Here is a 288,358-nt window from a genome sequence, read left to right as displayed (position 1 = left end):
TTCCCACCTCCTGAGACTACTGGAAAAGTTAAGTGATTAAGTGAAGAGCTGAGAACCCACTAGCACTACATGGATATTATTATGAAATAATAATATGAAAACCTGGATTTCAAAGAGTCTGGAGCCACCATTGCTGGATTCCCCAACCCACCTCTGCCACACTAGAAGGACTGATGCTGAAGCTCCAATATTTTGGCCACCTGCTGCAAAGACGGAGAAGGCAATGGCACCCCACTCCAGTACTCTTGCCTGGAGAATCCTATGGATGGAGGAGCCTGGTAGGCTGGTAGGCTGCAGTCCATGGGGTCTCGAAGAGTCGGACGTGACTGAGCGACTTCACTTTCACTTTTCACTTTCATGCATTGGAGAAGGAAATGGCAACCCACTCCAGTATTCTTGCCTGGAGAATCCCAGGGACAGGAAGCCTGGTTGGCTGCCGTCTATGGGGCTGCACAGAGTAGGACACGACTGAAGCGATTTAGCAGCAGCAGCAGCTGCAAAGAGCCAACTCACTGGAAAAGACCCTGATGCTGAGAAAGAGTGAAGGTAGGAGGAGAAGGGGACCATAGAGGATGAGATGGTTGGATGGCATCACTGACTCAATGGACATGAGTCCAAGCAAGCTCCAGAAGATAGTAAAGGACGGGAAGCCTGACGTGCTGCAGTCTGTGAGGTCGCAAAGAGTTGGACACAACTGAGCGACTGAACAACAACAACAACTTCTGCCCCCGCTGAAAGGCCTGGTGGTGTCTACCCAAGGCCCAGCCCAAGATGAAATGGCTGAGTCATACAAATGGCCATCCAACTGGAAAGCATCACAACACTCATTGGTACCCAAGGCCCAGAAGCAGTCCCTGGGAGTGGCAGGGAGGTTGAGGGGATGGTGCTGAGCAGAAAACACTTTTAACACTGGAGAACGGCTTTAAAAAGAGCATCTTTGAACATGGGAGAAGCATCTGAATAAAAACTGGCACTATGCCTTGCTCCGATGGTTTACTAGATTCCCAAATGGCTTGAGGGATATGGATAGGTCTTTCTAGGGAGACAGTGTCCAAAGATGAGGCAGTATATATTAAACCCTGGCAGTCCAGTGGTTAAGAATCTGCCTTCCAATGCAGGGGGCATGTGTTTGATCCCTGGTCAAAGAATTAGGATCCTACATGCTGCCTTTTTGGTGCAGCGAAAAAGAAAAGGAAAAAAAAAAATTTACCATCATGCTGACTCCTGAATTTTACAGGGGAGGAAATCAGGATGCCGAAAGGGGAAGTGATGGACTCAGGCCACCACGCCGGCTGATGGCTGAGAAACCCAGAAATCTGGTCTCTCCATCAGGCTAGGATTCATTTCAGCAGCCACCAGAGCAAGACGTGGGTTTTTATCCTGACATTGTCAAGGACTGACTGTGTGATTCTGGCGAAGTCACTGAATGTGCACCTTGCCCCTCCCCCACGCCCACCACTATCCTTGGCATCACCCACTTCTGCATAATTGAGGTTTCACCTTTCAAGCAGAAAAGACAAATCTGTTTATGATCTCCACCCCCTCCCAGCTCTGAACATTCCTAGCCTCTAGAGAAACAGAGAAACTTGTCATTTACTTATCACTGAAGAGCGAACTGGTTACAGAAAGCCTACATCCACTCTGAAGTATTTTGAACCCTACTTTTCACCCCTATCTACTAGTGATGGTATCTCCCAGAAAAGTCCTCTAAGCCCTGGTCCATAGCTGCTTAAGGGCAACATACCACATACCGCACACCATTGCTTGGCTGCATTTGGCTCAGTTGGTAAAAAATCCGCCTGCAATGCAGGAGATACAGGTTGGATCTCTGGGTCAGGAAGAGCCCCTGGAGGAGGAAATGGCAACCCACTCCAGTATTCTTGCCTGGGAAATCCCATGGATAGAGGAGCCTAGTGGGTTATAGCCCATGAGGTTGCATAGCGTCAGACACGACTTAGCTAGCTGGTAAACCACCACCACCATTGCTTGGCTGCAAGACTCCATTCTCTCCTTTCACTCCCATCCCACACTCAACCACCACCTCCACCACAACAATGCCTCCCAGCGGACTGGAGAGAAAGCATACAGGTGGCTTTAGCTGGTGTAGGGCAAATGAGGATGAGATCAAGCATCAGGTCTTCCTGCCTCTTTCAGACCCCTCCCCACCGCTGCCTAGAGCTGTACAGTCCCATAGGTAGCTCCTAGCCAATGTGATCATTTCAAGTTAAAATTGAATAAGACCTGAAGTTCAGCTCTTTGATAGAACAAGCCCTGTTTCAAGTACTCAATAGCCACACGTGTCACATTGGACGGTGGAGATTTTAGAGGAAATTGTCACCATGGCAGAATGCTGTACAGGATGGACTTCACTGGAGAGGCCCCCTGCCTTCCCCTTCCTCTTCCAAGAAGATCTCCTCAACCAGGGGTGTCCCCAGGGGCTGCTTTTGCCCGTCTCCCCCCCAGCTCCCACATGCATTCCATCGTCTTGTGTTGCCAGCAGGGTTTAGGGACAGGTCCTCTTCAGAATGGAAGAGTGTCAGAGATAGCCAGGATGGTCTTTGATCACAGATACAGTATTACCGTTGGCTGGATGGAAAAGGCCTGCAGCATCACCGCCTCATTCCAGGACCCACTTGAAGCAGTCCCAGTGCGGGTTTCTGCAAGCCCTAAGTCCCTCCCTGTGAGGACTGAAGATCCCCCAAACCCCCAGGAATTCACAGCTGTGTGCCCAGAGCCGTGAACCAGAGGGAGAAAGGTCAGCTGAACCAAGATGGCAGTGCCCAAGGAGAAAGCCCTGTGGAATTTGACCTTGGACAACAATGCAGAAATAGGAGAGTTCACTGGGGACCCCTAAATCATAACAGGGCTTCCCACGTGGTTTAGTGGTGAAGAATCTGCCAGCCAACGCAGAACAGGAAGGAGACCAGTGTTTGAACGCTGAGTGGGGAAGATCCTCTGTAGGAGGAAATGGCAACCCCCTCCAGTATTTTTGGAAAATCCCATGGACAGAGGAGCTTTGCAGGCTACAATCCATAGGGTCACCAGGAGCTGGACATGACCGAGTGATTCAGCAAGCACACACATACACAAATCGTATGGCCCAGAAAAACCCAGCCTGCCTCTCCCCTCTTGTGGTCCAGGGCCGGGCACACATGCTGGCTAGTCGTGGACAGCTCATGAGCTGCTTTGTGCCTATGTGTCCTCAGGAGATACTAGGTAATTGATGGTGATGGTGACAGCCTCTTTGGGGGGCTTCCTAATTAGGGCATCTGGGAATATTTACATAGAGTTTGCACCTAGTCCCTGAAGTAAATTTAGAAGTTATTGCAGTGGAAGTTACCTTTCCTGGCAAGACCTGATTTCCATAGTGCCTTCCTCTTTCCCCTTGATTTTTGCCCTTCGTTTGTTACCCTATTTCCCGAGGGTGTGTCTACTTTGTCCAAAAGTGAAAAGTTCACTTTAATAAACCCAAGTGGAGAAGAGTGATGCGGCCAGGATCCTGCTGAACTAGGGAAGGAGACGGGCGGGGGAATCCAGAGCAGGACTCATCGTAAAACCACAAACCCAGTAACACTTTCAGCGTCCCAGCGCGGTCGTATTTTGTCCCCAGACTGGGGAGAAAGTCCATCAAGGGGCAAGCGATTTCTTTAACAGGTTTCTAAGAGCAGAGCTGAGCAAAAATTAACTCCCTCGCGGGAGCCGGAAGCCGGCGCGGCGCGGGGCCCGCAGGCCCGGGGAGCAGGTGAGACCAGGTGCGGGAGGCCGAGGTTCCAGGGGCTCCCTTTGTTCTCCGGACTCTGCGCTGTGAGGCGCGCGGCAGCCGCCGGCGCCCCCGTGTGGCCACGCGCGTCCCGGGCGCTCACAGACAGGGTGGATGGGTGGGCGGGCAGCGCCCCAGGATAAATGAGGGGGTGCTCCGGGAGCACGGCAATCTGGCCTGCGCCCGGCCTCACCCTGAAGCCCTTCCGGCTGTGCAGTTGAGGAGCGATTCATGTCGAGCTGTGTCTGCAGCAGGAATCCCGCTGGGACAGAATGTCTTACCCTGACACCTGTGGGTCCGGCATCCTGCAAGGGCAGGGGGCGGCCTCCCTTGGGGTCTGGGCTGGCGTGTCCCCTCCATCCGGCTTCCTCTGTCCCCAGCGGGGCCTGGCCCCACATTTCCAGCTTGTGGCCGCATCTCTCCACCTGGTTCAAGCCTGAGAAGCGCCTCCGCACCCTGATCCTTACAGCTCAGCTTCAACCTCCCGCCCCACTGTTTGGGTTTCCAGCCACAGCACCCACCTGGACTGCCACCCTAAAGTGTGGGAGTTTCCAGCTCCCCTCCCAACAAAGCCAGTCTGTCCCAGATCTGAACTGTCTTTGGAAAAACCTTACAATGCACCCCTCCTTTTGGGTTTTTCTCCTGCATCAGGACAGCTGCCCTGGCTCCCCAGTCCCTTAGGATTCTGGAGCAGCTTCAGCCTCAGGTCTGTTTTCTCCCAGGAGGTGGGGACCACCGCCCTGCTCTTTCAAAACTCAGAGCCTTGGTGGCTCCCTATTTGCAAAAACCATGACCCTGCGCTCTTAGCACAGACAGGGTACTTGGTGGCTGACATTTACCGGGCGCTTACTCTGTTCCAAGCAAGTGTGATCGTGGCCTTACAGGTTATCCCATACAGGTCAGGTACCACTCTGACCCTCATGTTACAGATCAGGCTGTGGAAACATGAAGAGCTTGCCAAGTCATACAGTCATGAGGGAGGGAGCCTGGGTTTGGAGCAAGCGCTTGTGCCTTATGCTGCCAGCACCCTGAGCTGGTGGTGGGGGCCACGTAAGATCCAGGGGTCCATGAAGGTCCAGGGGAGGGGCAGCAGCTTTAGCCAATGGATGGAAATGCAAGCCAGTGGGGCCAATTCTTCTGAAGCTTCCAGAGAAGTCGGCCATCCCATTCAGATGATGACAGCTGTCCCTGTTTTTGGACCGGCCCCTCTTTCAGCTAGCCAGTGGGTCCGCAGATTGTACCCTCTGCTGTCCTGGAGTGCTGGGGACATGGGCCCTGGAGTCCAGCTATGCCAACCATGGGCTTATCATCTGCATCCTCTTTCTACATTCTCCTCTGTAGACAGAGATAATACTAACACCTGCTTAGAAGAGTTTTTGTACAGATTGAATGGGAGGCTTCAGGTAAAGTGCTTGGTTCATGGCAAATGATCAGTCCGTGTTAGCTAGTATTATTATTTCCAGCCTGAATGAAGAGACATTAAGACCTATCTCTTTGAAGCCCTAACCCTGGCTTTGTTTCCTGCTATTTCTCTTTGCTGTGAAACCATGGGCAAGTTACTCCACCTCCCTGAGCCTCTTGTGTCCTTATTTATAGGTAATGAACGTTGAATGTCACTAAGTTCAAGTTTCACCTCTAATAGTCTTGACTCCAACAGCAGCTCAAGCCGTCTAGGGCAGAGTATCGCTCACTTTCTTCTAAAGATCTTCTCAATATCACACAGAAATTCATCCCAGTGTGGGCTCATCATGACGACTAGCAGATTCTTTGTTTTATCCGACTGAGGCATCATTTTGTCCCATCCTCTCAGGACAAGGAAAAGACCCATTGTAAAAAGTCCTCTGAGTGCTCCAAAACAGGAATCAAGACATTTGTTAGCCTCCTCCATACAAGACAAGGCATCACTTCAGAACACCACTGGGTTAGGGGTGCCAAATTTAGCTATTTAATAAATTACAAGACACTCAGTTAAATTGGGATTTCAGATAAACAATGAATACTTCTTTGTACTCCCTAATATTGCATGAACAAATACCGCATGGAATGTACTTACATGAAAAAAGTATTCATTGTTTATCTGAAATTCAGATTGAGGTGAATGGTTTATATTTTATATGGCAACCCTACACTGGGTAGAAGGCACGCCCACAAGTTGCCTGGCTGGGGAAGTCCAAGAGAGATGGACCTTTTTCCAGAGGTCATTGGGAACTAATTGCCTTCTCCTTCTGATGAATTTGTGTACTGACAGTGCTATTTGAATATTCAGTGATAATCTATTATAAACCCATGCTTCCAGGACTACCTGGACGGTCCAGTGACTGAGGCTCCAAGCTCCCAATGCAGGAGTCCAGGTTCGATCTTTGGTCAGGAAACTAGACCCCACATGCCACAACTTAGACCCAGTGTATCCAAATAAACAATAAATAAATATTTTAAAAAACAAAGCATGCCTCCTCTTGAGTTAAATAGTAACTATGGTATTGACTGCATTGTTGGAAAAGACATGAGGCTTTGTCATCAAGCGTGTATGTAAAACGTATGGCTACGGTCAGTGCCAGGGGCAGAGGCTCGCCATGGTGGACAAGTCACAAAGCCTGTGATGACAGAACAGGCCTCTGAGCCCCTGTGCTTCCTCACCTGATCTGTGCCATCCTACAGGGATTAGCTGATGGGCAAAATGTAATTCTGTCCAAGATGGAAGCGGACAGACCCTCTGCCAAGAATATATCCCCACACACCTGGGCCATTTTTCTGGCTGCTGTTTAGTGCTGGCCCCTGCTACTTTACCTGGCTCTGTTTCTCAGAGCTGATTCTCCTGCTCAAGCATGCTGAATTTCCAGCAATTCATTATGAGCCCATCAGTGTCAGCCATCTGCTGTGGGTACCATCCCCACATAAGCCCCAGAGATCATGGGGTAAAGAATCCACCTGTCAATGCAGGAGACACAGGAACTGCAGGTTCAATCCCTGGGTCAGGAAGTTCCCCTGGATGAGGAAATGGCAGTCCACTCCAGTATTCTTGCCTGGAGAATCCCATGGACACAAGATCCTGGCGTGCTACAGTCCACAGGGTCAAAAAGAGTCAGATATGACCGAAGAGACAGCATGCACACATGCATGCATGCTGCTATAGCAAACTGCCACAAACCTAGTGGCTTGAAACAATGCAAATTTAGTATGCCGTGGTTCTGTGGTTCGAGTCCAGTGGGCTCAGCTGGACTCAAGGTGTTGGCAGAGTTTCGCTCCTTTCTGGAGACTCTGTGAGGGAGAATCTGCTTGCACGTTCATCTAGGTTGTTGGCAGATTCAGTTCCTCATGGCTCCAGGTCCTGTTTCCTGGCTGGCCAATCACCAGGAGTCTCTCTCCTCATCCTTCTTCCATTGGCAAAGTCAGCAACAACACAGCAAGTAAACCTCTGACTTCTCCCTCTCCTGCATCTCTTCTGTTCAAGACAGAGAAAAAGTCTCTGCTGTTAAGGGCTCATGTAATTAGACTGGGTCTACCCAGGTCACCTTCTTATTTTTATGTCCAAAATTTTAATTCCATCTGCAAAGTCCTATTACCAGGTTCTAGGGATTCACACAGAGTCGGACACGACTGAAGTGACTTAGCAGCAGGGATTAGAGAACAAATGTCTTTGGAGCGGGGAGGAGGGAGGCATATTCTGCCTACCACAGATGGGGTAGTGATGCTTTAGGGTAAAACAAGGCACATTCATTTCCTACTTGTTGTTGTTCAGTCACTAAGTCATATCTGACTCTTTGTGACCCCATGGACTGCAGCATGCCAGGCTTCCCTGTCCTTCACTGTCTCCTGGAGTTTGCTCAAACTCACGTCCATTGAATCGGTGATGCCATCCAACCATCCCATCCTCTGTCACCCGCTTCTCCTCCTGCTCTCAATCTTTGCCAGCATCAGGGTCTTTTCCAATGAGTCATCTCTTCGCATCAGGTGGCCCAAGTATTGGAGCTTCAGCTTCAGCATCAGTCCTTCCAATGAATATTCAGTGTAAAACAAGGCATATTCATTTCCTAGGGCTGCTGTCACAAATTTGTTGCCTCACAGTTCTGGCGTCTGGAAGTCCCAGATCAAGGTGTCAGTGAGCCACTGTTTTTGTTGTTGTCGGTCGGTCATTAAGTCATGTCTGCCTCTTTTCCACCCCATGTGCTGCAGCATGCTGGACTCCTCTATCCTTTACCATCTCTCAGAGTTTGCTCAAACTCATGTCCATTGAGTCAGTGATGCCATCCAACCATTTCAGTGAGCCATGCTCCCGCTGAAACCTTAGGGGAGAATCCTTTCTCTCTTGTCCTCGCTTCCAGTGGTGACCGGCAGTCCTTGGCTTCCTGGGGTTGCAGCTGTGTCGCTCTAGTCTCTGCCTCTGTCACCACGTGGCCTCTCCCCGTGTATCTGTGTCCAGATTTCCTTCTTCTGATAGGGACACCAGTCATCCTGAATGAGGGTCTTACCCAAATGACCTCAACCCAATCCCATCTGTAAAGATCCTTATTTTGAAATTAGGTCCCATACTATTCATAGGTCCCTTTAGATACTGGGGCTAGGATTTCTGCAAGTATTTTGCAGGGGACATAGTTCAACCCCAAACACAAGGTAATGCCAGAAAGGTACCAGGCACAGAGCCTGACCTCTGGTCTCTGCTTAATCAACAGTAACAGTTGGGGGACTTCCCTGGTGGTCCAGTGGTTAAGAATCTGTCTGCCTGTGCAGGGGACACAGGTTTGATCCCTGGTCAAAGAACTCAGATCCCACAAGCCGTGGGACAAACTAAGCCCACACATCTCAACTAGAGACAAGCTCACACGCCACAACGAAGATCCTGCGTGCCTCAACTAAGGCACAATGCAGCCACAAATAAAATAAGTAAATAAAAATACAAACCAAAGAAAACAGTAGCAGTTGGCATGCACAAGTGACGTCTCAGACACTCTGGGTGACCGTGGCCATGGATGTGGCCAGCTGGTGCGTGTGTGGCAGGAGCCTGGAAACCGCACTTCCTTCCGTCCTGCCTTCCTGACCATCTCTCCCCCATTCTGTGGTCAGCTTCACCCCCGCCCTCTACTCAGGCTGCCCCCTTGCCTGTGATGTCCTCTCCCTTCTCCAAATCGGCATCCTGGTCGCTCTTCAAGCCCCACCTTTTCTGAAAGGCCATCTCTCAGGTGGCTGCACCCTTCTGAAGGCTGGGCCAATTAAAGAGAAACTGGAAAGGCTAATTTCACCCTGCAAGTCCCACTGCTCAGCTGGCTGGAAACGAGCCTTCCTATTAGGAGATGTGGATCAAAAACTCAAGGGAGAAATGAAGATAAAGCAAGATGCTGATTCAGTGGCTCAGAAGGTTCAGAAGAAGAGTAATTTTCAAGCAAGAAATTGCACCGTCTCTCTATCCGGTCTGATAATAATCCATCTTGTAAACATGAACTGTTCTTCCTAGAAAGAAAAACAATAACATCCATACACCCTGGCCAAGTTAGCCTTCCAGGGGCCATAAGTCTTTTGGGGGGGGGGGGGCGTCTACAGGACACACAGAGCAATGTCTGATTACCCTCCCCTTGCACATTTGTTAATATCACGTTGGCCTGAACTAAAATGCAAAGTAGGAAAGGGCTGATACATTCCATCAGCAGTCCAGGAATCTCACACCATTTTTTAGTACCTCCACGTTTAATCAATTAGAGCACGTGCACACCCAGAGCAGTCCCCAGACACAGCCGCGTCTGCTGAGAGAGCTGGCCTCAGCACTCACTCTCTAGGATGACTTCCAAACACTTGAGCGTCCTGACCTCGCCTCGTTTCCGGAAACGTCCTTAAGCTCGTTTCCCCCAGCACAGATGGGAACGGAGCTGGGTGGACGAGGGACAGCTGTCACTGCCGGAGGAACGGAAGAGATAGGCAGCCTCGCTTGGGGCTGAAGGATGCCCCAGAGGGAAGTCACTGTCTCCCTCCAGACACGGTCCCTGGAGGCTCTCACCTACTGGGGAGGCGCTCCCAAGGGCCAGGCAGAGGGTCAGCTTGGCACCTCCAGGATCTAGCCCAGGGCCTGGGAGAGATCAGCATGGGTTGGCAGCAGGAACAAATGAATGAAGATGGTGGACTCGAGGCGGCCAGACCAGGACTGTGGGAGCTGTCCCCGCTGGCAGTTGCGGCTGGGTCTCAACCCCACCTGAGTCCCAGGATTCAGGCCTCCGTCTCCCAGGGACATCGCCTGGAACCGGGCCTGGGGCAGAGCGCTCAAGAAATGCAGCCAGCTTTTAAGCGCAGGCCCGCGGGTCAGAGCCTAGTGCCATGGCCGCATGGGGTGGGGAAACCGTTTGCAGCTGTTTATGCGATGTGTATCGGTGGATAAATAAACTTCATTTTCCAGAGCTGCCAATCTCTAAACATGCAGGAATATACATTCGCTCAGAAACCTAAAAAAAATAAACAGACGTGGTGATGTTTGAATCTTCCTAGCGTCAGGGCCCTGGGTCCCGAGCTACTCGCCTTTCAGCTGGTTAATAAACCCAGTTTATGGATCCCTCCCAGAGGCCTGCGTGTAAAAGTTCTGCTCAGAGGAAATGCTCCCTGTTAGGACGTGGGGGAGGGAGACTGTGAGCAGCAGATCCTTCTAGTATCTCTTCTGGTGGGTCCAGGCAGGCCCCGGCACAAGCCAGGTAACTCTTGGATGACCCAGGAGGTGGCCACTGACATCCGCTACCCCGAGCCTCAGCTCAGCCTAATGCAGGGAGGTTAGGTGAGCCAGGTGAGAAGCCAGCCATGTCTTCTAAGCCAGGACCACCCCCCACCTACCCACCCCCGCTTTATTGTGACTCTGAGGCACCTTAGACAGCATCTGCCTATGTCCCCTGCCTCCATCCTCCCGTGGGACACTTGCACAGGAGAAGAAGGGAGAAGATTTTGACTGTGGGCTCCACCCCTTGTCCGTCCAAAAGGTACCTGGAGATGTTCTCGCCTCCTCCCTTGATCTCATCCATCACAAAGACAGTACGCTTATCTCACGGCACCAGTTCACAAAGCCAGTTCCCAGTGGTCCCCCAGGAGACCCATAAGGCAGCCGCTCATTCATTCATTCATTCACTCACTCATTGGTGAATCAGGAGATTGGCGATCCACTCAGGACCTGGTCCTGGTCCTGACGCCAAGCATGACAGCAGCTGCCTTCAAGGGGCATAGAGTCCGGGGCACACAGAAGCCAGGTTTCAGGAAACAGAAACCCAGAGATGTCTTGGGCAACTTGGCCAAGGTCTCACCTAGTAGGTGACAGACAGAGACCCAGGGTCTGGGTTCGATTCCCAGATGGAGGCTCTTCCTACCATTCAGGGGAGCTGCATCCTATCCCCACATTAACTTAGGGTTCAGGGTTTCTAGTTAGGAAACGGGGTCAGGGGGAGCAGGGAGCAGGGTCAGAAAAGAGAGAGAAAAAGTGAGAAGAGGAGAAAGAAGGGAGGGGAGACCGTTTCAGTGGCTCAGGCTACACTCCCCAGCATTTCAGGCCTGAGGTCACAGGCAGGTAACACCACTCCCTCCATCACAATCCCAAGTGAGCACCACAGTGCCAGCACCTCTTGGTCCTGAAAGGAACCCCCTTCTCCTTCTCCTGGCAACACGGCTTAGAAACACAAACTGACCACTCCGTCTGGTGCTCAAAGCAGTAGAGACCCGCTCCAGCCTCTGAGGACAGCCTGGTGGTGGAGGACTTACAGAAGCAGGGCAGCCTCCAAACCCTTCTCCAGGCGTCTCCAAGGGTTGTTTTACCTGAATTGTCCCCTTCAGTGCTAACCTTAGGCCCTACCTAACCCCTCCCACTCCACACACCCAGGCAGCAGAGGCCACCAGGGTCCTGCTCCCAGAAGGACATCTGGACCTGCTGCCTCTCGTCATTCACACCCACACAGCCCTCACCCCCCCCACCGACTCCTCAAACTCACAAGGGACAAGAGACCCCCCTGGGGTCTCTTTCATAAGGGCACTAATCTCATTCATGGGGACTCCACCCTCATGACCTGGTCACCTCCCAAAGGCTCCACCTCCTAACATCACCTGGGGATTAAGTTTCTGCATATGAATTTGAGGCAGAGGGGACCCAAACTTCCAGTCTGTATAGCACTCATCCATGCTTCATATTTTTTTTTTGCTGAAAGACAGGGCTGGCCCAGGGAGGTGAAGGAAAAGCTGGCCCAGCTCAGCCACTGGGAGCTAAAGGCAGATCACAGCCCTTCTCTGGGTGCAGTTTTCTCATCTGCAGATTGGATGGGGAAAGCGCCGACTGGCTGACCATGTTCTCATCAGCAGTTCTTTTCAGAAGCAACAAGGAGCAGCATCAGGCAGGGAAGTTCCTCCTGGGGAGCAAGCGCTGGTCTCCCAGCCTCACTGCTGACCTAGGGACCCTTCTGCTGTCACCTGTTTATATGTGTTAGTCCCTCAGTTGCATCCAACTCTGTGCGACCCCGTGGACTGTAGCTCTCCAGGCTCCTCTGTCCATGGGATTCTTCTAGCAAGAATACTAGAGTGGGTTGCCATTCCCTCCTTCAGGTCTTCCCAACCCAGGTATGGAACTCAGGTCTCCTGCATTGCAGGCAGATTCTTTACCAACTGAGCCACCAGGGAAGCCCCAAGCTTACCCTGTGTGGCTCGGGCAGGCTCCTCTGCCTGTTTCACTCTGTGACCCCCTCCATTGGGAGAGTGGGATTGCTTTTGGCAGATCCCTGACCATGGAGCCCCACCATGAAAGGGGAGGGGTGGGACTTCCCTGATGGTCTAGAGGCTAAGACTCCACACTCCCAATGCAGGGGGCCTGAGTCCCATCCCTGGTCAGGAAACTAGATCCCACTTGCCGCAACTAAGATTGCGCACACCACAACTGAAGATCCCACATGTTGCAACTAAAAAGGTCCCACAACAAAGAGAAGGGCCACAGCTAAGACCCAGCAAAGTCAAATAAAATATTTTTTAAATATATTTTTAAAAGATGAAGGAGAATTCATTTTGATATTTGGCAAAACTAATACAATTATGTAAAGTTTAAAAATAAAATAAAATTAAAAAAAAAAAAAGATGAAGGAGAGGAGTAGGAGAACTTTGGGCTGTGTCCCAAAGAAGGCAAGGATCAGAACAAGGCTTGAGGCAAGGGTGTGTCCAGGCCAGCCCCCAGCAAAGCCTGAGAAGCAGGACCCTGCAACCATGCAGGGCACCTGCTGGGGGGCCAGGTGGCAGCTCGGTTTGCCCACGTCCCCTGATCTGGAACCCCAGGGCACTGAACATCCAGTTACGTGGGTCATCAAGGTTGGGTTTCTACATCAGACTTCACTTACCAAGGCTTTCCCTGCAAAAACCAACATGACAGGCACGCAGCACTGGGTGATTGAAGGATCCTTCTGACAGTTCTACATCCCTTCCAATCAACCTGTTAATGTCACACATTTCTACTAGTGGAACTTTGCGACAAATAGTGACAAACAGTTCACAGGTGAGTGTAGTCAACGAGACGTGCTTTAGGGAACAGCAGCCGATCCACCTCTTTCTTCTCTAGTCCTCACTCTCCATAATCATTCATTCAACCAACCAACTAGCCAACCCGCTAATAATTTTTGTGCATCTGCCCTGTGCGGGGCTCTGCCGAGGGCACTAGTTCAATTCAGTTCAGTCGCTCAGTCATGTCCAATGCTTTGTGACCCCATGGACTGCAGCACGCTAGCCTCCCTGTCCATCACCAACCCCCGGAGCTTACTCAGACTCACGTCCATCGAGTCAGTGATGCCATCCAACCTTCTCATCCTCTGTCGTCCCCTTCTCCTCCTGCCCTCAATCCCTCCCAGCATCAGGGTCTTTTCCGGTGAGTCCAAGGGCACGAAGGATCCAGCATTAAATAGGGCAGTGTCTTTGCTGCCCCATAAAATTCACATTCTGGAGGAGACAAAGCAATAAGCAAGTAAATAAATAAACACAATAATTACAGATCGGAATAAGGGGGAAAATAAAGTGATGAAAGTTAAGAGTACCTGAGAGGCCTTGTCCTTGTCATCCTCTGAGCCCCAGTCATCTAAGTGGGCAGCCACTGTCTGAGCAGGTCTCCACTCACCCAGCAGAGCCTCTGAAACTGCTGTGTGCGCGTGGAGCACCTGCTTGTAAAAATGCAGAATCTGATTCAGCTGTTCTGGGTCCTGAGATGCCGCGTTTCTCCCTGGCTTCCAAATGATGCCGGTATAGCTGGTCCAGGGACCACAGAACACAGAGCACTCCCTGCAACCCTGACCGAGTGACTTGTCCTTGTCCAGCACAGGGGCTATAGGAGAGCTCAGAGGGGCCTCTATCAACTGCCAGGACCACCCTGAGACTTAAGCAAATAAATTTACCTTTCCCTGAAAAATATTCTGTTCTAGCCAGGTGTGTGGTGTGGATGGACACCTGAACCATGGAAGGAAGATATGTGATGGACTTGTCTGTGTGGACTGAAGCCATGAGACACATCTCTGCACCAGCCATTTTATTCTCCTGGGATCTGTCTCTTTGTATTCCTGAGACTCTGAGACCTGTACTCAGTCCCCGGGCCCCCCAGGCTGCTGTGTAAAGAGCACTAGTTTGGACTCCACAGCACTCAAGCCCTAGCTACATCATTGACGAGCATCCAGCCTCTTGGTCCTGGTGGCCCAACTATGCAGAAGCCAACACCACCTACTCTGCTTTCCCTTCAGAGCAAATGGACATCATTAACATAAGGAGCAGTCAGATCTAGAAGCCTGGATGGTTTACCCAGCCTTGAAATAGACCAGAACCCTTCACTGGGAATTTGAACGAAGGTGGTTGAGAGTCAGCCATGGCATATAGTTCTAAGGAACTTAGTGCAGCAGAAATGAATCTGCAGCAGTTGGAAAGACAGCGATGGAGAGTCATAGAGAAGCCTTGTATAAACATCATGTAAAATCGATGTTTAGAATACTGCTTGATACACAAGCTCTGCGTGAGCACAGAGCTAATCTCCCCACTCTCTTCTTCACCCTCCTACTGATCTTACAGGACCCTTTATTTTTTCCCTTTCTAAGTCCCGTGTCCCTGGCCGAGCCATCCAGTTGTACCTGAAAAGCAGTGCTATTTCTTTAAGCCTCTTGTAGGTCTCCCTGATTTTCTTTGGCATCTGGGTTGGGCATCTCTGGTAATCTGACCCACATCTGGGTGCGATAAAGAACAATTATCAAGCTGGAACATGCCCCGCACCAAACACACCTACTTAATTGGTGCTTTTCTTAAGCTAACGTTTCACATTATTTGGGCCTCCCCAAAGCATCAAGTTGAAAAGGCAGAGCTTGTTTAGTGAAAGCTTCCTTGAGGTCTAGATGGGCCTCGTATGTACCATACGTGCACAAAAGCTTCCAGTGCGTGCTGGGCACAGGCCTAATTAATGATGCTTTTACTTATTAGCAATAACCAACTTCACATGCACAGCTTTTTGAACTTGTTTCTGGAACCCTCTTCTGAACCACAAGACTAGAATAGAATAACGGGCACTCTGTAAATATTTGTCAAGTGACTAAATAACGTGGGTGCAGTCAAGCATGCTGGCTAAGAAGGCTGGAGACACTGGCTTCAGGAAGATCTAGGATCCAGGTCTGGATCTCAGTTCTGTTTGTCATTTTTCGTGCGACCATAAGTTCTCTTCGTTTGTGTCTTCATCAGCTTAACTGATTAAATGCAAGTAAAATGATTAAATTAAATCACATTTACATAACTCACTATTTGGTAAGTCATAGGTATTTGAAAAATGTTAGCTACTAAAAGGTGACCATATTGCCCAAACAGGGACATGTTTAGCAGTGAATATGGAGCCATAATAATTACACCACAACAGCAGGCATCAACCAGGACTGCCCAGGCAAGCGAGGGCATCTGGTCACCCTGGCTGTTCCTACCTAATACATGAGGTCTTTACAGATCATCAAATCCAACCTACTTCTTTGACACATGAAGCTAGTGAGCTAGGGAGCCCTGGGGAGGTTAAGAGTGACCTGAAGTGACATGGCCTCATAGCAGACTCCAGGTTCAGAGTCACACTGCAGGTGCTAATTCCTCTTCCTCAAGAACGACAGCAAGGCTGAGAGACACTGGGAGGTGCTGGTCTCTGTCATTGTGTTTCGGCAAGATCTCATTTTGCAAAGGACAACAGTGAACCTCAGAGAAGTTAAGAACCTCGCCCAAGGCCACGCAGCAGTATGTTCAGATGCCGGGATGGCAGGCATCTCCCAGACTCTCTCCCACTGAAGTGTAAGCTACGTGGTCTGTAACAGCACAAGTGCTGGTTTGCACGCTGACATCATTTGTGAAATCAACAACTTATGCTTTTAGTTCACGCATCTTCCCTGGTTGTGTTTCAGAGCTCAGTGATCATCCTGATTACTGGTGCCTGACACAGACATTCTGGTTACAATTCACTACTCTTTCCCCACGCTCCCACATCCATTTCTGTTCCTGTTTCTAAAAGACTGTGCTCTGTAGAGAGTGCAACAGTATTATGTTGCCTCTCACACAGAAGTGTGCTAAAGGTTATCATTTTCAGCATCCATCACACTGCTGACAATCCAACAGGAATCACCAGGGACCCATCTTTCCCAATTTTCAAGACATGAAAATTCTCAGGGACTTCCCTGATGGTCCAGTGGCTAAGAGTCCGTGCTTCCAATGCAGGGGCCCAGGGTTCCACCCTTGGTCAGAGAACCAGAGCCCACCTACCACGATGAAGACCTAAGATCCTAAGTGCTGCAACTAAGACCTGCCACAGCCAAATAAACAAATAATTTTTTTTTTTAAATTTCTAAGAAAAAAAATTGTCAGAAAGGGCTCCACACACCCCTGCTGAAATGACCTACCTCCAGTGCAAAGTGATGGGTGACATTTCCTCCTAAATAACAGAGCCTAGTTTACACCTAATCGGTTTCCTCCTCCCGGTCTTTCTTCTTTGTGCAGGCTTGCATTTCTCTCCTAAATCCTGGAGAATCACCATTTATCTCACACATGTGAGGGAGCAGGCTCTGCCTGGCTCGCAGGAGTCAACTCCATGCTCCTGTTGCCAAGGCCATGTCCAGGGAATTCACTTGGATGGCTTGAACCTGGCCTCGGCCATGGTGGGAATATTTGCACCACAGAAATCAGCAGACTATAAATCAGGGCTTCTTTTTTTTTTCTTGGAGAACCAGTGGTTTGACGTTTATAGCTCACCACTGCATATATGGCACCGAATCCAAACCCCGCCTGGCTGCTTATGTCACATGCTTTTTATCAACTCAGTCTTCCCAAATTTCTACCACTTTTCCCAATACCTCTGCTCTTGCCTGGTGATTGTGGGCAGTCAAAACACCACAGTTACAAAAGATACAAGTATCATCCAGAACAGAATTTTTGACAACTACGTTTCCTGCCCCCCCCTCCACCCATATGAGTCTGTTTAGTCCACTGCTTGTAAAACTGCGCTTACAGAATCTCTTTCAGATCCATGCCCGACACATGCCTTCGCTTGCTAAAAAAGTTATCCAGTTTTCCTCCACTCCCCGCTCCCAAGTCCCACACAAAGTGTGATCATCACATATTTTTGCATCTCCAGCATGCCCTGGGTCTTGCCAGGGGTCCACATATGGACTGAGTTTCTTTTAAACAGGATAAGTTTCCCAGCTCTCAATTCTGTCTTTAAAGATCTGACAAAGTGGGGCTGCAGAGAGACGGACGCACAGAGACCCCCCCCCCCCCAGCTGAAAACCGCTCTTTCCACAGAACGCTCATTTACAGAATTAAGTTACAGCCTGACTGTTTCAGTGGATGGTCCCAGACTGGGGCAAACCTCTGAGGCTAAAATTTGAGCTTCCATTTTGCATGTGCAGTGCAATTTCTAGCGAGTCTATTCCATCGTCCACCCTGCATCTCAGCACTACCGTGCATCTTGGTCAGTCTCCATGCACGAGGTTTCCGGGTAACAGTACATTAAGGCTAGGGTGCAACTGTCCTTCTCTATAAACATTTTTCTACAGCGGTTTTAAAAACCAGAGATAAAGCTGACCTTGACAAGAAATCTTATGAAACTCGACCACCTTCCTGCTGTTCTGACTCTGTTAGAAATGACGGTTTGGGGCCTTGCATAGGTTTTCATAAGACAATGCAAGCCTCTTCAAGCAATGAACCAGTCACTCCTTATAACTTATCTGTAACTCAGTTATTTTGGAAACAAAATGAAGAGACTAGGAAAGCTCACTAAAAATAGTAAGTCACTGCTTTGCAAGAGCTGGCTTTAAGACAATTAATTATGCAGCAGTAATGTTCTTAATCATCTCTAAAGGAAACTATTTGCTCATGGTACTAGAAGAAATCAAACAAGGATCTCGCTTTAGCTCTGCATTGTAAGCTCATTATGTAGGGTCGTTTGGGCCTGACTGATTTCTGAGTCTTTCAGAAAAAGACCTGGGTAGGACTATGGGAGGCAGAAGCTGCATTTGGGCCGCCTGGGTGTTATCCAGGAAAAAGAATCCAAGCACATTCACCTATCTTCAGAACTTACTATCCCAAACAACATACAACTATTTTTTAAATTCTAGATGTAGACACAGACATAGAGAATGGATATGTGGACAGAGAGGGAGGGGAGGGTGGGTTAAGCTGGGAAATTATGAAGGATGTATATACTCTACCATGTGTAAAATAGATAGCTAGTGGGAACCTTCTATAAAGCACAGGGAGTTCAGTTCGGTGGTCCGTGATGATCTAGAGGGGTGGGACAGGAGGAGGGATGGGGGACATGGGAGGGAGGTCCCAGAGGGAGGGGATATATGAATACATATAGCTGATTCACTTCATTGTAAAGCAATTACATGCCAATAAGAAAAATCAATGAATTCAAAAAAATCCCAGAGCTATGTTACCATTACCCCACTTACAGAAGGGAAACTGAGGCACAGGGTAGTGCCCTAACTCAGTTCAGTTCAGTCCAACTGCTCAGTCGTGTCCAAGTCTTTGCGACCCCATGAACTGCAGCATGCCAGGCCTCCCTGTCCATCACCAACTCTCAGAGTTCACTCAAACTCATGTCCATTGAGTCAGTGATGCCACCCAACCATCTCATCCTCTGTCGTCCCTTTCTCCTCCCACTTTCAATTGTCTCCAGCGTCAGGGTCTTTTCAAATGAGTCAGTTCTTTGCATCAGGTGGCCAAAGAATTGGAGTTTCAGCTTCAACATCAGTCCTTCCAATGAATATTCAGGACTGATCTCCTTTAGGATGGACTGGTTGGATCTCCTTGCAGTCCAAGGGACTCTCAAGAGTCTTCTCCAACACCACAGTTCAAAAGCATCAATTCTTCGGTGGTCGGCTTTCTAGTTACTTAGTGCCGTAACTAATCCACTATAAAACAGCTCTGAAGTGGCTCCAATGAGGGACAAACCCAGGGTGCACATGCACACCCACCCCTCTAAGTAGACTGTGGTCCTGAGAAAAGAAGGACTCGTCCCAAGTCACCCAGACCATCATGGCAGAGCTCGGCCCCCGGTGTCAGCATGTCTTTCGGTCTCAGCATTCTGCCTCCATGAATGACACTCTGAATTCAGAGACGTCTGAATAGGGGGAGATACAGCTTGTGAGTTAGTGTTCTGATACAGAGCTGTGCCTCCCGCCCTTGATAAAGAGCAGCAGATTTTATGTCTCTAAAGCAGGGCTCGGCAAAATTTTTCTGCAAAAGCCCAGATAGAAATAATTCAGGTTTTGTGAGCCATGTGATCTCTGGTGCCACTTTTCAACTGTGCAGTCATAGCAAAAAGAGCCAAAAAGATCCAGAAATGACTGCATGAGGTTGTGTTCCAACAGAACTTGGCTTTATGGACACTGAAATTTGAATTCTACACAACTGTTTTGTGGCAGTAAAATAGATGTGACATCAATTGCCATGTTCATCAGTTTTTTCCTTTCTTTTTTTTTTTTTGTGGCCGTGCTGCATGGTATGTGGGATCTTAGTTCCTTGACCAGGAATTGAACCTGTACCCCCTGCCTTGGACGTGCAGAGTCTTAATCAGTGGACTGCCAGGGAAGTTCTTGTTTTTAACCATTTTTATGTGCACAGTTCAGTGGCCTGGAGTACATTCCCACTGTTGTGCAACCATATCACCGTCCAGCTCCAGAACTTTTCCATCGACCCGAACTGAAACTCCACCCAAACTCGGCAGTAACTCCCCACTTCCCTCCCCCAGCCCTGGCAGTGGCCCTGTACCTCTCTGTCTCCGTAAGTCTGACAACTCAAGGTGCCTCGGATAAGTGGAATCACATAACGTTCGTCCCTTTGTGTCTGGCTTATTTCACTAAGTGTGATATGAATTTCATGCAATTTTTGCGTATCACAAAATATTATTCTTCTTTGGACTTTTTAAAAAATAATTTTATTGATTGATTGCTTTTTGGCTGTGTCGTGTCTTCGTTGCTCCTCAGGCTTTTCTTTCGTTGCGGCGAGGGGAGCAGGGGCTGCTCTCTAGTTGCTGCAGGCTTCTCATAGCGGTGGCTTCTCTAGTTGCAGAGCACGGGTTCTAGGGCATGAAGGCTTCAGTAGTTGCGGCACGTGGGCTCAATCGCTGCGGCTCCCGGGCTCTAGAGCGCAGGCTCAATAGTCATGGCATGTGGGCTTGGTTGCTCTGTGGCATGTGGGATCTTCCCAGATCAGGGATCGAACCTGTGTCTCCTGCCTTGGCAGGCGAATTCTTTACCACTGAGCCACCAGGGAAGCCCTGCACTTTTTCAATGATTTAAAAATGTAAAATCTTTCTTACCTCACCTGCTACACAGAAGCTAGATTTGACCTGTGGGCCATAGTTTGCCAACCCCTGATCTAAAGGAGGTTTTCACAAATGCAGGTCTGACCATCTGTTCTTTGCCAGTCCTTAAACTAAGGCACAGAGAGGCCTAGCAACCTGCCCATGGTAACATAGCAAGCGGCCTGCCTTAAACGGGCAGCTGGGAATCCGCACCCCCCAGCTTGTTCACCAGAACAGAGAAGTTCAGATCCCTGAGTTTTCCCCCCAAAGTGGTTCCATGGGGAGTGAGTCAGTAGAAGTTACTTTGTTGCTGGGGAACGAACAGTGGGGAGGTCTCTCCCAGCGGCCCATCCTGGAGACGATTGGCAACGCATTAGACGCGCGGGCTTGAGAAGAAATGTCAAGTACGCACTCGTCCTTCTGACTGTCGTTCAAGTCAAACACACCGGGCCAGACCGTGAATAGGCAGCTTTATTCACTCAAGCCCTCTTTTCATCGGAACATGCATTACTTTTATATACAGTGACTTGCCAGATGCTTAAAAGACACGTTTAAAAGAATAACAAATGCTCTTCTGTTCCTTTCTGGTGGCCGAGGGGATCTCCGGTTTACAGCACTGGCTTCTCAGCAAACCCAGCCTTTCCCCTGTCTTTCTTCTCTCCAGAATTCACACATGTGGGCTTTCCTTCGGGTCGCCGCTGCTGGCAGGATAGGGGCCCGCTTGGAGGGTGGGGGTCAGCCTCATGCACACCTGGCAGTGACCAGAGCACGCTGACTCCCTGAGTTGAACTGTGAATGTAGCCGGACAGCCCGTTCTTCTAGGTCAGTGCCGGTGAGAAGGGCAAACAGAGCTCATATGCAGGAAAATACATAGTTGGGGTTCATTTTCAAAAGCTGGAAACAGAGACCCCAGGGCAGGGGCTGAGGCATGCCTGTCTTTTGCCGTGTCTTCCAGACTCGTTCCTTTTCACAACCGCCCACCCCAGGAGTCGAGATGGCAAGGTCCTAACTGGAGGGTGCTTGTTCCTGGGGTCTTGGCTCGGCCTCCACAGTTTGGAGGGAGTAAGCTTCCCTCTGTGACATTATAAAGTGGATCCCTGGAGCAAAGTGTCCCCCGGGGCCTCTGCTCAAGCAAAACACAAGCTTTCCATTTTCATTTAACTATTGCATCACGTTTGACTGACAGTCCTGGCTGGTCCTATGGAAACTGATAAGGAAGTACTATTGTAAGCTCCTGCCTGGAGCTTGAGCCTCAGGAAAGCCTACAGATAAATATAATTTTGGATCAGGTTTTCTTAATTTGAAACCAAGAGTCCTTATTTACAACAGACTTCATTTGGGGACAAAAATGAATGGCTAGGGAAACCCCATTTCTTCAGTGATTCCAGTTCATTGTAACTTCCAGCTTGGATGAACTACATGACCGATGAAGTCGTCTTTATCATCAAAATGAAGAGAAGAAGGAGAAGTAGCAGTAGCAGCTGCTAATCTGGTAGTTATAAGATGGACATGGTCGGGAGGGACTACCCTGGGGCCCCAGTGGTTAAGAATCTGGGTTCGATCCCTGGTCTGGGAACTAAGATCTCACATGTCATGAGGTGACAAGCCTGTGCACAGCAACTGCTGAGCCCACATGCCACAACTTAACCACCCCTGGTTTCTGGACCTAGGATGTTGCTTATTTCCTCATGACCAAGCTTCTTCATACCTCCTTGTCCATGCAGGGACCCAGGTCATTCTTTTGGTCCAGGGCTCTCAGCAGATCCCCAGAGTTCTCCAACACTCATGTTGGAAACTGGGGCTCAGCTCCCTCTTCTGGGGTGCTACTCCAAGTCATAAATCAAGGTCCACTCCCACCAGCCAAGGCTGTATCACACTTCTGTGCTTGCTGGCTTCCTGCATGGCTGTGATCCTTGGCAACTCCTACTCTCCCCCAGGGTTTCAAGGTGACACTAGAGTGTCACCTTGCCCCCCTTGGGTCTCCCAGGGACGGAGTCTGGATCCAGAGTCACATCCCTCAGCAGCCCAAGCCTACACCTCCCGTCTGTGGGAATGTCGACAGGCATCCCCATGGGGAAGGGCTGCCTCTGCAGCACTCAGGTTGGTACCTGCTGGCAGCTCCACCGGACTGGCATAGAGCTCTGGTGCCCAAAGCACAGGGCTCATCTCTAATCTCTCCATCCACAGGGTCTTGGTGAGCCGCAGGTGCCCCAGAAAAGAGAAATGGATCAGGGCAGGTCATCAACAACCTGGCGCTGGTAGAGATGAAGGCAAACTGCCGTGGAACCAGACGATCTAAAACCTCAATACAGAGAACAGAGCTGGAGGGTCAAATCCTCAAGGTCAAGTGCTTGAGCTTTTCCATTTCCGTGCTGATTAAACAGAAATGTATATATTATACTGTATACTTCCCTGTTGTTTTTTAAGGAGAATTTTGACAGATTTGGTGGTAGGGAAAAAAATAAAATTTCTGTATAGAGAAGACCATAATCACATTAAATGTCGCATATGTAGTGAAACTATATGTAATTTCGTTCTATATTTTTCAAGTCTCCTGTAAATGTGTTATCGTATTTTCATCACTTAAAAAAAGAAGGAAAAAACAGATGAGAGGATAATTTAAAAAATTAAATGTCACATCAGGAAAGTGATTTAGAAAATCTGTAATAGAGGGCTACTATCTTTATGACATAAGCAGTTCTTCCAGGACAAGAAGAAACAGATGTCCACTTTTTTTTAATGGCAAAAAAACATGAAAATGAAGTTCTTCTAGAAGAAATATAAATGACGCATACATACTTTAAAAAATCAACCTCCCTAGTAATCAAAGGATGTGAAAACATAATCAATTTTCAGACACAATTTTTCACCAATCAGAAGGTTTAAGAAACCAACAGGATGCCTTTTTAACAGCCCAATATTCTGGTGGGACTGAAATTTGGTCAAGCTTCCTAGATGGCAGATTTTGATATATGTCAAATGTCTTTTAACAATATCGTTAGCTTTGGTCCGAGCAACTTTACATGGAAAGAAGTATGGGTGTGCACAAAAATGTATTTATAAAGCACATTCACTGCATTGTGGATTATAATAGTGAAAGACAGGAAACCATCTAAAGGGCCAAGAGTGAATTAACTAAAAAATAAAGAGCCAAATCATAAAACAGTACATAATTGTTACACTTTAGGGAAAAATTTAATGACATGAAAAGAGGTTCACAGTAAATTAGGTGAAGAAAAACATACAGCATTGCAAACGGTATGGTACTGTGACATTTGTGTTAAAAAAAAAAAATCCCAACTGGTATCGATATAGAAAATCTACACATCTATACACATCTACACACATCTACACACAATCTATACACATCTGCACATGTGTACTCCAAGGTGTTAACAGAAGTTGGTTTGGAATAGGTGGAATTGTACATTTTCTTTTTCTCTACATTATCTGATTTTCTGCAATAATCGTGTGTTTTTATAAAGAAAAAAGATTATTTTGATGATAAAAATATATACACAAACAAGACGGGGCAAAAATATCTGCAGCAGAGACTCTTTCCGTGTGTGCCTGCTGCTTTTCTGCTTACACAACAACTTGTGTTGGTTTAATACTTTTGGATTTTGCTTTCTTTCCTTGAGAACACTCTAGACATTGCTCCATTGTCTTAATAAGTCTGGGACACCTGACTTTTTTCCCCTTGTAGGCTTCTGCTGCCCGAACGTCTGAGAAGTCTTTGTTTACCCTCCAAGTTCAATATCTTGACCAGGATGCAGCTTAATGTCAGAACTAACGTATTTTTTTTTCCCTATGCCCTTTTGATCTGCAGGTTGGACTTTATTTCTGATGATTTATCTCTCTGAGTGGTGTTTTTCCTATTTCATTTGTTGGGTCCCTAATTCAGAGACATCATTCATCATTATATTGGATCATCTTTGTCCTTTATTACCATATCTCCTCCAACCTACTTTAGTCTTTTGCCTTTTTTCCTGTGTATTTACCATGAATAATTTCAGTAATTCTTCCTTGTCAGTAATTTGATTTCCAGTGGTGCCTTTATTATTCCTTACTTCTAATCTATTAAAGTCATCAACACTGTCTTTTTAAACTTAGTGTGTTTCCTGTGCTCTGAAATTTTTAAAAACGTCATTCTGTTATTGTATAGCATCCTACTTTTAAGGTCTTGTCTTACTGCATTTATAGTCTTATTAAGTTCTATTATCCAGAATGTTCATAAATGGTTCCTGGAATAGGTTTTCACTCAAGACAGGCCCTTCATCTTTTTTTTTTTCCCAGCTCTGTTCCTTTTCTTTCATTTGCTGTCGTCGTTTTCTATAATGAGCTTGCATGATGGCCGCACTGTGTCTTACCTTTCCTCTGAATAGCAGGGGAATTTTCCTTGACCCCTTTTTTGCATTATCTGAGGCTCACTATCCTGTAAGCTGTGTTGTGGTTTATTTTACTAAATGCTTCACTCTTCTGTAGTCTGATGACACAAATATGGGGAAGGAGCCGGGTTGTGGGGTAGGGAGCATGGCCAGTAGCCTTCTCTTGGAAACCAGGGCTCTGCTCCCTCTTCTGGGGTGCCACTCCATGTCATAAATCAAGGTCTACTGCAACCAGCCAAGGCTGTATCACACTTCTGTGCTTGCTGGCTTCCTGCATGGCTGCGATCCTTGGCAACTCCTACTCTAAAGGTGACATTTAGGGCTTTCCAAATTCAAGGGATCCTTTCACAGGGCTACTGCTGCTGCTGCTAAGTCACTTCAGTCATGTCCGACTCTGTGCGACCCCATAGACGGCAGCCCACCAGGCTACCCCGTCCTTGGGATTTTCCAGGCAAGAGTATTGGAGTGGGGTACCATTGCATTGTCCATTTCACAGAGCTAGTCAATCCTAAAGGAAATCAACTATGAATATTCACTGAAAGGGATGATGCTGACAAAGTATTGGAGTTTCAGCTTGATGCAAAGAGCTGACTTGTTGGAAAAGACCCTGATGCTGGGAAAGATTGAAGGCAAAAGGAGAAGTGGGTGGCAGAGGATAAGATGGTTTGATAGCATCACCAACTCAATGGACACGAATTTGAACAAACTCCAGGAGATAGTGGAGGACAGCAGAGCCTGGTGTGCTGTGGTCCACGGGGTCGCAAAGAGTCAGACAGGACTGAGTGACTGAATAACACTTACTCTTGTCTACTCTGCTAGAGATCCTGTTTCTCTCCAAATTTAAGAGTATTAGTAAAAAGGCTAAATTTCATCTAATCTCTTTCTTTTCTTGGAGAGACAGTTTGAGAGCCTGGCGGCCTACAGTCCATGGGGTTGCAAAGATTTGGACGACTTAGCGACTAAACCACAACCATAAGGGACAGAAGAACATGTTACATGACACCACCAAGATATAAATACCGAAATCCAGAATATGTTACCAATAAATGACATGAGAAGGGGAGCGGGCAACAGTTACAGGTTAGAAGACAAGGAACATCAACGAAATTGCAATGTTTGGTGGTTGCACCATGATTCAAACAGACTGACTGCAAAAGGAGGCTTCCCAGGTGGCTCAGTGGTAAAGTGTCCACCTGCCAATACAGGAGCCACAGGAGACACAGAGAGTCGGACACGACTGAAGCAACTGAGCACACACACAACTGCACAAGGACATCCTGGGGGGAGTCAGGGAAAACTGAAACTGGACTGAGTATTAGATGATATGAAGGAATTATGGGGGCGGGTTATAGTATTATTGTCATATAAAAAATGAGAAGTCCTTATCTGTTACATAAACCCACTAAAGTATTTACAAGTGAAATGATGTGATACCCAGGAATGAAATATTCCAGAAAACAACAACAAATGTGGGGAAGAAAGATAAAACAAGATGGCAGACTGTTGATCATGCTCGAAGTGGGTGAGCGACACAGAGGGGTTCATTGTGCAATTTCTCTACTTTTCTATGTGCTTGAAATGTTCTGAAATAGTTTCAAAAAGCAAACCAACCAATCTGTCTGGGTTCATATCTTGGCTGCAGCACTTCCTGGCTGTGTGAGCAAAGGAAAGTTTCTGAGCCTCTCTGGGCCTCAATGTCCCTATTCATAAAGTAACGATAAAGACAGTCCCTGCCTCATAGGCTCGTTGTGAGGATTTGGGAGGCAAAACATGTAAACCATGTTCAAAAAATCTCTGGCACATAGTAAGCACTCAATAAACAATCCACATTGATTCAATATTTATGTTCTAGCTCAAGTTCTATACAGCAATAGATCCAGATGAGGCATCCCTGAAAGCCTTGAGTCAATAAAATCTTTTACAGACAAAGGTCTTCATGGGAATATTAGCCAATCAGCTTGTCCTGATTCTGCTTGAAAGCAGAGGAGACCTTGACACACCATCCACTGTCAACAAGAAGTTAATAGGCACTGTCCCTATGTGCTAATTCCAAGCAGTTGTAAAACCCTTCCAGTCCTCACTCCGTGCTGAGAAATTGGGCGCCTGCAGAACCCACAGGATGCTTCTAGAAGGTCATCTTGTGCTATTTTTCTCTACCGAACGTTCACAGATGCTATGTCGCTGCTCTGAAAGCCAATATGGTCCTTTCTAGAGAAACGGTCACCACCACACAAACCCAGCCACATGGCTTTCACCCAGTGTGCCCCTGAATCAGCCGGATGCCTTGGTACACTGAAGCCCGCTTACAGATGTGTGCCTGGGGAGGCAGGCACACATCTCTGTCTTCTGGAGGCCCCACCATGGCTTTAAACATCTGCATCTGTTAAAGGAGCCTCTGCTTCTGCGTCTGTAACACGGGCACCTCCACTGCGTGATCCTTTGAGGACTAACTGAGTCTGCAGGCCTGTGAAGCCCTCACTCCAGAGAGGAGTCTTGGCGACAGCTAGTATTCTTCCCACTCCTCACCCTCCTCTCTTGCTCTGAGAAGAAACCCCTTACTTCGTTCCCCATCAGCCTTCCCTTGGGCGCCTCCTTCTTTCTCCCCCAGCAACCAAGGAGGCGCTGTGGGGGCCAGTGTCTCCTCCAGCACCTCCGCTCGGCCGTGTCCTGGAATCCGCACACCGTCCTGACGGCCCGGCAGCCCCTGGCCCTGGCCCGTCTGCTCTGAGTTTGAAGAACAAGAGCTTTGAAAGATGCTTCAAAGCGGCTCTCTCCACCACTGACCACTAGCCACTCCCCCCTCCCACTCACACTTTAAACTTTCCAGTTGCAGCCTGGTCACATCTCGCCCTACAAGGTGTGTCCAAAATCTACGAAACCCACGTGGGACACACGTTGATTCCTTTTCCAAGAGCATTCCTCTTCCCCTTGAAAGAAAGGGAAAGAATAAAATATATGATTTCTGGCTCTCCACCCCATGTCCTGGAGGAAACTGGTGCCCCATAAATTACGAGACAGCCCTGAGGTCCAAGGCTTGGTGGCTGCCAATGGTGCCAAAGGTGGGGTGACAGGGAACGGAGTGTCATTGCTGCTGGGCCAGGGGAGCTGGGGCGCTCCTCTTGGGATTGGGGTGCACATTCTCTTCTGTGTTGAGAATATTCCAGATGCCTTAATGCAGTCATGGTCTCAGCAATGCATCTGCCCTCCAGGAGACACTGGAGCATCAGCTGGGGAACCAGATGGCATGGGAGCTGGTCCCTGTCCTTGCCCCCTGCAGCACAGTGTAGCCCACGTGGCAGTCACGTGACACCCAAAGTCACACGGACTGCTGACATCTGACCGAGAGCTGAGACCAAAGGCAGCGTAGTGAAGTGAAGTGAAGTGAAGTTGCTCAGTCGTGTCCGACTCTTTGCGACCCCATGGACTGTAGCCTACCAAGCTCCTCTGTCCACAGGATTTTCCAGGCAATAGTACTGGAGTAGATTGCCATTTCCTTCTCCAGGGGATCTTCCCAACTCAGGGATCGAACCCGGGTCTCCCGCATTATAGACAGATGCTTTACCGTCTGAGCCACCAAGGAAGGCAGTGTAAGAGAGCCCCAAAGTCCCACAGTCCCAGTCCACCCCCTTGGAGCTCTGGGCTTGACCCCCATGCCAAGGGGCTGAGCGCCCCAAGCAGCCTGCCTGTGCCCGGGGTAGGCAAGAGAGGTGGCCTCAGGCTGAGACCAGCAGGCTGAATTGACCACAGAGCACTTTGCGCACCGAGTCGCTGGCTGTTAGCACAGCAAGGCTACGGCCCTTCCTCTTGTCAGCCAGGCTGGTCTCTACTGCCGAGGCTCCCTCTCCTAATGTCATCAATGAATGAGGCTTTCGTACCAAAGGAACGGTGGAGAAACCCTGTTAGGAATTTTCTAGAAGCTCCCATGAATACCTAGCCTAGCACACACACACACACACACACAGAGACCAGGCAGGGAATTAAACACATAGGCCTCACTACCCCAGGGGCGGCTCAAGGCCCTGCACCCACACCTGGGAGATTGTTAGAAACACGGAGCCCCAGGCTCCACCCACGTTTGCCAAATGGGCCTCTAACAGCTCACAAGGTTGGTTAGCAGGCACATTAAAGCTCAAGAAATGCCAGTTTATGACACTTTTTGGGTTCCAGCCAAACCATCCAAGGTTGCAGTCAGCTCCTGGTGTGATATCGTTTGAGAAGTTGGCTCCATCCTCAAAGCCACTGGGGAACAGGATGTGGGGGGAGGGATGCAGAGGAAGCGCTGTCTCTGGTTTGAATCTTGTTAAATATGGACCCCAAACCGGTGAGCAGAGCCCAACTGCTCTTCGTGTCTGGGGCTGACAAGGAGGTGCGAACGCTGTGATTCCCATACAAGCAGCTACATGTCGTGATGCTTAACTCCATACAAGACAGGTGCCGGGTTCCCATCTCCACCCCATGAAAGGAGACTGGGACAGTCCACCCAGCAGACAAAAAAGTTGGTCATGTTTCTGTACTGCTTTTTCCAAAGCACTAAATTATAATATAAATCATTATCATAGTCTTCATAACTATGACTTCACAGCTATAGTTATTGAAAATTTACCATTAACCAGAAACTTTATGCAATTAACTCACAGAATTGCCCCAGGAGCTCTCGTTTGTGAACCCATGACCCCAAGATGGTTCGTGCTGAAGTCAGTGCATAGAACACGGGTACTAAGTCGCTTCAGTCATGTCCGACTCTTTGCCACCCTATGGACTGTAGTCTGCCAGGCTCCTCTGTCCATGGGATTCTCCAGGCAAGAACACTGGAGTGGGTTGCCTTTCCCACCTCCAGGGGATCTTCCCAACCCAGGGATCAAACCCAGGTCTCTTACATCTCCTGCATTGGCAGGTGAGTTCTTTAGCACTAGTTCCACCTGGAAAGCCCATGCATAGAACCTAAGGAAGGTTCTAATGAACACCGAAGAATTCCCCATGGCAGGTAGTGGGAAAAACAACCTGGGACTCAAAACTGGACACTAACCATGGAGAACAGATTAGAACCTTGAATGAGGGACTTCCAACGAAGGTGGCCCAATGGCTAAGACTCCACACCCCCAATGCAGGGAGCTGGGTTCACCCTCTGGTCAGGGAACCAGATCCCACATGCCACAACTGAGAGCTTGCACGCCACAACCAAAGATTCTGCATTTTACAACAAAGATAAACGATCCCAAGTACTACAGCTGAGACTTGGCAGAGCCAAAATAAATAAATAAATATTAAAAATAAGAACCTCGGATGTGAAAGGCAGCAGGGACCCAGGCCCCATTTCCTCTGCAAAGAGAGGGGGACATGAAGCCCTGTGAGAAAAGGTCTCCCCCGGTCGAATCTGTAGGCAGGCCGAGCAGAAAACTGCCTCCCCCTCCATCCCTGGGGCTGACCCCTCACTGGCCTCTCAGGTCCAGTTTCGTTTGGGTTCACCGGGCGTGTGGTCAGAGGGGATCTTCACCCACTCCTGACACTCACTTTGTCTCCTCGGGGGCTTCTCAGTGCCCCTGAAGAAAGTGACCATTCACTGGGCTCCCTGCAGAGGGAAAGGAGCTTCAAACAGACCAAGGTCAAGAGCCACATCTCAGGGCATCTGCAAAGAATGTGATGTCCCAGGAAAGTGAAACTTCTTCACACAACCTTTCTAAAATGCCACTAGACTGGATAACCGGAATGTGGTGGTCCATACAGAGGAATATTAGTTAGTCATAGAAAGGAAGGGAGTCCCGACACCTGCTCTGAGGGTTTGGAAACATTATACTAAGTAAAAGAAGCCAGGCACAAAAGACTGAAAATTGAATGATCCTATTTATACAGCAGATCCCCTGCAGAAGGAAATGGCAAACCTCTCCAGTATTCCTGCCTGGGAAATCCCATGGACAGAGATGCCTAGCAGCTACAGTCCATGAGGTCACAAAAGAGTCAGACACGGCTTAGCAACTAAATAATAACAACAACAAACAATATACAAACCCCCAGAACAGGTAAATCCATAGAGATGGAAAGCAAGTTACCAGTTGTCAGGGGCCAGGGTAGGGGAATGGGGACTGACCACTCATGGGGGCAGGGTTTTCTTTTGGGATGATGAAAATATCTTGGAACTTAAATAGCACAACATTGCAAATATATTGAATGCTGCTGAAATATACATTTTCAAAAACAGTTATTTTTATGTGAATTTCATCAATAGAAAAAGAAAATGAAATAAAAAAAGGCCAGAGCCCATGCATTGGAATTGAAAAGGGTGTTTTGTCTTTTTTGGATAAAAGGCTTCCTGGTTTTGGCTCCTAAGAGCCTCTCCCTAAGCCCCTTAGCAGCACCCTCCTTAGTAATTCATGACCTTGTGTTCGGACACCCCTGAGGCAGGAAGGATGGAGGAAAGGCCGCGGGCTTCCAGGTGTGACCTTGAGAAGACATCTCGTGTCCCCGAGCCTCAGTTTCCCCCTCTATGCTGCTGCTGCTAAGTCGCTTCAGTCGTGTCTGACTCTGTGCGACCCCATAGACGGCAGCCCACCAGGCTCCACCGTCCCTGGGATTCTCCAGGCAAGAACACTGGAGTGGGTTGCCATTTCCTTCTCCAATGCATGATAGTGAAAAGTGAAAGTGAAGTCGCTCAGTCGTGTCCGACCCTCAGCGACCCCATGGACTGCAGCCCACCAGGCTCCTCCGTCCATGGGATTTTCCAGGCAAGAGTACTGGAGTGGGGTGCCATTGCCTTCTCTGTTCCCCCTCTATAGAGTGAGGGTAATAGCATTGGTTCCATGTCCTTTACAGGTGATTATAAGGATCAAATGCAACAGGAACTATGAAAGGCACCCGAACACTCTGTGTAGTGACAGCAGCAGGTTTGCCGTAAAGCAGAGAACCAACAGCAGTCCTATTAATGACTGTAGAAGAAGAGCCACACGAGCGGGCCTCAGCCTTAGCGGACCCTAAGAAGCCATTTGGTCCGACCCCCAGCCTCCCACGCCAGGTTCTGGGACTCTGGTGCATTCACTAACTCAAAAAGCATTCGGGGTGCCAGTCCTGGGTCACATACTCTCGCAGAAGCTGCAGAAACAGAACAAAGTGCACAGAAATCTCTCCCCTGTGGAGCTTACCTTCTGATCTCAGGGATGAGCAGCTGATACACATGTGCGAACACGTGGCTTCATCACTCTGTGCTTCCCCACTCACACCTTCACTGGAGAACAAGCAGGGGAAACCACTCTATGCTAATTAAAGAAGACAGGGCCCTGCTGGGGGCAGCCCAGGGTGTTCACATGGAGCCACTCAACCCACCTGCCCATCCCCCTGAGGTGCCACTCTTTTGAGACCTGCATTGTCCCCTCAGATGGTGTCACTTAAAATGTAGAGGCTCTGCCAATGGACACTTAGGTTGCCTTCATGTCCTGGGCGTTGTAAATAGTGCTGCCATGTCCCCTGGGGTGCAAGTACCCTGTGCCCACGTATCGAGTCACTTCAGTCAGATCCTACTCTCTGCAACCCTACCGACTGTGGCCCGCCAGGCTCCCCTGTCCCTGGGATTCTCCATGCAGTAATACTGGAGTGGGTTGCCATGCCCTCCTCCAGGGGATCTTCCTGACCCACGGATCGAACAATTGTCTCTTATGTCTCCTGCATCAGCAGGCGGGTTCTTTACCATTAGCACCGCCTGGGAAGCCGGCATGTACACTACTATGTATAAAATGAATAACTAATGAGAACCTATCATAACCACAGGGGACTCTACTCAGTGCTCTGTGGTGATCTAAACGGGAAGGAAATCAAAAAAAGAGAGGGCATATATATATACGTCTGTGACAAACCTAGACAGTGTATTAAAAAGCAAAGACATCACTTTGCCAATAAAAGTCTGTATATGCAAAGCTATGATATTTTCAGTAGTCAGGTACAGATGTGAGAGTTGAACCATATGAACCATAAAAAAGGCTGAGTGCCAAAGAACTGATGCTTCTGAATTGCGGTTCTGGAGAAGACTCATGAGAGCCCCTTAGACTGCAAGGAGGTCAAATCTGTCAATCCTAAAGGAAACCAAATCAGTCAACCCTAAAGGAAATCAACCCTGAGTATTCATTGGAAGAACTGATGCTAAAGCTGAGCACCAATCCTTTGGCCACCTGATATGAAGAGTTAGCTCATTGGAAAAGACCCGAAGCTGGAAAAGATCGAAGGTGGGAGGAGAAGAGAGGGTGGCAGAAGTTGGGATACTTAGATAGCATCACTGAGTCAATAGACAGGAACTTGAGCAAACTCCAGAATATAGTGGAGGGCAGGGAAGCCTGGCGTGCTGCAGTCATGGGGCTGCAAAGAGCTGGACATGACTCAGCAACTGAACAACAGCAGCAATAGGCATACGTGTGGCTGATTCACTTTGCTGTACAGCAGAAACTGACACAGCAGCGTGAAGCAACAACTCCAATAAAAAGTTTTTAAAAATGAAGAGACTTCGTGAAACTAGGAGTCATAGCCTTGGTGTGGACTTGCTTATCAGACTATTGATTAACCCAGGAAAGTGGAAAGGGGCTGGTAGTTAGGAGACGCACACAGGTGTGAGGCAGAGGCAGGGCCCAGGACAAGAGGTCTGGGCAGAGTACAACGTCCATCCCTTCCTGGCCAGCTGGGCTCAACGGTCCAGACCGGCCGGATCTCCGCGAAAGCCAGGACGCTCAGCCTGGAGAGGATCACGGTAGGCAGAAAAGCCGGGGCATCCTCCTGCAGCTGCAGGAATAATGGCAAGAAAGACCCCTGATTATGCCAACGTGACATGAGAGGGAGAAGACAAGAAGTCACCAGCTCCGGTGGCTGCATTGGCCCAGATGAGCTCAGCTCAACCAGATAACTGGCTCAGTAAACAAGTTCTTGGGCCAAGCCCCAAGCCCATCCATCTCCTCAGCAGGATGTTAAGCGTGCTGGGACACAGAACAGGTACCTTTTGATGAGGGGAGGGAGGGAAAGCAGAGGCAGGGACACATCCGAGGACAAGGAGTGCAGGGTGCTAGGCTGTGAGCACCAGCCAGAGAGGAGCCGGTGTGAGGGCTCAGGGCTCTTGAGCTGGGAACAGGTGGGAGACGCAGGGCAGTAGGCATCTGCTGTACAGGCTGGAAGGTTGCAGATACCAGGAGAGGAAGGCAAGAGGAGGAGACGGTGGGAGAGAAAGAGAGAAGGGGAAGGGAGGCAGGAAGGACTGGGATGATGACAGGACCAAAGCCCAGAGAAGCAGCCTGTGCCAGCCCGGTGAAGTCCGGCTCTGTCCTAGGCCTCCCCACCCGGCCCAAAGCCCATCAATGCCCCGTCTGTGTTTCAGGTACAAGCTCCGGCCCCTTCTCTGCTGCTACTGGGGTGCTCAGAGGCCTCCTGTCAGCTGGTACCCCACGCGGCAGGATACAGGGCAAGGAGACAGCCTCTCCCACTGGCACCAGTCGCTGCAAAAAAAAAAAAACAACCCGACTGGTCACTGCCTCTTTGTGTGGAAACAATAGGGCCCCTCCGGCCAGAGAGAGGAAGCCTTGGGACAATGACCTCCCTACCCCCACTTCCTAGTCTGCATGGAAATGTGGGGGTGGGAGTAATCTCTTGTCGTGCAGTCTCAGTGGCTTAGTGACCCGGGCCAGGCCAGGTTCTTGATGTACATGGTCATCACCCCTGAAACCTGCCTGCCCACCCACCTCCTTACCCTGCGTCCACGCCACTCCCCAGCGCGATGAACTTCTTAACAGTCCCCTCATCGCCATGTGTACCGTCTCACTGTTCTGGAGGCTGAAGTCCAAGGTCAGGGCATCGGCAGGTTAGGTCTCCCTGGGCTGCAGATGGCACTTTCTCTCTGCATCCTCTGAGCTCACCCTTGGTGTCCCTTCCTCTGCTCATAGGGACACCAGTTCTCTCGGATTAGGGCCCCACCCTTACCCATAATTATTATCCCTGGAGGCTCAGCGGTAAAGAATCTACCTTCAGTGGGTCGGGAAGATCCCCTGGAGGAGGAAAAGGCAACCCATTCCAGTATTCTTACTGGGAAAATCCTACGGACAGAAGAGCCTGGCGGGCTACAGTCTGTGGGGTCCCGAAGAGTCAGACATGTCTGAGGACGAGCACTTAACCGTATTTACGTTTTTAAAGGCCCATCTTTAAATACAGTCACACTGGGAGTAAGGGCCTCAACACAGGGATTTGGGGGAGAAATAGTTCGGCTGTAGCAACATCTGTCTGCATCACCATTGTCTCCCATCACCTCCCAAAGCCTCTGAGTGTGGCTTACAGAGTTCCCTACTTACGGGCACCTTAGCCTTACCTCCTGTTCTGCTCTCCTCAGAACTTGGCACTGTTGGGCTCTACAGTAAATACTTATTTGTTGTCTCACTCTCTTTGGAATACAACCTCGTTGGAAATGGAGAATGTATCTCATGGAGCACAGAATTCCCAGTTCCTGGAACAGGGCTTGGGGCTTAGCAGGTGCTCAATAAGTATCTGTGGAAGGAAGGGAGGACTCTCCCTCCCCCTTCTTTCCATATGCATTTTGCTCTCGCATGCCGCCCACCCCCTCAGAACTCCACTCATGCTGTTCCCTGGGGCCAGAACACACTTCAATCCCTCCTTTGTCTGGACGAGTGTAATTTAGTCAGCAGCATTCAGCCGAGGAATTGCTCTCTCCGCAGCCCCTGTGTGGACTCGGTACCTTGGTGCAGGATGTTGGATGGACCATGCGGTATTGAAGTTTTCTGCTTATGCACGACTGTTTTGTCCAACTGGACTGGGAACTTCTCATGGGTGGGGCTGTGTCTTCCCTATCTCCATGGATGGGGTTTCCACGCTAGGTGTACCCAGTACCTAGCCCAGAGTCCGGCTCCCCAAAGCAACATAAATCTTGTCTGATGTGTATTAAGCGTAGACATCATGCTCATCTGCTCCAAACCTTTATCTTCTTGTCTATGTGTTTCTCCAACAAATTATTCTTTAGTAGCTACTACAGAGTGTCTCGGAGAAGGCAATGGCACCCCACTCCAGTACTCTTGCCTGGAAAATCCCATGGACTGAGGAGCCTGGTAGGCTGCAGTCCATGGGGTCGCTAAGAGTTGGACACGACTGAGCAACTTCACTTTCACTTTTCACTTTCATGCATTGGAGAAGGAAATGGCAACCCACTCCAGTGTTCTTGCCTGGAGAATCCCAGGGACGGGGGAGCCTGGTGGGCTGCCATCTATGGGGTCACACAGAGTCGGCCACGACTAAAGCGACTTAGCAGCAGCAGCAACAGAATGTCTAGTCCTGGGGTCTCTGAATTCAGAAAGTGTGTGAACTTAGGTTGGAAAAAATGAAATCTTTCATTTCACTAACCTAGAGGTGATAGTCAGCATTTCCGTCAATGATGAATGACGAAGACAGGAGTAGTATCAGACCTTTGTCACCAGTAGAAATCTCAGTTTCATATCAGATTATAATTGTTGCAGATGTTGTAAAATAGCATTTACCCTCATCATTACCTTGAAATGTATTCATTACAGTAGTTAATACACTCATGTTGAATTTCATTATTTAATATATTCATAAAGAAGCATGTGTTATATACATTTTTACTATTGTGATACATTTTTGAATACATTTTTACTATATATTTTTGGCTTCCCTGGTGGCTCAGTGGTAAAGAATCTGCCTGCCAATGCAGGAGACGCGGGTTCAGTCCCTGGGTTGGGAAGTTACCCTGGAGAAGGAAACGGCAACCCATTCCAGTAATTTTGCCCAGAGAATCCTACGAACGGAGTAGCCTAGCGGGCTACAGTCCATGGGCTCACAAAGAGTTACACACGACTGAGCACTCACGCATACATTTTTAACATTGGGATAACTATTTCAATTATATTTTAATAGTCTTATTATTGGCTGTTTGGCCACATAGCTTGTGGGATCTTAATTCCCCACCAGGGACTGAGCCCGAGGCACGGCAGTGAAAGCACCCAGTCTGAACACTGGTTTGCCAGGCAACTTCCAATATTCTTGGTTTTCCTTGTAATCTTCTGTGGGGGTTCTTTATGCATTTAAAAACATCATTCTGAGAAGGTCACCAAACGGCTCAGGAGCCCCTGGGGTTGGCCCACCTCTAGGATGTAGGTGTCTGACAATGAACAAGACCAAACGAACACCCCACAGAGCTACACTCCAGGGAACAAGACAGAAGGAACATGTGCACAAATGAATAAATAATGTAATTTCACATCATGACAACTACTATGAAGAAAGTAACTGGGTTGGGGGATGAGGGTTGGTGGTGTGATCAGGAAGGGCTCCTGGGGGTGGGGGGGCAAGACATTTGAACAGAGACCTCAGTGAAAACATAAGCAGTACAAAGAGCTATGGAAAGAATGATCTGGGCAGAGGCCACTGCCAATGAAAAGGCCCCGAGGTTAGGCCCGAGACGGGCCTGTTGATATGAGGCTGGAGGAGGCCAGTGTGGGGATAGATGTAGAGAAAGGGGGTTGGCCAGGCCACAGGACTCCATGAGCTGGACAAGGAGCTGGGCAGATGGAAGTCAGTGAAGGAGCCATTGTATTCCTGCAGCCAAGAAACAATGGAGGCTGGGAACAGAGTGAGAGCCGGAGAGGGCATGAAAGGTGATTGGACTTGGAACGTCTTTTGAAAGCAGAGATGACAGGACTTCTGATGGACTGCAGAAGGCAAAGCAGGGCTGGGAAGGCTGAGAGAGGGATTCAGGCTACTGCTTGGTTTGGGGCCTTAGCAACTGGATAGATAGCAGTACCAAGATGGAAAAAACCAAGGAGAGGAGCAAGTAGGGGCAGGGTGGCCCCTAGAACCCTGTTCTGTCTGCACCCCAAACAAAAATCCAAATCCCATCGCCTGGTTTTAAATCCGCCACAAGTGGGACTTCTCTGGTGGTCCAGTGGTTAAGAATCCTGCTGCCAGTGCAGAGGACACACGTTCAATCCCTGGTCCAGGAAGATTCCACATGCCCCGGGGGCAACCAAGCCCATGCGCCACGCAGCTGCTGAGCCCACACTCCACAACTAGAGAATCCACTGCAATGAGAAGCCCACGCTCCACAACTGGAGGGTGACCCTCACTGGACACAACTGGAGAGAGCCCACGCCCAGCAACAAGGACCCAGCACTGCCAAGCAAAATCAGTTAGGTAAATAAAAATTTTTTTAAATCCCTCACAACCTGAGCCCGATTTACATGTCCATCCTCAACCTGATTTGCTCTTCAGGCAAATACGCTGCAGCATCCAAGTCTCTCTGCTCACCGTACCCCTCACAAGGGTCACTGTGATCCCCTCCACTCTCATCCTAGCTCCCCCAGCCCTCCGCCTCCCACATGAAAGTCCAGATCCCAGCAACCTCTCACTCCTCTGGAACACTGCCCTGTCTAGTTCTCCTCACTGGACACCAGGCAGGTCCTGCCTGCTTTACTGATCGTGTTTCTTCCATCCCCCTTCCAAGTGGGGTCAGACCTGAGACCGGGGCCAGAGCAGCGGACTCCCTGTCCTGGTGCTCCCCACAATGCACTCCAGTTGCAGGGCTAGTCTCCACGTGCCCCCATTTAATCTCTGAGTGCCCTTGGCTCTGCCAACAGCTGGAGACATTGGTTTTGAAATCTTTGCTTGAGATTGAATAACGTGAACAGTTAGTTTAGAACGACTGATTTATTATGAAATGTGACATTTTAAAGTATCTGTGAATTTCTGGAATTCTTTTAAGGACATTCCAGAGCCACTTTCATCGGAAAATTTACCACTGATGTCTTCTCATAGTATAAGCAGATGCCAAACCAACACAAACTTGGTTAGAGTTTCATAACTAGCTTTCAGTCAGATTGGCAAGATGGAATAGAGGTGTGTCCTTATAAAGCCACGCTTGCACATCTACGGCTCCCTCGAGGTAAGGGACAGGATGGATGGTTTCCCGTGTCTCTAAAGTTGGTTTTGTTGGCTCTGCTCCAACCACAGCAAGTCATTCAGCAGTTGGTGCGGTGTGCTGTGCTCTGCGAAGTCACTTCAGTCGTGTCTGACTCTTACGACCCCATGGACTATAGCCCCCCAGGCTCCTCTGTCTACGGGATTCTTCAGGCAATAATAGCAGTGCATTATCACAAGTGTGTCTCAGTTTCCCATAAACAATGCAACAGGCTTTGCATTCTCTGCATGGACATTTGTACTTGCCCACCAGATTAGAAATATGCAACTTGGGCTTCCCTGGTAGTCCAGTGGTTAAGAATCCACCTTGCAAGGCAGGAGGCATGGGTTCAATCCCAGGTCTGGGAAGATCCCAGATGCCAAAGAGCAGCTAAGGCCAATCGTCACAACTACTGAGCCCACATGCCACAAGTACTGAAGCCCTTGGGCCTAGAGCCCCAGCCCCACAACCAGAGGAAGCCTGAGCGCGGCAACGAAGACCCAGTGCAGGCAAAAGTAAATCAATAAATCTCTTTAAAACTGAGAGTGGCTTCACCTGGTGACATGAATTTTTCTTTGATAGGGGTCGGGTGCAGAGAAGGCAGTGGCACCCTACTCCAGTACTCTTGCCTGGAAAATCCCATGGATGGAGGGGCCTGGTAGGCTGCAGTCCGTGGGGTTGCCAAGAGTCGGACATGACTGAGTGACTTCACTTTCACTTTTCACTATCATGCATTGGAGAAGGAAATGGCACCCCACTCCAGTGTTCTTTCCTGGAGAATCTCATGGACAGAGGAGCCTGGTAGGCTGCAGTCCAGGCTGCAGTCCATGGGGTCGCTAAGAGTCGGACACGACTGGGCGACTTCACTTTCACTTTTCACTATCATGCATTGGAGAAGGAAATGGCAACCCACTCCAGTGTTCTTGCCTGGAGAATCCCAGGAACGGGGCAGCCTGGCAGGCTGCCGTCTATGGGGTCGCACAGAGTTGGACACGACTGAAGCGACTTAGCAGCAGCAGCAGCAGCAGCAGGGGTTGGGTGGTGTGGGGGGAGGCACTTCTAATGAGAAACAGTCCCAGAAATGTGACAGAGGCCATGTTTCTAACTTAACACAGTGGTTCAGATTGGCTTTCAAACTCTGTAGCCTGGCAGGCTACAGTCCATGGAGTCACAGTCAGACATAAGTTATCAACTAAATGCAGCAGCATGAGAAAAGGGGAGAGGAAGAAACAGTTCTGATGTTCAGAGAACCATGTAGCTGCTTGGTAAATGATGACTATTAATAATATAAAGCATGACCCAGACAGTCTTTGGTAGACGGTCAGCACTCCAGGGCCATATCCGAAGAGGTGAAGGCAGGGTCCCCATTAGGGCAGCCATGGGAATAAGAGTGCCAGGAACTCTTCCCATGGAGAGGCACTAGGTCGGTCTTTTCTGCCACTCACTCCTGGAATATTTCACAGGCCCCTGTGTTTGCAGCTGTGACCTGACCTGCCAGCCCCCCAAGGCCTGTCCTGCCTGCCCAGCAGTGCCAGAGGGTGGGGAGCGGGTGGGGCAGGGGAGGAAAGTGCATATGTGGAGAGAAGGAGGCACTGATGAGTGTCAAGGAGACCAAGGGAAAGTTTGCAGGCTGGATAGATTTTTTTTGGATTATTGATTCTGGAAGCCCGTTTGCAGATTTCATTTGACGGCCAGTCCAGGAGGCTTGTCCGCAGCGCGGAGCCTGAAAGAATGAAGCAGAACACTTGCTAATTCCTTCTGTGGCTCTGGGGCCATCGGGCCGTGCCAGCCCCTGATTCATCGACCACAGGGCTCTCTCCACATCTCTGCTCCCCGAGGCCTCCGGAGGCAGCCAATTCCCTGCCTGTATTACAGAAACAGGAGTGTGTGAACAGACCAGGCTGAGGCCAGTTCCGTGTATGATAAGTCTTAATTCTATGCGTGTTATCTGCATATTTCTCGTCTGCATAAAAATGTACTTCTTAGTATCAAGAGGTGGATAGGGCAGTGAGCCTGATCACTCTTAGGAACATTTTTGTTGTTGTTCAGTCACTCAGTCATGTCCAACTCTTTGCGACCCCATGGACTGCAGCATGCCAGGCTTCCCTGTTCTTCACTCTTTCCCCATGTTTGCTCAAACTCCTGTCCATTGAGTCAGTGATGCCATCCAACCATCTCATCCTCTGTCATCCTGTTCTCCTCCTGCCTTCAATTTTTCCCAACATCAGGGTCTTTTCAAATGAGTCAGTTCTTCGCATCAGGTGGCCAAAGCTTTGGAGTTTCAGCTTTAGTATCAGTCTTTCTAATGAATATTCAGGGTTGATTTCCTTTAGGACTGACTGGTTTGATCTCCTTGCTATCCACCCCTCCAAAATAGGTGTCAGTCATGGCACGATGCCATCAGCCCCCAGTCAGAAAAATGAACTACATGAGCAGTCATGCTGTGGTCACCCAAAATCTAGACCCAAATTCCCATGAGCTCCTGAATGTATGAAGCAGATTCAAATGAAAGGCAGCCAGAGTCACTAGATCCATTCCAGGTTTTACCTGTAGACATAATGTCAGTTATAACATCTGACTTATCATTAAAGAAGTTTTTTTGTTTTTTCTTTAGTTAACCAGACCAACCCTGCCACCTATTAGCTGCTTGATCTTGAGCAATGAAACCTCTCCATGGCTTGTTGTCCCCATTTGGGAATGTTCCCTACTTCATAGGATTGCTGAAAATCTTATGTAACTGACTCTAAGGTAATGATTACTGAAACATAAGTGAGCTAAGGAAAAATGTCATTCAATCCATAACACAATGCTTTCTCATTGCTTACAACAGGGGTGGGCAAACTCTCAACCTGCCAACTATGTGTTTGCTAAAAATAATGAATGAGAAGAAGTATGTGCTGTGTGGCAGACCAGGGGTTCAGACGTCTGTGTCTGGGTGTCAAAACAGGGAGCAGTTCCTGGGAGAAGAACTTGGAGAAATCTTCACGTCGGGGGAGGGCTGGATCTGGACTTCGAAGGAGCCTTGGGGCTCGGAGGGGCAGAAAGCATCCATCCTAGCTGGAAGGGATGGATGGATGTACTCAACAGCTGTATATCAGGCGCCTGCAGCATGTGTGGGCCATGCACGCAGGACCCCTGGGGAGGCTCTCAGGCAGAGGGGAGAGAGATACAGGAACAGTAGAGGTCAGTTTCTGGAAGGCCTTCAGGTAGGCTGGGAAAAGTCCCTAGCTTTTATAAACAGAATCCTGTCCAAGGCTCTTGAAGGTCTGTTTTGTTACTCTGGCCCCAGCTTTTCACAAACTGGGGGTGGCCAGTTTAGAGAGTGGACATCCAGGAGCTGGTGGTCTCAGCCCTCTGGATGGTTCCTGCCCTGGGGTGGGACTTCCAGGCCTGGACAAGGAGAACACGGATGCCCACTCCCACCGCAGCCTCGGAGAAAGCAAAGGCGAAGGGCCAGCTCCCGACATGAAGGGCTCCCTGGGCAGGAAGGTGCTGTGCTGGGCGGCCCGGCGGGAGGCCAGCCTGCCTGCTGCTCTGAAGTAGCCGGGAATTTCCATGGGGAGAGCCAAGAGTGGGAGCAGCCCTCCGAGCATCTCCTCCAACAGTTTGGGCAGCCAGGGCGCGTGGTGCCAGGGCAACACTGACAGCGTGACCCAGAGGAGTCTCGGCATCAACACTTGGCCCAGGTGGGGGTCCTGGCCACAGGTCAGCAACAACATCGGCGGACGCGATACAGCAGGAAGGCAGCGCTGAGTTCCGGAGCAGAGAGGGGAAGCCCACATCCGCTGGGCCCGCGGCTTGTGCGGGCGGAGAGATGGGGGCTCCAGCTCCTTTCTCTGAGAACAGCACCATCTTTGTGCTCCTTCCAGAGTCCTGCTGTTCATCAGGGGGCACAGGGGTCAGGGAGCGTAGGTACGGATCCCTGGCTCTCCAGGGAAAAAGTTTATTTTCAAGGGAAACGTGGTCTTATGGTACAAAATGTTACACCTGCTGGTCCAATTCAAACGAGGAGTGACTTTTTTCAGCAACGGGTAACATTAAAACTCTCCTCCTTGGATGCCCTTACTCTGAAGGCTGCGCTAGCTGAGGTCTTTCTGTGTGAGGTGGAGGCAGTCCAAACTCATGGGACACACGGCATCCACGTGTGCAGCATCTTGGCCCTGGGGAGCCCCGCAGAGCCAAGCTCCGCAGAGGAGTGGTGGGGGCTCTATAATCTGCACCAGCTAGAAAGTCACAGAACTCTTCTCTTTGGCCTCGAAATACCACCCCAGCCAACACTGACTAAATCCCTCCTCTGCTCAAGGCATCGAGCCATTTTGTTTTCAAAGTTTTGATTTTGAAATGACTTCAAGCTTGCAGTTGAAAGTTACAAGAATACAGAGGACTTCCATGTATCCTTTACCCCTAATCATCCGTTTTTAACATTTTGGAAGTCTTTTGTTATCAGCGTCTTTTTGCTTTCTCTGAATAATTTGAGAAAAGTTGGGGGCATCCATTCCTCTATCCTTTATACTTTCCCTTGTATTTTCTAAGAACGAGGATATTCTCTTAGGCACCACAGCACAGTTCTCAAATTCGGGAATTTAACATTGATAGAATACTATCATCTAATCTACAGTCCATATTCCAATTTTGTCCATTGTTCCAATCGTATCTCTTATAGCGCTTTTTCTTGCAGTTCAGAATCCAGTCCAAAATCATGTACTACCTCTAGTTGTCATGTGTGCTTAGGAACTTATGATTCAACCACAAACAGGGTGTGGGGTCCTGTCCCTAACATTCATAGGACCTGGTCAAGACACTAGAAAGTGAAAGTGAAAGTCGCTCAGTCATGTCCAACTCTGCGACCCCATGGGCTACATACAGTCCATGGAATTCTCCAGGACAGAATACTGGAGTGGGTAGCCTTTCCTTTCTCCAGGGGATCTTCCCAACCCAGGGATAAAACCCAAGTCTCCCACATTGCAGGCAGATTCTTTACCAGCTGAGCCACAAGGAGAGACTCACAATCTATAGGCCTAAACATTTAAAAGTTGTTCCTTTTTAAAAAATGTTTTTGATTGAGCCTTGTGGCATGTGGGGGTCTTAGTTCCCTGACCAGGGATCGAACTTGTGGCCCTTGCAGTGAAAACATGGAGTCTCAACCACTGGACCACCAGGGAAGTCCCTAAAGGTTATTCTTGTAAAACACTGTTAGTTAAAATATATTCTCTCCTCCTCCCTTTACTTCCAGGACAACCTGGAGGTCTGTGTTTCAGTGCAGAATTCTTGGACACCTTAGGGCTCTGTGCTGGAATTGATGACTTGGGAAGAGCAGACTCGTATCTCTGCTCTATAGCCTGTCTCTGCCCTGTAGCCTGTTGCCTTCTCATCCACTCCAACTCCGTCCCACACTATTAGGAGCCTTGTGGGCACGTGCGTGTGGTCAGCCCAGCCTGCATGTCCAAGTTCCATCCACAGCCCACAAATGCTGCCCTTGGACCACAACTTTAGCTCCGGGCAGCACTGACACCACCCCTCTCGGGAGGGTCCACACAGGGAAGAGGCCTCCTCAGGTCCATCTGGGCCTGGCTACCTGGGGCGTGACCCAAAAGGTGGGGGGGGCATGGGCTCCGAATGGGCTTGTCCCTAGACTCCTCCCCTTGTGGAGAGGGGCACAAATCAAAGAGCATCAGAGCAGGGCCCTGGACTAGGGACCCCAGGACAGGGCTCCCTCTTGCCTGGGTCTAAGGGTGGTACTGAAAATTACAGAACCTGTGTTCCTGAGCTTTGAGTCTCACAGGAAAGATACACAGACGATTGTAACCCTACGAAGTCAATGCTCGAGCAGAGGTGAGTCTGCACTGTTATCGCTCACTCGGGGCTCTCTTTTCCCTTTGACCTGGCAGTCTTTACTTACTGCTGTCTTATGGAAGCAAACTTTGTCATCTGAGTTTGAATACTTGTGTATGTATCATTACCATCTTTGATGGCAATGTCTTGATGGCAAGAATCATGCTTTTTTTCCCTTCGCATTTCTCAGCACTTGGTGACTCAGTGACTATCACAGAGTTGGTCCTTAGAAAATGAGAGCTGGATGAATGAACGTGTGCACAGCTGATTTACTGGAAGGACAGATAAATGGATGGTGGATGGGTGGGTAGGTGGATGGATGGACTGATTGGTTTACAGAGAGGTGGATGACCACGCAAGAGGATGGGTGAGTGGATGGCTACATGGACAATGAGTGCATGGAGAGGTGCATTACTGGACCCCGTATGTATTTATGGATAGACAGATGTGTGGATAATGATGGTCAGACGGATGGATGTTTGAATGCGTGGATGATGGATGAAGGGTCAACCTCTGATCTTTCTTGAACGGCAGATCAAGGGAAGGACAGCGACAGGTATTGTCAGTCCTAGGAGGAGTCCTGAGGTGGTTATGGGACTGGCCAAAGTCATCGGAGGATGTCTGCAGCAGAGGTGGAAGGAGAACCTAACGGTCCTGACTCCTAGAATCATCACTTTTGACATGAGATGGGGCGGCTTCCATCCTGCACGCGTTGCAAAGCCTGACACCCCGCTCTGGACTCGTACGGAACCTCCTGCCAGTTACTGGCTGGTAACTGTAACGAGCCCATTCTTTTCATTCAGCCCAAGCACCCTCCTTCTCTGCGATCTTTTCTGATCACCCCCTACTCTCCCGGACACCCACAGTGGCATTGAGGTCTGTTACCTTGCTCTCCTGAACTTCCAATTAACATACACGACCTTGTCATTTTTATTCTCTCTGTCTACCTACCCCCTATGTTTTATTTCCTCAGTTAAACAGGGGCTGTGTTGCCTGTCCCTGCAGCACCTCCCAGGAACCAATCACATGCCCTGGGCAGAGTGACCCCTCAATAAATCTTTGATGATTGAGCTGTGGAACCAGTCACGCTGAAGCACTTTATAATGCCATGAAATTGGGTCATCTACAGTTAATCTCTCCAAGTTTTCATGTGAAACCTCTTGCTTACATGCCTAAGAGTTACAGCACTTGAAAAAAAATTTATTTCTCATTAGCCATCCCTGCCGTCTCAGCTTTCAGCAAAAACTTTGGGCGTAAAAGCCAATTTACCACATGCTCCCAAACGATTCACAGATTCGAAAAAGCAACAAAGGCTGGGACCTGGCCACATGCAAGGGAGAAAAAAAAGACGGCGAAGAAGATTAATTGCCTTTGGAAATAAAAGATAATTGCTGAGAGCACAATGATAGTACGTGCCAGTGGGCCAGCATTTGCAGAAATACCATATTAGTGAGAGCTGGGCAGAAGCCCCCACTGTGACATCAAAGGGTTGAGTCATGTGGCTGGTGACTGCGACGCTGGGGGAAGCCTAATAATAGTCCTGTTTTTGCTAGCTCTGCGCATTTTGGCATCAAAATGTCCCCACCACGGGTTGCCCCTAGGGAGGGTGGCAAATAGCCAGGTGCCTCTCACCTGGAGATTTGCTCAGTTGATGGGATTTCTTGAGGGTTGGGGAGGGTTTTGGGGCCTGGCAGGGAGGGATGGCCAGTGGCTTAGCATTTGAGTCTGAAAGAGAGCAAGAGAAATCGAAGGAGAGAGAGGGAGAGAGAACACACTCCACACCCTCCGGATTTCTCCCAGATCTCTGGGCCAGGTGCCCTGGCCCTCCCACGCCTCCCCTCCTGCGGGGACTGGCAGCCAGCTCTCCAAAGAACAACCAGGACAGGAAACCCAGCAGGCTCGCAGCTGGGTGCTGGAAAGCTGGCCCACAGGAGGCTGAGGACCGCAGGAAATTTGTTTTGGATGTGGGACCCAGATGGGGTAGGGGTGGGAGGGGGTGGAGCGGAGAGTGAGGCCAGATAAGAAGATGCTGTGATTTAACTAGAAAGGGAGCGAGGGGCTGTTTGGGGCTGAGAGCGTTAGATCTCTCTCATCGTGGCCGCAGAAGGCACCTTTCCTTCTGCCGGGATGGTGTGCATGTGCTCTGCAGACCAGCTCTGCACGGGAACATCAGGATTCAATCGGTCTCTGGTCTCTAACTGCCCCATGGCAGTCGCTAGCTGCACATGGCTATTGAGCCCTTGAAATGTGGCTCACCCTAACAGAGATGAACTATAAGTAAGTGTAAAATATACACCAGATTTTGAAGAACTACTATGAAAAAAAGTATGTGCAATGTTGGTGTTGTTGTTCAGTCACCCAGTTGTGTCCCACTCTTCGCAACCCCACAGGCTGCAGCATACTAAGGTTCCCTGTCCCTCACCATCGCCTGAAGTTTGCCCAAGTTCATGTCCATTGCATTGGTGATGCCATCCAGCCATCTCATCCTCTGATACTCTCTTCTCCTTCTGCCTTCAATCTTTCCCAGCATCAGGGTCTTTTCCAATGACCTGGCTATTCAGATGACCAAAATACTGGAGTTTCAGCTTCAGCATCAGTCCTTCCAATGAATATTCAGGGTTAATTTCCTTTAAGATTGACTGGTTTGATCTCCTTGCTCTCCAACGGACTCTCAGAAGTCTTCTCCAGCAGCACAGTTCAAAAGCATCAATTCTTTGGTGCTCTGCCTTCTTTATGGTCCAGCTCTCACAACCATACCTGACCACTGGGAAGACCAGAGCCTTGACTATACGGACGTTTGTTGGTAGAGTGATGTCTCTGCTCTTTAACACACCATCTAGGTTTGTCATCCCTTTCCTGCCGGGAAGCAATTATCTTCTGATTTCATGGCTGCAGCCACCATCTGCAGCAATAATAATTTTGTATTGATTATATATTGAAATGACACTTAGCTAAGTCACTTCAGTCATGTCCAGCTGTTTGTGACTCCATGGACTGTAGCCCACCAGGTTCCTCTATCCAAGGGATTCTCCAGGCAAAGAATACTGGAATGGGTTGCCATGCCCTCCTCCGGGGATCCTCCCAACTCAGGGATTGAACCCAAGTTTCTTATGTCTCCTGCATTGGCAGGTGTGTTCTTTACCACCAGCACCATCTGGGAAGGCTGATACTTTTACATACATGGATTAAACAAAAGATATATTAATTTCACTGTTTCTTTTGACTTTGTTACATGTAGTGACAAAAAATTGGAAATTTACATATATTTCCATCGGGCAGTGCTGGTCTATAGCCTGTTCACCACCTCTGCCCCCTCTGCTGATGCTGTTGATTCACCTCTGATGATTCTGTTGAATGCAATGAATACCTGAGGTGCGGGAGACCACCGAAGATAAAAACGATGCTCTCAGAATGGGACTGCATTTAGAATCACCTGTTGAGTTCTTAAAAATCCTACCTCTTGGTGTTACACTGAACGAAATTAGAGAAGAACAACTAGTGTAGGCTATCAGTTACATTCAGAGTCTAAAAAAGTACAACAGACGTGAATATAAAGTGGGGGGGGAGGGGCGATACAGAGGTAAGGACCTAAGAGGTACAATCTGCTACATGTGGAATAAATGACGAGGACAGATTGTATAACACAGGGAATGCAGCCAACGTTTCTTAATAACTATAAATGGAGGATGACGTTTAAAAAGGGTAAATCACTCTATTGTACATCTATAACATAATATTGTACATCGACTATACTTCAATAAAAAAAATTAAGTTTAAAAATAAAAAACCCTCTTGGCTGCAGCCAGACCAACTCTATCAGAATCTGTAAACCTGACACCCCAGGCATCAGGGTTCTTTTAAAGCCCCTTAGAGGGTTCCAACATGCAGTCAGATTGAGAACCAGGGGCTTACTATATGGCCACTGCCCTGTAGGGGCTCAACATCGAGGGGGACAAAGGGCTCTGAAATGTTATTGTGGAAATCTGCCTGAGATAATTAGTCAAGGCAGGAGCTGTCAGGGCCGTGGATGAAAGGGGAAGACCAGCAGCAGGTGTCGTGGGGGCCGCGTGGGACTCAGAGATGGCCTTGGCTTGGGAGTTTGAGGTTTGAGGGGGACGAAGGGTGTGGGCGCATGTCCAGGCAGAGAAGATGCCTCGGCCAAGTCACAGGACAGGAGAGGCCCCGAGAAGAGGGGGTCAGCTGGACAGATAGAACTTCCAGCCATCTGGAGCTCCCGGAGGAGGGGAAGATGAAAGCTGCAGAGGCTGGAGGACCAGACCCCGTGGGCCCTGGAGACCCAGGGTTCAGGAGGGGGGCGTCCAGGAGAGGCTCTGGGTGAGGGAGTCATGGGCTCAAACCGTGATTTCGAAGGCAACAGATTTGGTGACAGGCTTTGTCGGGAAGAGAAAAGGGCTGGGAGGGCCACGCCCAGCCTCTGCCCCTCCACTGCCCCTGATGAGGCACGGCCGGCCAGCCTGGCTGTCCAACTAGATGGTCACCGCTTGTGGGTGGCCCTGCCCAGGCCCGATGGTAGACAGGCCCACGGCCAGCATTTGTTTAATGAACCAAATGGTCAGCGCTTCCAAGCCCACTAACTGTCTGCTCCCATCTGGCCGCCAGAGGAGCCAGGGAGGTATGGGCTTCCCTTCAGTTTGCCGAATTCTCCATCTTTTCCCTCCAGGAAGCAGCTCTTGAAGGCACTGGGGTTTCCACGGGGTTATCTGCAGGGGCCAGCAAAGGGTCCAGGCAGTTCCAAAAGGCCAGCCTTACAACGGCCTTCTTGCCTTTCCACGCTGTGGTCCCAGCCCGCTGCATTCAGCCCGGCTGGAGAACTTCCATTTCCATTTTCCAAGGCTTCGCCGCTGGTCCCCGCAGGCAGCAGGCCTGGGCGCGCTCACCCCACCTCTCTCTCTCTCTCAAATTCTTGTTACTAACATGTAACAGTAGCTCACCCTGCCACAAAATAGCCTCTTAGAGTCTTCTGTGCTTGATTTTTAGGTAGTTAAGGCATGAAGCTGCTGAAGGCACCTCTCTGCTTCGAGTCATGGAAAAATTTGGAATTGCATCAAATGGGTCTCCACTTCGGGATAAGTAAGGACCATTACAAATAGACGGTGGGCTCCTTGGGCTGCCTCAGTGTCCCGCAGCCTGGTGGCTCTGGGCTGGCCCAAGGAAGCAAATGCCAAATACTGGAGCCAACATGATCTTTAATGAAAGCTTGTAGCTCTAACGCATGGGCTGGGTTCAAAGAAATATCTATTAACTGTGGATCTTCTGCTAAAGCCACCACTCCCCCTTGCAACAGGCTTTCTGCCAAGGAGACGTTTACCATTTCTTGAATGGCAGAGTTCTTCCAAGAACACCTGGTTTTCTTTCAGAACGAGCCTCAGCCTTTCCCTCCAAAGCTGATCCCTCTGCCAAGCTGTCATCTCCTTCCCTGGGCCTCCAGGGGCTGAGCAGATACCAGCCCAGGGAATTAAGTCCTGGGGGATGCTCATAGGATGTGGCTTAAAGAGTTGAGTCCTTGCTGACGATGCTAAAACTGCCTGCCTCTCTTGCTCTCCGCCAGCCAGGTCTCTGCTTTTTCTTTCTTTCTTCTCTGTCCTTTCAATGCAATGTAAGCAACATAGCAGGCTGCAGGGAAGAACTGAACTTGAACCCACTAAGCTGTGGGAAAGAGGAAAGGCATCAGTGGGAAGGCTGGGATGGTCGGTTACAACAGGGGCAGGGGCGATCTGCAATTTCACGTGTCCGCGGTCTACAGAAACCTAGAGGTGGAAGGAGTCAGTCATGCTGTCTGAGGGCCAAGACACAATCTGATAAATAACCAATCAAATGTCAGGTCCCCCTTGCCCCAGGGAAGGAATTTAAGTCAGAGAGAATATAGTTAATTTAGTGAATTTCCCTTGAAGAGATTTGCATACGTAGCTGATAAATGAGGAGTTAGCTTGGAGAGCTGTAAGTGGTTAATGGAATTCATGGAACAAATAGCAGCACCCCCCCCCATCAATAGCCACGCATATGTGCAAACTGAAGGGCTGCAAAATTGTTCCTTTAGTTTCAGTTCCCTCACGTGTCTTGCTTCCTGCTCTATCAATTCAGAGGTATCTGAGAGCATCGGTTATGTTCCCTGCTACAGGATACAGTGCCTGGCAGACAGAGGGTGCTTAGTCGCTCAGTCGAGTCTGACTCTTTGCAATCCACCAGGCTCCTCTGTCCACAGGGATTCTCCAGACAAGAATACCGCAGTGGGTTGCCATGTGGTCCTCCAGGGGTTCATCCCTACCTAGGGATCCTTCCCAACCTAGGGATCGATCCCAAGTTTTCCACATTGCAGGTGGATTCTTTACCAATTGAGCCACCAGGGAAGCCCCTGGCAGACAGTAGTTGCTCAACAAACATTTTTGAATGAATGAGAGAGGAGAGCTGTTTTTCTCAAGGGACTCCCAGACCCATGAGGAGGGGCGTATAAATAAAGCACAGCAACAAAGCCTGGGATGTTCGGGAGTGAGGATGTGATAGCGGCAGCCTCTGAGGGACGCTGCGTGAGCCACGGCTCTCCAGGTCTGCATTGTCAGATTGGGCTCCTGTTCCTTTCCCACTGGGATCTGCTCATTCCCTGAGCAATGTGGAAGGCTGCCTGGAGGAGGAGGTAGCTTGTGGCCGGGACCTAAGGCACAGATAACAAGGGAATGTCGGAGACAAGAGGAAGGATGTCTAGGGGAGGGAAGGGGATGAGCCAAGGCATGGAGGTACGAAAGAAAGGGTCAAGGAGGGAATCTGGGCAAGGTTCAACATGGTTTCCAACACAGGGTAGTGAGATAGAAGGTCACGGCAAACCAGGACTGCCCGGCCCTCCCATGCTGGTGACAGCAACCTGGGCACTTCCAGGGCCAGCTTGACCTGAACTCTGATTCCACCATTTGCTGAACAACTACCTTCTGCCACGTGTCTGAGCCTGACAACTGGTTCAGTCTCTTAGCTCTCCCCATGCATCCTGAGGTGGACAGGGTCAGGGGTGGTGGGGAACCTGGCCTTGTTCGCTATAAAAGTCCTGAAGGTGCATATTTGGGATAAAGAGAAGGAATATTCTATGGGGATAGTCTCTATTGAGTTTATGACCCTCCACCCTTCCCCCATCTCTCTCTGTATACACACACACACATGCACACACACACACACACACACACACATGCTTTTGATGACTTTGCACACAGAAGGTGACTTTTGCTGGCCTCCATGCAGACCGACTGCCCACTCTTGCCAGCTTTCTTGGAGCTGAGCCCACAGCAGTAATTTACGGCAGGAACTGTGGGAAGTGCAGATGACACCACCTTTATGGCAGAAAGTGAAGACGAACTAAAAAGCCTCTTGATGAAAGTAAAAGAGGAGAGTGAAAAAGTTGGCTTAAAGCTCAACATTCAGAAAACGAAGATCACAGCATCTGGTCCCATCACTTCATGGGAAATAGATGGGGAAACAGTGGAAACAGTGTCAGACTTTAATTTTGGGGGCTCCAAAATCACTGCAGATGGTTATTGCAGCCATGAAATTAAAAGACGCTTACTCCTTGGAAGGAAAGTTGTGACCAACCTAGACAGCATATTCAAAAGCAGAGACATTACTTTGCCAACAAAGGTCCAGCTAGTCAAGGCTATGGTTTTTCCTGTGGTCATGTATGGATGTGAGAGTTGGACTGTGAAGAAGGCTGAGCGCCGAAGAATTGATGCTTTTGAACTGTGGTGTTGGAGAAGACTCTTGAGAGTCCCTCGGACTGCAAGGAGATCCAACCAGTCCATTCTGAAGGAGATCAGCCCTGGGATTTCTTTGGAAGGACTCATGCTGAAACTCCAATACTTTGGCCACCTCATGCAAAGAGTTGATTCATTGGAAAAGAGTCTGATGCTGGGAGAGATTGGGAGCAGGAGGAGAAGGGGATGACAGAGGATGAGATGGCTGGATGGCATCACCAACTCGATGGACACGAGTTTGAGTGAACTCCGGGAATTGGTGATGGACAGGGAGGCCTGGCGTGCTGTGATTCATGGGGTCACAAACAGTCGGACACAATTGCGCGACTGAACTGAACTGAACTGAAGACAGACACATAACTCAGCCCGGGGGTGGCAGCGGGGCACCGCTCCCAGGCAGAGCTCAGGGGTGGGCCGGAGGCAGGTGGGTAACATCAGGAGGGAGTGAGATGACAGCCCCCGGCCATCTCCCTGTGGACCCCAGCCCGAGAGGAGCCGGCCAGGCAGGACGCACATCTGAAAAGGAGACGATGATGCCAGCCACAGCTCTGAACTAGAGGCGCACACTGAGGCCATCTGTCCTCAGGCTCTGGGCTTGTCCCACCATGTTGGGAGCCCAGAGCGGAAGCAGACCCCTGGGCCATGCCCCGAACAGGGCTGAGCAGAGACTTGAGTCTTTGTGCAGTTGGGTGCGGTCGGAACGTTTCCCAGGATGCAGCCAAAGGCACAGGCAGGTGTAGAGGGCTCCCTCCTCCCCCATCCTTCCCCCTCCTCAAATGCTGTGAGTCAGGCTCATCCAGGGAGGGGCCAGGGGAGCTTCTCTTCCCAGACCCGCTGCTCCGAGCAGCTAGGAGCTCCTACCCTGCTTTGGAAGGACACCAGGGTGCCGGAGGGGCAGAAGGGGGAAAACAACCCCCCTTCGTGGGTACCGCTTTGACTTTTATAGGACAGCCCAGCTGCCAGGCTGCTCCTGCAAAAACAGGTCTAAGGGAGTGGAAGCAAATCTGAGCCTGGAGCAAAGGGGCTTCTTATCATCCCTAATGTGACAGGCCCTGCCGTCACTGAGCAAGATGAAACCATTCCTTGAAGAACATCACTGGTAAGGGTGACATTAACCAGGGAGAAGCCAGGACGCTCTTCCTGGCAGGGTTCTTCAAATGGCCCATATTCCAGCACCAAGGCTGCTCACACGCTCGCCGGCCAGAGATGCATTTGCCTACCCATGTGAGAGGATGTCCGGCATGAAAGGTACAGCCTGGGTTCAAATCCTGACCATTGCTGTGTGACCCTAGACTACTTACTTGATGGCTCTGTGCCTTGATTTCCTTATGTGTATAACAGGAACAATAGTTCTGGCCTGATAGGGTATTATGTGGGTCAAAGGAAATAAGCATTTAACAGGCTCAGCATACTGTCGGTCACATGTTGGGTCCTCCCAAAAAACTGCCTTGGGAGCACACAAGCTTCAGACCAGGGTCTTCCTGCTGCTCCCTAAAGCAGCACTGGGGTCACCTTCCTCCATCAAGGCCAGAGTATGTGTCTTAGCTCCTATCAGAAGGACTGCCCTCCCTGTGCTCAGGGAGCTTAGGGTCCAAGACAGGAGCCCTTCAGGAGGAAGATTACAGCATCCACCTTAGGCCCTAACGTAGCCGCGCCACTTGAGAACCAGTCAGTCAGACTGGAGGTTAAAATTCAGAAGCACAGCCTGCAAAAGCTGCCCAGCCATCTGTGGGGAAGGAATTATACAAAGTAGGTGTTTTAACGTCTGAGCCACCAGGGAAGTGTTGGACTTCCCTGCAGTGTAGAACCTGCCTGCAATGCAGGAGACCTGGCTTCCATCCCTGGGTCGGGAAGATTCCATGGAGAAGGGAGTGGCAACCCACTCAAGTATTCTGGCCTGGAGAACTCCATGGACAGAGGAGTCTGGTGGCTACAGTCCATGCGGTCGCAAAGAGTCAGACACGATTGAGTGACTAACAGACACACACACACACAGGCTGGGGCTGGGCTGGGGGGAGGACCTTGGTTATCAGCAGATCAAAGGACAGAGAGAAGCCAAAGACAGGGGATCAGGCTCCAGTGGAGAAGGTTGGGAGGAATCCACGGGTTCCTTTGGGGAGAAAGTCATCCTGAAGGGCAATAGGGGATGAAGCCGCAAGAACTTGGGGTGTCATGTTTCCAGAAGCAACAGCAGACCCTAAACTCTGAAGCCGAATATGAGTGAGACGGAGAGAAAGGGACACCCGAGAGGTGACACGGTGCCTCCTGACCCCCGGCCCCCAGCTGTGGAATTTCTAGACTCATCTTCTTGACCCCTGGGGTTTAATCCAGAGTGGCCTGTGACAAATCGCCTCTGATTCCAAGGCTTTCTAGCCAGCTCTAATCCCCATGGAATCTCCATGCCCCATGTTCAGGGATTTCATGATTGGAGTCACAACATCCCAAGAAGAAGAGCTCTAACTCCAAATGCCAGGCTTTGGGGAGAGAAATCAATTCAGATCCAGAGTCTTAGGTAGTTAATGTCTGTAAGCGGAGGGTTATAAATACACCTCCTGCAGCCTGGCCACAGAAATAGGAGAAGGCTATTCACAGGCTCCTCAGAACCCCTGGAAGATAACAGCCCCTTGTGCTTGAAGCATGGAGAAGGCGGGCAGGCCGTTTTACTGCTGCCTGAGAATTTCATTTCCATATTTACCACGAGGCTCGTGACTCTGGGCCTCGGAGTACTTACTAGAACCCCAGTCTGAGCATGACAGTCCAACCTCAGTGTCCGCTGGAAAGAATTTTCTAATCCTGGCCTGTAGATGGTCTGTTGTTCACCCCAGCTCCCACGGTCCCACCTCCTGGGACTCCCCCAGACATCCATACTTCCCAGTCAAGCTCCTTTCTTGGGGTTGAGAGAAATGAATGAAATGAATTAAACAGCACAAGTCAGATGCCCAACAGGGGACCGTAGGGATGGGAGGTGCAGCAGGCTCTGTGTTGGGGAGCGGAGGGGAGGGCAGGCGCAGGGCTGACAGCCTGAGATTTATCGGAAAGTGCTGCAAGCTCCTGGTGGCACCCAGAGATGCAGTTAACAATGTCCTGGCCTCCAGAGAGAAAAGGGGAACCCCTATCTAGGGAAATGGGGAACTGGGGCCAAGCAGGGGGTCAGCCTCTGAAAGAGGTAAGCTCCACCCAGAGACCGACAATAGGTCCGTCACAGAGATCAGCTTGTTGTGAGCTCACAGCTTGGGAAACAGCACAAGCCTGGAGAAGTAGCTACAGTTCCCTGGCTTCTTAAACAATGGTATTTTAAAAAAGACCTTATTTTGAAATAATTATAGATATACAGGAAGCTGCAAAAATAGCGCAGAGAGGGCCCAGGTACCCTTCACCCCACTTCCCCCACGATAACATCCTGCATCACTCAAGTGCAACATGCAAACCAGGAAACCCAGCATGGGTACAATCCACAGCCCTGATTCAGATCTAAAACAATGGCATTGTGATCACCTCTTGAAATGGCTCTCAGATACTGGAGTTACCGAGAATTTCAGCGCTGCTCTGAAAACTGGTAGGACCCTCAAGTTGATAGTACCAATGCCGGGTTTGTTCTGAAAACTGTCATTTCCCCTCTGCCATCTTTTCCTGACAAAAGCCCCCTAGGGCAGGTGGAAACACTAGCCCCTCCCTCTCTCCCTTCCCTCAATTTCCCTGGAAACCAGGGAGACGAGGGGAAATCAAAGACAGAGCCCGGCAGCAGACCTATTTTGGCCTTGTCCTTTAGTGGACTGTCCTGGGCCTTATATGAACATAATCAACCGGAGGAAATGGGGTGCTAAACCTCCCAAATGGTGGGTTCTTTGGTATCTTACCTGCCACCTTATGAGATGTCCTTGCGGTGCGTGCCTTCACTGTTAGAGAGGCCTGGGCCTTGGTTTTCTTATCTGCACAATGGGGGCAAATAGCAGAACCTGTCTTACAGTATTGTTGAGAGAAATCAGTGAAGTGATACTGGTGAAAAATTTTGGAACATTCTTGGCATGTAATAAATCTACATATGTCCTTGATAAACTAATAATAAAAATTAAAATGAAACATCTGTACATGACTTTACAGGAAACCTAAGCTAGCGTTAAGTTTTTTCCAAAGAGCCTGAAGTGAGTGCCTGAGGCTTTTTGGAAGCGTGGAGGGCTTTGATAGAGCATTTAATTTATATGAGAGATGCTTTTTGCATGTAAAATCGATTTGACATGCAAATAAACGAGAGCTGATTGAAGATTATTAAGCACATGCTCTGAATAGTGGTTGTATTTCAGAACAGCTATTAACCTTACCACCGGCCTTGTTGCCCAGTAATGATTTTCCCCGGCCCTGGTCCCTGCCCTCCCTGCTTGTGGGATGTGTGAGACTGAGCCACGCCAGGTGTGCAGAGTCATCACAGGTGTATTCCCAAGGCTGGAGTAGACTTGGATATTTCTTTAATACTTCCTCATTTCATCGTTAAAAACCCCATAGGTCCTGAAGGGACGCAGGCTGAAGGTTGCTGGGGGAACTTCTAACAGTGAAATGAGGATCCATGTTAGTGGTCATCGCAGGACAGTCAGCCAGAACGCTGATCCCAGGACAGGAGATGCTCTGGGGTCCTGGTGCAGATGGAGACCCTCGGGAAGGTCTGCAGGGGCAGGGGCTGCCCTCTTGGCTGGGAAACGCTCTCCCTTGGGCCATTCAGAGGAAGCCAGAGGATTTCTTTCTCTCCAGACCGCAGAAGCAGCTGGGGCAGGGGAATAGGAGGTTAAACAGATTATGATTTCAACAGCAGGGACCTTCTAATAGACCCTACTCAAAGAGGACATAGACACAAGGATCCAGTAACAAAATCTGTCAAATCCACAGTTCTTTATTTTATTAGAGTAGCTGGAAAGGAAAGCTGAGGTTTTTTTCAGTTTTTGTTTTTGTTTTTTTTGGTAAAATAAATGTAACATAAGGGTTTCTCCAGTGACTCAGCAATAAAGAGTTTGCCTGCAATGCAGAAGACACAGGTTAGATCCTGGGGTCAGGAAGATTCCCTGGAGAAGGAAACGGCAACCCACTCCAGTATTCATGCCTGTGAAATCCCATGGACAATCCCTGGTGGGCCACAGTCCATGGGGTCTCAAAAGAGTCGGACGCAACTGGGCGACTAACCGCCAACGACAACAAGTAACATAAAGTCTGCCATTTTAACCATATGTTAAATACGCCGTTCAGTGCCATTAATTACATGCACAATGCTAGGCAAACGTCACCATTATTTCTAAAATTTTTTCCATCACCTCAGACAGAAACTCTGTACCCATTAAGCAATAGCGTTGCATTCCTCCTTCCCACAGGTAAAGCAGGTACATTTTTATCTACTTTCTCTTTATGAATTTTCCCTCCTCTAGATTTTTCATCTAAGTGAAACCATACAATATTTGTCCTTTTGTGTCTGGCTTATTTCACGTAGCATCATGTTTCCAGGATTCAGCCACGTTATAGCGGTGGCAATGCTTTTAAGGCTGAGTTACATTCCATTCTCTGGATTCGGCACATCTTGTCTGTCTGTTCATAAAGGACACTCGGGTGGTTACCACCTTTTGACTATTGTGAATGGCACTGTTGCTATGGACACAGATGTACTAGCATCTGTTTGAGCCCCAGTTTCCAGTTCTTTGCGGGACATACCTGGGAGCGGAGGTGCTGGCTCAGGTGGGAAGGAAAGCTGCCATTTCTCTTCAAAGCTTTACTTTCTTGGCCCAGGTTAAGCCCTGGGCTAGTCCAACTGGGCAGGAGCCATGTGAGCCAAATGTCACACGGGCCATGCTGCTGGAGCGCCATGGATTAACCTGTGCTTTTTTCATAGTGAATGGCTCATACCTTGGGCTTTGACCACAGGATGATTGAAACGTGGATAAGATGAGGCAGGAATGAAGGTGTACGCCTTCCATGTAGGAAGCCTTGGGCACAGGGAAGACCACTCGGGCTTGGGGGAGGCACAGGGTGGGGGACGGGGATGGAAAGCATGGACACATCTTTTCCTTAGATGTTACTTATGTGTGCTGTGCTGCGATCAGCCTCTTCAGCCGTGGCCAACTCTTTGCAACCCTGTGGAATGCAGCCCTCCAGGTTTCTCTGTCCATGGAATTCTTCAGGCAAGAATACTGGAGTGGGTGGTCATGCTCTCCTCCAGGGGATCTTCCTGACCCAGTGATCAAACCCGCGTCTCCTATGTCTCCTGCACTGGCAGGAGGGTTCTTTACCACCAGTGCCACCTGGGAAGCCCAGACATTAACTAATGCTTGTTTTTAAATGATTGTCCTACCAGCACCATCTGACAGCTTTTTATTCCCTGTGAGTTTAAGGCATGCTTTTTCACAGGCTTCGCTCACTGGTGCTCCCCTCCATGATTTAGGCTGCAGGGTTCATCTCTGCCTGCCACTGAGCAGAAACAGCCTGGCATTTCCTGGGAATGGTAGTTCTTTAAGGTTAGGGATAATGACACTGCCTTTGCTGGTACCCTGTGAAGAGTAAATTAGGCGATTGTTTAGAGGCACCCAGGATAGCACCAGTGGGAGGACTCACTGCGTGTTCTTCAAGGGATGACTGTTATTCAAGGGATATGAAGAGAAGCCTGGATTCTGTTTCAGGGAGTTCACGGTCTAGGAGAGATGGCTTCAGGTCAAGAGTTGAGAAAGTTTTCCTGAATCATAGGAGATGTGGCCCTTGAGCTGGATTTCCCATGGGTGTAGATGGAGGTGAAACCCAGCCATTGCAGTTGACTGAGAGATCCTAGGCTGGGGTTTGGGGGGAGCTGCCCAGCCCCATGTCATAGCCCTGGTGCTCACACATGTACATCAAAGTGACCAGAACTTGTTAGAAATGTAGGTCCTCTGTCTCCATTACCAAAGAGTGTGCTCAGTGGGTGTGGATGGCGCTGGAAGCTACAATTTTGACCGGCCCTTCAGTGGGGGCCCTGGTGTACAACCTCAGGAGTGGTTGTGGGCATTGCCGGACAAGTTGGAGGGCGGTGAGTTGGATGGAATCAACTTCAGTTGTGTCAAGACATTGGAAGTTCCTAAGAAAGAGTGAAGATGGGAGTGGAAATGGAAATTAAAGGAGAGAAAATAACTTGAGACCCAAACACAGGGTAAACATTCAGCCACAAAAGGGAATGAAATTCTGACACATGCCACAACATGGATAAACTTGGGAACATTATTATCCTCAGTGAAAGAAATCACACACCGAAAGGTACATCTTTACATGAAGTATCCAGAAGAGCGTCATCCACGGAGACAGAGGCTTACTAGGGGTTGCCAGAAGGTGGGGGTAGAAAGGATGGAGGGATAGTGGCTTAATGGGTACCACCCTGCCTCTAGGGGTGATAAAAAATGTTCTGGAAGTAGATACTGACTATGGTGGCATTAAATCCCATGGAATCATCCAGTGTAAAATAATTAAGATGGTAAATTTTAAGAGTATGTGTATTTCACCACAGTAAAATAAAAAGGCAGCCAAGCGTATATTCACATTGATCCATTTTCTAATGAGTAAAAGGTGACTTTTTCCCATTCCAACGTGGAACATGCGATCAGTGGTCCCAACCCAACAATGATGCAGTATATTTTTAATATATTATTTTGAAGGTAGCTGTTCAGGTCCTCTGCAGGGGACTTTTGCAAAAAAAGAAAAAAAATTCAAGAGAACTGAGGCCTAAGCTGTAAAAGACACGCTGAAATGCACGGACACAATCTCTCTCTTTCCCAGCACACACTTGCCTTGAGGGAGGTCCAGCATCTAAGTCGTTTCACTCTCTTATTTTTACTGGCAGGAGAGAGCGGGAGGTGGGAAGGAATAACAGCAGGCTTCGGGGCCTTCTGAGCCCAGCCAGCTCTCCGGTTCTGGTTTGCACCAAAGAGAACAGAATGCCAGGCGGTGGAGACCGGCCCCCATACCTCCTGGATGAGGTTTACAGAACTCAGGCTCGTCAACACCCCAGAGTCTCAGGGGCTGTGTCCCCTCTTTGAAGGGAGCAGAGCAACTGAATCCACCCCAAACCAAGACGGAAGGCCGAGGAACCAAACCAACATCCTGGCCGGCTCTCGTGGAAGATGCCCAGGTGCCCAAGGACCCAGCCAAGACAAACATGTGGGCTTTCAAGGCAGTCTCTGAAAGCCTTGGGCACCCAGCACTCTGTTCCCGGGCCCACCTGAAGCGGTTCAACCTCAGCCCACCGTCTGCATGGACGCCGCTCACCCCACGTCCCCTGTCCCCTGTTCCCAGAGGTGGCCTTCTTCAGGAAGGACAGTCGTCAGAAACACTAGTGTGGCTGTGGCCATGGACTCTGTCTTCTTTCTCTTTCCTCACCGTCAGTTGCAAGCTCTCATGACAGGGTAGACTTTGATCCCGCTCTCTCCCAGCCATCCTCGGGAAAGACAGAGCCAAGGAGAGCCAGCGAAGCCAGGAACCTGCCATGGATGGTGCAGACTCAGCAGAAAACGGTCTCCCTGGATGTGGAAAGAAATTGCTGCTTGGGGCTTACTGAGCTTTCCAGAAGGTCCATTTTAAGAACCACCATGCCTGAGGGTTTTGCTTTGACTCCAGAAACCAAGAGAAACTCTGGCTCCTATTCATTTCAGAGGTTCTCAAGCACTCTTGAAATGGCTCGATTTAACCCTAATTCATTCACTCATTCATTCTTCACCAAGTATGCTCTCTGTGTAGGTCCAGGTGTAGTGGGAGCCCTAGCTCAACACCAGCCTCCGTGATCCATCAAATGAAGACACGCAATGTGTGTCTGGGGGAACAAATAAAGGAGAGAATGAATGAAGGGACCTTCATCTTCAGGAAATTCACAATCCAGGCTGGATGGCGAAACATACACATGAAAGGTTAATGATGTGAAATAAGTAAAATTGCAAGACGGAGTTTAGATTTCAAGTGTTGTGTTGCTATGTCGCTTCAGTCGTGTCCAATTCTGTGCGACCCTGTGGACTATAGCCCCCCAGGCTCCTCTGTCCATGGGGATTCTCCAGGCAAGAATCCTGGAGTGGGTTACCATGCCCTCCTGCAGGGGATCTTCCCAACCCAGGGATCAAACCCATGTCTCTTTTGTCTTCTGCATTGGCAGGCAGGTTCTTTACCACTACTGCTATCTGGGAAGCCCATTCTATGCAATATGGTGGAGCTATTCAGATTCTAAACTTCTACAGAGAACAATCCAAAGGCCAAACTTCCCAAATGGCCTCCTGAGCAGTCCTGGAAAACCCAGGCTGAAGTTTCTGGAGGCCTCAGGGATCATATTCAGACGATGCAAACTTATGGACAGGAGTGAGGCTGTTGGTTGAGGGAAGAGAGTCTTAGAGGGACAGTCTGGCTTTAAAGGAGTTGTAGGATTGAAATGTGGGGAAGGGATGAGACAAGGCAAGTGAGTGAGGCTGCAAAGACCATGTGCGAGTTGGGGAAATAATGAGTAGAATAGCCCAGAGGAAAAGCTGTGGAGAAGAACAGCGGGAGATGGAATCAGGAGAGGGCAGCGGGGGAGAGAGAATATATCATCCTGCAGGTAAGGGAGCGTTGGAAGCTGTGGGTTGGGGAACAAGACATGCAAAGCAGGTTTTAGCTGTTGCACTAATGTAACATACAGGATGGACTGGAAAGAGATGGCCGTGAACTTTTGGCAGGACTCAGACTCCTCTGAGAACCCACTGAGACCTACAAGCTCCCAAGCCCAGAAGAATCTCTGCACATACCAAAATGTTCAGATCTCACAGGATGATTTGCAACTGTAAAGCCTGTTCATGGACGTTTTGGGTGCAGGGACCCCAGGTTAAGTATCCCTCTATTAGGGGAACTCACCTTTCCTGAATGCCTGTGTCAGCCAAGCTGGGGGTTTTGAGGATGATTTTACATGAGGGTTAAGAGAGGAGGAACAGACCCTGATCGCTGAGGATTAAGCAAGGAGAGCTCAGAGAAGAGTCCACAGCAGCAGCACTGGCCCAGACCATCCGTCCGTGCTGGCCAGGGGGTGGTAAAAACCAAAACCCCGCGGCTCACGAGTGATGAGACTAAGGGACCAGCCGTGGGTGTCACCCGTAGCAGAAAACTGTGCTAGGCACATCCTGTGGAGCTGAGTCAGAGCATGCTTCTTTAATACACATGATGAGAGTTTGGCATCAAAAAGTAAAACTATTGCACACATTGTCTTTATGTCGTTAAATCAGTATCACTCTAGGTAAATGCTTTTACTCAAGTGTGATACATACACTGCCCGGGGGAACACTGCTGTTTTGTTTTTCTGAAGAGACAAAAAATCCCTACATGGCTCTTTGGTCATCGTTTAATGTGTCCCCGCATTATTGATGGTTTGTGGGGATATGTCTGGTGTGTATTGTGCCCAGACATTAATTAGTGTATAAGAATTCATTTTAAAAGGCAGAATGAATTTAAAGTTACGTGGTTTATAGGTAAGCCCACAAAAATGTGATAAAAGAAGACCAATAAACTAGAATCACACACACAAACATGATCAAACAGACTGGGGACTCACTTTTTAATCTGATTTTCCCATTTTCTCCTGTTTCAGAGGCTTGGAGCACATCATCTCATAGAGAAAGAAAAACTTCTACAGAGTTTCAATCTACCAGCAAGAATCTATTTCAGTTTCCTCTTCCATGAAGACCTACGTGATCTCAGCCCACCTGAAAGGCTAAAGAAGGAGCAAGTTGTAATGAACAGCCCTGAGAGTCCCAGGAAAGGGGTAACAAGGGAACCTCAGGGCCTCCAAACTTCGAGAAAAGGAGGCCACCATCAGCTTTGCACCATGTCACTGCGAAGCCGCACAACACTGCAAGGGGGAGATTTAAAGACGGTTCTTAGGAGAAAGTCCCCATTGAGAGAGTAGGCACAAAATGTGTCCTAACAGCCCATTTCATTGAAGACCCAGCTCCTTTTTAAATCCAGCTTATTCAGCCAGCAGAGCATTGTGTAGGAGAAAGCCTAGGAGGCCTTTGAAGTTGGTCATGTTTCTCTAGGTGGCTCAGATTTTTCCGGGTGACCGCTTTTCGCATATCCATCATCTGCTTCTAACTTGGCCTCCAGCAAACCCTTGACTTGGGATCTACCTTGTTGCTCATTAACTAGAAGGAATGCAGAGGGGGCTTTTAGGTGCTTTCAGGAACTTCACCATTGTATCAGAGCTGATTTATGGTCCTCCTTTTACAGCTTCAACTTGGTTCAGTTTGCCCAAAAAAACGGAGGTCACTCCTTGTCCACCGATCACTCATGGATTCCAAGTGAGGCACAAAGGAAGGGAAGCCCGGTCCCCATGAGGGCCATGGCTCCTCCTCCCCGCTCGAGAGTCCTGGATAAACCTGGCAAACTGGGGTTCTGCAGAGGCCGTCGCCCCAGGACAGTCTTTTCCCTTCATGCATATCCTTACCGGGGCTGTGGACAGTCTGTGCAAATGCACTGTCTCCACTTGGGTGCATTGCTAAAAGAGTTCAGGGAGACACCACGGGTGATCATACAGAAACTCACACGCTCAGGCAATTGCGTGATACTGAGTGGGCCAAACAGTTTGTTCCGGTTTATCCGTCCGGTGCATCCCACACAATGGACAGGAGGAGGGCACTTAGTGCTGTTGTTCAGTCGCTAGGTTGTGTCTGACTCTTTTCGACCACAGCACGCCAGGCTTCCCTGTCCTTCACTATCTCCTGGAATTTGCTCAAACTCACGTCCCTTGAGTCAGTGAAGCCATCCAGCCATCTCATCCTCTGTCGTCCCTTCTCCTCCTGCCCTCAATCTTTCCCAGCATCAGGGTCTTTTCCAATCCGTCAGCTCTTTGTAGCAGGTGGCCAAAGTATTGGAGCTTCAGCATCATTTAGCTATTACTAATTCTTCAATAAAAAATGAAATCACCTCCCGATCAACAGGAGGGAGTCATTTCACACTTACGAATGTTTTCTTTTCAGACGGCCTCATCCCCAGTACCTCATCTGTTAATCTCCTAACCAATATTTGCCTAGGGAGGAGTAAACAGGAGCGGTTTCTGAGAATGGGGAAAAGCAAATCTTCCCATCATCTGTCCAGGTTTCTTCTGGGTAAAATGCAAAGCTCAAGCATAGAAGTCAAGTGACAATCGAGTCAGGAAGACAGCCTATAACTGTGTGGCAGGGGGAGGGGTTGGCCAGGCTTGCAGAGGCTGCGTCTACGCTAGACCCATCTTGTTTCCCGCCGTGGCTGATGCTATTCATCCCTAGACTGAAAGGTGTTTGGGATCCTCCGAAGGCGTTGTAAGGAGTCTCGTTTACTCTTCTACTCCATCCAGGGGAGCAGGGGAGACGCATGCCTTGTGCTTCTACCACTTTTTCTTCAAATCTAGATTTTAAACATCTGCATTTATAAGATATGTGCCACCTCCTAGCTTTATGTATTGGCATTATTAGAAATGGCCTCCTCCTTTTTTTTTTTTTTAATGTTTTTACTTTTTAAAACTGGGTTAATTAAAACAATTTTTTAAAGCACAGCATCCATCTCAGCCTTGGACCCTGAAGGAAAAGTGATCCCACACGCAGGACCGATTCTGCCACCACCACCGCCTCCCCCGCCCCTCCATCCCAAGGCGGCAGACCAGAGCCAGCGCTGTTTATTACAGCCTTTACCTCCGGGTATGAGCATCTTGAACAACTGCCCTTGTAGGCAAGTCTGAAAACTGCCTGAGCTTGCCACGTGTTGAAGGGGAAGCCAAGGGGCTGCCAGGGCCCTCCTGGAGGGCATTAAGGCACAGAGGCCGGCACAAAGAGGGCTTTGCTTGGAGAACAGACCCCGGTTCGCTTATGTTATGGCATATGCTGCAGACCCCTGACTATTTTAGATTTTTAAAATAAATAGCCCTGAGGGGAAAGCTGGCTTTACATCAACACACAGAAATTTAATTTTAACTCCCATGAATGCAGCTATTAAGAAGCAGTCCCTTATGGGTAGGAAGGGCTCCTACCAGGCAGGGGCCTTGGCTATGACTTGAGCTCATATGTTTCCAGAACGGTCCACTGTGTGGGTCTGAGAGTGTATGTTTTTAAAGGCAAAAATAGCACCTCACAACATAGTATTTTTCACCTCTCTCTCTCTCATTCAAAAAATTCTTTCCAGACCCTCTCGTCTTAAATAAGGGGACCATGAAGGGAAACTTTCAAATGGAAAAGCATATGGCCGCCCACTCTGGGAGTGGGGGGCGGCAATCCCAGACCAATCGCACTGAACGCAGGATTTGATTAAGGAGCCACAGTGCTCATCCAAATGAAACAGTCACTCGGAGAGGAGTTTGGGTGGAAAAGCAGTTAAAATCCACTGATTTTAAAAGCAGTTAAAACCCACTGAGAGGAGTGGATTTAGCAACATCAATAGCTCGAGCGTCAGAGAGGGCACAAGGCATTTTTAAAGACGTCTGCACGGTGGACGAGACATTCTTCCTCAGCTATGTCTTTCTGTAACATTCTCCCATTTTCAATGTTAGTGCAATTTTGATGCTTGAAGCAGGGCACCCAGGGCTGGTGCTCTTGGACAACCCAGAGTGATGGGGTAGGGTGGGAGTGGGGTTTAGGATGAGGCAACACACATGTACCCGTGGCTGACTCATGTCGATGTACGGCAAAAACCATCACAGTGTTGTAATTATTCTCCAACTAAAATAAATTAATTTTTAAAAATTTACCAAGCCCTAAAAGGAGATTTCCTTTGATTCATTTGTTCTTTGTCGAAGATACTGTTTTTCTATGAGAACCTGATCTCTTATCCCATGTCCCCCATATTGCCATCTTCTCCCACGCCAGCCTCCAGCTTTTCAGAAATCAACAAGACATGTTTGGCTGGAGGAGCCATATCTACTCTACTATCAGAAGTCCTAGAGTCTAGACAAACCTATGAAATAACATACCCTGAATGGGTTTGGAACTTGGCTCAACCACCAAAGCATTCGTTGCAGAATACCTGTGATAAACACATTGCCAACAGGCAGAAGGGGCCCCCCCTGGTTTATGCAATCTCCACCAATTTCTTCTTCTTCTGTAACACCCACCAGGACAGTCAGAAAAAACCAGTTGGTTAAGCCAAGACTGGGAATAGCATGACTTTCATCCTAATTCACCGTCTTTCTTTATGAGCTTGGACAAGCTAATTGACATCTTTGGGGCCTGACTTAACTTCTCTGCAAAACGGAGGCGTTAGATGTTTCAATCACAGACTGAAATGATTATAATGCAAATATAACCCTTCCGTGTACATCAAGATCAGGCTTAGGGACTTGTGAGAATTATTTCCTTGTTCCCAAAACTGCCTGGCTCCAACCTGCCTCCCTTGCCCTGCCTCTTAGCAGAAAACCCCAATCCTGCCTCTGAGGTTCAAAAAGGACCCCTTTTTGCCCTCCTCCCCTCTATTCGCATACATAAAAACTGGGGACATATCCAAACGCTTTCACTAACTCCTGTACAGACATCTCACTTATGACCACACTAACCCTACCCCTGGCATGGCCATGGCATGACTGTAAGAAAAGCTGTCTAAGCTAGATGCCTTCAAAAAAATTATATAAATAAAATCAAAACGGTACCTTCCTAGAAGTCCAGTGGTTAAGACTCTGCGCTTGCACTGTAGGGGACATGGTTTCAATCCCTGGTTGGGTAACTAAGAGCCCACATGCCATGTGGCAAAAAAATATGAATAAATAAAAATATTTCTTGGAAGTAATTTTTTAAAAAAGCTTCCCAGGTGGCGCTAGTGGTAAAGAATCTGCCTGCTAATGCAGGAGACATAAGAGACGTGGGTTCAATACCTGGGTCAGGAGAGCCCCTGGAGAAGGAAATGGCAACCTCCAGTGTTCTTGCCTGGAAAAGTCAATAGACAGGGGAGTCTGGTGGGCTACAGTGCGTGGGGCTGCGAAGAGCTGGACTCAACTGAGCAGCTATCACAAAGATCCTCTGCTCAGTTTACCCCTCTGTAAGGATGTGTACAGTAACCCGTGTGTGTGTGTGTGTGTGTGTGTGTGTGTGCGCGTGTGTGTGTGTGTGTGTGTGCGTGTGTCTGCATGTGGACGCAGTCATTCCCACACTGGCTCTGAATTCCTTGGAAGATCCTAGTCTCTAACATATGTTTAAATTTCGTATCACAGGTGTCATTGCAGGAGTAGGACTAATGAGAACAACAGAAGTTGAGGGTAAGGTTGTAAAGAAAATAATACCAATTACAGCGTCTCCAGATCACAGCTCTGCAAGAGTAGCCGGAATTAAGTTGATGAAGCTTTTTAAGTCTCTTAAGTACAACTCTTTGAAACCCACTATCTTTCAAAAACATCGTAATGATCTTGCCATCATGACTTCAAACAGTCTTAATGAAACCCACAGAGAAAGGCACGCACAGCTTCTCAGTGGAGGGGAAGAGATTCCTTTAGAAAATTAACAGAAAAGTAGACAAGTCTTTGCATGTAGCCATCCTGTTGCTACAATAAATTATTGCATTGTTGAAGGCTTTCATACAATTAGATACCTCAGTAGCAAAGAAAAAAAAAATGAAACCCTATCTCATTTATCGGAAGCATCAGTGGCAACTGAAACAACTCTATCCTGGGAGAGGATTAAATCTGAAACTTTCCCCCAAAATGTCACTGAAATGAAAAAAAAAAAAAATCTAACCTGGTGCTTCGTGCTGGAGTCCGAGCCTGCCTCGGAGATGAGCGCCCCTGATAGGCACCCCGCTTGCCTGTTCCTGCAGGTCCTAACGAGATGATGTCTCTCTTATCCACCTGCTTGTCTCACATCCAGGATGGATGACAGCTAATAGCCAGCAGCTCAGAGCAGGGAGCAGCCTAGCTGGTTTGAACTAGTTCAAAATGACACATGTAACTTTCTTATCACACATTTTGATAGGGTTGGGGCTCCCCTATCAGAGACCTGGGGAAAAAGATCTTTGGTATAATGTTAAATGCTCAGTTTCCACCACCACTCCCACCCCCCTACTTAAGGAGCAGATCGACCATCTCAATCTAATTAAGTTCTAAAGAAAACTTCTATTCTGATCCCCCCCACCCCAGACTAATGAACATCAGGTAATACTAGCTCGCTGGAATTTGGTTTTATTTGCTGGTCTTGTCTGGACTCGAGGAACTGTGCCTTCTGGAATTCTTTGATGACTGGTAGTCCTTCTTTTTTGCTCAAAAGAGCCTTCACTTAAACGTCTGCCTTTCATATCCATTGTGTGAAGTGTTGTGCTTGATGGTGAGGCTCACAGAACATCCTGGAGAATGGACCGAGGACTCCTTCTTTAATGAGTTTGTGTCTTGTCTCATAAAGCATGCAGGGACTTCTGCTTCTCGTTGCTCTATAGGTAAGACAGTGCAGTGGAGAGGCCCAAATCCAGAAACTGCAGCTGCCAAAGGGCTGGTTCTCTCTTGGGAAAAATTTGCTGAAAGAGACCTTAGAGGTGAAACAGACAGCCCTCTCCTTTTGTGAATGAAAAAACCGAGGCACAGAGGGGTTTTGCCATTAACCAATCAGGCTGCATCCTTCCCCTGCCTGGACCCTTTGCTGGTTTCCCATCCCTCTTGCTTCTCATCTTAGCTCACTCCCTCGCCGACCTCAGCCACCACACTGTGAAAACGCCAACCCAATCCCATGGAGAGGCCGCCTGGAGGAAAACTAAGCCCCTGGCCAACAGCCTCAGCTGAGCTGCAAGCCAACAGCCGGCAACAGCTGGCCAGCCAAGGGAGTAAGCCAGCTGATGCCATGCGGAGCAAAGAGGAGCTGTCCCCACCAGCCCCTGCCCCAGTGTCAGAATCCTGAGCAAACAAATGATGGTTTTAAGCTATTTTGCTTTAGATCATTTGCTGCACAGCAATGAATAACTAACCACTCTCTGAAATGAACTTGTTCATATACTTGTTTTCTTCCATGACCTGCCTCCCCTTCCCCTGCAATCTTTCCCTTAGGACATAAGCACCATGAATTTATCTATGTTCATCATGGCATCCCCAGGACTCTCCACAGTCCCTGACCGCCAGTATGCACTCTCGAGATGTTTGTTGCATAAATGAATAAGGAATGAATGAATGAGTGAGAGAAGTCATACAGGTTTTGACTGGTTAAGCCTCAAATCTGTGTCCTGTTCCTTTGGTCCTTGGTAGGGACTGAAGTCCTAGATTTTGCCTGATTTATTCAATCATCTATCCTTAATTCCTAAGGAAACATGCTCAAGGCTAAACATACCTCTAGTGAATCAATCAGACCTTGATTTCCTATGGATTCTCAGAATAATCATAATGGATAGTTACTGAGCCAGGCACTGCACTCAGCCCTTTCATATGCATCAACTCGTTTAATCCTCTTGGCAACCCTATTAGATGGGTACTATTGATTTTACAGGCCGAGACAGAAGAAAGTCATTAACTTGCCCCAAGTCACTCAGCTGCTGCTGCTGCTACTGCTAAGTCACTTCAGTCGTGTCCGACTCTGTGCGACCCCATAGAGGGCAGCTTACCAGGCTCCCCCGTCCCTGGGATTCTCCAGGCAAGAACACTGGAGTGGGTTGCCATTTCCTTCTCCAATGCGTGAAAGTGAAAAGTGAAAAGTGAAAATGAAGTCGCTCAGTCGTGTCCGACTCTTAGGGACCCCATGGACTGCAACCTACCAGGCTCCTCCATCCATGGGATTTTCCAGGCAAGAGTACTGGAGTGGGGTGCCATTGCCTTCTCCGAGTCACTCAGCTAGTGATTGGCAAAGCTGGGCAGTGGGGTGGGGCAGCATACTCTGCATCCTGCCTTGGAGACTGAATGGGCCCTTCGATGGCTTCACCAGCCCTGAGCATGATCACGCCTCTTTCCTGGTCTTGCCATAAAGGGCTTTAGCCTGGACTGGAGATGATGCTATCAGGGGACTCCCAGAATAGGGACAAAAGCTGGGAAATTAATAGAGCAAATAGCTCATCTTTGTCTGAAGCCAAAAGTTTCCAGCAGAAATCCAGCCCAACTGTTCAGACACACTTGTCTTTGGGTAGAAGCCGGCATCCGGGTGGAGGGGGCGATGTCCAGAACCCCACGCAGAGAAACTCAAGAAATCTGAGGCAGATTCAGCCCGAATGAAGCCACCTGGCTCTCCTCCATGGGGCACAGCCTGCCCTGGACCACTGCACCCTCAGTTCAGGGCCACTGGGCATCCAGGAGAATGGGGGTGCTGTGCTGGGTGAGAGCATCATCCCGATTGTCATAAACACAGGGTCTAAGAATAGGAGGTGACCGAAACTAAGGGGCACTGAGGGGTCCTCAGAGCCTGGAGGATTTTATTTCCTAAAGGGCATCGAAAAACCCGTGGGCTCCCATGCCCAGAAAGCAAAGACAAATTCTTTTATTTGTCTTGTTTTCCTGCACATACATGCACGCTCAGTCGCTTCAGTTGTGTCTGACTCTTTGCGACCCTAAGAACTATAGGCTCCTTTGTCCACGGGATTCTCCAGGCAAGAATACTGGAGTGGGTGGCCGTGCCCTCCTCCAGGGGATCTTCTTCATTCAGGAATCTAACCCCTGTCTCCTGCGTCTCCTGCATTGCAAGCAGATTCTTGACCCAATGGGCCACCTGGGAAGCCCCTTGTTTTCCTGTATTCAAGCAGAAAACCTAGCAAAAGGGCACCAGATAAGATGGTCTTTCCTCAGAATCCCACAGCCTGTGGGGCTCAGCATCTTCGAACAGATGGGAAACGACCATCTGGCCTGGCACAAGCAAGAAGTTTCTGCCTGAGAGACTCATTCGTGCCAACTTGGGTGCCTTTTATCTTTCCCCCGGGCTTTGCCCCAGGGGCCCACATGCTCTACCTGCAGCCAGCTTTCTGAGATGGGACAGACGGACGTGCCTGGACGGAGAATGGGTTGCTCTGGGGCTTTGAGTTGCAGCAAGATATTAGTGATCAAAGATAAGGCAGATGTCTTGGTATGTCTGAGTCCGAGGAATAGCACCCTGTCGGGAAGGAGTGCCTGCCGCAGAGGGTAGAGTGCAGGAGAGCAGGCTCTGTAGGCTGGCTTGCTCACAGATAGATGCCTGGGGACCATGGCCCATTCAGGTGGATTCCTGAGGGTCATGAGAAAATCCTGAATTCTCTGATCAATGTCTGCAAACCACCATTGTGGAACTGAAAGAAAAAAAAAAAAGCACCAGACCTAGGTTTTCTTTAAACCTGCTCCATAGCCTTAATTAGTAGTTTAAAGTACAAACAAAAGGAAGCAGTGATGATCCTTGTCTATCCCCGATGTCACGTTTATAAACACATATCCCGAGCCATTAACAGGTCTTGCCACGTGCTCTGGAAGAACGTCAGACTCTCTTCTTTATCTCCTCCAAGCTGAGCTCAGAAAATGGTGGAAGTTTTGAAGTTTTTTAGAGGTTTGAAAAGTGAAAGGAGACTTTTAACCCAAGCTTGTTATTTTTAGCCCAGCAGAAAACTTCAACTCTTGGGCTCCAGAAATCATCTGAATTAGGCTGAGGTCCTGGCCGCCACTGCCCAGCTGGGTGGTTCAAGCATCTCCCTTCCTCTCTCACCTGTAATCTCCTTTTCCATCAAAGTGGACCACCGTGTGGACTACGGGGCAGGCTTCCTACAGAGCCTGCTTGGAGGGTCCAGGGTTTACTGTTATTATCAGCTCTGCATGCATTAGGTTGAGAGTGACATGAGGGCTCAGAGCACAGAATAACCTCATTCACCACGGTCCCTTGGGTGTGCTTGAAAATTCACCACTGAGGTTGGCATTACTGTGAAATTTCTAGTCAAGAGGAAACTGAGGTTCAAACAGCAAGGAGGGCTGGTCCAAAGCCGCAGTGCAAGCCAGGGGCTGAGGGGAGCTGTGGAGAATAGAGGCCATTGATTTCTAGTCCAGTGTCCCTGTTGTGGCAGATCTGCCAAGGAGGAGTGGAAGCGGGGCACAGAAGTCAGCCATTTGTAGGATTATTAGCAGTCCTCAAAGTCATTCCCTCTGACTAAGTGAAACTGGGTCCATTGCTAATAATTGTTATTAACCTCAAATTTTAACTAAATGTACTCTAGTATGGCTATAATTTGCAGATAAATTTAACAAATGTACTCATAACCCTAACCCTTGGACTGCAAGGAGATCCAACCAGTCCATCCTAAAGGAGACCAGTCCCGGGTGTTCATAGGAAGGACTGATGCTGAGGCTGAAACTCCAATACTTCGGCCACCCCATGCAAAGAGTTGACTCATTGGAAAAGACCTTGATGCTGGGAGGGACTGGGGGCAAGAGGACAAGGGGACGACAGAGGATGAGATGGCTGGATGGCATCACCGACTCGATGCACCTGAGTTTGGGTGAACTCTGGGAATTGGTGATGGACAGGGAGGCCTGGCCTGCTACATTCCGACTCACAAAGAGTTGGACACGACTGAGCGACTGAACTGAATTACATAAATTAGATAAATTTCAGGAATTCTCTGTAAGAATACATGTCTAGACTATCTCTTGTCCCCCTTTTTAAAAATAGAATTTCTTCCTGATTTTCACCTGGGCACACGAATACTCAGGATAGAAATTATATCTCCCTGATTCTCTTGCAATCAGGTATAGCTATGAACTTCTGGCAGATAGGACATAAGAAGAAGTAATGTGTTGGTTTCTTCTTCTTCCTGCTTATCGGTAGGTAAATGTGATGGCTGGAGCCTGAGCAGCTATTTTGGGCCATAAGGTGCAAGCTAAGGTTGGCAGAGAGGCATAACAGAAAGAGCCAGGATGATCTTCAAGTCATCATCTTAACCTAGATTGCCTATCCTTGGACCCTAATAGGAAAGAGAAGTAAATATCTATGCCATATTAGTTCACATTACTTTGGGTTTTCTGTCACTCACAGCCAAATCTAATCTTCTCCCAACTTTCTATTATTCTTGATACAACCATCTCCAACCACCATGACTTCTCTTCTCCTGTGTGATTGTTCATCTCTCTTCATGACTTTGTGTTTTCCTCTCTCTCACACACCTTTATTATAAGATGTCAAATAGCGTGTAAATGGCATGTAAACCCACGTGGCAGTACTGTAATCCTTTACCAAGTGCACCAAAGTAATTCTCCTTCAGAAATTTTTGTGGTCTTAAAAGAAAATAGCAGTGGAGGTACCTAAATGAACAGGCAAGAAAAATCCATTTACTTTGATTCTTGGGTTCAAGAGCTTAAGCCCTAGAAGCTTGAAGCTTTCCATAGTACTTTCAGAAGAAATGAACAGAGCAGAGTCTGTTAAGAATATTCACTATGTCCCCAGTCAGAACCAAATCATCTTTGCCAAGAAGTTTGGACAGTTTTCATAGGTTTAATGTTTGTGCTTTAAAGACTTCTGATGAGTTGAGTGAGAAGTCTTAAGCCTCATCAAATTTCTTAGAAAAATGTTAATCTAGTTTTTATAAACCCTGTAGAAAATGTTCACTCATACCATGTACTATGAGCTGAGAGTGAAAGATGGATGTGTCAGGTCATTTTACTGATGGGACTGAAATTCCCAACCTTCTCTCAGTCTGCTCCCCCGAGAACCACATATCTGGAAAAGGAATAAAACTATCGGCATTCCCCCTTTATTTCTGGATTACTGAAAAAAATGTTGTACTTCTGAAAGTTCATACAAACATGGAGGGTATTTCATGCAGCGATTTTACCCCTCCCCCATCCCTCGGGCCAGTGGGTGGGGGGAACAGCTCTTACTGACCTCACTGTCTCCTTTATAGGGACAGGCTGCTTGGCCCTCACCCCGATGTATGCCTAGAATTTTCCTCTAAAGTATTGCCAAAAAGGTGTTTGCAATTTTCCAAAATGGAACCCTGACAGGAATTACCAGAAGACACTCACCAAAGTAAACTAAAGAAAAAATAGAATTCAAGAGCTTAAGACATTTCAAGTGCTATGACCATTTATCACGAGCTGACTGTGCCTGGAAGAAACAAGCACATACATACATAAATAGCTCCTTGGGCATCACAATCTCGCCACCATCCTTGAATGTGTGTGTGTGTGTGTGTATATGATAATGTGTTGATAACAATTTAGATGAATGCTTTAAAAGACCCACAAACTTTTCTGAGAGCAAAGTTCTACCTTGGACTCAACTTTAATTTTAGAGTTCCGTTTTTAAGCTGACACTTACTCATCTGGTGACTGTGTTTCTGTCTCAGAGAGCAAAGTCTTTGGAGCCTCTTGGAGAAAATGACAAGGCTGATAAAAGGGTAAGAAAATATGACCTAAGAAGAAAGGCTCATGGTCTGCTTGATTTATTTAGACCAGAGAAGACGGTGTGAAGGAAACCTTGACCACAGCCCACAGGCTTCTGAAGACTTCTTGAACGACAGAGTTCTCGTGCATTCTCTACTTTGGGAAAAGAAGTGAAAGGAACTGAAAGTGTTAGTCGCTCCATCATGTCTGACTCTTTGTGACCCCATGGAGTGCAGTCCACCAGGCTCCTCTGTCCGTGGAATTTTCCAGGCAAGAAATATTGGATTGGGTGGCCATGCCCTTCCCCGGGGGATCTTCCTGACCCAGGAATCAAACCTGGGTCTCTTGCATTGCAGACAGATAAAGGATTTGGAGCAAGAATGAAAAATTAAGGCGAAAATGAAGGCATAATGTCCTAACCTGTGGAATCATTAGTCGAGGAACAGGCTACCAAAAAGGCAGCCATTTCTCATTTTCTGCCCACCTTTTAAGAACGGAGGCCACTCCCCTGGGCCAGAGCTCAGGGTCTTGTGAGATCCAAGCTGAGGGTCTTAAAGGGTCTTGTGGCAGAAGACTAGTTTACCACCAAGCCTAAGGTTTCATGCCCATCTCCTCGGTGGCTTCTTCTTGAGGCAACAATGCAAAGTCTCTGCAGGGGTAGAGGACAGGGCTGAATGGGCACCTGGCATTATTACAGTCTGGGCATGTGTCAAGTTGTTTCAGTCATGTTCCACTCTGTGACTCTATGAACCATAGCCCACCAGGCTCCTCTGTCCGTGGGATTCTCCAGGCAAGAATACTAGAGTGGGTTTCCGTGCCCACCTCTAGGGGATCTTCCTGACCCAGGGATTGAACCAATGTCTCCTGCATTGGCAGGTGGGTTCTTTACCACTAGCGCTACCTGGGAAGCCCATGGTCTGTTCAGTTCAGTTCAGTTCAGTCGCTCAGTTGTGTCCGACTCTTTGCGACCCCACGAACTGCAGCACGCCAGGCCTCCCTGTCCATCACCAACTCCCGGAGTTCATTCACACTCACGTCCATCGAGTCAGTGATGCCATCCAGCCATTTCATCCTCTGTCGTCCCCTTCTCCTCCTGCCCTCAATCCCTCCCAGCATCAGAGTCTTTTCCAGAGAGTCAACTCTTCGCATGAGGTGGCCAAAGGACTGGAGTTTCAGCTTCAGCATCATTCCCTCCAAAGAAATCCCAGGGCTGATCTCCTTCAGAATGGACTGGTTGGTCTGTACCTCCCCAGTTTTTATCCAAGTTCAGAGCTTCCTCCTCCAGCTATGTGGCTCTGTCATCAACCACCACCAAGATGATACAGCCTTTGTCTGAAAGCATTTATTTTAATGGAAAAGAAATACTATTTGGTAAATGGAAGCAAAATGCACTGTTAAGGTGAAAATATTCCATTTACTCCAATATCTTTCTAGAGAATGATCACTTGGATAACTCACCTAAAGCCCTATAAACCCCAGAGAACAGGGCAGTTTCAGGGCTTTGCAAATGGCAGCTTCTTTCCCTTTCATTCCAAGTATAAATACAGCTTGGGTTTGAAGAGCAAGCCAGGCTGGGAATGCACAGTAACAGCTGATACTATTATGAATACATAAAAGTAAGGAAATTCAAGGTTATGATTCCCATTGCCACAGTAACTCAGCCACTTCGTGCAATCTGTTTGTAACATGTACTACTGAACGTCGTGTTAACTTTTATGGCCTCTATTACATATGTGTGATGTGAAACAGTTACAGCGGGAGAGGGAGCCATAATTCTGAATTTTCTGATACTTATGACTTTCAAGTGAGTTTAAAATGGCTACTCTTTCTCATTTGGGTTTCTAGTTCTGGTTGTGTCTGTTTTTCATTGGCTCTTGGATTCTCAGAACCACTCTGGCAGAGTCTTCATTTCAACACAGATACTGATGATTTAACTTCTATTCAAAGAATAATCGTTCTATTCATTAAGTTCCTATCATGGGAAGAGATGCAGGAGATACAAAGGTGTGTACCCTTCCCGTTAGTGATTTCTCCATCGTTTGAGGAGTTACTCCACATAAAATCATCACAGCAAACAGTAGGGCCATGATAGATGCACAAAAGGAAGACAGGATTTTCTGAAAGGGCTTTAGACTTCATATAGGCTGAGAAAGGGGAGGGAATGAAAGTGTATTAACCCCTACAGCGTAGCAATATGCTAAGCAGTTTATGGAGAGGATATTTTATCCCCCACATTTTATTTAAAAAGGCATCATCCCATTTCACAGATGTATATGCTGAGGCTCACACAACTTATACTAGCTACTAGGTAGTGGAAGCAGGGTCTGGACTTAAGTTGGAATAACTAAAAACTCATGGTCTTTTCTACCATCACAAGCAGAATTTCCTACCACCCCAAACTAAGTCTTAAAGAATATGTAGGGTTTTTAAAAAAATCCTTTCTTTTCATTTATTTAAGCACAATATATTTGATATTAAAAATTCAGGAAACACAGAAAATAGAAAGCAGAAAAAAAAAGTGTGCATGACCCAACTGCCCAGAAACTGCCACTCTGAATACCTTCGTGTCTTTTCCTCAAAAATTATTTTCTGAACAAGAACGTTTTGTTTGCTTACTGTTTATCAAACAAGTATTGTTTTTTCTATGAACGTGTGTTCCTTTGGTATTTATCATCAACTGTTCCAGGTGGGAAAACACAATAGCTGAGTGAGAGGTGAGAGGTGTGGTAACGTCAACTACAGGTATTGTGTGTGCGTGTAATCACATGTATGTATGTATGTATGGGTCTGCATGTATACACAGATCTGTATGTATACATATTTATCTACAGATGAATGTATAGATGTGTATGTATATTCAAGTGTGCATATATTCATCTGTTAAGCTGTACTTGCTTTCCAGTTTGACTGTATTACTCCCATTCCTGACCAAAAGCAGCTTAAGAAAGCAATCTTCGTACTCATCCATGTCTTATCTTACTAAGCAGGCATTCTGAAAGAAATTCCATAGGAATCAGATTTTTCTACATTGAATCCAACTGTGAATGCACCAAGAGAGTCTGTTATTTGATGTATCTTTCACATAGACTTGTGCAGTGTATACTTTGTAGCAATACAAATCATCATCCTTAAATTGACTGTTTTCAAGTCCAAGTTTGATACATCCGGTCTGCTTGCAGTTGGGGCATGCCTACCCCCTTGCACTTCAAACTGTGCTCACTCTTCAGAGCAGGTGGAGCTAGGGTTTCTCTTGTTTGCCTGTGCAGATGGGAGTGGCTGGGCAGAAGACAGTACAGGATCCACGTGGGGATGTTCCTGAGCCCTCAACCACTGGGACTCCCAGGATGCAGAGTAAGAATGAGTCCATCGATGAAGTGCTGCTCGGTCATAAAAAAGAATGGAATGGTGCCACTGCAGCAACATGATGGACCTAGAGCTCATCATACTGAGTGAAGTCAGAAGGAAGACGACTACACCCATGTGCTATCACTTACACGTGGAATCTAAAATATGGGGCAAGTGAACCTTATCCACGAAACAGACTCACAGACACAGAGAACAGGCTTGTGATTGCCAAGGGGGAGTTGGGTGGGGAAGGGATGAGGTGGGGGGTTGAGGTCAGCAGACGTAAGCCATTGTATATGCTGCTGCTGCTGCTAAGTCGCTTCGGTCGTGTCCCACTCTGTGTGACCCCACAGACGGCAGCCCACCAGGCTCCTCCCGTCCCTGGGATTCTCCAGGCAAGAACACTGGAGAGGGTTGCCATTTCCTCCTCCAATGCATGAAAGTGAGAAGTGAAAGGGAAGTCGCTCAGTCATGTCTGACTCTTAGCAACCCCATGGACTGGAGCCCACCAAGCTCTCCGTCCATGGGATTTTCCAGGCAAGAGTACTGGAGTGGAAACCATTATATATAGAAGGGGTAAATAACAGGTCCTACCGTATAGCACAGGAAACTATATCCCATACTCTGCAATAAACTATAATGGGAAAGAATGTGAAAAATAATATATATATGAAAATACGTATTTGGAAAAGAATATATGTATATATCTATATATTTGAATCACTTTGCTGTACACCAGAAACTAATGCATTGTCAATCAACTATATTTCAATAAAATAAATTTTAAAAAGAACAAAATGAATGTAACATTTTGATATTTAGCACAGAAGTTTTATAAAATAAGGCAAACAATTCAATATCTGTTCCATTACACTTGCCAATAGCATGTAACACTGAAGAAGGATAGTGGGACGGGGGAAAGGTAGGCCACTCGCAAGGGAGTTGACAGAGCCCATGCTAAATTTGCTTTAGTGGAAGGGTCTTTGGTTAGTGAGCGTGACTTTTTTTCCTGTCCAGAGAGAGAAAAGGAGAGAGATTTTGGCCTGTGATCCAGGTTGGCTTTGCTGGGTCGTCATACCTTCTTCTTCTAACACAATGCATCAACAGCTCTAGTAGAACTGGAAAATAGTTTGAGGGGGGATGTAGAGTTGGCTAGTGCTGCTAGAATGCCACAGATTGGGTAGCTCAAGCAATGTGGCTCTGGAGGCTGAAAGTCCGGGATCAAAGCACTGGCAGACTTGGTTTCCTTGAGGTCCCTCTCCTGGGCAGATGGCCATGTCCTCACACGGCCCCCCACTTTCAGCACATGCACGGCTGGTGCCTTTATGTGTCCACATTTTCTCTTATAAGGACACCAGTCAGACTGGACCGGGACCCACCCTAATGATCTCATTTTAACTTCATCACTTCTTTGAAAAAGGTTCTATTTTCAAATTCCCGAGCAGCTCAGCTGGTAAAAAAGCTGCCTTCAATGGAGGAGACCCCAGTTTGATTCTTGGGTTGGGAAGTTCCCCTGGAGAAGGGATAGGCTACTCACTCCAGTATTCTTGCCTGGAGAATCCCATGGACAGAGGAGTCTGGCGGGCTACAATCCATGGGATCGCAAAGAGCTGGACACGACTGAGCCACTATGCATAGCACAGCATCTCCAAATGCAGTCGTGTGCTGAGGTGCTAGGGGTTAGGGCTTCAGCATACGTACATGGAAGGTACACATTTCAGCGCATAACAAGGACATACTGTTCACAGTCCTGAACACAGCATCCTTTGCAACTCAAGTAGTTTGAGGACCAGGAGACAGAAACACCTACATCCCAGTTCTTTCCTTCTCCCATAATAATCAACTGGCCAGAAAAAAAGGCTTGCCCTTCACATCGTCCTTACCCCAGGAGCAGGGCTGTGAGCCTGAAACCTGTCTCCAAGATACAGTGTCCACCCAGGGAGAAAAGCATCTCCCCTCACCCCATGTAATTAATTCTCCACACTGAAGCTACTCCCGGGTGTGGATTCCCACTGCCTTCTCCCCCCACCCGTCTCTGGTCCTGGGCAGACACAGTCAAAAGCAGGTTCATGCTGACGGGTGATTATGCAGACCCATGAATTCATAATTCAAAATAAACCCATCAAAACATTTGCTCTCACTTGTAACCCCATTGTACCCCGAGTGAAAATGTTAAGACACAACAGCAGAAGAGATAAATATGGCAGACAAAAGTTTTCCCACAGCCTTTAGCCCCTTAAACATTCTAATCCCATTGAGGATATTTATGCCTGGCCAAACACGGCCACTGGGGGCTGGACTCCTGCCGTCGCCCCCTCGCAGCGCCCGCCAGGCTTTGTAGAGACCAGCTGCCTGTTGCTATGGCGATCTGGTTGCGGAAGGGCAACGCAGGGCACCCAACCCAACTGCTTTTATAACCAAACCACATGCTTATTAAAAGAAAGGAGAAAGTTTCCATTAAAATATCTAGGCTGATTACATTCGGAAACTTAATAACATGTGTTGACTCAAATAACTCCCATTGAACTGAACCCCAGCAGGACTTAAGAGTTCACCAGGGGAACAAATATCACTGATGAAACTTGGCATCTTAACCCTGTTTAACATTTTAATTAAGAAGGGAAAATTCGGTGTCATTTGCTTTTCTGCGGTCTCTAGGAGCGGCAGGGGATACGCTTGAGAATTCCTCCAAGGGTCCGCGTGAAGAAATACATCAGCTAATTAGGGATGATGCAAAACATCTATATACTAAATCTATATGCCTCGACTTTGTTTTGTCTGCCAACTGTTCTACCGCCCTTCTTTTTCCAGATGGGTTTCCGAGTGCACCTTCTTCTTTTCTTTAATACTGTTAATTGAGGGTTAAATTGTCGCTTGAGTCTTTTACTCCACACAGCGAGAGAAAAGTGAATACAAGAACAAACCTACAGCCCTGCTCTGGGGAAATGCCCAGAATTTAGTAACTTTAGAAAGCTCTCCCCCAAGCGCTCATTTCATAGCCATCAAAACTCATCATTTTTATTAGCATTTCCTTTTTGTTTTAGCCAGGCAGGCACCCCGGGGAAAGTTTCTTATCCAGTTAAGTAGAAAATACTATCTTCCCTGTTTGCAAATGAGTTTGTGAAAGGAAGTTTAAAACAGCAGCCAGGCAGAGGGTCAGGCTCAAGGGCAGCTTTCATGGCTACACACACTCAACCATGCTACTGATTTGTCCCGGTGCTGGGGGAAAAAAACTGAATTGAAATAAGAAAGAGCAGAAAAATCAATTTCACCAGAAAATATGTGGAGATTTTCAGTCCATTTCCAAAATCAAAAAGTAGCCAGTGGAGACCTTTTCTTTGTTTATTTTGTTTTGTTTGGCTCTGAAACAGAGTCAGTTCTCATTCTGAGCTTTTTGTTCATTTTAAGCCGGATCCTCCTTTGGACATTGCTTAATCTACAAGCCAGTCCGGAGTGTCCCGAGTTTACTTCCTGGGACCCCTCCCTGACCCGTTTGGCCTGCTGTTTCCTGCAGGGCCCCCAGGGAAAGCAATACCTCAGCACCCTCTCCATCCCCGGGCCCAGAAGGGATGGGGAACAACTGAGCTATGCGTTAATTGCGTTAAGGCGCTTTCTCTAATGAAATAGTGGCTTTCTCCATAGCAACGGTGATTAAAAGATGCAGAACGGCGGGTCCTCCAGGGCCTGTCTGTCTGGGAAGTGATTGCCACTTCACAGAAGAATTCAGTCCAGAGAGAAGTTTATTGTGCACATTTCACCCAAGCTGACCACTCAGGTCACTCCCCAAAGCTGCTTTCTCTCGCCCTGAGTGCTGATTTGCGGGAGGGAACTGGAGGACATTTGCCGCCTGGTGAGGGGGTGGTGGATAGGAACTGTTCAGAGCTGGGGGTGGGGTGGAGAGAGAGATGAGACTGGGAAAGAAATAAACCCAAAGCTCGCAGCTTAAATGCAAGTCTGCTCTAAAGAAGCCCCATGCTTCATTAAGCATCTTTAAAAGTGCTCACTGAGATGCCCAGAGGGGGTAAGGTAAATTCCCTTTCCGTTTTTGTGCTCCTTTCTAAAGCACACAGCATCCCTATTTAATACACTATAGGGCAAGTGATTTTCAAAGTTAGAGGGAGGAGGGAGAAATAAACATTATCTGGACTGAAACACAGAGAACAGGATGAGATAATAGTCTGGACAGACTTCAGGACCTCGGATGGATGGGTGGGGGGCATCTGCTAGTCTGCACTTCTTTACCTTTCTTCTCCCATGCCCTAGTTCCTGGTCTCCTCTCCTCCCCATAGGTGAGCCAAAAATACAGATTAAGGCTTAGATCCCCCACCAATAAGGTGCCAAGACACAAAGCTTCTACACAGCTCCATGCTTCTGATGCACATACAAGGAAAGATGATAAAGACGTGAACTCAAAGGTGCCAGGAGGCATGTCCAGCAGGTAAAGGCACTCACTGGAATATGAAAAGAAAGGAAATACAGCGGTGATTTAAAAATTCCAGACTCAAGCCTGAACGCATCCCAAAATATGTTCTCACCTTATAATGGAATCAGATTTAAGCAAATCCACATTAACAGCACAGGCTCTGGAGACAGCCTGGGTGGGAGTCCTGGCTCTGCCCGTTCAGCTCAGTAACCTCAGCCCAATCACTGAATCCTCAGTTTCTCCATTTGTGAAATGAGATGATAATTAAAGGAGAGAATTATGTACAGCATTTACTTCCTGGCATGCGGTAAATGCTCAAAAATTATAATAATACATCATTATTACCCAGAGTAATGCTCTACTGCGTCTGCGTAACACGCTGTGATTCACAAAGTGCTTCCACTTACCTTCCCTCTTGTAATCTTCCTAACGACCCTGGGCCGGCCTGATAAGCCCTGGCTGTGCTTCGCTGGAGAAAGATCAAAGCCCCTGTACCAGGCACTGCCAGGTCAAGCAGAAAAGGCCAGATGCTGGGGACAAATCAAACTGAGAGATCCCAACTTCTAAACCTAGCCTCAGGGACCGGGAATGTTCACCAGAGGTGAACAAGAGTGAGGCAGGCCTGCCAGCCTGGGTCTGACCATTTTCAGGGGCCGCGCTGGCAAGCTGGAGGGTGCAGGGGAGGCAGGGCAGAGGGGACTTGGCCAGGTCCAGGGAGGCAAGAAACACTTCCAGGGATGCTCCTTCTATTTTTATTCACGAAATGTAAAAGATAACATAATCCAAGGGCCCTGAAGTGCTTAGATTTCTCTAGGAAATAAAGATGCTATTTATATTGGCGTAAAGTGCAATTATTCACACTTTCAAAAGTGTTTGAAGAAAATTGGATGAAGGCCACAAATCTAAATATTTATAATGCCAAGAAATCTGTGTGCTACTGTGACTTGTTTTCTACTTAGAAAATAACTCACTTTAAAAATTACTATGCTAGTAATGCTAATGCCCAAACTTGATAATCCTAAGGGAAAACTCAAATTCTAAACAAAAGCTAACACACAAATTACTTCGGGCAAAGAAACTTCTAATTACATTCCGCACACTGACCCATTATCTGGGTATTTAATATAAATCCTCAACATCTTCCAAAGATATTTACCCAAATAGCTACGGGAGCAGAAGTGACGGATTAATGAAGACCGAAATGGTCTGTGAGACTGAGCCATCCTGAAAGCAGACAGTCCCTCCTGTGTGGTCATCAACACCCTCGAAGCGTGGTCCTTAAGTGTGATCCAAGAACCAATGGCATTGCTCCATCTGTTGGAAATGCAAAATTCCAACACCCCCACCCACTGAATCAGAGTCTTCATTTTAACAAGATCCCCAGGTGATTCATATGCAGACTAAACTTGGACAGTTGATGGTCTACACAGAGATTGCACGCGGTAAAGTGAACAAACACACGGTCACCCAGGTAAAAACTACATTTCCCAGCCTCCCTGGTAGCTGGGTGTGGCCATTGGTAGGTGAGTGGAAGTGATATGTACAATGTTCGGGTGCTGACCTTAGAAGGCGGGAACCTGCCTTTCCCTTCCCTCTCCACGTTTCTTGCTGGCTGGACATGTGCAGTGTGGCAGGAGATGGAGCAGCCACCCTAGATCACAAAATAGAATCTCATGCTGAGGACAGAAGAGCAAAGGACTCCATACCTGACAATTATGCCACAGCTCTACCTCCAACTCTCTACAACACATCCTTATTTCTGTATCTTTTACAGCACCACCTTCTAGGTGCAATCAGTCTACATGTTATCTCTCATGGTTAGACTGTAAGCTTTAGCACACAAGAACTTACTTAGTTTTATACTCTTTACATCATCTAGTTCTATGCCTTGCCTATAATAGGGACACAAAACTCTCAGTTAAATGAATAAGCAAATGAACTGGTGAATGACGGGATGGTTTATTACCAAGAACTTGCTTCCACTGGCCAAAGAAAAACCTTCCACTGGCCAAAGATGGGACTCTTGGAGCTTCAAAAAGGGTAACAATTGCAAAGGATTAAAAGTCATCAAATATGTTCAAACATGTTAAATATGTTTAAATTCATAAGTTCATAATCAATATACAGATGTATATATGGGTTAGAGGAAATACTGACTGAACCTGTCTGCCCTGACCAGGCAAGACAGTAGCCACTTGCATGAGTTATCTTAAGAGGAGGTCCTGGAAAGGAATGTAGAACTAACAAGCTACTACCAACTGGAAGAATTCAGGGAAAGTCAAAAGGAGAGAGGAGACGCCAGCCCATATGTCTTATTAAACTCCCAGAATCCTTCTCGCTGGAATCCATCTTGGCTGAGCGATGTGCACGCCACCAGGAAGGATCCTGAGTCAGAGCGGTTAGCCAGACAACCCGGAAACTAACCCTGCCACATGGCAGAGCAGTCCTCCTGGGTTCCCTTACCCTCCTGCTCTCCCCCCAGGTGCCCCTTCCCAATAAAGTCTCTTGCTCCACCAGTGTGTATCTCCTTGGACAGTTCATTCAGAGTGTTAGACAAGCCCAGTCTTGGGTCCTGGAAGGGGTCTCCTTTCCTGCAACATACATATGTGTGTGTGTTTTCATTATCTTCAGAGAAAAAGGAGCAAATTTATTACCCTGAAAGCTGTAAATTAAAGATCAAACATTTATCCTTCATCTCCTGCATGACCTGTGCCACAAGTACAGGGGAAAGAAGAACAGGTTAAACAACACCATGGGGACGCAGTCAAGAAAATCTGGACTTTGGAAAATTCTGCAGGACAAATGACCAGGTTTCTACAAAAAATAATTTCCAAGGGAAAAAGATATGCAGAGAAGACTTACAAATTAAAATAAACTTAAGAGGCATATGAACTGATTCGATGTATGGACCTAATTTTGATCCTTAGCGATTTGATTTAAACGATTTGTAAAAAAAAATTATAAGATAATTGAGGAAATGTGAACACTGAAGAGATATTCAGTGATGTTAAGGAATTATGGATGATTACAAAAATGGAGATATAATGAGGAATGCTAGTGGGTTGTGATTAATTATTTTAAGAGCTTATATCTTTTAAACACACATACTTATTGATGGAGTGATACAATGTCAAGTTTTACTAAAAATAATTTAGGTTAGGGAGGTGATTTGGGATAAAGGGGAGAGATGAGACACTATGAGATGACAGCTGGTGAGGCCACGTGATAGGTACACGGGGGTTCATTATATTATTCTAATTCATATGATTGAAATTTTCCATAATAAAAGTTCTTCTCTTTTCTTAATGCAATAACCCATATTTTCCAAGCTAGCACATCTCTACTTTTTGATCTGATACCAAGCAACCTGAAGGACCCTTTTCCAACAATATTGTTAAATTAATAACATTTGGATTTTTTAAGCACAATTCTCATAAGGTCAGCATTCCTACAGTGTGATAGATTATTGCCATTCCCTCTTATATGAAAGACTCTTTCACCTAAAGAAGTACATCCTGACCAAAGATACCCGGAGAAGAATCTGCCTACACACATACACACACAAATGCATGCACACACAATCCTGGGCCAGGCCCGGGGGTCGGTGCGAAGAAGGGCAGGATAAAGATGATTCTCAAAGTCCAACTCCTGCCTTTCAATCATCAGTTTCTGAAAACTCAACATTTCCTCCACTGAGAAACTTCATTCCTAGAGAAATGAGCGTATGTTTCACAGCAACACCACAGGCAATGTTTCCGAAGAGGTTTAATCCAGCCTCCACTTGGAGTGTAGACAAGGAATGGTGGTCCTCAGAGCTTCATCAGAGGCCTCCCTCCTGCCTCCAGTCTATGAACTTCTCATGACCCTTTTCTCGGTTCCTTGTTTTTCCTGTTCAGTTTCTTGTGAGCTTGTGGTCAGTGCAGTGATGCAGCAGTCATTTTAACCTACGGACAAGACAGTCTTCGTACCTCTAAAGAGTTGCATCTTAATTCCCCTGTTCCCTCAAAGGAACAATTTCTTGGTGACTGTGAAGCTATACGAGTTAAATAGTTTGCAACAGAGGATCAAATGAACGTTCTCATTTACCTTAGGGTATTTTCAGTTATACAGCTTCCCTGGTGGCTCAGTGTAAAGAATCTGCCTGCAATGCAGGAGACACAGGAGACATGGGTTCGATCCCTGGGTCAGGAAGATCCCTTGGAAGAGGGGATGGCAACTCACTCCAGCATTCTTGCCTAAAGAATTGTATGGACAGAGGATCCTGGCAGGCTACAGTCCATAGGGTTGCAAAGAGTTGGACATGATTAAAGCGGCTGACCACACACACATTTTTAATTATTGATTGGTTGTTTAGTCATTAAGTCGTGTCTGACTCTTTTTGCATCCCTATGAACTGTAGTCCACTAGGCTCCTCTGTCCATGGGATTTTCCAGGCAAGAATACTAGACTGGGTTGCCATTTCCTTCTCCAGGAGATCTCCCCAATGCAGAGATCGAAACTGTGTCTCCTGCATTGGCAGGCAGATTCTTACCACTGAGCCACCAAGGAAGCCTTTCAATTATGACAAGTTCAGTAAAGACTTTTAAATGGTCCACACAAAAAAAAATCTTTAAAAAAAAAAAATGAATGAGTCTTTATCGTTGTGTTCAATCACTAAGTGGTGTCCAACTCCTGCAGTTCAGGAGATCTGAATTTGATCCCTGGGTCAGGAAGATCCCCTGAAGTGAATGGCTACCCTCTCCAGTATTGTTGCCTGGAGAAATCCATGGATAAAGGAGCCTGGCAGGCTACAGTCCATGGGGTCCTAAAGAGTCAGGCACGACTGAGCGACTAACGAACACTTCACTGCCTAAATGGACTTAACGAGCAATCTTAGACTGGGGAAAGAAGACAATAATAGAAGACATGATTGGGAAGATCGGTGAGATTAGAGCTGCTGTAGACAATACTGTCTTGCCAGTTTACTTTCCTGATTCTGATCATGCTTCTCTGATTATATGAGACACACACAAAGGCAAAATACTAACATTTGAAGAACATGGGTAAAAGGTTTGCAGGGTTTCTTTTTTTATTCTTGCAAAATTTCCACAAGCTTGAAATTACTTAGAAAATCTTGAGAAAGGATAAGAAATGTGAGCCCCAGGCTGGCTGGTACTAGAACCCAGCGCTTCAGCATGGCAGCCTAGCACTGTCCTGCTCCCCATGAGCTATGCTGGGTGTATGATTCCAGGAAAGGAGAATATTATTCAGCCAAGGAAGAAATGATTTCTTTCAAGGGGCAGGAGAGGAGGGTATCAAAAGCTAGAGCCATCCGCACTCTCTTAGGCCAGATGCCGGGGACTTCTATTACCAAAGCAAAATAACAGCAATCAGAACAAAACAAATACTCTGCACAGTTTAATCTTTATTTTTACAGGATTTGGCAGGAGCCGTGAGGTCTGGAATGGTGGGCCTTTTGGGGAACTTTGTATTTATTAAAATGGTCTGGACACTGGTTCTTATTATTCTTTCTCTCCCTTTGAAATGGGAATGGAAAATCTCCCGATAAATGGTCAAAGGCATGGTCCAGATTTGTGTAACTGCTCTCCTAGCCTTTTGTGCTTCAACATCAGCATGTACGCCTGCAATTTACCCTCCTGAGATTCAAGATCCTCAGCTACCTATGCTTGCTGAAAATGCTGGGCTAAGTAGAAACACTGACCCTCGGTCATGTCAATAGCAAAGCAAAGTTTCCATTGGAAAGCTTTGTCTAAAGGAATCTTCTAAATAGTATACATTTATGGCATGAATCTAATTCACCCTTCTTAGAAGAGAGGATTGGTTGTCCTTAGAATTTATCATTTTGTTACTCTACAAATTTCACACACTTTTCAGAGTTAACTTCTCTCAATTACTGAAATCCATCTTTGTGAAACAGCACAAAAGACAACCAGGCTGCTATGTCATAATGTAAACAATTAAATTTTTTTTTAATTGTGGTAAAATACATATAAAATTCAGCATCTTAGTCAATTTTAAGTATGCAGTTCTGTAGTTTTAGGTATATCCACTTTGTGGTACAGCCAATTTTGAGAACTTTTTCATCTTTTGAAATTGAAACTCCGTACCCACAAAGCCACAACTCCCCATTTCTCCTCCCCCCACTTCTTGGAGCTACTATTCTACTCCCTGTCTTTCAGAATTTGATTTACAGATATCCGCGTCGAATCAGATAGCATTTGTCTTTTTGTGATTGGCCTATTTCACTCAATATAACATCCTTAAGCTTCATTCACGTTGTAGCATATGTCAGAATTTCCTTCCTTCCTCTTTAAGGTTGAATAATATTCCATTGTATGCATTCACATTTTTTTAAAATTCATTCATCTGTGATGGACACCTGGGCTGCCCTCACTTTCTGGCTATTGTGAATAATGCCGTAAACACGAGTGTACAAACACCTCTTCGAACTCCTGCTTTCAGTTCTCTTGGCTACACACCCAGGAGTGGTCACTTTACCCACAAAGGTCCATCTAGTCAAAGCTATGGTTTTTCCAGTAGTCATGTCCGGATGTGAGAGCTGGACCGTAAAAAAAGGCTGAGCGCCGAAGAATTGATGCTTTTGAATTGTGGTGCTAGAGAAGACTCTTGACAGTCCTTTGGACAGCAAGGAGATCAAACCAGTCAATCTTAAAGGGAATCAATCATGAATATTCATTGGAAGGACTGATGCTGAGGCTCCAATACTTTGGCCACTTGATGTGAAGAGCCCACTCATTGGAAAAAGACCCTGAAAGATCGAAAGATAGAGGGAAAAAGAAGAGAGTGGGAGAGGATGAGATGGTTAGATAGCATCCCTGACTCAATGGACATGTACTGTGTCCTTAGCCTCCAGTTGTGTCCGATTCTTGCGACCCCATAGACTGTAGCCTGCCAACCTCTTCTGTCCATAGGGTTCTCCAGGCAAGAATACTGGAGTGGGTTGCCATTTCCTTCTCCAGGGGATGTTCCCAACCCAGGGATCAAATCCAGGTCTCCTGCATTGCAGTCAGACTCTTTACTGACTGAGCTACGAGGGAAGCCCTAATGGACATGAGTTTGAGCAAACTCCGGCAGAGAGTGAAGGAGAGGGAAGCCTGGCGTGCTGCAGTTCACGGGGTCACAAAGAGTCAGACGCGACTTAGTGACTGAACAACAACAGCAACAACGTGGTTTTATTTTAAGGTTTTTGAGGAGCCACCACACTGTTTTCCGCAGTGGCTTCACCATTCCCACCAACAGTGCACAAGAGTTCCAATTTTCTCCACATTCTCACCAAACACTATTATTTTGTCGGTTTTTTTGATAGTAGCCATCCTAACAGGTGTGACGTTAGAAGGTCAGCATTTAATTGAACAATAAAAGGTTGACTCAGGCAAGGAAATAACAGGAATCAATGAAAAGCCATGGAAGGCATTATCTTATCCTATTGTAGGAAGAAATGTCCCTTGCCTGTTATTCAGCAAGACCAGCCAGCCCAGTAAGGGGCCACTATTGCGCTAGATGAGCCGAGGGCAAACTTAACCTAGCGTCAAGGAGAAAGATGCCAGAACTACGGCAGAGCTGGCGTGGACAAGGCTTTCAAGTGATTCTATGTTGGACACATGGGTGATCGGTCATGGAGGCTGCAAGATGGACCACGGGGGAACTGATGCCATGTGGGGACCATGAGTGCAGGAGCAGGAGCTGGTGGTGGAGGACCAAGTGGCATGAAGGTATGGAGGTGTTAGCAAGCAGAACTGGGGCTGGAGGAGAGGATGACAGGCGACCCCATGAGCATGGATGAGACTGCTGGAGGAGATAAAACAGAAACCAGGGGCCGCTGCTGGAATAAAGGAATTTTTATTAAGCCGCCCCACATGGAGGGTATTACCGACTACTTCACCCTGAATGCAACCCAAAAGCCTCCCCAACTGGCTGAAACATTCCAGTGAAGGCATGTACACTGAGAGGCTGGAGTCCTGGCTAAAGAGCAGGTGTCACTATCCGGCCTCAGCAGGGATGGGGACTCTCAGCTCTTCGATGTGCAAGGTGAAACCTGCTTGTCACAGCGGAGCTGGGGACCAGGGCCCATCTTAGAACAGCAATACCAGTCCCCTGCCTCTGCCGGGGGGTCAGTGACACCTCCTGATCGTGGGAGACACGCAAAGCCCTGCACCTACTCCAACAGCGGAAGGAAGATGCCAAGTCCTACAGGTGAGATGTAGGAAAATGGGAGGAATATTTACAGAGTTGAAAATACACACAACCTGAGCAGACAGCATTTTGTCAGCCGCATAGAGAGCAGCTGTTCTCCTGCTGAATACACTTTGGTGACAGTGTTTCTCAGCTGTAACAGGAGGAAAGAACACAGTGAACAGAATGACCCTAATCCCGAGATTCTGCCTTCTACAGACCCATCGACAGTTCACACTTCAGCTGCAGAAACTACCCTCGACCTGCACACGCAATAAGTTTTTGCAAAGCGTGTATGTGTGTGTGTGTGAATATGCCTGTGTAGGCTTGCATGCAAAGTGGACACATTTGGTTTTCATTGTCCCTGGCTGACTCGAGGAGTTGTAAAAGATCCCCTTTCCCCAGAGACGGTATGCGGGCAGCTCAGACTTTTTCCGAACAAGGCATGTGGTTTCGGCCGCTTGTCCCTTATTAAAGTCCATAGGAGCTGTGTGGGGGTCTGGAACACGTGGCCCCATGTCTCCCTGAGGAAATGGGGTGCTAGTACTAGATTTTGTGGCCAGGACAACACATAGCAAGGTGTCTTATTTCAGACTGGGCCCCGGGAGTCCTGATGTTGGTGAGTTCCTAGATTACTCACCCCTCTGAGACCTTGCTGTCGAGGATGTATGTAACGGGAGCACACAAAAGAGCTGAGTGGGGAGTGGGCAGAGCACTTCTCTGGTGTCTTAGAGTTTCTGGGCCCTTCTTGGGAGGGAGACAGAGGCCCCGTCCAAACAGATTCAGGGACAGTCAAGACTGGCAGGAGCCAAGTCATCTTACACATAAGAAAGGTGTAGGTGGGGATTTTCCAGCTTCACTCTTACAAAGGGGAAGAAAAACCCAATGACACAACTTAAATAAAACAAGTATTTGCTTTCTCTTTATCATCTGAGACAAGAATCAGTCACCTTGAATAGCATGTATCCATACTTCGAGAGGAAGAAAGAAACGATCTAAAATGGTTATTCACACATATTCTCAAAGAAAAGTACTATGAAGCGACCTTAGCTGAGAATGCCTATATTATAAACGCCAGGTATATGTAGAATTTCAGATTTCTCCTTTCCCATCTTTGTTTTTCTTTCCCTCTGGCAAAGCCTATGTGTTGGGCTCACCATCTGCCAGTTACGCCCCCACAGGGCTTGTTCTTGTGTGTGGGTGAGGGGTCCTCTGGCTTTCTGCCCTGCCGCCCCTCACACGGGGTGCTCCCTTTAGGAGAGGTTTGCATGCCTGCTCAGTCGTGTCCAACTTTTTGTGACCCCATGGACTGTAGCCCTCCAGGTTTCTCTGTCTGTGGGGTTTCCCCAGCAAGAATACTGGAGTGGGTTGCCATTTCCTCCTCTGAGGGATGTTCCTGACCCAGGGATCAAACTCGCGTCTCCTGCATTGGCAGGCAGATTCATTACCACTGAGCCACCTGGGAAGCCCATGGGAGAGATTTAGGAGTCCCAGATATTCCAAACAAGGCCTCCTGGTGAAAACAGCAAGCCAGTTTAGCTGATTACCTTCATTTCTATCTTGGGAGATGAGGATATGGCTTCCTCTCTTCTCTGCTCGGGAGACTCCTCCCAGGTCATCCGTCCATCCAGCCATGGCCACTCTCACCTCGTTGCAAGTGAGTTCTGGGGCTTGCACACAACAGCACGTCCGAGCCCACCCAAGGTGAGATGCCCCCTAGGCCTTTGCGGCTGTATCGCCATGACTTTCTTTCAAGTTATCTAGATTTCAGCAGAATTAAACCACAAGCTGCTCCCTTGTACTTCCGCCTCCACTTGGGGTCTCAAACCATTCCTTCTGCGGGGACCTCCTTGACCTCCTTTCCCAAAATCAACTGTAGGGCAAATAAATATCAACTCTCTCAAGAAACCACTTTGCTAGCCTTCGATTTCCTTTCTAAGAATGTCCGCTGGGTTTCATCTGTGCTCTTAGCCCAACTTGCTTTCTGTCTCCTGGTTTTGAGTTTATCCCCCAAGACTCTCCCTGGTGGCTCAGAAGGTAAAGAATCCACCTGCAGTGCCGTAGACCCAGGTTCAATTCCTGGGTCAGGAAGATCCACTGGAGAAGGGAATGGCTACCCATTCCAGTATTCTTGCCTGGAGAATCCCAATTCTCCCTGGACAGAAAAACCTGGCTGGCTACAGTCCATGGGGTCACAAAGGGTCGGATGCAACTGAGCAACTAACACTTTCACTTTTTTTTTTTTCCCGAAGACTGAACTGTGACTCTATGAACTCCAGGTGTGCACGAAGTCATAGCTTCATACACTCAACACACTGTTGACTGGGGGGAAAAAAAGCACAATGTGAGAGTCATGGGTTGAGTTTTATTTGGGGCAAAATGAAGACTACAGCCCAGGAGATAGCCTCTGAGAGAGCTCAGAGCTGGGGGGAGGTCTGTATGTATGCGCTTTTTGTGGAGGGGTTATGTGCAGTCGAGCACACATTTCTGTAGAAGGTTGCTGCTAGTTGCCAGGAGCAGTTGTCTCCATTGCTGATTTTAGTTCTTTGCTAGACATGAGGAGATGCAAGAATTGGGCTCATAAAACCTTCTCCTGAAAAATCTGCTCTTCCAGTTTCCCCCAGGGCACAGAGTGCCTCATTCCTGACCGATGCCCTGAGCTCCTTTGGGGTGTGTTGAAGGTCAGCGACTGCCGGGGTTCGTGACCTTGTAGAGGCAGATGCCAAGTGACAATTTTTCATCTGCTGCTGCTAAGTCACTTCAGTCGTGTCTGACTCTGTGCGACACCATAGACGGCAGCCCACCAGGCTCCCCTTTCCCTGGGATTCTCCAGGCAAGAACACTGGAGTGGGTTGCCATTTCCTTCTCCAATGCATGAAAGTGAAAAATGAAAGTGAAGTCGCTCAGTCGTGTCCGACTGTTAGTGACCCCATGGTGTGCAGCCTACCAGGCTCCTCTGTCCATGCAATTCTCCAGGCAAGAGTACTGGAATGGGGTGCCATGGCCTTCTCCAATTTTTCGGTGAACAGATAGGCAAGAATGCTGGGTTGTGCCCCGTTGTACAAAAGGCCCCTTGAAATGGGGTGACAGGGAAGGCCTTTTTGAAGCGGTGACAATAAATTTTTCATCTATGACACATTTATTGTCACCGCTTCAAAAAGGCCTTCCCTGTCACCCCATTTCAAGGGGCCTTTTGTACAACGGGGCACAACCCAGCATTCTTGCCTATCTGTTCACCTGTCAGCTGTCTGTCTGTCTATCTCTCTCCCTAGCCCGTGATTCCAGGAAGATGGGGGCTCCCTCTGTCGTGTTCACTCTGTGGCAAGCACAACGCCTGGCCCAGGACAGGCGCACCCTGGTTGTTGGATGGATATGTCCACCGAGAAATCAATGAATGAATGAACTGTATGTGCGTGGTGTTGGGTTTGCACTGGGCTTTTCAAGAGCAAGCTGGTGGAGAGCCCTGGGCTTCCAGGAGAGACATGGGTCTGCAGTCCCAGGACGTGCTGGGTTAGTATTAGGGCTGCTTGCCCTAGGAGCACCCCTCCTGGCCACCCAAGGGTAAGGGGCATGTTCTGCTACCGGGAGATGTGGTGATTTTCGGCAAATGGCACTGTGAGCGGCTCATGGTTCAAATGTCTTGAGCGACACTCCTCACACAATCAGGAGGCCTGTCCTTGAGGGCCTCAGGAGCTTCAAGGAAAAGCGGTGCCTCATACAGTGCAGGAAGACTCCATGCGTTTAGGGCAAAGTAAGGTAAATAGCAATGACATTTTCACAGGTTATGTTTCACTGTACTTCAGCACCCCCACCCAAACGCTATGGAGGAATCCAGGGATGCGTGAGATCTAAAGAGAAGGAGACACTGTATTCCAAAGGCCACTTGGCCAGTGGTGAGAGCTCCTTTCTGTACTTGCAGAGCTGTGTTTGCAAGGTTTGCCTCCCATCAAGATCTCAATTAGGGGCAAGGACTTCTCCCAGGGTGAAGAGTGTTCAGCATGTGTAAAAATACCCTTATGTCCGTTGCACGAATGTCTTCCCATATGCGAAATGAATTTAAGAGGAAAAGATCAAATTAAAGAGGGATTACACTGATCTCCTTTAAGAATTTTCAACTCATATTGTGCATTCTGTAATTTTTTTTTTCTTTTTGGTGTGTGAGCTCTAACCAAAAACAGGCCTGCCCTGAGTACTGGGATCCACATGCCCATTAGGCTAGGAATTCATTACACACAGCAAGCAGTCTACCAACAGTCAATGTGCCCCCATATGCCCTTCCCTACTGAGAGGCGACAACCCCCAGTTGTTCATGCGGCCCTTTGTGCGTTCCTTTCTCTCACTGTTCACATGTGTTAAGACTCCGCAAAGTTCAATACGTTCTACCTTGGACTCTCTTCTGAGAGTGCTTCCTACACGTCTGCACGCCATTCTGGGAAACTAACTGTGAGGAGCCATCCCACCTGGGGTTGTGGAGGCTGATCTCAGGTCCCCATGACACCTGCACGCATTCTCCAGGGTTAAGACTAGTGTTAAGACTAATAGTGAGACGCCTAGGATGTCTTTAATGGTGTAGTAGGGTCGGAGAAGGCAATGGTACCCCACTCCAGTACTCTTGCCTGGAAAATCCCATGGGTGGAGGAGCCTGGTGGGCTGCAGTGCATGGGGTTGCTAAGAGTCGGACGCGACTGAGTGACTTCACTTTCACTTTTCACTTTCATGCATTGGAGAAGGAAATGGCAACCCACTCCAGTGTTCTTGCCTGGAGAATCCCAGGGAAAGGGGAGCCTGGTGGGCTGCTGTCTATGGGGTCGCACAGAGTCAGACACGACTGAAGTGACTTAGCAGCAGCAGCAGCAGGGGTGGAATGGGATTTTGTCTGCATCTGATGTGAGGTTTCTCCAACAAGGCCAGTCCTTGGCGGCCTCTACTGAAAACACATGCATTGTTCCTAGGACCCAATTGTCTGGGTTTTCTCCAGTCTTAAGAAAGAATTGCTGGACTACCCTGGTGGTTCAGTGGTTAAGAATCCACCTACGGGAGGTTTAAGAGGGAGGGGACATGTGTATACCTACAGCTGATTCCTGGTGTTGTATGGCAGAAACCAATATTACACTGCAAAGCAATTATCCTCCAATTAAAAAAATTTTTAAATATATATAACATTAAAAAGAAAAAGAAAAGAATCTGCCTGCCAATGCAGGGGACATGAGTTCGATGTCCCGGTCCAGGTTGATCGATGGATCTGGTTCAGGTTCGATGTCCTCCCCTGGTCCAGGAAGATCCCACGTGCCGCAGGGCAACTAAACCCAGGGGCCACAACTACTGAAGCTCACATGCCCAGAGCCCGTGCTCCACAGCAGGAGGAGCCGCCGCAATGAGAAGCCCGTGCAACGAAAAGTAGACCCTGCTCTCCAGGACTAGAGAAAGCCCGCTTGCCGCAACGAAGACCCAGCTCAGCCCAAAACTAAATTTAATTAAAAAAAGATTAAATTGCGAATCAACTATACGCCAATAAACAATTAAGAAAGAAAAGAATTGCTATTACGAAGACGGAATTCAGATACTGTAGGCGAGGTGCTGGTGAGGAGGCGGTACCAGGTCTGGACCCCGGAGATCTGACCGTGTGTTGCTGGAAGGGATCGGCCGTGATTGACCAGGGAGCAGACGCAGGAATCGAGACACAGGAAAGAAAGAGCTGGGGTTGGAGTTGATGGAAGGGAGATGAAGGAGGACAGTTGGAGAAGCTTGGACAGGTGGGGTAGCTTAGGCTTCACTCAGAAAGGAATGAGGCGCTGTCTGATGTGGGACCAGGAGGGTGGGATCAAATGGGTGGTACATGGGGCTGTTAAACTGGCTGGAGGAAGCCGAGTGCACACTGACTTTTGCAATAATCCCAATAAGAGGTACTAAGGGCCTGTACTAGCCCCATGAGGCTGGAAACGTGGAGGGTAACACAGGAGAGATTGGGATGCTGGTCAGGCCTGAGAGTTGCCTAATGAAACCATTCAGTTCAGTTCAGTCACTCAGTCGTGTCTGACTCTTTGTGACCCCATGAACCACAGCATGCCAGGCCTCCCTGCCCATCACCAACTCCCAGAGTCCACACAAACCCATGTCCATCGAGTCGGTGATGCCATCCAACCATCTCATCCTCTGTCGTCTCCTTTTCCTCCTGCCCTCAATCTTTCCCAGCATCAGGGTCTTTTCCAATGAGTCAGCTCTTCGCATCAGGTGGCCAGAGTATTGGAGTTTCAGCTAACAGGTATAAAATGCTGTGTATACGCAGCTTCCCCCCTCACAATTGGCCTTAGTTGCAGAAGTGCAGGGCAGTGCTTAGTAGCTCATCTAGGTTCGACCCTTTGCAACCATTTGGACTGTAGTATGCCAGGCTTCTCTGTCCATGGGATTTTTTCAGGCAAGTATACTGGAGTGGGTTGCCATTTCCTCCTCCAGGGGATCTTCTTGACCCAGGGATCAAAACTGAGCCTCTGTGTCTTCTTCATTGCAGGCAGATTCTTTACCAAAGACAACCCAGATCTGAAAAAAGTTAAAGACACGAGAAGCATAGTTTATATAAAAAACATTGGCCTTCATGGACCATAAAAAGAAAAAAATCCACCTTTCCCTGTATAATCAAAAAGTGGTGGGGTGGGGGAAAGGCAAGAAAGTTTCTTTCTGCCCCCTGGTGGCTTTTGGAAAACTTAACGGAAAGGGGAGAAAGAGGAAAGACTGTTCCACTTTAGGTTCAGCGTCAACTGTGCAAACAGCACTCTAAGCAAGAACAAAGACGTTCCAGACATTCAGACATTTCAGACCTTCCCCAGCACCGCTCACTTTCTGCCTGAGTCTGGCGAGTCGAGGTGGGGCCTTGGCCAGCATCCTCTCTGCTAAGCGTGAGCAGGTGCTTCTCCCACCTCCTCACGGGATGGGAGATTCGGCCACTGAGATGCTGACCCGCTTCCACTGGGGCGCTCGCAGCAGTTGCTGGAACGTGACCTGCGAGCAGAGGGCTTCTGACAAAGCCCAGGAAACAGCTCGGCTGGCCTCCGTGTCAAATTGTGCTGGCCCAGGGGTTGGGTTCACAGCTCCACACACAACAGAAGCCGCTTTTAATTAGGCTGGAGAAAACTGCCATTAATATAGAGATACTTCTGCGGGGGGGAGGCGTGGTAAAACCTAACAAATCTATTTCTGGGTCTCATCTCACTTTCCCCCACGTAGGCAGCACGCTGCAGTCCTATGCAACATCACCACTTTTCCATTCTCAAAAAAACGTGCTTTTGCTTTCCCAACCTCGTTGATGATGCTTGTCGGCTCACTGTGGCTCTTTGATAAGCCGATTGGAAGAGGGAGTGCCTCCTCCCGAATTTGCCTTCATGCAGAGGGATAATGCAGAGGAGGGGGAAAAAAGCAGGAGCCCGTGGGGGTGAGATGAAAACAACCCCGGTCATTATCAGCTAGGCTGTAACTGGATATGGCAGCCCGCTGTGCGGAGGGGATCGGCGGAGACCACGCAACGCTGCTGGCCTTCCAGATACCCTGTTGTTTAGTTTTGTCTCCACCAGAACAAACAAAAGTGTGCGTAATTGTCCCAGGCCTCAAAACCCACTTTATTCTCCCATTATACCGAGGAAGTCCTGAATAGTGGCCCCACCGGAGTGAGGTTCTCTTCGTGGGTTCCCGTGAATAACTGTTTACAATTATTTCTCCACATTCTACTGGAGAAAGGCGGCCATTGGGAAGTTTTTATCCTCTGAACATTAAGAGTATCTTTTGAACAGACGCTGCAAGTGGATTCTAATTCCACAGTCCTGAAGACCTGTTCTCAATATCATGAATTTGGCAGATGACTGTAATTTATCTGGCAATAGAGCCTTTTCATTGCTTTAAAACAATTTTGAATGGAAATGTCTAAAATAGATTCTACATTTTCCTGTATTAGAGTATGTTGCTGTTGTTATTTTAGGTGCGAAGTTGTGTCTGACTCTTTTGCAACCCTATAGGCTGCAGCCTGCCAGGCTCCTCTGTCCATGGGACTTCCCAGGCAGGAATACTGGAGTGGGTTGCCATTTCCTTCTCCAGGGGGATCTTTCTGACCCAGGGTTCAAACCTCTGTCTCCTGCATTGGCAGGTGGATTCTTTGCCACTGAGCCACCAGGAAGCCCATATTAGAGTATAATGAATGACTTTTAACTGTTTCCTTGACAACTCAGCTCTGCCATCACCAAAGTCAACAATGACTGGCCTGAAACTATGTGCGCTCAGGGACTGTTGAAATGCTTAGGGTTCTCTGCCTTGGATTAGTAGGATTTACTCTTTTTATAAAACAAAAACAAAATATTTTGTTAAAATCTTATTTCTATGACCTTTCTTTTTGGTGACGTCTGCTTTGGCGAGGTACGATGGGCAGAACAGCGGAGCAGCACACTCAGTCTTCTCCGTGGCCCCAGCGCACCCGCCTGATGACAAAGATGAGCTCTGCTGACCTCAGGGCTTTGCCCAAGGTCACGCAATGAGTTAAAGTGATCCCGGAAGCTGAAACTGCTTGCCTGTAGAGTCCAGGTTCCCCCGCACGTTTTTTTTTTTTTTTTAACCTATTAAGGCTTATAAAATGATCCAGTTGCTAGTGGAATACGGTCAGAAGGTTGCTCTAGGCCTGACGTCAACAACTCCCCACCCTGGTCCATCTTCCTTCCCCGTGTCCGGATGCCCTGTCCGTGGGGCCAGTGCTGGATACCCGCTGCACCTTCAGCACCATCGTGTGCCCCTTCCATTCACTTGTCATTTCCAGATGGTGCTATCCTTTCACTGTGACACCCCAAATTTCTCCTCCTTATGCCACAATCACTGTGACACCCCAAATTTCTCCTGCTTATGCCACATGGTCTGAGTGGCTTTCCCCGTGAGTAAGGCATGAGCCCATTTTAGCTGCTAACAGGCAAGCCTGCTTCTTTTTTTCTCCTTACTCTTTGATTCTCCACGTATGATCCAGATGGAGAAGTGGCTAGATGAGCAACCAGCAGATAAGCAAGACCCACGACCATCACTCATTGATGAGGCTGACATGTAACAGTTTCCGTAGCTTAATGCAGTAAAGGCTAATAGAGACTTGGTACAATAAGCTCAAACTGTTCTCCAGATTTCTTCTCTAGACTTGGTTTCTTTATTTCCAGACTTTCCCAACGGAATCTTTGGTGATGTTAGCAGAAATATTAACAAACTCGAGCGTGGCCACCAGCTGTTGTAGGCACAGCTTGGCCATGCCCGGATGTCTCCTTGGCCTTCTTAATAAATTAGGGGATGGAATAGTATTCAGTGAGTCACAAGATGGATCTCAAGAATAGGCAGAAAACCAGGGAGACTAGAGACAGTATTTCTTCATTTCTGTAAAAATCGTCACTCATACTGTGTGGAGCTTCCAGGGGCCACTGACCAATCTCGAAGGCTCCTCTGACCTCCCTCCCCACCAGCTCTGCTCAGTTTTGGTGAAGTGAGTCCAAATTAACTTATCTAAGTAACATCCCTCTAGTGAAATTCTGTAAGGTCTCCAGGTTGAGAACACTGACACACAGTTTTGGCTAGAAATAGGCTGTACTAGGGGGAAAAATGGTAATTAAATTACCCTTAAAAATACAATAATAAAGGAATAAAAAATTCTTTAAAAAGCAGAGCTATAAATCAATCTAATCTGTCTTCTGAGTCCACTTACTCATGTGAGGTAACCACCAGCTGTAGATTAAACAGTACAAGAGAGATGAAAGGAGCATTTGTTTTTCCCACTTTTCTTTTGTCAGTCACTGCATTTTTTTTTTTTGGTAGACTGCTTTTGGGAGATGCATTTAGATCATTTTATTACTATAGATTCTGATAAGTTTATAAATTTTTTCTATTTGATCAAAATTAACATGTAACCAAAACAACTAGAAAGATGCAAAAAATGGAAATAATAAATAGCAGAGATCGTGTACATTTCTAAATTAATCTTCCATTCAAATTGTTCTTTAAAGAGACACTGTCTCTGTACTTTATTGTTGTTCAGTGGTGTTTGGCTCCTTGGGACCCCCAAGAACTGCAGCATGCCAGGCTTCCCTGTCTCTCAACATTTCCCAGAGTCTGCTCAAACTCATGTCCATTGAGTCAATGATGCCATCCAACCATCTCATCCTCTGTTGTCCTCTTCTCCTCCCGCCTTCAGTCTTTCCCAGCATCAGGGTCTTTTCCAATGAGTTGGCTCTTTGCATCGGGTGGCCAAAGTACTGCGGCTTCAGCTTCAGCATCAGTCCTTCCAGTGAACATTCGGGGTTGATTTCCTTTAGGAAATCCCTGCACATGGTTTACCTTTAAATCATAAGGACATGGTAGTTACCTTAGGAAACTGACCCAGCCCCCGGGTAGTGAGACACCACAAATTCATACATATTCACAAATGTGCTTTAGTCAAAGATGGGACAGATTGCACAGTGGAAATAAGAGAAACTAGAAGTGTCAAAATAAGTTGCCCCAAATGGTTTACTGTAGTCATTCCATGGTGTTTTGGCATATAGACACTTTAAACAACTCTCAAATCGTAACAGTTTAAAAAAATCACCTTCCAGCAGTGCCATTCAACAGAACTTGCTTCACTGAAGAAGTAGGCTGTGTCTGTACTGCCCAACGTGGCAGCTCCTGTGGGTTGAATTGTGACTCCCCCTCACCCAAAAAGTGTACTCCAGTCCTCACTCCAGGTGCTTGTGAAAGTGACCCAAACTTATTTGGAATTAGGATCTTTTGCAGATATATTAAGGGCTTCCCTGGTGGCTCAGAGTAAAGAATGCCCCTGCAATGCAGGAGACCCAGGTTCAACCCCTGGGTTGGGAAGATCCCCTGGAGAAGGGAATGGCTACCCACTCTAGTATTCGTGCCTGGAGAATCCCATGGACAGAGGAGCCTGGGGGGCTACAGTCCATACGGTTGCAGAGTTGGACACGACTGAGCAACTAACACACACACACAAGATGGGGTCATACTGGACTGAGGTGGACCCTAAATCTGACTGGAATTCTAAGAGATGAGAAGACACAGAGAAACATACATACAGGGAAGATGGCCATGTGAACCCAAAGGCAGAAACTGGGACGCGGCTGCCAGCCAAACACACACAGGACTGCCAGAATGGGCAAAGGAAGGTTCACCTGGATCCATTAGAGGGAGCATGGTCCTGCTGATACCTTGATTCAGGACTTCTACCCTCCAAAACCATGAGAAAATAAATTCTTGTTTTAAGATAGCCAGGTTGTGGTGACCTGTTACAGTGCCCCAGGGCCATGTGTGGCTACTGGGCATTTGAGATGTGGTTGGTGAGGCTGAGGAACGCAATTTTTATTAATTAAATAGACACCATATGACTAGAGACTATTATCGGACAGAGCAGTTTTATCAGTCAGATGACTTTTACAAATCTTATGTATCCAAATCCTTTATCAAATTGATTCTTTGAAAACTGAGAATAAATCATACTATTACCAGCAAGCCTTAGTTAAGCAGATACTTTGTGTATATACATATATACACACATACATAATCTTTGCTTTAGTCAATAAAATAACATCAATAAAGACCAGCTACCGAATTACAAACTGGTCATCTCTCTGTATTTTAAAATGAGCTGGAACACTGCATAGAACTGTCCACATACAACTGAGCTAAGAGTCTTAAGCTCTGAATCCCCCAACCTAAAATGCTGTTTTTCTTGTTTCACGATCAAAAAGCTCCATTAGTTGAGAGATGCTATTCAGACTCACTGAATACTGAATTAACAAAGTGATGAATTGGACTTCATGAAGTATTCATGAGTTCTAATTTAATGCTAATTAAAAAAAAAAAAAAAAAGGCCTGTGTTCAATGATTTTAAGACCCTGGCACAGACTGACAAAAGCACGAAAAATTAAGGTTCAGGGGAAAGCATGATCCAAAACCCCAGTGTTGAATTACGGACTTTGGGAGTCCAACATTTATACCTTTCTGGAATAAGTGCTCTAGCATGCAACATAAAAATTATTTTTTGCATACTGAGTTCAAATCTAACAATGAAAGAAACAAGATATCTGTGCTAGTCGCTAACCGTCGCTTCATGCATGCCAGATGAGTGAAGAATCTCTCTCTTCCCCCAATGTGGCTGAAATATTTACTTTTGAGTGCCAATATTGACAGGTAATTAACTACTGAAAATCACAAATGCCATGTAACATTAAGACTTGCTCTGCTAGGTTTTTTTTTTTAAAGAAAAACATTTCTATTTGGAATACTTTCTTCATATTGCAGGTGAAAAGATGTAGTGAGAAAACCAAGCTATACAAACCTGCAAGCTACTTTGAAGGTCTAAAACAATAAAAGTTTGGCATGCAAATAATACTCAGCAACTTTAATTCCTGGTTTAATTGCATTAGTTAATTTGAAAATATTTTCTGGATAGGACTGGATTGAAGACATGAACTTAACCACCAAATAGACATTCTCTGATGGTAAAGAATCTGCCTGCAATGCGGAAGAACTAGGTTCGATCCCCGGGTTGGGAACATCTCCTGGAGAAGGGAATGACAACCCACTCCAATTATCTTGTCTGGAGAATCCCCACGGACAGAGAAGCCTGGAGGGCTACACACGGACGGGGTCACAAAGAGTTGGACACGACTGAACAACTAAGCACAGCACAGGTATGAAAAATGCAATTTATCTCCCTTAGAATTAAAGCTTAACCAATGTACTTTTAAAAGTAAAATACTTAGCTAAACTAAAAATAGTATATGGTTTCCACTCTTTCTAGGTACCCATTTTAAAGATCTCTGTTCCACAAAGAATCAATGAATTAGAACCTTAACTGGTTTTAAATAACTTTAAGCTTTTAAACAAGACATTTTCTAACTGGAAATTTTTAGAGGCATGCAGACTGTAAGAACAATAGTGTAGATCTTCCAGAAAATATCTAGTTGGGGGACAATCAGAGGAGGGGCACTAAGCTTTAAAAGCTACACATTTTCTGATCCTTCAAGTAAAGAGAAAATTCCTATCCTCCAGCAAAAGGTCAAGGGAATCAGGCAATGAGGATTAAAAACCATGTTGCCAAGTATTACAAAGAACTGAGAAAAGTAATTAACGTCACTCGATTACAACTCCCATCATCCATGAAGAGCTGAAGTATTCAACTTCCTTTCTCAAAACAGTATAGACACAGTGGAATATTATGCAGCCATTTAAATGATTATTCTTCCTATCTATTTTCATTTTCACAGTAAATTAGGATGCTCAAAAATATAGATGAAAAAATTATGAAACAATATACATGCCATAATTTCACTTTTATTTCAAAATAAAACAAAATACATACATACATATAGGTAGAAAAAAGTTTGAAAGGACATACACCAAAATATGAATGAGAGAAGTGACAGTGACAGGATTATGAGCGATTTTTATTTTCTTTGGTATACTTTTCTATATTGTCAAATGTTTTCTGGTGAACACTGTCCATTTCAAATAAGAAAAACAATAAAGCTATTTTCATTCCGGAGAAAATATTAGTGGGAATTTAATAGTTAAATTGCTTGGGAAACAGGATTCATTTTATCATAAACCTACCAGGATCCCCTTTACTGTAAAAAGACTTAAAATGTATTCTATAAATATACCATGGACTCTTATGAACAATGAAAGCACATCTTGCTTTATGACATATTTATGAAAATTCCTCTGAAAACTGAAGTTTTTAAGAGAAATTAATACTTGAATTGGCTACTTAAATCTTATTTCAAATTCTTCTGGATAAAAGAACGTCTACTCCTTAATTTATCTTGTGAAAATCCAGACTTTTTGCTTAAAGCAAGATTCGCTCTACTTTTATTTATTCCTAAGAGAGAAATCCATCATGCTTTGATTTAGGAAACCAAGTGGTCTGGAATTCTAATCACTGAAAATAAAACACTATCATTCATATACAGTCAATGTCTTACCTCTGTTTTCTGCATATTCACTATAGGTAAAATGTATCTAAGAATCTGACAGATGAAAACACAGGTCTTTTAAGTAATGACCAGCAAGAGCCATTGCAGAAAGAAAGTTTTATTCAAGCTTTATCAAATGGACTGTTCAAAAAGCATATACAAGTGCAAAAAATGTCACATGCAATCAAACTTGTTTTGCCTTTTAGAGTCACTGGTTCTCTTTTGGAAAATAACACACATTTGAGTGACTTCTTCTAATTCAAACATTTCCCAACTGTTTCTATTTATTTCCTTCTTTAAAGCAAGCAACAATAGATACATTTTAAGTCACTGATCATCTTTCTCATCTTTATCCTACCAAAAAAAAGCCTATAAAATCAAACCATAGACTGTCCAGAAATCTGAAAAGGTTCATTTACATAACAAATTCCCATACATAAGAAGTCATATACAAATGATATTTTGCAAAATGGATAAAAATTAGAATAAGCAGTTTGAAAGTAAACATAAACATAAATTTCTTATCTAAATAATTTTAATCAAATGAATAATATATTCATCTGATAATAGCCTCTATCTTTCAGAATAAAAAAGAAAAGTGCTCAGAATACATTTAAAAAAATAAGACAAAAGTCTCACAGAACTGAAATGATTTAAATAAAGATGGTATCATGGAGAGTCTTTACTACATTTTTGTTCCCAAGACAGGGAGGCAGGTGTTAAGTTTAATCTGAAACCAGAAACAGACTACAACGTGAAGATTGCAGTTGCAAAGCTTCTAGCCTTGAGAAGGTATAAACTGTCTTGGAAATGTCCTCACATGTCCTTCTTTAGATGTAAGCCATTACCATAAAATCAGATTCCTCAGCTAGACTGTCAACTGACCAAGTCAAGTCACTTTCCTTGACTGTACTTTCCTAGCCCACTATCAACATTCACTCAGGGCTCCAAAGAACAAATAATTGTCTTTTGAAGATAATTTGTTCATTAGGATTGATACAGTCCCTACTCTCAAAAAACCAACACGAGAATAGAATATAGCAACTGCGTAGTAGAGTCGTCACTCTCTCTGGAGCTTCACTGGAGCCAACCCAGAAGGCCACCCTTAGGGACAGCACCCCGTTGCTAGGGAGGGGGCTGAATTCTGCAGGAAGAAGCCTGAGTCGTGGTAAAAAGGAAGATTCAAGCTTTCTCTTCATTTGGTACTTGAGTTGTGATCTTAATGAATTCCATCCTACATGCTAATCACTACGCTAAGAGTAGTTTAACACACCTGATGACATCACACTGGACATTCCAATGCCCAGGGTACTAGTACTTTACTATGGACTTTAATACTGAAATTACTTAAAATACTTCTAAAGTCCTATTTCGAAGTTTCTTTCAACTCAGTAAGATTTCAGGTCACTCTTACTTTCTTATGTATGCTTTTCTTCAAGTTTATTTGCTTAACAGTACCCTTTTCATAAATGAAAAAATTAAGCTAACTTCACTTTAGAGGGAAATTTTTTTTTAATGTTCTATAGATTCTGAAGGCAGTTCTAAACAAGAGCCTATCAAATGCTCTTGGGAGACTATTTTGAAGCACAAAATTCCAGAGTATGCAAAACCCATGTCACCACTACTCTGTCTCCCGTTAGCTAAGCGCCTGCCCTCTGTAGGTGTTACCCATACACACATTCTCTATGTGAATGAATAAATACAATTTATTTGGATCTTGAACTCCTAGACATTTGATTTTTAAAATCATTCTCTTGGGATCCTTCTTTTTAGTCTAGCTAGCTGGAATTATTTTCTAATATTTTATATCTCAACTCAGTGCATTTAGGAGAAAAGTTTAAAATCAAGCCACTAAGTTTAATAAAATTTTTTTTTTAAAAAAAAGATCAGTAGAAAATGGGAAAATGGACAAAACAGGAAATGAAAAGGACTCAGTGGCCAGGCAGGTGGCAGCAGATGGTGGCCAGCTGCAAAGACGCACAGGAGAGTAAGCTCCTCCGTCCGTCCGTCCGTCACTGTCTCCAGCACGGCTCAATTATGAGGGGATGTGCCTTCTCCCTCCCCTGCCTCCCGGCACAGTGCCTACCACATTCAAGGTGAGGGACAAGGGACTGCTGAGTGAGAGAAGGACCAGAGAGATGAGACAGAGGGACACAGGGCCCACCTTTGCTGAGATTACTACGTGTGGTATCTCCTCTCTGACAGCCAAATCAAAGAGCAGGAAGTGGATGCTTTTGCCTCCTGCCCCGGAACTGAGTTCACAATGTGAACTAAATGCGATGTGTAGCACAGCTATAAAAGTAGTCAGAGAGAAACTAATTTTTAACCAATAACCAAAGACCAGTGTCCTGAGTTCTAAGAAAATAAAAACTAGTGTATATGTATCCTTCAAGGGGCTTAGCTCAAGGCAGGAGGCACCAATTTTCTAAAAACAAAACCTCTTGTTAGATTTTGAGAAATAAAGCAGACTACCCCAGTTTGGACAATATATAACTAGGGTAATCACATATTTTATTGTCCAAACTGGGATATCTTGCAGAGTAAAAAGGAACATGATTCTAGGAAAAATAATCGCGCCAAGACAGCAGACATGAATAAGACTGTCCTGGGTAAACGGACATTCAATGTTAATACAACATCCTTTTTTGTACGTTTGTACTGTTTCCTTTTCTCAAGTTTTCTGTGAAACTACATGATGTAACATTCAGCAGTAAAGTGATACTGAACACTGAACAGCATCCCAGTTCTGATCCCTTGAGAAGACGTTTTCTAAGACCAAACAGAATTCCAACCTTCCCCACACTTGACGTTTTTTCAGCAGAAACTGATGTTTTAAGTGGATCTGAAGAAAAAGTCTGTTTTAATTTCTCTAACAGAATAACAAAAAAAGTACAACTGTGATTTAAATTACTTAAGGTTCACTTATACATTTTTACCTCCCAAAATATTAACAAGAGAAGTTAATCGTCTCTTGTTCATGAAGCAGACTTCGGAAACGATAAACCCCAATTATGAGTCGATGTCATAACATAGTTTTAAAATCTTTTATCATTAACCATGAGGTTTTCACAAATACATATGCCACAAAATATTTTAGAAAAGCTACGCAGCCATCAAAATTAGAAAGTCTAATCTGTGGAGGGTTAGAGAGTTTCCCCCGAGTGATGAACTCGCACCGTGGCACACGTCGGCAGGGCAGCACGGGAGCGCCCAGGAGCTCGGGTGGGGGCGGGAGAGGCGAACAGGCTGATCAGTTTCGGAACAGCAGCATCCGCTCGGAGCACGCCTGCCCCACCAGCCTCGCGTACTGCAGCACGGCCGCCGCCTCGCTCGGGTCTCTCTGCTGCTGCTTGTAAACACCGTAAGGCATTATGGCTTTCTTGTAGAACACCTGCAGGCGGTCAGGTTCCTTGCTGCGACCTTCGTCCACTGCAAGAACAAAAACTACTGATTAAATAGTCACCTACCAGAGCACTTTTCACGTCCTAATTTAAGAATACTGAAGTATATATAAACCACGTATTAAGATGTCCTCTCTGAGCGGCACGTTCAAACGAGGGGGTGCACTATTCAGATCAACGTGAGTAATGTTAATAAATAACAAATGCCTTGCTTTTGTTGTTACTGTTGTTCAGTCACTAAGTCGTGTCTGACTCTGCGACCCCATGGACTGCAGCATGCCAGGCTTCCTCGTCCTCCACTATCTCCTGGAGTTTGCTCAAATTCATGCTCATTGAGTCTGTGATGCCATCCAAACATTAGGGAAAGACAAGGAATTGTAAGCAATTTAAAAAGTGGCCTTCAATCTCTTATTAGTTTATTATACATAATGAAGTTTGCAGCTTTCCAGCACCTTTCCTGAATCTGACTTAAATTTATTTTGCTTCTCAAGTCAACATGTAACTGCTGTGCGGCCTTCTGCTGACTCAGCAGTTTGGGCTGACTTGAGCTGGTCAGGTTGGAGCAATGGGCACTCATGCTGTGGGCAAGAGGGCAGATGCTTACAGCTTTCACAGAGATGGCCACTATCAGTTCTCCTCTTCTTCCATATAGAAGAACTCCTGGTTTTCAGCAGAGCAGCCTGTGTCCCAGCCTCCTGTGCAGCTGGGTGTGGTTCTGTGACTAAGCCCTGGCCCATGAAACACAAGCAGACAGGTCTGGTAGGACAGCTGGTCCAGGCCTTTGCCTCTTGGATTTTTCAGCCCTTCCTTCATTCTGCCTCTTGGAGTAAGAATGTCATGGTAGGAGCTCTAACCGCTATCTTGAGCTTGAGGTTAAGAGCTTTCCCTCAGTCTGGCAAAAACAAAAGCTAGAAGGAACCTGGGTACCTGAGAACTCTGAGGAATAAAACGGCCATTCCAGCCCTGGACTGCCTCTGTCTAGGATTTTACATTAAAACAGAACTAAACTATCTTATTTAAGACAAATTATTTTGAGTTTCTATTATTGGCAGTTGCTCTTAAGCCTAACACAGAAAACAGTGTTACAGTTATCTCTAAAATGTATGTTTTTTTAAAAAATAAAATCACTGACTCAGCAAGACCAGTTCTCAGCATCATTCCATGGCTGACTAAATATCAGAACCATCTAAAGAGTTTTTTGTTGTTTTTTTTTTAATGAATCCTATCCTCAGAGATCTTGATCTGAAAACTGACTGGAATGAACCTGCACATCAGTGTTTTCTTAAGCCTGAAAGATGGATTGAGAACCACTCTCCTAGAAAAACACACACACACCAGGGCTTATGTATGCGTTTTGGTCAACTCAATATAAGGATATTTGCAGCAATGCTCTATCACACTGAAAAACTGCAAACAACACAGATGTCTACCAGTGGAGAACTGGGCAAACATGTTAGCGCATATCCACATGGCAAAATGCTATATGGCTATTAAAAAGACAGAGAAAGATAGATGGCTATGAAAAAAAAAAAAGTCGGGTTCAATATAAACAACTCTTCTTCTTATGAAAAGCCTACTATACACATAGAAAAAATCTGGACAAACATAGGTCAACCTGTTAACAGTCAAAGTGAAGTCGCTCAGTATGTCTGACTCTTTGCAACCCTATGGATTGTAGCCCATGGAATTTTCTAGGCAAGAGTAGTGGAGTGGGTTGCCATTTCCTTCTCCAGGGGATCTTCCTGACCCAGGGATCAAACCCAGGTTTCCTGCATCGCAGGCAGAGGCTTTACCTCTGAGCCACCAGGGAAGCATAGAAAAAATCTGGACAAATATACATCAACCTGTAATAGTACTTATCTGTAACTACTCCCTTTGCCTAGAACCACCCCCATTTCTACTATCGCCCTCCCCGAGTCCTGGGCCCCTTTTCTTTTCAGCCGAGGGGCCGCAGTGGTTTCCTGCTACTGCTATTCTCTGGATCAACTCTCTGTGCCTTGCTTGGCTCTCAGCAATACCACTGCCTATTATCACCAATCTCCTGAATTAAATGTTCAGTTCAGTTCAGTTGCTCAGTCATGTCCAACTCTTTGTGACCCTATGAACTGCAGCACGCCAGGCCTCCCTGTCCATCACCAACTTCCAGAGTCCACCCAAACCCATGTCCATCGAGTTGGTGTTGCCATCCAACCATCTTATCCTCTGTCGTCCCCTTTTCCTCCTGCCCTCAATCTTTCCCAACATCAGGGTGTTTTCAAATGAGTCAGCTCTTCGCATCAGGTGGCCAAAGTATTGGAGTTTCAGCTTCAACATACTGGCTGTGGTATACCTGACTGGACACACTATGGTCAAAGTATGTGCTTTTCCTTACAAATATCCAACTGAAGCAGAAAACCCACATACTTTAAACCAACTAAGTATTTAACATTTACTAGGTTGCCGCATCCTTTAGCAGGATAAATGATAAGCAAAGGAAAAGGCAGGAACCTGGTTCCTGCTGTCAATTTCAGAGAGTTTAAAGTACATGGATTGCAATACAGGAATCTCCATCACCCAGCAATAGATGCTACTTGCACGGAGAGATTAGATTCAAACATGCTTAATGTGCTCAGTTGTGACTTTTTGTGGCTCCATGGACTGTAGCTTGCCAGGCTCCCTTGTCCAGGGAATTTTCTGGGCAAGAATACTGGAGTGGGTTGCCATTCCCTCCTCCTGGGGATCTTCCTGACGCCAGGGATCGAACCTAAGTCTCTTGACTCTCAAGCATTGGCAGGCAGATTCTTTACCACTAGTGCCACCTGGGAAGACCCCAAGTATGCTTAGAAGCTAATACAAATGGAAAACTAGTAAAGATAAGTAAGAACAGCAAAGGAGAGAAGAACACTGACAAAACTGCACAAAATTTTCTACATCTTTTTAAAACCTTGAATTTTTTAAATGGAATTTTAAAGCATGTTTATATTTAACTATGTAGAATGATGTTTAACAGTTTAAACCCTTATCCTAAAGTATCTTAAGACAGACATCTTTTAAGATTCAAATGAATAGAACACACTAACAAATAAGAACTTAAAGTTTGCCGTTATCTTATCTAAAATGAAATGCTACCCTCTAATTTTTACCCTTTTCCAGTTTGACATATAAACATGAAAACAGAAGATTAGGAAAAACCCACCATTATGTATAATTTATAGCAACTATTTTAAAGTGCACACTCCTAGAGAACAGGAAATTTTGCATTGTTTTATTTGTCAAAAATATATTTCATTTCTATTTACTAAGATTACAGGAAAAGCTTTAAAATTATATGTGTATCAAATTTGGGGGAAAACACTATGATATACAAGTTTTAACCACTGAATTCCAAACAGTTCTGTGATGCTGCTCAATCTATTTTTAACTTATATATCTAATTTAACTTCATTGCTGTTGTTCAGTTGCTGAGTTGTGTCCGACTCTTTGCGACACCATGGACAACAGCATGCCAGGCTTCTCTGTCCTTCACCATCTCCTGGAGCTTGCTCAAACTCATGTCCACTGAGTCGGTGATGCCATCCAACCATCTCGTCCTCTGTTGTCCCCTTCTCCTCCTGCCTTCAATCTTTCCCAGCATCAGGGTCTTTTCCAGTGAGTCAGCTCTTTGCATCAGGTGGCCAAAGTACTGGAGCTTCAGCTTCATGATGCCCATCCAATGAACTTTCAGGGTTGATTTTTCTTTAGGATTGACTCATCTCCTTACAGTCCAAGGAACTCTCAAGAGGCTTCTCCAACACCAGAGTTCGAAAGCATCAGTTCTTCAGTGCTCAGCCTTCTTATGGTCCAGCTCTCACATCCATACTTGACTACTGGAAAAACCACAGCTTTGATGAGACATACCTTTGTCAGCAAATATCTCTGCTTTGTAATATGCTGTCTAGGTTGGTCATAGCTTTTTTCCCAAGGAGCAAGCGTCTTTTAATTTCATGGCTATAGTCACCACCTGCAGTGATCCTGGATCCCAAGAAAATTAAGTCTGTCACTGTTTCCATTGCTTCCCATCTATATGAAATGAAGTGATGGGACTGGATGCTGTGATCTTAGTTTTCTGAATGCTGAGTTTTAAGCCAGCTTTTCACTCTCCTCTTTCACCTCCATCGAGACTTCTAAATTAATTTATAGCATTTTGGAGAGCCCTACAGCACAGAAATCAAATTCAATAGTTCTTTTTATTCCAAATACTTTCAAGGTCTTTGTTCTGGATTAAAGCAGTTAAATGCTCAAGATACTTAAAAAGTAGGTGTCAACTAGATGTTGGCTTTTTAACATCCTATATAATTACCACAAAAAGTGGTAATCATGAATTATAAAATCCTCTCCTAATTCCCTTCAATGTTAATATATCCAAGTCATTGGAGATGCCAACATATCTGACCTCAGTGCTCAAACACCTCGGAAGTTCATGGCATTGTGTTACTGTTATTGTTGTTTAATATCCAAATGCTGTATTCCTGGTGCTCTATCAATAATTCACCAGAAATAATGAGAATTGAAACTTTTTATAAATTTATTGAAATACAAATTAGCTTCCTTAATTGTCCCAAATTCTTTAATTTTCTCATCACACTTTGACTGTAAAAAGGGGACTAAAACATACACATAAAAAGTAGCACTAAAGTGTATCTTTCTCTACATAAAAAAAACTTAGACTGCAACTCAAATTTAGAATGTAAACTTGGAATTCTATCTACCCAGTGGTGCCAAAATATCAACCTAAGACTGCCAGTAGTTTTGAAACAGAGATCAACAAGACACACAGTAAGAGAAACAAAGAAATGATACATTATGAATATTTTAAAGCCTGATACTTCAGTAACTTGAGCAAGCTCCAGGAGCTGGTGAAGGACAGGGAAGCCTGGCGTGCTGCAGTCGACATGGTCGCAAAGAGTTGGACACGACTGAGTGACTAAACTGCCTGATTTCAGTAACTTGAACTAATTTGACATTTTCTAGGAATTAGCCATCAATGAAATTACAGAATATTCAATAAATGCACATTAATTTCTTATTTTGTATCTTTTCAACAATAATGCTTTTTTAGGAACTCAAATAATACAGAAACAGAGAGAGGGATGTCAGCTCTCATATACAATCCTTTCTCCTACCACTCTACGCTTTGCCTCAGTAAGTTATCAATGTGTAACAATTCCAAGAGCTGCATTTAAATACTTAAATACAGATTGGGGGAGGGGGTCACATTGTAGCCACATCTTGTATTAAGGCCAGGAAATCAGATCAAATACCTGCTTAATGGGTACTGTATTATCTCCAGAAACCACTGATGATTATTATACAAAACAGTGCTTTCTGGATTTAATGGTCTGCAGTTTTATAATCATTAGTTACATCTGCAACAAAGGCAGAAAATATACTGTGATTCTCAGTATATTGTGTATAACTGTATTAAAATCTAAGTTTAAAACCTAAACAAGAAAAATTCTACCAGATACTTAAAACACTGAATATTAGTTGGTCTATTTACTAAAGTTAAAAAGAAAATGCATCCCAAATCCTTAGGAAACCCTCTTGTGAATCCTATTTGTTGCCTGCCTGACAGATGTTATCAGTGTTTGTAGACAAAGGTCTACATAACTAAATCCACACAGTACAACAAGTCTCTTCTTAAGAGGACCTTGAAGATACAGAAAAACAAAACCATCCTGAGATTAAAGGCCATTTGCCATGATCTAAGATACACTGCCATCTTGTTTTGAGATGTTTTTAAAAATGTGTGCCAGCAAGAACTTCTTCCATCTTTTCTTTCTCTAATGCATCACAATTTTATTCCATGAAATAAAAACCAAAAGCAATTTTGCAAACCCTTTTCTGAAATGAGTGTTTGATCACAAGTGATACAAACATGCTGTCAACTCTGTGATGTTTTAATCTTCAAGGAAAACTCTGGTGGGCAACAAGTGCTTGATTTCCTCCCAACTTTTTATTCACAGGAGATGAACTGTACATCTCAGGTGCTTTCAAAGGAAAAGAATCTAGAGATCAAAGCTCTACTTTTACTTCTTATGGGGATTTACCTCATTCATTATTCTTAAAGAGACTTTGTAACTTCTAGGCTTTCCAGAAACTGGTAAGACAGTCTATTTTCTGAACTTCACTATTTATTGTTACAGCATTGCATGAACATGACAACATAAACATAAAAACAAGTTACATACTTTACAGATTTCCATAAAGATAGCGGTCTAAATGGCAGACACGGCAACATTAACAAAACTGAATACAGATGGGCAAAACTTTGACAAGATGGAATTTGAAAATCTGAACAAATAAATATGTGATAGAATTCAACTGCGAAACCAAATTCAACTCTGTGAAGTTCGAAGTCAAATATGATTTAGAACTTTTTAAAGTGACAAGAGGTTTAAATTGCTACGGTTGAGTATGTGGGGAAGGTGGAGAGAAATTTGAGGAAGCTTTTTAGTATGGGACAGCAAGGGCCAGGCAAGGGAATGCACAGCAGTTAAGACAGAAATCAACTGAACTCAGTCAGCAAAGCCTTCAAGCCCATTTGGTGGGAGGCTCAAAAATCAATTTGGGAATCCCATCAGGGAGAATTACACATTTTCAAATTCTATAAGGAACATTGTTGCTAGTCATTTCACTCATAATTTTTTGTAAAAATGAAAACTAAGAAAACAAATCTAAACTTAGTTTATTTGTAAAAGATTATGTAATGACAGTTTCAAATATGGGAGACATGGATTCAATCCCTGGGTTGGGAAGCTACCCTGGAGAAGGGCATGACAACCCACTCCAATATCTTGCCTAGAGAGTTCCATGGACAGAGGAGCCTGGTGGGCTATAGTCTACGGAGTTGCAAAGAGTCAGACTCGACTAAGCAACGAACACTTTCACTTTACGGAGACAATTCTCATATCACACAATTCACCCATTTAGGGTGTATGAATCAATGGTTTTCCCTAGTGGCTCAGACAGTAAAGAATCTGCCTGCAATGTGGGATACCTGGGTTCGATCCCTGGGTCAGGAAGATCCCCTGGAGAAGGGAATGGCTGCCTACTCAGTATTCTTGCCTGCAGAATCCCATGGACAGAAGAGTTTGGAGGGCTACAGTTCACAGGGTCACAGAGTTGGACACGACTGAGTGACTAACACTTTCACTTTTACAGAGACAACTCTCACACCATACAATTCACCCATTTAGAATGTATGAATCAATGGTTTTTAGTGTAGTCACAGAGAGGCGCAATCATCACAACAGTCCATTTTACAGCATTTTTAGCATCCTACAAAGAAACCCCATACCTATTAGTGGTCACTCCTCACTTCCCCCAATTTCCTTAGCCCTAAGCAATACCAATCTGCTTTCTTTCTCTATGGAATCAGACAGTATGTGACCTTTTGTGACTGATTTCTTTCATTTAGCATGATGTTTTCAAGGTTCACCCACATTACAGCAGTGTTAGCACTTCACTCCTTTTTCTGTAAAGTAATACAGTATTGTAGGGGTATACAGTGTCCCCCTTGACGGCAGTTTTGCTTTCCTTGGTTTCAGTTACCCTTGGTCAAACCATAGTACAAAAATACTAAATGGAAAATTCCAGAAATAAATCATTCATAAGTTTTCAATTGGGCACTCTTTTAAGTAGTGTGATGAGATCTTGTACCATCCACCCCACCCCTCCAGTCATCCATTTGTCAGGTGTATTCCACCAGTTAGTCACTTAGTAGCCATCTTGGTGATCAGCAACCAGTCAATCCTAAAGGAAGTCAACCCTGAATATTCATTGGAAAGACTGAGAATGAAGCTGAAGCTCCAATGCTTTGGCCACCTGATGACTCACTGGAAAAGATCCTGATGCTGGGAAAGATTGAAGGCAGCAAGAGAAGGGGACAGCAGAGGATGAGATGGTTGGATGGCATCATCGACTCAATGGATGTGAGTCTGAGCAAACTCTGGGAGACAGTGAAGGACAGGGAAGCCTGGCATGCTGCAGTCCATGGGGGCGCAAAGAGCTGGACACGACTGGGCAACTGAACTGAACTCTTACTTAATAAAGGCTCCAACGTGCACGAGTAGTGATAGTGGCATTTGGAGATTCCCGAACGATGGGCAGTTTATAAATGAACATCATAGGCATGTACATGTAGGAAAAAACATGTATGAAGGGCTCAGTATACCCATGGTTTCAGGCATCCACTGCAGGGTTAGAACACCTCCCCTGAGGGTTAAGGGGGAATGACTATATCCATTTTTATTTATCTGTTCAGCAGTTGATGGACATACGGGATTATTTACACTTTTAAACTAGCAATATTGTAAGTACTGTTGTATGGACATTTGTATACAAATTTTTGTGTGTTTTCATTTCTCTTGAATATACACCTAGAAGTGACATCGCTGGATCATGTAACAGTGCTGAATCTACTGAAGAACTGCCAGATGTTTTCCAAAGTGGCTGAACCATTTTTCATTCCTACCTGCAGGGTATGGAGGTTCTGATTTCTTTACATCCTCATCAACACTTCTTTTTTTTCATTGCAGCCATTCTAGTGGGTATGAAGTGGCATCTTACTGTGATTTTCATTTGCACTGGGTCAAACAAAGCAAATGACATTTTCTTTTCATGTGTTTACTGGTCATTCATATATTCTCTTTGTATTCAAATTATTTGTCTGCTTCTAAACTGGGTTTTTTATTTAGCTCTTAGAGTTGTTTATATATTGTGGATATTAGATCTCTGTCAGATAATATGATTTGCAAATATACCTTCCTATTCTACGAACTGCCTTTTTACTTTGTTGATGATGTCATATAAAAGTATCAAAGTTTTTAATTTTCATGAAGTTAGTTTTTCTTTGGTTGCTTGTGCTTTTGATGCCATATATAAGAACCATCACTGAATCCATGGTCATGAAAAGGCACTCCTATTTTTGTTCCCTAAGAGTTTTAAGGAGATCCAACCAGTCCATTCTGAAGGAGATCAGCCCTGGCATTTCTTTGGAAGGAATGATGCTAAAGCTGAAACTCCAGTACTTTGGCTGACTCATGAGAAGAGTTGACTCACTGGAAAAGACTCTGATGCTGGGAGGGATTGGGGGCGGGAGGAGAAGGGGACGACAGAGGATGAGGTGGCTGGATGGCATCACCGACTCGATGGACGTGAGTCTGAGTGAACTCTGGGAATTGGTGATGGACAGGGAGGTCTGGGGTGCTGTGATTCATGGGGTCGCAAAGAGTCGGACACGACTGAGCGACTGAACTGAACTGAAGAGTTTTATAATTTTAGCTCTTACATTTAGGTCCATTTTGAGTTAATTTTTGTATATAGTGTGAAATAGGGAATCAATCCCATTCTTTTGCATGTGGATATCCAGTTGACCCAAGACCATCTGTTGAAAGATTATCATCTTTTGCCCACTGAACTGTCTTGGTATCATTTTTGAAAATCAACTGACCATAAATATGAGTTTCTTTTCAGACTCACAATTCTAATCCATTAATATATATGTCTATCTATATGCTAGAACCACACAGTCTTTAATTTTATTCTTCTTTTTCAAGATTGCTTTGGCTATTTTGAGTTCCTTTAACTTTGGGCTAACTTTTAGGATTACAATAAATTTCTGCAAAAAAGCCAGCTGTTACTTTAACAGGGACTGCATTTATTCTGTAGACCAATTTGAGGGGTACTGCCATCTTAACAATATTAACTCTTCTAATCCATGAACATGGAGTTTTCCCCCCATTTAAGTAATTTTTTCAACGTTTTGTATTTTTCAGAATATAAATTTTTTTACTCCTGTTAAAAACCTATTCCTAACAATTCTATTCTTTTTGATGTTGTCATAAATAAAACTGTCTACCTAATTTCATTTTGAGATTGCTCACTGCAAGTATATAGAAATGAAACTGAGTTTTGTATGTTGATCTCTTATCCAGCAACTTTGTTGAACTCATTTATAGGTTCTGAGAGTTTTTTTAGTACATTCTTTAGGATTTTCTATACACAATATCAAGTCATCTGCAAATAAAGATGGTTTTATGTCTTCCTTTCCAAACTGGATGCCTTTTATTTCATTTTCTTACCTAACTGTCTTGGGGGAAGTATCACTTTTTAAGGGGAAAAAACCTGCATAATCAAACTCATGATATTATAATGACTAGAAAAACCTCTTGACTCCCAAAAACAATATAAAACTTAATTCATCAAAATGATTCCAATGAGAAAGAACTCCAGATTAGTTCTGATATTATGGCATCAAAGCCCTGTAGAAGGTCACCAGAGGAAAACAGGGCAGTGCTGGATCCACAGCCAACAGTATACAAAAGTCACACCAATTTTACCTCCTGCTCATTGCCACGAGGACTTTACTTATATACTGGATACTGGTTATCTAAGTAAAATGCTAATAAAAACCTCTTCTGATGCTGAATAAAGGTTGTATTCTTTCAAATTTCTATTCTATTTGTTTTGATCCTTAAATACACTCTTTAATACTTCCTTTTCCACCAGTGTTTACCCTTATAAAGGCTAGACTTAAGAACTGACAAAATAATAAATGTCAATTGAAACATGTAAAATGTGCCATTACAGAATTTCTCAAAGACAAAGGGGAAGTTGGTTTGTACAGCTGCTGCTGGGTATTGAGTCAGGGCCAAAGAGGCTGCGAGTTCAGGGCTGACAGGCCCAAGCCATTTCTGGCTTGTGTGGTCAAGAGATTAGTTACATAAAAGGAATTATATAATACACATATCGAGAAAAATGAGAGTTGGATTTTCTCTGTCCAGAGCGGGGCTAGTACAGGAGAAGACTAGAACAAATTCTGCTGGGTTAGATGAGAATTGGAGCAATAAGTGAAAACTCGTGGCATTTATACACTGCACCAACATATAGACACGAAAGTGGATAGAAGTGTGTGTGTACGCAAGTGTATTTCCTGGATCCGTCTGCGGAGAGGGCTTGGAAGCAATGAAACCCCAATAGCAATGAGCATACATATTGCCCAGATCTTATTTTCCTACTTGTACTCTCCACAAAAGGGAACTAGAATTCCTTGGAGAAGAGCCTGAATGCAGAGCTGGGTCAGAGAAAGTACAAGATGAGCCTGGAATACTTTGTGCCAGAAAGTAAATGCTCAAAAAATATTGGAGATATGTCAAAAGAATACAGGAGTCATCTTGAAAAAGGTGCCTGCTGGCCAAGTCTGAGACAATCTGAGCATTCAAAGTAAACAATGAGAGTAGTGGGTTATATAACGGTGGTGGTGGCTTAGTCGCTAAGTCGCATCCGACTCTTTGCGACCACATGGACTGTAGTCCAGACAGGCTCCTCTGTCCACGGGATTCTCCAGGCAAGAATACTGGAGTGGGTTGCCATTTCCTTCTCCAGGGGATCTTCCCAACCCAGGAATCAAACCCGGGTCTCTTGCATTGCAGGCAGATTCTTTACCAACTAAGCTAAGAAGGTTATATAATAAATTGACCAAAATATTAGGATTCCTTGAGTCCACATTGATATAAACAAGCAAACAGGGAAAAGGGACAGCTTTCTTATAGTAGAATAGCAACTAATAAAAGTAGAAGTGATGATTGAAGGAGAAAAATCATATTGCAGCTATTTCAAATAAGAATCATCAATGAATGTAAAATTTGATAAAGTAAAATATTTACATTGTCCCAGAGCATCTCCCTATAAATAATTATTTACTAAAATATACAAAATAACTTATCAAGTTTATAGAGATGGCACCTACATACTTTACAAAGTGATACAAACTCAAGCTGTCGGCTGTGAGGTAAATCAACAGCAGATGAATCCACAGCAGGTGCCCCTCCTCAGATGACACAATAAAAACACAATATCACTCCCAGGATATTCTTGCCAAAACTACCGAACCTGAATCCAGTTATAAACCTTTGATGAACACAAATTAAGGGACAGTCAACAAAGTAATTGGGCTGAATTCTTCAAAAATGTCAAGGTAATAAAAAAACAAGCGTACACACTAAGGAAAAGAAGCACACAGAGAAAAGAAGACCTATGAGACATGACAATAGACATAGCCCCTGACCTCAACCTGACTCTGGATCAGAAAGAGAAAGGAAAGGAGGTTCGTGAGTATGTGTTTTGTATTACAGAGGACATCATCAGAAAGACCGGTGACATCTGAATAGGGTCTGTGGATTGGATGGTAGTAACATATCAATGCTGTTTTCCCGGCTCCGATGGTTGTACTCTATGTACGAAACTGTACCTGTTTTCAGGCAATACACACTGCAGTATTTAAGGATAACAGCTCAAGAGACTATAACAACTTACCCTCAAATAATTCAGAAAAAAATACAGACTATAAGGAAGGAAATGATAAGAAAAATGTGGAAACACATTAATAACTGGGGAATCTGGGTGAAGCATATGCAGAAGTTCTTTGTATTAGTCTTACAATTTTTCCGTAAATTTGCAATTATTTCATATTAAAAAATTAACAAATACTAAGCTATATTATGGGTTTCTCTGGTAGCTCAGAGATTTAAGTGTCTGCCTGCAATGCGGGAGACCTGGGTTCGATCCCTGGGTTGGGAAGATCCCCTGGAGAAGGAAATGGCAACCCACTCCAGTATTCTTGCCTGGAGAATCCCGTGGACAGAGGACCCTGGTGGGCTACAGCCCACGGGGTTGCAAAGAGTCGGACACGACTGAGCGACTAACACTAAGCTATATTATATTCTTAAGCCTCCCATCATAATCCCTCGTATCTGTGTCTTTTTGAAACCTAAGCATTAAATTTTTACTTCTTTCATTGTTAAGTTTTGTTCTAATATATTCTCATCACTCCAGCTTACTGAGGCATTTTCATATTCTCTCTTTTCTGGCAAGTTAGAGATCCTTACCAGCTTCATAGTATCTGGAAATTTAGCTATCAAGAATAACAATCTTAAGTACAGTTCTGAAACAGGGCAAAGCAAAAGTTAATACTATTTTTAATATGTCAATATATGAATAATAGCTAATAATTTTTTTTTTTTTTTTAGTTTTCAAATACACAGAATCAGTTCATTAAGGATCCATGCTGCTCACTTGGTTGGACAAATTAAGTTTTTTCTAAATCAATACCTTTAAATTCCACCATATTTGATAGCCCATGAAAGCTATTACCATGATGGTAATGACCTCACTGGTTACAAAGTCAAATTCTCAATTACAATGAAAGTTAGCTATAATATTAATTTCAAGTGAATCTGGCATTGGGCTGATTTTGATTCCTTGCCAGGGAATTACGTTAGAAACTTCTTAAAGCAGCTTCAGGCAGCAAAAACAAAATTTTAAGAATTTCCTGGGGCATAACATCAAATATGAAATTACAATATTTACCACAAGGGCAAACACAAATTCACTTCTCTTTGCCGAAGGTCTCAATCCAGAAATCTGCCCTCATCCTCATTCTTGATCTCAGCTCCATCCCTGAGTCGTCCTCAGCCTCCATGGAGGACTGGTTCCAAGACCCTCAGTAGACACCGAACTGCAAGGGTGCACATGTTCCTTACATAAGACATGGCAGCACCTGCACATAGCCACACAACCCTCCCATATACTTCAAATCATCTCTAGATTATTTATAAATCCCAACTGAATATAGATGCTATATAAATAGCTGCCGGCGAGTAGCAAGTTCAAGTGTTACTTTTTGGAACTTTCTGGAACTTTTCTACTAATTCCTTTACACTAACTTTCACAAAAGCTAAAGACTCTGCCATCTGGCAAAAACAAAACTCTCTGTGACTTCTACCTTTTCTTACAGTTTCTTTAGGCTACCTTTTTTTAAAGAACATTTACATTACTGGCCATTTCCTCACCCCCACTCACTCCACAGGTTATTTCAACGTGTACCTTAAGTTTAGTCACCTTCCCTCTATTCACTAAGGTCAAAGGGTCTCCCCTGACCTTCAACACAAAAAACACAGGCGGTCTTCATCATCCTCAGAAAAATGTAAACTCAGAGGACCGCTTCCTCCTCCTTGAAACCCACTCTGCCTTCTGCTTTCCTGACACCACTGACCCTGATTATTCTCGTACCTCCAAGGCAATTCTTCACTTGACTGCTAAATGTGGGCAGTTACACAGTGCTCTGTTCTAGATCGCTCTTTCTTCTTGTTCTACATTTTCTCCCTAGGAAATTTCATCCACGTCCATGTATTCAATTACCACTTCCAAGTCTGACCTCCAAATCCTCAGGTTCAGCCAAAACTTCTGTGAGCCTTGGGAGATTTGATAATATTATGTGCGGCTGAGGGCAAATTCACATTGTTTGGTCAGAGCAATCCTACTTCTAGGAGTCTATTCTACATAAATATCAGTATGTGTGCAAAAAAGATGTATAAACTCTGTTGTAGTATTATTTGTAACTTAAATTTTAAAAATAAACAAATGTTCATCAGTGGGGGAGGGGAGTTATTATCAATAATACATATCACAGTATGCAACCATTAAAAAAGAACGGGTAAATATACCATATAATCCAGCAGTTGTACTTCTTGGTATTTGCCCAAAGGAGCTGAAAACATATCTACACAAAACTTGCACATAAATGTTTACAGTAGCTTTATTCATTAACTGCAAAGTGAAAGTGAAAGTGAAAGTTGCTCAGTCTTGTCCGACTCTTTGTGACCAAATCTCCAAGCCAGAATCCTGGAGTGGGTAGCCTTTTCCTTCTCCAGGGGATCTTCCCAATCTAGGGATTGAACCCAGGTCTCCCGCATTGCAGGCGGATCCTTTATCAGCTGAGCCACAGGGAAGCCCATTAACTGCAAAATGTGGAAGCAAATGTGTGCCAAGATTTCCTTCAACAGGTGAATGGATAAACAAACTGTGGTACATGCATACAATGCATTATCATTCAGTGATGAAGAAATGCATTATCAAGTTATGAAAAGGCATGAAGGACACTTAAATGCGTATTACTAAGTGAAAGAAGCCAATCTACATACCATATGATTCCATTACTATATGAAATTCTGGAAAAGGCAAAACTATGGAGATAGTAAAGTGATCACTGGCTTAAGGGACTGGGAGGGGATCATACATGATAAAACAATGATATTATTGTGTGATACCATAGAATAGAATTTTGTTTAGCTCTAGCCAGTTTTCAGTTAAGTAGCTAGCTAGTTAGGGACAGAATCTTTGGAGTATTGGATCAATATAATTACAAAATTAGACCCCAGGAAAATATAAAAATATTAAAATCTTGACCATGATTGACAGAAGACTCCTTTAAAAGAATATAAAAATGTGTGCTGCAGTCCTAAGTCTAAATGTATTGTTACAGAGGCGATGGGGAAAGAACCAGACACTTATCAATAAACAATCGACATTTCCTACCCAAAGCCCATGTATGTGCACGAACCTAAGAGTAAAAGATGAAATGAAAACATGAGAAACATCGGTATTTAAGTTATTATCACTAGAATTAAGAAACAGAGAAGAGGCCTGTTAGCAACAAACAAGCAAAGCCCAGAGAGGTACAACTACAACGAAATAAAGTGGCTCTAAATGTGTACTTTTTCCCCCCTTGCCTATGTAGTCCTTGGCTGAGCCAGAACTTTCCTCGGGCTTTCAATGAGCGAGTACATTATTTCCAATAGTTGAATTTCATCAGCCAGACCCCAAATATCCAATCTGGAAGCCCTCCACTGAAGCTATCCAGGGTAGTAACTGGTCACTCAAATATGGCATCTCAAGAGAGTAACTGGGTTGTGTGAGCACATTCCTTGGTCTGACCCCAGGTCTTAGGGCCACGGGCTGGGTGTACCCACCATGGACAATCTCCAGCACTTGGTAGAGGCCTCTAATGAACCACAGCAGTGAGGCGTGAAGTCAGTCATCTGTACAAGTCTTTTCAGCGACAGGAATATTCTAATATATGCTCTTCATCCCGACCCCTTTCTACCTCTAACCAGCTGTTTGCCTCATGAATGCAGGTTTAAAGAAAAGAACAAGACAGGCATTGTGAGGATGAAGGAAGATGATAACGTGTTAAGGGTTTAGCACAGGGCTTGGCCTGAGAAATATGAGTTACACGAGTCTCAGCTACCATTACTGCGTACACCAAAACAGAACTGGTGGCGAGATGGAGTGAGACGCTAGGCCCCCTCATCTTTTGGTTCTCCCAGACTAGTGTGTTTCAAATCGCGAGTGGCATTTACGGTTACGGAATCAATGTAATGGACTGTGAACAGCATTTCCTAGAGAGTGAAAAGACTACAACAAATTTAAAATGTGGGACTTCCCTGGCTGTCCAATGGTTAAGACTTCGCCTTCAAATGCAGGGGTATGGGTCTGATCCCTGGTCAGGGAGCTGGGATCCCACATGCCTCATGGCTAAAGGACCAAAACATAGAACAGAAGCAGTATTATAACAAAGTCAATAAAGATTTAAAAAACTGAAAAACAAAATGCTACGGAGCATCAAATGAGAAAGGATGCATATTGTTCAGCATATTTTTGTTTCAGCTGTGTGTGTGTGTAAGAGAGACAGACACAGACACAGAAGGCAAGCAGGTAGGTATTCAAGGAAACGTGTATTACGTCACAATGTAAAGGGACGTTTCTACGAGTTGCCAGTCCAGGTTCGATGCACGATACTGGATGCTTGGGGCTGGTGCACTGGGACGACCCAGAGGGATGGTATGGGGAGGGAGGAGGGAGGAGGGTTCAGGATGGGGAACACATATATACCTGTGGTGGATTCATTTTGATGTTTGGCAAAACTAATACAATTATGTAAAGTTTAAAAATAAAATAAAATTAAAACCAAAAAAAAAAAAAAAGAAAATAAAATAAAAAAAAAAAATAAAATAAAGGGACGTTTCTAACAGTGGCCTAGAGCGCATGCACGTGTGCATGCTCAGCTGCGTCTGATTCTTTGCGATCTCAGGGCTGTAGCCCATCAGGCTCCTCTGTCCATGGGATTCTCCAGGCAAGAATACTGGAGTGGATTGCCATTTCCTTCTCCAAGGGATCTTCTCAACCCAGGGATCAAACCTGCATGTCCTGTGTTGGCAGGTGGATTCTTTACGGATGAGCCATCTGAGTAAGTTGACTATCTGAAACTGCTTGGCTGCACTTAAAACTACAGTGGAATTTCAGTATTCTGATCACAACAGTGAGGAAGATTTAGGCTGGCACCTCCCGACACCTCTACCGGATGTCTACAAACACCTTTAATTCATCCGGTCCAAAGTAAAACCCATTATTCTTTTCCTTCTCTGAAAAACCTGCTCATCTTCATGCTTCTCACTTCAGAAATGAAGTCAACATGAACCCAGTTCCTGTCAGAACCCATAACTCTCTTGACAACTTTCTCCCCTCCCCATTATCATCAACAATGAACCAGCCAGCCCTGTACATCCTACTTTTGAAGAGCTTTGCTAGTCTCTCTCTCCCTATTACCAACCATTCCCACCCTCTCTCAGCCACCAACATCTTCTGCTTAGTGCTGTATGCAAAACCATTCTAGTTGGTCTTCCTACCTCCAATCTTCACCAAGTCCCATTCATTCTCCACTTGTGAAGTAGAAATGACACTCTGTTAATGTCACTCAGGGCTGAAAACCCTTTCATGGCCTTCCAGTGTTTTCAGGAGAAAAAGCTGAACTCCGGATAATGATTCACAAAGTCCTGCACTGACCAGCTGCCTCTCCTTGCTCCAAGCCCATGGCCACTCTCAACTCTAGCAGTGCCCTCTGCTCCTCAGATCTTCTAAATATGCTCTTCTTTGTCTAGAGCTCTTGGATTCTGTTCCTTTTAAAATTCTAACTTAGATCACTTCATCAATTAGTGTTTCATCTCCCACACCCTGTCCAAATCGGAGCTGAGGACCCTGCTGTGTGAACTAACTGCATCATCCACTACCCCCAATATACTACTTTTTTCATTTTACTGAAACAGCTGCAGTATCCTTTGCTAAATTCCTGAGGGCTGGGATGAGTCATTTACACCATCATAAAGCACAATACCGGACTCAATACTTGTTTGTGGTCCTTACTCTCTCTGCTCCAATGCACCTGACATGTTCAGCTGACATCAGAGACCTGTCACCTCTTCCGCACCTTTCGGTGGCCTACACTAGACATCTCTTGGGATTGCCTCTTACAGCCCTTGGCCTCACCTGACTCACACTACAACTGTGGCGTGTAGTGCCATGAAGGACAAAAGGTCTGTCTCTCTCGCTTTCTGCCTTTCAGAGACAGCAGCCTGTTGGGCCGCAGGAGGCCGCTCTGTATTTGTACAAGTACAAACTGAAAGTGCAGAGGTGTTAACACCCAATGAACAACCATCGGCCAGGGGACAGGCCTCAATCCCTCAGGTGGCCAACTCTGAGACACGCACCAGAAGGGCGCTCAGAAGGACTGACCTCCAGTCCTAAAAGTGGTAGCTCACACAGTAACAGGGCCTTCTAGCCTTTCCCTCCTTCCCTAGTTCACTCTCTCTAGTCCTCTACTCCCGTTCTCTAAGACAATTTCTCAAATGAATCATCTGAGGGCAAACCCATGTGTCAGATCTGCTTGTGGAAAGAAATCAGACTAAGACAGTCTCTCTCTATAGCATTGGAAGCGCTCCGATTTTTATTCCTGTTTTCTTATTTTGCTAGGAGGTAGGTAACTTTATTCTTTCCCTATGTGTCAAAACTGTCTTCCCCATTTTCAGCAAATTTTATTTTATTATTGGTGAACACTCCACAGAAGCATGAACAAGTCAATTCTGCTCTAAATGAGGTCTATTTCAAATGAATGGCAGCTAGGAAAATACATTTCTTACAAGAACAGGAATTCTACCCCAGTTTCCATGTTTACATTAAAAACATTTTGCCAGCATCACATGAAAGAACATTCATAAAATAAACAGACCTCCTCATACCTTCATGTTACAGCTTGCTTATTTTTCTGCAGAGAGAATGTATATTAAACATCCACAAAACAGAATCTAAACAGTTTAAAAGTACCTTGCAGGCAAAGGCAGCGACTCCTTCTCACACTGAAGTTGGGTATGAGCGATTTCAGAAATTCAGGCTGCCACACTTGCCATTTGCGTCCGTTTCTCCAATAGCCAAGAGGCACTGGATTGAATATCGCATGATACAGGCTCCACAATACAGAGTATTTACCGATAATTCACAAGGCAGGGAGATGTTCAGTCAACTGCAAATGATTTTAGGGCTGATGACATTCTGGGATATCATTGTTTGCCCTTTCTTATTTAACCTTTAAGCATTCCATTAACTGTCAGAGATTACTAAATTTACTGGCTAAGCAAAGTTTTTAAATTCTCTCCTTTCATTGCTGCTTTCCAACATCAAACAAAGTTTAAAAATTTGTTTTTAAATTTGTTTACAACCAGAATGTATGGAGATTGAGAATGCTTAAAGCATTTCAATGATTTGGGGTAGTAAAAAGTTTTCACTTTTATTACAATAAAATATCTTTGTAGTTACATGTCTTCTCCAAATTTTCTAAAGTACCTAGATGAGAGTATTAAAAGAACTCTATTATCACCAATGACAATAAACTTATTTTTATATAAAAGCACCTGATATCAACGTCTTCCAACTCTGATATGTGTGTATACTCTCCATGTATAACATATCTAATGCCTAGAATTAAGATGCCACAAAGCTCCCTAACAGCTAGAAACAAGCCTCCTTGACACTCCTCGGCTTTGTCAGCTATTAGAGGGCACAGACTGAATCCCATTTCCTCTGTTAAGATCCACATTTTTACACATTTTAATGTTTCTGAAACCCAAATGCATCTTATAATTCATGGAGTCACAGTCTAATTGGCAACATTGTTTCTCAGTGGTATCTAAAATAAAGGACTAAAACTTGACAATGTCTCATACTCAACAGAATATCACAGTTCATTCAGCATTTGAACAGCAGGTATGGGCTTTATTTTTATTCTTTAACTGACATTTTGGACAATCCCTTCATGATACAAAAAATGTCAGTCTTCACTCAAACAATAAACAAAATAGCATAGCAAGGTGTCACACATTAGAACCAGGCCTCACTAGCATTTACAGACATATTCTGAAGTATCATGATATTTTTAAGCCTTTTAGAATTATACTGAAATAATTTTTGTTATAGAATTATATATTGAAAACTGGGTGACTGTCAAAAGGATTATTTAAAAAATTATTTCTATTACATAAGCAGAAAGAAAGAAATCAGAGAAATACTTCCTTAATAGCTAAATGGAAATCTTAAGTCTGCTTTTCAAACCTTTTCAGACGTATTTCAGTTTCCCTCTGGCCAAGGCTCTAACAATTATCAGTCACTGACTTAGTGCTCACACATACATGCCTTATTGAGTAAAGACTGGCTGGTAAAAATTTGTAAAACAGTATTTAAAAAATTTCTCTGTAAAACTGGCTTTTAAAAAACATTCTTAAAAATGAGAACAGTAATTTACAACTGTTGAATTTTACCTTAATGAGTCTTAGCTTCACATTTTAATAGAAAATGCAAATATTAAAACACTGTAATACTTTACTCTTATGCATAAATATTGTAGGAAAGACTTGTTTTGCTCCTTAGTGTCCTCATTAAAAGATCATGCAAAAATAAATAAATAAATAAATAAATAAAAGATCATGCAAACTAGGGAAATGTAGCTTCTAATTTTTAAACCAGCAGTCATGTTAGTGCTATACTACATTTGAATAAAGAAGGCATATCTCTGAAAAGGAGTTAAGTGGGAAAATACACTAATAATAAAGTGATATCTTTAAGTGGAAAGGAATAAACTGAAAAAAATTAAGAGACCGTAACTTTCTACATTTTCCATATCAAAACACATTCCGCAGATTCACCAAATATAAGAGCCAAATTTCCAAACACATTTTCTTGGTTTGATGCCTGATTTCTTTATGGGGCTTCCCTGGTGGCTAAGACAATAAAGAATCTTCCGGCAATACAGGAGACCCGGGTTTGATCCCCCGGTCGGGAAGAACCCCTGGGGAAGGGAATGGCTACCCATTCCAGTATACTTGCCTAGAGAATTCCATGGACAGAGAAGCCTGACGGGCTACAGTCCATGGGGTCACAAAGAATCGGACACAACTGATGACTAACACATGGCTGCTTACATGGTTCTTTATGACATATAGTAAGCCACAATAAATTCTATCTTCAGCTGGCTATATCTAACAGCACCGTCTTTACTGGCAACAAAGAATTTATGCTTATTAAGTACCCAACAGGGATTTCCCTTGTGGCTTAGCTGGTAAAGAATCCACCTGCAATGCAGGAGACCTGGGTTTGATCCCTGGGCTGGGAAGATCCCCTGGAGAAGGGAAAGGCTACTCACTCCACTATTCTGGCCTGGAGAATTCCATGGACTGTATAGTCCATACGGGGTCACAAAGAGTCAGATATGACTGAGCGACTTTCACTTTCACTTTTTCAAGTATCCAACAATCAACATTATTCACGTTGCAACTTCAAATGGGTAGGTCAACATCAAATCAGGACTTGAAAAAATTTTTACCCAGAGGAGAATTAAAAGAGTAACAACTTAATCCCAAATCTAAAATGATTTAGAAAGCCACTGTCTCCTTAACTATAAGTTATCACTGAGGCACATTTTTAGGGACCCCAGGAAGTTTCAGTACATTTGCTTTCTCACAGGCACTGTTTCTCAGTGATTAGGATGACATTATGGCTGAGGTATATCCTCTTTTGAGGGACCATAAGCACAACATTCAGGCTGTGATATCAGGCTTGGAGGAACCAAGCAAGCTGGTATGAGCCAGAGCTCTTTCTGAACCTGGCTACTTCACACACACAGACAGTCAGAGTGGGACTTGCTTTTTCCTATGGGCATACATGACAGAAACTGCAGAGGTATAGAAAAAGTGCCAGGGAAAAGGGGAGATGGAGAAAAGACAGAAAAGAGACAAATGAAACAACATAAAATAAAATCTGGAGGCTCAGAGTTTCAGGGGATGGGGATCAAATTAGGAAAAAGCTTCCTGTACTAGTTTAGATTTCTGGCAGCTGCTGGGAAGACTTTAGGTGTCCTAGAAATAACCTGGGTAAATGCATAAAAGCACTAAGTCAGAATTAGGGGCTATTATTTTTTATGGTAAATTTAAATTCGATATCCTAATAATTTACTAGTTACCTTATAGAAAAATTAAGAAATTTCTTGCAAATATTTCAAAACGTGTACAGAAAAAGAGAGTGAAAGCTAATCTGTGATAAAATATATGCTTCTGTAACTATAAGTGGAAACAGAAATAAAGCTGATTCTAATCAGCACCTCTGAAATACAGAAAGTACTTATATAAATATTACACTGTAACATTTGAATTCAAATTATATTTCTGATTAAAAGACATCATTTTTGTAATAAATAATATCCGAGGGGTCAGTGGTGAAGCATTCAATTATGTTCTGAGCATAAAATAAGGTAACAGGGAAACACAGAGTAGAACAGTGCTTGGGAAAAAGCATATGCTCAATAAAGTTTTAATTTTTTTAATAAATCTGGAACCAAAAGGATTTTACTACCAACAAAAATAGTACTGTCAACTGAGAGAAAAAAAAAGCACAACATCAGAGCTGTGAGTTAAGTTTTATTTGGGGCAAAACAAGGAATACAGCCCAAGACACAGTATTTCAAAGAGGTTGGGGGGCGGTCAGTAGTAGGTGTGAGTCTAGTGAAGGGGTATGTACACTCAAGCACGCATCTTGTAGAGGTTTGCTGCTAGTTGCAGCGAGAAGATGTCTCTGTTACTGATTTTAGTGCTTTTCTAGATATGAGGAGATGCAAAAATTGGGCTCCACTGGGATCATAAAAATATTCTCCTAAAAATATCTAACTATCTGAAGGCCTGTTCTACTCATTTTTCGCAGAGCACAGAGTGCCTCATTCCTGATCCTGAACTCCTTTCAGGAGTGTTGAAAGTCAGTGGCTACAGAATTTTGTAACTTAATCCTTGTAGAGGCAGTTGGCAAATGCCAATTTTCAGTTGGCAGTACAATACTCTGCAACATTAAGAATCAAATCAAATCACAGCTTATCATGGTTCTCAAACAGACTCCAAACCACCTGGTTTACCCTTTCAGTGATGCTTGTGAAGTATCTGTATTAGATACTGTCTATCAGGAAAGCAGTGGCATCTGTTTGGTGAATCATCAACCATATTAGTGGTCAAGCAGTTTTTACTAAAAGTAAGAAGCAACACAAAGTATTACGAATAACTACAAAAGTGTGAAGCATGATTTTTTTAAAAAATACAAATAGCTAAGTACACACACACAAAAAGATCAGAAGATCATTAAAAAATTAACAATGATTGTTGCTATACTATGCATCATTTTATTTTCCTTCTTAGTAGTGGTTTTATACTAGTGTTTCCAATAAACATTTTTAAAAGTAAGTTAATCCAAAAAAGTAACAGGTAACTGTGATGCAAAAATTTTCAGGTCTATACATATCCAACTATTAATTTAAAAAACAATTTACCACGTTTACTTAAAAATCATTTGAGGAACTTTGGAAATCCCTTGTTTAGAGGAGACAGAGATCTATTTATGAACAAAAGAACCTCTTTAAAATTTTCCAAGTTACTTTACTTTGCCAGCCCCTCCCCCCATGGTACTGTAAAGCAGTGAATACAATAGGTTTTTATCAATGTGCAGGCTTCTTAGCTGAGCAAATAACCATAGAACCCAAATCCCCAAAATGTGCGGGGTTGGAGGAGGGTGGGTTGAGGGCAGGGAAGAACAGAATTTCCAGACATTCTCAGCAATTCAGAGTTGGGGAAATGCAATTTTTCTTGCAAGTAGCCACTGATGCACTTGTAGCCAAAGACTGTCTCACAGACACCCATGGTGATCAGCTGTGCCTTTTGCAGAGAACTTTACTGAAACAGCTCAAAGGAGGAACAAGATCTTAGTGAAAAAAGCACCATGCCGACTAACAATATTGCCCATGTTAAGCTCTGTATTTTCTGAGTCAAGGTTTGGGTCATGTAAAAGTAAAGCTGGTCCCAGAGAAGAGAGCAGTTTTTCACAGACTGCCATTTAAATCTCAAATGACCATGTTTCACAGCATGCTCAATACATTCCAGCATGTAACTGCATTTTAATTTCCTAAAACCACAGGTTATAAGTCTGATTTCAAATAGTGTCTGGACTGTGATCTTCAATACTGATAAAATTATACAGTGTTCTTCAGAAAGTCCCAAAGATTCGGCATATGGAAAAGGATCTTCATTTTCTTTGAAGTACAATTATCAAAGAAAATTAACTCTTCTAACTTTTGTGAATGAATCCTAAAGAGTGAATATTAAGAGCTGAAGTTACTACCATAGAAATGTAGCTTAGATTACAGGAAAGGAACATGCTGTATATTCCTCACTCACCAGGTATAGTACACATCACGTGACAAACCCGCATACATGAGACTTTAAATTTTCTTTGCCATGAAATGCTCATCAGTGCTTACTTTGGAAAATGAATTCGAAATATACTGACATGAATGAATCATTATATTTGATTGTCCATTCGGTACACAGAAATCATTCAGTCACCTTTTCAATTTTATAAAAGAGGGAGAGGCTGTTGACTACTTTAACCTCCCAAGTATATGTAAGAAGAGAAACAGTCTTTAGAATAGATCAAGAGAGAAAAAGGGAAGGTGAAGTTGTGTCATGAGTTTGGGAGTCACAAGCAATTTAAGATGGTATTATTATTCAGTTGGAAGGAATTTATAAAGACAAATTTTTGCATGTGAACATGAAACAATGCACTACGATGGTCAGCAATTTTCACTACAGGGACTGGCTCTGACCTGCCCTTGAGAAAAGATAAAGGGAAAAATTTTTTATAAGGGGATAGAGTGGTTAAGCACAGTTGACTTTGAACAACATGGGTTTGAACTTCTTGAGTCCACGTATACTCAGAATTTTTTCAATACTGAAGTACGACACAATTCAAGGTTGGTTAAATCCAAGAATGCAGATAGAAAGGACCAAGTCTAAGTTATATGTGGATTTTCAACTGGGTGGAGGGCTGGTGCCTGCCCCTGGGTTGTTCAAGGGTCAACTGTATATGCTTTCCTCTAAAATACTACTGGCTTTTATTTTGAGCCTGATTCCAAAACTAATAGACAAATTCAATACATTTGTTTTTAAGCAACAAATCTATTTCATCAATGAGGTAGAACTTAGAATGAAATTCTGATCAGTAATTTAAGCTGAAGGAACTACAAAGCATTGGTTGCTTCATGAAACTAAACATCTAGAAAACCTGGTGCCTAGCAAATGGGTCCCTCTAGCTGTTCTTCATTGGATTCTAAGGTATCATCATGTGTAAGAAGTGCCCACTCTTAAATTCATAACAGCTTTTTCCAGGAGTTAACAAAATATATGGGCACATAAATCAATTTTTTAAATGAAATTTTTTTAATGAAACCTAACATGTGAATAAAAAAAAAAAGACTGCATTTTTCTCCTTGTCCTCTGTCTTCATATTTAATTCTTCCAATTACTTTCTTCTTTTCCCCTGACCTCTCCATTTCTCTTTCCTTCTTTTTCCCTAAACTTAGACTAGACTACAGGTGGCTAGTGGGAACATGTTTGTATTTTTAAGAAGTAAGCATAGGGCATCTCCTCTGGTGGGCTATGTTGAGAGAAAGGTCAACGAAGCGCACACTGAAATATCTGGGAACTTCAGTCTGGGGGAAGACACAGACAGCAACTGAATGGATCCACCACAGAGCAAGAGAGCATCAGGACCACAGGGAATACACAGCGAGGGTGGGGAGGGCTGTGGGGAGGGAATTGCTGTAAAGGGGAGGTGGTACTCAGATGATGGGGAAGTGAACAGACCTCCATGTCTTTTCTGAGAGAGGCTTCAGGGCAAAAAAAGGCAAACGCAGGAGAAGCTGGTGGCTTACACAGGATGAGGCATGTTAATTGGCCTAACAATCACCAACACAACAAGAGGGGGTCTTTGTTCTCAATGTGATTGTTTTAATCCTTATTACAGTCCAATATGAAAGATCTTCTTATCATCTTGATTGTGAAGGCCAAGAATCTGGGGCCAGAGAGATGGTGAAATTGCTGAAGAATATCCAGTTTACCAGCTGATGATGAAGTTAGGTGAGAAAGCAGGAAGTCTGGCTCCCGGGCTGTACTCTCAGTGACTTTACCTGCTACCAGTGTGCAGTATCCAAAGGAGAATATTAAGGGAGAAAATATGGCTGGGGTTATTCTGGGCAGGAGAAGACGCACCAGAGATGACAAGAAGTCAAGAAAGTGTCATCACAAAACCCATCGGAGCCACCTGGGCCCCTGTGAAACCATTCCACAACTATATTCAGTCCAACTGGTCAATACTTCTATCTTCTTGACACTGGCTAAATAATAGTGAACAATTCATACACACTGTGATAGCGGTCAAAGTAATGGATAATGGTGTCAGCCCTCAAAGCATGTGAAAACCAACCAAAATGGAAGAAGCTGGGTCAGTAAGTAGCACAAGCACAGGAGGCTTCTGCATTTCTTTGCAAAACCATGATTTCACAGCGTTTGACTGCTTTGTGTACATGTAGCGTCTCTTATTTTAGAAACACACACGTCTGTGCACAGGCACTCACACACACTCTGTAATGTTTATATCAAAAGTTATTGGACCCCGTCAAGGGCCACAGTCACACATGAGGACCCTGAAACAGATCCAATGATTTCTGGCTGAGCTCCATTTCAAACATACCTGCTTCCGGGTCCTGATTGAAACGGCAGTACTTGGATTTCTCAAGTGAAGGCAGGCATTGCTCAATGGGAACCCAAACATATGTCTCAGGACACAGCAAATCTGATGGTCTGTACTGACCCTAAAGAGAAGTGAAGAAAAAAGGCACTGACATCACTAACACAGTGACTTCCTAGTTGCAAGGCTCCAGAATTCCAGGGAAAGTATTACTCACAAGTTTAAATGAAGTCAACCAGGGACAGCTTTACTGTAAACACTAAACAATCCTATTAGTAATTGTTTTCCTAGCTCAAGAATGCACATTTGAAGGCTCTCAAACTCATGTATCACCCTTTGGGATGCCTGTGTTGACTCAGAAGATCTGAATTTCTACTTTCTTTTGGGATAAAAACATATTCCTGCTGATCTGACTGCTAAGAATACCACTTCCAAATTCAAGTGGACACAAGTGCTAGTTGATAAGTGAAATTTTGTATTTGAGAGCATTCGGATTTATACATGAAATAAATTTATTTTCCAAAGTGGAATTTCACTACCCTTAGTCAAGATTCTTAAATTCATAAGCTCAGCTGATAATATTGATTCCATTCTAATGCACTTAAAAGTACTGTCTGGTCAACATGCTTCCATGAGCAATCTAGACTCATAAACAGACTATACAACAGATACTAAAGAAAAAAAAATCATTCCTCTAAGGGTAGTTTGGTAGCCAATTAATAGAGGATAGTACAAATTATGTGAAATCATTCAGTTAAAATTTTCAGAAATATTAATTAAAATTCCAAACATCTCTTCTCTAAATTTTAACATTCAAAATTCATCACAGAGATTAAATCTAAACATTGGTTTTCCATTTTTTTAAAACTACAGCCCATAGTAAGAAATACATTTTACATTATAACCTAGTAAGCCTATATGAAAATATAAAACTATTAATAGGAACAAATCTTTTACTATATAATGCTTATCCATGTTATGTAATCCTCTATTTTCTATTTCATTTTTTAAAAAAATTATGCTCTTGGACCATTTAACCACCAAAACTGCTTTCATAAATAGCAAATGGGTCACAAAATCAGAGTCTGAAAAACACGACCTAGTGCAAACCTCATGACACAGACTACTCCTGTTTAAGGGCGTAGCACTGTTACACAGCTTGAGTCAGAAAGGTGCTCTATAACTTATATTTAAAATGAACACCACGCCCTTCCAGCATTCAAAACATTCAGCAGTCTGTAAGATAATGGAGAAATTATACATAAAATGTACACAAACAGATTAATTACTGCTTCTGAGATGTTGGAAGAGAATTCAAGGAGGATATGGAGTTTTAATGGGGACTTAGATTGACTGGCTAAGTCTGGGACAGGCTGAAAAGGAATGAGAACAATCTAGATGAAGATTACAGCATAAACAAATATAACGCTGGGAAACAGAAACAGCAGAGCACTGCAGAAATAGAAAGGTAGGTCGTGAATCAGCTTCAGAAATCATGTTCTAGACTTTATTCTAGATGAAATGGGAATGCTTGCTGACTAGGACAGAAGGCAGACAGTATGAAGACCAGACTCAGGTCTCTGATTCTGATCTTCCTGCAGTGTTCACGGCACTGCTGATGCCTTACTGCCTCAGAGCAGTAAAGGTCACCCAGACAGGGCAGGTCCAGGTGGACACACTCACCTGATACTAAAATTCATAACACGGGATTATTTAGAAATGAATTAATGATATACTTAGGAAGTATAGTAAAGCCAGTTATTCAACTGATACCTACCTTATCAAAAGTAATGTCATTCTCTCCACCAATTCACAAACACTTTTACTGCGGAGGGACAGTACGATGCAGTGCTGTCCACGTGAACAAATGTGAACACCAGACAGCAGTCTACAGCAGTGCTTCTAGAGCTGCGCCCCCCACCTTTTGGTTATAGACTATTTCGAGAATCTACTGGTGGTAGGGGAGAGCCGAACATATAAGCTAAAGAAATTTTTTAAAAAGGATTAACTTTTCTTGACTTTAGAGTATACAAAGATTCCTTAGAACACAAAAAGCAATAAGTATAAAAGAAAAAACTGATGAACTGGATTGTATCAAAAGTATACCATCTTCAAAAACTTATTAATAAATAGGCAAGCCAAAGATTGGGGAAAATATTAATAAAACTTGTATTAGACAACATATTTGTATCCAAAACATACAAAGAATTTAACAAGTCATTAATAGGAACAATCCAAGTTTTTTAAAAGGCAAAAAGACTTAAACCATTTTGCCAAAGATATATGAATGTCTAAGAAACCTAACATCGGTTATCAGAAATGCAACTCAAAACTACAATAAGATACCACTGAATTCCCACTGCAATGGCTCACCACAATTCCCACTACAATATTTAGAAGACCAAGTTCTGGCAAGGTTCTGGATCATCTAGAACTTGAATACTGTTGGTTCAAAGTGGCATAACCATTTGGGATAAAATAAATATTCCTGTAAACACATTATCTCTGCGTATGTCCAGGATAAATCCTTGAACTGGATTGCTGGGTATAAGGGTTTTAGGTTTTACAGCACAAAACGATTTCCCACAGGAGCTGTGTGGATTTATACTGCCACCAGCAATGGTGTGCATGCAAGTGCTGATTTCCCCATATCCTTATCAACAGTGTGCTACTGAAACTTTCCATATCTGCCAATATGAGAAGTGGCATTTCACTGTGGTTTTAATTTGCATTATGAATCATTCCACACGTTTAAAGGAATTGGTATTTCCTTCTCTATAAAGCTGGCTCATTTCGTTGTTAGGTTTACAGACCTACTAATCAAAAAACTCTTTATATATTAAGGAAATTAACCCTTAATTTGTTAACTATGTTGTATTTTCCATGTTTGTCTTTTGACTGTGTGTGCTATGCTCTTCTGTCATGTAGAAATCTAGTAAATGGTCAAATGTTATCATTTTCTTTTAAATGGCATCTGGGTTTTGTAATATAAATAAAAAGGCCTCTATCACTCTAAGACTATAAAAACATTTTCATGATTTTTCTCTAGTAGGTTTCACAATTTTACATTTACATTTATGCTCCACCTGGAATTTATTCTGGTGTAAGGTAGAAGACGATTCAACCTAATTTCTTTCAGATGTTTACCAAGTGGCCTCAAGAGCATTTTTTAAACAAGTATCATTTTCCCTGATGATTTAGAATTTAAAACGTCTTTGATAACTTACTAAATTTCCAATTATACTTAAATCTCTTTCTGGACTTTCTACTTATTCTGTTATACTTCTGTCTGTGTACTCATATACCAGTGCCATATAGTTTTAAATATTAAAGTTCTATATTTTAATATAATATCTGGTAGAGATAATCCCCTCTTATTGTTCTTCATTTGCACAATTTCCTAGTTCTTCTTGCTTAATTATTTTTCCAGGCAACAGTACTGGAGTGGATTGCCATTTCCTTCTCCAGGGGATCTTCCCGACCCAGGGATCGAACTCAGGTCTCCCGCATTGTAGACAGACGCTTTACCGTCTAAGCCATCAGGGAAGTCCCACTCATATACCAGTGCCATATAGTTTTAAATATTAAAGTTCTATATTATATTTTAATATAATATCTGGTAGAGATAATCCCCTCTTATTGTTCATTTGCACAATTTCCTAGTTCTTCTTACTTAATTATTCTAGGACTGTTTAGTACAAAAGACCACCAATATGAACAAGGAAACAGTAATAAAAATGGATGGTATATCTTGCCTATTGTGATCACACAATATAAAAGAGAATCCCAAGAGAATTCCTAGTAAGAGGAAAATATATCATTCTAAGTTAAAAAATAAACAAGAAAAAAAGAAACCCAAAATATACAAATGACACCATTTTCTAATTTAAGGCAGAACTAAATGCTGACTAAGATGCACAGATCAAATTCTGGGGGGAAATCGGCCATCAACTGTGAGTCTTTAAGACAAAAACAGACATATTCCATGCAGATATGCTGATTCAACAGCAGCCACCTGAACCCAGTGCCTGGATTTAACAATATGCTGACAATAAAAAATATTCAGTCAATGAACGCTAAATGACTCCTGACTTTGTGACAGGCACCAGATGCTGGGAACAAAAAGATGAACAAATTGGCACATCTCTAGATAATTCACAGTCTACTGGGAGTTACTGACCTGGAGAAAGATAAATACATAAGAATGTATGAAGTGTGATCAGGCACAACTGTCCAAAGCTCCTATATTTTTACAATGTTCTTCTAAGGCAACACTTGCTTATAATAGATATTTTATTTTTAACTCTTTAAATACTCAGGTTATCTCACTGAAAAACCATAAATGTATACATTGTAACTTCTGATTATTTAAAATCAAAATTTTAGATTAGGTAAAAACATTATTTTTCTCCTAAGTACAGGCTTATTTCAGTGTTTCAAATATTGTCTCAAGCCATCAAAGAATGCCAAGAATTTCATGAAATAAACCACTTTGAAATGTTATGCTTTCTAAACTTAGCCAGTAGAGAGTTACGTGACCGAACTGCTTGCAGTTCAATCTAAAGTTGCCATCACACAAATGGAAAATGCAGAGGCTTGCAAGCTGCCCTGACTTTCCAGCTAGTGTAAGAAAATGAGAAAGGTCTGTATTAAGAATGCAATTACTTAAGGATTTGGACATACTTCCCCATGGTCAGAAGGAAAAATATTTAATCAACCTCTAAGTACATTCATTCATATTGGACAATGAGGCAAAAGCAGATTAATCTTCTCCTAGGGTGCTGACTTTCTGTAAATAAGAAATCTGAGTTACCACGGATTTTCTAAAGTACTCAAAATTTTGAAAATGTAATTGGTCTGACAGGCTTATCTTACAATTTTTTAGAACACCCTTTTCAGTTTGATCTACATGTTAGAAGATGAACTCAAGATTTCTCCCTACTCCTACTTCTCCCCCAACCCTCCCCACCCCGCCTCGCCACAAAATAACCCCAGTCCACAAGGACAGCACCACATGAAACCTTACCAAGCACGGGTCCCTAAGAGCAAAGGTTACAGGAGAGGATGATGCAGTTCAAGACAAGAAGCCTGGAAAAGGCAAAAGCTGTCTGCTAAAAAGCCTCAACACGACAAGGAAATGCATGGTTTTCTTTATTAAACACTTCTGGTGAGGGGTAATTACCCAATCCAAAGTCCTCAAAGAGAAATAAGTTCAGCAAAGCGTGATTTGTAACTTCTGGAGCTATTCACAAACCGGCACTGTTTCAGCACTAGGAAGCAGACAGACAAGGCGCCCTGCAACGTGAGCTGCCGGAGAAGAGGGGAGGTTCTCCTCAGGGCGCAGCTGGGTGTTCAGTGATTCTATTTTCTTTAAAGAAACTACATAGACTATTTGTGAAAACACAAATTATACTACACCTCCCCCCTGGGAAAAAGAAAAAAGTAAAATACAGTCATAATATTTCAATCAACTTTACTAGGTGGCACAGATTAAAATTCGAGGAAATGCCAAAGTTAAATCTAAAACACAAGGGGGAAAACATTTCTTGATCCATTTCTATTAAAAATAATTGCTTCTTCTGGAAGAGGACAGCACACAATTTTGGGTTTTGGTTAATGGAATGAATGGACATTCTTTTTTACTTCCATGCTCTAGACTATAATTTGAAGAACATTTTATCATGCTGATCTAATTTTCTACACTATTAAACAATCACAAAATAAATTATATGTCAAATATCTTAGTTTAGAAAAATATAATAGTCAGAATTTTGGCCTAAAAATTACATTTACTTGATAGCCAGAGGTTAAAAACATCTATCATATCTTACTGAATAATAGTGAACACAGATAGCTAAAGAGCACATAAAAGGTGTATTTAGAAAACTTTGATTTCGCAATCATTAACAATTTCAGCAAAGAGGGTTCAGGATGGGGAACACATGTATACCTGTGGTGGATTCATTTTGATATTTGGCAAAACTAATACAATTATGTAAAGTTTAAAAATAAAATAAAATTTAAAAAATAATAAAGATAATAGAAAAAAAAAAAACACATTAAAATACTTTAACTTCTAATGAAAACACAGTCAATAACACGAGATTTTTCCCTCAGTTAAGGTATAGTTAGAAATCTGAATTTTCAAAGGCAACAGTTACATTAATTAGTTAAAAGAGAAGCAAAAAAACAAAAACAAAAACATGGTTCCAGTAAGCCCTGACAATTTTTTGCAGCATTTTTACTGATATGTAATTCACAATCCATAAAAATCTACCCTTTTAAAGTGAGTTTTTAGAGTATCCATAAGATTGTGCTATGCGCTTAGTCACTCAGTCGTGTCTGACTCTTGGCAACCCCATGGATTGTAGCCCGCCAGGCTCCTCTGTTCATAGGGATTCTCCAGGCAAGAATACTGAAGTGGGTTGCCATGCCCTCCTCCAGGCGATCGTCCCAACCCAGGGATAGAACCCATGTCTCCCACATTGCAAGCGGATTCTTTACCATCTGAGCCACCAGGGAAGCCCCACCACTATCTAATTCCATAATATTTTCATCATCCCAAAAAGAAACCCTGTACCCACTGGCAGTTGCTCCCTACTTCCTCTCCCCAAAAGTCCCAGCAACCACAAAATCTACTGACAATATTTTATTATTTTTAAAGTTTTTATTTTATACTGGAATATGGCCAATGAGGATGAAGAGCCTTTTAATGAGGGTGAAGGAGGAGAATGAAAGAGCTGGCTTAAGATTAAATATTAAAAAAACTAAGACCATGGCATCCGACCCCATTACTGCATGGCAAATAGAAGGGGAAAAGGTGGAAGTGGTGACAAATTTCCTCTTCTTGGGCTCCAAAATCACTGTGGACGGTGACTGCAGCCATGAAATCAGAAGACGATTGATTGCTTCTTGGCAGGAAAGCAATGACAAACCTAGACAGTGTGTTGACAAGCAGAGACATTACTCGGCCAACAAAGGTCCATACAGTCAAGGCTATGGTCTTCCCAGGGGTCATGTATGGCTGTGAAAGCTGGACTAAGGAGGCAGAACGCCAAAGAATTGATGCCTTCGAACTGTGGTGCTGGAGAAGATTCCTGAAAGTCCTTTGGACAGCAAGGAGATCCAACCAGTCCATCCTAAAGGAAATCAGTAGTGAATATTCATTGCAAGGACTGATTCTGAAGCTGAAACTCCAATACTTTGGCCACCTGATGCAAAGAACTGACTCATTTGAAAAGACCCTGATGCTGGGCAAGATTGAAGGCAGGAGGAGAAGGGGACAGAGGATGAGATGGTTGCATGGCATCACAGACTCAATGGACACAAGTTTGAGTAAACTCCAGGAGTTGGTGATGGACAGGGAAGTCTGGCGTGCTGCAGTCCATGGGGTCACAGAGAGTCAGACACAACTGAGTGACTGAAGTGAACTGAACTGGAAAAGTCCCTGAAGCTGGGAAAGATCGAATGCAGAACGAGAAAAGGGCATCAGAGGATAAGATGGCTGGACGGCATCACCAATGCAATGAACATGAACTTGGGCAAACTCTGGGAGATGGTGAAGGACACAGAGGCCTGCCTGGCGTGCTGCAGTCCCTGGGGTTGCAAAGAGTTGGACACAACTAGGCGACTGAACCACATGGCCGATGAACAATGTTGTGACGGTTTCAGGTGGACCGCAAAGGGACTCAGCTATACATATCCATGTATCCATTCTCCACCAAGCTCCCCTCCCATAAAGGCTGCCATGTAACATTAAGCAGAGTTCCCTGCACTGTACAGAAGGTCCTGGCTGGCTATCCATTTTAAATATAGCAGTTTAAAATGGAGTATTTGTTTGCATTCCCATCCTCCCTACTGGAGGCAGAATATAGACTAAACCCAGGACACAGCCGAAGCAGCCCTACGTGACGCAGCCCTCATTACCTTCCTGGCCTGTCTTCTACCTCCTCCTCCACCACTCTGCCCTGGCCACACGGGGTTCTCTGCTGGTCCTGGAACACTTCAGGCTTGCTCCCACCTCAGGGTGTCTCACTGACTGTCCTCTTTTCTGGTCCTACGGGTATTCCTATGGCTAATTCCGTCACCCACTTTAAGGTTTTGCTCAGCTGTCATCTTCTCAGTGAAGCTCAACTATCCCCTTCTCCTGTTTTTCTTCCCTAGGACTTGCAACATTCTTGTTCACTTTCTTCACTGTATCTACAGGAAACTCCCGGCTAGAATGACGCATCAGGGGTTTCAGTCCGATTTGTTCACAGATGCATCCCCAAACCTGCTGCAAGTGACGGCAGGATGAACTACGAGCCTAGTACATACTGCCCGGCCCTTCCCTCTCCCTTTCTCTAAACACAGCAAGTGTTTTTTTTAACACGCTTTCATACCTTTAATGTGGCACACACAAATCAATCAGTATTTGCTGAATTTGCATTTACGATGCACCTCCACCACACTGTCACTGTTTATGACTAGTTCTCAACCTTTGGGAAAATACTAAAAGTGTAAAAACATAAAATAGAAAAAAGTACAAGAACATTACCATGACAGGGTATGTAAGAACTGTGTGCGTGCTAAGTCACTTCAGTTGTGTCTGACTCCTTGCAATCTCATGGACTATAGCCTACCAGGCTCCTCTGTCCATGGGGATTCTCCAGGCAAGAATACTGGAGTGGGTTGCCATGCCCTCCTCCAGGGGATCTTCCTGATCCAGGGATCGAACTTGTGTCTCTTATGTCTCCTGCACTGGCAGGCAGGTTCTTTATCACTAGCGCCGCCTGGGAAGCCCTTGCCTTACTCAAGAAGGTTAGAAACTACTAGTTCAAGTCAATTTGGTTTTTTTTTCCCCCTCTCAAAATATTTTTACTTATTTCACTGGCATACACTCTCCTTTAAAGAAACGTACAGCTTTTCATATTAAGCTTCATATTAAGAAAAAGAGGGGGAAGCATGACTTGCTTGGGGAGAGGCCTCTTCCTCTGCTCCGAGCTGAGCTGCGTCACTTTGGTTGGTAAGGACAGTAACAGTAATAACGAGTCCTTCCTGTGTTTGTTAGGAACACAGCCCTCATCATGGTACTGCATACCAAGAGTTAAATCTTATAATGACTTAAAAAGTAATGGACATAATTTCTATCACACAGAGAAAACCTAAGATCATTAAATGGGCGTGATGAACTCAGAGCCAGACCCTTGATTCTCATTCTCTTCCTATACCTAATTTAAAAATATTCAACACATCTTTAAAGTATTTTCAAAATAACTTCAAAAAAATCTTAAAAATCCCAGGAGTCCAATACGCACAGGGACTCTGCTCAGCATGGAGGATGGTGAGATGAAATGAGCCCAGTGAGGCACCACTGTCTGCTGGGGAAAAGGAGGCAGCTGTGCCCCAATGCCTTTCACAACGAGTGGTGAACGTAGGGTGGAGGGCACAAAGACGCTATGGAAGCACCAAGACGCAGCCAGAGAAGCCCAGCACAGGCCACACCTCTGAGAAGAGCACCAAGGACTACAAGCAACACGTGCTTAGAGCACAAAGGTAAAACCAGCAGCTTTCTCTCGAGACTCCTCCGAAGGGGTCTCCTCTGCAGAGTCTTAAGATCTGAGTAGCACCATGTTTGGAAAGAAAAATCAAGACACCACAGCCAAGTGTGGGCAGACCTAAGACCTACATAGACCATGTCTGCCCTCAAGTTCCCAAACACATGTCTGTTGAAACTTCACCAAATGGAAAATGAAATTAGAAAGAACTATTTCAGCTCTACAGACAGTATGCAGTCCTGTGTCTATGGGTTGGGAAGCTTCAAAAATAAATGCACATTTTGCTTTACATTCAAAATGTTAACATCAGGTTAGTCATAAAGAATAACTCCATCTTCTCTCTGAACAAATGCCAATTTCCATAAATTCACATTTATTACCAGTAGGCATCTTTCTTTTTAATACAGAATGTGTTCAAAGCAACTTTCAAGTTCATGAATGGATCTTACTGTAACCTGGTATTATCCTGAGAAATATTATGAAACACATGGTTTTCAAGTTACATTCTGGTTTCTTTTATCTCATCCTATCTAGATTCGTATAGAAATACTTCTTACAACTGAATGCACAACTGATCAAAAATAAAAGAAAAACATTATTTACATTATAAGTGGAAAATTCCCTGTAACAATCCTGAAAAAAAGCAATGAAATTACTAAATACACCTTTTAAAACAAATTCACAATGTTAGCAGGTCCACTTCTTGATTACAATGAATCCAGAAGTACATGATTTTAATTTCTAAAGGGCTTTAATCTCTTTCAAAAATCTTTTTTTTTTACAGGGGTATTTTAAAAGGATATATGTGAACCCCAATGCATTCAGGACTACATATGACATGTAAAAATTTTCTTTGACTATTACATGTGTCTTTGTATGAGTTTAAAAAACATGCAAATGAGAAGTTATTTATTTCATTAAAGTTAAAGGATTTGAGACTGTTATTTTTCGTAGAAAAAAATCAGAATAGTAAAGAAATACTTTCATATGACATTCACCCAAGTTAGCATTCTTGCCTTTTAACTGGAAACATCTGGGGATGGGCCTGGCTGATTGCAATAAAATTGAAGTTACCAATTCACACCCTGCCATTTTGAGGGTATTTTGTTTTTACAGTTTTCAAATTAAAACCAAACCAACTTTCCTTTGAACTCTGGTCCTGAAGCAAAGATCTTTATGAGATTTCAGTCTCAAGAATACTTATAAATATTTTGAAAAATAGGGAGGATTTTGAGTACTTGAGGATAAACCAGCAGAGTTTGTTTTAAAAGTTCAAGTTAAATTAAAATGTAAGAACACTAGAAAGACATTATTATTTAAATACACACATACACATTCACCCACAGTGACCACCAGTAGCACTGGGGAAAAAAAAGAGAGTTTAACTAGACATTTAAGTCTTTTATCAGGTAACGTTGTTATCAGTATCCCATTTTTCTACAATAAACCTACTGATTTTACTAAAACCAACTGCTTAAAGAGAGGCTCTAATACTACATAAACAAAAATAGTTCAAAATAATCCATCAGAGTGGGCTGTGCCTCCAAAGAAAGCGGGTAAGAACAGGGCTTATTAAATCCAGTCTTTTCCCTGAAAGACAACACCAATGGAATCCCATCCACAAAGTACTACAGCAGACCCCTTGCTCCCTGATTTCATTACATAAACAGAGATTGACTTTATCAGTCCCCAAGAGAGTGCTTGAGAAGTAACTCGAGCTGCTCTGTTTTCAGAAACTGTGTTTGGATTGTGCCACGCTCAGTTGGCGAGGTGAACTGAGCCCAGTGAAGACAAAGGGCCTAAACATCTGAATCCATTTGTGTTCCCCAAATTCTGAAAGCCAACAGATGTACTCCATGTGCTGCTGGGCTAAGCTTTGAAAATTTAAAAATACATATTTTTTCCACTGACAAACAGAAAGTGATGGTATTCTGTGTTTCTTTAATTAAAATCCAAGGGTTCGCAAAGGCTCCAAGACTTACTTTAAATCTTCCTTAAGACTGGGCTATTTATTTAACTATTAGCAAATAATAGGGCATAAAGAGTCTAATTCAGTTTTAATCACAATCTTTGCTTTTATTTTGGAAACCCTGGGTTAATCTTTTTTCTTTTAGAAAATACAAAGAAAGCTTGTGAAGAAAAGATTCAGGGAGTCAACTTACAGCCCAAATTTAATTTCAACCCGAAGGGTCATAAGTTGAAAAGCATGAGGGGAAAAAAAAAAGAAATATAATGAAAGATGAAGACAAAGACAATAATGTAAGAAAAAAAGAAAAAGTAAAACCCAAAACTTCTTTAATATGTTATAAAATGAAATATTCATATAAATGTTCATATATGTATATGTACGTGTAAACTAAATTTGGCCTTCACCATATTGGTCAGAACAATCAGTTCAGGGGTTTGCCTTTTTAGGCTGCTGCTTACAAAACAGCCCTTGGAATCACTGGTTCTGCACCATCAGAGGTAAAGTAATCCTCACCTGCATGACAGTGAGAAAGGTTGATTTCAAGCTCTGCCTCCTGAAACTGTCCTCCTAATGACACCAGGGAGAAATGATTGTGTACATTCTCTATTTTTAAAACCCTTTACTGGCTCTCCAAATCTACAGGGAAGTAGGATGACCCTTTTAAAGCAAGCAAACAAACAAAAAATTCATAGACCTTTATAAGATAACATAATTTTAGTTTCACTTGATGAGAAATTATACAAAATAAAAATCCATTACAAATTCATTCATGCTTTTAAATGAGTTTGGATTTTACTAATCACAACAGAACCTACACACGTTTGTAGAAAATTAGCACCATACTCACGTTTATTAATCTGTACCCACACTGTGCATATGGATTCACAGACTTCTTGTGAAAGCACTCTGGTTTACAGACATCAGGGATCTTGCGTGTACAGTACAAAGCCTGCTGTCAGCCTACTCTCTCGCCCCGCATACTTGTACTGGGGGACTCCCATCTAGGCACAGGCTGTTTTGCCTGGTGTGACTTCCCATCTGGTCTACATGCCTACTGCACGTTTGAGGCCAAACCTAAACGCTGCCTACTGCTTCTTTACCAAGCTTTCCTTGGCCTTTGCTTGACCTCACCACCAACTGAGCTCTCATTCCTACAGTCAGCAGGTAATTAAGAAATGCCATCCACACCAGGCTGCATGATTAGGTCGTGGGCACGCCACAGCACACAGTAACATTGCCAGTTCAACAGTAACATTTTAGTTCTCAGGGACCATTGAGTCTAGAAGGGGAGAGGACTTTAAGGAAATAATCATAGGGAAACATCATTAAAGAGTATGGCAAATACTGTGAAGAAAAAGCAACCTGAAATAGCACAAGAGGAAATCTTATTTAGATTAGGAGGGTCAGGGTTGGGGTCTTTTGGGTTTCTAGAGAAATCCACCCTACAACTCCATACGATCTCCTTGAGCTGTCTGCTCACATGCTGTGCTTCTCACACTTTGGACCACCACTCCTCTACCTCTCACAATCTCAACTTGGGAGTTGCCCAACAGCCCGAAGTACATCATTTCTTTGCATGCCTTGTGCCTTGGCAGAATTCCCTCAATGGACTGAGTTCTCAAAGAATACTTATTGAATATTTACTGAATTAAATTAAACTGTGTCAAATTATATTTCTTAAAAATAGAGAATCAGACCATTTGAAAACCAGAAGAGCCTTAGTCAATATACTCCTTAGTCAAAATCCAGTTTCATTATCATATTTAAAATGTGTGGTAATTCTAGCAACTTAAGGGTAATTACTGGTAAAGCCAAGATTAGAAACTCAAACTCTTTTATGTTAAAATTCCCAAGCTAAAACCAGATATAAGTATAAATACCTCAAATGTGTCAGCAACATCCTATATACCCCTTTATGAAAATTTGCCTAATTATTTCAGATCCGGACCTTTTAAAACACCTTTTATTGGCTTTTATCCCCCTGATATTCTTTTTTAAATTGATATACCGAGTCGACCAAATGCTCAAAAACAGTTTACAGCAAATCCACAGCTTTAATAAAGTCAGTAAGCTGTGTCTGATTGATCATGTCTCTAACTGGCGCTATTATTTTTTGCCAGTAAACATTTTTCAATGCCTAAAACCCTTAATCGTAAAAGTCTGTTTAATTACACCCCTGAGGGAAATAAGAAGTTAGCTATAACCTTATATTTATCCCAGGGGTGTGATCTTTGGTAATCATTCCTTTTTTTCTGCCTGATGGAAAATTCATCACAAATGACTTAAATGCTTCAAGTTAAGGATAACCTTTTCCCTCTCAACTGTGTAGCAGTAGGAGTCCTGGTAGAATTTACATCCTACCCCTTGAATGTCATCAGTATCCTGTGTGTCTCTGTAAGAAAGGGCTTGGCAGAAGGTTAGTAGAACAGTTTTGTGCAGGGCCTACACTTCAGCATGACAAAAAGATATCTAACACATTACTTCCTTTCTAAATGATCAGTTATGCAATTATGAAGGACACATCAGTTTAAATTTAAACACAGTTATTTACAGGGTGAGCAAATCAAGTCCACTCACAGAATTTTAGATAAATTATTGAGAAAAATTTACTGTCTTACAAACACCAAATCATCCTGGATGACAACTTGAGAAACCTCACTTCTTCATTCCGTCTAAGACGTCCACCTTAAAATACCATTATTGATCCAAGCCCAATTAATGTTGTTAGAATAGAATTTTGAATTACAAAGATCCTTAGGAGCATAGTAACATCAATGTCTTTGTAAATGTCATAGTTTTATCTATTTTCAGCCCATTACAAAACCACACATGCACCAAACACAAAAAATCTTTATGACATAAGGATTTTTAATATATTTATGCATGGTTTTAAAGTGTTACTTCGGACTTAATTTTTAAATGTTGTTGCTCAGTTGCTCAGTCGTGTCCCACTCTTTGTGACCGCATGCACTGTAGCACGCCAGGCTTCCCTGTCCATCACCATCTCCCCGAGCTTGCTCAAACTCTTGTCCATTGAATTGGTGATGCCATCCAACCATCTCATCCTCTGTCATCCCCTTTTCCTCCTGCCTTCAATCTTTCCCAGCATCAGGGTCTTTCCCAATGAGTCAGCTCTTGGCATCAGGTTGCCAAAATACTGGCGTTTCAGCATCAGCCCTTCCAATGAATATTCAGAGTTGATTTCCTTTAGGGTTGACTGGTTTGATCTCCTTGCAGTCCAAGGGACTCTCAAAAGTCTTCTCCAACACCACAGCTTGAATGCATCAATTTTTCAGCCTCAGCCTTTTTTTAAACATATGTATTTTAAAAACTTAAATATACAAAAGGAAGTTTTCAACAGCTACACCATTAAAATAAAGTTCTTCTATAACAGTACTGTCTTTGACCTACACAAAAAGTATATTATCTTAAAATTTTAAGCAAGCAATTACTACCTTTCCACCCAATAAGAGTTTGGATAAGTTAAAACATCATAATTACCTTGTCAGCTTACTACATCACAACTCTCTAGAAATAATATAAATAAGATTGAAGTTGAAATACACAACTTTCTAGTGTAGGAAAGTATAATTTTGAAAAGTTACTATTATGCAGAGCCTGAAACTATGGTGTCTCTATGGTTTTGAGCCTAAAAGTGTGGAGCACTGAGTATGTATGGAAGCTACTGGTCTACAAGCTATCTACAGGCTTCTGGTGATGTAGCAGCTAAGTGCTACAATGTGGTACGTAGCACAAACTCCAGCAACTTGACTCTTCAGTATCTTTACGAGCTCATAGGTCTAAAGATACTTAATGCGTTTCAGTTCACTACAGTTATCCTTTTTGATGCTCAAATTGTTCATATTTTGGCCAGTGGGAGTCAATTTAACTTGGTTCCAGAATTTCCAACACAACTGTAATAGTTTATGACAGTTTCCATCCTTGCTAACTTCATTTTATCTTCATGTAGACTGTTTATTAAAGGAACTTTAACTATCCTCAATCTTCACTATGTGTTTCTGAGCAATGGATTTGGAAATCTATCATTACATAAATTAAGCCTTCATCCAGTTACCCAACTTTAGTCTTGGGAAATAGTACAATCTATGAGAATCTGAGTCTCCTTCTTGTAACAACAGCATGAAGAATTTACCAGATGACTACAAAGGATCACACAAGACAGAATGAAATGTAAGCTTTCCAAAGCACTTTAAGCAAATATCTAGCCTTAACTGAAGGGTGTATAAAAATATCAAAAAACCAGAATTAATCAAATGTATTGGGAGCAATAAAGAAAATTCATATTTTCAGATAGAATTCAAATAAAGAACTAAATAAATGTTCAATTTTTTTCTTTCAATAAGCCGAAGTCACCTATTTTTAGTAAAAAGTATGTCTCTAATTAAATAAATAACTTTAATATTATTAAGGAGTGGTGATTATGCCCATTTTGCAGATAAAAGACACTGAGGCTTAGAAAGTCTGTACATATAATAAGGCATGAAACCAAGATTTAAACTCAGCTTTTCCATCTTCGGGAGCTTGATCTTAACTCTGCTTTCTTCTGATGAAATGGTAATGTTTAAATTCAGTAAGAAAATATATTTGTAGTCCAACTTTCAACAACATTTCATTAAAGGAATGCATACATAATTAAATTTTAAATATCTGCAGACAATTGGGGTTATGAAACATGTTTTTACAGTCCTAATGTTCAGATGAAACTGTGAAAAAGAAAAAATTCTACCACAGGGTAAAAGGTTGGGGGAACAATTATTCACAGTCTCAAAGGATGACCCCACAGATTACTAACTAATTACAAAGGGAAAAACACCAGCTCTACAGTGGAGCAACCTGGTAGAGTCCACCTGAACCATCACCCATAATGGAACAAACTGACTTCAGGGGACTCTGGACGTGATATCCTGAGACTGCCCAGCATCACCTGGGTACTATTCTGACCAAAAATGCCTGACAAACTATACTCATTTAAACTTTAAATAATTTTTAAATTGTCCTAAATTTAAAAAAAAAGAAAGGAAAAGTAAAGGTAATCAAACCATCACCATTATGTTTAGTCTGTAAACCACTATGAAGTAAGTCATGGTTTATTACCTCCTAGAGTTATATATGTTTCAATTTATGTAGATAAAAATTCATTTTAAAATTGGTATCCCAAGTCAGTAGGTGTATTCTAGAGACACAGGGCCATTTAATCACTGAACTTCACACAGCGAGTTGTTCTGATAGTTGGGTTTCCTCATTGGAGAAGAATGGCTCTAATGTGCTGTATGATGAAGATGATGATGGTGATGCCACCTTAGAGGAACAGAGGCTGTTTCTGCAGGGAGTGAGCTGAAGGTTAATGGCATCTGCAGAGTAGAAGTCAGCAAACTACAGCGATGGGCCGGATCTGGTCTGCTGCTTTTCCACAACCAGCCCACGATCTAAGAATGGTTTTCACATTTTCTAATGGTTTCAAATAAATCAAAAGAAGAGTAATAGCTTATGACATGTGAAAATTATATGACATTTAAATCTCAGAGTCCATAACTAAAGTTTCACTGGAGCCCAGCCATGCCCATCTGTTGAAATATCTTCCACGGCTGCTTTCACTACGACGGCAGACCACATGGCCTGTAAACCTACAAGATTTACAGCTTAGTCCTGTACAGAATGACTGCCAGGGAGAGAAATTTCAATTTCCAGTAGACAATAAGGATCATGGGTGTGTTTACCTTGTGATTTCCATAGGGGCTCCACACTTTGGTTCATTTTTCAATATGTATAATATGCTACTGAGGCATAAAAACGTTTCTTTCAAAAAAAAAAAGTCCTATTATTATGAATTGAAGGATGTTAAGAAAGATGTAAGACATTTATGTTTCAAAAACTGAACATGTAGAACACTGGTTTTTGAAAAGCCATCATCAGAACCAGAGTTTGATTTGTGACAAAGAGTCCAGATTATGGCTGGCCAGAGATGGAACCTACAGAGATGAACCTGAGCAAGTCATTCAGAGAAGGTTCCAGAGAACTAAAAAGAGCAAGGAGGCAGGTAACCGTAGAACCTGCCTTCAGTAACAGACACCAACATAGATTAAGGTTCAAGAGCAAAATTCCAGGGTCTAGGAGGACTGAAAGAGTGAGGCAAATTTAATAAGGCTTTGATGTAAGACTTGAGTGGCAACTATGGAGAGGTAAGCACAAAACCACACTAAGTGACTCTCAAATTCTAATACACCAAGACTGAAGGCTTGTATGTAGCTATATAGCAATATTTATTTGTTAGATCTACTTAGTCACAACTTGAGTATCTTCCAGCAAAGATATATTTATACAGATAAAAAAGTCTATAAATATTATAGAATCAGATCAGATCAGTCGCTCAGTCGTGTCCGACTCTTTGCGACCCCATGAATCGCAGCACGCCAGGCCTCCCTGTCCATCACCAACTCCTGGAGTTCACTCAGACTCACGTCCATCGAGTCAGTGATGCCATCCAGCCATCTCATCCTCTGTCGTCCCCTTCTCCTCCTGCCCCCAATCCCTCCCAGCATCAGTCTTTTCTAATGAGTCAACTCTTCGCATGAGGTGGCCAAAGTACTGGAGTTTCAGCTTCAGCATCATTCCTTCCAAAGAAATCCCAGGGCTGATCTCCTTCAGAATGGACTGGTTGGATCTCCTTGCAGTCCAAGGGACTCTCAAGAGTCTTCTCCAACACCATAGTTCAAAAGCATCAATTCTTTGGCGCTCAGCCTTCTTCACAGTCCAACTCTCACATCCATACATGACCACAGGAAAAACCACAGCCTTGACTAGACGAACCTTTGTTGGCAAAGTAATGTCTCTGCTTTTGAATATGCTATCTAGGTTGGTCATAACTTTCCTTCCAAGGAGTAAGCGTCTTTTAATTTCATGGCTGCAGTCACCATCTGTAGTGATTTTGGAGCCCCCAAAAATAAAGTCTGACGCTGTTTCCACTGTTTGCCCATCTATTTCCCATGAAGTGGTGGGACCGGATGCCATGATCTTCGTTTTCTGAATGTTGAGTTTTCTGAATATTATAGAATACTTTATAGCAAAAGGGATCTTATCCAAAGTGAACAGGATTAGTAGTGGTGCATCAATTAAAAATGCCCATTACAGTATATATGTGTACAAACATACATACCTTTAACAGCTAAAATAAGTAACTGTACATTCATTAGCCATTCTCAGATTTAGGACCAAGCCTCTTCTCTGAGGATGCATCACTGGGACTTTCGGTTACTAGTCTTTAAAGTGCACTGAGCACCTATTCTTAGGAAAGTGCAGAATCTTTCCAGATTATTACGGGCTTTTTTTTTTTTTTTAACCCTAAGTGCTTTTATTTATCTCATCCACAACAAATGCAGCAGCAATTTTTTATGACTCAGCTTTGAGTCTATCTACATCATTCAAATTAAGCTTAATGCAAATAACTAAAGCATCTTTCACCAGTTTACTTTGAAATAAACTGTATTATTACCATAACTAGTAAAATAGGCATAAAAAACTGACAAAAACAGATATGCATGCATATATTCATGCATATATTAAATTGAAGCTTACCAGCCATAAGCATTCAGACTGCCATGGCACTGGATGAGTTTTATGGAAGGAATGGAAGGGCATCAACAGATAAACTGAACACAAATGGAACAGATTCAAGGCACTGCACAGAGAGGCACAAAAGATAGTCCCAGCAATTAAACCTGGATACAGTGCTGACCCACCACAGCACAGTTCCAGGATTCTTCTGCTTTGGGAGCTGAAGGTGAAAGTTGAAAAGGTTTATCTACAGAAAGATTAGGTGACCCTACTTAGGTGTTAAAAGAAAAAAGTGGAATAAAGTCAGGACAGAGCCACTGTTGCACTGTATATGGCCTAAAAAAATAAAGCTAAAGAAGGGGGAAAAACAAAAAAGAACAAAAATGGCAAAACACAACTATCTATCTTTATATTGTTTGAGGTATCCCTCATTTTTTCCTGTTAAACTGTCCTCTTAAGAGAAATAAAATTACAAAGAGAACTTTTATTTCCCTTATCACAAAGGGGACTGACATCACCGAGTTATTCCACTTTCCTTATAATCCTCTTGAGAACTCACAAACTAAGGCTGGGAAGTACTAAAAGAACAGAAGCAACCTTTTAGTACTTCAGCTTAAAATTAAAACCGCCACCAGAGAACAGTACTGCTGACTCCTAAAAGGCAGGATACATCTATCAGTACCTAAATAAATCCAAAACACTGTACAAACAGAAATAAACTTATATTTCATCAGTTTATAAGAACTAAAGGCAGTCAAGAGAGTTGTTAGTGTAACATTTTAGGCGATAAAGAAAAAAGGAAAATCAACTGGGTTATTTTTCCTAAAACAAGATGTTTCCTGTTATATTCCTGCATGTGTTTCCTGGTCTAATTTTCAGTAGCTTCTAGTATATGATGTCCCTCTACTCATCCTTCCCTAACGGCTCAGACAGTATAGAATCTGCCTGCAATGCAGGAGACCCAGGTTCAATCCCCGGGCTGGGAAGATCCCCTGGAGAAGGGAATGGCTACCCACTCCAGTATTCTTGCCTGGAGAATTCCATGGACAGAGGATTCTGGTGGGATACAGTCCATGGGGTCGCAAAGAGTTGGGTGGCAAAGAGTTGGGTGGCAAAGAGTCGGACACAACTGAGCAACTTTCACTTCATTTCATGTCACTTCACTACTCTTCCTGGAAGAAAATGTCCCAAATGAAGAGACACACGAAATGGGTGAATTCCTTATGTACAGCATGAATGGTCAAAAGAACAAATTTTGTGACAATGTCTCAAAAAGAAATATACAAAAAGATGTTGAGTTATTTATAACAAAGAATTAAAAGAACTTAACATACAGTAAGAGCTCGAAAAATTATGGCACATTATTAGAACATTTAAAGCCACTTAAAATCCAAGGGATATGAAACACTTAAGAACAATAGGAAAATACTCATGAACAAGTATAAGAAGGTAGAAAAGAGTACTGCATACATCATAACAACTGTGAGGAAGAAAGAAATGCATGTATATTTACAAAATACAGCAAAATGTCAACAGTGATTAGTCCTGGGTGACAGAGTTGTAGGCAATTTTTATTTTTAATATTCCCCTTATTTATTTCCTCTTCTACAAGAACTATGATTTTAAAAATGGAAAAAAAAAAAAAAAGGAATAGAATAGGGAAAGGGCAGAACAGAAAGAAGAAAATAGTCATCTCAAAGCAAGGTAATTCTGCAACTGCACAAATTATTCCACCCAATCAATTCTAATAATCCTCACACCACAAGTGATACAAATCCAAACAGCTCTGGAGGCTTCAGTTGCCTTTCAGAAATGTTTATACCTTTTACTTGTAAAGACTCAGCATGTCTGATCTTTAAGCAAGTCTACAGTATTAAATAAAACACAATAGCTCCTCCACGCCTTGGAGCTGGTAACCTAGAATATCATTTTCCCTTTCAAGTGGGAAACAGAAAACACATATACCCACACACACAGAAGGTACCTCTGACTCAGTGTCAAGACACATACCCCAAAAGTAACAACCAAGTGTGCACACACACATTTATAATGTCAACAACATCATTATCCATTGTAAGATACACATCCAGGTTTTTCTAAGGTGAAAAAGAGAAAAGAAAATGCATGTTTTAGAATAGATGAAATCTGTACTTTAACGGCCTATGAGACCAGGAGCGCTTTTAAAACCTACATGAAAGTCTTCACACTGGAAACATCCTCCAAGAGAAGCAATACAACACAGCTTTAGCCTCAATCTAGCTGAAGGCAAATCCTCTAACAGTAACTAGTTGTAGGTTAGTTACAGTCTTATCCATAAATGGGGAAAAAAATAACACCCATGTCTAGAATTGTATTATCTGAGCTAATAATTACAGAACACTTATTTATAAAATGTACCTGGCATAAATAAGCAAAGTAAAGAATCACACAGCATAACCAATTTACTTTGAAACAGCTTTAAAAAATGTGTGTACATGTATAAACACACACACGTATCTATGTATGTACAAGGGTGTAGGGGAGACAAGGAGGTAAATGTGAGTGAAGGGTATATACTTTCTCTTTGCATCATTCTTATTCTTACAACTTTTCTGAAAGCTCAAAAATATTTCCCCAAAATGGTTAAATAAATAAAAAGAAAGTCTACCACTGGACCAATAACTATAATACAATAACAGAACTGAGCCCTCTGCTTTTAACGTCTCACTTAGAATACTAATTGAGGGCCTCAGGCCATGTCTGGAAATGGCAGGGTTTCCAAAGCAGAGCCCTGGGTTAACAAAACTATCACTCCCCATGCTCAGAACACAAGTAGAACTGTTTGCCAGACTCTCATCTAAGATTCACTCACCAATCCTACTAAGCTGACTCCAACAAAGAATTTAGCAAAGCCTCCGGGAATTAGTTTATTAGGTTTAATCTGAACGAAAGCAATAAGAATACTTATCTCTCTAGATTCTTCTAAGATTCAGTATCCAAAAGTAAGAGAATATTTTTACCATTTTCATGATGTTTTCCTTACGAGCCAGGAGCAATGCAACTACAAGGTGCTCTACTGGAATATGAGACCTTAAACATGGACAGGACAGAAATTTCCCCTCTAGGAGCCTTACTCTAAATTCTTACTAGGATAGGTGACTAAAGTCTGTAACTCCATGATAAAACCAGAGGCACACAAACAAACAGTCCTAGGGCACTCTGATTTTTCCTCGGTTCATCGAAAACTGATGGAAAGAGAATTAAAAAGTAAACAAACAAAAAAATCCCCCAAAAACCATAAATGATAACAAGAGGGAAGAAACAAACTTTTTAAAGTTGCCTTTTTTTAAACAGGGACCATTTTTAAAGTCTTTACTGAACTTGTTATAAGATTGCCTCTGTTGTTTATGTTCTACTTTTTTAGCCACAAGGCATGTGGGATCTTAGCTCCCATCAGGGACTGAACCCACACCCCCTACTTTTGAAGGCGAAGTCTTACCCATTGAACTGCCAGGGAAGTTGCAGAAATGGATCTTATTAAAAAAAAAAATTCTTATTTTCCTAAGTCTGCTTCTGAGTATTTATCATTTCTGACCCATCAAGGTGGCCGAGTAGCACTCAAAACTTTTCTCACCTTGAAATTCAAAGAAACACAGCTAGTTAGTTTAAATGAGTTATACATTTCTGATTTTTACTGCTTGAACTATTTGTCCTGTAATAGAATTATTAATGAAAAGAATTAAAAGCTTTATTGGGGAATTAGTGAAAAAAGAAAACACACATTTTCTGTCTGATACCCCTTCCCTTCAATCCTTTATCATAATTTGGTTTGAAAAACAAGTTCAAAACTTTGTCTAGCCAAATACGTGATAAAAAGCAGCAAAACTCTGTAAAAATTAAACACATGTTAAACTTGGGTAGTTCCAAGTTACAAAAGCAACTATTACATTTCCTAGGAAAAACTATAAACTCATTATCACCACCATCTTGGTCTCGGTTTTCATAGATTTAGGCCAAAGACCTGAGATGACCCTCTCTGTGTCTCTAAGGTATGAAAGCCATGTATCTCTTTCTTGACCACAAAGACGTCTGCCATCACTGTTTCTCAGAATTCTCAGGGAAGAAAATTCTCAACCCCAGCAATCTGTTTCAATACGTTAAAACTTCAGATAACATAATATTCTCTTCCATCTGTTCACATTAATTTTTGAGTCAATGTTTTCTGTGTAGCATTTATCTCACTAAATAACAACATCAAGCCCAGACACAAACATGGTTAATCAACCACTCTTTGAACCCTCCATCACATCCCTAAGGACAAGGTCTTGGAAACAGAAGATAAAATGTTTCACTGGCTGGAAAGAGTAAAAACTCCTTATGGAATTTTATTGAGTGTTGTTTATACAGAATACTTGACCAGCTCTTTCTCCCCTTATTCTCCATCTCAACCTTGGATGAGTGAGTGGTTCACTTACATGAACATGCCTACAAAGGTACTGCTCATTATTAACAATGGGGATACCTAGGGAACCGGCACAACTGTTGCCTTTTCTAACACATCCATGCTGTTGACAGACAAGCTTATTCGTTTGGTTCTTTAGGTTAAAGAAACAAAGGAATTCACTCAAGTGATCCACTAAGTGGCTAGTACTAATGGTAGAGGGGAACAGAGCATTTTAGGGAGTAACATAAGAGAATGAAGGCAGAAATGTTACCCACCTAGGGTCAGGCTCCAGAGAATTCCAGGCTATCCAGGGAGAGAAGGAAACCTAGGCTAGATGAAGGCCTTGTGGATAACAGATTGTAATTCAAGATCTGGCAAGTAGGTCTAACAAGAGGCCATCCACATGCCTTCAGCAGCAGGAGACCCCAATCTGTGTTTTCATCTGCCATTCTCTGTCTCAGCTTCTATTCTCCCCACCACCTCTCTCTTCTCTCATCTTGCTATCTTTTGATTCACAAGCCCCTTTGAAAACCAGATGAAAGAAATCCATGAACTCTATTCTCAAGATAAATGTGCATGTGTAAAAGGTCTGCCTATAATTCAAACTTTACAGACCTGTGCTTACAAAGCCCTAATCTAACTCTGAGCCTTTGTTACTGTTCTCTATGTTACTATTCTCTGTGTCTACTCCCACTAACTACTGATCCTTCCTACTGTCTTAATTCAAACTTCCTTAAAAGAGTAGATCTGAATGGTTTAGTCATCCACTATTCAGCAGGCAAAGCTTTAATATTACAAAATACATCATCTTACATAATATTACTGCTACTTTACCCTAGAGTGACCACCTTTGGGTTAGGCACTCATGCTTAACCCACTGGAGTGGAAATGGCTACCCACTCCAGTAATCTTGCCTGGAGCATCCCCATGGAAAGGAGCCTGGTGGGCTACAGTCCATGGGATCGCCAAGAGTCAGACACGACTGAATGACTAAGCACCCATGCTTAGTTCAATTAACAGAGTTACATGGAGCTAAGCATTGTAACCTAAACTCAAAGACTCCATTTCCTTGGGCAGACACTATAGGAACAGGAATTTCCATCAGAAGAGAGGTATGGGCATGGCAGACATTTGAGTGCAGTGGATTTCTCTGCATAGGACAAACATAATAGAAAAATGGGGGGCAAGGTATGTCTACAGGCAGACGGTGAAGAAACAGGAGAAGAGGGAACCCCTGAAGACCAAGCAAAGAAAGGTGGATCTAAGAGAACTGTGGGAGAGACCATGGATTTCCTAGCAAAACAGTTCTCACAACATAAACCATCCTCAAACAATTCCAAGACAGTGGGGTGACTGCTGGGAAGGTCCTCCAGCAGTGGACACCGGGCTTCCTCTGCCTCTCACCGTTGTCACTGTCACCTCACTGCTGTCTGTCTGAGATAATTACACTCCTCAAGGCTGCTTCCCTTTAGCTACTGCCACTTATTTAGACTAGAAGGCTTCTGAAAGAAAAGGGTCAAGTGTAAAAATCTTACAGTTGCCTTATTTTCTTCAGAAGGAAGATATGAGACCCAGGAGAAGATGTATAAATCTAAGAAGGAAAGAAGACCTGAGCCGTGCTAGGGAGTCCTGGAGGCACGGGGGAACGAAGGCTGAGGACTGGTTTTATTCCCACATCAACACCAAGGCAGCATACTAGGCAAGAAAAACAACAAACACTTCTGTGCATGTGCCTCTCTGTAACAGCTTAGTTCCAACCACACCAGGGTGCAGTCCAGGAGCAAGGGATGCGCCAAACAGCCCTATGCCACTAAAGCTGAAAAGGACTGTAAGTGCCCATCCGAAAACGTATAAGCCAACACTGTGCTCTTTGTACTAAAAAAGATAAACTGAATTTAGCTGCCAGGGACAGCAATTCACTTGGCTATTATGAAGATGCCAAGTTTCTCTCTTTTTCTACAAAGAAAGAAAAACAAAACAATTTATAAACACTTAAGACAGACCTTACCACACACATCAGAACTAAAACAGCAAAGTGATGCATTTTGGAAATTTTAACCTTACTTGTTTCTGTTGCTCCTTTTAAGAGACCTCAAGATTTGCTAGAGATAAATCGCATTGTACAGAAACATTAAATTACCTTTAAGCTGACATAAAGGCCACACATAAGCCCCCAAAGAAAATTTAAGACAGTCCTGGGGTCATCAATAAGCTTATGGCTGCACAGGGTCATGAATTAGACACGAGAAACTTCTCTCTGGTGTGTCATACAGGATAGTTTATTTCAAGACTGTTATGGTGAACCCAAAATTAATCTTTCTGGCAGTTCCTTTTTGACAGCAGTAGTCAAATTACCTGCGGTAACTCAGCAACTGTAAAGCCCTACAGACTTCAATGCCAAGTAGGTAACCCCTGAAAACAGAATTTCTCAAGCCTTAGCACTACTGATATTTTGAGCAGAGAATTCTTTTTTGCTGGAGACTGTACATTGTAGAATGTTTAGAGGCATCCTAGCCTTACAATACACAGTCCACATCAAAAAAGAATTCTCTGGCTCAAAATACCAGTAGCATACATACCTCTCCCCCACTGGCTCAATTGGGACAATCAAAGTTTTCAGAAATGAGATGAGGTGGGGACAGGGGCACAAACCGCCCCTGATAGAGAACCACTATTTTAGGATAAGCGGAAATAGGAACTCAGTCAAAGCTAGGTCATGAAACAAATTAATGTTAATTAAAATAGTATTTAGGTTATATACTTACATAACTATCAAAATCTATAATTATACTTCCTAGAAAAAATTCTTTATACTGTGTTCTGTTATTTGAAGGATTTTACAAATTATTAACTTTATTCAAGTAGATAAATCTCTAAATCAATTTAAAAATAAACTTTTAATTCAAATATAAACCACATATTATACAGCACTATCACTGCAGAATTACAGATGTTTTAAATTATTTGCAATGCTTTGTCAATTTAAAGAAAAAAGCAAATTCAAGAGTACCTTCACTGATCACCTGAAAATTAAAACAAAGTAACTTTCTCATTATTCTAAAAGTAAACATTTTAATAAAATTACATTTCACTAACCTTGCCAAAGTTATAAAAAGATCTATTCTGTAGAAATCCCAAATGGGGCCACTTTATTTGGCGTAGATATGTACTTTCCCTCTAACCTGTAATCAAATTATTCAATATTCTTTTATCTCCATCCAGCCATTTAAAGATACACTGAACATTTACTATTAATCAGGGGTTGCTGCTACAGTAAGTAATAAATGAGCTCAAACTCTATCTTTCAAGAAGCTTAGAGCCAAAAGAGACAAGAAAACAAGCAGTTGTAACACAGTTGTAACACAGAAAGTTAGATGGCATCATCGACTCAATGGACATGTGTCTGAGCAAACTCTGGATAAAGCGAAGGCCACGGAAGCATGGAGGGCTGCAGTCCACGGGGTCACAGAGCTGGACACAACTGAGTGCACGTCAGGTATCAACACGCAGTGCACGTCAGGTATCAACACGCAAGCTGCAATGAAAACACACACTTGTATGTAGGAGAGTCGGGCAGCATTTCAGAGTGGAAACAAACCTAAGATGACTCTTGCAAAGTGAAAAGAAGAGGAGGATGTAACAGTTTTAATACATGGGGGAGGAAAAGGTCTTTTTAGAGCATGTTACTGAAGCCAGAAACCATAGAGAAAAAGGATTATTAAATCAGGCTATATAAAAATTTAAAACTTTTGTATGATCACACATACATATACACATATACATACCATAAACAATAATAAAGGCAAATGATAAAATGGAATGTGACTGCCAAATGATGTTTGGTATTACAACTATTAACAAAGAGCTTTTCATTGTGTTTTAATCATTCGAACTGAATTTGCATACAATGTATCATCCTGTTTCAAGAGATTCTCCACAGCTTTTATTTTCAAAAGTTATTTGGAAGAAATGTACAAGTGGAAGTGATTTATCTGCACATCATTCGTACTTAAGTCAAGTATTCCCTGTAGGACCGACCAATATAATTCTAAGTAAGGATTTTGGTTATTTAATGGAATCAATGCTAAGTGTGAAAAGGTAAAGCTAGGATACTTTACCGTAACACAAATATAGTGATGGAAATAACTGACATGTTTATTAAACTAGTATGTGCTGGACAGTAACCTTAAGAAACTAAAAGTAATTATACAGTTGGAAAAAAAATTCAGTCTTGACCTCTGACCCAACCATACACAAAAATCAATTTCAGACAGATTACTGAATTGTGAAAGGTAAAAGAAGAAAATACAAAAAAAAAAAAAATTTCCATGGCCACAGGGTGGGCAGATTTCCATTGAACAAGACACAAAAGCAATAAGATAAACCAGTTTACATGAAAATTAGAAATTTCTGCTCATCAGAAAAAGAAAAGGTAAGCATTGAGTGGAAGAAGATATCTGTAAAATATTTATGCAACAAAGGATTATACCCAGAATATATAATGTCTACAAGTACTGGAGATCGACATTCCAGGAGATAAATGGGCAAAAGGCACGAACAGATGCTTTACATATGGCCAACAGGAAAATGACAAGATGCTCAGCATCGCCAGGCAACAGCAATGCAAATTAAACCCACAATGCACCATCCTTGCTACACAGCTATCAGAAGGTCTGCTGCTGGTGAGAGTATAAATTAGGATAATCAGTTACAAACATGCTATGCAATATGAACTAAACCTGAATATTCCCACAAGCTCCAATCTAGTCTATATGTGTGAGAAATGCAGACATATGTTAATGAAGGGACATGTAAGAAATGTTCAAAGTTGCAGTTGTATATTAGCCAAAACCTAGAAACAGTCCAACCACAACAGAATGAACATAAAGGCATGAAAAGCAACCACACACTGTACACACGAGAATGTGGGTAAATCTTACAAATGTACTGCTGAGTGAAACAAGCCAATCACAAACTAAAATACACCAAGTGATTCCACTCCTGTCAAGCGTAAAAACAGGCATGATTAGTCTTTTGCAATTGCCTTTGGGGGTGAGATAACAATCAAGGGGGACATGAAAGAGGTTTGTGGGGGACTGGAATGTTCTGTGTCAATCTTGGTGCTGGTTGCACAAGTGTGGTCACCATGTGAACATCTGTCAAGTTGTACGCTTAGGAACAGTACACTTTTCCATATACACATCACACTTAGATGACAAGCTGACTTAGAAAAGAAACAACTACAGACAGGCAATTCATGGAAAGTATAAACTGTACTCTGAGATGGGGCTCAGATTTTCCTGAAGCTCAGTGTCTCTGTGAGAATGGCCTGCAGAGAAAGCCAGCCCTCACTTTAGTTCCTCCACTTCTTGGTTTTAACCATGCAGGTGGGTGCCTGCCTTCCACATGTCATGCGTGTCAGTAAACTCACTGAGCACCTTCTCTTTGCCAATGGATTTGGTAGGCCCTAGGGACAGTGACAGGTAAGACACAGTTTGCTCAAGGAACTGACAAGCAGGGACCACGTGTGATCACTTTCCTCTTGCCCTGGCATCCAGCGTGATGCTTTATACAGAGCTGGCCTTCCATGAACGCTGGCTGAGAGCACGCCTGCAACAGCAGAGCACAAGGGGAGCCACAGATGAAGCACTGAGCCAGGACCAAGGTCAAAGGACTGAGGTGGTTCTCCACGGGTGGAGTGGGCAGGGGCCCAGGTGGGAGACACAGAGAAGGCTTCCCTGAAGAGCAAGTGCCCATGCCGGGTCTGGAAAGGGAGAAGGGATGAGTGAGATCGCTTTCAGATCCAAGAAACGCAGGGTCAGGTGGGAAGGAATGGCAGTTCAAAGGTACCTACAACAGCACGGGGAGTCAGAGAACAGGGCTATCTAAAGGAAGATGGCAAACAAGTAGGTTAGGGCAGAACTTGAGCTTGAGGATATTTTAAAAGCTCCAAAGATGATTCAGGTTTTTCAAAGGTTAGGAATCAGGTTCTGTACCAACCTTTCCATTTCACTGTGGAAACAGACATGAGGAAAAGGATGGGGAAGATCAGGTATTGATCAACAGTGTTCTTATTTCCCAGTTAATGTTTGTCAATGCTTCCACTTTCTAGTGATTTAGTCACTAAGTCGTGTCTGACTCCTGCAACCCCATGGACTGTAGCCCGCCAGGCTCCTCTGTCCATAGGATTTTCCAGGCAAGAATACTGCAGAGGGTTGCCATTTCCTTCTCCAGAGGATCTTTCCAACCCAAAGATCGAACCTAGGTCTCCCGCACTACAGGCAGATTCTTCAACAACTGTGCTACCAGGGAAGCACCAGTTAAAGTTTACTTTTACTTAATATGCAAGCATTTTAGGTTTCTCCAAAATAAAAAGTTATATATACCTCATTGTAAGTCTGATAAACAATGCCATTTATATGAATTTCAATTCTTACAACTCTCCAAGTTGCTAAAATTATAAAATGTGAATTAAAGCAAACTCTGGGCAGGAATCACATTGAGCGTTAATTTTCTCATCTGCAATGAGCAGCTTAGAACACATGACCATGCTTTTGACTCTAATGTGGTGAAATTCCACGTGTGACAACTTTAAAAATAAGAATACATAATGAGCGTGTCATTCTTTTACCTCCTTACTGCCTGGAGGAGCCATCAGAAATCCCTTACTACACCACGTGTGACAACTTTAAAAACAAGAATACATAATGAGCGTGTCATTCTTTTACCTCCTACTGCCTGGAGGAGCCATCAGAAATCCCTTACTACAGTTACTCTGTGGTCATTTTTTCTGACCACGTCTAGTTCACTGGACACTTATTTTAACATCAAGAAAAAAAGATGCTGAATCAAAAATTCGAGTGGTTTGTTCTGTGCTATGGGTAAGTGATGAGATCATCTGTATTTCTTTCAAGCCAGCAGTAGCGAAGTCACTACCACAACCACTCAAATACATCGGCCTGGGTTTCAAGATTGCAGTAAAATAACATTTGCTAATTTGTCTGGTCAGGAAACTTTGAACAGTTTGGGAGCTTGGGGATCTCAGCAGTACAGGATTCTGCAGATGCAGCTCTGTAAACGCCAATTTTTTTTTTTAATTTTAGGTGCTTTTATAACAATAATAACCTTCTTTTAGGCAAACTCCTACAGAATTCCAGAAGTGCAGTTTGACCGCAGTCAAGCCAAGGCACTGAGTTTAGGAATGATTAATCACTGATGAATTAGCCTTTTGTTCCTTTTCTGACACTTCTGAACTCCTTCTGATGTTTCAACTATCTGATGTCTGGCCATGTCATGATACCAAAGCGGACTGCCTGAATCACTGTTTACGTTGGCCTGCACACAAATCTGGATAAAGAGCTCAGTAAAAACACCTCCTTCAGATCACAGAACAGCCTTACGTTTGCAGTCTGAGGGACAACATGGAGAAGAAATTTTGAACAGATATTTGTACATCCACATTCACAGAAGCATTAGTCATAACATCCAAAGGGTGGAAGCACACCAAGTGTCCATCAATGAATGTATGCATATACAAAATGTGGCATATACATACAATGGAATATTATTCAGCCTTAAAAAAGAATGAAATTCCGACACCTGCTACAACATGGATGAACCTTAAGCACATGCTAAGTGAAATAAGCCAGTCACAAAAAGATAGACAATGTATGATTCCACTTATATGAAGTACCTGCTGCTGCTGCTAAGTCGCTTCAGTAGTGTCCGACTCTGTGCGACCCCAGAGACGGCAGCCCACCAGGCTCCCCCGTCCCTGGGATTCTCCAGGCAAGAACACTGGAGTGGGTTGCCATTTCCTTCTCCAATGCAGGAAAGAGAAAAGTGAAAGTGAAGTCGCTCAGTTGTGTCCGACTCTTAGCAATCCCATGGACTGCAGCCTACTCTGCCCATGAGAAGTCAAATTCAGAACAATGGTGGTTACAGGGTCTGGGGGAGAGAGGAATGCTGAGCTATTAGTAATAATGCAGCTAGGGGAATGGGGAGCTATTGCTTAATGGAATCAGAGTCTCAGTTCTGCAAGGTAAAAGGAGTTCTAGAGATGGATGCTGGTGATGGCTATACAACAGCACGAATATACTTAATACTTCTGAACTGAGCACTTAAAATAAGATAAATTTTGTTATGTACATTTTATCACAATTAAAAATTGTATTAAAAAAAAAAAGATACAGCAGAGTATATCACCTCTTCTGATTCTAGACACCACTGATGGCTAATGATGTCGGAAGGCCAGCAACCACCCTTGAACTGAGAGAGGAGCAGACAAAGAAGACAAGCATTCTCTGAGGACAGAAGCCAGAAAACCATCCCATCCACCCCCACTCTGCAGGACAGTTCCTCCAAGGAGAAACTCTCCTAAGCTGAAGATATAACTTCCATTCATTTCAGCCAGGTCCTGAGTCTCCAGTTCAGAACTGATTTATGCCAAAACAGTAGCAACTCCCATTAAACCAGTCACAATTATGGTAACAGTTAAAGTGAGCAATGACAACACAACAAATCAAGACAATTTTCTTTTCTATTTTCCAGCCCTCATTAAATTCCTCTGTGACTATTCTGTGCCTTCTTCTAAGACTATGGCCATAGACAAAACCTATATGACCTATATGACCAGGTACTATTTACATAAATCAACCTTTATTTAAAATATACACAAAGAGAGAACAATAAAACCAAAATAATTTAGTAACAATGCATTTTAGAGAATCTTACACACAAGAATAGAACTGCTATCACCTAGCAAACCATGAGTGCTCTGAGAGGAGGCTCTATAGCCACACATGTCATCTATGTAACTACAAAAATGACCATGTGGTGATTTTCATCTTGCAGTGTTCAACATTAGCAAGACAAGCAAACTCAAAATGTGTCATCATGTTAACAAATGCCTTGTAAGCCCAAGTCTGGGTATTAAATGAAATGCTGTATGAAGATGAATTCTCGTAAGCCAAGTGGGGGGCACATCTGTAGGTATGACCACACGTATGAATTTAGCAACTTTGCCAAAACTCTCTCACACTGAGCTGTCAGCAACTTCACAGATCAGTTCAGCTCAACTCAGGACACGAGTCTGCACAGCTCAACACAGAATGACTTTCATCTACGTGGAAATCTACAACTGTATCTACTCATTTCCACCTTACATCACATGTTTCAGCCATCTGCTGCTGAATAAGAAAACCACCCCAAACTTAAGAGTTTAAAACAACAATTAATTATACCTCATGATTCTGTGAGTTGGCTACAGCTCAGCTACATGGTTCTTCTGCCCCTGTCTGTTCAGCTCCATCAGGCAGCTGCATTCAGCTAGTTGTTTGGCATTCAGCTAGTTGCCTGGCTGAAGCTGAAACATTCAAGATGGCTTGAAGCTTCCCAAGTGGCCTCTCACGCCAGTAGGGTATTTGGACCTTATACATGATGACTGGCTTCAAAGACCAAGGAAGCAAAAGCTGTCTGTCTTCCCCTTCTTAAGGCTTGGGCCTGAAATCTCAAGACAGTTACTTCTGTGCTATCCTATTAGTCAGCGCAGGTCACAAGGCTGGATCAATCCTGATGGATGGAGCAACACACACAAACAGGGTGCAGGGTAAGAGGAACTATGACAGAAGCTCTGGAAACCACCCATCAAATGATGGTCGTTCCCACACATAAAGATAGGCTCTTCACTTCAACATGTCTTCAGGACAACACATTATTCAATAAAAGAGAACAGGTCAAACCAGCTCTTGGTGTATTTCAAACCTGTTAAATACTTTAATTTGCCCTACATTATAAATGCATTATATGGTGAAGATTATTACTTAATATGTCTAAATCTATACCAGAAAACTCAAATGAAACATTGTCCCAGTTTCAGGTATAGTCGCTCGGTGCCACTTTATGTCCTGGATTACAAGTATGTGCCCCCTCAGATGTAACCTCCATTAGATCAGAGCCCACATCTACACTGTATTAACAGCTGTATTCCCAGCATCTAGTGTATACCAGGTACCTAAGAGACTACTTTTTCTTAGTTATTAAAAATACTCCTATTTTAAAATATATTCCTTCTTTCTTTAGTATCAGGTAAAAACCACTTCTGTATATTTTCCACCATATATTTTACAATATGGCTAAAAACATGTCACTACTAATCCCTGAACACTTAGTTATGCTCTAAGAAAGAAGATAATTTTAGCTATTACAGTAATATGCTAAATTTATCCTCAATTCAATCTTATAAGTGAGAAAAATTTTAATAGTCATTTAGTCATTTAATAGTCATTTAGTCATTTTCTGTGAGTTATCTTTTACTGGTCTTTAGTTTCACACATTCAACTTGAAATGAGAAATATTCAAGCTTGGACCAATACCCATCTTACAATTTCAAACAGTACATTTTCTGGTTGAAAATTCCCATCTGTGTTATTCTCTCAAAATGGAGGGTTCTGATCTGCTCAAAATATAATAAAATATCCTTAACTGAAATGAAAATATTTTTACTCTTCAGTTACTTAAAATGACTTATTTTCAATCATGATGTAATGAAAACAATTTTCTTAAAACAATACAAAAATTTAAAACACCATGTTTTTAATGTTAAGGACCCAAAAGTGTTCAAACCACCATGCCAAGAAAATACTGGCTTTATAAAATTAACTTAATATTCAAAATTTTATCATTATGATATTATCTCACAAATATTTACAAAGTCACTAAATATATTACAAATTTTCAGAACTGTCTTTCCCAAGATACATGTGACTATGTATACGTTATATTGGGATATATATGTGAATGTGAATATGATATAATATACTGGGAAAATTTAAACTTTTGCTTTGAATGGTTATAGTGAGTGTTCCCATTACCTGCCTTTCCACTCAGAGTTGCACTCTAGTTTTACAGGTTTAATACTGTTCCCAAATTTCCAACAGATATTAATATTGGGGATGTGGAAAAGCAAAGGTGAGATTCCTAAAAGTTATTCTTAAAATACTCCCAATATCTTCATATGTTTTACTCACTAGTATGAGTAATTAAAAATGGTATAAAAATTAAGAAATATCAAGTTTAGTAATACAAGCACACACCATTCTACTGCACTTTCCTTTACTGCTTTTTACAGATATTGTGCTTTTTTATAATTGAAGTTTGAGGAAACCCTGAGTCAAAAAGCAAGTCCATCAGCACTGTTTTTCCAACAGCATTTGCTCACTTCGTGTCTCTGTGTCACATTTTGCTATTTCAAACCTTCTACCAGTGAAAAGATCACAACTTGATGAAGATTCAGATGATGGCTAGCATTTTCAGCAATAAATATTTTTTAATTAAGGTATATGTAAAAGACCTTAAGGTATATGTAAAAATACATTGTATTTTTAGATATACTGCTACTGCACACTTAACAGTATGGTGTAACTTCTATGTGTACCAGGAAATCAGAAAATCACGTGACTTGATTTACTGCAATACTCACTTTATTGCAGTGGTCTGGAACTAAACCCACAGTATCGATGAGGTATGCCTGTATTTACAAAGAACTTTAGCCTGAAGAGAATATTAAAACACCGGGAAGTGCTAGCAAGCATTACTAGGTACTATTTCTAATAACCTAACATTTGCATCTCTTACCATGTTAAAAGCATTATACAGAACCACAAACTAAAATTACCAATTCATTAACTTATTTTGCTTCTGAGTTATTCCTTGAAACACTGTTAACATGCTTTATACATAAACCAATTAACATTTATAATATTTACACTGTTATGTACATTGTTAATAGCAGACAGGGCCCCAAAACACTCATAACAGCTATAGCTACAAAAGAGACTGGCTGGCTGGCTGGCTGGTGACTGCCCTCCCCGTCCTTTTTTATATGAATATATATGGCACTGTCACCTATTAATTCTTACTTAAATGCTCCTTCTCCATGAAATGTGCTTCCCCGTCAAACGTACTCTCTTTTCGGGGGGGAAGGGGAGTCCCTCTTCCCTTTTAATTAAACCCTTCCCTATTCCATACCTTATGCAGCAAACCCTACAGCCTGCTAGGCCACTTACCAGAGCACTGTACTGACCTGATTTTACATAAAATACCCGCAATCTTTATCTATATTACAAGTTTTAAGATGAAGGTTCATGTTCAAATCTTTACATATCTTCAGCGCTTAAAGCAGTGCTCCGAGTAGAGCAGAGGTATTTGGTTACTGTTATTATGGTGGGCAGGATGGCTGTTCCTTTATAATGTTGTATACTTTCCAGAGCTTTTACAGTGGGCTACTAATACTTAGAAAACATCAAAGAGTTTCATTAAAGAGAGTTGTAAAACTTAACATCAAAAAACAAACAGCTCAATTAAAAAATGGGCAGAGGACCTGAACAGATATTTTTCTAAAGAAGACATACAAATGGTCAACAGGCACATGAACAGATGCTCAACATCACTGATCAGTGGAGACATGTAAATCAAAATCACAATGACATATCACTTCACACCTGTCAGAATGGCTGTTATCAAAAAGACAACAAATAAGTGTTGACCAGGATGTAAAGAAAAGGGAACCCTCATACACTATAGGTGGAAATACAAACTGGTACAGTCACTATGGAAAACAGTATGGAACTTTCTCAAAAAATTAAAAATAGAACCATCACACAAATCTGGCAATTCCACTTCTGAGTATTTTTCCAAATAAAAGTACTAATTCAAGTAGATACATGCACCCTTACGTTGACTGCAATATTATTGGCAATAGCCAAGACACAGAAGCAACCTCAGTGCCCATCAAGAGAAGAATGGATAAAGACAGGTATATATATACACACACACACACATACATACCTTGAGGATGTACCTTAAGAAGGTAGATTTTTAATGGATATTACTGTGCTATCCCAAGTAAGCAGGGTCTTACTGAAGTCCTAGAATAGCTGGGATTGTTACATCCTCAGTGAACTACAGATTAACCTATATTAAACAAATACTAAGTGCCTATTGGTCAGGCACGGCTTTATGCAATGAAGAAGCTAGATTCTAAGAATTAGTTTAAGACACATAAAAATAATTCATGATTTACATTAAAATATACAATCATGTTAAACTAACATGATGAAAAATTACAAAATCACTAATTTTCATAGTGATTCATATCTTTTGAATCTACAGAAGATACATATGAAAATCAACTTTACCTTATATTTCATCTTGGGACATGAATGAATGTAGAAACCCATATAGTAATAGCTGAGTTGAGGTGTTTTCTCATGAAGTTGCCTAGTAAAAGCAATTTCTCTGCCAAAAGAATAAAGATGAAAGTACAGTTAAATCTAGTTCCAATTTCAAAGTACTATTTAATTTGGTAATATATTTGATCAAATCTGACATTAAGCTATCAAAAAAACCCAAGTGTTGCAAGAAAAACAATTTTAGAAACACTTTAAGACGATTTTTACTAAAGAGACACCAAAAAAACTGTATTATTTTGAGCAAATGCACCAAAGTTCTGGTTTGCACTTTAGTGGGCATAGCAGTGTATAAAAACTCAAATGGCATAAAAGTACAAAGATCTATTTAATACAATTTCAGGTCATTATTCATTATCACCTGGAGTTCTCAAAGACTGGGTGTATCAGGTTAAAAACAGTACAATAAATTTTAGAAAACTCAAAAACCAACAAATTTCAGTAAGAATGTTTTTATGACCCTTTACATGCAAACACTTTCAACTATATATAACATATTACTCTTTCCCGTGTCCAGATGCGATGCTTTATTTTCTCTAAAACTAAAGAGCGGGAAAACATGTTATCTCACTGCTTTTTCTCTACTTGTTGGCACAGGCAAGGATTAATTGAACAAAGAAGTTGTCAGCAATGCCTATGCTTGATGTGGTTTTAATTTGTATCCGGATAAATCTGGGCACAGAATTCCATTCTATTTGCCCAACTGAATGACCGCTTGCATTGGAGAAGTTTAAGCAAAATTTCAGTACATTTCTGAAGTATGAGAACAGCTGTTTTGTTTTTATGTTTGTTTCCCAAAGGTTTTAATTTCTTTTTCTTTGTTTTTAGTAGCAGTGGATGCTTGAAATCCAAGGAGAGGTTTATTTTTTAAGGGAATACTCTGTGCATTTTGCAAGCTCTAATTTAAATCACTGAAGGGCTGATACTCTAAAAGTTCATCTTTACAACAAAAGTATCTCTAAATCCAAACAGACTTAACATTATGAGGCTAAATCAGAAGAGATCCTATTATTCCTAAAAGTAGTTCACTCTCAAAGTTCAACCAGGGAAGAATGCACTGATACTGAAATGCAGGACCACCCGGCTCTGAAAAGGACTGCCCAGCCCTCCCCCACTCAGCCCTGTTCATCTCAGTGAACTGCATCACCACTCCACGCCTAAGCTGTTCAGACCCTAAGCCTATGAGCCATCCTTAAAGATTCACCTCCAGCATCCACCCATCAACAAGTCCAGCTGGCTCTATCTCCAAATACCCTGAATCAGACCACTTCTCACCACCCCCACCTCAGATACTTTGGTCCAAACCACCATTATGGCTCCCTTGGACAATTCTAACAGCCTCCAAACAGATTTCCAGTTTCCACTATTGCCCTCCATAACCACAGAGACCAATCTAAGCAGTCTTTTATTAATTATCAATCAGGTGAGGTAACTTCACATTAGGTTGGTGTCACACTCACATAAAATGGTGGAAAGTTCTGACAAAATGTGGTCCACTGGAGAAGGGAATGGCAAACCACTTCAGTATTGTTGCCTTGAGAACCCCATGAACAGTATGAAAAAGTAAAAAGATACGACAATGAAGATGAACTCTCCAGGTCGGTAGGTACAAATTTGGCCTTGGAGTACAGAATGAAGCAAGGCAAAGGCTAATAGAGTTTTGCCAAGAGAACGCACTGGTCATAGCCCAATATGCTACTAGATATCAGCGGACTAATAACTCCAGAAAGAATGAAGAGACGGAGCCAAAGCAAAAACAACACCCAGCTGTGGATGTGACTGGTGATGGAAGTAAAGTCCAATGCTGTTAAGAGCAATACTGCATTGGAACCTGGAATGTTAGGTCCATGAATCAAGGCAAATTGGAAGTGGTCAAACAGGAGATGGCAAGAGTGAATGTCGACATTTTAGGAATCAAAGAGCTAAAATGGACTGGAATGGGTGAATTTAACTCAATGACCATTATATCTACTACTGTGGGCAAGAATCCCTTAGAAGAAATGCAGTAGCCATCATAGTCAACCAGGAAGTCCGAAATGCAGTACCTGGATGCAATCTCAAAAACGGCAGAATGATCTCTGTTCATTTCCAAGACAAACCATTCAAAATCACAGTAATCCAAGACTATGCCCCTACCAGTAAGGCTGAAGAAGCTGAACAGTTCTATGAAGACCTACAAGACCTTCTAGAACTCACACCCAAAGATGTCCTTTTCATTATAGGGGACTGGAATGCAAAAGTATGAAATCAAGAAATACCTGGAGTAACCGGCAAATTTGGCCTTGGAGTACAGAATGAAGCAAGGCAAAGGCTAATATTTTGCAAAGAGATCATAGCAAACCCCATCTTCCAACAACACAAGAGAAGACTCTACACATGGACATTGCCAGATGGTCAATATCAAAATCAGACTGATTATATTATTTGCAGCCAAAGATGGAGAAGCTCTATACAGTCAGCAAAAACAAGACTGGGAGCTGACTGTGGCTCAGATCATGAACTTCTTATTGCCAAATTTGGACTTAAATTGAAGAAAGTAGGGAAGACCACTAGACCATTCAGGTATGACCTAAATCAAACCCCTTTTGATTATACAGTGGAAGTGAGAAATAGATTCAAGGGATTAGACCTGATACACTAGATCTGACACACAGATGGACAGAGGTTCATGACATTGTACAGGAGGCAGTGATCAAGATTATCCCCAAGAAAAAGAAATGCAAAAAGGCAAAATGGTTGTCTGACGAGGTCTTACAAATAGCTGTGAAAATAAAAGACGCGAAAGGCAAAGGACAAAAGCAAAGACATACTCGTTTGAATGCAGAGTTCCAAAGAATAGCAAGGAGAGATAAGAAAGCCTTCCTCAGTGATCAGTGCGAAGAAATAGAGGAAAACAACAGAATGGGAAAGACTAGAGATCTCTTCAAGAAAATAAGAGATACCAAGGGAACTTTTCATGCAAATATGGGCACAATAAAGGGCAGAAATGGTATGGACCTAACAGAAGCAGAAGATATTAACAAGAGGTGTCAAGAATACACAGAAGAACTATGCAAAAAAGATCTTCATGACCCAGATAACCACGATTGTGTGAACACTCACCTAGAGCCAGACGTGCTGGAATGCGAAGTCAAGTGAGCCTCAGGAAGCATCACTACAAAGAGAGCTAGTGGAGGTGATGGAATTCCAGTTGAGCTATTTCAAATCCTAAAAAGATGATGCTGTGAAAGTGCTGCACTCGATATGCCACCAAATTTGGAAAACTCAGCAGTGGCCACAGGACTGGAAAAGGTCAGGTTTCATTCCAGTCCCAAAGAAAGGCAATGCCAAAGAATGCTCAAACTACCGCACAATTGCACTCACCTCACATGCTAGCAAAGTAATGCTAAAAATTCTCCAAGCCAGGCTTCAACAATACATGAACCATGAACTTCCAGATGTTCAAGCTGGTTTTAGAAAAGGCAGAGGAACCAGAGATCAAATTGCCAACATCTGTCGGATCACCAAAAAAGCAAGAGAGTTCCAGAAAAAACATCTACTTCTGCTTTATTGACTCTGCCAAAGCCTTTGATTGTGTGGATCACAATTAACTGTGGAAAATTCTGAAAGAGATGGGAATACCAGACCACCTTATCTGCCTCCTGAGAAATCTGTATGCAGGTCAAGAAGCAACAGTTAGAACTGGACATGGAACAACAGACTGGTTCCAAATTGGGAAAGGGGTGCTTCAAGGCTGTATATTGTCACCTGGCTTATTTAAGTTATATGCAGAGTAGATCATGAGAAATGCTAGACTGGATGAAGCACAAACTGGAATCAAGACTGGCGGGAGAAATATCAATAACATCAGATACACAGATGATACCACCCTTGTGGCAGAAAGCGAAGAACTAAAGAGCCTCTTGATGAAAGTAAAAGAGGAAACTGAAAAAGTTGGCTTAAAACTCAACATTCAGAAAACTTAAATTGTGGCATCTGGTCCCATCATTTCATGGCAAATAGATGGGGAAACAGTGACAGACTTTATTTTTTGGGGCTCCAAAATCACTGCAGATGGTGACTACAACCATGAAATTAAAAGACGCTTACTTCTTGGAAGAAAAGGTATGACCAACCTAGACAGCTTATTAAAAAGAAGAGACATTACTTTGCCAACAAAGGTCCATCTAGTCAAAGCTATGGTTTTTCCAGTGGTCATGTATGGATGTGAGAGCTGGACTGTAATGAAAGCTTAGCACTGAAGAATTGATGCTTTTTGAACTGTGGTGTTGGAGAAGACTCTTGAGAGTCCCTTGGACAGCAAGGAGATCCAACCAGTCCATCCTAAAGGAAATCAGTCCTGAATATTCAATGGAAGGACTGATGCTGAAACTCCAATACTTTGGCCGCCTGATGTGAAGAACTGACTCATGTGAAAAGACCCTGATACTAGGAAAGATTGAGGGTGGGAGGAGAAGGGGATGACAGAGGATGAGATGGCTGGATGGCATCACCGACTCAATGGACATGAGTTTGAGTAAACTCCACAAGTTGGTGATGGACAGGGAGGCCTAGCGTGCTGCAGTCCATGAGGTTACAGAGAGTCAGACACAACTGTGCGGCTGAACTGAACTGAACTGAACCTCCTTACTGTCGCCTGTAAGCCTTTCTCCATCTGCCCCTCATCAACACCACTGCCTGGCTGCCCTCCTTACACAGCACTGCCTAGATCCTATCCTACATCCCAGCCCTTAAGGCCTGCCTTCTCTTCATTCCAGCACCTCAGGACACTTGGACTTGGTACCTTTGACCTGGACTTCTATCCTCAGATTTTCACACAGCTGGCTCCTTTTTGTTCTTTCTTGGCTAAGGAGGTGTTTCCTGACAACCCTATATAAAAAGGGCCACGTGCCCACTACCACTATTTTATTCCTGTTATAATACAAAGGCAAAGTGAAAGTGAAGTTGCTCAGTTGTGTCCGACTCTTTGCGGCTCCATGGACTGTACCCTACCAGGCTCCTCTGTCCATGGAATTCTCCAGGCAAGAATACTGGAGTGGGTTGCCATTCCCTTCTCCAGGGGATCTTCCCAACCCAGGGATCAAAGCCTGGTCTCCTGCACTGCAGGCATACGCTTTACCATCTGAGCTACCAGGGAAGCCAAACATGAACTCCTTTGAGCAGGATAGACAAAGGAGTCTCTAAAATTCTGCTGTTTTTAAATTTACTGTCTGCTTTAACAAAGCTGGAAGTGTCTGATTCATACCTACGTACTTCCAGGACACAGACTGTGCTCAAACATCTATTAAGCAAATTAATTACACTTCTAAAATTCATCTTACCAAAAAAGAAAAAGTAAATAAATTCCATACTCACAAACCCCAATTCAAACATTTTTAAAATCTGCAGACCAGCTTACATACAAATCTATACTTGATTACAAATTAAAATATAGAAACTCTATACTGACTGTATGATTGCTTAAGAAACTGAAGAAATGGAGGAAAAATTTGATTATGTTTCACTGAAATACACTGAAATCAACAATGGAATTGGTAACTTGTAACCTATTCTCCCCAGCTTTGCTTCATAATGTCAATCTGCTGGCTGCCTCTCCTCTTCTATAAACTCAGCAACTGAGATTCTCCAGAGCACTGAAAGGCTGCAATGCAGTAGCAGTCTCCTCATCCTCCACTGGCCCCAATTTTCATGCTCCGCAGGCTCCTCTGCTACTTCCTCAAAGCTCTACAGCTCCAGAATTTTCAACAGCTCAATCAAGCAGCAAATAGACTGCTGGAAACCGTTTTTTCTGGGAACTGATTATTTGCTATCTCAAATGCAATAGGATTTCTATATCTCTTTGTTCATTGAGAAATAAAATATTTCATACAGAGGATGGATTTATTCTGTAAGAATCAGATCAGATCAGATCAGTTGCTCAGTCGTGTCCGACTCTTTGCAACCCCATGAATCGCAGCACGCCAGGCCTCCCTGTCCATCACCAACTCCCGGAGTTCACTCACTCACATCCATCGAGTCAGTGATGCCATCCAGCCATCTCATCCTCTGTCGTCCCCTTCTCCTCTTGCCCCTAATCCCTCCCAGCATCAGTCTTTTCCAATGAGTCAACTCTTCACATGAGGTGGCCAAAGTACTGGAGTTTCAGCTTTAGCATCATTCCTTCCAAAAAAATCCCAGGGCTGATCTCCTTCAGAATGGACTGGTTGGATCTCCTTGCAGTCCGAGGGACTCTCAAGAGTCTTCTCCAACACCACAGTTCAAAAGCATCAATTCTTTGGCACTCAGCCTTCTTCACAGTCCAACTCTCACATCCATACATGACCACAGGAAAAACCACAGCCTTGACTAGACAAACCTTTGTTGGCAAAGTAATGTCTCTGCTTTTGAATATGCTATCTAGGTTGGTCATACTTTCCTTCCAAGCAGTAAGCATCTTTTAATTTCATGGCTGCAGTCACCATCTGTAATGATTTTGGAGCCCAGAAAAATAGTCTGACACTGTTTCCAGTTTCCCCATCTATTTCCCATGAAGCGGTGGGACCGGATGCCATGATCTTCGTTTTCTGAATGTTGAGCTTCAAGCCAACTTTTTCACTCTCCACTTTCACTTTCATCAAGAGGCTTTTGAGTTCCTCTTCACTTTCTGCCATAAGGGTGGTGTCATCTGCATATCTGACGTTATTGATATTTCTCCCAGCAATCTTGATTCCAGCTTGTGTTTCTTCCAGTCCAGCGTTTCTCATGATGTACTCTGCATATAAGTTAAATAAACAGGGTGACAATATACAGCCTTGACGAACTGCTTTTCCTATTTGGAACCAGTCTGTTGTTCCATGTCCAGTTCTAACTGTTGCTTCCTGACCTGCATACAAATTTCTCAAGAGGCAGATCAGATGGTCTGGTATTCCCATCTCCTTCAAGAATAAACATTTTTAATATTGATCTGACAAGTCTAGACAAATCCACAGCTACACATTATAAAGTTAGAGATACAGAAAATAAAGGAAGAAGAAAATGGCAATAATTTCGAAGTACTGAATAATTCTTGTACAAAGAAAAAGTATCTTTTCTGAAATACGCACTTCCAAAGTTACAAAATATGAATGCTTTTAAACAATCAGTTCTAATTTCACAGAATCACAAAGATACCACAGAGTCCTGAATAGTTTTTAATTAGTTTTATGCAAAATGCAATTAAATAAATAAGAAAAATAAAAGATTATTATAGGGATCAGTTGTAAACACTCTATTTTTAAAATTTGCTATATAACATGGTACTGAGAGACAGATCAGGTCATGTTGAAAATATCAGTACCTGGGCCACCGAAAAACACATAAAAAATCAACTATGGACCATATTTCTTTTTAAATCAACTAGTGATTTAAAAAAACAAATCAACCCTGATACTTTTATAATTCAGAGAAAAGCACATATGCAATAAATAAAATAATCTCAAAGTATGTTTTACCTTGATGTGAAAATCATGATTATCAGAGAAAACAATGGGAAAAACAAAGAGAAAAAAGTGATTCAATGACAAACAAGGAGAAAAGAGACAAGCTCCCAGACAAAACTCTCAATCCTCCTCTTTCCTCTACCACATGTACAAACAGACAGGCAGGAATGAAAATAAAAGTAAATTATTTTCATGAGACAAGACCCTAGTCTTTTTATCATCAGGATAATGCACCTAAAAACATGTGTGCTATGTTACATACATTTGCAGTAACGGACATAAAAAGGAAACCATTTTTGGATGAGGTCATAGAGTCAATGGACAGTCAGGGACTCCCTGGTCCTGTTCTATATACTTTATATAATTGTACATTTCTTCCAACAGACTCAGAGGGCTTTAGTTCATTTATGCCAGATTCATATAATGTTTAATTAATTATAATACATACACACAAACATCTGGTCCCATGACTTCATGGGAAATAGATGGGGAAACAGTGGAAACAGTGTCAGACTTTTTTGGGCTCCAAAATCACTGCAGATGGTGATTGCAGCCCTGAAATTAAAAGATGCTTACTCCTTGGAAGGAAAGTTATGACCAACCTAGATAGCATATTCAAAAGCAGAGACATTACTTTGCCAACAAAGGTCCGTCTAGTCAAGGCTATGGTTTTTCCAGTGGTCATGTATGGATGTGAGAGTTGGACTGTGAAGAAAGCTGAGTGCCGAAGAATTGATGCTTTTGAACTGTGGTGTTGGAGAAGACTCTTGAGAGTCCCTTGGACTGCACGGAGACCCAACCAGTCCATTCTAAAGGAGATCAGTCCTGGGTGTTCTTTGGAAGGACTGATGCTAAAGCTGAAACTCCAGTACTTTGGCCACCTCATGCGAAGAGTTGACTCATTGGAAAAGACTCTGATGCTGGGAGGGATTGGGGGCAGGAGGAGAAGGGGACGACAGAGGATGAGATGGCTGGATGGCATCACTGACTCGATGCACATGAGTTTGGGTAAACTCCAGGAGTTGGTGATGGACAGGGAGGCCTGGCGTCCTGTGATTCATGGGATTGCAAAGAGTCGGACACGGCTGAGCGACTGAACTGAACTGATATATATACACACAAAATAGGGATGACAAAAAATATATAAATAATGTAACATTTAAAAACCACTGAGCGGCTCTGACAGGGGAGCTTAAATAAATGCATAAACTAAACAGCAAAAGCATCGCAATGACCTCTCACACACTAGGTAAGATGGATACCTTAAAAAAGGAATTACCATCAGACAAAAGCCAACACAGGAGCTGTGGGTTTGATCCCTAGGTCAGAAAGATCCCCTGGTGGAGGAAAAGGAGAATCCCATGGACAGAGGAAGCTGATGGGCTAAAAGTCCATGGGGCTGCAAAGAGTGGGACATGACTGAAGCAACACACACACACTGTGGCCTCAGCTCTACAAGTGTTGTATCTAAATACGGATATGCAAGAGACTACCAGAGCAACAAATTACGTGCTATCTAACAGAGTTTCTACTGTTACATAATGAAATGTAATCAAATGAAGAAATATATGAAGTTCTATACGACCCATTACAATTGTCAAAAGCAATCTTACCGGAGCGCAGAGTAGACACCCAAAGACAGAAATGAATAATCAGGATCGTAGTACAAATATACAGATGATACACAGTATGGAAGAATGTCAATCACCCCCACAGCAATGATCTTCCCATCAAGCCAGTACTGCTGGTGAAAGGAGCCATAACCACAATCTGGTCCATTAGGGGAATTCTCTGTCTGTGAAAAAGTAGACATAGAAACAGCTTGTCACTTTTATCCTTATATTAAAAAATATTAATAATTAACTTTTTCTATTTGTATTTTACTCAGCGAGTAACTCCTAACATTTCTTCTTTTTTGCAACTATCTTCTGACTCTCAGAAGAGTCATATCCTGAAAAACTTTTTAGTTGTAGAAACACTGATATAACACAACAATAGAGAAAAATTAACCTAACATTTTTTTCAACTTATTTTTTCTGTTCCACGCAAAGCTGGGAAAGAAATGATGAATGAGAGAAAGATGGAGAACATAAAAGTGAGGGCTAAGTGCGAACAGGTGACCTATCCTCAGCTGCCAGCCAGGCCTGGTCTATGACCACTCTTGCGTTCATAAGGCATATGAGCTCATCATTTTTTCTAGGTACAAGTTCCTGCGTAAGCACAAAGAGCTATGACATTTCTCCCTATTAGCCAAAGGATAGTGCAAGTTATCCCCTTACCATTATTTTAATGCACCCATAATCCCACAGAAGAAAATGCCACAAATTTTTCTAGAGATTGCAAAATATAACCATTTTCTGTAAATAGTTTATGATATCTCTCATTTTAAAATTCAACATGAATTTAAATATAACTGTTATTAAATGAAAACCATACAGTGAAAATTATGGAGCACCATAAGAAAATGCTTTGTCAGAAACTGAATGAATGTTAGAGATTAACAATTTAAGTGAACAAATATATTAATAACAAAACTTGTGTAACATATTCACACACTCAAAGTCACTGAGAATGTATATGGAAAAAGGCTAGAAGGGAATGAAGGAGAATGAAAAAAGCAGGTTTGTTAACAATAAAACCAGAAAAAGACATTACAAGACAGGAAAACTATGTAACAGTATCTCATAAACACAGAAGGAAAAATCCTCACAAAATATTAGCAAATCAAACCCAACAATGTATATAAAGAATTACACACTATGACAGAGTGGGATTAACCCCAGGTATGCAACGTTGGTTCAAATATTAGAGAATTTAAAAAAGAAAAGCAATTAATGTAATCCAACCATCAAAATAGGCTAAAAGAAAAGTATGATCATGTTGATTGGTAGAGAAAACACATTTGACAAAATCCAACACCCATTCATGACTAAAAGTTCTCAGCAAACTATGAATAGAGAAACTTCATCAACTTTGTAAAGTACTCATACAAAAAAATCTACAGCTAACATCACTCAACTGTAAGAAACTGGATCATCTCCCCCTAAAATGGGGAACAAGACAGTGATATCCTCCTTCATTACGTCTATTCAACATCATACTGGAAATCTTAGTGTAATAATATGAGAAAAAGAAATAAAAGATATTCATATGCACTGAAAAGAAAAAAAAAACTGGTTCACAAATGACATGACATACCATGCAGAGAATTTCAAAGAATCAACAACAAAAGCTGAAACTAATGAGCAATCACAGGCAGATTACAGGACACAAGGTTGACATGCAAGGCAACTGCCCCTATTCACAAGCAATGGCTGGAATTTGAAATTAAAAACACACCATTTAAAAAACCATCAAAAAAAATTTACACACAGAAGTATAAATCTAACAATATATTCAGAATCCATATGCAAAATACTACAAAACTATGACAAAAGGAATCAAAAAAGACATAAACAAATGGAAAATATTATATGTTCATTTTGACTGAGATGTCCATTCTTCCAAAGTCTTCAGACTGAATGCAATCTCAATCAAAATCCCAGCAATTTTGTGAATACTGGCAAATTAATTCTAATGCTTATATGGAAAGGAAAAAGAGTAAGAATACCAACACAATACTGAACAACAACAAAAGTCGGAAGACTGACACCACTTGACATCAAGACTTACTATAAAGCCACAATAATCAAGCTTGTGTGATACTGGTGAGAACAAATGAAACAACAGAACAGAATACAAAACCCACATAAATACAGTCAACTGCCCCTTGACAAAGAAGCAAAAGATAATTCAAGAGAGAAAGATCGGTCTGTACAACAAAAGGTACTGTACCAACTGGACATCCAGATGCAAAAAAAAGCAGTATCTAGTCAAATACCTCGCACCTTTCAAAAAAAATTAACTCACAATGGATCACAGACTATGTAAAATGTGAATCTTCTAGATGATAATGCAGGTAAAAATCTAGGAGACCCTGGGTATGGCGATGAGTTTTTAGATAAAACACCAAAAAGCACAATCCATGAAGGAAATAATTGTCAAGCTGGACATCACTAAAATTAAAAATCTCAAGTCTGTGAAATACATTGTTATGAGAATAAAAAGGCAAGCCACTGACTAGAGAAAACATTGCAATATATATCAAAAAGAACTGGTATTCAAAAAAAAAAAAAGCACTCTTAAAATTCACAATGAGAAAACAACTCAATTAAAAACCAGGTAAAATATCTAGTGAGACACTTCACCAAAGACGATGTACAGACACCAAACAGGAATACAAAAGATGTTCAAATAATAAAAAGACGCTCAATATCATTTGTTGTTAGGAAACTGAAATTTTTTTTACAAAAACAGAGTATTACACAGCTATTAGAATAGCTGAAATCCAATAACCTGAATATCAAATGCTGGTGAGAATGCAGAGCAACAGGAATTCTCATTCACTAAAGGTGGGAATGCAAAATGGTACAGACACTTTGATACCGACACTGGACATCCAGATGCAAAAAAAGCAATATCTAGTCACAGGCCTTAGATCTTTCAAAAAAAATTAACTCACAATGGATCACAGACTATGCAAAATGCAAAACTTCTAGATGATAACATGTTTGGTGGCCAAACACAAAATGGAGAAACGTTAAATATTTATTGCTAAGTGAATGAGATCAGTGTGAAAATGCGACAGATTATACAATTCCAATTACATTCTATAAAAGGCAAAACTGTTGAGAAAGTAAAAGATCAGTGGTTGCCAAGAAATTAGGGGTGTGGGGAAGGATGAACAGATGTAGCACGGGGGACTTACAGGATGAAACTGTTCTATGTAATAGTGTAGTAGAGCAAACATGACATTATGCACTTGTCAACACTCACAGAATTTCACAACATGAAGAGTGAGCTTTAATACAAGCAAATTAAATGGCTGATTCACTTTGCTATACAGCAGAAACTGTCCATAGGTCCATACTGATATAAATGATTGAATAAACTAATACATGAGGAGGAAGACACCAATCTCCCACGCAGAATTGTAAAGAGCTTATGCAGATACTCTGCCTAAACTGAGGGAAGCGTGAGTGAGTGAGTGAGTGAGTGAGTGAAGTCGCTCAGTTGTGTCCGACTCTTTGCGACCCCGTGGACTGTAGCCCCCCAGGCTCCTCCATCCATGGGATTCTCCAGGCAAGAATACTGGAGTGGGTTGTCATTTCCTTCTCCAGGGGATCTTCCCGACCCAGGGATTGAACCCATGTCTCCCGCATTGCAGGCTGAAGGGTTTAGAAGCCGTCAAATGGACATGACCTATAAAGCCAATTTTGATGGTTTTACATAGAAATGACCTCTAATGGAAGAGAACACAAATGGCAACTATTTGAGACACATTTCTATGTAAAATATAGTTTGCACACAATTCAGCATTTTAAATGAGCACTCTGCAACGGAGACCAAGTATCAATCATCTCTTGAGGTTTTATAATTCACTACTATTTCAGTGGGGGCTGCACACAGTGACTTCTTTCCCAAAAGCACAGTTTGGGAAAGGGGTGGGAGAGTAACTGAGCAAATAAGAGAACATCTACCATGGTGCTAGCAACATCAGTGATTTCTACAACTTCCGATGCTGTAGTTAAAATGGTGCTTAGACAGTAAACACATCTTTAACCTTTTAAGAGCTTCTACCAACTATAATAATAAATGTCAAACCCTGGTTTTAGCATTCACTGTCACACATGGCATCGCTCTTTTAAAAAATCATTACTATTTCTCTAGAAACAGATACAGCTTGAAGAGCAGAAGGGATAAGCAAACAGAAGTATTATACAAAAGGAAAGCAGAAAGGATATTAACCTATTGTATCTGCAACACCTGAATTAATGTTAATCCTCTAAATTGTTAATAGGCGTGAGGCCTAATCACCTTAGAAAATAGAATGTTCCAACTATGTAATAAAAAATAAACTCTACATATCATAGAATTTTATGCAAACCATCTTTTAAATATAAGCCCCGAGGCTCACAGGAATGAACTCTCTGTCTTTAGAAGTACTCGTGCAGGAGAGCAACCAGTGCAGCGACACAGAGACAGAAAGAAACTATCAGTTCATGATGGGGAAGCCGGGGAGCCTGTCAAATGTGAGAAAACCTCCAAGGCAAAGCTAACTGGATGACTCTGAAATGAGTCTAAATTCTTCCATGAGTTCAGTTTAGTGTGTCCTTCCAAGGCTCATTAAATCAAATGAGTGTGTTCATTCATTCATTTAAAAACGTATTTATCAAGAACATAGTAAGTACGGACTCAATAAGCACATTCTCAATAAATAAATAACCGATATATTCTGTTAGCCCTAAATATGAATCAGCCCTACATGGTGTACTAGCCTGAAAACCTTTTTTTCAAACTGCAATTACCTTCTCAGTTTTCAAAGTCCATCACCGCTCTCATCTCCTGGATCTCCCACTGGTTCCTTCTCCTACGAGTCCAGTCGTCACCAATTTGCCCTACCAGAGGCATTACTCCCCCCTCTCAGTTCCACGTGAGTTAGGTATCTTCCCTATCTGCAAAGCACTGCATATAGACAGGGGCTGTTTTATAATTACTTAGCAAAAAACTACCTACTCTGACTCCCATCACATCACCTGAGGAAACCGGAAATCCAGGAGTCAACTAAGCAATAAACTGGTCATAAAATCACGGAGTTATTAAATGACACACAAATTGGCCTCCGAGCCCCTAAGTCAATGCTAAACAAGAAAACCAGCTACTTTTAAATGCTTTTAAATACGCTCACTTCTCAAATATCCTTCATCTATCGAAGCTGGTAAACAAAGCAGCATGAAATACAAAGTGCTTCAATGCAGGGTTAAAAAAATTTTCTTCTGAAAATCTGCTTTGCTGTACTCCTTTTCTTTCCATCATGCTTTCTGACAATTAAAACATGAGTGATTTCCTTTTCCCCTCGTGGGGTCTTCACTGACCTAATTTTAAAAAACAGATTTCAAAAACGGAACACACTCCAATTAAAGACAGATACGAAGGTATTTTTCTAAAACTACATCTGAGACGTCAGCACTACTGTTAACAATGATCTACTAGTCTCAACTTGCTAAGTTAATCAATATTTTCAAGCTTTTCAACAAGTACTTGGCAGCTGCGGAAAATAGATTGGAAGTGAACCTGAAATATTGATTCCCTCAGCCCCCTTTGCAGCTGGAACAGCCAGAGAGCCCCCAGATCACTCACTTCTGGCTGGGGAAGTCTGAAAAATAGCAGTGTCCAACACCATATACTGAGCTGATCTAACTAACATACTTGATGTCTGTCTATGCACACATATATGTGCTGAATCAGCTACTTTTAAACACTTTTAAATAAACTCGCTTCTCAAATATGCCTCATCTATCCAGGTCAGTAAACAAAGCAGCATGAAAAACAAAATGTTCCAATGCATGGTTAAAGAAAAAAATTTTTTTTTATCTGCTTTGCTGTACTCCTTTTATTATTCCACCTGACTTAAAACTGCCGTAATAGAATTTCTTTCCCTCAAACACAACCCCTTAATTCAAATTATGTAATACTTTAAAACATGGAAGGCGCACAAAGAGTTTGAGGGACAGAGTGAAGGAGATAAGAACAGAAAGAACAATACTTAGATCTGTGAAATCAGAAATCAGCAGAACTCTTGGACTTGATCTCCAATCTTTCAACAATATCCTTAAAACCCAGACTCACTGAACTTGATCAAGCCACAGGCTTCACCATGCTGTGACGTGGACACTTATTGATTACAAGTGTGTTAATAAGCTGAGTTCAGTTCAGTTGCTCAGTCATGTCCGACTCTTTGCAACCCCATGGACTGCAGCACGCCAGGCCTGCCTGTCCATCACCAACTCCCGGAGTTCACTCAAACTCATGTCCATTGAGTCGGTGATGCCATCCAGCCATCTCATCCTCTGTAGTCCCCTTCTCCTGCCCTCAATCTTTCCTAGCATCGGGGTCTTTTCAAATCAATCAGCCCTTCAAATCAGGTGGCCAAAGTATTGGAGTTTCAGGTTCAGCATCAGTCCTTCCAATGAACACCCAGGATTGATCTCCTTTAGGATGGACTGGTTGGATCTCCTTGCACTCCAAGGGACTCTCAAGAATCTTCTCCAACAGCACAGTTCAAAGGCATCAATTCTTCAGCACTCAGCTTTCATCACAGTCCAACTCTCACATCCACACATGACCAGTGGAAAAACCATAGCCTTGACTAGACGGACCTTTGTTGGCAAAGTAATGTCTCTGCTTCTTAATATGCTGTCTAGGTTGGTCATAACTTTCCTTCCAAGGAGCAAGCGCCTTTTAATTTCAAGGCTGCAATCACCATCTGCAGTGATTTTGGAGCCCCCAAAAATAAAGTCTGATACTGTTTCCCCATCTATTTCCCATGAAATGATGGGACCGGATGCCATGATCTTCGTTTTCTGAATGTTGAGCGTTAAGCCAACTTTTTCACTCTCCTCTTTCACTTTCATCAAGAGGCTTTTTAGTTCTTCTTCACTTTCTACCATAAGGGTGGTGTCATCTGCATATCTGGGGTTACTGATATTTCTCCCAACAATCTTGATTCCAGCTTGTGCTTCTACCAGTCCAGCGTTTCTCGTGATATACTCTGCGTATAAGTTAAATAAGCAGGGTGACAATATGCAGCCTTGATGTACTCCTTTTCCTATTTGGAACCAGTCTGTTGTTTCATGTCCAGTTCTAACTGTTGCTTCCTGACCTGCATACAGATTTCTCAAGAGGCAGGTCAGGTGGTCTGGTATTCCCATCTCTTTCAGAATTTTCCACAGTTTGTTGTGATCCACACAGTCAAAGGTTTTGGCATAGTCAATACAGTAGAAATAGATGTTCTTCTGGAACTCTTTTGTTTTTTCGATGATCCAGCCGATGTTGGCAATTTAATCTCTGGTTCCTCTGCCTTTTCTAAAACCAACTTGCACATCTGGAAGTTCACGGTTCATGTATTGCTGAAGTCTGGCTTGGAGAATTTTGAGCGTTACTTTGCTACCGTGTGAGATGAGTGCAATTGTGTGCTCTTGACCTTGGACATAGGATATCTCCTCTTGGCCGCTCCTGTGCTGCGCTGCGCAGCCGTGTTAATGAGTAGCAACTAGAAATCATCTTTATTGTAAATTTAAACCACCAGGTAATATAGATTTGTCACCTTTAACTTCACTAGGTTACAAAGAGCCAAATCATTCTGTCCCTTCCATTAACTCCCTGAGGGGTTCAGGCTCCCAGTATTAGATAGGCCTCCCAAGTCACTGACTGGTCTCCACGGAGTGTTTTGAGAATTCTACTTCAATTCTTGGGATCGCTGCACTTCTTTAACCCCTTACTAAGTTAAGGACTTTTAATGGTTAATACTCTTAAAAACACAGCAGATGAGACAATGGCAGATTGTACAGGAAAACACATTATTTGGGAAAGGGAAAGTAACAGCGGTGCTGCCTCAATGAAACAGCATCACGAACTCAGCAACACTCAAACTTCTCAGCCTCAAAACCCCTTTACACTGACAAAACTGAGGACCCCAGAGAACTTTTACTTATTGAACTGTGTCTGTACACACTTACTGTATTAAATACAAAGACCAAAATATGTTCCAAAAGTATTTTCCTATTAATTCACTTAAAACAACAATAAATCCAATACATGTTAAACATACTTTAAGAATTCTTGTATTTTCCAAAACCAAAACAAATCTAGTCAGGAGAACGGCACTGTCGAACATTCCTGCACATCCTGTGCAGGTGTGTGTGTGCTCAGTCATGTCCAGCTCTGTGCAACCCCATGGACTGTAGCCCATCAGGCTCCTCTGTTCATGGGATTCTCCAAGAATACTGGAGTGGGTTGCCATTTCCTCCTTCAGGGGATCTTCCTGACCCAGGGTCCAAACCCACATCTACATTGGCAGGCAGATTCTTCGCCACTGAGCCACCAGGGAAGCCCCCATTCATACTTTTCAAATGTAGATGGAGAAGGAGTCTATAAACTGTAAACTGCAAACAGAAAGGAAGCTGGCCACAGTGACGGACTCCAGGATTCATAATCAAGATACCTGAATTTGAGCCCTAACTCCCCCCACTGTACAATTTCTGTCTATTTTATCTTAGCAAGACAATAACTTCTTTTAAAAGCATCCATTTCTGCATTATAAAACAGGAATACTACTAGGCACCTTCAAAGGTAGCTCTGAAAAATAAATGACAAGGCACAAACACTCTGCAGATTGAGCAAATTTAAGGACGTTTTTGTTTCAGCTTTAAGGGGTCTGAATGACACATCCTAAAAGATTGTGTCTAAGAAATTACATCAGTAGCTCATTGAATAGCAAACTTATACAAGCTAACAGAACCTATCTTCAATTTCCTTACAAACAGCTCAGTAATGAGATTAGCAATATGCAATAGTTCATCTTTCTCATGCCTGCAGTTTATCACAGTTTCAGATAAGTGAAAGAATAAGCAAAGTTATTTTTATCAGTTCCTAAATTTCAAGAATTTAGCTGCTAACAGGAAAAATACAACAATAAAGCTCATGGCTAGCTATACAAAAGAAAAAAATGACTTAAATGTTGGGGAGGATGGTACGGCTTCGGTGATTAATGAGCTATGCAGTACAATACCAAAGGTGCTCTGCAGAAACGACATCAATATTAATGGGCGAATTCAGGCTTCCGGCTAAATGGTTCCCAAAATGCATGTATATTTACACTGATAAAGTACACCTGTCTCCTTACCCACCTGCTTCGATGTGCCTCAGTTATGTTTAAAACAGACACTGTTACAACTTAAAGAAACAGGCAAATGAGGAGTCATACTCCATATGCACTAGAAACAGCACTGGGAGGACTGACTCAGGGGTTCAAAGCCTGGAAAAGCGGAAGTCGTCAGGGGCTACGCAAGGGCAGGACCTGTGTTCTCCTCCCTGCCACACCATCCAAAAGTAACTCTGCAATCACACCTGTTCACATACAGATCTGTGATTTGCCAACTGATGTCCTGAATTTTTTAAACAACAGTTTACTGAGGCTTCCTAAGGTAAGCATTTTAAGCACCTGATTAAAAGTGCACTGCCTGAAAATGACAGTAACGCTGAAGAAGTTGAATGGTTCTATGAAGACCTACAAGACCTTTTAGAACTAATGCCCAAAAAAGATGTCCTTTTCATTATAGGGGACTGGAATGCAAAGTATGAAGTCAAGAAATACCTGGAGTAACTGGCAAATTTGGCCTTGGAGTACAGAATGAAGCAGGGCAAAGGCTAATAAGAGTTTTGCCAAGAGAATGTACTAGTCATAGCAAACACCCTCTTCCAACAACACAAGAGAAGACTCTACACATGGACATCACCAGATGGTCAACACCAAAATCAGATTGATTATGTTCTTTGCAGCCAAAGATGGAGAAGCTCTATACAGTCAGCAAAAACAAGACCAGGAGCTGGCTGTGGCTCAGATCATGAACTCCTTATTGCCAAATTCAGATTTAAATTAAAGAAAGTAGGGAAATCCACTAGACCATTCAGGTATGACCTAAATCAAATCCCTTATGATTATACAGTGGAAGTGAGAAATAGATTTAAGGGACCAGATCTGATAGACAGAGTGCCTGATGAACTATGGACAGAGGTTTGTGACAATGTACAGGAGACAGGGATCAAGACTATCCCCGTGGAAAAGAAATGCAAAAAAGCAAAATGGCTGTCTGGGGAGGCCTTACAAATAGCTGTGAAAAGAAGAGAAGCGAAAAGCAAAGGAGAAAAGGAAAGATATAAGCATCTGAATGCAGAGTTCCAAAGAATAGCAAGGAGAGATAAGAAAGCCTTCCTCAGCGATCAACGCAAAGAAATAGAGGAAAACAAAAGAATGGGAAAGACCAGAGATCTCTTCAAGAAAATTAGAGATATCAAGGAACATTTCATGCAAAGATGAGCTTGATAAAGAACAGAAATGGTATGGACCTAACAGAAGCAGAAGATATTAAGAAGAGGTGGTAAGAATACACAGAAGAACTGTACAAAAAAGATCTTCATGACCCAGATAATCACGATGGTGTGATCACTCACCTAGAGCCAGACATCCTGCAATGTGAAGTCAAGCGGGCCTTAGAAAAACATCACTAAGAACAAAGCTAGTGGAGGTGATGGAATTCCAGTTGAGCTATTTCAAATCCTAAAAGATGATGCTGTGAAAGTGCTGCACTCAATATGCCAGCACATTTGGAAAACTCAGCAGTGGCCACAGGACTGGAAAAGGTCAGTTTTCATTCCAATCCCAAAGAAAGGCAATGCCAAAGAATGCTCAAACTACTGCACAATTGCACTCATCTCACATGCTAGTAAAGTAATGCTCAAAATTCTCCAAGCCAGGCTTCAGGAATATGTGAACCGTGAACTTCCAGATGTTCAAGCTGGTTTTAGAAAAGGCAGAGGAACCAGAGATTAAATTGCCAACATCGGCGGGATCATAGAAAATGCAAGAGAGTTCCAGAAAAACATCTATTTCTACTTTATTGACTGTGCCAAAACCTTTGATTGTGTGGATCACAATAAACTGTGGAAAATTCTGAAAGAGATGGGAATACCAGACCACCTGATCTGCCTCTTGAGAAACCTATATGCAGGTCAGGAAGCAACAGTTAGACCTGGACATGGAACAACAGACTGGTTCCAAATAGGAAAAGGAGTACATCAAGGCTGCATATTGTCACCCTGCTTATTTAACTTATATGCAGAGTACATCATGAGAAACGCTGGGCTGGAAGAAGCACAAGCTGGAATCAAGATTGCAGGGAGAAATATCAATAACGTCAGATATGCAGATGACACCACCCTTATGGCAGAAAGTAGAAAGGAACTAAAAAGCCTCTTGATGAAAGTGAAAGAGAGTAAAAAAAGTTGGCTTAAAGCTCAACATTCAGAAAACGAAGATCATGGCATCCGGTCCCATCACTTCATGGGAAATAGATGGGGAAACAGTAGAAACAGTGTCAGACTTTATTTTTGGGGGCTCCAAAATCACTGCAGATGGTGATTGCAGCCTTGAAATTAAAAGATGCTTACTCCTTGGAAGGAAAGTTATGACCAACCTGCTGCTGCTGCTGCTAAGTCGCTTCAGTCATGTCCGACTCTGTGCGACCCCATAGACGGCCTCCTACCAGGCTCCTCTGTCCCTGGGATTCTCCAGGCAAGAACACTGGAGTGGGTTGCCATTTCCTTCTCCAATGCATGAAAGTGAAAAGTGAAAGTGAAGTCGCTCAGTCGTGTGCGACTCTTCGCCACCCCATGGACTGCAGCCTACCAGGCTCCTCCGTCCATGGGATTTTCCAGGCAAGAGTACTGGAGTAGGGTGCCATTGCCTTCTCCGAGGACCAACCTAGACAGCATATTAAAAAGAAGAGACATTACTTTGCCAACAAAGGTCCATCTAGTTAAGGCTATAGTTTTTCCAGTGGTCATGTATGGATGTGAGAGTTGGACTGTGAAGAAAGCTGAGCACTGAAGAATTGATGCTTTTGAACTGTGTTGTTGGAGAAGACTCTTGAGAGTCCCTTGGACTGCAAGGAGATCCAACCAGTCCATCCTAAAGGAGATCAGTCCTGGGTGTTCATTCAAGGACTGATACTGAAGCTGAAACTCCAATACTCTGGCCACCTCATGAGAAGAGTTGACTCACTGGAAAAGACCCTGATGCCGGGAGGGATTGAGGGCAGGAGGAGAAGGGGATGACAGAGGATGAGATGGCTGGATGGCATCACCGACTCGATGGACATGAGTTTGAGTAGACTCCAGGAGTTGGTGATGGACAGGGAGGCCTGGCGTGTTGTGATTCATGGGGTCGCAAAGATACGGACACGACTGAACTGAACTGCTTGAAAATAACTTATTCCTACAACTGTTTTGTTTTTTGTTAACAGTTCAGGAAACACTATAAATAATCTTCAGATTAATTTTAAGAATAGAAACTCATGAAGATATTCAAATGGCCAAAAAGCACATGAAAAGATGCTCAATATCATTAATTATTAGAGAAATACAAATCAAAACTACAATGAGCTCACATTGGTCAGAATGACCATCATCAAAAAAATCTACCAAAAAAGGAAAAATCTACAAACAATAAATTCTGGAGTGGATGTGAAGAAAAGGTAACCCTCCTACACTGGTGGCAGGAATGTAAACTAGTACAACCATTTACAGAGAACAGTACAGAGGTTCCTTAAGAAAACTAAAAATAGAGCTACCATATGATCCTGCAATCCCACTTCCAGGTATATACTCAGAGAAAACCATTAATTTAAAGAGATACATGCATCCCAAAGTTCACTGCTAACTATTTACAACAGCCAGGACATGGAAGCAACTTCAATGTCCATCAACAGAGGAATGGATTAAAAAAAAAAAATGCGGTACATACACGCAATGGAATATTACTCAGCCATAAAAAATGAAATGATTTCATTTGCAGCAACCTGGATGGATCTAGAGACTGTCATACTGAGTGAAGTAAGTCAGAGAAAAATAAGCATCATGATATCACTTACATGTGGAATATTAAAAAAAAATGTTTCAAATGAACTTATTTATAGAACAGAAATAGAGTCACAGATGTAGAAAAACTTATAGTTACCTGGGAGAGGGATAAACTGGGAGACTGAGATATTTCAATAGAATTAAAAAAAAAAACAAACTTAAAGGTGTGCTAAACCAGTATGACATCAAAATTTACAAAATTTCTTAAAAAGACCCAAAAATGAAATTTAAAAATTGGAAATAATATAGTCTATAAATAAGAAACTAAAAATAATAAATTTAACTTGGAAAATGCAAACAGCAGTACTCATGGTTAATACATCACACAGCTTTGCATAAGCAATTTCAAATTGAATGCAACCAATTCTTAATTTTCTGGAGACAATCAGTACACTATAGATGGCTACCAAAACTAACACACTTCCCACTTCATAGCTGTACTGTAAGTAGATATAATGACAGCCTACCTGGAAAAAAGACTCCAACCTTATTTCCAGTTAATGTCCAAACTATTTGAAATTAAGATATTTTAAGGGACAGTTCTGAGAAAATACGTGGTGGCTGGACATGCAGTTCCCACCAAGGAACATTCCATTAGAACAGATCTGCTTTCAAAGAGTTTTTGTTCCCTGGGCAAAATCCCCCCTGCTGAAAAGACAACTATAGCCTTGAAATAGTTGGGAATATTATCAATAGTTAACCAATATTCCTTGTAATCTCCACCAGCAAAAAAAAAATTGTTTACATTTTGAAGTTACCTTACCTTTTTCTTAGCTGATTCTGACAGTTAACACAAATTAAAACTACTCTGATTTGATATTACATTAGACATCAATGTTTTACGTTCATGTGTGTGCTGTCATATCCAACTCTTTGTGGCCCCATGGACTGTAGCTCACTAGGCTCTCTGTCCATGGGATTCCAGCCAAGAATACTGGAGTGGGTTGCCATTTCCCCATTTCCTTCTCCAGGTGATCTTCCTGACCCAGGGATCGAACCCACATGTCCTGCTTGGCAGGAGGGTTCTTTACAACTGAGCCACCAGGGAAGCCATCAATGTTTTATAGCCCATTTTATATTCTAGGAGCCAAATTTATTGATATTAACCTTTAAAGCATGAGATTATCTTACATATGTTTAACAAATAATGCTAACTCTACACAACTTAGCAACTGAAGAACAACTCTGTAACAGGGCTGCACCAAAAATTTTAGTCTATGCAAGCTTATTCTAAGCTGATTATTTCCAATTATCACCTATATTTCAAGCCAAAGACAACCAAGTTTAAATGATCCTTAAAAAAGGAAAAGAATAGTTCATGTAACAGTATTTGTTATTCTACTTTAAGAAACATTTTCTCTATTCACAAAGGAAATACATAAAAGTAAATTTTACTAATATAAATGACATCATTTTTACAGCCTGCAGATTAGAAAGAACTCATTCAGTCTTCCTATTCACACTCTTAGGATATAGTACACTACTTTATGATAGGTGAGCATCTAAAGGCCTTAATTTCACCAGAATCCCTGAGTCAGTGAAGATTATCCATTCTTTATAGAAGAACGTACTCTTTATATCATCTACCTCAATTTCTGGTGGTAATCTCAATAAAAAATACTCAGTAGCATTTAACCTAAAAATTTTATTCAGCACCTATTAAAGAAAATCATGACATTGACAGCATAACAACTTCTATTCACTTCTAAACTGGGGAGAATGAGCCAGATTAAAATTAAACCGTAAAATAAAATAATTACGGTAATTCATATAAAGAACTATTATGCAGTAATTTTAAAATATGTTTAGCGAGATTTTTAATAACATTATAAACATTTCTCCAAATTTAGTAAAAAAAAAAAAAACAAACCAAAAATGTAAAATGAGATATGATCCCAAGCATATGAAAAATTTCTGTAGGACACACACAAAAACTTGTAAAGATGGGAAAAACATCTGATATTGTCAGTAGAGAGTTTATAAGTGCTTTTTTTCTTATTCTTTTATCATCCATATTTTTAAAAGTCTTATTTTTAATGACATATATTAATATAGTATCAAACAAGTTTTAAAAATCCAAGGTTGAAGAATTACCAGCAAGTGTTAAATAGGTGCTTAATAGGGGGTTATTGAGATTACCACCAGAAACTGAGGTAGATGATATAAAGGTGAAATTTGACAAAGGTCAAAGAAATTTCTGGGTGTTCTTTTCACTGCAGTTCTGGGCTTGATTGTCTATTAATTAAATTATTTTCCAGTTTGGTTGGAGTAGAGGTTAACTTATAGACTTTTGTCTAGTGGAACAAATAACCCAAAAGTTTACCATTTAATGCCCTGTAAGACAATAACCAGTTGTATTTATCTAACTCAACAATCTCATCTCAATCTTTTATTGTTTACAGATATGTATCATATATATACATATATATATATGTATCAGTATTTTCGTAAATGCTCCTGGCATCAGTTCTAATGTCTTAAATGGTTCCTGCATTAATTAATGAGTCAAATAAAATCTGATAATGTGTTCATGCCCTACTGCATGAAGATCATGAGCTCAGCTTTTGGAAAATTATAGTTTAACAGTTTTGGAGGCATCCACCAAGAAGCTCAAGTGAACTAATTCACCCGATGGAACTAAGTAAATTTTTAAGTGCCCTCACAGTACCTTACACCTAACATGCCTTTTCTTGACTCCCAAAGAGATTCCTGTGCAGCAAAAGAGTTCCATCTAACTTTACCCTGTTTCTGTTTTTCTCTCTACTAAGCCTGTGCTTCTGTTTGTCCTATGACTAGGAAGTTATCCCCATTACTGGCAACAATGGCTGACTTTGGTTCATAGTCCCTGTTGGACGGATGATGGAGATCTATTCTCTACTGGATGAGAGAAGACAGAGAATCTGGTTTGTTAGTTTTTGTGTATTTATGAGTTCAATCAGTTAAAGAGAACAACTTTTTGAGTACTCAACCAATGAGTTTCTTTTGTGTGTGTGTGTGTGATATTACAGTAACGTGTTTATTGAAAAACATCTGCATACGAGTGGATCCACACAGTACAAACCCTTGTTGTTCAAAGTGTACTTACAAGAAAAATGTTGTCTTAGAAAGAAGCATATACCTAGGATACATCCACTGAACTACAGCACTTTCCATGTTGTAAGGCCACACACATACTCATGCTAATCTAGAGAAGAGAAATACCTTCTCTGAAAGATGAGGAGTGGGGAGTGTCTCACTCAGTCGTGTCCGACTCTTATGCGACCCCGTGGACTGTAGCCCGCCAGGCTCCTCTGTCCATGGGATTCTCCAGGCAAGAATACTGGAGTGGGTTGCCATTTCCTTCTCCACCAATGAGTTTCTGTATATATTTTTAACCTGAAGCTGAAGTTGCATAACTGAAGCTAAAAGCTCTCTATATGTTTTGAATCTATAAATCAGAAAAGCTGTTTCTTCTTGTTGTACACAGAATATTTTCCTATATCCAGAGAGTATTAATAAACCATACAGTTGCATCTCTTGGTTAGAGGAGCTCTGTAAATCTGGCTGGATTATTTTACTTGGCATCATGTCCTCCAGGTCTGTCCACATGCAGCATGTGTCAGAATTTTCTCCCTTTTGAGGGATAAATAATATTTTACTCCTGTGTACTTATCATATTTTGTTTATACGTTCATCTGTCCATAGACACATGGGCTGCTTATACTTTTTGGCTGTTATGAATAATGCTTCTATGAACATTGATATACAATAACTGTTTGAGTCCCTACTTTCAATTCTTTTGTGTATATACCCAGAAGAGGACTAGCTAGATGACACAGTAATTCTATTTTTAATTCTTTGAGGAACCTCAAAGAATTTGAGGAGGCTGCACCATTTTACATGCCCACCAGCAATGCACAAGGGTTCCAATTTCTCCATATCCATGCCAATATTTATTATTGTCTGGTTTTTTGATAACGGCCATCCTAATGTGTGTGAAGGTGATATGTCTTTGTGGTTTTGATTTGCTTTTCCCTAATGACTGTTAATGTTGAACAACCAATATTATTTTTATGTTTTGTGCTGGCTTAATTTCTAAGATACTTATATAATTTTAAAATGTGGATTAATGTAAATCAACAAATTTAATGAATAACCTTTGGATGCCTCAGCAGTTTCTAAGTAAGAACAAACACTAAATCAATGAGCATAATTTAAGTTTATATACTTTTATTTCATAGGTCCGTCTAGTCAAAGCTATGGTTTTTCCAACAGTCATGTAAGAATATAAGAGTTGAACCATAAAGAAGGCTGAGCGTCAAAGAATTGATGGTTTTGAACTGTGGTGTTGGAGACAACTCTTTAGAGTCCCTTGGACTACAAGGAAATCAAACCAGTCAATCCTAAAGGAAATCAATCCTGAATATTCACTAGAAGGACTGATGCTGAAGATGAAGCTCCAATACTTCGGTCACCTAATGCCATGAGCCAACTCATTAGAAAAAACCCCGATGCTGGGAAAGACTGAAGGCAGGAGGACAAGGCGATGACAGAGGATGAGATGGCTGGATGGCATCACGGACTCAGTGGACATGCGTTTGAGCAAGCTCCAGGATGGTGAAGGACAGGGAAGCCTGGCGTGCTGCAGTCCCTGGGGTCCCAAAGAGTCGGACACAACTGAGTGACTGAACAACAACAATTGCTATAGAATGGTCCTATCTTTGGGTCACGTCAATAAACATCTTCATCTTTGCCACAAAAGGGATGTGTAAGAAAGTTGTGATATTCGTATTTCTGCACTGTCTCAGTCTTCTATAATGCTCACCTAGAATAGGTAATTCTCAATTTCCTACCTCCCAAGTCCTCTCTACAAGATGAAGTTATCACTTTATTAAAAATATAATGAAAATGTATAGTTGAGACCATATTAAGGACGAAAATAAGAGAAATAACATCTGTTGTGTATGCAAGATAAAAAGAATTTTTTTACAGAAAAAAAAAAAAAAAAAAGTGGAACTGTTCTAAGTAAAATGTCAACTTGCTTCAGAGCACAGAAAAGCGTAGTGACAGTGAAAGCCCAAACCTGAAGGACTCGAGCAAGCTGTCGTGTGTGGAAAGTTTCTCTTATTTTCCTGGTTTAAAATACCCAAGCCTGAAAGGAAGCTATAAAACATGTTAAAATGTTAGCTAAGTTTACTCACTTTTGAGGGACGTCATCATCTGGGATACTCTTCCTAAGTTTGCAAGTGAAAAAGTGAGGGTCAAGGAGCTTAAGAGACTCGCCCAAGGTCACACAGCCAACTTAGGAGAACGCTAAGAAGGACCTGGAATTCCCAACTTTCAGTTCAGTGTTTTTCTCAGTGGACAAGGTTTATGTGGTACACCACATTAAAACACAACCAAAATATATTAACATGTTCAGTTCAAAATAATGAATGGAGATACTTCAGCAATTTACTAAACCAAAGTATGAGTCAAGAAATATACTTCTTGATGACAGAAATCTTAGGAACTAAAAAGCTTCAAAGAAAGCAAAAAAGTTTCCCCTAACATTTACAATTTCAAACTAGGAACACTGTAATGACCAAAATTTGAACTTTAAACATAGGAAACTGAGAAAAGATTTACAGCAAATGTTTGTAATAAATGTGACAGAAGTAAAAAAAGGAATTTATTTCTTTATTTTTACTGCAGAGCAAATAGATAAAAATTAAGATGTGAATATATTGTTTAGTTTGACATTTCCTTATATTTATATTTTCCTTTACATTTTCATGGACAGAGGAGCCTGGTAGGCTACAGTTCATGGGGTCACAAAGAGTCGGACATGACTGAGCGACTTCACTTTTACATTTTCAACCCTCATCATCAAACAAAAAGACATTTATGAGGCACTATCTAAATGCTCAAAAAGAAAAGTAACAGGATCCCAAACTTCTCAGTTCTACACGGTATTTATTGAGCACTACAACAAACACACTAGAAACAAGAGTGACTGTCCTAGTGTGAGCACTTACTTAATGTCAGCTCAATTTGAGACTCCTGCTTTTTCAATCTTTCTTACAGAAGAGAAAAACATCCCATGGTGACAACCCAAAAGCATATTTTTATTTAGAACTCAATGACTGCCAACATCAAACAAGACTGACATCCCCATGGAAACTAATCCATGCCCGGATCTACCATTCAAACATTTTCTGAAGCATTCATGCACATCTACTAGATAATGAAAATTGTCAAGGCAGATCACCTTAAGTGTGAGCACAACTGAAGATGCTCAGAGTAATGATGAATACCACTACTTGCTAAAGACAGGCTCGTCTGGCAACAAGATATCTTCAAGGAACTTAGATGCCTAAACTAATTGATGTCCCATACAGAAAAATCTGCAACAAGGAAACTTAACAGCATTTTTCTATTTGATGTTTGGCTTTCCATTCTAGTGTGCTTTCTTTTATTCTCTGAATCAATTTTTTTTTTTTTTCCCTCACATGAGATCAGTTTCTGGGCAAAGACTTTCAGTGGATATAATTTCACTGAGAAATATAAAGTTTCAGCTTCTACTGATTCAACTCTGATGTGACATTCAGAAACTAACTAGGAATAAGTTCATTTCTGATCTCAACCCAAATCTGCTGAGTACCACTGTAAGCCTGGGGAATACTGTTCTGACTACCACATGGCTGCTCAAGCATTACTGCAGAGAACTGAGGGCAAGGAATGATGTCTTCAGTTCAACTGGATCTTTGTCAGCAGCCTACCCCAAACAGAACTGCCCAACAGTCCTCAGACTCAACTGAAAGGGAGAGCAATCAATTACAATCCAAATGATTTGGGGGATTTAGCTTCAGAATGCTAACGGTTGCCTTGGCCAACACGCCCTTGCCTATTCAACCTCTGATTCTAAGTGTAAGGTTCAGCCCCTGGAAACTCCAAGACTGTTTCCCAACCCAGGTAACTAGAAAAGCAGCGGTCTTCACTCCTACTCCCACTTTTGACCCGAGGCTCAAACCACTGCCCAGCATTCCATTTCTAATTAGTCAGTAACAAACAGCAGACTGACAACCACTCTCTTGAAAAGGTCCAGCCCCTCTACCTGTCTGCCCTGGCCTCAGCTCTTTCAAAGCAGCTGGTCCTCCCAAGCACAGTATCAACTCACCAGTTCAAGCCTTATCTCCACAGCACTCCAATTCAGGCCAGCTCTCTGGCTATCACGCTGGATATGTCCTCTTTATATGGTAAAGCTGTTTGAACTCCCTTCTCATGATTAGCAACTCAACCTTCTGCCCACCTCGCCCTCCCCGCTACTATCTCTGCAAGCTCCCTTCACTTCTACAGGACTGAGTTTAGGTAAGAGCCAGTCCCTCTTTCAAATTCTGGTTACTGGCGACATCATGATACCTGCCACAGCCATCCCAAGGTCAATGCTATTTCATATGCTGAGTGAAGAGATGGTTAGGTTCTCACAGTCCTTTATCTTCCTGACAGCAAAATGAATGAATGTCACCGCAGGCTGCAAAGCCAGATCCCAACCTGCACTACCTGCAGTTTGCAATCAGCACACAAATGTGCACACACACACACCCTAATATACACATATGACCCCCGAGTTTCAAGTAAGACACAAAGTAGTTCCCAACTTCAAAAAAATTTGTAAAGTTGTTTCTGCAAACTACCAAAAAATGCTAATGTCTAACAATACTTAATATTGGGTACAACTAGTTACTATTTAAATGTTAAGGAAAACACCCATCTCTTTCAATACACAATACTATCCTGGCAAATGTTTACACCATATAAACAGTTTACATTCCCATCAGCAATGTTTGAGGGTTCCAATTTCTCCACATCTCACCAACACTTGGTGTTGTCTTCTGATTACAGGCATCCCAGTGAGTTTATGCTGGTATCTCATTGTGGTATTAATCTGCATTTCCCTAATGGATTGTGAGCATCTTTTCATGTGCTTATTAGTGATTTATATGTCTTCATGGCAAAATATATAATCAGGTCTCTAATCTATTTTTTAACCAGTCTGCTTGTCCTTATTATTGCTAAGCTGTAACAGTTCTTTCTGTTACTGATTCTAATTTAATTTCACTTAGAACAGAGATTATTTCAATCCCTTTAAATTTACTGAGATTTGTATAATGTTATAGCATATAATCTGTCCTGGAGAATATTCCCTATATATACTTGAAAAAACATGTGTTTTTTCACTGTTGGGTACGGCTTTCAACGGGTATCAATTAAGTAGAAGTATATTAATAATTTTGTCCAAATCTTCTATATTGCTTGTAATTTTCTATTTGTTTTATCAGTTACTGAGAAAGTTGTTCTGAAGTCTCCAATTATAAGCAATGAATTTGACTACCTCTCTTTTCAGTTCCATGTATTCTGAGGTTCTGTTTTCAAGTGTATCCCATTTTGGATTACTGTCCTCACTTGATGAACTGACCGTTTTATCATTATGAAATGTCCATTTTCCTTCTGCTAAGAGCCATTGCCCTGAAGTCTATTTTGTCAGGTATGAAGACAGCCACTCCTAACATAACATAATCATAATTTGTTATGATTAGTATTTACATGGTATAGTTTACTCTGGTCTTTTACTTTTAACCTACTCATGCTTTCATATTTAAGTTGGATTTTCCTTTTCTTTTATCTAGTCTAATTTTCTGCCTTTCAAATGGAATGTTTAGACCTGTAATGCCCAATAGGACAGCCAATGGCCACATGTGGCTACATAAGTTAAATAAAATCTAAAAAATTTTAAAATCAGTGCCTGAAGAGCACAGTGTCTATGTATGACCACTGGCTGCATACATGTTTTCAACTGTACAGACATAAAACATTTCCACAGAGCAGACTTTTGGTTTAGATCATTAATATTTAGTGTAGTGATTGCTATGGTTGGGCATAAGTGTACCTGTTTGCTATTTGTTTTCTATTCAACTCACTTGTCCTTTTTTTTTACCTGTCTTTTTTCTCACCTTTGGGGAGACTGAAAACATGTTACCATTGCTTCTACCACTACTGGATTATTAACTCTCTTTGCTCTTTTTTTGTTAAGACTATTCTAGGGCAACAGTTTTTAACAGGGAGTCATTTTACTCCTTAGGGACACTTAGCAAAGTCTGGAGACATTTTGTTTCAACTCAGGGGAGGGTGCTACTGGCATCTCTAGGGTAGAGGCCAAAGACGTTGCTGAGCATCACACGATGCACAAGACAGGGCCGAGAAAAAACATCTACCCAACCCAAAATGTCAACAGTGCTGTGCTGGCATATCTCAAATTTTTCACTGTTTTCCTTCAAATAATATTATCATCACTTCATGTAATATAAGACATGTTGCTGTTTGGTCACTAGTAGATCTCGAACTCAACTAAACTACCTCTCCAGGTTCAATTTTCTTCATAAGGAAACTGGAAATAACTGCATAGACATTCTGTGAGAATAATGTAACCCAAGGGTACGCCCATATACTACAGGTGCTAACTTCTGGAAAAATTATTATGATAACTGCTAATGAAGAAGATCTTAAGCTATCTGGAATGAAGGAATAGGACATTCTTGAAGAGAATCCTAAGTGACCCACATTCCCACGTGGCTTAACTTTTCTTACAAATGCCTCTTCCAATAGTTCTCTACCTTCAAAATGATGGCGAGACTGCACCCTACTGGACTGGCTGGCAAAGTCTGACTTAGAATTTCAAGAATCTCTCAGCCTCTGATACATAATCCCTTTTATTTACCTACATTTAATTGAAGACATCTGTAGGTGGTGCCACACAAATGTAATTCAGGCTTAGGAAATGTCAATAAAAATGTCTGTAAGGGAGAGATGCCATGTAAACCTAGCAGGGGAACGCACATCAGCAGCTACAGAGCCACACGAAATTAGGAATATAATGGAAATATGCTGCCTGACTTGACGAGGTGATAAAAGCTCTTTTCCCATAAAGCTTAATGAGCTCTATTAGTCTTCAGCTTACAGGAATGTAAAAGGGTCAGCCCCACAGAGGGAAGTAACTGACTCTCCACACATGGCTCCATTCAAATGACAGCAGATCAAATTACTGATGTGATTACTATAACCTGACAATTTCGTTAGATTCATGTGGCAGTTAACTGTTTAGGACTTCCAACAAAGGAACATGGTTCATTCACAGTAGTTTTTGCGGAGAGAATGAAATTTAAAGTCTCCTTATTTTCAACTGCAAACCTCATATATTTTACTTCCTCTACTGAACTATTTTTATTTTATTCAAAATAAGGTATTTGGGGATTAACCATATTTGCAATTTTCCTTCTCTAGCTAAAGCATAAGCTTAATGGCAAAATTAAACATTTAGAGATTCTCAACATTCTTCTGCCTTGGCTTTGCTTTGGCTCTCAGGTTCTGCGCTGCAGCAAAGGAAAAGAATCCTAAACTCAGCACTGCTGGAGACCTGGGGGGAGCAGTCACTAACTATGCCATCAGGTGGCCCCTGCGAAATTCCAAGCTAGAAAATACCAACAGAATGCTCTCAAAAAAAGAAAAAAAGATTAAAGTATTTCCCAAATGCTTCAAGAAAAGAAAGCACATTGGTCATCTTCAATTTTGCTTCTTTTGCCTCTTCCATGTCCATAAATCCAGTAAGAAAAAAAGCTCAATTTAGTCAAGGTAAAATACAACTCCAGATCATTAAATGGAGAAAGCAGATTAGACAGAAAAGAACAGAAACTATCACTAAACTTTGATCATGATGCTTTCCTTTCTACTTTTCACCAAAGAATGAAGCTTCTACATAAAGATTCCCCAGCATTTAACCAGAATAATATATAATTTTTATAATATTTGTTTGGTACAAATCTAGGTGTATGGTTGGCACCATTCCAAGTCCTATGTATACTTGAGATCATCCAAAGGTGAAAAAAATAAAGATCTTGATCTTAAGTAGCTACAATCTAGCTGGAAAGAGAGACTGTTAACCATATTGAGACATAAATATTAGCCCGTGTGTGCTCTGGCAGCCCTGAGTTCTGCCAGATTATGCGGAAAAGCCTGCTACTCTCAGCCTTCGCGGTGCCTACTTACTTATTCCTTCATTCATTCATTCAACAAATGTTAGGGGAAGCACACTGATTGAAACTGTCCACCCTGGCCAGGCATCATAGTAACCATTTGCATAACCTGTTTTACGACAGGAGGTCCCGGTAAGGAACAAGGAACTAATAAGCCTCCACCAAGTGGAAGAGTTTGGAAAAGGTCAAAAGGAGACACTACATGTTCAACCACCTCCCAGAATCCTTCTCTCTGGCATCTACTTGGCTGAACAAGGCGTGCACCACCAGGAAGAACTCTGAGTCAGAACGATTGGCTAAAGACAACCCGGAAACTAATCCCATCACCATAAAACTGGAGACTGCGAGCCACGCGGCAGAGCAGTTCTCCTGGGTTCCCTTACCCTACTGCTCTCCATCCAGGTGCCCTTTCCCAATAAAATCTCTTGCTTTGTCAGCACATGTGTCTCCTCGGACAATTCATTTCCGAGTTAGACAAGAGCCCAGTTTCAGGCCCTGGAAGGGGTCCCCCTTCCTACAACAAATACATATTCAGTGCTTCCTATGTATCAATTGTGTGCATCCTGTCGTGTCCAACTCTTTGTGACCCCATGGACTGGAGCCTCCCCAGGATCCTCTGTCCAAGGAATTCTCCAGGCAAGAATATTGGAGTGGGTTGCCATTTCCTACTCCAGGGCATCTTCCCAACCCAGGGATCAAACCCACATGTCTTGCATTAGCAGGTGGATGCTTCACCCTTGCACCACCTGGGAAGCCCATGTATCAGTAGTACTTAACTACATATGTAAACACAGGAAGCAAGAGAAACAGGATCCTCTCTTACTGAGCTTACACTTGAGAGAAATCTACCAGTGAGGGCTATTTAAAGTATCTCTGCTATTGTTCAGTAACACCTTCAAACTGGTAGTTTGTCCCAGTGAGGCAGACATCAAGCTCCAGCCTCCTCATTTACTCCCTGTGTAGGTAAATTCATCTAGCGCAAACGCCTTCTGCTCAAAACTCCTATTCCTGGCAACTCCCCTGAGCTCTTGCTTAAATGAGAGTCCAGCATTAAGCATTATCAACATTAGCTCTTCTAAGCTCCTGCCACTCCCTTTTTTTCCCAAGACTAGACCCTGTTTTGACATTAAAGATTTCCCTGATGTACATCTCAGTCAAAAGACAACATTATACTTAAAAACTGATTCTAAGAGATTATATTAAGTACAATAATCATTTTATGACACTTTCCCAAACTGCCTTTTAACTATGCATGTTTTCATGAACCAAATCACGGATTTTTTTTTTTTTTAACAAAATCAAATTTAATTTTTTCATCTTTTCCTTTGTGATAGTTCTCATTCTATGTTTAGAAAGCACTTTATCAACTAAAGAGTAGATTATATAATTTATATTGTCTTCAAGTTTCTTATGTTATAGTTTTAACTTTTACTGCTTTTACACCAAAATTCATTTAAAACTCTATGTGACAGGTATTACATTTAGCGTTTATCACACATTATCTCATTTCATTTTAATAACCCTGTAAGTATTATTATCATCTCCATTTTTTAGATTAATTGAAAGATGAAATGACTTGCTCACGGGTCACCCAACGATCTCTCATTTCAAAGCCCAGAATCTTTCCAAGCTGTGTTTCTCCCTGGTTGGTGGACGTAGAAAAGGGAACCAAACCTGGATGGTACTACCCCTCTGGTCTGCTCCGCTTCCCCTGAAACTCATTCAAGCTGGCCACCAGGAGGGCGGGCCACACCACATAACAACAGTAGCTTCAATAATCAGAGAATATAATATGGAAACAGAGAAGGGAACAACTGCCTCTATGTGGAGCAGTTAGAGGGCCTCGCAGACTACACAGCATCTAGGCTCGGCCTGAAGCAGGATGTGTCTGAAGAGGTTGGGGGCGGGGAAGGGAACAGAGTGAGGTAAACAACAGAGGCAAAAGGAAGGACAAGTGAAAGGCAGGGACAGTCCTGCCATGTGAGGCTGAAGGCACAGCCTGAGAGGAGAACACAAAATATCAGTAAGACTTGAATAGCACTTTATAAACTGCTCCCATGTCCACTGCCTCCTTTGAGAGGTAGAAATCATTATCTGCATCTTAAAGATAAGCAAGCTGAGGCTCAGGGACGCTGTGACCGCCCCGAGTTGTGTGGCTAGTAAGTGAAGACCTGGCCTGAACCTCGGTTTGGTACTGAGTCCAGTGTCCCTCCACGTGCCCCGCTGCTTCCCCTCTCCACTCCTTTCCCAAAGTCTCACCATCTTCTCCGATTAATTCCTTTTCAACCACAGCTCACACCCATATCTGGTTCTCTGATTATCTAAGTTTTTGTTATCTCACAATTTTATCACTGGATTTTCAGTTCTAAATTGCAGAACCATCATGAGAATTAGAGGAGAAAGTGAGTCGGGCACCCAGAAGTCTATCTGGGCTATAATGAAGCTCAATACAAGTAAGTCCTTTGCTCTTCCCTAATCAATTCACGGATTTTAAAAAGTTCTCTCAAACTAACTGAAACCTCCTTGGACACAGCCTCTGCCCAGACTTCTCCAACTCCCCTTTAACACCAGGGCAGTTTACAGAGGATAAAGTCAATGTGAGACCGTTATGGGAGGAAGGAGATAAAACAAGGCTCTAAAATAGATTGATCTGGGCTTCTTTGACGGTTCAGTGGTAAAGACTTTGTCTGCCAGTGCAGGAGACACAGGTTCAATCCCTGATCTGGGAAGACCCTATACACTGCAGAGCAACTAAGCCCATGCACCACAACTATTGAGCCTGTACTCTAGAGCCTGGGGGGTGGCAACTGCTGAGTCCATGTGCTGCAATCCTGAGTCCATGTGCCACAACCACTGAAACCTGTGCAACCTAGAGCATGTGCTCAGCAACAAGAAAAGCCACTGCAATGAGAAGCCCGAGCACCCCAATTAGAGAGTAGCCCCTGCTGCTGCTGCTGCTGCTGCTGTGTCGCTTCAGTCGTGTCCATCTCTGTGGGACCCCATAGATGGCAGCCCACCGGGCCTCCCGTCCCTGGGATTCTCCAGGCAAGAACACTGGAGCGGGTTGCCATTTGCTTCTCCAATGCATGAAAGTGAAAAGTGAAAGTGAAGTCGCTCAGTTGTGTCCGACTCTAGCGACCCCATGGACTGCAGCCTACCAGGCTCCTCTGTCCATGGGATTTTCTAGGCAAGAGTACTGGAGTGGGGTGCCATTGCCTTCTCCAAGAGAGTAGCCCCTACTCACCACAAATAGAGAAAGCCCGCACAGTGAAAAATAAATAAATAAAATAAAAAATAAATAAGTAAAATGGGCTGATTTCACTCTACCTGATAAAATGAGGGCAATCATCTATTGTGAAGGTGAATGGCCCTATAACTACTGGTCTCATTTATGGTATTGAAGAATATACATCCTGACAAAATGATCACTCCTAAATTATCAAATAAATGCCTCACAAAAGATACCAATAGCAATATTAAGGTCAATGATTTACAATATTAAGGTCACCTTACCTCCAAAGGTGAGCTGCAAAGGAATCTTGTGAACTGTAGAATCACATTCGAAGAGAATCAGTTTCATCCAATAAAGGAGCAGCAAAAGAGAACACACATAAAAGAAAAAATTATTACAAAATTTTTCAAAAAGGGCACATAAAGTGAACCTAAATGTCTATACATAATGCTTCATACACCATATAATTCATTTACAGAGTACAGAAAAGCTCAACCTAGACCATAGCATGAGTTTAAATATTTGTCAAAATCTGTATAAAAACAATAAAACAGATATTTTATTTTTTAAAGTTTTATGTCACAACCCTTATGCAATAAAACAATCCCTGTGTAATAAAGGAGGAATCAACAATATAAATGTCACAGGCAAAGTTATATAAATGCCTAACTTCAGAGAAGAAAAATATACAAACCAAAAAGGAAAGCAAGAAGAGGGAAATTAAAAAGTCAAAACCAAGAGAGCAGGTTGGGTAAGTGATAGTGAACTAAAGGGAAAGTTATTTCTCTAGAACCCAGGCTGTTCTGCCCTTCCTCTTTTTTCAACCTCATACACACATTTTTTCTCTCTTCTCTCTGACTTAAAAATTTCATAAATTATAAATTTATGGCTTATAAATTTCATCTGAAACTAAGTGTTACATGCTGTTTCTCAGCATTTAAATAAATAAACAAATTTTGGAACTGGGGAGGAGCCTGAAAAAATTGACAAAGTAAATCGCGGGTTAGCTCTGAGATGAGGACTGTTACATACCTTCATACATATTCATGATGGTAATCACGTTTTCTTAGATGTTATTTACAAAATCAACACTCCAAATCCTTTGAGACTTATTGTAATAATAAAAAAGCCAAGTAATATAAACTCTGGATCTTACTAAATGCAAATTAACTACACAATGTGATAGCAGGCCAGTTAGCAAGCACTCTTGAACTTCCTCTCCACAACAGAGCTAGCTAGTACTCACTGGGAATATAGATATTTTGATTCTCTTTTAGAGATACATACTGAAGTACTTCTCAATGAAATTACATGATCTCTGGGATTTCCTTTAAGAGCACGGGGGGTTGGAAGGCAGGTTATGGTGGGGAATGTGGAGACAGAACAAGAAGCGACACTATATGAAACTAGTGAGGACAGGAGATGAACATATGAAGATTCATTATACAAGTCTCTCTACTTTGTGAATGTTTACAATTTTCGTAATAAAGTTTAAAAAACATACCAGACATTTCCTACCTCCAAATCTAAAGCAAATAAATTCCTAAAAGATTACCAGTGTACGCCAAAGCCACATAATTAACTAGTAAGTATCATCTAGGCCTTAGATGATAGGGTATAATGCAATGTAGGCACTATTACGACTTTTCTCTTAATTTAAATGATATTAATATCCAACTCAATTATGTTAACTGCTAAAAGAGAACTTTCTGAAAGTGCAATATATACCAAAAGTTTTTAATTTCATAATGCTGATGTGAAGCACATAATTCTAATGAAATTTAAATTGCAACCTTTATAGTCTTGGATTCTTTTTACATTAGCCCAGCATAAAATAATCTCTACCCTTTCTCCCAAGAGTAAAAAGTGCTACTTGAAAGACTACCCAGTTTTCACAGTGGAGGAAAATGAGGCATGGTGCATTTTTATATTACAGTTGAGAAAGTTTCTATTGTAGGCTTTCCATGCTTTTCTCCACTCTGTGCCTGTTACCTGTGTTATACATACTAAGGGAGAATTTACAAGTATTTCTGGTTCAGTTGTAATTAATGAATTAATTATGATGGAAGTGTAAAATAAAATTCCTATTCTATGGGAAGACAAGAAAACTGTAAGCATAAAAAGCAGCGCCGTGCCCTCGGGCCTCCTCTCCGCCCTCTAAGACGCACTGTTTATCTGCATCACGCACCCATCACGCCTCCCCCAGGAGCAGAAATACCTGCTCAACCACGAAGAGAACATCCTCCCAGCACATCAAGACAACTGCTGCGAAGCTAACATTCCTTCTCGATCCTGTGAGGGGTCACACGACCCATCGCTTTGTACCTGCAGATCTGGGCTGTGTATCATTTAATGCACAGGCCCCTCTGTCATAAAAGTTCTATAACTGTGTTTCGACTTCTAACAGGCAGAACAGTTCTTGGAGCTTCTGAATGGCTCCCAGGTTATAATCCTCATTTTAGCTTGAACAAAAGGTTCCATTTCTTTCTTAGATCAACTGGACTGATTACTTTTTTGTCTGACAGAAGTCACTTTAAATAACGGAAGAATAGCAAATACTCTCCAAGAAAACTACCGTCTCCTTGAAACTCAAATAATTTACATCTTCGTCATGTATATATGTAACATTCCTGTCAGTTTTTTTCAAAACAGACCTAAAAATTCTTTTCCTGTTTGATGCTGCCAAAACATGAAATATATAAATTTCTCAATCAGCAAGGCTGTATAAACAGAATAACAAATCACAAGGCACGCATTCACCATCCTATTCACAGGACATGAGAAAGGATGAAACTGCTTCACCTACTTTATTTTTAGTGCACCAGAAAAACCCACTGCTATTTTCCCTCCGGTTAATTACTAGTATTTAGTAAATTCATTCATAATGAATGACACATAATATATTCAGTAGAAAAGAAGGTAATACTTTGAAAAACAACAATCATAAAAAGGCAGATATAATTTGTAAAGTACATTTTGTGTATACACTAAAATTGATAACGAAAACAGACACCTTTTTAACAAATACCATGAAGTTAGATCAGTATCAAAAATGGTTCAATTTTGCTGTGAATGTAAACGTCTCTAAAAACAGAGCCAGTTATAATGTAGGGGGAGCAGAATTTGCCACCCCAAAATGTGTCTGTTTGGAATATTATTTAAGCTTGTTATTTTTAAGACATAGCAGACTGGAGAAAACTCTGAAAACCAAGTAGGAGTTGCCTCTTTGCAAGAAAATATTTATTATACATCGGTAATGGAAATCTCCATTTGTAAGGGTGTCTCCCTTGCTATATCTGAAAGAGGAAGAAAATGTAGCCACCCTACCAAATACATAGAAATAAAAATAGCGAATTAGGTGACAGAGGAATATGTTTCAAATAAAGGAATAAGATAAAACCCTAGAAGAAGAATGAAGAGAAGTGGAGATATGCCATCTATCTGATAAAGAGCTCAAGGTAATGATCATAAATAAGCTCAAAGAACTTGGGACAGAACGGATGAACAGAGTGAGAAGTCAGATGTTTTTAACAAGGAGAAAATGTCAAATACAAAAAAGAACCAGAGATGAAGAACACAATAACTGAAATAAACAATAACACTACCAGGCATCAACAGTAGATTAGATGACAGAGAGGAAGAGAGCGGCATGCTGGAAGGTAAACAGTGGAAATCACTGAAGCTAAACAGAAAAAGAGTAAGGACTTCCCTGGTGGTCCAGTGGTTAAGAATCCGTCTGCCAACGCAGGGGACACAGGTTCACCATCCCTGCTCCAGGAAGATCCCACATGCCGTGGAGCAACTAAGCCCATGCACCTCAACTACTGAGCCCACATTATAGAGTGTGAGGCACAACTACTGAGCCCAGGAAACTAGAGAAAGCCGCACGCAGCAACAAAGACCCAGCGCAGTCAAAAATCAATCAATCAATAAATTTTTGAAAACAGAAATGAGGACAACTTAAGAGACTTCATGCAGCATCACAGGTACTAACATTCTCGTGTGCAGGGGTCCCAGAAGGACGAGAGGGAGACAAAGGGTAGAGAACATACACATACATACTGTCAACAGCTGGAAACTTCCCTGACCTATAAGAGGAGTCAGACATCTAAGTCCAGGAAGCACAGACAGCCCAAACAGGATCAATGGAAAGATCACACAAAAGAGACATCATACTTAAAATGGCAAAAATTAAAGATAAAGCTACAACAAAGGAGGCAAGAATACACAATGGGGGAAAGACAGTCTCTTCAATAAATGGTGTTGGGAAAACTGGACAGCTAAATGGGAAAGACTCAAACTGAACTACTCTCTCACATCAAGCACAAAAGTAAATTTTAAATGCATTAAAGACAGATTTATTTAAAAAAATATTTTATTGTAGTTGATTTACACTGTTGTATTAATTTCTACTGTACCGCAAAGTGACTCAGTCATACATATATATAAATTCTTTTTCATACTCTTTCCCATAATGGTTTATCACAGGATATTGAGTACAGTTCTCTGTACGACACAGTAGGACCCTATTGTTTATCCATTCATCTAAAATAGTTTGCATCTGCTAATTCCAAACTCCCAATCTTTTCCCCCCACCCTTCTTCCTCCGTGGCAACTGCAAGTCTCTTCTCCATGTTAAGATTTCAATTAAATGTAAGATGTGAAACCACAAAATTCTGGAAGAAAACAGAGACAGTAACTCTTTGACATCAGTCTTAGTAATATTTGGGGGGGATGTCTCCTCAGGCAAGGGACATAAAAGCAAAAATAAACAAATAAGACTATTTCAAACTAAAAAACCTTTGTGCACAGAGAAGGAAATTATCAACATAATGAAAAGGTTATCTACTGAATAGAAGATATCTGCAAACGATGTATCTGGTACAGGGTTACTATCCAAAATATACAACCCAACATCAAGAAAACAAACACCCAGATTAAGAAATGGGCAGAGGAACTGACTAGACATTTTCCAAAGAAGATATACAGATGGCCAACAGGCACATGAAAAGATGCTCAACATCACTTATCATCAGGGAAATGCAAATCAAAACCACAGTGAGGCAGCAACCTCACACCTGTTAAAATGGTTATTACCAAAAAGACAACAAACAACAAGTACTGGCAAGAATGTGGAAAAAAGGGAACCCAGGTGCACTGCTGGTAGGAATGTAAACTGGCACAGCCACTATGGAAAACAGCACAGAGATTCCTCAGTTAAAAATAGATGTACCATATGATCAAACAATTCCATTCCTATGTATTTAACCAAAGAATATGAAAGCACTAATTCAAAAAGATATATGCACCCATATGCTCACGGCAGCATTATTTATAACAGCTAAGAAACAAAAGCAACCTAAACGCCCATTAACAGATGGATACGGCGATGTGGTATACACACACACACACACACACACACGCACAAAATGGACCTTTCTTTTTGGCTGCGCCATGCGCCATCTGGGATATCTTAATTCTCTGACCAGGGATCGAACCTGCGCCCCCTACAGTGAAAGCGTGGAGTCTTAACTACTGGACCATCAGGGAAGTCCTCACACAATGGAATATCACTCAGCCATAAAAAACTGAATCTTCTGATGCCTTTCAATCTTTCAATCTAAGATCCTACAAGCCATGTGGCCTTAAACAATTACTTAATTAAAACGAAATCTTGCCATTTGCAAAAAATGGATAGAGCTAGTACTCTTGCCTGCAAAATCCCATGGACGGAGGAGCCTGGTGGGCTGACGTCTATGGGGTCGCTGAGGGTCGGACACGACTGAGCAACTTCACTTTCACTTTCATTCATTGGAGAAGGAAATGGCAACCCACTCCAGCGTTCTTGCCTGGAGAATCCCAGGGAAGGGGGAGCCTGGTGGGCTGCCGTCTATGGGGTTGCACAAAGTCAGATACGACTGAAGCGACTTAGCAACAGCAGCAGAGGATATTATGATAAATGAAAGAAGTCAGAGAAAGAAAAATACAGTAGGATTTCACTCATATTTGGAACCTAAAAGACAAAACAAATGAATAAACAGAAAAAGTTATAGACACAGAGAACAAACAGGTGGTTGCCAGAGGGGAAGAGGGTGAGTGGGGAGAGAAGTAGCTGAGGGAAATTAAGAGGTACAAACTTTCAGGTGCAAAATAAATGAGTCACAGGTATGAGCTGTATAGTACGTGGAGTATAGTCAGTAACAGTGCAACACTTTGGTATGGTGGCAGATCATAATGACAGTTACCACGGTGATCATTCTGAAATGCACAGAAATATCAAACCGCATGTTGTGTAACAGGAACTAACACAGCCTTGTAGAAGAGTTATATTTCAAAAACAAAAACTCATAGAAAAAGAAATCAGATTTGTGGTTACCAGAGGTAGCGGTAGGGGGAAGGAAAACTGGATAAAGGCAAGTCAAAAAGTACAAACTTCCAGTTATAAGACAATTAAGTACTAGAGTTGTACACACAACATGATAAACGTCATGAACGCTGCTCTGTGCTATATATGAAAGTTTTTAACAGTAAATCCTAAGAGTTCTCATTGCAAGGAAAAAAATTTTTTTTATTTCTTTAATTTTGTATCTTAATGAGATGATGGATGTTTACTAAACTTATTAAGATCATCAGTTCATGGTGTCAGTCAAATCGTTACACTGTACATCTTAAACTTATACAGCTCTGTATGTCAATTTTTATTTTTCAATAAAACTGGGGAAAAAAAGAGGAAAGGGATACATACAGATCAATATTATCGCTACAAAGTCACTAACTTTGCTTCTCTTGCAGCATTCTGACTCACCACTCCTAGTACCGTTATTCTATTAACCATCAGCAGCCTATCTCCTAACACCTCATTCCTTTCAGAGAAGCACTTAATGCTTACCAAAATTTTCTAAACAGTTTTCCAAGCACACAAAATTGCATTTAAACCTCCTGTCACTTACAATTAGTAAATTCTTTCTTTTTCCAAGACTTGTTATTAACAATGTCAGTTGTGGGGGGCAGAGAGGAGTAGGGGAATAAAAAGAATACACACTACTAATTTTGCCAGAATAGCCCAGGAAAACTATTAATATAATCAACTATTTATCTTTATAATGTTAAGTATCAATATATAAGTAATTTAAGCTAATATCTTCCTGAAATGCCTTTTTCTGTGTAATAAGGATCATGTTAAGTTCCTACATAAAGAAGCACCAAACAGCATATTTTATAAGGTAAGCCACAGTTTTTCCCCTAAACCAAAGAATATCAGTGAGGTGTACCTATTTGTCAAAGTGGAATTCTAAGTCTTAAAACTGCTCACATGAATTATCCAGAATTTTCTTGCATTAACAAAATACTTCTGCTGCTCCTGTTTCTTGGCCTGTCACCCTGGTACATGGTGTGCTGTGCTGTGCTCAGTCACGTCTAATTCTTAAAAAAGAAGTCTGACCATATTAGGCTATGATCTAATAAGATATTTCTTTAAAATTTTATAAAAAGCAAGCTAAATCATACAAAATGTAAAATATTAATGTTTTTCTATCAGGAATATGGAAGGTTTAATTAAGAGTCACATATAATAAGCTAAACTCTCTCCCTACCCCATTTAAGAAGTCATCAACAGAATGAAATTAAACCTGTACATAATAGGAAGTCAAAACTAATGTTTGAGAACTAAGATCCTGTTTATCCTAATTTTAGTGGGGAGTAAAAAGAGCAGATTTAGGTAATTCTGCAAATTCACCTTTATAGATATTCCCTATTCCATTTGTGAGCAATGCAGCTGAAAGACATGACCACCTGTACTGCCTTTTCTGGTTAGACCTTAGAACCTTGGACAGGACACGAAGCTTCAGTAAATCTTAAAAGATGACAATGAAAGCCTTATTTACAGTCTAACATATTCAAACCTCTGTCTTCTGAGCCATTACATTTTTTTTTTCCTGACAGAAAGAACAGTGATCTTAGAATTAGTCTGGAATCTTACTAGCTCTAGCTACTTGAGTACTTAAATTATCTTAGTTTTCTATCCACAAAACGATTTCAGCCTAATCACCTTCACCGATGGTGTCCTCTAGCATGCCAAGTTCCCAAGACACTCTAAAAAATGACTCCGTGGCCAAGTAAGTTTGAGAAATGCTGCATACTATTGCTGTCTCAGCTCCTCTCCTTCATCTTACAGAAAGAATACAAGATATAGAGACAAATTACAGGCCCTGAGAATCCCTGCAGTCAAACAAAAAACTAGACTGTATCCCAACATAGCTGGAACAACAAAAAACCCTTCAGCTTCTTTTAATCTAGTGCTTTGCAAAATTACATAACCAGAGTTCTGTTTGTTGGTTGGTTTTTAATTTCATGTAACATTTATTACCATTTCACAGAACCAATATTCCACAATTCTTATTCTAAGAAACACTGGTCACTGCCAGCTCAGAACCGTTTTGCCCCATCTATACTTAGTAGAAATGCTTACTGAAAATATTCAGCATGGCTGTTTAGTGTCTGAAAAATCTAATATAAACTATCAATGAGTCAATGGCTCTTTCCCCCCGCTGTAATTAAGAGTCGTGGTCCCCAGCCACTAATATCTCTTAAGGGGATCCTTGTAAGATTTAGCACTTTGGAATGGTGAAGGGACTAACACTCAAGTCCACACCATGAAAAGAACTATAATAAATGACTCTTAAAAAATTAATACCTGCCCAGAATCACAAAAGTCCATTAACACTAACACACAGAGTGAGCTATAAACGTTTTGCTCATAGTGTTGATTCCAGTTTGCTAATGCACATCCTAATTAGTGAGCTACTTCAGTGCATATTCTTTTACTACTTGCAACTCTTCCTCCAATTTCTAAGCGCAACAGGGATTTGAGCTATAATTAAGTCATTCACTAACACCTACCTCATGTGTTCACTCTAATAATTGAATATTTTATAAATAGTGGCTCTGTATCCATTAACACAAATAGTGTACATCTGAACTTATTAAAACTTCATTATTTACTACCTCCAACTTTGGTGTTTGTTTCTAAAATTAAAAGGTTACATTTGAAACATGAGTCTATAAATCCAGGGAAGAAAGTCCTAATTCTATAGCTTGAAGAGGTGCACTCAAAGAGAACGGAATCTAAAAGAATTTTGTTGCTTTTCAACACTATCAGCAGTGAAAAAAATCACCACAGAGTGTACATCAAAATGCAAAGAAAAGGGGTTCTTGGTAAAGTCCCCAAAAGGAATGCCCACAAGAGAGACACAAGTGCCGGTGGCGCCGTGTGCTGAGCGGCTCGCTTCTCTGATGAGAGGGTCATTCTACCCCAGGACCCTGTAACCCGCTTGTTTGTAATATTAAGTAAGTTAAGCACCAGCACAAAATATGAAAAAACTCTCACAAGAAGTGTGGAAGCAAGTTTAGAAGTATGTTTAAGAGAAAAGGTACCTCAGCATTTCTTTAAAGTCAATGTTGGGACCAAAGTTTTATGTAGTAAGAGAAATCTTTACATCTGTTGCTTTCTTAATCTATAAATTAAGTGTACAAAAATGCAACAAAATGGGAAAGCTTTAAAATTCCATTCTTCTTACAGTATACTAACACATATATATGGAATTTAGAAAGAGGGTAACGACAACCCTGTATGCGAGACAGCAAAAGAGACACAGATGTATAGAACAGTCTTTTGGACTCTGTGGGAGAGGGAGGGGGGGATAATTTGGGAGAATGGCATTAAAACATGTATAATATCATATAAGAAACGAATCGCCAGTCCAGGTTTGATGCAGGATACAGGAAGCTTCGGGCTGGTGCACTGGGATGACCCAGAGGGATGGTATGGGGAGGGAGGTGGGAGGGGGATTCAGGATGGGGAACACGTGTACACCCGTGGCAGATGCATGTTGATGTATGGCAAAACCAACAGAATATTGTAAAGTAAAAAAATAATAATAATAATAAAAAAATTTTTTTTTTTAAATTCCATTCTTCTAAAAATAGTTGCCTAGGTATTGAATATAGGCATTTCCAGATTGGGAAAAGATATTTAGAATATACATGTACAGGCAGCCCTCCATACTCTCCCATCCACAGACTCAATCAACCACAGATGGACTATATATATATATATATATATATATATATATATATATATATTTTGTCTTTTTTTAAATTTCAGAGAGGTCCAAAAAGAGCACATAATATGTAAAAGTCCAATAAGTTGTACATCTAAGATTTGTGCACCTCACTATATATAAACTTAAGAATTAACTTTAGGGTTTCCCTGGTGGTCCAATGGTTAAGAATCTGCCTTGCAATGCAGGGGACAGCGGTTTGATTTCTGGTCCAGGAGGATCCCACGTGCTGCAGGGCAACTAAGCCCATGCACCACAACTACAGAGCCTGTGCTCTGGAGCCCACGGGCCACAATTACCGAAGCCCACAGGCCCCAGAGCTTGTGCTCCACAATAAGAGAAGCCACCGCAGTGAAAAGCCCGCGCGCCGCAGCTGGAGAGTAGTCCCCACTCACGGCAACTAGAGAAGCCCATGAGCAGCAACCAAGACCCAGTGTAGCCAAATCAATCAATAAACATTTTAAAAAACTATTTTTAAAAAAGGAGATAGTATTCAATTTCTCCTGGGGAATTTTTGTCAAAATCATTGAAATCACAGAATTTACAGAGGAGGAATCTTGGCAGTTATCTAATCCAACTCCTTTAGTTTACACCTAGATAAACTGTGGTCCAAAAATGTTACATTATTTTACAATCAGCAACAAAACTAGGGTTAGAACCTAGATGCTTTTTCCAACCCATGATTCCCTTTGTTATACCCATCACTAAAGAGCACTATTCATTAGAATTGACGAAGGAAGCAACAAAGCCCAGGGGTACCAAGTCTCAGTGCTATAAAACAACACTAAGACGTGGTGATATATAGGTGTTGAGGTAACAAGTCTACAACAAAACATAAACATTTTTATGATAATGAATATCTGTCAATGAACAGCAAAAATGGGAGATTAGAAAAACAAAACCTTCAGAAGCGTCACAGAGATGCCCTACTCTGTTTTCCGGCCTCAGCAGTGCCCCTGCTGTTCTGTGAACATGTCAGGCCTGAGATGTACCACCCAGAGATACACACAGGTGCACGCTCTTCATCCAGGGGTCTGCCAAGGAGCCCCCTCCTCAGAGCCTCTCCTGACATCCTCATATAATTATCCCCGTCTCTCACCTCTTCCCTTTTCTCGTTAGCGCACATTATCCTGACACTGTACAGCATACTGCTTGTTTATTCATCCTCCTCAGTTCAGTTCAGCCGCTCAGTCGTGTCTGACTCTTTGCGACCCCATGAACCGCAGCACACCAGGCCTCCCTGTCCATCACCAACTCCCGGAGTCTACCCAAACCCATGTCCATCGAGTCAGTGACGCCATCCAACCATCTCATCCTCTGTCGTCCCCTTCTCCTCCCACCCTCAATCTTTCCCAGCATCAGGGTCTTTTCAAGTGAGTCAGCTCTCCGCATCAGGTGGCCAAAGTATTGGGAGTTTCAGCTTCAACATCAGTCCTTCCAATGAACACCCAGGACTGATCTCCTTTAGGATGGACTGGTTGGATCTCTTTGACCATAGCCTTGACCAGACGGACCTTTGTTGGCAAAGTAATGTCTCTGCTTTTTAATATGCTGTCTAGGTTGGTCATAACTTTCCTTCCAACCATCCTCCTCACTATCACATAATCTCCCCTAGGCAAAGAGCATTTCTCTCCCATTCCCTGTGCTACATCCCTGGAGCCTAAAGTGACACCTGGCACACAGGAGGGACTCAGCAAATATTTGCGGCTTAATTGCCTAGATGCATTCATTCATTTGTAAATTGGATTAATCAATTCATAAACAAGTAAATGAATTTTCAACTCTTTTTGCCTATTATGTCTTCATGGCCACTGGCTACTTTGCAAAACTGGGTCATCTGCCCAAGGTGAGATGCCACAGAGATGCAGTCATCAGTAACCTAAAGTTGGTATCAAGTGAAGAAACACCAGTGTGCTTTTCATCAGATCTCCCCAGGACCACCTATGTCCTCAATACACTCCTTTAATTTCCTGCAGAGAAACTTCCAATATTATTTCTGACGAGCAACTACTCAACAGATTACTGAGGACAAAACTAGGTATCACTTAAATGGCACTAAATTGATAAAAGAATTCAAATTGACCTTGAAAAATGGGTATCTTTCAAAAATCTGAATGACATGAATTAGGGATAGCAGAAAATACCACAAAACCTTGAAATAAAAATTAGCAAGAAAGCACAGCCAAAATAAAATTACTTTAAAAGCTCTCTGACCACAGCACTAAGAAACTGGATATATTATCAGCAACTGACTTATTATTAAAAATACTTGACTATATTAACAACCATACTAATAATGGTTATAGGCACTACTTCACATACGTATCAGACCAACCAATTCCAAGCAAGACCAAATATCTCCACATCATGCCAGGTACATATACTGGATTGACCAAAAAGTTCATTTGGGTTTTTCAATAAGATGCTATGGAAAAACCTGAATGAATTTTTGGGGCAACCCCGTATTTCCAGTACTCTTTAAATATTATCGCCATTTTAACATTTTAAACATTAATGCAAACTTCTGAAAAGAAGCCTTTAAAATACTGGCTAGTTAAAATGTACAGAGGACCATGTCTTATTCATCTATGCATCCCCAGGACCTACCACGGTGACTGGAACATGCTGGGAATCACATATTTATATGACTGGCTGAACAGAACAATCACACTCCTCCACAGACAAGGAACCACTCTAAGTGTGAAACTTGGAGCTATTTCTAGAATGACTGTCATGGAAAAGCCAGTGTGTATGTTACTTTACAGACAATATTTATAGACCTAGACATATTCTGGATTTTTAAAATCACATATATAATGTATATATTTTACTTTTATAATTAACTACTGACTGGAAGGAAATCAACTGCTTTTTAATCATGCAAGCAGTTAGCTAAGTTATTTGGCATATCAAATGAATTTCCACAGCAAAAACACAAACTTTCCTTGTTTAGGCCAGCCAGTCCTCAATAGGTGGCATTGTTCACTTGTCAAGTCATTACCAGGAGGTCATAAAACCAGAGGCTCCTCAGACTTAATGGAAAAAGCAGACCTGAAATACAAAAACTACAGACAAACGGCAACGGTGCTCCCAACAAGATGATCCCTTTCACGTGAGCTCTGCACACACTAAAATGTACTTAACTTTCTCAACACTCTCCCTCAGCTTTTACTTCGTACAAGACAACTGTCAAGAGCTTTGACATCATATGAATTTTCCTTTGGTTTCACATCACAGGTTTCAAGAACACATTTTCTTTCTTGTAGTTTTCCATTTGGCAACAGTGAGTTCTCTCTCCAGCTGTTTCTGAAAAATGGTCAACTCAGCTGCCCATTCATTCAATGAATGTTCCACTGGGCATCTACTCCTTTCCTGGCACTCTGCACTGTGCATTTCTTTTGACTCTGGCAGAGAATTTTTGTAAGTCAGTGTATGAACACAAATTATAGCATAGATTATGGTGGTCTAATAAAATATAGCTTATTTTTCAAAAGGAGGGATCTATTTGCAGAGTAAGCAAGAAGCTCCACCACCAGAGGCAAGGCACAGAAACATCCACAGTTCCCTTATTTCCAGTTCTAAGTAAGGCAATTAAGAAATATACACATGAATCTTCACCAAATGATATATTTTAGAAGTTGCAGGTGGTATAATAGGATTTTAAAGAGTAAAATTACACGTTGATGAACCAAACTGAATGGTTTTGAGTATTACTACTTTTGTCTTTTGAAAGAACTAATTCTAATTTAATATTAAAATTTAAAACATATGCGATCTTTTAATTCAAACAAATCTAAGAATTAAAATGGAAGAACAAAATGAGGAAAACCAAAATTTGCAAATGCTGGCTGGATGAACCAGAAGTATCACTTGTCTGCCCTTGAGCTCGGTGTCTCTGATGCTTCCAAATGGTTTGTCATCGTCTACAGCCCAGCAACTCGTTTAGCTGATGATTATCTAGCCAAGCACCTTTACCCTGACTTAGTTCTCATGAGCCCCATGTGCTGTTCTCCCCATGCTCACAAACGAGGAACCTGAAGAGTGGAAGCAGAGGAAGCAGAAACCTGCTCCAAGCCACACAGGTAGTAAGTGGGGAAGATGAGACTTAAGGCAAGTGTCTGATCCGAGTCCACACTGTTACCTATGATGCTCCTCAGACTACCTGTCATCAATATTCTCATCCAAAATGTCCAGAATGATAAACACACCAAGGCTATCTACTAGTACTGGTATCATCTTCAACACTATTCAAGCCAGATCATTTATCACAGGGCACGTCTCTCCTCCTGCAGGTGGTTAATCAAGAATCAGCGTCCACTCAGTGCCACACATTAAATTTGACACCAAACATCCTGCTCACAGTCTCATTCCTCAGCTTCCAGAAGACAGTATAAGTAGCTACATATTAAGCATAAGCTATTATATTAAAGTATACCTGAACTAGAGATCAATTAGCAAACTACGCTAGAATGTCAGACATTCAAACCACAGAAGAAAGCTAAAAAGGTTAAAATGAGGACTCAAAAGGCATGCCCTAGTGCTTCTGCCCCAGCATGCGGAGGAAACCCTCCAGCTCCCTTTCCCATTTTCCCCTTGACTGTTAGTTAACTTTACTAACAATTAACTTGGTGATCCAGTTTCCAAGCCAGTAACTAAACCATCCTCTCTTCTCTTACACCTGTTCTGCCTTCCTTTAGTTACCTGCTGCTGACCTATTGTGTAATTTGCTCATTTAGTACAGCTACTCTCAAATGACTACCTCTGACCACTCCCTCCCACCATAGGGTGTGAGCGCCATAAGAGCAAGGGATCACTGATCTGACTTACTCATTTGCTCACCAGAGCAAATGCCTCTCAGACACCACAAGGCACACAGCATGTGCTCAATAAATATTTTTACAAACACATCAAGAAACCACAAATGAGGAAGGGCAAGAATGCCAAACTAGAAAAACACCGCAAAAACCAAGTGCAAAAAGAGAAGGGAAACAGGATGAAAGAGAGTAACTTTAGAAAAAAAAAGCAGCTGGTGTGAGGGCATGTGGTACGTAGAAATGCTGCGACGGCAGAACGTGCCTGAGGATGTGAGTGCCACTGTCGCACGTCTTGCTCAGTGCTCTGGGACAGGAGGCAGAGAAGCACATGACACATTTGGAAAAGACTCATTTCAAACGAGCAGAATACATAAAAGCTTAACAATGAAAATGTTTCAATTGTCTGGAAACTTTGCTTTCTGTGGAACAGTTCATTCACTGGTGTCGGTTATTTGAGGTTAATTATCTCAGCCCACTTTTATGCTTTCACACAGCAACACCATGGTCTAGTGCAAAAAGCTCTTAAATTTGGAGACACTGCTCTGCCACTCACCACCTGTGTTACCCTGGACAAATTAATTCTCTAAGTAAGAGGAGTGAATCCATACCCTCTACGCAACCATGAAGGTCCTTCCATCTCTAATGCTTTATGATGCTATGATTTTATGATCTGAAGCTATGATTTTATGATCTGAGACGAGTTTTGGAAATTCTTGACCTAAAGGAAAAAATGTTCCCACTGCTGGTTTAACTCTACCCCTATGCATCTTCCTCAGAATTAACAGGATGACATGGGGATAAAACCATGGCCTCTGCTCTAATTTAAGTAAATGATTTTAAAATTTTGATAATTTAACTATTATTAATAAAAAATGTTATGCAGCACACCTCAAGAGAGACTATGACACAAAACTGTCCTGACTTAGGGGCTACTCACAGAACGAGGCTTTTCTGACTAAACTGTACAAATGCTGCCCTCTACTTCAAGCCCTCTACTTGACTCAAAAAGTAGCCTGAAAAAATATCTTAAGATTTCAAAATGCTCACCCTTTGCCATCACTCAAATTCTATTGATTATGACAGTTAGGTATTTATACAATAGTATAGTATATACCAGAGATCAAATTGCCAACATCCGCTGGATCATGGAAAAAGCAAGAGAGTTCCAGAAAAACATCTACTTCTGCTTTATTGACTATGCCAAAGCCTTTGACTGGGTGGATCACAAGAAACTGTGGAAAATTCTGAAAGAGATGGGAATACCAGAACACCTGATCTGCCTCTTGAGAAATTTGTATGCAGGTCAGGAAGCAACAGTTAGAACTGGACATGAACAGCAGACTGGTTCCATATAGGAAAAGGAGTTCGTCAAGGCTGTATATTGTCACCCTGCTTATTTAACTTATATGCAGAGTACATCATGAGAAACGCTGGACTGGAAGAAACATAAGCTGGAATCAAGATTGCCGGGAGAAATATCAATAACCTCAGATATGCAGATGACACCACCCTTATGGCAGAAAGTGAAGAGGAACTCAAAAGCCTCTTGATGAAAGTGAAAGTGGAGAGTGAAAAAGTTGGCTTGAAGCTCAACATTCAGAAAACAAAGATCATGGCATCCGGTCCCATCACTTCATGGGAAATAGATGGGGAAACAGTGGAAACAGTGTCAGACTTTATTTTTCTAGGCTCCAAAATCACTACAGATGGTGACTGCAGCCATGAAATTAAAAGACGCTTACTCCTTGGAAGGAAAGTTATGACCAACCTAGATAGCATATTCAAAAGCAGAGACATTACTTTGCCAACAAAGGTTCGTCTAGTCAAGGCTGTGGTTTTTCCTGTGGTCATGTATGGATGTGAGAGTTGGACTGTGAAGAAGGCTGAGCGCCGAAGAATTGATACTTTTGAACTATGGTGTTGGAGAAGACTCTTGAGAGTCCCTTGGACTGCAAGGAGATCCAACCAGTCCATTCTGAAGGAGATCAGCCCTGGGATTTCTTTGGAGGGAATGACGCTAAAGCTGAAACTCCAGTACTTTGGCCACCTCATGCAAAGAGTTGACTCACTGGAAAAGACTCTGATGCTGGGAGGGATTGGGGACAGGAGGAGAAGGGGACGACAGAGGATGAGATGGCTGGATTGGCATCACTGACTCGATGGACGTGAGTCTGAGTGAACTCTGGGAGTTGGTGATGGACAGAGAGGCCTGGCGTGCTGCGATTCATGGGGTCGCAAAGAGTCAGACACGACTGAGCGACTGATCTGATCTACCTATTCTATACAAAATTGTCTGGTTTCTCCGCATAACTGAAGGAAAATGTCAGTACAATACACCGAATAAGTTTCTAAACATAAGCTGTTGTTATTATTTTCATATACATAGAGTAAGGCTATTAAGAAGAGAAAACAAGTCTGAAAAGCTTCTCTCTAGGTTAAGTTCTGGAAAATTCTTACATCTTTAACAAGCAAAGAATCATTTGTAATTATCATGTTCAATGCCTCAATGCAAAGTAATTCTTATGGCAGAAGAAAAGCATTATCCATACTTCTTAAGCTGTAAACACACATCCCGTGGGGACTGAGCCTGATGTTAAGAGCAAACCTGTTCTGTATCTAGAGCACCACCTGGTGGCTGGAGTGAGACAACAGTCTGGTATTCTCAATATACTACTGCTTCCTTTCAGTTCTCCACCGGGTCAAGAGAGACCCACGGCAACCTTCTCTTTATCACACTTACTGTCTTATCATTTATGCCGGACTCTAAGACAACTTTCCCCATAATAAATATCCCTCAGAAGTAGAGATCTCCTGATGTGTGAGTCTCTCACAGTAAGTTCTCTGAACTAATTTTAGAAAACACTGCTTTCTGAGAAAGCAGGATAGCATGAAATGACCTCAATCACTGTTAAAGTTATATGATTGCCTGATGGAATAAGCAAAAAAAAAAAAAAAAAGTATTTATAGATAAAAGAGCATAATTTCAGGGACAACAAACAAAAGGTGGCAAGCGGAAATAAGGCTAAGTGCTGACAGTGTTGAAGCTGGGCAATGGGCACACGGGGTTCACTGTACTATTACCTCTACAAACGCCTGAAATTTTCCATTTTAAGGTTCTTTATAAAATTAAAGTAAAAATACATAATTCAGATTTATTTATTAATCCTACTGATATGTCTTTCAAATAATATGTGAACTTCTTTCCAAAAAATCTTCTAAAACTATGTAAAAAACAAACCTCGTTCATCTTTTCTTTTAGAAAAGCCTGTTTAAAGGTTTCTTTAAAAACAATAAACGCTAAGTAACACTGTCACTGTCATGGCTATCTACAAACAAATAGAGAGTAACTGTCTGGTGTTATTCAACTGTGTACTTGTGGCCTAGGAAAACATTTCCACTATCTTCATCCATAGATTCAAAGAGCGCTGTGTTTCAAACAATCTGAACGGAAACAAAGATGATGGGCTCTGTGACCTATGCCAGAAAAGACATCGAGCAAGTGGTAAAGCACTTTCATCTCCCACTATCGTATTTTCTTGTCACTAACCTGTGAATGTGTGACATAATAAAAGGGAAAGTGAAAACATGGAACGGGGTGACCACGAAGCCTGAGAACCTCCTCTGTGTAATTAGATAAGAGAACAGCACGCTTATAGGAGGAAGTTCTCTGCAGTACAGACCTGTGAAAGTGAAAATGAAAGTCGCTCAGTCCTGTCGGACTCTGCGACTCCATGGACTATACAGTCCACGGAATTCTCCAGGCCAGAATACTGGTGTGGGTAGCCTTTCCATTCTCCAGGGGATCTTCCCAACCCAGGGACTGAACCCGCATTTCAGGCAGATTCTTTACCAGCTGAGCCACAAGGGAAGCCCAGTATAGACCTGTAACAGTGACTTATTAAAAGGAGGCAGGTGTCCACTGCAGATAACAAAGCCACACAATAAGCAGTTCAAGAAAGATCATTGTGAACACACTGGAAGAAGAAAGTCAGAGGAGTCACAACCCAAAGGCAGCATCTGCCCAGCCCCTCACCCCAACCAAGGAGTGGCTGGCAATGAAGAGGGGGCAGATAACAATGGTGCCACCAGAGGGCCCTCCCCGCATGACACCGGATACGCCCAACACACTGCCACACGGTGACTTACGAGCAAATCACTCAAGCCAGGTTTACTTTCCATGCAAAGCCCAAATCCATTTCAGGCAATATACAAAGCTGGTTTATGTCACATGAGCAGAGGATCACAAGTTTGGTTTTGATACCTTTCGTTCCTCTTTGTATTCAATTGTATATACAGTACCTCCAAATTCAAAATGAGAAGAAAAGTTTTTCTGTATCAAACTATCTAAGCACTAAATGATATATATTTTAAAAAAAGGAGAGACAGGAATATATACTGCTCTTAAAATTTAAATTCCCTTTAATTCTATAATAATGCAACTATGATATGATATACACACATATAAACACAAAATCACATCACACGATTATCCTACAATGAGGACAGAAAGGGACACAGTGTAAGCCAACCTCCTGAGTGCAGACTTCTTATAGACCAGACAAGGTCTAATCTATTGCTGCTTAAGAGTTTTATTAAGGAAATAACCTGAATTCACTCATTAAATTTAATACAGCAGATTCCTATTCTAATTGAGAAAAATGTTGAGTCATTAAAGACACTTTTAGGAAGATTATTTTTAAACCTCATCATTAAAAATATTCCTAGTCAGGACAGCAGTCCTGTCAACTTCATGATCCCTTAGAATCAGATCAGATCAGTCGCTCAGTCGTGTCCGACTCTGCGATCCCATGAATTGCAGCACGCCAGGCCTTCCTGTCCATCACCAACTCCCGGAGTTCACTCAGGCTCACGTCCATCGAGTCAGTGATGCCAATCCAGCCATCTCATCCTCTGTCATCCCCTTCTCCTCCTGCCCCCAATCCCTCCCAGCATCAGAGTCTTTTCCAGTGAGTCAACTCTTCGCATGAGGTGGCCAAAGTACTGGAGTTTCAGCTTCAGCATCATTCCTTCCAAAGAAATCCCAGGGCTGATCTCCTTCAGAATGGACTGGTTGGACCTCCTTGCAGTCCAAGGGACTCTCAAGAGTCTTCTCCAACATCACAGTTCAAAAGCATCAATTCTTCGGCACTCAGCCTTCTTCATAGTCCAACTCTCACATCCGTACGTGACCACAGGAAAAACCATAGCCTTGACTAAACGAACCTCTGTTGCTTCTGCTTAATTCTTTCCACTTTTCTGTTCCCATCAGCATCAGTCTCTCACCTGTTTCATTAAACTACATAAAGTATAAATAAAAAATTCTTTATATACATTTCAGCTTATGATCACAGAGGTCATCCAAAATAAGACACTTCTTCCTAACATCCTTTCCATACTCTAAAAACTAACTAAGGATACAAAAAAAAAAAGAAAAATCCACAAAGTCTGAGACCAACTCGTTTGGGAGTACTATGGAGAAAGACATTCTCATACTCTGGAGTAAAGACAGTACACCCATGGAGGGAATCTGGCAATAACTAGCAAAATTCTATGAGCTCCTGTCCTTTGATGCACTAGGTCAGATCAAGCAAAAAGCACACCTGCACCCGAAGGCACAGTGACAAAAGTATACTGTCTAAAGCAGATTAGAAACAAGTCCCATGTCCATAACTAGGGATTGCTTCAATAAACCACAGTACATGCAATCAAGAAAAAAAAGCATGATTCAACACACAAAAAGAGATAAAGCAAACACAGAAAACTAACCCATGTTGAATCTAGATGACGGAAACAAGGTAGTCAGTATACTATTCTCTCAATTTCCCTTTGTCTGAAAGTCCATAATAAAATCTGGAAAACAATTCAGCCAATGCCTCAGAATTGTAATGCGACTACTGGAGCTATGGCTACAGCCTGTTCTTCACACAGTTTAGAAAAGCTGAGATCTACTGGCACTTAATACTATTAGATAATGGTATTATCTATAACATCAATGAAATTTTAGCTAAAAATCCCATATTTGTATCCTATGGAATTACTTGTATTTTGAAAAACAAAGATTCTTTTTTTTTTTTTTTGAAAAACAAAGATTCTTAAATGGCTGGCTTTATATTGTATTATACAAAAGATAGGTCACAAATTACTCCTGCTTTATTTTATCTAAATAGTATTATTTTCTGAAAATCTGGTATCTACCTGAATGATTGAAAACAGTAATGCAAACAAACATACAGAATCATTTATGAAGTCTCATACAATCTCACCCTCTGCAATTATGTGCTACTTTTCTAAAGATGCTACTAAAAAGAACTGACTTGCTATTCTGGATATCAAAGCTATCTATATTTATTTATATCCTCATCAAATCTCTCAGAAAATAACTTACTTCTTGGGGTGCCTAAGTGATTTTATTTTACAGTTACCAACAGAGCTAAAAATGGATTTTCTGCATTGATATGGTTGCTTAAAATTCCCAAGTTAGTATGCTGACTGTTATTTACTTCAAATGTTTTACAACAACAAAAGCAAAAATGTATTTTCTTGAACATAATTAAATTAGTTTGGCCCATTATATGGACAAAACCACAAAACAGAGAGCTGCTGCCTGGAGCCAGGAAAGCAGGTCAGATCATTTGAACTTTCCAGAGGAGAACTTTCCTGGCTTTTCTTTCTGTCTCTGAGCACTGGAACACTAGCTGGTTACTCACATAGAAAACAGTAGCCAAGTACAAGGAAAACTCCTACTCCATGACAAGAATGCCGCACCTGGAAACTGAGAAGCAGAGCAGCATGCCCACATCAGTTTCTCTAGGCAGCCAGCACCACAGAGAGCTGACTCTCTGTGAGCAAGGATTTGCCAAGTGAAGGAAGAATTTCTAGGATAAAAAGCCAGCAAGTAAAGGAGTCACCTGAAGCAGTGACCATCTCCCTACACAGAACTACCATCAGGGCAGCTCACAGGTCTTAAAATTCCCTCTTAATGAGCCCCAAGTTTAATAATCTACCTAAAAAAGATCAGACCTACGACCAAGCTCCTGACCAGCGCCCTGTTCATAAAGCAGAAAGGAACTGTCCCTGCTCGCAGCTCCAAAGCATGGACACAAGGGGGCGCAGGAGGGCCATAAGAACAGAGACAAACACACTCTCTCTCCCCTCTCTCCCCTCCCCCCTCCCCCTCTCTCCCCTCCTCCCTCCCTCCCTCCCCCCCACCCCAGTCCCCAACTCCCTCTCCCTCTCTCTCTGTCTCACTATCTCTCAAGCTAAACTGTAGGCCAGCTGGTTTACCAGAAGGAAAGTGGAAAAGAGACAGTGGAGAAGAGCCCTGATTGCTCAGCAGGTAAAAAGTCCACCTGCAACACAGGAGACACAGGTTCAATCTTTGGGTTGGAAGATGCCCTGGAGAAGGGAAACAACAACCCACTCCAGTATTCTTGCCTGAAAAATCCCATGGACAGAGGTGTCTGGTGGGCTACAGTCCAAAGGGTTGCAAAGAGTCAGACACGGCTTGAGCAACTAAGCATGGGGTCAGGAAAAAACCTCAAAGACTGGCCTCAAGAACTGAAGCTGCAAAGGCAACTAAATTTAATAAATCAAACTAGAGAGCAATTTATGCTCCAGGGCACTGTTGAAAATACAGCAACCAGTCAGCAAATGGTGGAGCCTAAGACCTAGATGTGAAGCAACAAACACTTTAACGGAGAGATCAGGGAAAGAGACAAAGAGAACACTACTAAAACCACTGTCGTCGTGGGTGACTATGCAATGCCCAAGGCTGAGACTTCAGGGAGTATCAGCAGAGGCTTCTCGAATACAAATGCATATTCTCCTTTCTCCTCTGATTTTAAAACCAAATGCATCAAACGATATGTATATAACTGCACTGTTGGGACAGTAACATATAGAAAAGTAAAATATTTGACAACATCATAAAGAAGGTGGATGGAAACAAAGGTGAACTACAGTAAGAAAATTACATTAGATGGTAACTCGAATACACAGGAATAGATGAACAGAACCAGAAATGAAGTTAAGGTTAATTTTAACAAATCATAAATAAATACTTGTTCCTATTTCTCCTCTCAGCTTTATAAAAGACATAAAGTCATATAAGGTAATAACTAAACAATATATATTGAGATCACAACATATATAAACTATAAATAGCACACAAAGTGGGAGGAGGGACTGGAGCTCAACAACAATAGCATTTTATTCCTCACTGGACTCAAGCTGGCATAAATCTGAAGTCACTCCTGTAAGTCAATAGGTATATGGTAAACCTAGAGCAGCTACTAAGAGAACATCTCAAAAATACATAGTGAAAAAATTAGAGGAACTGAAATCCTACACTAGAAAATATTCATTTAGTGCAAAAGAAAACAGTAAAGAAATAAAAGAAGACAGACATGAAACATAAAACAAAAGTGAAATGAAGACGTAAATCCAACTCCATCATTAACAACAATATGGATTAAGCACTTCAGCTAAGTGGAAGAGACTGCTCTCCCTCCAAATTAAAACAAACAAAAAAACAAGACCCAAATACACAGTGACTAAAAGAGACATACTTGAAACTCAAAGACACAGACTGACAACAAAATAGTATAGATATATCAATGCAAACAGGAACCACAAGATGGAATGGCTATACCAAATATCAAACAAAATGGATTTTAAAATAAAAAATCCTACTAGAGATATAGATAATCCACAGAATGGGAGATATTTTCTAATCTTTTAAAAATATTTTTATTACTTTAAAATATCTAATATTTTTCTAATATTTTTTTAAATGGGCAAAAAATTTTAAATGGGCAAAATATGTAAGCAGACATTTACTCAAAGAAAATATATAAACTGCCCCAAAAAGCATGTGAAAAGATGCTCAATATCATTAGCCATCGGTGGTGGCCATTTAGTCGCTAAGTCATGTCTGAGTCTTGCGATCCCACAGACTGTAGCCTGCCAGGATCCTCTGTCCACGGGATTCTCCAGGCAAGAATACTGGAGTGGGATGCCATCTGCTCTGCAAATCAAAACCTCAGTGAAGGGACTTCCCTAGTGGTCCAGTGCTTAAGACCCTGCGCTTCCAACACAGGGGCTTCAGGTTCAGCTCCTAGTTGGGGAATTGTGCTGAGGTGCAGCCAAAAAAATAAACACACCTTCAATGAGATACCACTTCACACCAACTCGGATGACCAAGAATTTAAAAAGGGTAGCACTTTGAAAAACAGTATGGCAGCAGTTCCTCAAAAGGTAAACACAGTTTTTATTTATTTATTTATATTTATTTGTTCCTATGACCTAGCAATTCCACTCCTAGGTATATACCCAAGAGAAATGAAAACATATGCCTATTAATACATAAAAACCTGTCCATGAATATCCATAGCAAAGCTTTCTATATAAGCCCCAAATGAAAACAACCCAAATGGCCATCAATGGATGAACAGAGAAACAGAATCTGGTATATCCATACAACGAAATATTATTCAGCCACAGAATGGAATGAACTACTGACACATGCTACAACATGGATGAAGCCTGCAAACGAGCTAAGTGAAAGAAGCCAGTCAACAAGAGACCAGTATGATACAATTTCATCTACCTGAATCGTCCAGATTAAATAAATCCAGGAACAGAAACTGGAATATGGTCGCCTAGAGCTGGGATGTCCGAAGGATAATGAGGAGTGACCACTCTGGGGATGAGGTTTCTTTTCTGGATGATGAAAACCTGGTGTTAGTGATAATGGTTGCATGACTCTGAATATACTAAAAACCATTCAGTCATGTACTTTAAAATGGGTAAATTATATAGTATGTGAATTATACAACGAAGGTCCATATAGTCAAAGCACGATTTTTCCAGTAGTCATGTACAGATATGAGAGCTGGACCATAAAGAAGGCTGAGTGCTGAAGAACTGATGTTTTCGAACTGTGGTGCTGGAGAAGACACTTGAGAGTCCCCTGGACAGCAAGGAGATCAAACCAATCAATCTTAGCTAAAGGAAATCAACCCTGACTATCCATTGAAAGGACTGAGGCTGAAGCTGAAGCTCCAATAACTGAGCTACCTGATGCAAAGAACCAACTCACTGGAAAAGATCCCAATACTGAGAAAGATTGAGGATAGGAGGAGAAGGGGATGACAGAGGATGACAAGATTAGATGGCATCATCAACTCAATGGACATGAGTTTGAGCAAACCCCAATGAGACAATGAAGGACAGGGAAGTCTGGTGTGCTGCAGTCCATGGGGTTGCAGAGAGTCAGACACGACTTAAGTGACCAAACAACAAAACTGTTATAAAGAAATAAAAGCACAGCACAGTCTCAACTTACGAAATGCTATCTCATGCTATTTCAGAGACATGACAAACTGACCCATATGAAAAACAGTATCATTTCAAATATCTCTGAAAACTCCATATGAATTCAGTTAGATGCAAGATAAATAAAACACTACGAATGAAGTTAAAAATTTTATCAAAGCCAAATATACTCACTTGTATGAAATCAAAGCACTAAACAGTCACAAACTTTCCACCAGTATGAATTTTCTCTAAGTATGTGATCCTACAAAATAAATCATTAAGGCAAACCTACGAAAGACTGAAGGCAGGAGGAGAAGGGGACGACAGAGGATGAGACAGTTGGATGGCATCACCAACTCGATGGACACTGAGTTTGAGCGAGCTCCGGAGTTGGTGATGGGCAGGAAAGCCCGGCGTGCTGCAGATCCATGGGGTCGCAAAGAGTCGGACACGACTGAGCAACTGAAGTGAACTGATTTGGTTATAATAAAGAAATCCACTATGTATATTTCAATGTAAACACAAGATCAAATCACGTATTCAGAGTCCCGTACTGCTGATGGTAGTGAATGTAAATGTAAGCTATTTTAAAAAACCTCAAATAAACCTTGAGCCTAACTACAACACTGCCCTAGAGCCCGCCTGGATGCTAAGTGGCACTCATCTTGGACTTGGCTCAGATGTCACTTCCTTCAGAAAACCCTCCCTCACTCCAGTCTCACACTAAGGTGGCTTTCCTTACTAATCCACCAGCTAACTCGAACAGCATTGGAACTGCTTACCCATCTGTTTCCCCAATGGAATGGATTCCATAGAGGCCTGAAGCCCAAAATTGGAGTCGGGGCTGGGGGAAGCAGTCGAAGTTTAGCGGGAACACATCAGATGTGTTCTGGCCCAACTATCCATACCTGGGAAGCAGGCAGGCACAAGACCAGAATCTCAAGGGTAGTAGGGAAGAGTAATGTGCAGAAAGGAATTAAGACCTCCTGGGAGTATCAAAGGAGACCTGGCAGAATCCATTATCTATAAATGCTACCACGCACTGCTACGGGTCTCAACAGGGAATTTGTGGGAGCACTTCTCAAATCGGAACGTGCACGTGAAATCACCTGGAGACCTAGTTCACAATGTGGACTCTGATTCAGTAGGTCTGAAGGGAAACCTGAGATTCTGTGTTCCCAGTGACACTGATGCTGCTGGTCCACAGGCTACACTTTAGCTAGAAAGGCGCTGGGAGACCCAGAGTCAGCCTTCTCACAGGGAACATGCAGCATTACCTCCTGCCCTATCAACCATTTTTTAAGCTAACACATTCTGTGTCATTAAAAAGACACAAAAATCAAAACTTCAATCCTTCTGCATCTGTTGGCATCTTTCTTCCAAGACATCACCGTCCAACTTTGAAAAGTAAGCAATCTCTTACTCATCTACATATCTGCAGCTGGAAAACACAGGCCCTCGGTAAAGGCTTGTCAAATAATGCTCTATACAACCTCAACCCTGGGTGATGGACAGGGAAGCCTGGCACGCTGCAGTCCATGGGGTCACAAAGAGTCGGACACGACTGAGCGACTGAACTGAACCTCAACGCATTCAGTTTTTTCCACGTGCTTTTGTTGAGCTATACTTGTTCACTGATTCACCTTTCCCGCCTCCCCGTGGGCTGCGGCACACAGCCTGCACACACAGTGCATCCACTGATGTGGGCTGACAGCCCAACGACTGATCTATACACACGTGACACTCGGGCTCCTGGAGAGAACACTGAGTAAGAACACATCCTTTTTTTCTGAGGGATTTAAAATGATCACATGTATGACTCGTTTTCACAAAAGTTCAGGAGTACACCCTGCAAGGACCACCAGCTCCACATGACAGATAAGAAAATGGCATGAGAAGGTTATACATTATGCTCCTTCACAGACAACCTCAGCATAGGAAAAAACGTTTAGTGAACGGTACCTCGGTCTTCCCACATTCATCGGGCGGATCCTGGTGTATGGCCATTTGATACTTGACATACAAAGAAAATGACTGGCTGAAGGACGACTTGAACTCTGGGTCCTCAAAGGAGACAGGTACTAACCTCACCTTCAGAGCAAGGAAAATACAAGCAAATGCTATTGAAACATCTCTAACTGATGACATGCTTCTGAAGGTGAGGCTAGAGTAAGATCTCCGCAAATCCACTGCAAAGCTCAGCACTGGCATTGTTTATAAAATGAGTAAACCTTGGAACAGGCTGACGACCACAGAGCCTGATGCATGAACTTTACACTGAAATTATGAAAAATTTAAACTCACAAGGGCCGGGACAATTTCTTTTATTTGGTTTAATTTTTCCCTTTACCCATGTAATTCTCTGCGTATAGCAGAGTCAATACTGTTGCTCATGGTAACTGACACTAGCTGTCACTTCTACTTATATTAAGGGCTTTTTCCCCTTCCAGATCTTTCTTGGGTAATTTGATTTATAAATTATAAATCAAGGACTTCATATGAGAACTTCAATTAAGACATGCTACTATCCATTCTAGTCCTACTCAGTTGTATACGGCCTGTACATCAATAAAGAGTAATTTAGCTATTAGGAACTCTCTCTACTCACAACTTCTACATGGAGATAAAGCATGTTAACTGTGCTGGGCAAAGTATGGCTACCATAAAAACTGGGATTTTTTTTAAAACTTTTTTTTCCCAATAAATATTTTAACTTAGAGATCTGTTTTTCACTGAGTCTTAAGTAAATGCATCTAAACAGTGATTTTTAAACAGAGATACTTCATTTTATGTGCTACTTTCCACATTGAAATTATACATAAAAGGCACTTAACATGGCCTGTGGTAAAATCTGCACTTTCAGAATGTCCATTATTCCACAGTCCTATCTCTTTGCAGATATACTGCAAATTGAACATAAATAAAATGCACCGCATATAAACCAAGAATTCACACAGTGATATCAAATAGAGGGGAAGTTTCATTTGTTCAGAAACATTACACTTGCCCTGCTGACCTGGCTCACAGTTGGTTTATCGGGCGGGTCCCTGTGAACAACCATCTGGTAACGTTTATAGACCTGGTAAGACTCCTGAAATGTGGCTTTGAACTGTGAACTTGGTGGAGATGATCTCACCACCCTCACCTTCAGAAGGAGGTAAAAAACAATGTTCATTAATTCATTTATTTATTCCATGGAATATGCATTAACAGTTACTCCCACCCTCAAAGACCCAAAAGTTTCAATACAAATATTAAAGCAGAAACACGTAACAGCAATATTTTAACTCTAAAGATCAACTGTTAATAAATAGAGAAAAATGCTATTTCTCCAAATTATAGACTCATTAACACAGTCTATATATATATCTCATTAAAGGCAGAGGCTCCTGCCCAAACTCTAAGACTAAGCTCTGACTGAATTATGTAAGACTGCCTCAGCTATAAAACAACAGATTAGTTCTGGCATTCAAAACACAAACACAAACAAATACTCTTTAATATTAGCTGTACACAACTTACCTTTAGTAAAACAATTCAAAAGACTGAACATCTGAATATATTTTTTGGACACTCATTCATACATTATTAACCCCAAACTTACAACTTTTTAATGTAAGTATAAAAGACAACTTTCAAAAACTGTTCCTATTCCACAGCAATTCCATAGCATACTTTAAAAAGACTCTAAAGTCAGGTTCCCTGTACACAAATCTCAAAGTTATCATTTTAGTCAAGTGAATAAATTAACCTCTCAGTGCCTTAGTTTCCTCATGTAAAATGAGGATGCATTACACGTGGTAACTGTACATAGTAACGGATGGCATTTCTTTAATCTTATTCACTAACCAGTTAAAATATGTTAGCAAAACAGAATAGTAAAATACAAAATCAAATGTAATGTAATAGAAAGGCCTAACGGGAAACTTCTTGTTTGTGCCATGAGGAGTTGTTCTCATGAAAGAGTGACATCTAATGGATAACAAAAATCCATCCATTCTGGATATCATATTAAAAGAACAAAAGCTTATAACACAAGGAGCTTTATGACAACCTACAGGGTGGGAGGGAGGCTCAAGAGGTTGGGGACACACGTGTACTTTTGGCTGATTCACACTGTCATATGGCAGGAACCAATACAACACTGTAAAGCAATTATCCTCCAATTAATTAAAAAACTAAAAGCTGCCCACTTAAGTGTTGTATTAGGTGAAACCTGCTGCCCTGAACACATTACTAATAAAGCTAAAAGACTCTTCATAAAGTATTTTAAGTGGTAAGTTCCATTCTTTTTACAATTTGGGAAAGAGAAAGTTAATACCAACAGAGCAGCCAAGGAATTATAATAATCAAAACTGTCAAAACTTATGTCTAAGAATATATAGTGTCCTAAGGTTTAAACTGCACCAAAGTAAAATTTTGACATCAAGTTTTCAGTGATAAGTGATATTCTTAGATGATATTAAGCTATCAATTCAAAGGCTTACCAGTTACTAACGAAATAGGAGAATATAATGAAATCATTATGGCAAATGTTATAGAAAAAAATTTTATAAACATATCAAACTAATACTGAAAAACCTAGACTTAACCTAGAATGTAAATCGACTTGGGAAAAATAAGAGGAATACTCTAAAACTATTCATATTATGTCTAAACTGTCAAAAAAAATAATAAACTGTCTAAATTCAGACATATTTATATTTATAATATGTCTAAACTGCTGGCTTGCATAGGTAATACCATTTGTTCCCTTGATCAAGACCAGAATATCAAAATCAATGAAACAGTGATTTGCCTCCTGTGATCTATTTCTTTCACTACCTAAACCAAAACTGCCAAAAATGAAATTTTAAATAAGTTATTTAAAAATTTTTCACTCTAATGAATAAATTTCAATTAAGGTATACAAAAAGCCAGAGTACCTCAAATAATAACAACACTAAAACTGGACTTTTCACAACTTTAGTAGCCACCTTTTAAACCTTAAGAAAAAAAAGTTTTCCTCAAGAGGCAACTAACTTAGTAAATATTAAGTGCCACTCCATCCCAGTTCACTTTAATTTCCCATTATATAAACAGTAAAACATCAACTGTATAATCAAGTGAAAAGCAACAAGGTAATCAACAAAAACAAAAAAATGTCCTCCAAGGTACCTCTAACTTGTGTGATGCATTCTCTGGTAAAGATTCAAAAATTAAATCTTCAAGTGACTTGGGTTGGTTGGATTTAGTCTTTGGCGGGAGCAAAGATGAGGGCTGACATTGAGCCTGGAAGCCCTCGAGTTCTCCAGCTGGGTTCTGCTGCATGAGTTTTAACCTTTTCCTCTCTTTCCTGATTTCCTTTGCTTTTCGACATGGAGGCTTACTCAAATCTGCGCCTCTGCCTAAAAAGGAATTTTAAAACAGTAGATCAATCACATTTGGCTCCAGAAATATTTTTCAAAAATCTCAAAGGTTCTACAGAACCAGTCCAAAGAGTTCCAATTGTTAGGTTAGCTTTGAGTGGAGGTCTCAGAGGTTTCATGGTGTAGACCTCTAAGTCGATCTTTAAATTTATCTCAGAAGAACTGCCAGAGAAAGTAAATAGCAACAGAAACTTCACAGGCAGCTCTTTGAGACCCCATGGACTATAGCCCACCAGGCTACTCTGTCCATGAGATTATCCTGGCAGGAATACTGGAGTGGGTTGCCATTTCCTTTCCCAGGGTATCTTCTCAACTCAGGGATCGAACTCACGTCTCCTGAATTGGCTGACAGGTTCCGAACCACTGAGCCACCTGGGAAGATCCTTATTTTAATTTAAAAGAGCAAATATCAAGCTGACAACCCTTTAAAATATAAAAAAATGTTTACTATTAAAAACTACAAAATTGAGTCAATACCCTTTAATCTAGGAAGCTATTTTCAAGGAATCTATTCCAAGAAAATCACAAGAGATAAAGGCTAACAATGAACACAAATTAAAACTTCAAAATAATCAAGATGCCCAGTTACAGAACAACTGCATCATTTTTAAAATAAGCAACAGAATATCAAACAGCCATTTTAATTACTTTAGAAATTTTAGGGGTTCTGTCATTATTCACTATTAAAACATTATATATTATACAATTAAATACTTAGGAAAAAATCTGAAATATACCACATTAACTGCCATTTTAACAGTTAAAAATGTTTAACAGTTTAAAAATAAAGAAAGGATTTTCCCTTTTTTTTGGTAGTGTTCTCTTTTCTCCCAATTTTCTAACATTACACATAATTTTTTAATTTTTTAAAACTATTAATAAAGAAAAATGGTTTTATAAAAATTTAGGATCCTGAAACACAGTATTTACAAATCATAAAAAAGTCAATCTTATACAGAAGAAAATTAAGACCAAGAGTGTTAAGAGACAGTCAGAGACCAAGACCTGGTCAAAAGAAACTAGTTTAATGAGAAAACAGTGATAATGAGACCAAATTACAACTTCATTAACTCAACTAAAAACAAAATGTACCTTTAAAAAAATGACTTTTTAATAAACCAGTAACAAAAAACTAACTCTATAATTAGCCATCACTCTGCTGCCTTAGAAAATTCATTTTCTTTGGCCAGAGAAATGTGTCATTTCTCAAATTTATATGTCAACCATATCCCAATAAAACTAGAAGAAGAAAAAAAAAGACTGTCATCATGAGTCAATAATGTTTCAAATGAGGGTAGGCTCCATGGAAATCCATTATAATATTCAGTCTACATTTGCCTCTGAAATTCTCCAAAATGAAGGTTTTTCAAATTATGTAAGCAATTATTATAATAAACAATAAAAATAGTAAACAATCTGACCCTAATGACCAAGAGAGTAAGACTTGAAAGAAATTGTCTAAATCATTCAAAACATTTTTCTGGACCATTCTTATTAGGACGAAATCTCAGACCAGCAATTTAAACGCCATGAAACCTTAAAGAACAAAAAGCATCAATAAAAATGCAGAGTTTACTGTGTTTTAAACACACATATAACTTATAATTTAAACAAAAAACTAAAATAATACTAAAAAATCTCTCCCTTGGATTATTTTGTACAAGAACGAACTCAAGAACTGAAGTATAGTAACTATGCAAATTGACATTTAATGAAATTTTTTCAAAGAGTCATATATACACACACACATATATATAATAAACCCATTTAATGCTGGATAAATTTTCCAAGCCTAATTTTTTTATAAGTGGTAATACAGAAAAAAGTCTCACCTTATTAAAGGTGAAATTAAATATCAAAATGTGGAATTATTTTTCTTGGCTGCACAGCTTGCACAATCTCAGTTCCCTGACGAGGGACTGGACCCAGGCCATGGCAGTGAAAGCCTGGAATCCTAACCACTAGGCCACCAGGGAACTACATGGAAATTTTTGTTAATTTGTAAAATTTTAAACTAAAATTAATTATGATTACATAAAGAAATCTAGTGGGCTTCCCTGATGGCTCAGATGATAAAGAATCTGCCTGCAGGAGACCCATGTTCGATCCCTAGGTCAGGAAGATCCAGTGGAGAAGGAAATGGCCAACCCCCTCTAGTATTCTTGGCTGGAGAATCCCATGAACAGAGGCTATAGTCCACGGGGTAACTAAGAGTTGGGCACAACTGAGCAACTAACACACACAAAGAAATCTAATGGCAAATTTGAAGAATTTCACAATGTCTGTATTTCAGACATAGTATCTACTGTGTCTCAGTTAACACTAAAAATAAAAATGTTTAACACCCTACCTTCTCACAGACAAAAGTTTGATTCTCAAACCTCGAGGGCCTTAAGGTAGTAAAAAGATATGGAACTCTTAAAATGTCTGTGTTAGGGCATGATAAGGCTATTATTTTAGGTTTTTTAAACAATTTGTTCATCTAAATTCAAGTAATAATAAGGTGTACAAAACAGGGGTCCATGTTACAGATTTCATGAGTGTTTCACTTTTTTAGCTCAGGAGAGGGCTCAGGGATGATGATGTCTCAAGCACAAAGACAATCTTGGCTTTAATGTGGCCTGATGACAAACTTCCACTACCTGGCTGAGGAGCTGTATGCACTTTAACTGAACACGACGGTTCACCAGAGCCCAACTTCTCTTCCATATCTTGTGAATGGGTTATTTCATTAGACTCTTCCCTCTTTGCTTTTTTCTTCTCTTCACTCTCTAAGCTCTTTTTGAGGTCATCATTGAGTGTTTTAAGGTCACAGTGTATATCCAATTTATTTATTAACCCAAAGTCACTGGAAACGGCATCCTCCACGGTGGGCTCCATGGGCTCATCTACAAATCAAAGAGAAATCACAGTCCATCAGCCAGGCCATCTGACACAACCAAGAGACATGTATGGAAAACGTGCCCTCTTCTCTCCAATGTGGCAGAGACTACTGAGTGTTCACCAAGTCCATTCTCCCATCTTGCGGAGTCAGGGCTGTGATGGAGACAGTGGGGCCCTGGAAAGGGAACGCGCCAGTCCCTTGGTTACAAGCCAAGTTGTAACCGAGCTCCCACCAGTGGGACAGAACCAAACTGACAGGTTCAATTTTGCTCATTGTTTTAAAGGAAATCTGTGACCCTGAACTTCTACCCTTTCCCTTACCCGCTGGCTAGATTAGTAAAAACCAGAGTGACCTCAGAAATCACTTGAAGAGAGACCCAGAATGGCGAGGGGTGGTGGCGGGGAGGAGAAAGTGGGGTGGCGGGCTGCAGGCCAACCTGGAAAACCTGCCCTGGACTGTGATGCAAGGACAGAAACAGACTTCTATTAATTTTTAGTCATTGCATTTTGGTGTCTCCTCATTACAGTTAGTTTTATCCTAATGAATACATCACTCTTATGAATTAAGTTACAGACATAAATAATTCAAAAGCCTACAAGTCAAATAAAAAACCAAATGTAAAAACTACATAAAAGGACAAGTAATCCTCAACTTACAAATGGACAGTATCCTCAAAACATATCTGAATATTAATCTTTGAAACTCAGAACGTGATTCCTACCGACACCACCAAGCAGAGCTACACCAAAATTCTCATGTTTTCAGAATGACCTGGAGTCTTCTGGCCTCTTTGTTGCCCCCAGCTCTGCCAAGTTTGCTCCAAGTTGTCCTGAATCCTGCTCTGTTAAGGGCAGTGCATGAGGGCAAAGAACGTACCTGTTTTGCTGGCCACTGTATCTCCAGTGCTTAAAAGAGGGACTGGGACATTGTAAGCATTCAAAACATACTTGGGGGATGAATTAACAAGCTAACACTGGGGTGGGAGGCTCCCAGGGTAGGCCATTTCTTATGGCAGAAATGAGAAAGAGCTATAAGGATGGGTAGCATTCCCAATTCTTATGGTCATGTGTTAGGGAGTGCCTATGGGAAAACGCTAAAATAAAAAATAAAGAACAGCAAAACATTTAAAAAACTGAAAAAGCAAAGAAACCCAAGTTAATTAAATGTTACTAGGCAATTTGAGGAAATACACCCAACTTCAAAATTCATAAGAAAAAAAAAAAAAAGCTTCAGGCAATATAAGAATTCTTATTATCAGGGATTCCCTGATAGCTCAGTTGATAAAGAATCCGCCTGCAATGCAGGATACCCTGTGTCAATTCCTGGGTTGGGAAGATCCTCTGGAGAAGGGATAGGCTACCTACTCCAGTATTCTTGGGCTTCCCCTGTGGCTCAGCTGATAAAGAATCCACCTCCAATGCAGGAGACCTGGGTTCAATCCCTGGGTTGGGAAGATCCCCTGGAGAAGAGAAAGGCTACCCACTCCAGTATTCTGGCCTGGAGAATGCCATGGCTGTATAGTCCACTGGGTCACAAAGAGCTGGACACGACTGAGCGACTTTCACTTTTCACTTTCAGGCAATATAATTTACTGAAGACCTTACTCAAACATGGAAAATCTGAGCTTTACTCTGCATGATAAATAATTATGTAATCTTATGTAAGTTGTAGATAATAAGCATTTATTTCTCCAGAGACAGTGCTGTGGTTGCTGTTTAGTCACCTCAGTCGTGTCTGACTCTGTGCTACCCTATGGAATGTAGCATGCCAGGCTCCTCTGCCCATGGGACTCTTCAGGAAAGAGTACTGGAGTGGTTGCCATGCTCTCCTCCAAGGGATCTTTCCAACCCAGAGATCAAACCTGGGTCTCCTGCATTGCAGGCAGATTATTTACCGCTGAGCCACCAGGGAAGCCTAGAGACAGTATCGCTTTCTATTTACCTCATAAGGTATCATTAGGATCAAAGAAAATGAAGAATTCTCAGAGAATCAGGAAAACTAAAATTTCAATAGATTCCAGGAAATGACATCTTTAAAATGGTCCTGTCTTCCCCCCAAGCTAGACGCTCCCTGGCCTATATCCCCCTCTCCCTGATTTGGGGCCAGCGGTAGCAGTGTAACGGCAGAGCTAAGAGTAGCATCACCATCACAGTAACAGTAGCTCCTAACTGTAGTGGGACTCCTTCCGCTACCTAAGAAATTAGTGAAAGTGAGAACCTTGGAAAGAAACATCTATTTAAAATAAATAGTTTTTAGCCGCCATCTCATCTTACCCTCACAATTTCCTTTTGAAATTTCCCCTTTAGCCAGAAATTTCAACATTTTTTTCAAAACCTTCTTGTGAGATTTTGATGGCTGAAACTGTAAAGGTCGGCACCTAGGAAAGCAAAATAAGTATTTAAAAAGTGAACTAAAACTGTGAAGAAATAAAATCAGTTCTAGATAATAGTACAATGAAGAAAAGCTCATGACTGCGATTTCTGGGTAAAGACAAGGCTTAAAGTAGTCTCTAATCCCATCTCAAAAGTCACTAAAATACAGTTAAGGGATTATTAGGAAAAAAAAAAAAAAAAGCAAAAGACATAAAGCACTAGGAAAAAAAATAATGGGAGAAACGCTGGAAGCTAGAAAGCAGATGTACAAGTGCTAACTGACTTAGCAGACCAGAGAAACTGAATCCTAAGCCAACGGCGGGAAAAGCCAAAAAGATACCCAATTTTCTCCACATTACCCCTAAAAGTCTTAGGGATTGGCGATACCTGATACCGTGGGAGAGAAGACTGAAAGCAGGTATAGAACTAGGAAGATCCCTCAAAAGTCTGTTTTGCAAGAAGTTATTATCTCATACTCTCTGCCGCTCAGCACAGATGAGTCTCTAAACCCAGCAGAAAATTGCAACATTTTCAGAAAGGGTTAAAAAACAAAAACAAAAAAAAGGCCTCTTCTGTGAGGAATACAGGCACAGCTGAAAACAGTAAGTTCACAGCCAACAGTAAGCTTAAATGAAAGCCTTCATGCTAAGCGCTGAGACCTCTGTCACCCACACCCCCAACCCAGTCCCAGAACATCAGCAGATGATACTTTCTCTCCAGAATGTGATCAGAACGAAAAATACTGACCCAGAGATCCCCCCAAAGAAGAGGTTAGCCAGACCACCCTACTTAACACCCATAGTAAACAAGACCCACCAAGGTACATAAAATTTCCAATGGGACCCTTGAAGGCTGGAATCACCAGACACTTGAGGAGGGCCTCTAAAGCAAAGATAGGTGCCAAAAGGTTGAAGAAGGTAACCTGCAGAATATCGAGCATACAGGAAGAAGGAAACCTTAAAAAACTTAAGAGCCCAAGAACAAAAATCTCTCTTAGAAGTAAAAATAGAGTAGAAAAAATTAAAAGTTAAATAGAAAACTGAAGACCTGGAAAATGAAGTTGAGAAAATCTCCCAAAAGACATGGAAAATCGAAGAGAAAAATAATAATAAGAGAATCAGTCTAAAAGGTCCAATGTCTAAATAAAGACATGAGAAAAGAGAAAGAAGAAAATGGTAAGAAGAGGATCAACAAAATAACACAAGAAAATTTCCCTGGGACATGATGGGAGGAGCCCCTAGACAAGAGGAGTCTTATGTAAGGAATGAAAACAGATGCACTGCCAAACATATTATGAAACATCAAAACACTGAAGACAAAAAAAAAACTTCCAAAGAGAAAGAAAACATTTTGGACAAAGGAACAAGAATCAGAATGCCACTGAACTGCTCAACAGCAATAAGACAACAATGGAGCAAAGCTTTCAAAATTCTAAAGGAAAATTATTTTCAATCTACACTGCTATACCCAGCCAAACTTTAAGTATGAGCAGTCAATGGAAACATTTCCAAAGTCTAAAAAAATTTACCTCTTATGCACTTTTTCTCAAGAAACTATTAGAAAAGGTGCTTCACTAAAATAAAGGAATAATACAAGAAAGAGTAGAAAAGACAAGATACAAACCAAGACCCAAAAGGAATCCTCAAGATTGAGAGTCAAAAAGAAACTCCAGTGATTTATCAGGCACAGAGGCAATCTATTCAGATCACAGCAGGTCACAAGATTCCGTTAAGATTTTCATCAAGGAGATAAAAATGATACAGTACCTAAAGCATCTAAACATAGCAAGAGGAAATTTACACCTCTGGGGGAGCACTTCTAGATAAACTGGTAATAGGTGCCTCAAAGACTGCTGCTGCTGCTAAGTCGCTTCAGTCGTGTCCTACTCTGTGCAATCCCATAGATGGCAGCCCACCAGGCTCCCCTGTCCCTGGGATTCTCCAGGCAAGAACACTGGAGTGGGTTGCCATTTCCTTCTCCAATGCATGAAAGTGAAAAGTCAAAGTGAAGTCGCTCAGTCATATCCGACTCCTAGCAACCCCATGGACTGCAGCCTACCAGGCTCCTCCTTCCATGGGATTTTCCAGGCAAGAGTACTGGAGTGGGGTGCCATTGCCTTCTCCGGCCTCAAAGACTAGGTAAACAAAAATGACAATGAGCAACACCAGGGAAAGTAACAACTTGTGCAGGAAAGATAAAGTAATACTTTGGCCACCTAATGCGAAGAGCTGACTCACTGGAAAAGACCTTGATACTGGGAAAGATTGAGGGAAGGAGAAGGGGATGACAGAGGATGAGATGGTTGGATAGCATCATTGTCTCAACGAACATGAGTTTGAGCAAACTCCAGGAGATAGTGAAGAACAGGGAAGCCTGGCGTGCTGCAGTCCACAGGGTTGCACAGAGTTGGGCATGACTTAAAGACTGAACAACAACTACATGGCTGAGCTGTGAAGTCTATTTACACAGCCATAATGAGATGACTACATCCATCCAAAATTTTGGGAAGTTGGGGATGAAGACAAATAGGAGTTTGTGACAAGGGGAAGTGGGGTAAAATAAAGTTTAACCCTTATCTTTCAGAGCAAGAAGCCCAGAGATAATGGAGAAAACCAACCTTTTAGTAATGAAGTATTACTATATAAAAATGAAAGTGAAAGTTGTTCAGTCATGTCCAACTCTTTGCAACCCCATGGACTATAGCCTGCCAGGCTCCTCTGTCCATGGAATTTTCCAGGCAAGAATACTGGAGTGGGGAACCATTCCCTGAACCCCAGTCTCCTGCATTGCGGGCAGATTCTTTACCACCTGAGCTACCACTGAAGCCCCATCATTATATAAGCATGTTACTTAAAGACACAGAGATGAAAAAACAAAAGAATCAGTTAAAAGATTTGAAAGTGACTGCAATGAGAAACAGAAAATAGGAATTGGAGGGGAGAGGGGTGGTTCAGAGGACTGCCATTTTGCAAAATAAGCTTTACGGGAACTATTTGATTCTTTAAAGTGTTAGCAAATATACTATTAATTAAAATTAAAATTGAAAAAAAAATTCATAGACAGGGAAGTTCATCCTCATTTTTACTCACACACTGGCCAGGCCCCAGCATCTGCCTAACAAAAAAGCAAAGTTGTAGGCTAGACCACACTGACTTTACCTAAGGCCTCACTGCACAGCTACTGTAGTAAACAGCAAAATAACCCAAAGAAATGCAAAATGACTCCAAAAAAATCAACATGTAAAAATGAAGTTGTATAAAGAGTAACAACTCAGGAAATTTCTTTTTCAATTTGGCTACACTAGGTGTTAGTTGTGACACTCAGGATCTTTTGTTGCAGGATATGGGATTAGGTCCCCTGACCATGGATCAAACTGGGGCCACCTGCATTGGGAGCCTGGAGTCTTAGGCACTGGATCACCAGTGAGGTCCCTTCAGGAAATGTTTGATCCCATGTAAAATTATAAAATGCAAAAAAACAAACAAAAAAAAAAGCACATTTTGTAAGTACTTTGCCTTGCAATGTTCACAGAGTCCCTTTTCATAAAAGCAACACACCTGAACAGTGCTTTATATGAGACAGGAACCCAATAAATTACAGATGCTTCTATCTTTTTCTTAACCCACTGAAATGGGCCTTTTCTGAATAGAGATTCTCAGGGTTCAGGCCAATCAACTTCAGACTTATTTGAACAGAATCCTAGCCATAATCCAATGAGAAATTGCTATCGGAAGGAAAACAATTTCTGTCTTTGAAGACATTACCACTTCATAACGGCTAAACTGAAAGAGGTACTCTGTCATTTTATACTAAATGAGATGTTGTCAGTAAACTAGATAGTCATCTTTCTTCTTTATTGTACCAGTCCCTTGACCAGTTACAGAAGAGAAAGGATTAACCAGGAATCAGTGAATTTTGAAAGTCAGTGATCACCTTAAAATTAGTATGTTCAATGTTACATTATTTTTGTCTATATGTTCCCTGTCTTGTTTTGTTATTCAATTCTCAAAACAGTCTACAACCTCAAAACAAGTTAAGAGTAACTAAGGGGAACAGATGTGAGGACCCACGGAGCATGATGGACACAACTGTGCTTGCTTTATCTAGAGTATACATACAGGCTGAAACTGTAGACATATTCTTCACAATGTTAACCAACTTTCCCTATTTTTGCTACCAGAAGAAGGGGAAGAGGGAGGGGAAAGGCAAGAGGAAGGGGGAGGGGAAGATGATGATGAGGGAGAAGAGGAGGGACCTTCCTAATCAGAGAAGAAGGGAAAAATCCTTCCATGTTAGGGTGGAGTTAAGTGGGGGCACAAGAGAAACACAAAATATTAAGAAAAACCAAGCAAACACTCTGTAGGAAACCAGACTTTTTAGTTTGAGTTTTCCAGTGAAGAAGACTAGATTCTAAACAGATGCAGGTTAAGTGCCAGCCTCCTCTTCCTTATTCCTTATACAGGATTCTGCAGCATTGGCTGAATGAAACCACTGTGTCAAATACACAAGGGAATTGGAATTGGTGCTGTTGTTGTTTTCAGTCGCTAAATCATGTACAACTCTTAGCGACTCCAAGCTAAAGTGATAAAAATTTGATACCTAAAAGTAATTTAAGTATTTGCCAATATTCTCCCAATATTTCATGTATTATTGACTAGATTGCTAAATAGAATATTTTTATATCACATTAATATTTATATCTGAACTAATCAAACCATATTATTAAAAGCTATTGATTAGCATATGAATACACCATCAGTATACAGAAAAAATTTGTCTGCTTTTTTTATAAAGAAAGTGTACCTAGAACAGAAATATACTTAAAAAAGGAGGATTCTACTAAAAAAATTTATATAATCTTCATATTAATAGAAAATAATCAAAATTCTTACCTTATGGTATACTGAGGACAACATGTTTGATTCATGACAGGTTTGTACACATATTTCCCGCTTCTAAAATTATAGAATAGCTTTGTTAATTTCATACATATTTCTCACAGGCAGCAAAGTAGATTAGTACAGGAATATGAAATTAATTAAGGTAAAAATCTAATCAATAGGGTAAAAACTGAGGTTGAGTTACTCTTCACAGGCTAAATGATCTTATATGGTGGGTAATCCAAGGACCAGGGTCAAAGTTTTCCTTTCCTAAACCCTGGCATATGTACTCCACAGCTGATAACCGAGGTAACCTCAGTTACCCTCTCATCAAGCATCTGCAATCTCTTCCATGCCTCCCTCCATCCACCGCCCACGTTGATACTGAAAAAGCTGCCCAGGATGCTGTGGGGCTGATGTGTGTTGCTCCTACAACATCCACATGTGTGGGTTCCACGGGCACCAGCATGATGTACTCCCAAGCCAACCCGATCCTTTCCATGCTTTCTGGATCTCAGCTCATACAGAGCCATGACACTACAAGCTCAATTTTGTCCAGATTTGGATATGCCCTAATCCAAGTGGACTGGTGTTCTTATCACAAGAGGAAATTGGACATAAAAAGAAACATCAGGGCTTCCTTAGGGGCTCAGTGATAAAGAATCCTCCTGCCAATGCAGGAGATACGGATTCAATCCCTGATCCGGGAAGATTCCACATGCCCGGAGCAACTAAGCCCATGCACCCCAACTATTGAGTCTCTGCTCTAGAGCCTGGGAGCCCCAACTGCTGAAGGCTGAGGGCCTCAGGGCCTGAGCTCCACAAGAGAAGCCACCACACTGAGAAGCCATGCACCGCAGCAAGAGTTGCCCCTGATGACCGCAACTAGAGAAAAGCCTGCACAGCAAATGAAGACCCAGCACAGCCAAAAATAAATAAATAATTTTTAAGAAAGACACAGCCTACAGAACCATGAGAAAATACACTTCTCTCACTCCAGCGGCCCAGACTGTGGTGTTCTGTTATGGCAGTCCTAGCAAACACACAGGAGTTCAGTTCCCGAGCCGAAAATCTGGGCGTCCTCCTAGGCTCTTCACTCCCGCACACCTCCATATGCTGCCAGCAAGCATTCTACCTCTGAAACGTCTCGTGAGTGTGCCCCCTCCGATCTAGCTCCTAATCTACAGTCACCGCTCCTGACTAGGACAGCAGCTCCTCAGCACCTCACACCAGGACACTACAGTAATCTCTAGGACTCCTCTTCCTGCCTTCAGAATCACTCCCTCAGACACCTCTCTGCTATCTGAATCATTTCCAGATCTCAAATTCCATTACTTTTCTCTCTGACATAAAAGCCTTCAATAGCTCCCCCAGACCATTAAAAAAATAAAAATAAAATTCCTTATCATGGCACACAAAGTCCTGCCACATCTGACCCAATGGGCCTCATTATTATGTTTAAGGAAAGCTGTGAAGTTTCATTTGCTGTGCTCAATCTGGGCAGTACTGGTACAGGGCACTTAATACTGCTCATACTTATGTAAGGAACCTTACCTAATAGTTATTCTAAAATCATCTACACAAAAATAGCTGCGAAAAAAACATGGCCATCAAAGGCAATGTGTGGACCTTAAAGAAATCCTGATTCAAATAAACCAATTGTAAAAGAAAATTTTTTGAGATGACCAGAAAATCTCAAAACTAGGTAACAGGTGACATTAAATTATCATTAAATTGCAAAGCATGGTAATGATATTGTGGATATGTTAAGAAAGCGAAAAAAAATCCTTCTCTATTAGAAACACACATTTAGTCCAACTATAATGACATAATATCTGAAATTTGCTTTAAATAATTTTGTGGGAGGAGGGGAGGGAGGAATATCTCATCCCATTGAAGCTGCTATAACAAAATACCATAGACTGAGTGACTTATAAACAGAAATACATTCCTGGTAGTTCTGGGGCTGGAAGTCCAAGATCAAGGTGCCAACAGAAATGATGTCCAGTGAAGACAAGCTTTCTGGTTCATCTTTTCTACATATCCTCATGTGGCAAAAGGGGCAAGAGAACCCTCTGTGGTCTCTTCTATAAAGGCACTAGAATCCCATTCGTGATCCCATCCATCTTCATGACCTAACCACCTCCCAAAAGCCCTACCTCCATATAGGACTTAACATATGAACTCTGGGGGAGACACATTCAGTCCATTGAAGGGAGCAAGGAAAACTGATGAAACAAGACTGGCAAATGTTAACAACTTTCGATGCCTGGTGATTAGTACATGAAGTTCATTACAGTGTTCTTGCTACATCTGTGAAATATTCCAAATAAACATCCTTAAAAGGAGAAAACAATCTCTACACACAAAATATAATAAAAATTTTATTAAACCTATTTCCAACCACAGGAAAACATTTTAAAGGCAAATAATATGTTTCAATTATAAGAAGAGCCTGAGTACCATCAGAAGGATCTTTACATTAACGGCATTTACCTTCGCCATCCTCGGTCTATGAGATCCTGGTAATCCTGCACAGTCATTGAATGTGCCCACATGCCTGAAAAATAAGTGCCATGTTCATAACAACGGGTGGAACTTTTTACTTTTCTAAATTCAAAGCATTATTTTTAAAGTGTGAATACTGAAGCAAAAAAAAATCCAGCTCACACTGGAGAAATCAAAGTCCGCACATACTTCGTCCTTTTTTAACACAATACACAACACAAATGAAACACATGATGTATTTAACCTTAATTTTAAAAATAAAACACAGAAAGTGATCACATGCACTTAAGAATTAGTCAACAGTCTATGACACCATAAATTTAAGATCCCACTGCAAACTACATCACACCTTTAAGCCATAATAATGACCCCAAAAGTTTAATAAGCTGGTCTCTTCAGAAGAATTAGAAAGCAAATGTTTTCTTGTGCATATAAATTCTCCTTATTTTAATTTGCTTACACTGAAAATAAGACAAAAGTATACATACAGCAATATTCCTTTTAAGTATAAAAAATGAAAGTAATCCAAATGCCTTTGAACAGAAAAGTGATTCCAGACACTAATTTGTTATCAACATGATGAAAAAAGTTAGGCAACCATAAAAAAATGAAGATTATGAGAAAACACTGAATTAATGGTAAAGAAAAATGAATTTTACTCTTGGAAACAGTAAACCCATCAAAAGTATGGAAAAACAGACAGGCTTAATAGAACAGGATGTAGTGAGAAAAGCAAGGGCATAAATACAACAGAAATGTCAGAAGCCGGGTGGTGCTCACTAACACCAACAAGTTACTCTATGGGGCTCAGTTTCCTCATCTGTAAATGGAAATAATAAAACCTTCCTACCTAATAGGTGGAGCGCCCTATAGTAAAGACTATTATTAAAATTAGAAACAAGACGATAGAAGTGATAGAAATTTACACGTATCTCTTTAGGTGAAAAGGGCGAAGGTAGGTTTTTTCCATAAAACTAAACAAAGGACATATATATTAATCGATTTTCTCTTACTAAAATTACTAGGAAAGTAGTTAAGGACCTAATATTAATTTTAGACATGTATAACTTAAATTATCATTACATACAGAATTCCCTGGTAGCTCAGCTGGTAAAGAATCCGCCTGCTATGCAGGAGACACAGGATTCCTGGGTCGGCAAGATCAGCAGAAGAAAGGATAGGCTACCCACTCCGGTGTTCTTGGGTTTCCCTGGCAGCTGGTAAAGAACCCGCCCGCAATGCGGGAGACCTGGGTTTGATTCCTGGATTGGGAAAATCCCCTGGATTAGGGAACGGCTACCCACTCCAGTACTCTGGCCAGGAGAATTCCATAGACTGTATTGTTATATAATAAAGCTATATTATAATCTATACTATAAATTTCTTACATATATAAGCATAATACTAAAATTTGAAACAGAGAAGAGAAGAAACCTCTACTACCCTAAGGCAGTCACTGTTACCTTACGGGTTTCTCCCTCCCTGGGCTGTAATCATCTCACCTTTATTTGCATCCTCCTTATTTCCGAAATAAGGGTTATAGTCTTGGGTTATAGTCTTAACCCAAGACTATAAATTTTTTTCACTTTAACTCATCTTTATAACTGTCACTAACGACTGCGTTAATACTGCATTCTACCGCCTCTCACAAGAAGTTAATAACCTTTTAATTTTTAAAAGTTATTAAAAATTTTTAATTAATGAGTACACGGACACACCATCATCGCCCAAATCACTGCCCCAGGGCAGGACAAAACTTTTTTTTTGTTTTAAATACGGAAACCACCCAAATTTAAGTCTCCATGGATATCCCGTTTCCCATAATGCTAGATTATTCTTTAAAATAAGTGTATATTCTTTTGCCAAAGCATGACACTGCAGGAAATAAACATGACGTTCCGTTTACAAACGAACAAAAATTCTTCCAAAAGAAACTTGAATCACGGGAGGGGGCACTGTAGGCTGGCTCTGTCGTGGTCACCGAGGTGGGTGGAGAAATGACAAGCACCTGGTACCATTTCCAAGCACAACAGTACTAACAGGGGCCCCTCGCGAGCAGCGACTACCATCAAGCAGTTTCTTGTATATTTTTCCAGGGACATTTTATCCACGGATATCCACGCACGTGTGTTTTACATACACACACACACACAGCTTTCTACACACACAGCACCCGACACCCACTGTCCCGCAACCCCTCGTCTTGCGCTGACCACCGGGGACACTCCGACAGCAGCATCTGAAATCCCAGGTCAGCCCCTGTAACTGACCACGCCACAGCGCTCCCCGACAGGCGCGTAGTTAACGGTCTCCCACTGACGACGGACACCTGTTTCCACACTTGGCTCCTGCGAGACACACATTATCTCGCAAGTCAGACCGCCTGTGTGAAATGAGTCTCTAGAAGCTTCCCTGCTCCATCAGGGGTGAGGTCCGTTTTCAAATTCTGACAGCCACGGCACTCGGGGAGAACCGCATTCCGCATTCGCTCCACGAGGGCCGGACGGCGCAGGGGCTACGCCTGGGCCGCAGCCTGGACACGACCCTCCAGCCACTCGGCCCGAGACGCCGCGACCCCCCGAGGACACCCGCGGGCCGCCGAGCCACCGGCGCCCTTCCCCGCCCACCAGCCCGGCCCGCTCACCATTGGAGCGACTGCCCGACTCGTTCTTGCAGTAGCCGCAGCGGTAGAAGTCCTCGCCCTCGAAATACTCCACGATGCTGGGCGAAAGCGCGGCCCAGGACGCCATGGCTCCAGCCCCTCAAGCGCGACGCGCGGCCCAGCCCAACCCCGCAACCGCCGCCGCCACCCCACAATGCACCGCGCCGCCCGGGCGCCAGCAGGCCGAGCCTCGCCGGGAGCGCCCTCGGCGGTGAAGCCGCCTGCGCCATCTTGACCGAGGGCAGCCTTCCGCTATTTCCGCTCTTTCTCCGAAAGAGACCGCCATCTTCGGTAAGGGTGAGACCAAGAGACAGAATGTGAAGGGCAACGGTCTGGGAAGAAACGCGTGGGGAAGGGAAGCGGGAGCTGGGGAGTGGGGCCTGGGTGCTTCCCCCCCGCGAGGGTCTGGCCTGGAGCGCGGCGGGCGGTGTGGGGGTTTGGACGCCAGGCGGCCGCGCCCACTCCGTTGGCCGGACCACTCACCACAGGACGCCTTGCCCTCCTCGGAGTCGCAGTAGCCGCAGCGGTAGCCGGCCTTGAGTCCCTTGTACTCCACCATCGAAGCCATGGCTGCCTCCAGGTTCGCGCGGGCCGGCCACGCCTCTCGGCGCCCCGGGGCCGACCTCGGCGGAGCGCGGGGGCCCGCGGCGGGGAGGAGTGGATAGCGAGGCCGGTGCGGTGGGTCTCAGCGCCTAGGGGCCCCCGGTCGGTGTTGGGTCCGGGGGCCTCCCAGGATGAGCGTGGATTGTAGCGGTGCCCCCCCGCCCCGAGACCCCGAGTTCAAGCCAGCCCTTTGCAGTTACTCCATCGCCGATCCTTCCCACAACTACAGGTTGTCAGCCGCAGTTTACACATAAGGAAACTGAGGCACAGAGGTTGTGATCACTGTTTCCAGATCCTGCAGATCTCGGTTTAAAAGTTAACATCTCAGACTGTCCTCGCCAATTCTAGCGTCTTCCAAACTAGCAGGTACTTACTAAATATCCCCTAGGTTGGAGTACACATGTAGGTGTTCTGTGGATTGGCAGAGTAGGCGAATTGAACACTTCCCTCTTTTAAAGAAGACAAATGTCAGAGCCAGTTGCTGTCTTGTGCCCAGTGCCACCGTATCTTGCAACTTTCAAACAGAAGCTGAAATTCAGACTTTTTTTTTCCCTTAGTACAGCTTTTAAATGTTATTTTAAAAGAACTTTTTAATTGTACAGGCCAAACACAACATGTATGTAAGTTGAATTCTGTGCACAGGTCTCCAGTTTGTAACCACTATTTTAAAGGGGATTTTTCAAAGAGTAACGATCCAGGAGTAAAGTATAAAAATGAGTGACTGCCTCCAACGAAGTAGTATTCCTTAATCTTTAACTCTATATAGGCAAATAATTTAAACCAGTCTGTCCTTACGTTTTCCTCCTGTTGGCAATAAAGTTGATCATCTTTTTACAATGTTTAAAAAGGTGAAATCATGAAACTTGGAGAAACAGGTAAACTTTTGAAGTCAGTTTCAACATTCTTGACCCCAACACCCACTGTGCTATGTGCCCGTTAAGAGGTCATATTGCTAAGCATCACCTGTGCCTCACACAATGAGAAAAAAAAAGCCTAAGGATAGCTATGTAGCATGCAGGAAGACCCTAGCTTTATCCAGCTCCTCCCAACTCCTTAGATTTAAAGCCTCCTTACTAGATCTCAGTACCCATGTTCTTAAACACAGGCCTTGTCCATTTTATTACAGCAGATGTGATTATTTCTTGTCCTTTCCTGGACAACAAAGGAAACAAAGGCCAGAGAGGCCATATAACTCGCCCAAGATCATACAACTAGTAAAAGACAAATAGGAGGAAAAGGTGATTTTTTAAAAATTAATTGAAGGAGAAAAGAGATTGACAAATACGAGGTTTGGACTTGTGTCACAAAACAGAGCCGGATTCCATCCCTGGGTCAGGAAGATCCCTGGAGGATGAAATGCCAACCTACTCCAGTACTCTTGCCTGGAAAATCCCATGGATGGAGGAGCCTGGTAGGCTACAGTCCATGAGGTTGCAAAGAGTCAGAAACGACTGAGTGACTTCACTAGACACAAAATTTTCATCTTTCAGGCCCCAATGAGAAAAACAATGCAAAGTTTCATTTAGGTTCGATCTTGGGGCATAAGTTTGGGGAGTTGGAAGAGGGCACTATTAAAATGTCCTTTTATTTATGAAACTGCCAATTATAGATAGTTGTCTTTGTTTTTAATTTTCACACTTGACAATAAAATGCTGACAACATGTTTGGTTCCATTAACAGTTTACATAAACTTGAGTGTGAAATTGAGTTTACGAAAGTTAAGTGTGAGGTTCGATCCTAGGCACTAATGATGTGAAGGACTCTGCATGGTGATAGACTCATGATTCTTGTGTTACAGTGAAATGTGGGACTTCCCTAGTGATCCAGTGGTTAAGAATCCACCTGCCTGTGCAGGGCACATGGGTTCAATCCTTCATCCACATGCCATGGGGCAACTAAGCCCATGTGCCACAACTGCTGAGGCTCTTTAGAGCCTGAGAGCCACCTGCATGCCCTAGGGTCCATGCTCTGCAACAGGAGAAGCCACTGCAATGATCAGCCCATGCACCACAACTACAGTAGCCACTGCTCTCCACAACTAGAGAAAGCCCTTGTACAGCAGCAAAGATCCAGCACAGCCAAAATAAAAGTTAATTGATTTAACTAAAATTTTTAAAAATAAAGTGAAATGTGTTTCTTTGAATAAAGTGTTATTGAGTAGATAGCAAGTTTGGGAGGGGTGTGCAGTTAAATACAGAGAAGAGGGACATGCTAGGAAAGAGCTGTGTTATGAGCAGAGGCAAGGAGCTAGATAGGAGCACCAAGTATCTCAGGTAAGGTTGGGATCCTAAAAGACACTTTCCTCTGTGGGGCACTCACTGCCAGGAGACCTCAGATTAGATCCCTTCCTCCTCTGTCTAGATGTTTCCGCTCCAGTCAGTATTCTTGCCTGCAGAATTCCATGGACAGAGGAGCCTGGCAGGCTGCAGTCCGTGGGGTCACACAGTCAGACACGACTGAAGCAACTTAGCATACGTGCAAGTACGCACTGGTAGCCACTAGCCACATGTCCCTACTGAGCACCTAAAATGTGGATAGTGTGACAGGGAAACAACTTCTATTTAAATTTATTTGGATTTTTTTTAATTGAGGCAGTACAGACAAGCAGGATAAATACCAAAAACCTGCATGTGGGCATATCATGTTCAAACTGCAGAAAATCTTCAAAACGGATTCTCGAAGACAAAAAGAAATCTTCAAAAAAGCCAGAGAGAGGAAAAAAATTTATCTATAGAGGAACAAGGATAAGAATTACATCAGTCTTCTTGTTAGAAACCATGCAAGCAAGAAGAAAGGGAAGTGAAATATTTCAAGTATTGAAAAACACCACCAGCCTAGAATTCTGAATCCAGCAAAATTATCCTTCAAATGTGAAAGAGAAGACTTTCTCAAAAATGGAGGGGATTTGTCACCACTAGATCTGATTTGCAAGAAATGTTTAAGAAATTCCCCAGAAAATAATACAGGTCAGAAACTCAGACCTACTTTTAAAAGAAGAGCATTAGAGAAGGAATAAATGGAGAGGTAAAATACCTCATGCGAAGAGTTGACTCATTGGAAAAGACTCTGATGCTGGGAGGGATTGGGGGCAGGAGGAAAAGGCAGAGATGAGATGGCTGGATGGCATCACCGACTCGATGGACGTAGTTTGAACTCCGGGAGTTGGTGATGGACAGGGAGGCCTGGCGTGCTGCAATTCATGGGGTCACAAAGAGTCGGACACGACGAGTGACTGAACTGAACCGAAAATCAATTTTTAATGTTTCAAAATAGTTGATCTGACAGATAACAGATTTTTTAGTTAATAATACAGGGTGCAAGCTTATAGATAAGTGAAATGAGTGATAGCAGTGTTTTAAGGGATAGGAGGCAGGAACTACGAGGGCTTCCTTCATAGCTTAGTCGGTAAAGAGTCCACCTGCAAGTCAGGAGACCAGGGTCAATTCCTGGGTCAGGAAGATCCCCTGGAGAAGGAAATGGCAACCCACTCCAGTATTCCTGCCTGAAGAATCCCATTGACAGAGGAGGGCTACAGTCCATGGGGTCACAAGAGTCACACACGACTTAGTGACTAAACCACAACCAGGTACGAACTGTGAATACTGTTATAAAAAAGTACCTGCACTGCCTGTGTGGTAGCTGTTTGAAGAAGAACTTAGATTAGTTGTAAATATATGCTGCAAACTCAATGGCAACCATTTAAAAAAGCAAACATAATTGTTATGCTAAGAGAGGAGAACAAATAGAATCATAAAATGTTTAATACCAGATATGGCAAAATACGACAAGGATGACAGGCAAGATATGACAGAGGATGAGATGGTTGGATGGCATCACCAACTTGATGGACATGAGTTTGAGCAAGCTCTGGGAGTTGGTGATGGGAGGTAAGCCTGACGTGCTGTAGTCCACGAGGTTGCAAAGAGTTAGGTACCACCGAGTGGCTGAACTGAAGGCAAAGTAAGAGTGGAAGACAAAAGTAAGGTAAAGCAAGAGCAACAAGTGGAAAACAGCAGCACATATGGTAGGTACTAACCTTATTATATCAGTGATCACTTTAAACACCAGTGGTCTAAATACAGGAATTCAAAAAGACTATCAGACTGGATGAAAAATGAGACCTTACAATGTTATCCACAGGAAATGCCACTTTAAATATAAAAACAGATTAAAGGGACAGAGAAAGATAAACAGTAATAAAATACTTTCATGACTTGATGTTTGAAATTCTTTGATTATTTTTTCATCATAAAATACCCATATTTACTTTTTTAACTCATTTACTACTGAATGAGTTGGAGACTATGGTTTCAAGCGCATCTCTACAAACAGCACGTTTTAGAAGGGGTAGGTTTTATTTCTACTGAACAAAAAGCCAGGTTGTAATTAATCACTGTATTTTCTCCTTTTCACTTTTTTTTTAAGAACTAGAGACATCATAATGGGCTACATGAGGACTTTGTTTGAATGGATGCCGCTCATATGTATGGTGAAGGGTATCATGATGTGACTATGCAGTCATTTTCATTAATGTTATTTCAACATTGGTGTAATTTCTGCTTCTTCAGTGACCTGTTATGAACATATCAATAATTAGTATATGACTAGAAGTATATTAAACAGTATCAAAGCTCAAAACATCATTGCAGGAACAGTATTTAGGTGAGTGACAGCCAGCTAAGTAATAATGAGACCACACCACTTGCCCACCTGCCACTTAATCCAACCTCCTCTTGCTCCTGTGAGTGTGCCTACAGCATCCACTCCAGGGTTCTCCACCAACCACAATTCCATTCCCACGGAAGGGACACAATATATATTCCAAAAAGAGAAAGATGCTCCTATTACCTCGAAAGATGCTTTCTCTAACTGCCCTAAACTGGGACACTTCTATGGATAAAACACAGGCCCTTCTACTTTCTGTCTATGGCCATTTAGCCCAGCTCTCCATAAAGCTCATGTCCTGCCAAGCAGACGCTGTCTCCACCTACCACCTCACAGTAGTTTCAATCTAGGATAGTGATGACACATAAAAAAAAGCTTGTGACTGCTTCTGGTTGCCCTAGAAATCAGACCAAGGCATCCTGAAAGATCAACAGTAGGTAGCTGAAAAGTCTGCAAGAGGGCCAGAAACTTTAATGGCTGGAAAACAGGAATTTGCAGAATTGAGAATGGGAGATTAGAGCTGAGAGAAGAGGACACCAAGAGAGGAAGAGTGAAGAGCAGAGATGTTGCTCGTAAAGCTGACGATTGATAGGGCAATGGCTGAGGCAGAAGACACCAAAAGTAAACAGCGTGGGGCCCTAGGAGCAGCGGAAGTAACCAGTGATGCTCAGAGGAGACAGAACAATGTGGGGCTGCGGAAGGAGCAGCTTTCAGTGCAGACCCAACCCTCACGGCTTCCTTTGGTGACCGACTCAGAATGGTTGGCTCTGAGTGCAGAAGAACAGTAGGTATTACCGTCCTTAATTTTTGAGTAAAGGCAGGAGAGTATCATTTGTATGGGGATGGGTGCAGCACAGGAAAGAGGACGTGGTCTGGAGTCACACAGACATCCCACCTCTGAAACAAACTGTGGGACTCTAACAAGTCACTGAACCTCTCTTCACCTCAGTCCACTTGGCCGTGAAACGGGGGATAATGAGGCTGTTTGGAAGACTAAATAAAGGAATCTATTTGCGTTCTTAGTACAATGCCAAGAGTATGATAAACTCTAAAATGTTGCTATGGAGATAATGTAAGAATTGCTTAACAAAGAAAAAATATGAAAGCAGAAATGAGTCTTTGAGAAATTAAATAGCAAATAGTGGGTTTTTTTCTAGTTCTGTTATAAAATCCTTCTCTTTTGCTAAGAAAAGTCAGAGAAACAATATTTACAACCCAGATTGCTAAACAGAGAACCCTGTTTGCTAACTGAGCAGGTTAAGAAGCAAGGTCTTGAGGATGCCTAAATATGATTGTGCTCTATCATCAGTGGTAAATGTCTCTGCTTTATTTTTCTGCATTAAATTAAAAACACAACCCTTTCTTGCTGTCAGATTGTTTTATTATCTATTTAAAACGTAAATCTTTCACAAGATTAATGAAATGTTATAGTTACATAGCGGTTATTGGAAATTAATGATAGCTTATAGATTAAATTTATTGTTCATCACCTCATGCATAAGTGAACTTAAAATGGACTTAACTTCGAAAACTCAACTTCTCATCAAAGGCAAGTTCTCTGTTCTACTAACAATATACACAAACTGTGGTTTGTGGAAGTTGAAATTGTAACGTAACTCAGCCTCTCCTCTCCACTGTTGAATGTACTATTGACAGCTTCAACCTCAGACACAATTTGGCTCTTTGTTTATGCTTTTACCAAAGAGCATTTCTTCCTTGATTTGAGAAAAGAAAAAAACATATCGTAGAGCCCTGCCTATTGACACACAGAAACACCTTTTGCTACATATTAAAAGTGAGTCCCCAAATCAACTCACATTACCATTCTATCAGAGTATGTTTCCCAGAACCTTCCTCCAAGTCTTAGTATAATTTCTCTTTTTGCTCTTCTAGATTGGCCTGGGCCAAAAATATTCAAGACCCTCGGATTGCAGTAGGTTCCCACTCCCCACTAGAAAAGAAGATTAAGGTGAGGAAATACATTTACCGTGAACATTGGAGCCAGTCATAGAATCATAAAAATGTACCACCCAGGTAAAAAGGGCCCAGGAATTTCAAGGGAGCATGCTTTGCTTGTACTGTTTGATTCATTGAGCACCAGCGGTGCTGGCTGGACAGCAATGAAAAAAATAAGGATTTAGTCTAGTGAGGGATGTGGACATTAAACAGATAGTGGCTGCAGATTGTGAGAAGTGTCGTGAAAGGAATTTTGTTTTATTTGAATGAGTTTAAGGTCTGAAGGAGTGACACTTAGGCTTAAAACCTAAAAACTATAATATATACATACGTGCCCTAGTGAGAGTTGCTATATTTTGTGTTTGGGAGTATATAAAGGAAGAATACCTGAAAAGGCTCAGATGGGAAAGTTGTTGTGGAACAGAAGAGTCAGTGTGGCTGCAGCAGAGGGAGCAAGGAGTCCGCCTGAGAGACTCGTTTGGAGCTGTAATCAGGAACCAGTTTATGGATGCCACCCTGGACTCTGTGATTTTTCTCCCAAAGCAGTAAGATGCCATCCCAGGTTTCTGTGCAGGAGAAGTGGTGTGTTCAGATTTATGTAACACGGAGATCGTGCTGGCTGCCGTGTGACCGGTCTGATGGGGCTGGAGACAGAGGGAGAGAAGTGGATTCAGGGAAGCTAATAAGAGGCTGCTTCCCTCTAGGGTGGGGGCATTTTGAAGTTAGAAGGGACAGGACTGAGAGGGGAAGACTGAAGGAAGCACTGTGGGAGAAGAAACACGTGGGGCTGTGAAGTAGGCATATCCAGGTGAAGCAGAGGTGAGCTCCGAGCAGCCTGTGTGCCCCGACGGTCTCACTCACCCCTCACTCCCACTCCAGTGCCGGACGCACACGGTACATCACTTGTTGAATGATCAAGACTGTCTTGGTCCAAGGAAGCCCGAGTGTGACTTCTCTGTCCTAAGTTGAGTTTCTCTGCTACACTTTTCTCCATTACATGTAGAAGGCAGCCAGCGAAGCAGGTGGAGGGGGTGGCCACGAGGTAGGAAGAGGATGAGGGACCTTTCGGTTACTTGGGGACATTCGGCTAATGGCTGGAGTAGCGCGGGGGCCCAGCGTAGCCTTAGTCACACGCTCTCGGCTACCGTCTGGAAGTAAAAAGGAGCAGAGAGCGGTCCCCTCTGGAGAATGGTGCTGAGAGGCCCATGTGACAGCCACAAAAACGAGATCACAGATGACCCAGATGAGAGCAGGCTCAGACGAGGGGGTGGGGGGAGGATGGAAGCCAAACTTAAGAGGTAACTGCTTCAAGTTACACAGCGAAGGGGAGCAAAAGGGGATGGTCCGTAGAGGAAGCGTTTTCCTTTTTTTGTTTGAAGATGATATATACTAAAGCATAATTTTATGCTGATGGATTGATTCAGTAGACAGGAAATTTTGAAGCAGGGAAGGGAATTTGATCGTTGTAAACTGAAGTTCTCGAAGCTCAACAAACAGGTGGAGGAACTGACATTTTTTCTGCCTGCTCTGGGCCTTCATCACTGCATGCGGGCTTCCTCTAGTTGCGGCGAGCAGGGGCTACGCTTGTCGCAGTGCACGGACCTCTCATTGTGGTGGCTTCTCTTGTTGCACAGCACAGGCTCTAGGGCGCACAGGCTTAGCTGCCCCACAGCATGTGGGGGTCTTCCCAGACCAGGGATCAAACCTGTGTCCCCTGCATTGGCAGACGGATTCATAACCACTGGACCACCAGCGAAGTCCCAGAACTGGCTTTTGATAGGTGAAAGGGCAGGAAGGCAGAGTCTGGGATAGATGCATGGGGTTGTTCCTGCAGTGGGAGGAGTTCCTGAGGGCCTGCTTCTGGTTTTTCGGGGATGTAAGGGAATGCAGGGGGAGGGGAGGGGTGTGGAGGGGAGGGGGCTTGAAAAGGAAGACAGGAAACAGTTACAAGAGCCTAACTGGGACATAGTGTGAGGGTGCCAGGCGGGGCTGTGGCTACCTGAGAACTGTGCCATGGCCTGTATAGAGAATAAAGCACAACCAACTGAAAAGAGCTCTGATACTTCCCTTTGACAAGAATTTAGGTGGTGTCCATTCTCCAGAGGTGAGGAAGTTGCTAGCCCAAAAGACTCAACAGGAGCGTGAAAGACTTGATCAACTAAAGGCCATGTCTTTTGACTTCCGGTTCGCCCAAGCAGAGGCATACTACTATCAACGCTACCAGGAAATGCTGGAAGAAGCATGCAAGCACAAAATGGTTCTAGAAGGGGAAATTAAAACAGAGGAAAAGGAAAGGAGACCACAAAACGAAAAAAAAGAAGATGCTAAAAAATGGCACTATTTAGTGTCTGAGAGAGAGCTGAACCAGATACAGAAACACATACACCGAGCTGAACGAGCCAGAGGCCTCAGAGACCACAATTATCAACTGCTCCCTCAAAGCATCTCAAGTGAAATTCCTTCCCACGAAGTATTAAACCTGAAGAAGGATGTTTCAACTGAAAACATCCAGAAAACACACAAAGCTAAGGCCAAGCAGTACAGGGTGGCCTGGGCAAAGAAACAGATAAAGGGACATCAAGACCGAATGATTCGAGGGAGAGAACTCACAGAGCAAAGAAATGGTCAACGACGTGCTCAAAAAATACCTGCACAAGCTCCCGCTTTCCTGAAACCTCGAGTGAAGAAAAAGGAAGTAAAAGAATATGAATGGGTCACCACCTATCCCATTGTCCAGCCTTATGCGGAACCACTTTTAGAAGTGACCATTCTGATGGAAAAGTCCAAAAAAGAGAATAAAATTGGAAAACCACTCCGAAGAGAGCTCTTGAGTATACCATCATTTTTGAGAAGTCAACTACAAAAACATAAAGTTTAAATTATTTTCTAGATTATTGTATTTCTTTTTCAGGTGAGCATACCTTCATAGATGTTGGTGCAGTAGAATCTAATATCTTATAATATTGTTTCTAAATGCGTCACACTGAAAAAAAAGAGGTTAAACCATGAGCTCAGCATTCCCAATGTTTCAGCTCTGTACAGCTAACCCAAAACCTTGTGAATTAAAACCACCACCATTTTATCTCAATTCTGTAGCAGGCATTCCAGCAGAGCTCAGCTGGGCCATTTTTCTGCCCCCACGTAGCACCACTGGCAATGCTTGGAAACATTCAGTGATGGCTGGGCTAGTCCGTAGGTCCCAGATGGCTTAGCATGGATAGCTAGGGGGCTGAATCTAGCTGGTCCCTCTCCCTGGCTTCCCTCCCCAGGTAGTTTAAGGGCCACGTAGTAGCTGGACTTATTACCTGGTGATTCAGGGCTCCAGGAGGCCTGTCAGATGCTACAAAGGCTTCTTATGACCTAGCCCCAGAAGTCCCAGAACATCACCTCTGCTTATCCTACTAATCAAAGAAGCCACCAAGATCAGCCTACATTCAAGAGGGGACAAGCAGACTTTTTGTCTAAAAAAACATGGACTTTTTATTTCAACCTACCATTCCAAACCTCCAAAAAGTTGGTCACACACCTCTATTCTTTATTATACTTTTCATTTTTCTTTTATGTGAACACTGCTCATAGGAACAAATATTTTTATACAAAGAAACCCGCAATTCCACAGCTTCTGCATTGACCTTGACTAAAGAACCCTGGCTCCCTCTCTAAAGACAGTGTAAAAGTTAGAATTATGATGCAGATAACACACTGTCTTGTGTTTTCCAATGCACCTAAAATTTAATTGGATATCATGTACCTGGGCCCAGGGCATCCCTGATGGCTAGTTGCCAACGCAGGGACATGTGTTCAGTCCCTGGGTCGGGAAGATCCTCTGGAGTAGGAAATTGCAAGCCAATTCAGTATTCTTGCCTGGGACATCCCATGGAGCCTGGCAGGCTAGTCCATGGGGTCACAAAAGAGTTGGACATGACTTGGTGACTAAATAACAACCTGAGTCTAAGCCCTAGACCTGCCCAGAGACTCTAGAACATAGTTCCTTAAGTGGCTTACAGTCTATTAAGGGAAGAGAACAGCAGATGAAATAAAACAAAGCTGTGTCCAGTCCTATGGTATAAAAAGGTATACTGACCATAAGGACTAGAGGAGGGTAGCAGTTGGTGGGGATGTGGGGTGTGAGAATGCGTTTTGGATGACAACTCCTTGAGCAGGCAGAATAGGAGAAACTCACACTGATGCCTGCCTCCTGCCAGCCACTGTCAGCACAGGAATGAGGCACAGACTCAGTTCCCCTGGCGGATCTCCACTGCAAACAAGCAGCCCGAGGAGCACAGAGTAACCGAGGTAAGCACATGTGCTTTCAGAACACAGCGTTCTAGAGCAGTGGTGCGCAACTTTTTTGGCACCCGGGACTGGTTTAACGGAAGACAGTTTTCCACAAGCCCTGGGGAAGGGAAGGAGGAGGGCTTCAGGATGGTTCAAGCGCATCACACTTATTATGCACTTCTATTATTATTACATCAGCTGCACCTCAGATCACCAGGTGTGAGATCCCAGAGGTTGGGGACTCCTATTCTAAAGGAAAAGATGTTTTGGGGATCCTATATGACTGATTTTTTTTTTTTGACTGATTTTTGAGAACAGATTAGTTTGGTTTTTTTTTCCTTCTCTTCAGAGAGTTAAGAATTAAGTGGCCGATAATCTCACTGTCCAGATAACTTCTGTTGATAATTTTTTAAAATAACGATAAAGTACATGGAAAACTCAACTACAGAAAGATACAAAATGCAAAGGAACAGCTTTGCCACCTTAGTTTGCAAAAGGTAACCACTTTTAGGATTCTTAATGATGAGAGTCTGAAACAAGTAGAATGCACATGGAGGAAAAATTGACTCTAAACATACATGCTTGAAGAAAATAAAATGTTAAAACCACATGTGATTCGATTTCTGCAAAATGTCCAGAATAGGCAAATTTATGAAGATAAGAGATTCATGGACAGAATGCAGGTTACGGTTAGATAGGGCTGAGGGTTTAGAGTGGATGGAGGGGGGCAGTGACTGCTACTGGGTTGTGGGGACAAAAATGTTCTAAAACCAGATTGTGGTGATGGTCGCACAACCCTGAAAGTGGACTAAAAAACAACGGATTAATTACACATTTTAAATGGGTGAACAGTATGATATATAAAATATATCTCAGTAAAGCCATTTTACCAAAATGAAACCAACAGCAGGAATTCAGAGAGGAGGATGGAGAAGGCAATGGCACCCCACTCCAGTACTCTTGCTTGGAAAATCCCATGGATGGAGGAGCCTGGTAGGCTGCAGTCCATGGGGTCGCTAAGAGTTGGACACGACTGAGCGACTTCACTTTCACTTTTGTGCATTGGAGAAGGAAATGGCAACCCACTCCAGTGTTCTTGCCTGGGGAATCCCAGGGATGGGGGAGCCTGGCGGGCTGCCGTCTATGAGGTCGCACAGAGTCAGACACGACTGAAGCGACTTAGCAGCAGCAGAGAGGAGGAAGCAAGCCTGGAAGTGCAGGTAAAAGGCCTGATCCTCTTGAGGCTTTGAACATTGGTAAAGAGCTCAGGGTATCAAATCTCAAAGGCAGTGGGGAGATAACTGCGAAACTGACAAGTGGTCTTGAAGACATGGAAGAGATCTAAAGGAGAGACAGTAAGTGGGGACACAGACAGGAGCCTGTAGCAGAAAGCTGGGCAAGATGCAGAGAATCAAGAGGCCGGATGGTGATTAGTGACTGATGAAGGCAGAGCCTGTGGGGGTAAAAGAGAAGAGAAACCCTAGGTTTCTTTATGATTAGTAAAGGTGCCATCCAGGAATTACATGGACAATGAATTTAGGAGCTGTTTTCAGTTCAGTTCAGTTCAGTCACTCAGTCGTGGCCTACTCATTGCGACCCCATGGACTGCAGCACACCAGGCCTCCCTGTCTATCACCAACTTCTGTAGTTTACTCAAACTCCTGTCCATCGAGTTGGTGATGCCATCCAACCATTTCATCCTCCGTCGTCCCCTTCTCCTCCTGCCCTCAATCTTTCCCAGCATCAGGGTCTTTTCAGATGAGTCAGTTCTTCGCATCAGGTGGCCAAAGTAGTGGAGTTTCAGCTTCAACATCAGTCCTTCCAATGAACACTCAGGACTGATCTCCTTTAGGATGGACTGGTTGGATCTCCTTGCAGTCCAAGGGACTCTCAAGAGTCTTCTCCAACACCACAGTTCAAAAGCATCAATTCTTCGGCACTCAGCTTTCTTCACAGTCCAACTCTCACATCCATACATGACCACTGAAAAAACCATAGCTTTGACTAGACAGACCTTTCTTGGCAAAGGAATGTCTCTGCTTTTTAATATGCTGTCTAGGTTGGTCATAACTTTTCCTTCCAAGGAGTAAGCATCTTTTAATTTCATGGCTGCAGTCACCATCTGCAGTGATTTTGGAGCCCCCCAAAATAAAAGTCTGCCACTGTTTCCCCATCTATTTCCCATGAAGTGATGGGACCAGATGCCATGAACTTAGTTTTCCGAATGTTGAGCTTTAAGCCCACTGTTTTACTCTCCACTTTCACTTTCATCAAGAGGCTTTTGAGTTCCTCTTCACTTTCTGGCATGAGGGTGGTGTCATCTGCATATCTGAGGTTAATTGATATTTCTCCCGGCAATCTTGATTCCAGCTTGTACTTCACCAGCCCAGCATTTCTCATGATGTACTCTGCATATAAGTTAAATAAGCAGGGTGACCATATACAGCCTTGATGTACCCCTTTTCCTATTTGGAACCAGTCTGTTGTTCCATATCCAGTTCTAACTGTTGCTTCCTGACCTGTATATAGATTTCTCAAGAGGCAGGTCAGGTGGTCTGGTATTCCCATCTCTCAGAATTTTCCAGTTTATTGTGATTCACACAGTCAAAGGCTTTGGCAATCAATAAAGCAGAAATAGATGTTTTTCTGGGAACTCTCTTGCTTTTTTGATGATCCAGCAGATGTTGGCAATTTGATCTCTGCCTTTTCTAAAACCAGCTTGAACATCTGGAAGTTCATGGTTCACGTATTGCTGAAGCCTGGCTTGGAGAATTTTGAGCATTTCTTTGCTAGAGTGTGAGATGAGTGCAATTGTGCTGTAGTTTGAGCATTCTTTGGCATTGTCTTTCTTTGGAATTGGAATGAAAAGTGACCTTTTCCAGGCTTGTGGCCACTGCTGAGTTTTCCAAATTTGCTGGCATATTGAGTGCAGCACTTTCACAGCATCATCTTTCAGGATTTGAAATAGCTCAACTGGAATTCCATCACCTCCACTAGCTTTGTTTGTAGTGATGCTTCCTAAGGCCCACTTGACTTCACATTCCAGGATGTCTGGCTCTAGGTGAGTGATCACACCATCATGATTATCTGGGTCATCTTTTTTGGACAGTTCTGTGTATTCTTGCCACCTCTTCTTAATATCTTCTGCTTCTGTTAGGTCCATACCATTTCTGTCCTTTAATGAGCCCATCTTTGCATGAAATGTTCCCTTGATATCTAATTTTCTTGAAGAGATCTCTAGTTTTTCCCATTCTATTTTTTCCTCCATTTCTTAGCATTGATTGCTGAGGAAGGCTTTCTATCTCTCCTTGCTATTCTTTGGAACTCTGCATTCAGATGCATATATCTTTCCTTTTCTCCTTTGCTTTGGGAGCTGTTTTACACATATGTTTAAAACAGGCCCACGTGCTGTCCAGCAAGCCACTGGTTATGTGCATCTGTGGCTTTTCAGAGAAGTTTAGTTCAAGAAACTTGGGGGAATGTTCAGGATACAGATGAACTACAAATCATGAGATTCCTAAACTGGTGGAAGGGGAACCAGGGAGAGGACCAAGTAAAAGGAAGTACAGTTTTCAGAAAGTAAAGTTTTCAAGTGTCAAATGCCTAGTATTTATCCACTGGATTTAACAATTTTGGAAGCGTCACCAGCAGTGAGCCTTTAGGATGGTGGGAAAGGAGGTGCCCCACAGCATGGTGGGAGCACTCATGAGGAGATAGCAAGTGATTGTTACTTTAAAAGGAGGTAACTTGAGAAGGGTCACAGTAATTTTTAGAAGACGAGAGATAAACAGGGTTGAAGGGCAAGTGCTGGGTCTGGAGAAGGGATGACTCACAGCAGAGACCGGGGATGGGGACACAGGAGACCAAAGCCTCTGCAGATGAGACAACTCTACCTCTGACATAAGAGGGAAGGAGTGAGAAAGGACGGGTGGAGAAGGGCGGGAAGAGGAACCAACTAGGACTCAGAAAGAACATCAAGGACGGACCTGACGGCCCAGCACCCCTGGGAGCAGCATCACTTGACCCGAAGCTGCACAGCTTTTCTCTGTGGTAGTCAGCAGCCCTCAGGTGCAGAGAGGACTACTGTTAAGATGAATCCAGGGTTGGCGTTGCCCCAAAAAGTCGTCTGGCTTGGCTTGAAAGAGGATTGAACAGTTCCTTGTGTGTAAATCACAGGCTGAAGCACATAAAATTGCTGATATTTGACTGTATCTTACCTATGAAAACAATTTCATATGGTACAACCTAATAAGTGTTGACCTGACTGGCTAACTTTACAGCTAAAAAAGATGCACAGAGAACCATAATGATCTTTAAGCCATTAACAACCTAACTAAAACTTTCAATGGGATAGGGCTAGATAAAGCAGAAACTCTCCCAAGAACAGAAAATACAGAATAACTGCAATTATTTGTGCATATGGCAATGAATTTCCTTTAATCCAAGACAAACATGACAAATTCCTTAACTATCAAAAGCTACATTTTATTAAAAACAATCTGTCTTTAAAAATGTTTGATCATACAATATATACAATACATGCTGCTTTCCTTTTTGGATTTCAGCACCCACTTGAGTCCTAAAAAACAAAGGAGGGAAGCATCCACTTGAGTCCTAAAAAACAAAGGAGGGAAATAGCTGGTTAACAGTTTATAAATGGTAAATCAAAAGTTCATTTAAGATGCATAAAGGAAATCTACCAACCAGCTCCTCCTCAGGGAGGAGGGCCCAAGTAAACCCACAGTATAGATCTAATGTCAGTTCTCCTCTTTCCTTCAATTACCTTGGAACAAAAGCTCAAATAATTGAACCATATATTAAGAGTTTACACTAAGTACTGAAAAGCTAATTTTAACTTTAACTCAGAACCCCACTTTACAAATTTATAGAGAAGGAAAACCAAGCAGAGTAAGACTGACTTGCCTGACATTTTAAAGGGGCAGAGCCAACAGGATCCCATCTCCTGATCCCTACCCACAGCTGTGTGCAGTACAGAATACCAGGTCATTTCTAAGATTCCCTTTCCCATCTCCTTTATAAAAATGGAGAATTATTTCATAAGCAAAACACAGGTTTCAGAAATGCCTGTTACCAACATCATTCCAAGATAGTTCTACTTTAATTTTCCTTTTCTACTTTGTCTGCATAAAGTAAGCAAAGCTAATGGGACAGTGAACAAAACTGATGGGAGGATTCAATATTCCATTATCTCATTTATCCATTTATTGTGGGGGTGGGGAGAATGCCAAACCAAGAACAATCTCTGCTCTCTTTCAACTGCACATCTTAAGATGACCAAAGTAATCAATCCAAAGGTGGGAACTTGCAACCAATGGGTCGTGTTCTGCCCTTCTCACCAGTTACACACAATTTTAAGAATGGGGCACTAGAGGGAAGCAAAATCCAAATTTCACCAGAAGATGAAAAAGTGAGACAGAAACTATGATAAATACATGCAGCTGTCCCATGGGAAATGTTACCTTCAGCTGGTGTCAAGCACTTAGCCTCTGCTGGCTCTGACTTGAAGTAATCACAGGCTCTGAGATCTCAAAGGTCCTCACAATCTCCTGGTAGAGAACAGACAGCATGTGGGCACTGAGTTTACAGCAAAGGAATTCTTGGAAAAAAATTGCCTGGGGTAACATGCAGGGCTTTACCTCCCAGTCTCGATAACTCAAAGCTATAATTGCTTGATTCCTAATTTGAGTGTTTCCTCCACTTTCTTCATTAATATTAACAGGCTCTGTTTGAGAGGCAAAGTTTTCAAATCAGAAGAGGTAATCTGAACAGAAACCAATGAATAATAGGAAAGACACCTGTACCAAGCAGATGCTTAGAATATTATATCCTTATTAGGAATTCATGCATTAGTGTTGTATTATTACAATAGAAAGTAACCCCGCTTGCTTCCATTAAAAAAAAATACATATGGTAAAATAACACATTCCAATCATTTGAAAAACTCGGCATATCTATGAACCAAACAGAGAGCTAAGGTCTAGTGTGTCCAGTGTGAAAGTAAGAACTTTTTAAAGGAACTGGTAAATGCAATGAAAACACTTCATTCTGTACAGTAGGCCTTAGAAGGCAAAGAGTAAGGGAGAATGTGAATCGTTCAACAAAATTAAGATTCTCTCTGTATTAACCATGCTCTTTAATATTTACTGACATTTGTAAATTGTATAGCAATGTTCTTTTTTGACATCAATCTTCTAACTGTGAGAGATATTTAAATGAAACTTGTATATAAGAGGCAAAAACATAAGAAAGAAAAAAAAAAAGATTCTGGAGAGGAAGAGCTGACATTAGGGATAAAATAGAAGGAAACTACAAAAATAACTGTAATTACAGACTTTCTAAATTAAAATTGAAGGGAAACTACATCATTTCTTGTTATTCTTCACAGCAGTAAATATTGAATCAATGACAGAACTGAATCCATCAGTTTTAAACTATGATCAAGTTTTCAGTATTTTCAGTTAGTTGAGGAAGACATTGTAAAAGTTTGTCGCCTAAAATAAAAACTCAATTTACATTTAATAAAATACATTTCACACCCTCTAGTAACAAATACATTTTCTTTAAAACTAACTTTTCTGGACATAGAATCATTTACCTATTACTGGCAGTCGGTCTCGGTCAAGTCTTATTCTTGCAAAACCATCCTGTAACACAAAGACTGAAATTTAGATTCAAAACCTTCAGGCATTGGATGAAAAAATTACTCAGTGAGAAAATTCTAAACCTTAGACAATCAAAATATACCATAACAATAGTGTGGAGTGTATACAGACAAGCCTTCTCTAACATCTCCCTCTACATGGGGTATCTTTCAGGTTCTAATCAGCTTGCTTACCCAGGCACAACCTCATCCCCAAGATCTCTTAAATAAAACTACAACCATCTTGGCTCTTTGACTGATTCATACTTTTTGAGTACTCCACATTTTATTATTATGATTATTTTTTGGCTGAGCCATGCAGCTGGTGGGATTTTAGGTCCCCCACCAGGGACTGAACCCAGGCCCTCAGCAGTGAGAGCGAGGAGTCCTAACCTTTGGACTGTCAGGGAGTTCCTGAATACAACACATTTTATGATGCGTAATACTATCACTGACCGTTGACCGAATATGCTTTAGTTATCATTTCTGAAAAAACACTTTTGTCCAAAAAAAACCCACTTTTGTCAACACAAGATTCTATTTTGTTAAAATCGAATTAATCTTAGAAGTCCAGGATTGCAACTGGACATAAGACTGAAGACAGCCTAGAGAAAATTCTTAAGGTACACTTCTGAGAATTTTTCCTTTTTTTTTCTCCTGAACCATCTGTTTTGAAATTACTTCAGACTTAAGAGTTACAAGACTACTGCAAAGACCTCCCATACATTCTTTCCCCAGGGTCACCAACTGTTCGTGTTTTGCCATATTTATATTACTGCTTTCTCTCTCTGAAAGTGAAAGTACAGTCACTCGGTCGAGTCCGACTCTTTGCAACCCCATGGACTGGCTTCTCTGCCCATAGAATTCTCCAGGCAAGAATACTGGTGTGCTTTGCCATTTCCTTCTCCAGGGGATCTTCCAAACCAGGGATCAAATCTGCATCTCTTGCATCTCCTGAACTGGCTGGCAAATTCTTTACCACTGTGCCACCTGGGAAGCCCTTTTCCCTACAACTTCGGCATATATTTCTTGAAAACAAGGGTATTTTCTTACATAACAACTAACAAATTTGGGAAATTTAACATGTATATCACATAGTTACCTAATCTGTAAGCTCCAAAAATGTCTAAAATGTAAAAGCAAGCACTTAATTTTTTAGCTAGTTTCTTTGGCCTGTGACTCGTCAGTGTTCTGCTGCTGCTGCTAAGTCGCTTCAGTCGTGTCTGACTCTGTGCGACCCCATAGATGGCAGCCCACCAGGCTCCCCCGTCCCTGGGATTCTCCAGGCAAGAACACTGGAGTGGGTTGCCATTTCCTTCTCCAATGCATGAAAGTGAAAAGTGAAAGTGAAGTCGCTCAGTCGTGTCCGACCTTCAGCGAACCCACGGACTACAACCCACCAGGCTCCTCTGTCCATGGGATTTTCCAGGCAAGAGTACTGGAGTGGGGTGCCATTGCTACAATGGGTCTAAAACACATACTGGTCAGTACAAATTCCTTAGCCACCTCTCATCTATACCTGTTATTATTTACTCTTTTAAAAGCAAAGAAAAACAGAGAAATAATCTTAAATCTTACCCTTATAATAAAAGAAACATGAAAGATGTTTTCCACTGTCCGGGGGAAAGAATGTGGATCAACCACAAAGTCAAAGAAGGACATCGGAGTATCAGCTAAAGACAAAAGAGGAAAAAATTCTTCAACAGAGGAAAAATTACTTTTGCTCATCAATTAAGACTAATATTCTCTAGTGTTAACCAAAGAAAGGAAGTGGGCATTCATCCTGTTTTGGGATGGAAATCAATACAACCCCACTGGAGGACAATCTGGTATATCTATTAAAAATCTGCATGCCCACTTCCCCGGCGATCCTCCTTTAAAAAGCCATCCTACAGAAATATTAGCCCACGTGCACAAAGTGGTGTGCCCAGATTTTTCACTCCAGCAGTTTATACAAGAGAAAAATGCTATAAAGAACTTGTCCACTAACAGAGGATTTGTTAAATGTATGATACAGTCACCCAATGGGAATCATTGAAAAGAGTAAGCAGGATCTGCATGTACCAATATGGGAAAATGTCCAAATGGACAAGTCATCTTGCAGAAAAATGTGTATATTATTTTGCTTTGAAAAAAGCAAAACACCACCATCACCAACAACAAAAAATCCCAACTACTTAGTTGTATATTTATTATGACTGACATAGACATGAGAAAGTCTGAAAATACACACATCACATTTTGTAAGTGGCGACCTCGAGGGAGTGAGGTCAGGTAGAACAGGGTACTTGGCTTTTTACTTTTCTCACGTCTTTGGCATGTATTATTTTGTAACAGAAAAAATATCCTGTCTTTGAAAAATAAAAATGAGAATTTCCTTCACGAATGTTCTCATGGGATTTCTAGAGAAATCTCATAAAAGACATGTCAAGAAAAATCAAAATGATTCAAGCATTACATATATGCCTTTTAAATAAAAATAGCTTCTCATTGCAAGTGACACAGGCCTAACTGACAAATACAGGTTGCTCCATTTTGAGCTTGGTATCGTACTTACGATCTTCTTGAAAGTATGTTTGCAACAATCCCAAGATTCTTTCCACTTCTTTTTCTGTTGCTTCTTGATGAGACTCTTCCATTCTTTTTAACTGAAAATATAAAGCTGTTATCAAGCAGACTGACCTACTTGCCTGCCTGTTAACCTTTTCTGCTCTCTTCCCCAGCCAAACTCCTCTAAATATCTTTTACTTAGGATTTCTAACAGTTTTTATTCCTGTCTTAAAATTGATAGTTAAAAAAGATTTTCCTAGCTTTAGTAACATTTTCATATGAATTATCTGAGAGGAGTAACATGACCAAATCCATCATTTTCAGGTTGAATGTAAAATAGCAAATTATAAAAGGGGCAGTGGTTCTCACCTGGGAGTGATTTTTCTGCAGCGCCACCCCGCCCCCCACCCCCACGATGAGATATTTTCTAACACTTGGTTGTCATACTTGGGACAGGAGGGGGGGACATGAGAGGAGGCTGTTAGCATCTACTGGGAAGAGGCCAAGGATGCTGCTAAACATCCTACAATGCACAGGAGAGCCTCTCACAGCAAAGAATTATCCAGCCCCAAATGCCGGCAGTGCCGAAGTTAAGAAACCTGTTTTGGGAGAACTAATCCATACTACAGAAATGGGTTAAGAACTAAGACAAGTGGCCCATCCAATAAAATGTTTAAAGACTAAACACCTCAAAAATGATTCAAACATTAAATGGTTACTTTTTAAGTGACAGAGCCTGACTCCAGACCCAAACCCTGAGAAAAGACAGCCAAATTACAGGTATATGATACTAATGGCTATTTTAAATTAAGCGTTTTAAAAAAGCAACATTTGAACAAACAAACCTGGGCAGGCATTGCCTGCTGCTCTTCTATCATACGAACTTTTCTTGGACGTTCAATTCGTGGCTTTGGCACAGGGCACTCTCCTTGTATTGAACCCAACCTAATGAAAAATATGCTTTCATGTCTTTGTTTTTAAAACAAACTAATTTTACTAACTGAAAGCAGTTCCCACAGCATCCTCAAATTCAGCCCAGGCATCAGTGGTGTATGAGTGACATGGGACCAAGACTGTGTCGGGTTTGTGACAGCCTTTCTGCTCCTTCTGTGTTTCTCAAAGAATTCAACCAGGTTCCTCCCCAATACCTTTGTATTTTACTCTCAATAGTAAGTCAATCAATATGCCCTCTGTGGTCCTCCCAGCTAGCCTGTTGTCTGTTTCGCAGAGCCAGCTTCAGAGATCAGGGGAAGGACGAACGTGTGTGGGGGACGGGGATGAATAGCCCCACTGGGCTTTTTGGTCTGGGGGTGCCAGAGCAGAGCCCCACTGCCTGGGACTCCAGAACACACCTGTCTTACGAGATAACAGGTAAGGCAGAGGCCACGCGATTCCTTTCCCTTTTGGACTCCCTCCACCTCCCAAAACCCTACAGCAACAGACATAGCAGGCAGAAAACAACCAGGGCCCAGAGAACGCAGTCCCCTGTGGTCCCTGCACTGGAGGGAATCAAAGCATACAGTAGAGATCATGTGGGCGCTAAGCTGCTTCAGGCATGTCTACTCTTTGTAGCCCATGGGATTCCCCAGGCAAGAATACTGGAGTGGGTTGTGGTGCCCTCCTCCAGGGTATCTTCCAGACCCAGGGATGGAACCCGAGTCTCTTATATCTCCTGCATCAGCAGGTGGCTTCTTTACCACTAGGGTCAACCGAGAAGCCCAAGCAAACCTTACCAGATGGAAAGAAAACATGGGGGAAAGGTCACTGCAGGCCAAGGCAACAGCAAGTACAAGGCTGCAAAGCTGTAAGTAAATCATTAGCCGCAAATTGGGCTAGATGATGACAACGGGTTTAAGTTATATAACCCAAGGCTATCTTTCTATTTTTTTTGGACATGCCTCGAGGCTTGGGGGAATCTTAGTTCCCCGACCAGGGATTGAACCCACACCCTTGCCAGTGAGAGCTTGGAGTCCTAACCACTGGACCACCAGGGAATTCCCAAAAGGCTATCTTTAGATCCTGCATTTATGGTGGAGCCTAATTCAACAGCAAAAAAAAAAAAAGATTTAGACTTTTCCTATAATAAAGAAATTTGATCTTTTTGCTGTAATATACAGTGATTCTGGGCACTTGAATTAAGGGAAGTCTTGTTAAAAACAGATGCCTTGGAAAATAAGAAGAAAACCCAGATGCCTGGCCCTGCACCATAGACTTATTAAATCTACATCTCCAAAGCCTTCTGAAGCACTACCAATCTCAGGAGGTTTAGAAAGGCACTCAGGATAGACAAATGCCCTAAGCTAACCACTTAAGGAAGAAACCACTTGAGTGGTTGCCCTGGAGAAATTATCTACTGGTTATTTTAAAGGCTGTCTTACAAAAGAACCAGTAAGGGTTGTTCTTAGCATCTTCATATGACTGAACTAGGAAATTAAGACAGAAGCCAATTCCATTTGAGTATAAAGAAAAGCTTTTCAAAATCAAAGCTGCATCCAAAAAAAGAGGAACTGGGCAGTTTATGTGACAGTGACTCAACTAGTCTTCAAATACAGGACAGCGATCATCTGACAGGGATTATATATAATAAATGGCACTTTACGTATATTGGTAGACTCTTAAGATACCTTTCATAGGAGGTATCATCCTCCTACGTAATAAGGACTTTTAAAGATGATAAAGCCAGACATTATGTCACAGACCTAAAGTCTCCCATGCTAGAAGGCAAAGGTGCCAGCAGAGTGCCCTGATAAGGAGGTGCCAGCCCACGGCCTTTCCTGCTCCAGTTAAGCTGGATGAGGATCCATCCACAAGATATTATGGGCTTTTAAATCAAACTTTAGAAAGTCTCCGAGCGATGGCATCATGACTATCTCCTCTACAATACCAAATAATTGTTGTCCCTACAATAAAATACAATTTAAGGTTTACAAATGGCTGGTCTGTCAGATTTTCAAAATAATCTTACAGAAAGTGGAATGTATGGGTTTTATTAAAGGTGTTTTCTGCTGTTTTGCCTGATATTTTCCAGGAGTCATAGACTATGAATTCCAAATCAGAACTGTCTTCATCACGGATGAGTTCTTCAGCTTCTAGCGGATTTACACCCATATGAGTCAGCTACAAAAACGAAGGGAAACAGAAACCCCAGTTAAGCCATGAGCAATCATTCAGGGCACTCAATTATCTCTATCACTACACAAAAGGCCAGAGGCAAAGTCTGTTTTCAGTGTCCTAACATATTGGCTCAATTTCTTATTACAAATTTCCTGTTTTCAAAGGCACCTTTCTTTTTGGCAGAAACTATTCTTCAAGGTACTCAGGACTTTTTGGTGAGAAAGTGAGATGATCCAGACCAACGGGTCCCAACTGGAGCAATTTAACCCCCACAGGCATTCTGTCTAGAGACACTTTTGATCGTCACAACTGGGTGGATGGCAGGGAGGGCTGTGTTACTAAATGCCATAGAGGGCATTTAGTGGGTAGAAGCCAGGATAGTGCTCAGCATCCTACAGCAGGTGCCAACGAAACAAAGACTCAACCAGCCCAAAATGCACTTAGTGCCCAGGCTGAGAAACCCTGCTCTAGCCCCTGCAGGCCGAGGGGCGGGCAAACCAGAACTTAGCTCGCTGGGCCTGATCTCACACAACGCATTTTTATAACTATCAGCAATACTGAATTAGCATAAAAATAGAAAATCACATCCCTAAGCAAACACTCTGAGATAGAACATGGAAGTTTAGCTGGCTTTCAATTTTCGTTTCCAGCCAACCTCCTGGAGACCGCTGATTAGCTTGCAGATTAGGTTTTCCAGGGAGCAGCACCTAGCATAAGGGAGATTCACTCATCTTAAAGGTTACTTCCTGGGAAGAGTTGGCGGAAGTCTAATAATTCTCTTATCTCAAGCTATCTTGCAGAAAGTGTATTAAATTTGCTTTTATGAAAGTACATTTTTATTACATTATAAAATTATGAAATGCCTAGAAGTTATCAAATTAAAACAGCAATACCATATATAAACAGTAATCAAAAAGCCCTCAGAGAGCTTAACCCTTTAAAGGCAGTTAAACTTTGAAGAAAAGAGAGGCTGCCAGAACCCAGTCAGAGACACAGTCAGCACTGTTCCATTCTCGTGCCAACCATTCTACCACTGCACACTGGGAGGAAGACATTTCAGTTTTTATCTGGTCAAATCTACCAATTTTTTCTCTATAGTCCTTATATTTGGTGTAATACTTGAAAAAATCCTCCCGCCAGAGTCTAGACAGCTATTAAATTGGGGGTCTGCATGGACCGCTTTAAGACTTACGGAATTTAAAGTACAAAGCTCACCCTGATAAATAAAAGTAATTTTTAAAAAGATTACCCAATATATAGTCAACTTTATTGAGCATTTTCCAAAATGCACTTCACTTCAAGTTTTAAAAAAAGAAAAATTTAAGGTTTAAAATTTAAGTTAAATTTTTTTGTTGTTAAATTTTTTTAAAAACATCAAAAACCTCATCTGCCTCATGCCTTTACAAAATAATTTATCTTTTCGGATCTCATGGTACTAAATCATTTTAATAACCTTTTAACAAACAGAAAGTCAATGTCCTAACAGAAATGCTAAGACAGAGGTTGGCTCAAAGTAAAACCAAGATGAAGAAAAAAAAAAGTAAAATACAAAGTTCATCTCATTGTGCTTTTTGGGGGCAAAAAATTCATCAAGCAAAAGTTTCAAAATTTCGGGTAACCACCATCCAATCACTAAGAGGCAAAGACAGTTGAATAAAACAACAACAAAAAACAAAAGCAGAACCCCAACCATACGCGTATGGTTCTGGAATATTCTCAAAGACAAATCAAAACATGCCCCTCCACCAGACATAACTCATGTCCAGCTGTACTTTACCTGCATGTGGGCTTCTGCCCAGCCTAGGACAAAGGTCCCAGGTCACTGAGAATGAACTCATGAACTGACAAGTGAGTGAGGCAAAAAATGGCCATTTGAAATAAACCTAGCACCCTGAGTCTTAGAAGGCTAGGAGATTTTCAAACTGTTCTAAACTTCCAATCTAGATTCCACCACGTAGTTCGATTGTCATATGTTTAATCTGGTTAAGATCTCTCTGGAGGAATCTCAGGCCCAAACAAAAGGGTAAATAAGTGAAGACCATGTGATATGGATATAAGCAAAGTGGATAATTGTACACTATGTGAGATGAAACATTTTTTATTACGATTCTGTAGCTTTGAACTTACTAGAGTTTCCACGTATCGTAACATATCAAACGAGTTCAGGTCAGAACGCAGCTGCTTTGCCTTCTCTTTGCCCAAATCTGAAGCCAGAACAAGAAAGTGGGCATCCAGAACTGCTTCTCTTGCTCGGGACACTGTTCGAAAAAGAAGGAACATGCTTATCCACAGGCATTTTCCCAAAACTTCCAACTGCACTTACTCCCCATTTCCCATTGGACCAAAAGAAAAAAAAAAAATCTCAAACACACTCATCTCGCTGTAAAAACAGGTTCCCCTGCTCAGCTCACCTAAAAAGCCAGCTCTCTCTACTACACTGTTCCTGCTTCTGGGAACTGAATAAAAATTTCTTCATTAACCGAAGTTTAACAAAACCTCCATCATCTCTAACACTGGCTGTTCCCTCGGACTCCAGTAACCCATCCAGGCACTATTAACACCTGTGTTGACGATGGAAGCCAAGCTGAATGCCCACGGTGTGTAAGGCACTGTGCTTGGGCGTGGCCAAGACCGGTAACAGGTAAGTTGTCAAGGAGCGTCAGGTGAAGTTCCGTGCTGGGCAGGTAGTGGGAGATGCAAACTCTGCCTGGCAGCACAGGTCCCACCAAATGAACAGCCTACAGGCAGCAGGGCCATGACCTCCAAGGAGGATGATCCAAAAAGGTTCATCTTTCAACATTTAAGATAAGCCACAGACAAGAAAGGATTTAAATAAAAAGAAACAAGAAGGAAACGGGGCCAGGAAACAGGATGAGGTCTAGGGAGATGGGGGGGAGGGTTCATTAGAGAAAGACACAGCAGGACTGAGGGAATCAGTTAGACCAGACCCCGAAAGGGAACAGGCAGTGTGGAATAGTGCTCCCGGAACACCAGCAACGGCGAACTGAAAACGCAGCCAACAGACAAACCCGGCAGGCAGAGTTCAAACACACAAATGCCTCTCCCTGGCTTGCTCCTCAAGGCCACTTCATTTGAATTTCTGATTGCCCAAACACTCCTCAGGCTGATGAACGCACTGACTCCAAGTTTTGTATTCATATGCACAATTTTCTCTCTGGTTTTATTTCAGGAGAATTACTGTGAACATGACAATGACTGAGAGACAAGAGGCAAAAGCAAGGGACCAGTTCCTGGGCTGTTCTAGACCTCCCCTCCCCGCTGCCGGCCCATCACTGCCACGAAAGCTGTGAGAAAAGTGCCCATCTCCCACCGATGGATTCAAGCCTCTGAAGAGTTACAGAACATCCAATCTGTATATATGGAGGATGCAGAATTCTTTGTTGGCTGACTGTCTTCTAGGGCCCGGTTGAGTAACTGTGTCTTAAAAAGGCGACCCAGCTAGCATAGTGGAATTGGCCAAGCAGGAAATGATCTGTTAATCAACAACTTTTCAGTGGTGGGTGAATAATAGGGGACAAGGGGTCAAGAGCAACCCTGAAGAGATAGCCTGGGCAGGGGGTTCCAAGCTCAGAAGAGAAGAAAAAGCTAGAGAGAGTGGAGGAGGGGTTGCACCAGGTGGAAAGAAAGAAATGTTCTGGTTCTCAGAGAACATGTGGAGTGGTGGTGTCCAGGCAGAGGCCAGCTCTGTTGACTTCTTCACCTGCATGGGTCTGCACTCTCCTCTTCTGCTCCCATAGAATTTAGAGAAAGGCCAGGAGGGAAAAGTAGTCTGAGGACTTGTCCCCAGGCTCTGTGACCCAGTGCCCACACCATCAGGGGCTGCCTGACCTGTCCTGTCTTCAAACACAGAGACCACTCTTAGCACTAACACTGCTGCTGCTTTTCATTCAAACCAAGCTTTTATTTCAGAGCCCCCTTCACCCCCTACAATGCTAGAGTTCAGTGCTGAGATTCTTCTCTTTCTCAGGTCCCTCCCCTCACTGGAGACCAACAGGGCCACCTGAAGACACGGCCATCCCCACTGGGTTATATTAGGTGGACCAAGAGCAAGGAGCTTAGGGACGGGAGGTCGGGAGGAAGGCAGGAAAAGAAACAGGATGTCAGAAACCAGCTCAGTTCTTTCTTTAATACATCCAGTGCATCCTGGGTAGTCAATAGAGTAGAAAGATAAGACATAAAAGTTCTCAGCAGTCAATACAGTAGAAACAAAATACACAGGAAGTTCTCAAACTTGAACAAGCAACAGAATCACCTGGGGCGCTTGTTAAAACTGGCTGCTGCTCCCCACCCCCACCCCAAATTTCATGTAAAGCTCTTACTACCTGCTTGTACTTTTGAAAGTGAAAGTGAAGTCGCTCAGTCGTGTCCGACTCTTTGCGACCCCGTGGACTGTAGCCCACCAGGCTCCTCTGTCCATGGGATTCTCCAGGCAAGAATACTGGAGTGGGTTGCCATTTCCTTCTCCAGGGGATCTTCCCTGACCCAGGGATCGAACCCAGGTCTCCCGCATTATGGGCAGACGCTTAAACCTCTGATCCACCAGGGAAGCAGGGCTTAGGGCCTGATAATGCACAACCACAGTAATGGTGCTACAGGGGAAAAGGTTCCAAACCTAGTAAAGCACTCTTATAAATGGGGGTTGTTTGGTGTCAAGCATTCGGTTCTCAGGCAAAACTAATTAAAATTACCCTAAAATATATGATCACAGAAAGCTTCCTTTCATAAAATAATGAATTACCTCCATTAAAGAGAGTGTTGGCCTCTTCAAGGACCTCTGTTAACTTGTCGCTGGCATTCAATATATCCTCCCGGTTTTCTATTTTAAAAAAATAGAAGCTTTGGGAAAGGTGCTCATCATAGGCTAACAAGTCATTGACAGAGTAACCAGCTGCAGCTGGAGAGCCAAGTCCCAGCCCCCACCCCCAACCCCACCCCCGCTCCCCGGTGGAGTTATTTTCAAGCTGTATTTCTTTAACCAAAACGGCCTGACAACAGAAAAGATGACTACCCCTTTAGCAGAATGAACTTGGAAAGGGGACCCACTTGGTTGCCCCTAACCTTCACCCATGGGCTTCCACGCCTTCTGCAGCCTCTGAGGAGCGCTCTTAACAGAAGGGTTCTCCAACTCTGCAAGCCACATCTTGCAGAACCGGGCCACCCAGAGTCAGAATAGGTAGGTCCAGGGTGCGCTGGAGAATTTGCATTTCTGGCAGCTACCGCGGGCGGGCGACTGCCGGCGGAAAATCGCTGGATGTAAGAAAATGCGCCCCGGCTCCTAGTGCCTCCTCTCCCCCGCTTCCAGACCGCGCCCGGCCTCGGGCGGTTCCCCCGCCTGGGGGACTCGGGCGGTTCCCCGCGCTGGGGGACTCGGGCGGTCCCCCCCCGCCCCAGGGGACTCGCGCGCCCCCGCCAAGGTCGTGCATTGCGATCCGCACGACAGATGCGCGAGCGCCTCGAAAACCCCGAACCCGGGCGCGGCCGGGCGGCGCGGGGCTGGTCCCGGGCTGCACGAACCAGCCGGGCCGCGCAGGGCCTGCGCGAGGTTCCCGCCTCGCGCCCCTGCCTTACGTTGGACCGAGTTGATAAGCGCGCGGTACTGATGGCGGATCTGGCGGCAGAGGCTGGGGTCGGTCTCCTCCTCCAAGCTCGCTGGGTCTATCATCTCGTCCCCGGAATCCGACGGTTCGGTATCCTCCAAGCCCGGGCGCTCTGGGGCCTCCCTGCGCTCGGGCGCGGCGCCGCGGCGGGAGCCGGGCGACAGCGGGGACCGCGAGCGGGAGCGGGAGCGGGTGCGATCCCGGTGCGGGTCGCGGCCCCGGCCCCGGCCCTCGGGCCGGCGGCCGCTGCTGTCCCCGGACATCGCGCCAAGCCTCCTTGCAACTTTGGAACGGCGGAAGTTCGCGCCAGAAACTGAAAGCCCTGCACAACTGAGCTCCTGCTCTCCGCGGAACGCGGCTCCCTTGCCGGAGCGAGCGCACAGCGACGCCTGTGGCTGGAGGCCGGCGGCAGGGGCCGAGGCCGGGGGCGCAGTGGTTACAGCGCCGCCAGGCGGGCACCGGGCGGCTCAGGCCCCTGACCTTGCGCGCCCCTGACTTTGGATACCACTTTAGGTGCTTAGAATCTTCGTCGTCTGGTCCTCCGTGCCCACCCCATTAGACTTTCACCTTCCCCGGGGTCTCCCTGGCTCTCCCGGACCCAGCCACACCCTTAAAACAAATATTTAGCATTCTTCCAGGTGGAAATTCATTCCAAGCTCCAGACAGAAATATCTGGGACATTGCCAGGTCATGGACACGCAGACCGTGTTTGTTGATCAAGGCTCCTGCAGTTAAGCAGGATGCGCGCTGGATATGGAGACGAGATGAGATTCTGCCACTCACTATCTGTGACCTTAGTTCCTTGAGCCATTATGGCCGGGACCCAATGGAGTTTATGAATAGCTGGTAATCCCCCCTCCACTTTTTTTTTTTTTTTGAAGTGAAGAAGTGTTAGTCACTCAGTCCTGTCCAACTGTTTGGGACCCCATGGACTCCAGGAGCCTACGAGGCTCCTCTGTCCATGGAATTCTCCAGGCAAGAATACTGGAGTGGGTTGACATTCCCTTCTCCAGGGGATCTTCCTAACCCTCATTTCCTGCATTGCAGGCAGATTCTTTACCGTCTGAGTTTATTTTTGACTGCATTGGGTCCTTGTTGCTGGGTGGGCAGGCTTTCTCTAGTTGCCACCAGTGGGGGGCTTATTGCTAGTCGTGGTTCTTGGTCTTCTCATTGCCTTGGCTTCTCTTGTTGGGAGCATAGGTTATAGATTTCTGGGCTCAGTTGTGCATAGGGGTTTAGTTGCCCTGTGCTATGTGGGATCCTCCCAGACCAGGGATGGAACCTGTGTCCCCTGCATTAGCAGATGAATTCGTAACCACTGGACCACCAGGGAAGTCCCAATCCCACCTTTTTTGAGGACAGAACAACTGAACAAACAGAAAATTGACAAGGTTCCTTGATTTTCTTGGAGTAAACTCTGTTAACCATCGTTTTAAAATATCTACACCTCCACAGTTTATGTTCATATTTGGTCCTCAAGCTGAAAGATTCTAAAATACTTTTAAATGGGTCTAAAAATGATGAAATTATATTAATATAGTTTTAAAGATAAGTATATGAATCTCCCATGTATTTTGGATTGTATTGCAAATGTTTCTCAAGAGTTCTTTTTGGTGCTGAGAACCCATTTTTTTCAAAGGAACAATGTCAGTTGAGTTACTACCCAAGTCTACAAAAATACCATGTCGTGAATCAGATGTACTGTTTGAGATAAGCACTATTCTCTGCAGCGTATATCACACCTCATTCCTGCTTAACCTGGATTTCAGGAAGGGTATGCCCTGAAGTCGGAGAAGGCAATGGCACCCCACTCCAGTACTCTTGCCTGGAAAATCCCATGGATGGAGGAGCCTGGTAGGCTGCAGTCCATGGGGTCGCTGAGGGTCGGACACAACTGAGCGACTTCACTTTCACTTTTCACTTTCACGCATTGGAGAAGGAAATGGCAACCCATTCCAGTATTCTTGCCTGGAGAATCCCAGGGACGGGGGAGCCTGGTGGGCTGCCGTCTATGGGGTCGCACAGAGTCAGACACTACTGAAGTGACTTAGCAGCAGCAGCAGCAGCAGCATGCCCTGAAGTGAATCATGGTAATATCATCCCCGTTCCCTGAAGATCGGGCTAGGGATAGGACGTGATTCTGTTCTGGACAGTGATATGGGAGGCAGATTCACATTTGGATCACTCACAAAGCCTGCAGAAAAGAAAGTCTTTATCGCCATCCTCGCTCTTCTTTGTGATGCTGGCATGAGGAAATGGAGTCTGGCATGATGGCAACCATCTATCTACTACTGACGAGAGGACAAGCATGAGAAAAGACCAGAATACTGGGAACACTGGAGGGCAAGGATGGACATAGACGTGACGGAATTGCTGAGTGTCTGGGAGTCTGCCTACCTCCAGACTCCTTGTTAAGTCAAAATGTTAGATGCTCAGTCGTGTCTGACTCTTTGGAACCCTGTGGACTGTAGCCCACCAGGCTCCTCTGTCCATGGAATTCTCCAGGCAAGAATACTGGAGAGGGTTGCCATTTCCTTCTCCAAGGGATCTTCCTCACCTAGGGATTGAACCCGGATCTCCAGCATCTCAGGCAGATTCTTTACACTCTAAGCCACCAGGGAAGCCCCCTGTAAGCCACAAATATCCTGTGGTTTGCTAAGTCGCTTCAGTCGAGTCCGACTCTGTGCGACCCCATAGACGGCAGCCCACCAGGCGCCCGCATCCCTGGGATTCTCCAGGCAAGAACACTGGAGTAAGGTGCCATTGCCTTCTCCAATGCATGAAAGTGAAAAGCGAAAGTGAAGTCACTCAGTCGTGTCCAACTCTTCGAGACCCCATGGACTGCAGCCCACCAGGCTCCTCCGTCCATGGGATTTTCCAGGCAAGAGTACTGGAGTGGGGTGCCATCGCCTTCTCCATCCTGTGGTTTAGGCCATTGTTAATTGTTTTGTAGTTGCTACTTGCAGCTCAGTGCATTGGAACTGAAATGAATACCTAGCATTATTTCCAAGTGGAAATTCCCTCTATACTCAAGACAAAAATCCCTGTAGTATTTCATTGAGTTCAACAGCTTTTGATGTGTACTAATGGGCCACACATGCAACAAACCAAGCAGGTCATGAAGATGAGTCCAAGACATGCCTTTGCCTTCCAGGGTCTCACCAGGAGGCAGATATGAAACTGATCCTAAAATTCATGTGGAAATGCGTGGGACCCAGAATAGCCAAAATAACCTTGAAAAAGAAAGACCAAGTTGGAAGGACGCATGCTTAATTCCAAAACTTACTACAAAGCTATAGTATCTAAGACTGTGATGTTGTCATGAAGATAGACATAAAGATCAGTAGAATAGAATTTAAAGTCCAGAAATCAACCCATACAGCTACGTGTGCATGTGTGTGCATGTTCAGTCATGTCCAACTCTTTGCAACCCCATAGACTGTAGCCTGCCAGGCTCCTCTGTCCTTGGGATTTCCCAGGCAAGAATATTGGAGCAGGTTGCCATTTCCTCCTCCAGGGGATTTCCTTACCCAGGGGAGTGAAGCCGAGTCTCTTGCATCTCCTGCATTGGCAGGCAGGTTCTTCACCACTGAGCCACCTGGGAAGCCTGTCATACATGCATGGTCAACTGATTTTCTACAAAAGTACAAGATAATTCAATGAAGTGTGTAAATACTATATAAATAGCTTTAAATACAATGTAAGTGTTACCTGGGTGTTGCCAGTGCATGGCAAATTCAAATTTTACCTTTTAAAACTTTCCAGAGAAAAAATTTTTCCAAAATATTTTTTATCCTTGGTTGATTGAATCCGTGAATGCAGAAACCTCTGATCTGAGGGTTGATGGTATACTATTAATACTGCTTACCTGGAGTAGAAATAAGAAGAGAAATAGGTTATTAAATCTGTACTGCTTCAGTGATATGTTAATTGTATCATTTCAGAAGAGAAATTAAACTTTAAAATGTTAATTTTCAATCTGTACCGTGGAACAATAAGTACAAATTAGCAATCAAAAAGTGCAAATCAGCATTTTCAAGGATATAGGGGTTTAAGGGTCTCAAGGTCTAAATATGGTTGTCTGTTAACCTCCGCACCCCACAAGCATCGCCCTGTGTTTTTTAGAAAAGAGTCCAGAGCCATGCTAGTCAACAGCACTTAGAACAACAGCTGGTCAGAGAAAGTTCTACACTTGAAGTGATTTCTAGCTGACAAAAACAACCACAAATGATATTAGCTCAAGGACCTTTTATAGCATGCTTAAGCCCTGGACTTCACACCATTCTTCAAAACTTCCCCCACCCCCGATTTCTTTTCTTTCTTTTTTTAACATTATAGAGCTTATAGGAAGTTCTCTGGTGGTCCAGTGGTTAGGACTCTGAGCTTTCACTGCCAAGGGCATAGGTTCAATCCCTGGTTGGGGAACTAAGATCCTACAAATAAATAAAAAGGATAGGTTTTTTTTTTTTAAGCAAATTATTGCTTATAAAAGAAAAGAGAAACTTGTAAAGAAATAAAGGCCAACAAATTAAACAATTCTTTTTCTAAATTAAAATTTGTTCTAACATTTTTTTCTAATCTCATGCCTTTGAAATCAAGTGTGTTAGTATGATGACTTCTTCTATATCCTTGTCACTCAATGCTGGACTCTTAAGACCTCATTAATGTTTTGGATCATGGTGTCTTGAATTTGAATGTGCATATGAATTACCGGGGAAGGGGCCTTGTTAAGGTGCAGACTGTGATTTCCGTAGGCCTGGGAGAAGCCTCTCATTGTCCATTTCTCACCCTCAGGCAATGCCTATGATGCTGCTCATGGACCAACCCCTGAACCAGATGATTTGGTAGAGCAGAACCATTTCAATATGTAGTGCTCACCTCGGAGCACTATAGTAAGATTTTTCTTCTCATCAAGATATAATTCACGAGCCAATACAATAAAATTGAATTTAATTAAAAAAATTTAAAAAAAGGTATCATTCACATATCGTAAAATCCATTCTTTTACAGTGTATCATTCAGTGTTTTTTTTTATTATATTTACAGAGTTTTGCAAATATCACCACAA

General features: G+C 42.7%; 3 protein-coding genes across 14 annotated transcripts; 1 reads left to right on the top strand and 2 right to left on the bottom strand.

Moving 5' to 3' along the window:
- Positions 1-104,719: 104,719 nt before the first annotated feature.
- Positions 104,720-254,620, bottom strand: ATE1 (arginyltransferase 1). Of its 10 annotated transcripts, none has more exons than XM_027529014.1 (12): positions 254,329-254,616; positions 251,172-251,235; positions 248,688-248,750; positions 243,697-243,800; positions 241,182-241,427; positions 238,289-238,518; positions 235,094-235,222; positions 208,164-208,196; positions 180,639-180,820; positions 171,518-171,617; positions 134,825-134,945; positions 104,720-108,050 (listed from the first exon to the last, which is right to left on the bottom strand). In XM_027529014.1, exons 1-12 carry the CDS (start codon positions 254,411-254,413, stop codon positions 107,872-107,874), a joined length of 1,536 nt encoding a protein of 511 aa, XP_027384815.1. In that variant the 5' UTR covers positions 254,414-254,616; the 3' UTR covers positions 104,720-107,871. The 10 variants fall into 10 exon arrangements, with proteins under 10 accessions (XP_027384815.1, XP_027384811.1, XP_027384812.1 ...); XM_027529010.1 differs by lacking the exons at positions 235,094-235,222; positions 254,329-254,616 and adding exons at positions 236,148-236,276; positions 253,828-254,005; XM_027529011.1 differs by lacking the exon at positions 254,329-254,616 and adding an exon at positions 253,828-254,005.
- On the top strand, positions 254,048-281,161 carry LOC113884436 (putative uncharacterized protein ZNRD1-AS1). Of its 3 annotated transcripts, XR_003508862.1 has the most exons (4): positions 254,048-254,136; positions 261,007-261,082; positions 265,275-265,365; positions 280,863-281,161. XR_003508862.1 is itself a non-coding variant. In XM_027529021.1 (3 exons), the coding sequence occupies exon 3, from the start codon at positions 263,237-263,239 to the stop codon at positions 263,945-263,947; it is 711 nt and encodes a 236-aa protein (XP_027384822.1). In that variant the 5' UTR covers positions 254,048-254,136; positions 261,007-261,082; positions 263,154-263,236; the 3' UTR covers positions 263,948-263,955. The 3 variants fall into 3 exon arrangements, 2 of the variants coding, with proteins under 2 accessions (XP_027384822.1, XP_027384821.1); XM_027529021.1 differs by lacking the exons at positions 265,275-265,365; positions 280,863-281,161 and adding an exon at positions 263,154-263,955; XM_027529020.1 differs by lacking the exons at positions 265,275-265,365; positions 280,863-281,161 and adding an exon at positions 263,147-263,955.
- NSMCE4A (NSE4 homolog A, SMC5-SMC6 complex component) lies at positions 269,762-283,658 on the bottom strand. The gene is made up of 11 exons (XM_027529018.1): positions 283,262-283,658; positions 282,432-282,509; positions 279,800-279,930; positions 277,524-277,675; positions 275,404-275,503; positions 274,566-274,656; positions 273,587-273,681; positions 271,964-272,012; positions 271,005-271,090; positions 270,828-270,914; positions 269,762-269,961 (listed from the first exon to the last, which is right to left on the bottom strand). The coding sequence occupies exons 1-10, from the start codon at positions 283,551-283,553 to the stop codon at positions 270,840-270,842; spliced, it is 1,149 nt and encodes a 382-aa protein (XP_027384819.1). The 5' UTR covers positions 283,554-283,658; the 3' UTR covers positions 269,762-269,961; positions 270,828-270,839.
- Between the last annotated feature and the right edge of the window lie 4,700 nt (positions 283,659-288,358).

Source organism: Bos indicus x Bos taurus, chromosome 26, assembly GCF_003369695.1.
Source record: "Bos indicus x Bos taurus breed Angus x Brahman F1 hybrid chromosome 26, Bos_hybrid_MaternalHap_v2.0, whole genome shotgun sequence".
NCBI classification, from domain to species: Eukaryota; Metazoa; Chordata; class Mammalia; order Artiodactyla; family Bovidae; genus Bos; species Bos indicus x Bos taurus.
This window is presented reverse-complemented; position numbering and strand designations above follow the sequence as displayed.

Bases quoted from the DNA above. Each gene is read 5' to 3' on its own strand.
- ATE1 (XM_027529009.1), bottom strand. From the start codon at position 253,933: ATGGCGTCCTGGGCCGCGCTTTCGCCCAGCATCGTGGAGTATTTCGAG. The intron at 238,519-241,181 runs GTAGTGGAAGTT...ATTCCTTTTTAG, and splicing joins GCATACAGCTCCTCAGCCAG to GCAGAGGCGCAGATTTGAGT. The intron at 171,618-180,638 runs GTAAGATTGCTT...TTCTTTTGGCAG, and splicing joins GGTGTCTACTCTGCGCTCCG to AGAAATTGCTTTTACTAGGC.
- LOC113884436 (XM_027529021.1), top strand. From the start codon at position 263,237: ATGTCTTTTGACTTCCGGTTCGCCCAAGCAGAGGCATACTACTATCAA.
- NSMCE4A (XM_027529018.1), bottom strand. From the start codon at position 283,553: ATGTCCGGGGACAGCAGCGGCCGCCGGCCCGAGGGCCGGGGCCGGGGC. The intron at 274,657-275,403 runs GTTTGTTTGTTC...TTATATTTTCAG, and splicing joins AGCAGGCAATGCCTGCCCAG to TTAAAAAGAATGGAAGAGTC. The intron at 271,091-271,963 runs GTAAATGATTCT...CCTCTCAAACAG, and splicing joins AGACCGACTGCCAGTAATAG to AGCCTGTTAATATTAATGAA.